The sequence below is a fragment of the Trachemys scripta genome, chromosome 9 (assembly GCF_013100865.1).
Source record: "Trachemys scripta elegans isolate TJP31775 chromosome 9, CAS_Tse_1.0, whole genome shotgun sequence".
Classification (NCBI taxonomy): Eukaryota; Metazoa; Chordata; order Testudines; family Emydidae; genus Trachemys; species Trachemys scripta.
Genome location: NC_048306.1, coordinates 72,317,849 through 72,606,206, shown reverse-complemented (window position 1 = coordinate 72,606,206; position 288,358 = coordinate 72,317,849). Strand labels below are relative to the sequence as shown.

General features: G+C 40.5%; 5 protein-coding genes and 1 long non-coding RNA gene across 11 annotated transcripts in view; 3 read left to right on the top strand and 3 right to left on the bottom strand.

Annotated features, from left to right (window-relative positions):
* The window catches only part of PCOLCE2 (procollagen C-endopeptidase enhancer 2), a 50,051-nt gene extending 21,425 nt beyond the window's left edge, over positions 1–28,626 (top strand). Inside the window, exons 1-8 of one of the 2 annotated variants that reach the window (XM_034782290.1) lie at positions 3,779–4,264; positions 4,391–4,646; positions 6,165–6,289; positions 8,663–8,799; positions 18,414–18,565; positions 22,420–22,503; positions 26,118–26,285; positions 28,059–28,626. In XM_034782290.1, the coding sequence (XP_034638181.1) occupies positions 4,262–4,264; positions 4,391–4,646; positions 6,165–6,289; positions 8,663–8,799; positions 18,414–18,565; positions 22,420–22,503; positions 26,118–26,285; positions 28,059–28,189 (1,056 nt within the window). In that variant the 5' untranslated portion in view covers positions 3,779–4,261 and the 3' untranslated portion in view covers positions 28,190–28,626. Of the gene's footprint in view, positions 1–3,778; positions 4,265–4,390; positions 4,647–6,164; positions 6,290–8,662; positions 8,800–18,413; positions 18,566–22,419; positions 22,504–26,117; positions 26,286–28,058 lie in introns of those variants that run through there. The other variant, XM_034782289.1, reaches the window with a different exon arrangement.
* Positions 28,627–32,599: 3,973 nt separating this feature from the next.
* On the bottom strand, positions 32,600–70,996 carry TRPC1 (transient receptor potential cation channel subfamily C member 1). Of its 3 annotated transcripts, none has more exons than XM_034781527.1 (13): positions 70,036–70,124; positions 69,284–69,438; positions 65,897–65,998; positions 63,729–63,931; positions 60,820–60,951; positions 57,101–57,296; positions 55,325–55,661; positions 50,465–50,604; positions 45,994–46,137; positions 40,777–40,952; positions 38,775–38,976; positions 37,984–38,178; positions 32,600–35,717 (listed from the first exon to the last, which is right to left on the bottom strand). In XM_034781527.1, the coding sequence occupies exons 2-13, from the start codon at positions 69,425–69,427 to the stop codon at positions 35,490–35,492; spliced, it is 2,199 nt and encodes a 732-aa protein (XP_034637418.1). In that variant the 5' UTR covers positions 69,428–69,438; positions 70,036–70,124; the 3' UTR covers positions 32,600–35,489. The 3 variants fall into 3 exon arrangements, with proteins under 3 accessions (XP_034637418.1, XP_034637416.1, XP_034637417.1); XM_034781525.1 differs by lacking the exon at positions 70,036–70,124 and adding an exon at positions 70,673–70,996 and having other exon boundaries at positions 32,604–35,717; XM_034781526.1 differs by lacking the exons at positions 69,284–69,438; positions 70,036–70,124 and adding an exon at positions 66,461–66,572 and having other exon boundaries at positions 32,605–35,717.
* Positions 70,997–74,279: 3,283 nt separating this feature from the next.
* Positions 74,280–88,348, bottom strand: PLS1 (plastin 1). Its single transcript, XM_034782504.1, has 6 exons — positions 88,219–88,348; positions 83,888–84,002; positions 82,364–82,497; positions 80,037–80,160; positions 75,740–75,864; positions 74,280–75,268 (listed from the first exon to the last, which is right to left on the bottom strand). Exons 1-6 carry the CDS (start codon positions 88,260–88,262, stop codon positions 75,133–75,135), a joined length of 678 nt encoding a protein of 225 aa, XP_034638395.1. The 5' UTR covers positions 88,263–88,348; the 3' UTR covers positions 74,280–75,132.
* Positions 88,349–114,229: 25,881 nt separating this feature from the next.
* Positions 114,230–193,491, top strand: ATR (ATR serine/threonine kinase). The gene is made up of 47 exons (XM_034781938.1): positions 114,230–114,352; positions 115,253–115,344; positions 117,889–118,032; positions 123,346–124,235; positions 125,439–125,629; positions 126,591–126,779; positions 128,106–128,335; positions 129,944–130,096; positions 132,487–132,685; positions 133,618–133,877; positions 134,939–135,129; positions 135,242–135,342; positions 136,128–136,299; positions 138,574–138,744; positions 139,828–140,022; positions 140,407–140,592; positions 141,183–141,275; positions 144,631–144,761; positions 144,951–145,094; positions 146,776–146,869; positions 148,135–148,260; positions 154,590–154,796; positions 156,208–156,321; positions 156,579–156,694; positions 157,206–157,326; positions 159,260–159,397; positions 162,223–162,430; positions 162,951–163,129; positions 164,151–164,315; positions 165,456–165,547; positions 166,168–166,259; positions 166,858–167,035; positions 168,611–168,787; positions 169,197–169,356; positions 169,893–170,072; positions 172,399–172,541; positions 173,122–173,219; positions 174,815–175,047; positions 175,534–175,668; positions 176,450–176,650; positions 177,019–177,162; positions 181,993–182,143; positions 186,022–186,178; positions 186,397–186,550; positions 187,673–187,824; positions 191,414–191,519; positions 193,296–193,491. The coding sequence occupies exons 1-47, from the start codon at positions 114,294–114,296 to the stop codon at positions 193,467–193,469; spliced, it is 7,986 nt and encodes a 2,661-aa protein (XP_034637829.1). The 5' UTR covers positions 114,230–114,293; the 3' UTR covers positions 193,470–193,491.
* A 2,394-nt stretch (positions 193,492–195,885) lies between these two features.
* On the bottom strand, positions 195,886–198,991 carry LOC117883021. Its single transcript, XR_004647157.1, has 3 exons — positions 198,521–198,991; positions 197,109–197,259; positions 195,886–196,733 (listed from the first exon to the last, which is right to left on the bottom strand). It is a non-coding gene; the product is annotated as an uncharacterized LOC117883021 (long non-coding RNA).
* On the top strand, positions 198,967–286,554 carry XRN1 (5'-3' exoribonuclease 1). 3 transcript variants are annotated; one of them, XM_034781940.1, is made up of 43 exons: positions 198,967–199,108; positions 208,929–209,161; positions 213,672–213,769; positions 214,077–214,186; positions 214,272–214,382; positions 214,618–214,700; positions 218,364–218,451; positions 219,379–219,547; positions 227,253–227,320; positions 231,064–231,198; positions 232,532–232,601; positions 233,254–233,359; positions 233,917–234,006; positions 234,485–234,641; positions 235,171–235,290; positions 236,610–236,779; positions 238,518–238,638; positions 238,739–238,837; positions 239,949–240,052; positions 241,756–241,887; positions 250,099–250,261; positions 251,138–251,251; positions 254,538–254,636; positions 255,729–255,844; positions 257,907–258,053; positions 259,508–259,597; positions 260,379–260,514; positions 261,813–261,869; positions 262,581–262,713; positions 267,937–268,006; positions 274,171–274,396; positions 275,093–275,194; positions 277,096–277,191; positions 277,490–277,604; positions 278,146–278,207; positions 278,742–278,852; positions 279,386–279,511; positions 279,794–279,950; positions 280,283–280,464; positions 280,746–280,859; positions 280,949–281,066; positions 281,965–282,125; positions 282,575–286,554. In XM_034781940.1, the coding sequence occupies exons 1-43, from the start codon at positions 199,034–199,036 to the stop codon at positions 282,869–282,871; spliced, it is 5,331 nt and encodes a 1,776-aa protein (XP_034637831.1). In that variant the 5' UTR covers positions 198,967–199,033; the 3' UTR covers positions 282,872–286,554. The 3 variants fall into 3 exon arrangements, with proteins under 3 accessions (XP_034637831.1, XP_034637830.1, XP_034637832.1); XM_034781939.1 differs by having other exon boundaries at positions 279,383–279,511; XM_034781941.1 differs by lacking the exon at positions 275,093–275,194 and having other exon boundaries at positions 279,383–279,511.
* Positions 286,555–288,358: the final 1,804 nt, after the last annotated feature.

Genomic DNA, 288,358 nt, shown 5'->3' with positions numbered 1-288,358 from the left:
GGAGCAAAGAAAAGACCCGACTCTGAGTAGGGCCTGGGAGCAGGCCACCGTCCCTGACCCCGGAAAGGACACACCTCTGAGACCTCTGCAGGGGCCCTGGTTTGAGATCTGGCGGGATCGCCTATCTCGGGTGGTGCAGGAACCAGAGACACCTGCGCCGCTCCATTAGCTGTTGGTTCCCCGGAAGTTGCGACTAGGTCTGCTACAGTTAGCGCATGCAAACCCCTGGGCAGGACATCTGGGGCGGGAAAAGACCCTTCAGAGGGTGGCCTGCCGATATTTTTTTTTTTTTTGGCCTGGCATTCACCAAGAGGTTGGGGATTATTGCACGACTTGCCCGGAATGCCAGCGGGCTGGACCGAAGGGTGTACCCCGAGCACCGTTAATACCCCTGCCCGTGGTCGGTGTACCCTTTGAACGCATCGGAATGGACTTGGTTGGACCCTTAGAAAGAAGTAAAATGGGGAATCGCTTTATTTTAGTGATCATGGACTACGCAACACTTTGCCCCGAGGCTGTTCCCCTCCGAGCTGCTACGGTGCCGGTGATTGCTGCCAAACTAGTGAAGGTCTTCGCTAGGGTCGGGATACCCGGGGAGATCCTGACTGACCAGGGTACTAACGTATCCTCTAAACTAATAGCAGAGCTGTGCTGAATATACGGACACTCCGAACATCGGTTTATCATCCACAAACAGACGGTCTAGTGGAGCGTTTTAATAGTACCCTGAAGTCCATGTTGCGGAAGTTCGTGGAGGAAGACCCCAGCCCTTGGGATACACTATTGCCAGCCCTGTTGTTCGCCATAAGGGAGGTACCCCAAGCATCGACCGGGTTCTCGCCTTTTGAACTCTTGTATGGCAGGCACCACCAATGGATCCTGGACCTCCTGAGAGAAGACTGGGATGCACAGGAGACGTGAGTACTCGGGACCACCCAGTATGTGCTACACTTCCGAGAACGGCTCCGAACCTCGGGGGCTTTCGCCCGGGAGAACCTGCTGTGAGCCCAAGAAACGCCGGAGCCCAAGAGATGCAGGAACGGATATATAACAGAGGGGCTAAGGTACGGAATTTCGCCCTGGGGACCCTCAGCCGAATCAAAGCTCCTGGCCAACTGGCAGGGGCCCGACAGGTCGGGCCAGTAGATTACGAGGTCCGGTTGCCTGGACGATGGAGGGACACCCGGACATACAACGTGAATCTATTGAAGGCCTGGAAGGCCAGGGAGGCCTTATTCATCACCCCATCGCCCCCGGACCCAGAACTTGGACCACTAGCCAGGGAACCCCTAGACCCAAGGCTGGCTATGCTCTGGACTGGCCTCACCACGGCTCAGCAGGAGCAAATATCGCAGCTCATAGAGGATTTCCCCAACGTTCTATCAACCCGTCCGGGACGAACCAACCTTATGAGCCATCATATTGCGATGACACCTGGTCAGAGAGTGAGGGACACACTGACCGCTGCCCCGGAAGATGTGGGCCATAGTACAACAGGAACTGGATATGATGCTTGAGATGGGGGGTAGTCGAGGAGTCGAAGAGTGAATAGCGCAGCCCAATCGTTCTGATTCCAAAACCCGACGGGACCACCCGATTCTGTATAGATTTCTGGAAGGTTAACGCTGTCTCTCGGTTCGACGCGTACCCAATGCCCCGGGTGGAAGAACTCCTAGAACAACTTGGGGGGGGCGAGGTATTTGTCAACCAAAGGGTACTGGCAAATCCCTCTTACACTAAACTCCCAGGAAAAGACCGCCTTCCCAACACTATTCAGCCTTTTCCACTTTGTAACCATGCCGTTCTGGCTACACGGAGCCGCAGTGACTTTTCAGCGGCTGATGAATAAGCTCTTACTGTCTCACAATCGATATGCAGCAGTGTATATAGACGACATTGTGGTCTATAGTAACAACTGGAAGGACCACCTCAGACACCTCACTGGGGTCCTCCAGTCCCTTAGAGCAGCCAACCTGGCGAAATGCCATCTTGGACAGGAAGAGATGACCTATCTCGGGTATGTAGTAGGGGGAGGGAAATTACGCCCACTAATCAATAAGGTATAAGCCCTTATGGATATACCCACGCTCAAGACGAAAAAACAGGTACGCCAGTTTTTGGGACTGGCCAGTTACTGTCGCCGCTTTGTACTGGAATTTTTGTCTATAGCTGCCCCCCTTTCAGACCTGACGAGGAATTCTTAGCCGTGACAGGTGCAGTGGTCTGACCCATGCGACAAGGCCTTCAGGACTCTGAAAGAACGTCTCACACAGGAACTGGTCCTGTGACACCCTGATTTTTCAAAGGAATTCATACTCCAAACGGATACTTCAGAGGTAGGCTTAGGGGCCATACTCTCCCAAGAACTGGAAGGGGAGGAACACCCAGTACTGTACCTGAATCTCAAATTATTTCCTCGAGAACAACACTACTCAACGATCGAGAAAGAGCCCTGTCCGTGAAATGGGCTATTGATGCCCTGCGCTATTATCTACTGGGGAACACCTTCAAACTGATCACTGACCATGCCCCCCTCAGGTGGATACACAGCATGAAGGACGTGAACCCCTGAATCATGCGCTGGTACCTGTCGCTACAACCATACGACTTCCGCGTGTTTCATCATCCGGGTAAGACTCATGCTAACATGGATTTCTTTTCTAGACAGGGAGGTGAGGAAGGGGAGATGGACCGCCTCCAGGGGTCCTTCTTACAGGGGTGTGTGTGTGACAGGGTCTGCTTACGTCGCACTAGCCCAGACAGGATTAAGCCCATGTTATTGACAGCAGAAGTCCCGCCCCCCTGGCAAGACTGGGCATGCTCCAAATGCCCTAGTAGTATAAAGGGAGAGAGCCCAGCTCATTCTGGGCTGGAGGCCGCAGGGGAAGGACTTGCCTGGGAAGCTCCTGTGGAGGGCCAGCCACAGCCCCTGACTGCACCGGGAATCAAAGCCATCCACGGCCTGCCTGCACCCTGGTGACTGGAGGAACCCTTGGAGACGACTGGCCCTGCCGAACACAGGGGACCCGACATCTCATGGGAAACCCCAAAACAGACTCTGGTAGGAAGTGACCAGGGAGGGTGACGGAGTGGTACCTCCCCCCTGGGGAAACTTGGCGTGTTTCGGTAGGACCCCCTGCTGAGTCAGTGGCAAGCTGCTACGCCACTGTTAGGGCTTTGGGTCAGGGCCCGGTGGAGTTGGGTGCGCCCGGGCCCCCCTACCAGGGATGCCCCACCCTATAAGGGGCGCCCCAATGCTATAGCCTCTGGCCGCTAGGCCACGCTGCCCTGCGCCAAAGGGCTGCTTTATAGACTCCAGCCGTTAGGCCCTGCTGCCCTGCATCAAAGGGCGGCTCTATAGATTCTGCCCTGCACTGAAGGGCTGCTTTATAGACTGTGATCGACGGGCCATGCTGCCCTGACCCTAGGGGCGTGGACCGTCACAGTCTGTTTTAAACATATAACTATTTCTATCCAAATATATTTTCCATTTAACCAAAGTTTTTTTTTTTTTTTAGATGCTTTTTGTTAAAGCAGCAAAACAGCATTAGGCCTTAGTGTTCCAGGAACCAGTGTTACCCTTAACCAAAAAGTAATTTAAAATGTAACTTGTGTCTAGACCCTTATTACCAAAGGCTCTCTTATCATCATTGCATACTAATGGCTTGCTTGAACTCTGTATCCAACTTGTAGTTTTACTTATTCTTTATTAAAACCAGTATTTCCACTACATCTATGGAACTAAATGGGTTCCATTTAGTTGTTAATTTTAGCTATGCAGTTTTAGACATAAAGTTTCCCTTTTTCTTTTCTAAATTGATATTGTGTTTATTAAATTACTACTAAAAGTGACCAGAAAATGTAAAATCCCCCAAATTGAACAGCTTTATTATAAACCCTTGAATGCCACAGATAATCAGGATGAGAGGGGCAAGTGAACTAAATTCAAAATTGATTGACTGGTTCATATTAAAAAAAAAATGGCCCTGACATTAACCAGTTGGTTAGCTCTCCACTGATGAGTGCAAAGGTGGATGTGACATCACTGGCAGAGGATGTGCTTGGGCCTTAGAGTTGCAGTTGAGTTGGAATGTGATATTGAATAGCAGTTATTAACATTTGTCAAAGCACCATTTTGAAGAGAGGATGCTATGCAATAGGAAGGGAATACTGCAACAGAAAAGGATGGAGCTGGGAACAGAGAGGGAGCATCCCATATTATTTGTTCAACATCTCATCTGTACTTGAATGAAGAATTTTGATGGTAAGTTGGGGAAAGGACCTTGAAAATATACACAGTTGAAAACGCAAACAACAGTTATGCAGAGCAGCTAGTCATGTAGTGATGATGACAATGATGTTAAGATACGTTACTCTCTCCCCTCTACAGGTGCCTGAAGGAAAGGTGGTAGTTCTGTCTTTTAGATATATAGACTTGGAAAGTGACAACTTGTGCAGATATGACTTTGTGGATGTTTACAATGGTCATGCCAATGGACAACGCCTGGGCAGGTTCTGTGGTACTTTCAAACCAGGTGCCCTTGTGGCCAATGGCAATAAGATGTTGGTACAAATGATTTCAGATGCCAATACAGCTGGAAATGGATTCATTGCTATGTTTTCTGCAGCAGAACCACATGAAAGAGGTATTTTACAACTATGCAAATATTAAAGGCAAACATTCAGAGGCTGTGCTAGCCCATCGGGGGCCTAAGCAGGAATATTTCTGGGGCCACACCTTACCCTTCACCCATCCCCTAAAAATACTAATTGCATTATTTCCGCAAACCAAAAAATATACCAACACATCATATGCTAATATACTTGTTAAAAAGTCCATGTTAAATAAGATGAATGGTATTTTGGAAATAATACTCAATGGGGGCCCTAAGCAACTGCTAAGGCTTGGTCTACACTAAACCCCCAAATCGAACTAAGGTACGCAACTTCAGCTACGTGCATAACGTAGCTGAAGTCGACGTACCTTAGTTCGAACTTACCGCGGTCCAGACCCGGCAGGCAGGCTCCCCCGTCGACTCCGCGTACTCCTCGCGGCGAGCAGGATTACCGGAGTTGACGGGGAGCACTTCTGAGTTCGATTTATCGCGTCCAGATTAGTCGCGATAAATCGAACCCAGAAGTTCGATTGCCTGCCGCCGAACCAGCACGTAAGTATAGACAAGCCCTAAGTCTACTTATGCCTGGCGCCACCACTGCAAACATTATCTTGTCTTTTATAGAATGTACTTAGACTTTGAGGCCAAAGGAACTTTTAAAGTTAAAGTAAGGTTTCCTACTTCTTTGAAAGTTATAACATCCAGAACCCTGCATCCTTGTTACTGAAAGGATACAAAAATGAAGAAGCTGCACACTTGTGTTATAGTCAAGGATAATGTATTCACCACAGTAATTGGGGCTGGGAGGAGGAGAAATGAAGCGCTAGACTGGCACTTTAAAAAAAGAAGTCTTCATTTTTGTTAAGTTAGAAAGTTGTGTTTTTTTTGTTTTTCTTTTTTTTGTTTTTTTTCCCATTTTCATTTTCAGTCATGGATATTGACTCCTGTTAGGCATAGATGCCAATTCCTAAGCTTTTCTCTCACCCTCAATTTTGCCATGGGGGAAAATAGTTTTAATTTTGTAGTCTGGGGACAAGGGAGAATCTTTTGATCAGCAAAGTTAATCTTAATACATTGCTATCATGGATCTTACAGAAAAAATATAGAATATGTTAAAGTCTCTACAAAGTAAAGAGACCAGCCACAAACAGTTTTTAGTTTCTTTACTATGGACAAAATCCTCCCCATGGGCACGGAGGGCCCTAAATGCAGTGGAACTAGCAGGGTTATGTTGCACAAAATGGTGTTGCTGCAGAGAGGCTATCCAGTGGTCTCTAAAACCCCTTACACCCTGTGAAGTATTGCTGTGCAGTGGCTCTAGAGAAAAGTGTCAAGTGAGCTGTATCTTCAGCTACATGTACCTACAGAGGAAGAACTTCAGGCTGAGAGCATTTTCTATGGGTCTCATCTGAGAACCCATACACAAAAGCTTATTTCCTTTGGCTACACACAGGAGTTGGGAATTTGGCTGTAGTGGAACAGCTGTATTAAATGCATTACACACATGCCCTGTGCTTTTGGTCAGTATGTTATGTTTTGTATTTCTAGGGGATCAGTACTGTGGTGGACGACTAGACAAGCCTTCTGGGTCCTTTAAAACTCCTAATTGGCCAGATCGCGATTACCCAGCAGGAGTCACTTGCTCATGGCATATTGTAGCCCCAAAGAATCAGGTGAGCTTTGGTATCTCTTTTAACAGTTACCCACAAAAGTTAACATGTAGGTTGGCAATTTATAATAGTTACTTTGATACTTCATTATGCTTCATTTTGTTGTTGTTGCCCAGGTTTCTGCTCAATAATCTGTATCATGGCAGGGAGTACACAATGATTGAGGCATGTTTGATAGGTTACTTTTCATAACTATGTTAGCTTCCCAACATTCTTTTATATGCCACCCAGACTTTCCTATTAATCTTCAGTGCATGACCATAATCTTCCAAATGAAAAAGCTGTCCCTGATAAATGTATTCTTCAGATCTTTAATTCTTTTCCATTTACCAAGGTTTTCCCCCCCTTGAACTAGAGGCTGTACGTCAGCTTAGTCTTTCCTGTATTCATCTTTAATCCACATTCCTTGCTCGCCATGTACAGGTCATTTAGCAATCTATAGCGAGGCAGTGATTTTAACAATATTGTCTGTAAATTGCAGATTACTTTGATGCTTCCCATTTATCTCCAGATGAGTTTGAAAACTTTCTACAAGCTTGTAGTGAAAACTTAGGATAGGATTTTCCTTTTGAATTCTTATTTTTGAGATCCTGTCCCCAGGAATGTTTTAAGCGTCCAAATAGACATATTTTCTATAGATTTCCATAGTGCTTCTCTCAGTGCTGTATAGTTTCCAATAAGTCAAGGGCTTTTTCTCACCCACAAAACCAAGTTTTGTATTATTCACCACTTTTCCTTTTGGCTAGCGAACGTGAAGGTGTTCTACACTTAAAACAAGCCATTCAAAGATTCACCAGTCCACTGGGCATATTTTCTATATAGATAGGGTTTCTACCTTTTTATTAGACAAGGACTCAATCAAGCCACACCCATTTCCCTTCCAAATCAGCATATTACCATTACGGCAAGCCATGCTCTAATTTAGACCAATAATTGTTTTGTTGAGCTCAGTAAATAGGTTCTCCTCTATGGTGGCCTCTCCTCTCCTTCCATTTTATCATTAGACTTTCTGACTGAACAGCAAGATGCCCATATACAACACGAGGAAGCAGACTAGACATTCTGTTGCTTTCCTGCATACATAAATTTTGTTTTTTATTTCTTCACTATTAGTTCTCTCTGTCTTCTGTTTTGTGTCCTTTTTTCTCCTCCATTTGCTCTACCCACTATTTGCTACCTTGTCTACTATCCCCCTTTCCTTCCCTAATTACTCTCTTCCCCTTATTCTTCTCATGTCTGTTTTGTTTCCTCTAGTACCTCCCTCTCTCCCCACCATCCAAGCCAGTGTCTTTGTTCTGTATGCTCCCCCATTTTCCTTTTAACTCCATTTGCCCCACTCCCAGCTGCAGCCAATTGAGATTCTGAACCAGAAGACCATGAAAAAGAAGCAGCCACTTGAGCAACACCAGTGAGGGTCCAGTGGAAAAAAACAAAGGAAAACCTTGAATAGTCAAGACAATCTTCATATCTTTTATCCCCTTGGTCAAAAAGAGCAGATTGTAGTAGTTATAGTAGTAGAGATCCCCCAGCAGATAAATAACAGCAAGTAATCCCCATATTTTAGATCTCTGCTTCACTGGTTTTTTGTTTGTTTGTTTTAAATAACACATGCATCATTAAAGGATGACTCGCTGGAATCAACTCTACAGTTACATAGTTTTATGTATTGCTGAAAGGTGCTTGATGGGTCCAATATAAGAATCTAAGTAGACAGCACAACTTGATAATGCATTCCACTCAGTTATTGACCAGCTAAATTGCTATCTAGTTGAATATGGATTCATTTTTTTGGTACATCTACATAACTAAATCTCTAAAATATACTATCAAAGTAATTCTTCAGCATAGTAAGATCCACATATGCTAAAATGGGTCTTCTGCCTACTTGCAGCTTTGGGGTTGAACTCACACCTGTCAGTCACTGGCTGAAGGCTATCTCTCTGCTGTTAATTACTGGGTTAGAACATAGTCTGAGACAAATATGGTATCAAGAGAACCAGCCAGAATGCAGAGGCACAGATCTGTCTTATCATTGGAATCAAAGTCTGTTCACAAACTCCCCTAAAAATAAAGTGTATTCCTTCTCTAACACATGGCCTTTTTTTTATAGCAGTCCTGTCAATTAAATCAGGATTTTGATGTGAACTCTATTCACAGAGCCCTCTACTGTTCCCCCTCTTCCATACAGATAGTGGTTCTTAGGACCAACCTTTGTATTCATATATTGAAGACCGCTAATTGCTTGAATAAGCAGACAGAGTAAACAATTTTCATCAATTAACAGCAAAGTGAATAAGGCATACTGATGTTAGTTTTATTAGTGCTCCTTGTTATCTTACTGTAAAAAGCGTTAATTAGGTATTTGTTTTTCCACAGGTCATAGAGTTAAAGTTTGAGAAGTTTGATGTGGAGAGAGATAACTACTGCAGATATGATTTTGTGGCAGTGTTTAATGGTGGGGAAATCAATGATGCTAAAAGAATTGGGAAATACTGTGGAGACAGTCCACCTGCGTGAGTAACTTATTTGGATTATTAACATAGTTATAACTGTCCTTTTTGTTATCCGTTCTTTACTATGGTTTTTCTTGAGATTATTTTGGCAAAATATGATCTTTTTCTACATCAAGTACATACTGTGGGCTTTTCCTATTATCTCAGATATATTGCAACTATTGTGCTAAATAAGGTTAGCCTTTTAAATGCCTATGTATATGGAGAGATAATCGCTTATAAAGGTGGTTTCTTTCTTTCACATGGGCTGTCCTGATGTGGAACATGCCCCAGAGCATTTAATTTGTTTGCTCATAACTCTGTGAAATATGGTTGTTCAATGACAATTTATTTTACTAATTACTGAGGATTATGCTTTTCACTAAATTGTTTTATCCAGTATTTATTTACTGTATGTTAAATCTTGTCTTACCTCATTTGAAATCTGGTCACACATATCTCAGTCTCCCCTTTCTGTTCAGTTAGTTGGTGATTTTAGTGCTCTGGGCCTCTGACCAAAGCAAATGTCCTCCCATTCTGGTTCAAAATACAATAGCAAAATATATCCTTGGCTGTCCCTGGGCTACAGCTTTCACCTGTATTGATGTAGGCAGGGCCGGCTTTAGGCCGATTCCCCGGAATCAGGCCCCACGCCTAAGGGGGGCCCACACCCATGGTCTGCTCCGGGTCTTCAGCAGCATTTTGGCGGCGGGGGTCCTTCAGTGCTGTGGAAGACCCAGAGCCGAGTGAAGGACCCCGTGCCACCGAAGACCCGGACTGCCGCCGGGTATTCGAATTGGGCTCTGCAGTTACTAAAGACGGTCCTGGATGTAGGGCGGTGCCAGTTGACCTTTGCCCTTCGGCATGTTACACAGTTTCTTGTTTGTTTTTTTCCCCTGGGTGCCAGGCTGACAGGTCCTTCACTCCTGGGTCAAAGACGTTTCCACACCACCTGTCAGTAGAGCTGTTGAGGAACCCTAAGCCACAAAGGGCTTGTATGCACTCCACCCAAAAACCACCCATTTCACGGTTTAAAAAAGTAATTTCCATTGACCTTTTAAAAAAAAAAAAAAAAAAAAAGGCCTTCCTCCTGGCACCTTTCCAGGCTACTTTAGCACAGCCTTCCTGGACTCCTTTCCAAAGTCTTATCAGTCTGGCCTCTTCCTTGAGCTTTTCCAGTTCCTCCCAGGCTCATGCTCATGCTCAGAGAAATACCAATTGAATGCTATCACAATGCCCCAGTCTTGCCTCATCCCTGCAGCTTCTCTTTATGTTCTCTGGAATGCCTTCCCAGTGTGCCTTGCAACAACCTACACAATTCCCAGGATCCCTCAGGGATCCTCCTTGAATTCTACTTGGAACAGAGATGTACAGGCTATACCCTGTAACAATATTCTATTGGAAAACATTATTTCCAAAGGTAGTTCTTAGTAATATTTAGTTTTTCTTTCACTCTGTGTACTGAAGCACAAGTCTAAGGTTTAAATATGGTATTTTTATGATCTCAATTCTCTGTTTTGGGTTCTGTAGCATTCTATATCAATGCTCTTTCCATGGTAATGCACAAAGCCCATTCCAAAAATTACATGAAGTGGGGCATTTGTGCCTCAGATGCCCCAAAATTTTCCCATTACAAACAAATGAAGTCTTTATTTTAGGATCCTATAAGTCTACTGTAGACCTCAGCTACCTGATTCCACCACCCCATTTTCAGCAGCTGCTACCTAATTCTGTATTCACTATTAACCACCTTTATTATGGTAACAGACAGTCCTGTGGCACCTTTAAGACTAAGATGTATTGGAGCATAAGCTTTCGTGGGTTAATACCCACTTCATCAGACACATGGGCTTTTTACAGATCCAGACTAACACGGCTACCCCCTGATACTTTATTATGGTAATTATTCTCTTCAGCCTTGTCCCATTCTCTGGGTTCTCTGCTGCCCCCTGGACCACTGCTCACCTTCCCTTCAATTAGTGTCTATGCTTGTACTCTTGCTGCATTAGGCCTTGTGTCCATGAAAGTGCTACATTATATAGCACTATCTGCAGTTGTGCTGGCATACTGCTAATGCAGCTGTGCATGTTAACATCAGAGGGCTCAGACATCAATGGCACAATCCCACGGCCTAGGATGAACCCGAAAAACATGAGGCAATGAAATAAAGACAGTATGTGCTTCTGCTCCAATTAATTTACGTATTGAATTCAAATACTTTTAGATGAACTCACAAATGAGTTGCCTGAGTTTATTGATCCTTAAACTACCAGAACTTTTCCACCTTGCTAGTCAAATGAATATGATAGAAGAATATTGTTTATAAGCATTTGGGACAACTTGAGGATTAGAGCATGGTCTATTTTGAAGTATGACAGTAATTATTTTTTTTTCCCCCCTCATGGCATTCATTAGTTGATATACATCAGCAAGGGGCTGATGTTTATGGATTCTTAGTTTTGCCATTTACATTTAATAATATCTTCTAACTCGACATTCATATGTTGTCAACGTGTGATGCATGCTTGAGTTTCTTCTGCTCTGTGATATTAACATGCATACATATCTCATACATACTATAAGTCTCATATGTAGTTATATTACTGCCAGAACTAAAACCCAGAAAGACTGTGAAATTCTTTACTGCATAACTATCACGGCTCCCTGAGAAAAGCCTCTAAAAATACAGCTCTAATGAGAAGCTGTCTGGAGTTAAGTGCACTCAGCCTGAAAAAAGCCAACCAATGGCACTGTAATTATATAATCAGGTCTGCAAAGCTGGCAGTAGTAAGTCTTAATTATTCTAGAAAATTTGTAAAGTTTCTAAGTGAGGTTAGTAATTTAAGTATCTCTCTTCAGCTATAGTATGGCTTCTTGATGCTGAACTATTTCAAGAGATGCCATGTTGCATTTTGTTTCAAGAAAGACAAGCTTTAAAAAAAATCACAAGTCTATATTATTTGAAGGGAGTCTTATGCCTGAGAATGGTCACTAGTTGAATTGTCAAGAGGAAATATTTCCTCACACAATGACTCTTTCAAATGACAAGTTTGATGGACTGCGACAAACTGTCCTTTGATTATTTACACTATACCTTCATGAGAATAGGTTTTCTCTGATTCCATACAAAAAGACAGTTTTGTTTGACTTGTCCTTCAATAAAGGACTCAGTTAGTAACTACTATTCATTAGACTTATTTTGAAAATGACCTTGCTAAATTAAAAATTTAATACTTTGTAATAATTCCAGAAAACAGAACAGTTGGATGTTCTTTCCCGCACATGTAATGTTTTGGAATTAGAATAATAAAAAAGACAAATTTAACAAAATCAAGTTTCCTTAGAAGTAAAGGTCTGTTAGTCCCAGAGATCAGTGAAAAGAAGTCTCTTCTAATCTTTTTTTCTCCATTTTTCACATCCCCAGCCACATACATGAGTGACCTGTGTGTCTAAAATTCTGGAGTTAAATGTGAAGAACTTTGTAGCAATTAGAGCAGGGGACTGAGGGTTAATAATCTTGCTTTTTATTTGTGCCTTGGTCATTGCTGTGTCCTTGACCTAGTTACTTGGGGCCTGATTCAACTCCTGTTCACCTTAGTGAAAATTAATATGGTCCTCCTCTTAACCCTTCATTTCTCTTTTTATCTATCTATAAAGTGACACAGTATCTACCTTACAGGGCAGTGTGAATCTCCATTAATATTTGTAAGTGCTTTGAGGGCCCTTAGTGACTAGTGCTATAAAAGTGCAAAATGCTTCAGGAAAAATATCTCCATATAAAGGTGAGTTTTCTAATAAATGGAATGTGTTGGTTTTCTGATGGTGAAGCATTTTCTTAAATAAGTGGACCTAATCCCAGACAAGAGGCAGTCTGGTCCATGATGTGTTCAACAAATGCTTGTGTAGACACGTTTTTATTAGGACTGTCAAGCAATTAAAAAAAAGAATCACGATTAATCGTGCGGTTAAACAATAGAATACCATTTATTTTAAATATTTTTGGATGTTTACTACATTTTCAAATATATTAATTTCAGTTACAACACAGAATACAAAGTGTACAGTGCTAACTTTATATTTATTTTTGATTATAAATAGTTGCACTGTAAAAAACCAAATACTGTATTTTTCAATTCACCTCATACACGAACTGTAGTGCAATCTCTTTATCATGAAAGTTGAACTTACAAATGTAGAATGATGTACAAAAAAAACTGCATTCAAAAACAAAACGATGTAAAACTTTAGAACCTACAAGTCCACTCAGTCCTACTTCTTGGTCAGCCAATCACTCAGACAAACAAGGTTGTTATAATTTGCAGGAGATAATGCTGCCTGCTTCTTGTTTACAATGTCACGTGAAAGTGAGAACAGGCGTTCACATGGCACTGTTGTAGCCGGTGTTACTAGATATTTACGTGCCAGATGCGCTAAAGATTCATATGTCCCTTCATGCTTCAACCACCATTACAGAGGACATGCTTCCATGCTCATGATGGGTTCTGATTGATAATGATCTAAAGCAGTGCGGACCGATGCATGTTCATTTTCATCATCTGAGTCAGATGCCGCCACCACCAGGTGGTTGATTTTCTTTTTTGGTGGTTTGGGTTCTGTAGTTTCCACATCAGAGTGTTGCTCTTTTAAGACTTCTAAAAGCATACTACATACCGCGTCCCTCTCAGATTTTGGACGGCACTTCAGATTCTTAAACCCTGGGTCGAGTGCTGTAGCTATTTTTAGTAATCTCACATCAGTACCTTCTTTGCATTTTGTCAAATCTGCTATGAAAATGTTCTTAAAACGAACATGTGCTGGGTCATCATCTGAGACTGCTATGAGATAAAATATATGCAGAATGTGGGTAAAACAGAGCAGGAGACATACAATCCCCCCCCCCAAGCAGTATAGTCACAAATTTAATTTACGCATTATTTTTTACCGAGCATCATCAGCATGGAAGCATGTCCTCTGGCATGGTGGCCAAAGCATGGAAGGGGCATATGAATGTTTAGCATATCTGGCATGTAAATACCTTGCAACGCCGGCTACAAAAGTGCTATGCGAACGCCTGTTCTCACTTTCAGGTGACAGTGTAAATAAGAAGCAGGCAACAGTATCTCCCGTCAATGTAAACAAACTTGTTTGTCTTAGCGATTGGGAGAATAAGAAGTAGGACTGAGTGGACTTGTAGGCGCTAAGGTTTTACAGTTTTGTTTTTGAGTGCAGCTATGTAACCAAATGCAGATTTCTTTTGTAAGTTACACTTTCACGATAAAGAGATTGCACTTCAGTACCTATATGAGGTGAATTGAAAAATACTATTTCTTTTGTTTCATTTTTACAGTGCATATATTTGTAATCAAAAATAAAAATATAAAGTGAGCACTGTGCACTTTGTCTTCTGTGTGGTAATTGAAATCAATATTAAAAATGTAGAAAAACATCCAAAAATATTTAATAAATTTCAATTGGTATTCTGTTATGTGTGATTGCAATAAATTTTTAAAATCGCGATTAACTTTTTTTTTAGTTAATCGTGTGAGTTAACTGCAATTAATTGACAGCCCTAGTTTTTATGTATACTGAGAACAGCTGCCATGGGATAAGAGAGAAGGTGCTCTCATGGATTGGTAACTAGTTAAAAGATAGGAAACAAAGGGTAGGTATAAATGGTCAGTTCTCAGAATGGAGAGAGGTAAATAGTGGTGTCCCCCAGGGGTCTGTTCTGGGACCAGCCCTATTCAACAGATTCATAAATGATCTGGAAAAAGGGGTGAACAGTGAAGTGGCAAAATTTGCAGATGATATAAAATTACTAAAGATTGTTAAGACCCAGGCAGATTGCAAAGAGCTACAAAAGGATCTCTCAAAACTGGGTGACTGGGCAACAAAATGGCAGATGAAATTTAAGGTTGATAAATTCAAAGTAATGCACATTGGAAAGCATAATCCCAACTATACATATAATATGATGGGGTCTAAATTAGCTGTTATTTATATTCAAGAAAGATCTTGGAATCATTGTGGATAGTTCACTGAAAATTTCCACTCAATGTGCAGTGGCAGTCAAAAAAGCAAAAAGAATGCTGGAAATAATTAAGAAAAGGATAGATAATAGGACAGAAAAGATCATGTTGCCTCTCTATAAATCCATGGTACGCCCACATCTTGAATACTGTGTGCAGATGTGATCACCCCATCTCAAAAAAGATGTATTGGAACTAGAAAAGATTCAGAAAAAGGACATCAAAAATGATTAGGGGTATTGAACGGCTTCCGTATGAGGAGAGATTAATAAGACTGGGACTTTTCAGCTTGGAAAAGAGACAGCTAAGGGGAGCTATGATTGGAGGCTAGGTCCATCAATGGCTATTAGCCAGGATGGGCAGGAATGGTGTCCCTAGCCTCTGTTTGCCAGCAGCTGGGAATGAACGACAGGGGCTGGCCCCTGTTGGAGGACAGGATGCTGGGCTAGATGGACCTTTGGTCTGACCCAGTAGGGCCATTCTTATGTTCTTATGCTTCTGATCAGTAGCATCTTGCATTTTGAATGCAGACTCCAGAGTTGCTGGTTGCCTTTGGGACAGCAGTCTGAGTCAGTGTTCAGATTTGCTGATATAGTCCAGTGCATGCTATATCTTCTGGGGTTTACCATAAGCAAGTTTATAGTACATTTTATGGTGCTTATCATAATATCATAAAGGCCAAAATTAGATGGTTCTTCATAACCATATATCTATTGTGTATTAAAACATAGTTCAAGGTAAGCTATTCCAGTATTCCATCTCTTCATTTTAAATGGCAAAATAACTGATAAGACACAAGCCTCGTGCTAGAGAGAATATATGCATTAAAAACCTAGGACAAGTCAAAAGATCAGATTAGAATGCATGCATAAATTACATCAGTGCTTCAGTAAAATGAAGAGCCTACGATGGGCTGATCCAGTACCTATTGAAGTCAAAGGCAGTTCACCCATTGACTTCAGGGATGCAGGATTGACTCTGCAGAACAGAATTACAGTAATTTATGCACGCCAGACAGTAGGAAAATAGAATTTTGTAAGGTTGCTCTATACTGGTGTTTCTGATGGACACATGTATAACAATGTCCCCTGCTCCTCTAATGAAAAGCCAGGTGCTGTGGAGCACTGAGGGTGCAGGAAGTGAATAGACTCAAAGGACAGCAATGAAAATATTAGCTTTTTGAAAGAGGGGTTAAATTTTGAGGCTGCTTTCAATAATTACACAAGACAGAGCTCATTAACCAATTGTTACAAATAACATAAAACCACTGTAACAGAACAGATGCACTTCAAGAGTACAGTTGTATTGGATCCATGCACTCCTCATGTGTTTGCAAGCATTTTACTTTCTACCTCATATTGCACTCTAGGTGAGCAATCCACTATAACCTTGCACCTGATTCTGTCTTACAAATCACTATACCATCTAGAAATCAAGATTATACTGAAAACCTGCAATTTAATAGATCTTTTTCAGTAATCATAATTTTTTTTTAAACAGTGTATTCCCAGTAAGTAGCAAAGTCTGGTACAAACAATAACAACAGTGTCCCTAGGCAGTTAAGCTAATACAGTTGAAAAGATTGTTCTCCAGCTAGCCAGCAGTATAATCTTGTTATAAGTAACTAGTATCACCTGTGCAGTATTAATGTAATTCAAATGAGAAGATGATGTGATGTGCATAGATAGGTAAAATATCCCTCCGATATTTATTTTTACTCCTAGTGTTTTGCAATCAGAGCATAGCTTTTACATAGCGAATACTCAGGGTTCTTGTAATTCCACTGCTCTGTGCCAACTTTGTGGCAAAAGAGCAAATTCTGTGCAACTCCAGAATCAGCTCTTAGATGCAGAATTCCAAATAACACGAGAGAGAGAGTGTTAAACCCACAATTAACTGAAGTCCTATTTCACTTGTGGAATATCAGCCAAAAATGGAAATATTCACAGGTTTTATTTTAAGGGCCTAATTAGGAATATTAAGAACGGCCACTTAAGGCTTATGAAAAAAACAAACATCTATCGGATTTGTTGAGTAGTAGGGAGGCAGGCATAATAATTTTATAAGATTTACTTTTTAAATCCATTTCTTATCATCTTCCTCCCATAAGAATATTTTTCATTTTGTTTCTATTGTCTTTCCCATTCCTACTCTTCCCTTGTGACCCTTCTTTTGTATGTAAAATGCATATTAACAATTCTTAATGAAAATCAAACGGATGTCTCCAAAAAGTGCAGAAGAAGTAGGAGAGGGGAAAGGAGAATGCACTGCTGCCACCCAGTACACGACAAGATGGGCTGTGGCAGCAAAAAACATAGTCACAGAAGCTCTTATTGAATTACAGTAGTACCCTGAGGTAATCCGCATTGGGGTCCTGCTATGGTAGGTGCTATACAAACACTAGTGATGAAATGGCAACTATTTAACAGAGGTGTCTGCAATCATATGTATTAAATTTATACATTACATTTAAACACCACAACAAAACTCAATTGGCTGTGTTGAGATTTGGGGGTATATACCCAATTATTGGAAAAAAAGCTAAACCCATAGAAGGCAATAATACCTGAACTTTTCCTTTACTTACTGTTCTACTTTTCCAGGAATTTCAGAATCCACTATTAAATTCAATTTCTCCATCCTTTCAAAAATGATTAGTAAATTTTTCATTTGAGTGTGGGAAAAAAAGACTTTCCCCCATATTAGCCAGTTACCAAGGACTTTTGAAATGTTTCCCTCCTTTTCATTAGTCATTATTGCTCTTTTTCCATGGTGCTGTTGTAAAGGCAAAGCTGAATTTAACAGCACTCATTTTGAGATTAGTCTTAGAAATATGGTATTTATGATTAATTGTATGATAAAACAGAAAGAGCTGGCTGATGAACTTATCTCTGATCCAAGTACGAGTATCTGAAATGTGAGCAAACACCACCAAAAAATGAGTTGCATTTAGCCTTGATTTATTCTTCTCCCCATCCTAAGCAGCCCCCTTGAAACCAAAGGTGCTGCATGGCTGTAAGGCCCCTAATTTGGTATCACTTATACACTTGCTTAACATTATGCTCAAGAATAGTCCCAGTGAAGCCATATCTTCAGAATATTTGTTAGCAGAGTGTCAGTTTGAAGGGAATGGCACTAGTCATGTACATAAAGTAACGTGCATAAATCTTTTCAGGATCAGGCCTAACTGATAGAATAATTTGCCTTTCGATCAGTGACTGGTATATTGAACTGCTTTTCTATTTTTGTTTCCAGTTAAAGTTTGCTTGAGTGAGTCTCCTGAAAACAGTTTCCCATAACAATGAAAATTACTGTCACCTACTGAAAATAATACTGTAGCTCTTCAGAGCTCTATGGCCTAGTGGATAGAGCGCAGGGCTGTGACTCAGACCTGGATTCTATTTCTGCCAGTGCCATTGGCCTGTTGGGTGACCTTGGGCAACTTTCATCACCTCTGTGCTTCAGTTTCCCTGTCTGTAAAATGGGGATAATGATGCTTGCCTGCTTTGAGATCCAGTGCTAAATATTTAATCATTTTGTGCTATGAATGTTATAAAAACTTCCTGGTTTAAAGGCATACAACCAAAGTATTTTCTTCTGTTTCAGGCCCATTATATCTGAACGAAATGAGTTGCTCATTCAGTTCTTGTCTGATTTAAGTTTAACTGCTGATGGCTTTATTGGTCACTATAAATTCAGAGCCAAAAAGTTACCCACAACCACAGTTCCAGCTACGACCACTCCCCCTGCAACAGCAAGTAAGTTGTACTGGTTTTATTTTATATTGAAGAAGAATTCACTCCAGGAGAAGGAAGGATGAAGGGAAACTGTAGTAAAAAACATGTGAAAAAGCAGAACTTGGTTTTGTGGTTTGTTTGTATTAAAAATGTTGAGGGAGTGGATGAAAATTAATGCACCCAGGGGAGTCACTAGAATCCATTTAACATCATTAAAGAAAACTCCTCCAGTCTAGAGTTTCCTGTGCCTGTAACTGTCACAGGTGAGAAAAATGTTAGCTCAGAAAGTCTGAAGTAGCATTTCCTACATTTGCTCATGTTTCTGGCAGATAGCTAGCAAGTAACTTTCACCATGGTACTCACATAGTGTAATGCAAGACTGATTTCTTGTTTATGCTAAATAAAATTCTGGTTACTCTTCTGAAAATTGTTCTGGTTTAGACTTCTGAGGAAACCATGAAATCGTTTCAGGATGAGTTTGTATGTAAAAATTGACCATACTTGTCTCTGTTTGTCCAGTTGGTGAGATCTAACAAATGATGCAGACGCCAGCTGAATTCTCATTAGACCCTACTGGCAACATCACAGCAATGTTTTATCTTTCGGATTAGGTTTGCGCAAAAGATTGTGGCGGTGTGTTGTAAAAGAAATATGCAATACTAAAAATGAGAGCGTTCCTTTTATATTTGCCTAAATATAGACAGTGTGTCTAAGATCAGAGGGAAGTTTCCCATATGCTTCGCCAAAATCACCTCATTGCTGGGATTCTGAAGGGCTTAATGCTTGCAATCTTCATATCCTGAATGTGAGAGATTAAATGTATAATAACATCAGCATACACACAAATTATTTATGATGTTTTTTACAGCATGTGGGTTGATTTGTATTTAAAACAGATCAAATTGTCATGATAACAAAGACTTCAGAAGGGTTGTCAGAGATGTGGTGCTGAAAATATATAATGAAAAGCTGTTAAAAATAGTCTTGGGGAGAAAACAAACATTTTAAAAATCAAAATAATGAACTATAAAAGATAACTCTGACGTGAGAGTGGAGGGAACCCTAGTAACAACTAATGGAGTTCTTCCTCAACATAAAGTTCTCTATTTTAAGTTGTTACTTCCCATATTTGCCAGTCCCTAAACTTGTCAGCTGTCTGATATTCAACCGTTTACATCAAGGGGCCCATTCATCTATTTTGGTAACTTTTTTTTTTGGTAAGCTTTATTAATTTGTTCTAAGCTTTTTAAACCAGTCCTTGTGGCACCATTGATGTTAAAAATAAAGCCAGTCCACTAGTGATCTCACAGAGTATGTAACAGACTCAGAGGTAACCACAAAGGAGAGCTTGTTGGGAAGAGACAAACAGGAAGAACACTCAATTTGTGATTTGCTCTCCATGGCTTAGACCTGTATGACCAATAACCTTCCACAGTTTAAACTTTTGGTGACTTACTGAATGGCATGTGGAGAAACATTGTGGATATTTTGTTGGTAACAGAAGCCTTAGTAATAACAGGCATTTATTATCTTGCAAATCAAAATAGTTCATCCCTTCATTAGACTTATTAAACAATTAGTGACTGTTTAACTTTTAGCATGCACTTCCATTAACCATCATGTTTAGTTATACACATTTACAGAACCATTATTATTAGGAAACATGGCAAAGTACTGAAAAACCATGAAGTTTTCAAAGGATTAAAAGTAGGTCTGTCATAGGCTTCACCCCCACTCTGAACTTTAGAGTACAGATATGGGGACCGGCATGTGAACCCCTAAGCTCAATTAACAGCTTAGATCTGGGCTGGCTGCCACCACCCAAATAGTTTGAGTCATTTGGGAAACTCTATCCCCCCCGAAAAAAAAAAAACCTTTCCCTCCCTGGGTAGCCTAGAGAGACTTCTTCACCAAATTTCCTGGTGAATACCAATCCAAACCCTTGGATCTTAACACAAGGAGAATTTAACCATCCACCCTCCTTTCTCCCACCAATTCCTGGTGAGTCCAGACCCAATCCCCTGGGATCTTAAAAACAGGGAAAAATCAATCAGGTTCTTAAAAAGAAGGCTTTTAATTAAAGAAAAGAAAGGTGAAAGACAAACCTCTGGGAGAGATTAGCATACCAGCTACTCTCACAGACAACAGATTCAAAACACAGAGGACGTTCCCCTGGGCAAAACTTAAAAGTTACACAAAAGAATACCCAATTTGATTATTCCCCTAATTGCAAGACAAGTTACAAAAAGAAAATAAACAAAACCTATTTATTCCTTTTCTAATAGTCACTACTCTGATAAGAACTGATTCCTTGATCTTTTCCACTCCGGCTGAAACTGACTCAGACAAAGGGAACTTCTCTCCTTCTTTTTGAACCATCTTGTCCTCCCATTGGTTCCTCTGGTCAGGTGTCAGCTAGGCTAGGTGAACTTCTTAACCCTTTACAGGTAAAAGAGGCATTAACCCTGAACTATCTGTTTATGACAAGGTCAGTGACTATCAATTAAATGTTTTCACATAATGCTGCATTATGAGAGTTTTTTTTTTTTAATTTCACTGTATAGGTCAAATCATGTTGCTTACAGTATAGCTACAGATAAAATTGATACCAATTAAAGGTTTAATTAACTACAGCCAGACCCTCTCCAGTTCATGCTTTGCTAAATTGCAACATTTCTCATCCACACAAGCATCTTCCCACTTCTCATATGCTGTAATGAGGTCTCGTACCAACCAGATTTTATTATTTTTACAAAATATACAGTACTACTACATATACTACACTTACTAGTATACCTTTAAGTATCATGAATGCACACTAAATCATAGTTGACAAAATATTTTGTGATGCATTCACCCAATCATTAATATGCATTTCACGCATACTCTCTAAATAGACAAAAGGAATAAAGAGGGAGAAAGGAAGTACTGTTTTACAGATGGGTAACTGAGGCACAGAAGGATTAAGTGACTTATCCAGGGTCGCACAGAATAGCAGCAGAGTTAGGAAATTGAACCCAGATCACCTGAGTCGCAGTGCAGTACTTTAATTGCAAGATTATCTTTTCTGTCTGAAGGAGGCTGTCTAGTTATAACTATAACATTGTGTCTCAATGATGGTATTTTAAGTATACTGTTAAGACAGCATGGCACTGGGTAAGAAGACAAGGAGATAATTTGAATGCATGTCTCAGATCACATTACATTGTCAAATATAAATGTTATTGCAAATTGTTACTATAAATAAAGAAAAACTGCATTAAAAGAACATGAACAGTGATAAGTTGTAAACCCACAAAATTTAAGACTATTCAGCAATAAAGTTGCCATCATTTTTAATGCCATCTTGGCATCCCTATTTACTCCAACACACACACATCACTTAACATTTATACTTGAATGCATAGACACAATAGGGATTAATTAAGGCTGCACTAGCCTATTTCATGACTTTGCCACCAAATATTTCCTAAAAAATTGATGCCTTATAGACAGGTTTTAGTTGTACCCCTGACTGTTTATTGTGTGCAGTTATGTAACCTCATAAACCAAGTGGGCAGCTGAAATCTCTATATTTATAGTATGCATTCTGGATTGTACAAGGTGTTTTCAGTTCTGTTCAGTTAATATGGCCATTAAAACAGATACGTGAAGACAACATGTATATAATAAAAAAGATCCAATAAAGATTGGGTGAGGAAGTTGGAAGAAGACGACTATTGAAATCATCTTCAGGCAATTCATCCCTTGGAATCCCAAATCTAGTTTTGCAGATTGAAAATACCAGGAAGAATCTTGAAAATATTATTTAGAATGTTTAAATACACTTAATATCAATTTTACTCATTTACTTTTTTTTGTCCTATGAAAAAAAGCTTTGAAACCTACAGTTGCCATTTGCCAGCAAAAATGTAGAAGGAATGGGACTCTTGAGAGCAATTACTGTTCAAGTAACTTTGGTAAGAATGACAAAGTTTATTTCTTTATAATTAGTGACTTGGGGCTATGTGTTTAGTCTCTGAGGAATTACAGAGAATGTAGTTGTAAATTGCCATTAGCATGCAAAGAAATGTTTTCATATCATACTCTCTCTCTCTTACGTATCTATGACTCAATACATTCCTGGAGATGTTTTGAAGTAAAGACAGTGACTGTGTATCAGAAACAAACATACTTTCTCAGTCTAAACACAAATGACTACATAGAAGGTGAACTGTTGCTATATGAAAGTGTCGACTCAGGTACTGCGCTTGCATACTGTCTTGCTGGAACAGCCTGTATATATTTTATTCACAACAATATGTTTGCTGTACGTACTTGCATTACTCACTATTCCATAATTCAGTTTGTAGACGTTCAAAATATTTTTTTAAATAACCTAAGGTGAAATATGGAGAAGCTGTGAAAGCCTATAAGCCATACTTTTCTTATTCAGATATAAATTACTGGTGATTACCATATATACTCATTCATAAGCCGAATTTTTTAGTAAAAAAGGGAAGCACCAGAGAAGGGGGTCGGCTTATGAACGGGTATAGAGAGGAAGAGGTGGGACACAGCCCCTCCCCCCAACAGAGGAAGCAAGGAGAGGCAGCACAGCCAGCAGAGACAGAAGGGAAGAGGCAGGGCCAGAATCTCTCTGCTTCTGGCCACGCTGCTCTGCCCCCAGCCTCCAAAGCAGCTGCAGCTACGGCGCTGGCAGGCTGCAGCCGTGCCACTTGGCCCCGCTCCCCAGAGCAGGCTGTGGCCGTGCCGCCCGGCCCGCCAGAGCACACTGCGGCCGTGCCGCCCGGCCCAGCCCACTGGAACATGCTGCAGCCGCGCCACCTGGTCTGGCCCGCCGGAGCAGGCTGTGGCTCTGCTGCCCAGCCTGCCGGAGCAGCTTGAGCCAGGTCAGAGACATCCTCCCCTGGCCTTCCCCAGATAAGTGGGAAGGGATGAGATGGGGAGAGTGTGGGAGTCCTAGGCTAGGGGTGGGGTCATGTGGGGGGTGGTCACAGGGTTACTCCCCTGACTCCCAGCTTCTCCCCCCCCCAAATTTCCCCACCAGTTGCTGTCCCGGTCTGTCAGGGTAAGCAGCTGGGGCACCGGGACACTTTGTTTACTTAGGTTTACCTCCGTGCCTGCGGATGCTAGAAGTAAACAAACCATCTCGGCCCAAGCAGCTTATCCTGATCGCCCGGGAGCCAAAGTTTGCTGACACCTGAATTACAGGGTCAGCTTATGAACAGGTTATACAAAAAATTTCCGTTTTTACTTATCCATCTGGGGGGGAGGGGTTCGGCTTATAAACGATCCGGCTTATGATTGAGTATATACGGTAAATGGTGTTTTACTGTATTTGTACAGTACTATCAGTCAGTGACTTTGTTTAGTTACCTCACGAGGTGATTCCCCCATATTACTGTTGGAACCCTCTTTTTAAATCTCACTCCCTTCTACGGTTATTGAAACCTCACGTTGTGGCCACCATCCTCTCGGCCAAAGAAAGTTGCTCACAGTAGCCTTTCAAGCTAATCCAGTGAGCATATTGCTAATTGTCTTTCCCACTGGGTGCAGTTTTGTGCATAGCTTTGCCATAGCAAAACAGCCCTAAAGACAGCAGATTTGAGGGCCCTGGAAAAATCCCCTCACAGGTGGATCCTTAGATAGCATAGGGCCATAACGTAATGTCTTATGCCACTTCCCTTCCTGTCTGCCGGCATAGAGAGGTGGCTGCTGGTGCAAATTAGAGAAGTCTTCAGGTTTCTCTAATTTGCCCCCAATGCAGATTGGCTCATGATCAGAGAGACCTGAAAATGGCCTTAAGCCATGGTGTTTGCTCCCCTTATTGAGCTGTGCAACAACTTGATCACAGCCCATGATCTGGGTCAAAGGTTTTTTTGGCCATTGAGTGACACAATGCAAGGCACTTTTCTTCTATCCCGTAGGGCAAGTGAACAGCTTTTAATACTTCACCCAGCTTCTGGTGCCTTGAAGTTTGTTCCTCTTTAAAATAAGAGTAAGATTACTAAAATGTTTGTGTATGTGATCTAGGTTTTGAATTAATGCAGAAGGTTTTAATTTTGCTGGCTTTGACCTGTTGGAAAATAAGAGCAATTTCTTTTTATATGTTTTGTATACCTGTAATATTTGGTAGCTGATCTTTAGAAGTGTGTTTTCTTAGTCTCCATTAATGTAATATCGATAGTGCTATTGTGATGAGACTTTCACCTCATATAACTGCAAGAAGTTCTAAATTAAAAGAATACATAATTTCACAAATGTTTGGTGTAACCAACAGTTCAGATCAATGTTTAAACTGTTCAGTCAGCATGTATTAGATAATTCAAGATCTATTTGATCTCATTCGAAGGTGAACTGCAAAGGAGAAAAATAGTTGTACCGTTTATTGTTCCTTTCATAATTATGGCCTAAAGTTTTCTTCTGCTTGTTTCTTTATATTATGAATATTAGGTCGTGTCTCTTTCTTGCTGAGGGCTCTTCAGAGGATTAGAAAACAAGAGTTAGGATAGTGACATTATATAGACTTAAATTTAAGTGGCAGTCTGTGAATTACTAAAGTCAGTGGAGTTCCATAAATATAAAACCAGTGTGAGATAGGAGTCAAGCCCTAAAATCCACCATTGCCTTTTGACACTGAAGAAAACTGCAGTTCTGCTTTCAGCCTATTGTCATGTCACTATCCCACTCCATTTCTCCAGTGCTCCAAAGAACTCTCGAGCAAAAACAGGGATGACAAGACCTGATATTTCTATTGGGAAGAAAGGAGAAAAATCATCCAAAAGAATGTACTAAAAACTTTAGAGGTTGTCTTTATGTATCTTAAATAGTAAATAAAAAGGGCACGTTTTTCTTGCTTTGCAGTTCACCTTCTAAAGAAAGGTGTAGGTGTTTTGTGCAGCCTAGTAGTCTCACAATTCAAACAGCAGGTAGGAGGTTCTTCTTACCATAAATATACTAAAATATGTCTGAAAACAAACAGGTTTGATTTTCTGTTTTTCAGAGATCCTACATACCCACAAGTTCCGTTGACATCAATGGGATCTGTGGGCGGTCAGCATCTCTGAAAAATCAGGTCAAATATTTTTTATTGGGCATGTGAGCTTAGTGGTGCCTCTTTCTTAAAAAAGAGATATGGATGATGCAGGAGCCCAGTGTCAGACAATTAAATGATGAGTGTAAGAATTTCCAACTATTTTAAAGATCAGAAAGAAAAAAATAAGGGTTCATGAAGTCTAACCTCCTGTGATACACAGGAAGTCAGACTAGATGATATGGTGGTGGGTCCCTTTTTCAACTCTATGATGTTAGTTACTTTTTTAAAGTATCAAAACTTAGAACTGGATTTCCAAGTTGTTGGTGTTTTCTGGAAACAGTTCAATTTTTGACAGACCTCAATATTTTGCAAATAGGTTGCAGCCCTCATTTTGGTGGCTGATAATGTATTTCTGTTACCTTCTTACCCTTTAGAAATAAGCAAGAGTTAAAGGGGCATTCATCAAGACTGACAATTTTTTTTAACCTATCAGAATAAACATGATACTGAAAACTAATATATTCTTTCTTCTAGTAATAACGGGAACTGTTATCACAGCAGTCACGCGGGGCGGCAGCTTACATGCAACAATATCAATCATAAATGTATATAAGGAAGGAAATTTAGCAATCCAGCAAGCAGGCAAGAATATGAGTGCCAAGATCATTGTTGTTTGTAAGCAGTGCCCTCTCATCAGGAGAGGTAAGTAAATGAGACAAATAACTGCTTTAGGTTTCTGTAAAACTTTGCTCACCATGGCTTCCATTTTCATAGCTTTAACAATTTTAGTCAGCTAATGTATTAGAATTACTAATTTCAAGAAAAAACTACCTAATGGTATAATGCATTTTCAGTTGTTTTCAGAATCACTTGATCCACATGACAGACTTCATAGATAAACATCTACTTGAGTGTAAAACCTAGGTATAGACTTTAAATCCAATAGATATTGTAGGTGAAACAATTCTTACAACTTCATTGATGCAGTGGTTCAGTATCATTATATGATTTTAATAAAATCAACAGGAACTTGTTTTGGTGTTCCTAAATAAAGCTTAACTGGATTTCAGTATTTGGGAGCCTGTTTTCACATGCAGTTATTTAGATAGGGAAAATGCAAACAGGTTAAACCTAAGAGTACTCAATACGACAACCAAGAGCACATTTGAAAGCACAATGACCTCTCCTCCTCCATAGCTGTTTTGTACTAATTTACCTAATACCTCCCTACCTCAACTACCTGACAGGCAGTCTAATAGTAATAAACCCACTCGATATCAAGTACATCACTACAGCCATACCAAACAAAATTCTGTATCAGGTATGTCAACCAAGGCAACAGCCAATAAAATGTAATCAAGTTGGCAAGTGTATTGTTATAAGAAATGCTTGGACAAAGTTTCATAGTAACAAGAAATTGAGAACAGACCTCAACCCTGCCTCCTGAGTAAGCTGTAGTAAAAAGCAACAAAGAAACCAACAATGGAACCAGAACAGGGAAAAATCAGAAAATTTAACCACAGTATAAAGCAAAACACTCAGTCTGCCACTGGTATTTCCAACACGTATCCAAAATGGCCAGCACCGAAGAAGGAATCCTAGTCAGAAATTAATTTTTGCTGCCTGGAATCTGGATATCTGGGAGATATAACAATGTCCTTGACTGAGCAAACAGACACAGTGGCAGATTAGCCACAGGGCCCATGCCCAGGGACCCCCACCAACTGGGGAGGCCACAGAAAAAATCTGGCACCAGAGGTGGAAGCCCAGAGCCCCGGCCGCCGGGCAGGCGGGGAAGGGAAGGCCGCCGGGCAGGCGGGGAAGGGAAAGCCCCCATGCCCCAACCCCACTCCGCGGCAGCAACACTGGATGGGCAGGGAAATCCATCCTCCCAGTGCCCTCCAATCCCATCCCTGGCAGAAGCTGCGGGAGAGGGGAAACCCCCCACAGCAGCCTCTGACCCCCTCAGAAGCCCCTGCAGGGGGAAACCCCAAGCACCCCACACCTGTCCCTGGTAGAAGCTGTGGGGCTGCAGGGGAAGCCTCCATGCCCAACCCCGTTCTCCGGCTAAAGCGCCGTGTGGGTGGGGAAGGGAGAAGCCCTAGTGCCCCAACCTTGGTCCCCCGCAGAAGCACAGGGGAAGCCCCAGCACCTGGACCTCCGCTGCGGCCCTGGGACTGGAGGATACTTGTGACAACTGGCTTTTAAAATCATATCTGTCAATGTATATGAGCTTATTAGACAAATTTAAACGGGATGAGACGCATTCTTCTCTAGGTAAGAATCGAACTAGCTGAGTTAGGACTTAAATTATATAAGGTGGCCAAAACTTACTTTTTAACAGAAGGTGGGGGATGCACCTTTTATGCAATGTATGCAGCACTACCTGTGTAAATAGAGCCCACAAGAGTAGAACTATTCTTTCCAAGTTATGTTTAGAAAGAGATTTGTCTTACGTCACCTTCCTTTCTGTAGGTCTAAACTACATCATCATGGGCCAGCTAGAAGAAGATGGCAGAGGTAAAGTCCTGCCCAGCAACTTTATCATGAGTTTCAAGACTAAGAACCAAAAGATCCTGAACACCTTGAAAAACAAACGATGTTAAAATGTGAATCCTGTACTTGCATTCTGTCATCGCTGTGTGAGGAACAATTTCCAAACAGTAAAAAATCAGGAAGATAAAATTGACCATAACCAAAAAGATCTTGTCAGTCTACTGTCCCTTACATATAACCATGTAACTGGCACTGTCAATTACATAAATATATAGAGGAGAATAGATCCCTAATTTTAAACTGCAAGATTTGCAGCATAGCCATCTGATCTGAAGCATACCAAATTCTGACTCCTTTGAAGCTGTTAATTTATACTTGTCTCAGAAGGATTTTTTTAGGAATGAGTTATGTGCAGATGTAAAATAAGAATAAGTGCAATATTTATAGTAATTCATTTTAACTTAGCTTTTTCTTCTAAAGTTGTTTTATTATATGGGTTCTTGCATTATTATCTATGCTTAATAAAATATTTTAAAACCTCACAATACACCAAGGAATTATCAAGTTCTCCATGTATTAAGTGGGGCATGCTAAAAATAGAAAATCTCTGATCATTTACATGCTTATGATGCTCTGGGACTGGCATAGCAAGAATGGTAGCATACTTTTTTTATAGCATTTACATTAAAGTCAATGGGAATTGGATTAGGGCTTTTAAAAATCTGAAACTACTACAATGCAATGCTTTTACCTAGTGATGTTTTATCTACATTGTTTATTTTATTTTTCAGTATTTCACAAATAAAAGCCAAATGATATCGTTAACCTTCACTACATAGGTAAGGGCTAGGAACCAGTCCAGGCCCACTGAACTATGCCTGCAAACAGTATGCTTTCATCTTTCATAGAATGGGAGACCAAGATTCAGAATGACACAGCTTAGTAGTGGGGATGCAAATGGTAGTATAGCTGTCCCCATAGGCTGATGTGGAAGAAAGAAATGCTACAAAGTAAGAGTGATTCATTTTCTGTTAGACAGTATTCCCACATCATCAGCCTTTATACATAAAGGAAAGGAGATGACTGGCAGGCAGATGCTTGTGATACAACGCCAGTTACTGCTATCAGTTCTGTCCATTGCATCCTGTCTGATCCTTATTCTGAAATAAAAACTCACATTAAAGTAGATGGAAGAATGTAGATTTCACTGAAACATAATGGAGAAACTGAACAACAGGTCTGTGGAAGGCAGACAAATTGTTTTTATTTCTGATTCTACAACTACACAAAGCCTGAACTTTGTCACTGACAAATTGTATGTGATAATAGACGCTCAGGCTTCCTTGGGCGCTTAAGAAATTATCATCCTTTTCAATAAATACTGTCCAGAGGTCAGTTTATCCCTTGGATTCCTCAGATTAAAGAGGTGACTTTAAACATAACCAAATAGAAAGAGAGAATTCTTAAAGGGACAACAATTTGAAAATCATGTCTCTAAAATGTTTCCCTCCCCACCACTGTTTGCATGATGGTAGTGCCTAAAGACACCAACAGAGACTGACATCCCATTATACTAGGGATTGTACAGAACAAACACACAATGAATGTGAGAAAGTTCCTGCTCTGAAGAGTTAACACAGAAAAAGGGGGGAGGACATAGAGATGAAATGATTTACCCAGCATCACCTAGCAGTTTAATGGTAGAGCCAGCAATAGAAGCCTGGTCTCCTGATTCCCCAGCCATTGCTCTACCCACTAAACCAAGCTGCCTCTGCCACTTTGGTGTTCTTAAAGTGACATTTGTCTTCAAACCACATTTGTCATGCTCCAGTTTTACACTTAGTTTTCAAATACTGGTTCATGTGTAGACTCTTTATGTATTCTGGTACTTGCACGCCTAGACAACAGCTTGGTGACACCTTTACACTCATGCAGTGCTCTGGAAGCCATGTGTACTCTCCCCTACTTACAGGATGGGGGGAGAAGAGAACACAACTGTTCTAATCTCTGTGTTAGAGACTATGCATCCGGCCCTCGTGCTCCCACCGGAGAGCCGGGTTCGGGGCTTGCCCCGTTGCATGTGGCTCCCAGAAGCAGTGGCATGTCCCCCCTCTGGCTCCTATGCCGAGGTTCCCTGCCAATAGGAGCTGTGGGAGTGGCACCTGTGGACAGGCAGCGCACAGAGCTGCCTGGCTGCGCCTCCGTGTAGGAGGCGGAGGGGGGACATGCCACTGCTTCTGGGAGCTGCTTGAGATAAGCACCCCTCATGGTCTGCACCCATGCCCAACCCCAGCCCTGATCCCCCTCCTGCCCTCTGAACACCTCGGTCCCAGCCCAGAGCACCCTCCTGCACCCCCAACCCCTCATCCCCAGCCCCACCCCAGAGCCCTTATGCCCCCTGCACCCCAACCCCCAATTTTGTGAGCATTCATGACTCGCCATACAATTTCCATACTCAGATGTGGCCCTCGGACCAAAACGTTTGCCCTCCCCGATGTAAATATTAGATATTACTTTGTTAATCACTGTTCAATGTATTCCCCAGCCTCACAACAGCCACTAACACTTGGGTGCCTGACTCACTTCCACAATAGTTGTTTTGGATGGCATCATCCCTGTACTGGTGGGTTGTTTTTTTTCCCCCATCACCAACATAGGCAGTTTTGTTGGTTTGTTTTGGGGTGGGGGGGGATGCTTTTCGATAGTAGCCGGGAGAGTCCAACAGCTTACTACAAATCTCTTCTCTCAACTCATGGCAGAGGGGGCTCCTGACCCAGCTACTATTGACATCCCCTCCTCATGAATTTCACAGCCTGAACATATCGCCTTATTTCCAGGGCTTTTCTAGAAACAGCTTCTCTTTTCTTGCTGAGGAAGCCCTATTCCACAGATATCCCTCATCCTGTTAAGGATTTTCTAAATACTAGCTTGAGATATTTACCTGTCTCTTCGCCCCCACCCCCCACCCCACTTGCATTGGAGCAAAGTACAAAATTTTAAAAAGTAACAGACTGCTTAGGGGACAGTGATTCCAAATATAAATTTAGAAATAGTAAATTTGGCATGCAGTCACTTACATCTAGTCTGTGACAGACCAAATACGACCAAAGGAAGATAACTAGCAGATACAAACTCTGGGAACCATTTTAGCTAGAAACAGAATGAAAGTCAAACATCTCTGTTCTTGACCCTTTGCTAGAAATTATATTGGCATGAAGAAAGTGCTTTTTAAAAAGGAGAAGGGGATTTTTATGTGACAGAATATAAAGGAGAAATTAGTTTTCAAGACAAAGAAATTTCCTATGAGACAAAATGACAACTCACTTGAAAGGAAAGAGATAAAAGAACCTGAAGAAGTCAGCATACCTCAACAGTCTCATTAGCAGAAACATTTGCTGCTGTCATGCCTTATATAGTATTGCAGTTTGTATGAAGAAATTCCTAAATCCTATAGCTAAATTAGCTCTAATCAAGCTTCTTGCTATATTCTTTTTGTGTCGGTTGAGAGCATTTGTGCTGCAGTTGAGCCATGGAGACAAGTAGATGGAATCATGTGACAAGAAAAAATACCCAAGATTCTAAGTCAAGAGGCTGAAATGGCCACTAAATTAATTTCGGTAGAGAAAATACTCCTAATGTTGGTAACAGAAACCAAATAATCCACAGTAAAAGGTAATGGCAGATCCTCTAGACTAAGAGTCCTGTTAATACACCAGCCCTTACTTTCCATGTGATCCCATCATTTGCATATTGAAGGTTTACATTCTAATTTCAGAAGCCATAGCACCATCTAGAAGAATGAATTACTAGACTTGCATAAGCTCTTGTCACTGAGCTGAAGAGAACTATTTTCTCCTCAGAGAGGCACATTTCAGTCAGGTGTTTCCAGGCTTTTTAAATACACATATTACCTAATGGTCCAATAAATGTTTCTTGGATGAAGCCCAGAAAATCTGAAAACCAAGTGTCACATCCATGCCAATACCTTAACTGAAGATCAACAAATCTGTTCAAGACTATGGCTTGAAAGGAGTCTGTAACATCAACTCCATTCTTGTGGCAGTATGAGAGAAACAGGTGTGATTTAACAGTAAGCTGTCAAGTAAGAAACAATCAATCAATCTCTTTCTTAAAAGCTTGAGAGACAGAAGTCTGAAGAATATGACCAGATTGAATATGCATTACCCAGAAAGGTCATTTACTTGTCTCTACTTTATTTGTGCCCAAGGAGAAAGACATGAGGACCACAGCCACCTCCAAGTCCCAAATACAATGAACACACTAAAATGTATGTTGTGACTAAAGTACCATAGAGAATAAAACTCTGCTTTACAGGAACCTGAACCACACTTCTAGGTATATTTTATCCCATCTCAAGGCAGAGGGATGGACTATGTGACATCTCTTTTTGCTAACATTTTTATGATTATAGACATGAAAATCTGAAGCAAAAGAAAACTAGATTTTTTTCCCCAACTCCAAAGAAATGCCTTTGCATAATATAGTTCTATAGTCTATTGGGCAGGTAAAAGGAGAAAAGGCTTACAGACAGACAAAGGGAATAATGTGGAAATATTAATAGATGGGTATCTATAGCTTCCAGCCAACTTCCTTAAATTCCTAGACTAACATATCTTGATGTGGTGTGTAATGCATTGGAAATGATAAGCTCGCTCCTAAATATTTGTTTCAAGTATATGTTTTTATTAATATCTAATACAACCATATTTTTCAAATTGTTTTTTCTTCCTTTCCTTTTTTGGAGTATATGACAAAACATATACAGTGCACAGCTTTTATGTTTGGATTATATACTAACACCACTCACCACCCAAGTTAAGAATTTGATCATCCTCTTGTCTTAGAACGTAGTCATTCAAATTAAAAAGCTGATGAACAATTCAGAATCTCTCTATAGAAGGAGATCAAAAGGCCTGATGTTTAAACCCCACTTGGGATATGCATAATTCCATAGTACAGAAAATATATTACTTTTACAAGAAATATTTTATAAGAACTTCCTCGGAAGGGGGAACACTGACAAAAGCCCCATCTCTCTATCAGCCCCAGGATCAGTTATGGTTATAGGCCACTGTGGCTACCTGCGCCTTTTGGCCTTAAAACTCACTAATTATCTGATATCCAACCCAGACTGTTAGGAGAACACTGCCTCCACAGTATTACTGCCAAACAATCCTCTAACTGTCATAAATATAATGTGTTTTTTTTTCATATAAAAAAATACAGGAGTCTCACATTTTCTCAATTATAGTTTGTCAACTTGAATTATACACAAGCATATGAAGATATACTGTACCTTCTATCACAGAAAACTCAAAGCCCTTACTTTCCATTGTAAGCAGAATAAAACTCACAAATAATTATGATGTTCAATAATAATTCTGATACAAACATCTTACAGTTGGCAGCATTCAGGAAGAACATAAAATATCAAGATAAATTTAAAATAGGATATGAAAAAAAATCTCTCACAGGGTACATCTAAACTGCAGCTGGGAGGGTGCTTCTCAACACAAGTAGCCAGACACATGCTAGCTCTGCTCAGGCTAGTGTGCTAGAAATAGCTGTGTAGCTGGGGTAGTGTGGGCAACAACTTGGGCTAGCTGCCTGAGTACAAACCTGCCTGGGCTCCCTAGATACATACTCGGATGGTTAGAAAAAGCCACACCCATGCTACCCGGAGCTACGCTGCTACTTTTAGCAAGTCTGTCTATTGTTACTCCTGGGGGACTTCTGCGCCACTGCGCAATACAGAATTTTGCAGAAATTCATGTTGTGCATGCAGAATTTCCTTCCCCCACCCAGAAATGGGCTGCAGTGCTGCTGGTTGCCACTAGGGGCCGCTGGACTCAGCAGAGCCCAGTTCTCACACATAGAAGACACTGCTGGGCGGAGGGGGAGGGAGCTAGAGAGTTCCCAGCAGCTTCCATTCCCTGAGAGAAGGAGATGGCCGTGAGCATCAGGCTGTTTCTCCCTGGGTTCTAAGGAGTAAGGGGGCAGGTGTCTGGGCTGGGGGGAGCATCTTTGGGCTAAGGAGGCCCTGCAGCTGGGCTCTGGGGGCAGAAGGGGGCAGAGAAACAGGAACTGGATTGTCATAGGGCTTTCTTTAAACTTTCTACTCTTGGGGGAAATTTTGTGTGTGTCTGTATTGTTACTGACATACTTGCTGATAGGTATTTAGAAATAAATTATCAAAATAATTAAACTGGCGTTATTATGTAGTGTTATTTTGACAAATAAAATTAGCAGAATTTTAAAATGTGCGCAACATTTTAAATTTTTTGTTGCAGAATTTTTAATACTTTTTTGGTGCAGAATTTGCCCAGGACTACTATTGTGCTGGAAAACATGTTCACAGCTGTGGTGTATACATACTCTAAAAGAGAGCCTTCTGAATGCACATCTTCCAATGTCCAGGCATAGTGTATGTTCTTACATAGAAATAATTGTACAGTATTTCCATTTGTTTTAATGGACAAGAAATATTTAGCCTGGCAAACAAGTAACATTCATGCTCTAGACCGATATCTAATTCTTGTTAAAAAATACGTTTTCCTATGCCAAAGAACAACTGTGTGTAATCCAGATACACAAGGTTTTCTGAACACTACTCAAAATTAAGAGACTAATTTTAAAAAAAATTCCCAAATCCCAAGAGTTGCATATTGCAAATGTACACACAGGGTGCTACCTGAAAAATCTTAATATGTTTTTGAGAGGACATAACTATTTTAAATGGATCCATGAAAGTTCTGGAGATGGGTAGCTTACTTTGGCTCTATGTCCAGAGCTCAGCATGCACAGCACCCTGCAATTTTCAGGGAACAAATCACAAATTTCATTTCTCAGTGTTTTACAGTTGTTAATATTCAGTCAACAGCATCATGTACAAAACCATTTTCAGAGTCATGGAGTCTTTTGCAACCTACTTTAAATCATATACTGGTTAAATTTCTATTACGAAAGTACCAGGTATATTTTTAAGTATTGTTAAGATTTCCATCTTTTCCCACAACTTGAAAAAACAGTAACCAAGAGGGACATAACAGCAAATATAGGGGAAATAAATGCAACATGCCAGCTATGAAGACATGAAGCCCGACAGCTAATGTGACCTGTCAAAATCCATATTTTGGGGAACATTTCTTGTAAAATGCTATATACATATTTTACATACTGTACATTACACACTTAAAGAGCTTAAAAGAATGACAGTTTTTGCATTCATTTCCACATCTTTTGAACTTAGCTGAAACTCATGCAAATACATTTTCAAATTTAAGGTTGTGCAAAAAATTTGCTTTTCTATTTGGTCTGGCAACAGACTTAGGCCAACACTTTCAACTGTGAGTACCTAAAGTTAGACATGTTCCTTTTAAAATCTGGACCTTAGTTTCTTGGATAAAACATAGCATATTTAGATGTCCGAAAGCCAAGCAGATCCCTCATTTCATTTCGGAATTTTGATAGATCTTGCCGCAGTTCATTGAGATTTTCCACAGTTGCTTGATCCATGCTTTGCATCTTTTGTCTCATGGAGGTTAAGTAACGATGGACTAAACAACACATCACCTTTTGGTAATTCTCATCCCTCTTTTGCTTCAGATTTCTCCATTCCTTTAAACAAATATACAGGTTTACTAAACAAAAGAGATTTATTTTAATGTATTTATTTAATTTTTGAGCCCTGAAGCCTGTGTACAATTGCACAGACAGCATTACATATGTGCACACAAATTGGAAATCCGTATGTACCAATTCTCAATTTGTGTACATGTATGTGACACTGTGTGCAGCCTTTTGAGATAAAAATGAGGCCTACAATGCCCAATTTGTGAAGCAGAAACAAAGGTCTTTTAATCTATCTGGCTTGGAAAAAGTTATACAGATGTACGAGATTTTCATCATCTAGTCATTAATAGTATTTCTGTACTTAAATGTATGTTCTGTACAGTCTTTCAATCTGGTTTGCTTGAAATATTTTTGGCTGCAAGAAGGAGCAGTAGCAATTAGTATACATAATTATAGGGTACATTAACTATGTTTATTTAAAGAAAATGTAAAACCAAAAAAAATTAAGAGACTCCAGTGTTCCTTTTTTGGTTATTTATTTTGACATGTCATGTGACATGTTTAAAATTAGTTGTCCCCCTCCCCCCACCTTCAGCATATTCTAACTGCACCATTTTCAAAATTATTACAAATTTCAGCACTGAAGAAAAAAGTGTTAATAGGTTTTACATCAAGCAGCAGGGCCATTAAATATTTGATGAGCAGGTTTTGTTTTGTTGAAACATGAAAATTATGCCAGCCTTAATTAAAAACCTCAATTAAAATCTGAAATAATTTGTTTTGTTCCTGTTCTGTGCTGAGTTATATTTTGGATTCATAGACTAACAGAGTTTAAGGCCAGAAGGAACCATTAGATCATCTGGTCTGATTTTCTCTATATCACAGGCCATTATATTTCACCCAGTTACCCCATCTTGAGTTTAATAACTTGTGTTTGGCTAAAGCATCTTATAGAAAGACATCCAATCTTTATTTGAAGACCTAATCCACCACTTCTCTTGGTAGTTCGTTCTGAAGGTTAAGCACTTTCAAATTAGAAATGAGGAACACATTTTAAACAATGAATTTTCTGGCTTCAGCTTCCAGCCTTCACTGGTTCTTGTCATGCCTTTTCCCGCTAGATTAAATAAGCCTTTAGTATCCCATATTTTCTCCCTGTGAAGATACTTATATGCTGTAATCAAGTCAATCTTCTTTCTGAGAAACTACACAGACTGAGATCTTTAAATCTCTCATTGTTGTAGGGCATTTTCTCCAGCCTTGTAATCATTTTTATGGTGCTTGTCTGCACCCTCTTCAATATTTCAACATCCTTTTTAAAATGCAGGCACCAGAACTGTTACATGGTATTCTATTATTGATCTCACCGATCCCGTATCCACAGATAAAAATCACCTCCCTATGTCTGCTGACTACTTCCCTATTTATACATCCAAAGTTCGCATTAGCTGTTTTTGTCACAGTATCACACTGGAGTTGCTTGTCCAACAGGACCCTTAAATCCTTTACATAATCATTGCATTCCAGAATTTACAGTCCCCTGTTCTACAGGTATGGCCTGCATTATTGGATGTATAACTTTGTATTGGCTGTATTTAAACACATTTTGTCTGAATGGGCCCAGGTTACCAAGCAATCCCAAATTGCTCTGTATGTCATCATTATTTACCACTCAACTAATCTTTGTGTCAGCCACCAATTTAATCAGCAGTGGATTATATTTACTTCCAGATCATTGACAAAAATGCTGAATAGCATCAGGCTTTTTACTGATCATTGTAGAACCCCACTAGATCCTCCTCCTCCCTCCCCGCATTTGATAAGGATTCCCCACTGACAATGTTTTTTGAGCTCCATCAGGTAGCCACTTCTTATTTCATTTAATGTGGGCTCTGCAGATATTGTATAGTGCTAATTTTTAATCAGTGTGTCATGTGGTACTACATCAAAGATCTTACCTAAGTATATTACATTTACTAAGTTACTTTCATCAACTAAACTTATAATCTCTTCAAAGAATTACATCAGGTTTGTTCGATAAGAACTATTTTCCATAAAAATCATGTTGATGGGCAATTATATTCTTACTCTTTAATTCTTCATCAACTGAATCCCCTATCAGCTTAACCATTATTTTGAATATAACTAAGACTATACTTAGAATATATTATTGTGATTTATTTATGATACTACCCACAGCATGATAGGAACTTCCAGAGTAGACAACAAGATAAATTCTCTTAGGTTCATTTTAGCACGGAATATTTGTATGATTGTTAACATACACTTAACTTTCCAGACAATTTCTTACCTTTAGGCTATTCTGACGTTTGACTTTGCCAGTTGAAGTATGAGAGCCGATCCATTTACTAAGGCTGTTGAAGAGATAGCAGATAGTCTTGGGAGAGGGAATGACATTGAAAGGTGGAGGTAGTGTGCACTTATCATCAAAGTAGCTAAGCCAAAGCTTGGCACGAGCAAACTTCCATTCTTTGTCTTCATGATTCTAAAATATCAGAAATATTAAGATAACAGTGGTAAAATGAACAAGAGAGTCTGTAAAAAAATATGTTATGAGAATTTATGTTAGTAACTTTATGTGGTTTACATTTTCCAGTACCTTAAACACAAACAATGAATAAATTCACCAATATATGCTATGGCATTAAAAAAGTCAACTACTCGTGTGTATAACTCACATGTTAAATGCATTTAAAAAAAATATCTAAAATAACCAAAAGGTTCAATGAACTGACAAAAACTGATTCTATACTCAGCTGCCATTAGACTTCATCTTTAATTCCCACGTGTCCGCACTTAAAAAAATTGTAACACTACAATACTTTGATACAATTAAAACAGAGAAAATAAACAAGCCAAACATTCTTGTCTGATCTCTGCCATTCAGTTCATGACCCTATAAATACTTATGCATGTGAACTCATAGAAACTATTTGCATGCATAAAGTTACTCATGTGTGTGTTTCCACAATCAGTCATTAGACTAGAATCCTCAGTGTAGAGACTAACTCTCTCTTGTACAGCACCAAGAACATTGCTGACACTTTGACTTAAAAAATAATACATAATTAATTTACTTACTGCTATCAGCTGAAAGCTTTTATGAAGCATTGCCACTAAGAGCTTGGTAAGGACAATCACAACCACTACGTTGTAGGTACCAACAATAACAGCGCCAACAAAAGACTGCAATTCTTCACCGTAGCTAAATCTAGTGACAAAGATTGCTACATGTGCTAGGGAGAATATGTACCAGAACAGAGCAAAGCAGGTGCCAATAAACCTACAAAAACAAAATAATCTATGGTTAGATCACATTAAAAAACCTTCACACAAATGTAAAAAATTAACATGTGAATTCAATTATTCAGCATGAACTGCCAGCCTCATTCAATTATTACTAATTAAGGGCCAGACGGATACTATTATTTATGTTGAATAGTTCTTTACATCATAAGCAGTCCCACAAATCAGCAGGGCTATTTATAGAGTAAAGTGCTACAGACTTGTCAGTAAGGGTATCACAATCTGGCCCTAAGTGATGAGCTTTTCTTTCCATTTCAAATCATTACATTTCAAATAGTAGTTTTCCCTAAAATACTTTTTCTCAACCCTTCCCCTCCAAAAAAAAAAAAAAAAATAGACAATATCTAGATGCAACATTGGCTTAATCCAATGCCCAACACAGTGACTATAAAGACTCTGATTGACTTTACTGAATTTTGGATCAGGTCCTATACAAGTGAGGTTCAGTATTTAATGGTAACTGATCAACATAATAATGAAACACTACCACTGAAGAAGTTCTAGTTCTCCCAGAGAGACAGTCACCAAGTAATTCAACTTTATAATCTCAGTGGAGGCATATGAAACATTTTTATTATCTGCAGATCACTGAGTTTATAAGCCATACTGTAGTATATATCTTCAAGGCACCTTGATTTCAACTTAATGCCCAGCTGCTGTGGAGACACTTCACAATATAAAAAATACAATGAACCTCAAATTTCTAATCACTACAGTTTAAAACAGGTATAGTTTAGAAAAAAAAAAACATTTTTGAGTCTTTATAGTTCATCTTGAAGTTGTTAATGTAGGAAGGAACATATGGATCAACCCACAGTGTGCAAATTTTCTGCTTATCAGAATTATGAAAAAATTGTCACTGTGCATACACAAATTTAATGTCTCTGTCATTCTACAATTTAAAAAATACCAAAGCAGTCCAATTTATATTATTATTTTAACAGCCTTCAAAAAAATTTTAAAGACATCTTTAGCTGACTGAAATGGAAGAAAGTATCTGTAAATTGAAACTTTTCTATGTTTCTTCTTTTACAATTTTGTACTTACAAGCATAAAAACCAATTGTAGTAGGCAGCAATGTAGGTTAGCTAGTAGCTTTTCATCACTTGATATCCAAATACTAATCCAATAAGTAGAGCAAAGCTTGTGTAATGCCAGTACTTGTTTGCTCAAGTTGGTGCTATTAACTCCTCACATCATATGCATTAAATTTGTCTACCTCACTAAATAAATAACTAAATAAAAGCTTACCAAGCTTGTAGGCAAATTTTTATCCCAGTACTAGTTTTAAATATCACAGAAAATGGAATTTCATAATGGATTGTTGGGAATCACAATACTCCACAGACCGCCTGCACTGTAACAACAGCGTGCTAGTACTGTTGTATACTATAAGTGGAAATGCCCACATTATACCTTTTTTTTAATTACAAGTGTGGACAGTAGGAAACAGTTTCTTAATTGTGTTAGGGAACGTCATTTTAACCTCAATAGGCTGAGTCTACACTGTTTTTTGTGAAATTCAAACCACTCACGTTGTACTGGTGAATAGACTTGATGCTTGTGTTTCTACCAGTGTGTTATCTATCCTTACTTAGAGACCTGCCAATACATTAATGTTCAGTTGATACCATTGGTGGAGCTGCAACTATGGTGAATCCAGGTCATAATTTTCCAGTATACATACACCACTCAGGTAAATATCCTGCAGAGTCAGTGTAAATGTCCTGCAGCAGATTTTTTAAATTAATATTTTATTTCACATTCTAAAACTCACGAATGGAATGTGTCATTGCTTTGCTGTTCACAGAAGATCCCTGCACAGTCCTTCTCTTCATTTACAGTAAATCCTTTGTCATACAGTTGGGTCAATCCAATTGTGAATGAGAACAAGACAAGAAGGAACATCCCTAGGAATTTTCCAAAGTCTTGCAACATCTGCCCCATTGAAATCTGTGGAACAGATTACCAATTTCCATTAACAATGAAATATTAATAACTTATCAATATTCCTTCACTCAATCCCTACCAGAAAAAATATTGTGAACCCGACATTTTTAAATTTAATGTCAATACCTTTGTATCAGAATTCAGGACTGTAGCCAAGAACAGACAATATCAGGTATATTTAGGAAATAGAGATGAAATGTAAGTATTTCTTAACATTGTAACACATAACCAACAGGCCTGTAAGATGTTAGGCTTAGACAAACAAGGCCTCAGGCCTAAAAACAGGTAGATTTGAGCAGCTGTCTGAGGAGTTACCCTGGATCACAAGATGAAACAGTCACAGGAATACATGTGTTAAACTGCTAATATTTAGAAAATATATATTGCAATGTACCAGATGAAGCTGCTTAGAGTTTTATGGGGATTTTTGCAGACATCGGGTGTCAGTCAGCAAGTTGTCCTGGTGACATACATGTTAACAACTATAAGGGGAACTAACAAGTTAACCTATGAAAAGTGGAGCATCCCAAAAGTAGTGGGGAGTGGAAGTTCAAATAAGGAAAAGGGATTGAAACCTCCAGAAATATGTATGAACCCCAGTGAGTGTCAGCACAGCATATTATAAAAGTTGTATCTTGGCCTGCGTGTCTTAGGAGACGCTAGGATGATATCTACTGGCGATGAGGGTGACGAAGATGTGGAGGAAGATAATGAGTGACACTTCAGGGTTCCCCAGCAAGAGGCAAAAATGAGTGATGCCAATCATAGAGCTAACACTTTGCACCCTTTCTTTTGTTGTATTTCAGTGTTTGTGGGACTGTAAACTTTATCTACTTCGTGGGTTTGTTAATAGAGGGACTTGTGATAAATTGCAGCTGTTTCTCATGTGCTTCCTCAATCTCTCATTCTAATGACATTGTTAATAATCTTTCTGATGCTGTAGCCACTTATTAGACTGAACCCTTATTGACTACGGTGGCCTAAGAAATTAACCAATAATCAATACACCAATCCATCAATTAGGCTACAGGATAATTAATGTGTTACAAAATACGTAAAACAAATGGTTTTCCTTAAACCAGTTAAACTGATTTCTGAAAAACAATTTAAGTTATTATAGGCAAAACAAAATGTTTAAGAAAAAATTTCAGGTACTAACAATGCAAATTACTGCCTTTCAATAAATGGTAAATCATTAATTTGCACACAATATCCTGCACTCATAATTTAATGCAGATGACAAAGTGCAAATGAGCAACAAACATCGGGGTGTGCTGCATCTGAACAATAATGCTAACACCAATTCATCAAGTTCCTTTTAAGAGCAGATGTAGCATTTAATACGGACATCGAAGTCACCAAAACTGTAGGTAGCATAATTCAGTGTAGACCACAAAATACCATACCTACACCCATTGGTGGGGTACATTACTACTCCACAAAAAATATACAGCTAATTTAGATGCATGTCCCTAAGTTACCAATGTAAGTGCACCTAAAATAAAAGTCTGCAGTAGTTTAACTAAATCATTTTTCAAAACAAATTAAATTGGTATATTTTTCCAGTATAGATAAGGCCTACGTGCATTATTAGGTCTATGTAAAATGTATGACAAACAAACAAAAATACAGTATGAGCTGTTTCCCACATTTAAGTACTACAAAGTTATTCCACAATCTAATATTTACAGCACATATGATGGCCCTTCCATCACGGGGTATGTGAGCTCTAAAACAGATTTAACCATGTAAAAATGTAACCCTAATCTCTGAGTCACTACGAATATACACGATAGATAGACACAACTGACTTCCTCCAGAAACTCCGCAACATTAACAACCTCCCTCAGAACACCATTCTTGCCTCCCTATACACCAATATACCTCACAACGACGGAATCATTGTCTGCCTCAAATATCTACAATACAATGGACAGCACTCAGATATCCACCCCAAACTCATTGCTAAACTCATCCATTTTATCCTAACTCATAACAATTTTACATAACACACACACACACACTTTGTTCAAACCATGGAAACAGCCCTGGATTCTAGGATGGCTCCCCAATATGCCAACCTCTTCACTGGCTACCTTAAGGAGAAATTTCTGGACAACTGTACTATGAAACCAAGGATGCCCCTGAGACACATCAATGATATTTTGATCCCCTAGACAGACGAACTAAACTCCTCATAGATTTCCACCATAACTTCAACAACCACCACACGTCCATTAAATTCTCTCTAGAACAGTCCTACACCAGCATCAACTTCCTGGAAACCACAATCAGGTGCAACAGTAGAACCCTACAGACAACTATATACAAGAAACCAACAGATCACAATACTTACCTTCACAGATCAAGTAACCACTCCAAACACACCAAGAAATTGGTTATCTACAGCCAGGCCTATTGATACCACAGAATATGCTCCAAGAAAAAAGTTAGAAACACACTTAAAACCGCCTTCACCAAACAAGGACACTCCACCAAAGAAGAATATCGCATCATGGAATGAACTACCCAAATATCCCAACAGAATCTGCTTCAATACAGAAATAAAACCCCTTCTGACCGCACATCCCCTAATTGTCACCTACCACCCCACTCTGGAACTTATATGGAACATCATTAACCAATTACAATCCACACAATGGAGACCACATCCTCAAAGAAATCTTTCCCAAGTCCCCCTCTTCTGGTCTTCAAACAACTCCCCAACCTCACCCTCAGAAGAAAGCTCCAGACCAGGACCCACCAACTCAAAGTGGCACCACGTCCTGCCATAACAACAGATTCAAAACATGCAGATACATCTCCACTGCTATGATGATCAATACCTTCCACACCACACCTTTCAAGATCCATGGGCTCTACACATGCCTATCACAACATGTGGTGTACCTCATCCACTGCACTAAATGCTCCAACAACAACTATATGGGTGAAAACAGACAATCCTTACGCTCACAAATGAACTCACACAGAAAAAACGATAAAAGACAAAAACACCATAATCACCCGGGAGTGAACATTTTTCACAAAATGATCAGTCCATATCTGATCTCTCAGTCTCCGCCCTCAAAAGAAACCTGCACAACACCTTCAAAAGACAAGCCTGCGAGCTTAAATTTATAACTTTGCTAGACAGTACAAATCATGGTCTTAATAAGCCATAATTCTAGTGTCTTTATTATGACAATCTATAGCCTACTAACCCCCGTTTTTGTCTTATGACTGCAGGGTGTTAACGGGCCACTTCACCTTGAATGATCCCTTAGAATATGTGTTAACTACTTATACTACATAATCTGTTCCAGTTTCTATTTAGCTGTGACACTCTGAGTACCTTTTCCAGACCTGATGAAGAGCTCTGTGTAGCATAAAAGCTTTTCTCTATCACCAACAGAAGTCGGTCCAATAAAAAATATTATCTCACCCACCTTCTCTCTAATATCTGGGGACCAAAACAGCTATAATACTACGGAAAGACAGACAGACGGGCCATCGTATGTGCTGCACTGTGGTCCACTGTGTTCTAAAGAAAGTGATTTTAGTTTTACTTCATGCAGCTTTCTTGTTTTGGGGGCATTATATATATTTTGGATCCAGAAATTAGTAGTACACTGCTATTTTATAGGATATATACATCTTTGGACTATATGAAAAGTAAGGGATCTCTGTACCAAGCTGTGACCTAGGACAGAGAGTAAGAGCTGTCAGATTTAGTATTTCCTTAATTTTATAATTTTCATCCTTTCAAAACAAGTTACAAAACCCAGCAAAACAAAATTATGCCGCCAAAACATGAAAGCTGCGTGAAAGTTAAAAAAAAAAAAAAAAAAAAAGGCACTTTCTTCAAAGTACAGTGGACCAGGCAACTAGTACACAGATCAGATACCTGTTATTCTAACTATAATCATATTATATCTTTCCAAGTGTTTATAATTTGTAGACAACTTGAAAGCTGAAAATGTTAGTATACAAAACCAAATTTTCTAAAAACCTCTTTTTAATATATCTAGTACTAATAAACTTATAACTGACTTTTTTCTTAAAATAGGTTTCATAGGCCAACACGTAAAATGATTCAGTACTTAAAAATATCTCTAACAGCCAACAGAACACAGTAGCTTCCCTTCACTTTTCTCTATCGGGGTGCCACACCATGTTTAATTACTACTATTTGAACTTGTGACCTACTTTTGGAAAATACTTTAAGAGTTGTTGCTCAAGTTGTACTGGTCAACAGTAATAACAAGATTCAGTGTGAAACTGAATAGGGTGACTGTTGACTATTTTTGTTTATTCAGAATTTTGACTTCACTACATAGCTGCCTAATAAAAATACATAAGAAAGATATAGTACATAAACAGGTACGTTAAACAGCAAACTTCTTTGAAATGTAGGAGATATGTTTATAGTACAAATACACTGAAATTAAAGTAATACTCTTACTTTAACATCAATATGTTAAGTAGCTGCCTGAAAGTATGCAAATGCTTTTTCATTGTGTGAGCACATGTGTGTGGGGAAGAAAAATGAGAAAAATAAAAAGAAAAGTGGCAAAATAACTGAGATACAGAACCATAGCTAGAGAGAGACACAAAGACAAGAGAAAAGAACAGTTTGAGAAGATTATAGAAAGAGGCAGTTAATCGGCTATAAAACACAAATATTCTTTCTAAAGTAACTTCTATCTTTAATTTTTTTAAAAATTCAACATGTGAAATTTCTATTACTTTTCCTTTTCAGAGCACAATTAAGGGGCTACATTTTATTAGAGCCAAAATAAATCTGTTAAAAGAATGTTAGGTTGCAATCAAGCACTCCATAAAGTTCGGAAATCCCAGATTTGAATGCTCAAAGCTTAATTTTGCCTCCCTCCCCCCCGCCCCCACTTGTGTCCATCCTGTACCCTGAATGAGGGAGGGGAATATGGAAAAAATAGTATATGATCATGCAATTAAAGACTATATCATAATACATATGTACAAGTTCAAGTCTAGCATTTTCTCTGTCAGCAATATTATTTACCTGAAGTGGTCCTAGGATAGAACTGGTTGTATACATGAAGAAGAGTCTAAGGTAACTAAGAACATTAGCAAAAGCAAAGAGACCTTCTGCCACCAGTGTAGGATGGAATGCGTCCCAGTCCTTTCTATCAGCAAAATCATGGAACTAGAGTTTCAAAACAAAAAGCTGAAGTTACTTACATTATTTAAAAAAAATAAAAAATAAAAAAAAAAACAAAAAAAAAACCTATCACAATTGTAATTCAAAGGTATTCTACAATAAATGATGAGTTTGCCTTCAGACAATGTATTCTATATAGCTAAAACAACACTTTATACAGATACAAGCCAGAGTGGTTAGTAGATAGAGCATTGAACTGGGAGTCAGGTGACTTAGGTTCAATTCAAGGCTCTGCCATTCACCTCTACTGTGGGCGCTTGGGAAAGTCACTTCTTCTCTGGGTGTTGTTTTCCTTCCTACTCTGTATTACCTATTTAGGTTGTAAACTCTTTGAAATAGGGACTCTCACTAAGTGCATGAACAGCACCTACCACACAGGGTCCTGATATAGGCACTAATGTAAAACAAATAACGATAACTAAAAAAATACTGTAAAACACAGAACAAACCAACTTATGTAATGATGATAGACTTGCAGGTCTTAACCAATTTTGGAAGGGGAGAGGACTTAGAGATAATGGTTCCTTTAGAATGATGGATGTCTTATGAGTATACACACACTTCTACCCTTCACACATCTGATATCTGCCACTCTCAATAGGTCACACTTGAGAAATCATAAGCAATAAGAAACAGATCAAAAGAGAGGGAGGGCAGGAGTGAGCATACATAATTTTGGCATTTATTATTTCGTGGCAGGCCATAAGACTATGGTATGGCAGAAAGCTGCATCTGCAGATAGGAGCATGTCTGGCCCAAATGATAGCAATCCAGCCCAGGATCACTTATACTGAAAGATGATGGAATGCACCAGTGATCAAACAGCTGCCCTACAGATTTCTTTATGCTCTGTTTCCTTCTGTCCATGATGTGGAGAATGCTCTGACTGAATGAGCTTTTGAGTCTTGAGGAGGAATTTTGCCAGAAGAAAAGTAAGTAGTCTAATGGCCAATTTGATCTATCAGGAAGGTTTCTTTTATGACAGCCAAGCAGAGATAACAGCACATAGGTTTATTTCCAACCCCAAGATCTTCCTAGATAATACTTAAAAAAAACTCAGCATAAGAACCTCAAAAGCAATGAAGAGTTTTGGGAGAGGTTCAGGTTTTGTTGAAAGGGATGATCACTCAGAATGGAGAGATCTGAATTCCACTTTTAATTACTGTCCATTGACCAAGGGTATAAATTTAGGATTAAATACTCCCCTCAATCCACAGTAAAACTCCCAATAGAACTTTCTGAAAATGTCCAAGGGTAAACTACGACTTTAATGTGTAACTGAATTGTTTTGTTATTATTTGTTCAATATCACATTCAGCACTCCATGGGACAATATATCAACTTTAAGATTATTACTATCTCTGACCTTTGTTTCCTACCCTTCGGCTTCATCCTTTTTTAGTTTCCTTTTTCTTCTGTCTTTGTCTCTCTCCAGTTTTCCCTTTGCATTTCTTTCCCTGTACCAATTCTCATTTCAGAGCCTCATGGGCTTCAAACTCCCCTTTCCCATTATATCTAAGATACTGTTTTCCCTCCTACTCTGTCTTGGCTATTTAGATTGTAAACTCTGAAATAGGGACACTCACTATGTGCATGAACAACATACCACACCGGGCCTTGGTATAGGCCCTGATATAGGGCTGTAATATCTGAGCACCTCACAAACTAATATTTTTATCCTCATAACACTTCAGTGAGGTACAGAAGTGCTATTATCCCATTTTAAAGTTGAGGAACCAAGACATGGAGAGACTAAGCGACTTGGCGAAGTCCACACAGGCAGTTTGTGGCAAAGTAAGAACTGAATCCAGATCTCCCAAGTCCCAGGCTAGCAACCTAAACACTGGACCACCCTTCTGCTCGCTAAAAGAATTCCATCTTCTAAAAAATGATCAGCAATAAAATAACACAATTAATGCTGACATTACAGTGTTGCCACTGGGAAGTAGACTAAACATCCATGTACAACAGAAGGGTTGAAAAGAATGGTGGAACTGTATGGACTAGAAGTTTGTAGAGGGGCATCCCTCTTGAAAAGCTTTCCATAATTATCAGACTGAAATATCAGAGGACAAGGTTACAGAAATATTTCTGTATTTAGCAAATAAGAAAATGATCCTCATATTTCTTGTCAGAGGACTCTCTCTGAATGACTGCGATTTTACTTCTTTTTCCAACTCCTCGGGAAGGGCCGAAGCTGTTTGTGATTATAGTCTCATGTACCAATAATGATTGTCTGTTTAATGTTTCATTATCAGAAAGCACCAAGTATAATCATATGAGGCGTTACAACCCTGTAAGCTTTTTCTTCCCCGAGTATGGAATGAGGAAGCTGTTCAATATTTTTTATTTTCATCATTCAATTAGTGGTCCCTGCCTTATTTACTGCACACCATCCATGCCTGCAATGAATATAGAATTCATTTTCTAATGGTCTTTCCTAGTGTGCTCATCACCAAGTGCTTCACAAATATTTTAAGGTGCGTGCACAACTGATTGGAAAACTGTACTCAGAGAGTAGTTATCAGTTGTTCACAGTCAAACTGGAAGGGCATAACGAGTGGGGACCAACAGACATCTGTCCTAGTCCCGGATCTATTCAATACCTTCATAAATGATTTGGAGAATGGCATACAGTACACTTATAAAGTCTGCAGATGATACCATGATGGGAGGGGTTGCAAGCACTATTGCCAGAGGTATTGAGCATTCACAGCTCTGATTGACTTCAGTTTCATTTATGAATGTTCAACACGTTTACAGGTCAGGCCCCAGCTATCTCAAGACGGCTACACAGAAAATGAGGAACACAGGATTAGAGGCCATCTGTCAGAAATTTGGTTTAAGTGACTTGTTGAGCAACACATAAGATTGTGGCAGGGGGAAGGACAGAATTCAGTTTTCTTAGGTGGCATTCACCTTAACACCAAGCCAAGCCTTTCTCTTCATGCAGTCTGTTACCTTATTCTCCGCACACCTTACAGAGCAAATGAGTTACGGATCCTTCAAACAGCCTCAATGATTATACAATCCTGATTCACTCCCTGAACACCATCTATCCTGTACACTAAATGAGGCTGCGATCCCATGGAAAAAAAATAGTACATGACCATGTAACAAAAGACTGTTTCATAATGTACACACCTGCCAGGTGGATTAAGGAATGAAGGCTGAAGTGGCAACCTGCATTCTGGCATTTCCTAACATCCGAATACTTGATTTTTCAATCTTAATGAGGTTTGTTAAACGTAGTTTTTTTGTATGTAATTTCCTAGACTTTTTTTTTTTTTTTTTTAAAGGAAAGGGTAAAAACAAATTCTGTCATGTGCCGCTGAAGAAACTTATAATGCCTCATCATCACTTAGGTTTGAACCTTGAATTTTCAACATTATTGCACACCTTGAAATACAAGATAACTAAATTAGCTGGCCGCAGGAGAAGGCCGTTTTCCCAGCAGGGGAATGACCACCAAACCTATTTGCTGGATCTGGGCAAGTAGTCAGGGACAGCCTGGCACGCTCTGCCTCCCCCGCCAGGAAACAGAAGTTTCCTTCCCATTTGATTTCCCCACCCACGGAGAGGGGAGATGAAACATGTGCTAGGTTCAGGGATGCCTGACCAGGTTCTCTTCCTTCTCATTTGCCAGAGCGGAGATCTGCTATAAAGTTCCCATTCCAGTGTCTGCTGCTGCTGCATTAGCCCAGACTTTGAGACTATTCATGTTCAGTTATTTCTGCAAGTTGACAAAACTTTGCTTATGATGTAACCAACAGAAAGGCAATGGCGATTTTCAAAGGTTATACACCTCAGTCAACAGATTTAATGGAGAAAAGAAAAGGCACTTTTCTGGCCTGAGGGCTTTCTCCCTGCTGAATTTAAAAGGCCTGCTGCATACAACTGAGGTGTTAGAGTTTAAAAAAAAAATGTTCTATAATAGAAAGTGTTCAGCAACCTTAATATAGGTCAATACTAGTTCTCTCTAAAAAGCTAAAGAATCAGGGTAGCTGACGTGCCAGTTTCAGACAGGGGTATGTGCATAAGTTCATACCCTATTTCTGGAGTTTAAGCAAATGCAACAAAACATCCTTACATCTAGCAAAACTACAATTTCAAAATAGAAACTGTTGCTAGCCCCTCATGTGCTTATGTTCTGCATCAGTGTTAAATATGTGCAGACCAAGATGAGACTATGGCCTTAAGTATTTAGGACTGCAGAATTATTTTTCCTAAGCCCTTGTCAAAATAAAAAAAATTCTGTATTTCCCCCCAATCAGCCCCAGTTGGGCTTGAGATCTGAGTTGTGGATATTCACCTTGTTATGAGCAACTACTTTGAGAGCAAAAGTTGCCAAATAGAGGGAATTCATGACAAAACTAAGCTGATTACGAGATTCTTCTAAAAAGTCTTCCAGGCCTTCATACCAAAGTCTTTTGACATCTGACCACACCATTCCTGGTGGAGAGAAAAAGAAAACAAAAAGATGTCATTGTATTATACTGTATAGGCTTTCTACTAGTTCTAGTGTGTTCCAGATGGGTGGTTTGTTTTGCTTTTAAACTAAACTAAGGGCACCTACTTCTTTTTGAAGTGTTTTAGTGAGGAGGAGGAAAGGGGACATTTTGTACATCTATCTGAATAGTATTGAGTTTTGTCCTCCCTTTGTCCAGACACAAAATCTTGTCAAATATGCGTCGCTCATAGAATTACTCATGGAGCATGGAACATATCTTTAGTGCACAGTCTCTACTGTTATACTGGAGGCTGGTTTAAGTATGCTAGGTCTATTATTTTTCCTTAAAGAGGCTTCTTTCCACCTGTGGATTAAATCATTATCACTCCTAATCTTACTAGAAATTTCTCTGGATTTTACAATTTATTAGGGCTGTCAAGCGATTAAAAAAATTAATCAGGATTAATCGCACTGTTAAACAATAACAGAATACCATTTATTTAAATATTTTTGGATGTTTTCTACATTTTCAAATATATTGATTTCAATTACAACACAGAATACAAAGTGTACAGTGCTCACTTTCTATTTATTTTTTATTACAAGTATTTGCACTGTAAAAAAAAAAGAAATAGTATTTTTCAATTCACCTAGTACAAGTACTATTTATTTACTATAGTGCAATCTCTTTATCATGAAAGTTGACTTTACAAATGTAGAATTATGTCCAAAAAACCTGCATTCAAAAATAAAACAAATGTAAAATTTTAGAGCCTGCAAGTCCACTCAGTCCTACTTCAGCCAATCGCTCAGACAAACAAATCTGGTTACAATTTGCAGAAGATAATGCTCCCCACTTCTTGTTTATGTCACCTGAAAGTGAGAACAGGTGTTCACATGGCACTGCTGTAGCCAACGCTGCAAGATATTTATGTGCCAGATGCGCAAAAGAATCCCTTCATACGTCAACCACCATTCCAGAGAACATTTTAATGACAGGTTCTGCTTGATAACGATCCAAAACAGAGCGGACCAACGCATGTCCATTTTCATTATCTGAGTCAGATGCCACCAGCAGAAGGTTGATTTTCTTTTTGGGGGGTTTGGGTTCCGTGGTTTCCGTATTGGAGTGTTGCTCTTTTAAAGTCTTCTGAAAGCATGCTCCACACCTCGTCCCTCTCAGATTCTGGATGGCACTTCAGATTCTTAAACTTTGGGTTGAGTGCTGTAGATTTTTTTTGTTACATAACTGCACTCAAAAACAAAACAATGCAAAACTTTAGAGCCTATAAATCCACTCAGTCCTACTTATTGTTCAGCCAATCACTAAGACAAATAAGTTTGTTTACATTTAAAGGAGATAATGCTGCCCACTTCTTATTTACAATGTCCCCAGAAAGTGAGAACAGGCATTCACATGGGACTTTTGTAGCCAGCATTGCAAGGTATTTACGTGCCAGATATGCTACACATTTGTATGCCCCTTCATGCTTCGGCCACCATTCCAAAGGACATGCTTCCATGCTGATGACGCTTGTTAAAAAAATAACACATTAATTAAATTTGTGACTGAACTCCTTAGGGGAGAATTGTATGTCTCCGGCTCTATTTTACTCACATTCTGCCATATATTTCATGTTATAGTAATCTTGGATAATGACTCAGCACATGTTCATTTTAAGAACACATTTGCGGCAGATTTGACAAAATACAAAGAAGGTACCAATGTGAGATTTCTAAAGATAGCTACAGCACTCGACCCAAAGTTTAAGAATCTGAAGTGGTTTCCAAAATCTGAGAGGGACGAGGTCTGGAGCATGCTTTCAAACGTCTTAAAAGAGCAACACTCCGATGAGGAAGATACAGAACCCGAACCACCAAAAAAAGAAAGTCAACCTTCTGCTCGTGGCATCTGACTCTGATGATGAAAATGAACATGCGTCGGACCACAGTGTTCTGGACTGTTATCGAGCAGAACCTGTCATCAGCATGGATGCATGTCCTCCGGAATGATGGTTTAAGCAAGAAGGAACGTATGAATCTTTAGCGCATCCGGTATGTAAATATCTTGCAACGCTGGCTACAACAGTACCATGAGAACACCTGTTCTCACTTTCAGGTGACATTGTGAACAAGAAGTAGGCAGCATTATCTCCTTCAAATGTAAACAAACTTATTTGTCTAAGCGATTGGCTGAACAAGAAATAGGACTGAGTGGACTAGTAGATTCTAAAGTTTTACATTGTTTTATTTTTGAATGCAGTTTTTTTTGTACATCACTCTACATTTGTAAGTTCAACTTTCATGATAAAGAGATTGCACTACAGTACTTGTATTAGGTGAATTGAAAAATACTATTTCTTTTGGTTTTTTACAGTTTAAATATATGTAATAAAAATAAATATAAAGTGAGCACTGTACACTTTGTATTCTGTGTTATAATTGAAATGAATATACACCTCTACCTCGATATAACACTGTCCCCAGGAACCAAAAAATCTTACCGTGTTATAGCTGGAACGGCGTTATATCGAACTTGCTTTGATCCACCGGAGTGCGCAGCCCTGCCCCCCCGGAGCACAGCTTTACCGCCTTATATCCAAATTTGTGTTATATTGGGTCGCGTTATATCGGGGTAGTGGTGTATTTGAAAATGTAGGAAACATTCAAAACTATTTAAATAAATGGTATTCCATTATTGTTTAACAGTGCAATTAATCGCGATTAATTTTTTAATTGCTTGACAGGCCTAATACATACCTATACTATCACCAATCCACAATGTGATATTACTTGCTGGTACTTTTGAGTAAATACGGTTTAAAAAATGCTTATGAATTATTGAACAGTTTTTAGATTTCTAGACATTCAACATAATCACCTCAGAAAGTATATCTTTTTAAAAGTAATAGAATCAATTTAGACACAAGCTGTAAACTTTGAAACACTAGTATTTTACAAACTTCCAATCAAACAAATGAGGATATAGATTACATGTCTGTCTATAGCGTTTTAAGTATTAACATATGTTAAGGCTGTTAGAATTTGGTTCTCAAAGTCCTAGCGATTTCAACTTTAAAAGAAAACCATTAAAAGGGCTGACAAATTCATAAAACAGAACAGTGCAAGTTTTGGGACCTACTCTACTCAAAAGCAGTATCTGTGCTCCCTCTACTGGTTCTGCACCAACCACAATTAACTTGCAAATATGCTTCTCTGGGATGTGTTGATATTATCAATGATATTGCTATATAAAAAGGAAGTACATATAATGGAGACAAATTTAAAATACCATTAGAAAACAAAAGGAGAAAGAGGAAAATCAATGATTTTCATATACCAAATAAGAGGATTTTACATAAAAGACTAAAATCAAATATCTTTCTTCTTAAGCCATTTTCCAGTTCTGCAGTGGCTCTACCTTTTATCTGAAATTGAACTAAAAATCAAACATAGCAGAACTGGAAATGCAAGGCCAAGTTACCAATCTTTTTCTATACTGTCACACAGGAAACTGGGTTCAATTGGTGGTCTCCTCCTCCCTGGATTGTAGGGGACTAGACTGCTGTGGAGGTTTCCTATTTAAAACTTAGAAGGAAGAGATTTTGCACTGCTCAGCAGCAAACACTTGGACCAAATTCCATCCTTTTTTTTTTTTTTTTAAAGCTGCATCAATAAAGGGCCTTGAGTAGGGAAACTATAGGTAAATCCTCAAGGCTCCAGAGATCCACAACTCATACAGTAACAAAATCAATTTGAAATAGAAGAAAACACAGTATAGGAGTTTTTTGAGCTGAAATAATTACATATTTACTCCAAGAATCTGTAAGTATTTCAACCCAGATAAATTTTATCAACTTGCATAAAGTGCATGAAAAGTTTTAACTGAATGTGTTTTTCCAAGAAGCTTAATATGATCTTTTAAATTACATTTTCTCTACCTTTTGAAACTTTTAACTACCAATACTGAAATTCTATCAAATATCAGCCTAATTTCAAACCTTGCCCCAAGTCACGAGAGAACCAAGATCACTTTAAAAATTCCAAACGAAAGCTACATTTTTGTAAAAAACGAGAAAAAGAAAAGCAGGACTTAGCAGAAATTAAACAGCTGCTTTGTAGGCGGCTGACCAAAAAAACCTATTGGCTCACAATGGCTGAACAGCTGACATAACAAACAAAACGACCCAGTCATGAAAAGGGTGTTGAAAATTAAGATGAACTCTGAACTCTTAATTTTCAATTTGGCATCAATGGAAAAAAATCACTAGCAATCTCTCACTATCTCTTATGGAGGGAGTAATTAATCATATCAGGAACACATGTGCTTACTTTTTTTGTCATTATTTAAAATAGTCCCACAACTTAGTTAAAATACATAGTTCTCACATTATCATCTTAATATCCCAAACCATATCCCACATGATCATTCTTGCCTGAGACAGCAGCACTCTACCAAACCTTCCAAAATAGCATTCCTGGTCACTCCCTCTGGCAGGGAGCTCTATGAAGTGTTACTTTCTTTGACTACTAAGAATTGCTACAACATTAGATCATAAGTATGTCACTTCCTTCACCCTTTATCCTCCAGCCAGCCAAGGGATGCCAAGCATTGATGGGAATTCTCATTTCCTACAGAGTAGCACACAACATTATTGCTGGATCAATGAAATGGCCAATGTCAGAACCTTTTGTCTAACTTTTTATCCATCTGATACTTACCAATAAGCCATATGATCAGAAGATAGTCTATTCTCTCAAGTGCTGGCCCCATTGTATTCTTCTTATCCTCATTGTAGACCAGTGAATACAAGTTAAGTAATAGCAGGAATGTGAAATATGAAGCTCCATGAATAATAAACTTCATAAAAGGAGTGTGAATTATTCGACCTACTCGAGATTTAGGGGCCAATAAGTAACAGAGAGACAGAACTGGCCAAAAGATGCCAACTGTCAAAACAGTCAAAATCTTCTTACACGTGTGCTTGCGTCGGTAGCCTGCCATTTGTCCAAACCACACAGTGTTGAGAAACTGCTGGCAGTTAGACTGGGCAACAAACTGGGGAAAAAAACAAGCCCTGATTAAGGTAACCATTATTAAAAATCTATATTCAAGCCATTATAAGTCAGTTATAGATCATACGGTATTACACATTTTCTGCTAAGCAAGTAGAAATCATTATCTTGAAAGAATAATTTTAAAATGTTACTTTTTAAAATGTTAATATGGAGACAAAAGGAAAATATTAGTAAGATAATCACAAATATGAATTATTTTCACCTCCTTTCCCACTCACAAGTTTAGAACATGGATTCCACAGCACTAGCTTTTTTTATGGATATCAAGAATAGATCTCTTGAGAGGCCAGGATAACAGTAAAATTAAGAATGATTTAAGTGTTCCTTTTTTTTTTATCATTTAGAAAACTGTTATACAGACCTAAAAGCCATGCCATTTTCCAAAACTTGCTGCTTCCTATGGGACTGATTCTGTGAGGTACTATGTGCCCCCAAAGTCCACTATCATCATTGTGTTGTGCATTGTGTTGTCTTTGCCATTAATAGGAATTAAGGACCCTCAATGCCTTACAGAATCAGGGCTAAAATGACCAAGTAATCCTATACCAGTCAGATCTACCTTTTAATTTTTATGGCTCTAATTCAGCAAAGAACTTAAGCTGTCACTTAAAGTTAACCTTGTTTTTAAGTGCTTTGCTAAATCAAGGCCCACACAAGCAGGAACTTTCAGTCTGAAATATTACGTAGATCAACGGATTTAAACAAAAATTCTGTTAGAAAAGTACATGTGTCAGAAACTGTTTGTATTTCAGTACAGTTTGAAGTTTAATTTCAAGATGAATAGATAAAATAATTCCTCCTTCACAACCATAATAGTTCAGAAAGCCTATCATGAAAAATTCTCACTATAACAAACCTGCCAGCAATAAAATATTTATTTATGAGGGAGGGAGAGAGGGATGGATGGATCTTTTCTCATACCACACAGGAAAAAAAGATGCTATATTTCATCTAATCACAGTGGTAAAAAAGGTATGATCAAAAACTGAAGTGCATCTGAAATACTTTTTGTGTGTTTGCTTAACAGTTATCTGTGACACATAATAGTCGTCCAGTCTCTTGTGGGTTGTAATACTTTGGTCTAATTGTTAGGTTTAGTGGGCAGTGCTGGGTGATGGTGGTGGCGACATCTGATATACAGGAGGTCAGATCAGATTATTTGGTGTCCCTTCTGGCCTTAAACTCAATGACACTGTGGCTGCAAGTTGGCAAATTCACTCACTGTAGCTAGTTTTGGGGTTGTTTTTTTTATACGACCTGTCAAATTTTTCTTATTTTGCCGATCTGTAAATTTTGATACCTTTGAAGGAAATATTGTTTAATCAGTTTGTGTGTGTACAGTGAAATCTATATTTACTGACAAAAAACTAATCCTTTCAAGCCTATCTATAATAAATTAATAGAGAAAGACCGAAATACCTCCTTTTGGTTATACTTGATAGCAAGTTTTAGGCGACTCAAATTCATCCTCTCTTCTAACAATCCTCGTTTGTCCACATGCTCATCACTAGCTGTATGGTTTAGGATAACTTCCAGCTCCCGTGAGTTCCGTGCCTGTGCAAGTAAATCTTTAGCAAAGGTTTTGCATTGCTGGGCTAGTTCCTCATAATCATTTCTAGAAAATACAAAAGTAGCAGATATTAATGTATCTCTGACTCAGACTTCAATATACACATTAATTATCTCTCTTAATTGGGGGGATGGAAAATTATGCTTAACAAAACTGGAGTTATATGAATCTGTTATATAAAATTAAGGCACAACAGCACTTTCTAGAGCCATTCACAGTGAAGTCAGGTCTATGCAAGTTTCCAGTGTGACAATGTACTTCAAGTCTGTGTGCACCATCCTTTGTATCCTAATCTTACGGATCTATGGAGGTGAAATTACTAAACAGAGCTGTAATCTAATAAATTACAAGTAAAAAGAAGGCAAATATTAAGAGTTTCAATCTCCACAGGTTAAAATGTACACTTCCCAGTCTCCCTCACAAAAATTTACTAACAGTCACAATCTTCTTACGATAGTTCACGGCATGGGAAAAGGTTGACCATTTCTTATGTACGGTAATTTCTTATCTTATGATAATTCACAGCATGGGAAAAAGTTGACCATTTCTTATGTAGGAATTTTTTTAAATCTCACCAGTTCACAGTTAAGTCTATTTGTTGGAACTGATTTATTAAATTCATAGAATTATAGATACAGAGAAAAAAAAATCACACTTTCTGCTGGTTTCACCAGGGAATGTGATATACTTCAATACAAGTTATCTTCACATAAGAGCAAGAGCTGAACCCTCACTGAGAGAGAATAATGCCCAAACAAAGAAACTAGATTTAGGAAATTGATATTTTGCCTTGGACAAGAAAAGTATATTTACATGAGATTAGGAAATGATGGCTAAGATAGATACATTTCTGCAACCCTTTTTAATTACAGGGAATATAAAGAAAGCAAGTTGTAGTTTAATGGATGTGAACATGCAGAGAGAAAGCTAACAGAACTATAAGTGGATCTTTCAAATTATCATCTGATCCTTTATGAATACAATATTGAAGTATTTGTGTCTGAGGGAGATGGGGAGACAGGACAGAGAGAAACCTTGAAACAAAATTTTTAAATTGGTTCCATTTGTATCCTTGTTCAAAGATTTCACTTTTTTCCTTCAACCATTTTTTAAAAACTGTGACTAAGATACAACCACTGCATTTTTGTTGCAATACGGATACAGAGACTCAAGACTGTGTGCTCAGATAAGCATTTCTGAAGAGAATTAGGAAGAGCCATGTGACTCACGCAACAATTCAAATGTAAAGCTTAACCTTTTTTTACTACAATATAACTTTTACAAAATTTCTGATGCGGTTATGACTAGCCATTCCAATGCATGAAAGATTTTTTTTTTTAATTAACCTAATAATGGTAAATAAGTAGCTTTTTTCAGAGCAGCTTTGTATTTTAAAAATACACTGATGTGTTTAAAATAGTGGTTTAATGTATTATCCTTATAAAAAGGAGTGTTTCTAAAGAGATCTCCATTTACAACAGAAAGCAAAAATTAGATACAAGTTAATCTATTATATGAGAAATATAGTCCTACTACTGGTCACAACATACACTGGAGGTTGTATTATTGAAGCAGATCTTATAGCAGAATAGAGTATTAAGATATTGGGGCTGTAACTTCAGTATGAAAAGCAATGTCAGGGCACAGTCTAAACTTGTTTAATCAGCTAAGACTACTACAATATTAAAAATAATATTGTGATTTTTTGGTATGTCTTGATTTTTTAACTTCCACCTCCTCCCACAGATAGGCAATTAGCATCGCCAACTCTCCCAAATGTATAGTAAGGTGATTTTGGCCGCTGCTGCAGGAGTTCTCAGTTCCACATTTTCCTGCCCCCTCCCAATGCCAAATTAATTCTGTTCCCACATCATATCAGTTCTCGGCCCCCCATCTCAGATCTGCTCCTCCTGCAGCTCCAGGGGGTCTTCAGGGTCTTTACAGTTTTTCCTTATTAGAATAAGCCTGTGCTTTAAGTCTTAATGGTCTTATAAACGAACATCTAACAGCAGTTCTTTAGCTTGCATCATTTTATTCCCTTCTCTTTACAAAAGGCTAAATCCAACCTCTATATGAATACTTTAAATAGAAGTGGTAATTAACAGTTGCCAAATATTTTGAAATTTTTAACGGGAAAAAAGCCTGCTTAGTTTAACACAAAATCATGTGGATTGTTAGTTTATAATATAGACATGGCGGTTTTGGTATCATAGATTTATTTATTTATTTTTACATTTTAGTGTTCATATAGAGTAAGCAAAGAGAAAAACAAACAAACCTGAGTCAGACTCCGTGTGAATAAGTGCTGTATAGTGTGTACATGAACCCCAATCCTGACTTGCAGAATTCCTTGTTATGTTAGTCCTGGCAAATTACACAATATGTTTGAGATATGAGTAAGCTAGAAATTGTGTGGGCTAGGAACTAAGAGTTGTGGTGTCCAACTAGTTTTTAATATCAATTCACTTCAAATTTCAACTCAGATCTGGGGAGGTGAAAAGCTGATGACACTAAACACACTCAAGTGTGGATCAAATGATTAAGGCTATGTGTACATTAGAGAGCTTACAGTGGCATCGATGTACCGATGAAGCTGCGCTACTGTAAAATCTCTCATGGAATATTTAAACCTCTGAGCGACATAAATTTTGCCGACATAAATGGTAGTTTAAACATTGCCAAAACTTTTTCATTTTGCCATACTGAAGCTGACACTGCTCAGCAATATGTTCGAAATGTGTTTGATTATTCATCAGCCTTAAGTATCAGAGGGGTAGCCGTGTTAGTCTGAATCTGTAAAAAGCAACAGAGGGTCCTGTGGCACCTTTGAGACTAACAGACTTCTGTTAAAAACAACAAGGAGTCTGGTGGCACCTTAAAGACTAACAGATTTATTTGGGCATAAGCTTTCGTGAGTTAAAACCTCACTTCTTCGGATGCATAGAGTGAAAGTTACAGACGCAGGCATTATATACTGACACATGGAGAGCAGGGAGTTACTTCACAAGTGGAGAACCAGTGTTGACAGGGCCAATTCAATCAGGGTGGATGTAGTCCACTCCCAATAATAGATGAGGAGGTGTCAATTCCAGGAGAGGAAAAGCTGCTTCTGTAGTGAGCCAGCCACTACATCCACCCTGATTGAATTAGCCCTGTCAACACTGGTTCTCCACTTGTGAAGTAACTCCCTGCTCTCCATGTGTCAGTATATAATGCCTGCATCTGTAACTTTCACTCTATGCATCCGAAGAAGTGAGGTTTTAACTCACGAAAGCTTATGCCCAAATAAATCTGTTAGTCTTTAAGGTGCCACCAGACTCCTTGTTGTTTTTGTAGATACAGACTAACACGGCTACCCCCTGATACTAGACTTCTGTTAGTCTCAAAGGTGCCACAGGACCCTCTGTTGCTTTCATCAGCCTTAATTCATTCCCCACCATTATTCTCAATCTGATTTTCTTAAATAGCTAACTACAGTGCTAAACAAACAAAAAAACCCACAAAAACATGAGCTATGTGGAAAACAAAACAGAGATAAAAGTAAGTTTGTATTTCTTTTCATTCATACCTGAATTCAACTTCGACAAGACTTAGCTCTTTTAAGTCTGCACTAAGTTCAAAAGCTCTCAGGATTGGATCCTCCTCTGTCAACATTATTAAGGCAGGACTGGCCAAACAACGATAGATGTCAAGACGAAATCTGAGACAAAAGGTTCAGAGTAAGGCAACTTCTTAAGTTGAAGCAGCTTCATTTGATTAGCATTTGAAAATCACAATAGGTCTTGAAATCTCAGAAAAGCTAAAACTAATTTAAAGAGAGATTACAGCCATAAAATTGGGGGGTAGAGGTTCATAAATCTCACTAGGTAGGGTGCTCGCATCTACTTTGAAGTCAATTGCAAAAGGACAAAAGGAAATTAAAGTTCCATTTATACTCTCCCAGAGCATTTATGCCTGCTGATTTTTATTTTTATTTTAGGCCTAAAGACAACAAACTGAGTAACTTAGAGATCTGAAGTGAGAAGCATTTAATGTGATGTGTCAAAGGAGGAAAAGATTTTGAGTCCAATTCTGTAGTCCTTTATATATGCAGAACTCCCACTATTTTAAATGGAGTTTATATCATTGAAGGGCTGCAACACTGACTTGCTCTCTTCGCCTTACTGCTACCCCAACCACAGTCAGTACAGCAGCAGAAGACATCAGTTAAAGTAATGCTTGTTCCAATCAGACAGCAGGACTGGTAAATGACATGAATTTCAAAGGTGCACGGTTACACAGCATTAATCATGACCCACAGAAAGAAAGTCAAAAGGAATGTATTAAATAGGGCAGAGGCCTCAACTTTATTAAATGAATCTCAAAGCAATGGAGAACAGGAAGCAAAATGCCTCTATTTGGGTCCAGTATGGTAAAACTGTTGATAGTAACCAAGAGGGAAGGAAGACAACATCCTTATACCCCACCCTTGTTCGTGAGATGAGAGTACTCACTAGTGTGACTTAGCTTGTATGAGATTTAAGACCACCCTCATTCCAAACCAACCCAGGTTGATGCCAGTAGCCTCCTGGGTTCCATGCTCAAATTTTTTACCCCAAGAGCAGGTTGCCCATTCAGTCTAAATGCACTGGACACCAGCTGCAAGTTGCAACAAAGTTTTGGGTTTGTTTTTCCCTCCCTTTTAACTACCTTACCTAACTAGCCAGAACTCTGGGTTGCTATGAGGAAGGTTAAAAAAAAAAAAAAAAAAAGACACGATCCTATCTTGTGTGGTGGGGGAATGATCAGGAAATACTCTTCATCTATGTAATGACTAGTAATTCTCATCCTGCTAATATCAGATTGTTGTAGTATGCAAAATAAGTATGAACTTTAAAGGAAAATTAATGGGCTGTAAGTACAATAAAAATAAACTTCATATCCGTTGCATAAACATAGCCCAAGGAAGTTTTTAGTTACCAAGATTTCCATCAAAGGTCTTTAAAAAGCAATGTAAAAATTATTTTGGAAACTAGAAGGATAAATTCCAATTTAAAAATATCTGTTGTTAATGGATCAAAAATCAATTTCTAACTATTTCCATTAGACAAGGAAATAAGTGTTTCACTTAAATGCAAAACAGATCAGCTAGAGAGGATGTAAACCTAGTTAAAAACTTTTTTTAAAGACTAGAATATAAAATTAGTAAGTCTTTCCAACTCATGCTCTGCAACTGAGAATTTTAGGTTCCATGAACACTACAACTTTTACTTATTATATTGAACTAAACAGCAACCAGCAAAATGTTTAAAAAATAAATCACACGCTAATTTGTCATAAGATTTCAAAAGGTCAGAGCTTTGAGGAAAATTTGCTCCACTGTGCTCTAGTCTTGAGTGTCACGAGAACAATAACGGAAAAAAAAAAAATCTGTAAATGCGGTAATTTATAGTTAATACAATAGCTCTCTTACATTATCATCACAATTAGAGTTTTACCTCATGTAATCCACATTGTATCTGGAAAGGAAGTGTCAGCAATTTCTATAACGTCAGAATACCGAAGTCCAGAGAAAGTAGCAAATGTAGGTGTGTTAATCTCATTTACTGCACTGCTTTTCCCTTTGCAAAATGTATATGTAATTTCACAGTTCCAAAACACATGCATCATACTTCCCACACCACCTTTACACTTCCACTCTGGAACAAAGTTGTCAAGTCAAATCTCAATAGTTCATTTCAGTTTCAGCTACATGTAACTATCTTAGGTATTTCTAAGGCTACGTCTACACTTTTGTCAGTCAGGGGTGTGAGGAAAAAAAAAAAAAAAAAAAACAACCACCCCTCCCCGACTGACAAAAGCAACAGTGTGGACACTGCCGACATAGCTACCGTCGCTCATTGGGGTGGTTTAATTATGCGGTCATGAGAGAGCTCTCCTGTTGTGGTTTGAGTCAGCAAACTGCTTTTCCATTTGCACTCTTACATCATAATTACATAAAATGTAAAATACAAAATTCCATTTAATTTTACAAATTTGGAATTTTCCAAAGTAAGTTCCGATAATCTGTTGTTTTCTTAGGCTTACAACCCTAAGAAATTACAATTATTGAAAGAAATTAGATAACTTACTATATATGAATTTTTCTCTTTTTTCTTCATGAAATTAGTTAATAAAAATACTTTATTTTTATTTGCAAATTTTATTTCTATGGCTCCCGCACCCAAATATCCCCAACACCTCACAAAAAGACATATTTAAAACAAATCTGAATAAACACCTTCAGATCATAGAGGGAAACTGAAGGAAATCCCACTGACCTCCACTAAGGCATACAAGCTTAATCTATCCCCTAGTAAACATATAAGATAAAATACACCTCTAAACCCAAACTTAAAGAGAGACATGTCAAACCTGACTCTGAATGATGCCATAGATATATGTAGTTTGGTATACCTTGAGGATTTTTTGTTATTACCAAGATCTGATATTTCTGACCTGGAGTGCCGTAGGCTATCTTTTTTGTTCTTTGCCGTGCACAAGGTGCATTCACAGCCAACAGCGTGAGGTTTGGGTAGAGATATATCCTGTTTTAACAGCATAGTAAGGATCTCATAGTTGTTACGATGAGCAGCTAGAATGACAGGTGCTACATCCATAGTCGTTGAGTACTCTGGGTTCTGAATACGCTCCATAAGTTTCTGAAATAACATTTAGACAAGTGTTTTAGATTATCACATGCAACTTTATTAAAATGTTTATCTATAAATTAGTGTACAACATGCTTGATCAACATAGGCCACAGTAAACTTCTGATTAAAATATTCCCCCCACCAATAATCTTGATTTCACAAATTTGTAAGCTATCTAAATACTGGAAATTGCCTGCCTTCTACAGATACAATTACACTATTGTCTCATTTCAGTTCTCAGAGGACATATTCACATTAATTATGGTCAGCAAAAAGGACAGGGATTAAAAAGCCATGAAGACTGAACCCTCACATTACCAGAAACTGTCCCTCAATTAGGATTAAAGAACATTAACAGAGCAGTGTGGAAAGACTACTCAGCTGCTCCTCACATTGCACCTGTTCTGAGGATAAAGAAAGAACTTTTAGTCTTTAGGGCAATAATTTTGGTGCCTTTCACCAATACAAAATTCATATGAGCAATGAAAAATAAACATTTAATTTTTGCAACCTGCATTACTTGGAGAGACCTAGATGGAAACAGCAGCATTTCCCCCCATGTACTGTAAAGGAGTTCTCTCTATATGTTCCATTACTTCTCTGATAAAATTCTGTATGTCCATACTCGAGTCTTTTTTTAAAAAAAAATTCATTTACTTTAAAATCGGAGCTCACCCCTTCTATAATGTAATGCCCACTTAAAGGAAAAAGTTTACTTTCTTGATTTCCTCAACATACTGTGAGAAAAATGAGACAATGACTTTAGCAAAATAAGAGTCCTTCAGAACTTTGGGGAATCCTGGCTGCTGAGGAAGAAATAATTTATAATTCATAACAAGAGCAGGTGGTCAGTATCACAAATTTTTTTTCTTCGTGAGTTGGAGAAGATAATGTTCACACTCCATTCACTCATGACTTTGCTTCATTCTGCAATTTGTGAGTCAGTCATCCCTAACACAAAATAAAACACGCAATTCATAACGCTCCCACAGGCACTCTCTCTTGAATTCTGCTTTGTACTGTACCAACATGGAATACTTGGAGCTATATATATTGTAAGGAATACTACATTGAAAGGAAACAGTGTTAAGGTTAAATGAAATCCACCTATATATTCATGAGCCATTTACACACAAAAATTCAACCATTTTGTAGCTCAGAGAGACAGCCTGGTACAATACGTAAGAACCCCAACTGTTTTCTTTTAAGAGCCCTATTTCATTGTCTCTTCCTTTTTTATTTCCTCTTGGAAGAAAACTTAAAAAATTAAAAACGTTTTCCACATGGAAATGTCAGAATGAGAATCTTGTTATGAGGAAAGAAAATTGTTAAAAGTTGCCCACAGAAAAATAGAATTCAGTATCTTTTTTTTTTTTTTAAATTTTCATTAATAAATTAGTGTTTTTTTCTTGGGTGAATTTTTTTTTTTTGCCAATTCCAGTATTCAGGTGCAGAGAAGCTATACACAACTGATTTGTAATGTGCACGTGTACAAATGCAAACTCACCTCACTCACTCCTGCAGCATTACAGACATGCTTACTCACTACAAGATTTTCCACTCAGTAAAACTTTTTAAAGCACCTTGATATTTAATGATCGTAAGGAAGGATCTCAAATTATTAGTTTTAAATGAAGGTAGAAATTTCAGATGAATCTTAAGTTCAGTGAAGTTTTACCCAAAATATATTGTTTTTTGTCAATTAGACCTGCCAATAATTTGTACTACAGAAAGGATTTACAAGCACTGATTTTTTTCTTTTCATGTATGTATTATGATAGTTATCACTAACTTTAAATTAAGAGTGTAAATATACTATTCAAATCAATATCCTTGTATGAAGATCTGCAGCTGTAACAGGACAGAATTTAGACCTTAGTCTTCAGTTAATTTTTTACAGTCTCTTAGCCTTAGAGGATTTTTTTTAAATTTCTGGTGAACCGACTAAAATTAACAAGAATTAAGAGTACTAACCACAATAGTTGGTCTTGAGGATCGTTTTGGTCGATGATTAAGTAATATATCAACAGCTCCCACCACTTCTGAGTCAATTGCCACCAAAAGTGCATCTGTTGACTGAAGAGAGAAAATAGGAGGTTAAATCTGAAGCAACAGTAAAATAGATAGTATGCAAAAAAAAAAAAAAAATAGAATTTTGAAATTAATGTAAACAGCAAACGATGTACTCAACTACATAAAGAACTACAGAGATTTTTTTTTTTTAAAAGACTGCCATAAAATGATGAAGATGCTAAAGAAAAATCACTACAATTATAGGCAGATATAAGAAATATGCAGGAGCAGATTAAATTCATTTTAGAATAAAAGTGATCTTAAAAACACCATAATGAAAGATAGATAGAAAACTAATACAAACAAGCTTCTCCCGCACTACTATTCTCCAGGGCCAAACCTGCAATCCTTGTTAATCTAAGCAAAGACACTGTAGCTCAAAGTCAGTACTAAATCCACAAGAGTATCCCCCACTAAAACAATGCATAATCTGCAGCATTAATCAACATTATCCATCCACACTACCATGTATAGGGTGAAGATTCAAATCTTTGGGTCATTCTGTGAGTTAACATGGCGCTGTGACAGTTTTGTTCCACTGCAAGAGTGACCAACAATGATCTGAAAAGGAAAGTGATCCTCCTCAACAAACTTCACTCCTAGGTCCTGGAAACAAGATATAAGCAGCTGTACAGGGTTGTACATTGATCCTTAACTACAATAACTCCCCACTTAAAGTCCTCTTGCTTAACGTTGTTTCGATCTTATGTCCCTGCTCAATTACAGAACATGTTCTATTTAAAGTTGTGCAATGCTTCGCTATAACGTTATTTGGCTGCCTGCTTTGTCCAGAGCTGGCAACCCCCCATCAGCTCCCCTACATCCCCCCCCCAGTGCCTCCCGCCCACTGGCAGACCCTGTGGATCAGCGCCCTTCCTCTTCTCCCCCCGCCTCCTGCCCGCGGCAATCAGCTGGCTTGCAGTGTTCAGGAGGGAGGGGAAAGGACTCGGTGCACAGGTTCCCCCTCCCTCCCCTGCCTCCCGAACGCCGCAAGCCAGCTGATTGCCACGGGCAGGACGCAGGGGAGGGAGGGGGAAGCTTGCATGCCCAGTCCTCGCTCCTCCCCCCTCCCTCCTTCCCCCTGAACCTTGCAAGCCAGCTGACTGCCACGAGCAGGAGGGAGGGGGGAGGAGCGAGAATGCGCGCACCTCCCCCCCTTGCCTCCTGCCCGCAGCAATCAGCTGGCTTGCGGTGTTCAGGAGGCAGGAGAGGGAGGGAGAACCTGTGCGCCGTGTCCTCACTCCTCCCCCCTCCCTCCTGAATGCTGCAAGCCAGCAGGAGGCAGTGGAGGGAGGGGGGAGGACACCAGTGGGAGAACACTTTAACCTCTCTGGCCATTCAATGACAGACCTGCGGGTGGCGATCTTACAACAGAAAAACTTTAAAAACAGACTCCAACGAGAGACTGCTGAGCTGGAATTGATATGCAAACTAGACACAATCAACTCAGGATTGAATAAGGACTGGGAATGGCTGAGCCATTGCAAACATTGAATCTATCTCCCCTTGTAAGTATTCTCACACTTCTTATCAAACTGTCTGTACTGGGCTAGCCTGATTATCACTTCAAAAGTTTTTCTCTCTTACTTAATTGGCCTCTCAGAGTTGGTAAGACAACTCCCACCTGTTCATGCTCTCTGTATGTGTGTATATATATCTCCTCAATATTTATTCCACTCTGTATGCATCCGAAGAAGTGGGCTGTAGTCCACGAAAGCTTATGCTCTAATAAATTTGTTAGTCTCTAAGGTGCCACAAGTACTCCTGTTCTTTTTTTGGAGAAAGCAGGCTTGGAGGGAGAGCTAGCCATCATAACAATCACATGAACAACCTGGGAGCAAAGAAGAATTGAGGGATGGCAAGAGATTCAGACAGAAAGCTTGTAAGTCAAAACTAAATATTCACAAGTAGATGCACTTTCATTATTCCACTGGATTAAAATCCCTGTCAGTCAGAGATCTACATTGAACCTTAGGGCTTGTCTTCACTACCCGCCCGGATCGGCGGGTAGAAATCCATCTCTCGGGGATCGATTTATCGCGTCTCGTCGGGACGCGATAATCGATCCCGAATCGACGCGCGTACTCCACTAGCCCAGGTAGGAGTAAGCGCCATCAATGGGGGAGCCGTGGCAGTCGATTTGCCGTCATCCTCACAGCGGGGTAAGTCGGATCAGATATATCGAATTCAGCTACACTATTCCAGTAGCTGAATTTGCGTATCTGAAATCGATCCCCCCTCCCCCCATAGTGTAGACGTAGCCTCATTCTAACCGCAGTGTGGAAAAGAAGCAACATTCTGCAATTCTGAAATGAAACAGGAAAAAAAAAAACTGTACTACTTCTTATATCATAATTAACTTTTAAGATCATGTAAAATGTAATTACACCTCTACCCCAATATAACGCGATCCGATATAACATGAATTTGGATATAAGGTGGTAAAGCAGTGCTCCGGGCGGGGGGGTTGGGGAGGGCATTCCGGCAGATCAAAGCAAGTTCCATAGAACGCGGTTTCACCTATAACGCGGTAAGATTTTTTGGCTCCTGAGGACAGCGTTATATCAGGGTAGAGGTGTATTTAAGAATACACTGTACCTGAACTCTGAACTACAGAAATGTATGCTTGCTTTAAACTAGAGCTAAGATACTTGAAAAGAATATTTAATGTTCTAACTTCAATCTTCATCCATCCTAAAAGTTGTTATAATCTAATGGCAAAGTGATATTTGCATTCTAAATATTTTAAGAATTTACAATTCCATTGCAGAATATTAAAAAGTAGTCAGTAATTTGTTTGGGGAACAACGTGTGTACTTGCTCTGCAGCGCAAATAACCAAATTATTTCCGGTATCAGAGGGGTAGCTGTGTTAGTCTGAATCTGTAAAAAGCAACAGAGGGTCCTGTGGCACCTTTGAGACTAACAGAAGTATTGGGAGCATAAGCTTTCCAGATGGCATCTGAAGAACTGAGGTTTTTACCCACGAAAGCTTATGCTCCCAATACTTCTGTTAGTCTCAAAGGTGCCACAGGACCCTCTGTTGCTTTTTACAAATTATTTCCAGAACTCTACTGACATCACTGAAGATGATGATGCATAACATGAAAATAAACAAATTTCCCAAGTTTATTTAAGCTTCACTAGAAACATGAGGTAGGCATGGAGGGGGGAAATATTCAGTGTTTACCAACTGAAAAAGGACAAAATTGATAACATTTTTCTTACAGGTTCTGAAAAGACAACAGAAAACAACAAGGACAATAATGAGTGTGTAGTGGTTCTGTACCTGACAGCCATAATCCAAAAGAAGCTGTAATATGTCCAAGTTTTCATTTTCAATGGTAATGGTTATAGCATTTCTCCCAAGCACATCCACACAATTTATGTTCATGTCACCTGAGCTGTTCTGCTCCAAGAGTTTCTTAACCATGTAATAGTCACCTAAAAAAGCAACGTATGAATAGGTCTTAGTATTTTGGATTCATTTTTACTGGTATATATTCTGAAATTTAAATAAAACATAATACTTTTATCAATTAGAATAAAATGCAAACCATATGCTCATTGTAAAATTTAAGATGTAATTAAATATGAAATACTCTACCAGTAATCCATGACATCTGACCAAAAATATTTAACATAAAAGGCTGCTAGGCAGCAGAACTAGAAACGGGTTATTCACATTAGATGTGAAATTAAACAACACAATTAAGTCACTCATCCCCACCCCTCATAAATCCCAACTCAGGAAAGCATTTAAGCACATGCTTAGATCTATCGTTATTCAGGAAAGTATTAAGTTTCTGCTTATGTCCCACCAGTACAAACTCATGTATAAGTGCTTTTCAATAATCAGGGCAATGATGCCTATGTACTGTATGAGACCAAAGAAGAGCCAAGTCGGAGTCTGTCTCTTTTTCAACGTTATTATTTAAATGGCTCTTTTCTAATTTGACTCTTATTTGTCAGTGTTACAAGTTTTTAATTATAAAAAGGGGGACACTCCGATTATGATGTAGCATTATTGAACCCACTCACCCCTGATTGCCACAGGAGGAAGAAACCAGAGAGAAGTAATACAGAATTTCCCTTGGGACTCAGAGATCCATGTTATGGGACAGGAAGCAAATTATTATGTGCAGGGGCCTCCACAAGGTGCAACACACTGGAAAGTATGGTCCCTGCCTGGAACAGATTACAAGCCATAAGAAGTCCCCCGCTTTCCCTCGTCTCTACTTTTATTGCCTTTTATGTCCTTTATATTTCCCTGTGTGTAAAAGTTCATATGATGGATAGTTGTCTCCTCTGCCTGCTAACTCCCGCTGTGGTGCCCGGGCTTCTTTCATTGTGTTCTAATGTAAACATCCAATAACAATTCAATGGGCAAAAAAGGTCTCCGGCTAAAGAGGCGCTTTGTGCAGCCTGCGCTGCGAGGAGACCTTTGACCACAGCCCTAACCTAATTATACCTCGGAGCTATCCCTCCCCTGAAATCCCACTGGGAGAAAAGGCATTGCGGGGCCTGAGTCCGGTTCCCCTCCGGGCCGGCTCCCTGCCCAGCGCAGCTCCCGGCGGGCAGAGACCCGGTGCAGGCCCTCGAAGAGGGGCGGCGTCCCGCCCCCGTGACACACGACCCCGACCCCGATAGCGGCCTGGGGGGCGGGCCGCGGCCGCACCTTTGTCGCAGGCCAGCAGGAAGAGCTTCTCGTCCAGGGTGGTCTCCTCCTTCACCTGCCTCACGTCCTTCAGCGCCAGCAGCTTGTTGGGGGAGGCCGAGGCGGACGGGTCCGCGCTCTGGTACAGGGCGGCCATGGCGCCGGCTCCGCCAGGCCCATCGGGGTGTGGGGGGCCCGGACCAGTCAGCCCCGGGGTTCCCCACGCAGTGGGCCGCCGGCAGCCGCCTCGCACCGGGACAACGGTGCCGTAAGCCCGTTACTGTCAACACTGAGCAGGGCGGGGAGCGACCTCTCGCCCCGCTGGCTGCGCAGGCGCGGATGGAGCCACGGGCCCCGGAGGGGCTGGGCCTGGCTGGAGGACGCGAGGCGGGACCCGGGACTCAGGGAGGCCAGACTCCGATGCCTCAGGCTGTGGCAACTGCTTCTCCCCCTCCCTCCGCTCAGCGGCGCTGGCCGCCCGGGGAGCCCGCCCCCGCCAGGTGCATTAACGGCCCCGCGCCATGGCCGTTCTCCTTCTTTTCCTAAGCTCCCCTTTCCTCCTCATCTCGCTGTTCCTCCTGAGCCCCCTTTCTCCCCCTTGTTCCCAGGGGTGTCCCTTGCTCTGGGGCAAGGGGGGCAGGTTTTATCCAGCCTGAGAGGCGGCCTCAGTGCTGGGGTAGCTCAGTACCTCCCACACTAAAAAGATGATGGTGTTAGTTATTGCTATCTCACAATTTTATCATGAGTCTTATGTGGTGATTTTCTTCACTCTGCCCCCCTCCCCAAGAAGTCATGTGATTTCATGAGAGACACAGCTTTCATTTTAAAAAACAGTATATTTTTAGCCCTCATGGTTGTGGAGAAAACATGAGACATGAGTCCTAAAAGCACTCCAAAAAAGAATTTTAAAATGTGGGGGGATTTTTTAATGCACACCCTGTCCATGTTGCAAGACTGACTTCCTCCCTTTGTATCAGAGGGGTAGCCTCTGCTATGTACATCCGCCAAACTGAACAGTTCCTACGTAAAAGGATAAATGGACACAAATCAGATATTAGGAATGGCAATATACAAAAACCTGTAGGACAACACTTCAGTCTCCCTGGACACACAATAGCAGATTTAAAGATAGCCATCCTGCAGCAAAAAAACTTCAGGACCAGACTTCAAAGAGAAACTGCTGAGCTTCATCTGCAAATTTGACACCATCAGCTCAGGATTAAACAAAGACTGTGAATGGCTAGCTAACTACAAAAGCAGTTTCTCCTCCCTTGGTGTTCACACTTCAACTGCTAGAAGAGGGCCTCATCCTCCCTGATTGAACTAACCCCGTTATCTCTAGCCTGACTCACACTCTTGCTTGCATATTTATACCTGCCTCTGAAAATTTCCACTACATGCATCTGACAAAGTGGGTATTCACCCACGAAAGCTCATGCTCCAATACGTCTGTAAGTCTATAAGGTGCCACAGGACTCTTTGCTGCTTTTCCTCCCTTTGATCACGCATCTGAGCAGAATTCCTCTTGGCTGCCTCCGCTGGCTCCTTAGATCCCTTTGAGGAGCAGTGGGTGCTGTCTGGGGTTCTCTGCTCAGCATAGGCGTTGACTCTGTGGGTGCTCCAGCCCTGGAGGCTCAGAGCACCCATGGAAAAAAATTAGTGGGTGCTTAGCACCCACTGGCAGCCAGCTCTCCGCTAGCGCCTCCTATCTGCCTTTGGCCCTACCAATCAACTCCTCCCCTGCTCCAGGATCAGCTGTTCCCAGGCATGCAGGAGACAAGGGGCGGGAAAGGGAGGAGCTGGGACTGGTTTGCCTGGGGGAGGGAGCGGAACTGGGTGGGAAGAAGCTGGGATGGTGTGGGGAGGGGGCTTGGGCGGAACAGGGATGGGAAGAAACAGGGTGGGGGTTTGGGGAAAGAGGCCTGGTGGGGCAGGGCCTGGGGTGGAGTGAGGCTCGAGCACCCCCAGGGCCAGGAGGAAACCAGTGCCTGTGCAGCACAGTGTCCCCCTCTGGTTCCCTACACTTTGGTTCCTATTTTCTTATTAATTGACCTCCGGAATCATTTGAACCCCAGGTTCAGTTGCTCCTCCCCTTAGGCTGGAGGATGGACCTTCAGGCGCTCCCAGATATCAATAGGTAGTTATCCCTAGAAACCATGTTCACAGCAATCAGAGTAACTCTGCACACCTGGGAGTGAGCCATGCAGGACTGTCATGTTTTTTCTAGTGTGACAGTTTAGCAATAGTTTATAACAGACAGTGGGGCATACAGAGCAACCCGTTGTCAGAGAAGCCTGGTCAAAAAAATACTTTTTTCACTTTTGAAGCTGTGTATCTCAGGAAGAAGGATAATGGTATTGGAGAGCATTAGTTCCTGTAGTATGGAGGCTGAGCAAAAAAGACTTAGATTCAATCTATCTTAAATAAAGACTTCCAGCCATGAACTAACTTGTCTCCAGAACCAAGCTAATTGCATCAAATCTTGTGTCAGAAGATTCAGTTCCCTGGCCATGGGTTGGATGTCTTCTAATGCAACTGAGGATAGAAATAATAATAGAATAATATTGGCAAATATTAACAGCTTTATTATGGACCAGGTGGGCATTGCCCCTATGAATCACCAAGCAAAGAAAGGCTCTGTACCCCATCACTAATCCTCTGACAGCCATTCAGTATCACCTTATATAATATCATCTAGTTTTAGGTGTCCTCTTTGTGTCAGTATGCTGTGTCAGATATTAGATTACTAATATTTAGTCTAATCCTGATATTTCATTGTTCTTGTATCTTGCTTTTAGTTGCTTTTATTGTTTTCATGTTTTGGGAGACAATGTGGCTGCTTTTACTTTTTTTTCACTCCACAATTACTAGGTATTTAGTTGAGTACTCTGCCTTATTTGGCTGCTTTTAAAATAATTTTATTAAATCATAGAATCATAGAATATCAGGGTTGGAAGGGACCACAGGAGGTCATCTAGTCCAACCCCCTGCTCAAAGCAGGACCAATTCCCAACTAAATCATCCCAGCCAGGGCTTTGTCAAGCCAGGCCTTAAAAACCTCCAAGGAAGGAGATTCCACCACCTCCCTAGGTAATGCATTCCAGTGCTTCATCACCCTCCTAGTGAAATAGTGTTTCCTAATATCCAACCTAGACCTCCCCCACTGCAACTTGAGACCATTGCGCCTTGTTCTGTCATCTGCCACCACTGAGAACAGCCAAGCTCCATCTTCTTTGGAACCCCCCTTCAGGTAGTTGAAAGCAGCTATCAAATCACCCCTCATTCTTCTCTTCTGGAGACTAAACAATCCCAGTTCCCTCAGCCTCTCCTCATAAGTCATGTGTTCCAGACCCCTAATCATTTTTGTTGCCCTCTGCTGGTATTGAAGTACCATAAGTGTTTGGCTAACATTTATAGGTACAGACAAAGGAATACAAATGCTCATTTCCAAAATCATAATCAAATAACTTTTAGTCTTTCTCCATGCAGAAGATACTGCAATGTGTTGGTTTTTGTATGTTTCCAGGAAGAATTTCTTGCAATCAAGGCACCCTTTCTATGACATTGATCTTCTCTGACAGAAAAATAGATATACACGTGTTCATTTAAAATAAAATTCCAAAAGAAAATGCAGTACATATAAGCTGAGTCCCCAAACTGGACTGGCCAGCTCTCTTTATTGCTTTCTGATACAACAATTTATGAAAGTTCAGATATTTACTCCAGCTGCAAGGGTTAATATAAACACAGATCTTCCAGTAATGTCCATGGTACACATTTGCCTTACTATTTAGTGTTATTCTTCACTTTGATGAAAGTTTGTTGTTTTGTAAAAAAACAATCTGATACATTTAGGTGTTTACTCCCATATGAAAGATTCAACAACATTATGAATAACATCACTAAATTCTAGACAATATGGTGATCACAGGTCCAAACTAGCTTCAATAAAGTCAGTGGCAAGACTCTCATTGACTTCAGCAGGAATTGGATCAGGCCTTCAGAGAATAAGGTAATGATGCTGATCCTTGTTCAGTATAGGGAAAATATAACAGTGTTCAAATGGACTTTCACACAGCTATGACTACATGTAAACAACACCCACAAAAATATATATTCACAGCAGATCCTGAAATAACATATTTTAAAAGCTGCTGATCCTTTTCACTCTATGAAAACAGTATGAACTAGGCTTGATTTACAAGATTTTTTAAAAAGCAATACAAGAATGTAACCTTAATTCGGTAATGAACATATTCTGATAGAACTATTAACACATAAATAATTCATATAATATGAAATTGTTTGAATGAAACCTTCACTAGTATAAACAAGTTATTAAAATGTAATTAATGAATATATATCCATACTTGCACATACAAATTTATCTCTGTTTTTATATCCACTAAACTTCAGAATCTTGTAAACTGTGAGGCATTTATTGTGTTTAACATGGCAGAAACTTTTATTAAATGTCTTAATTATTTTATTTTGTTCAGTCCTCTTCCCATCAAGCACGCAAACACTGTCATAACCATTTTTGGCTTCACTTCTACTAGATCATCTGGCAGTGCATAAATACGAGCACCAATCTTTCGAGCAACTGAAATGGCATATCTTGAAAAAACAAGAGAGAAAATAATATTATTTTACTAGTATCTATTCCCTATGTTTTGAGACATACCATAACTATTAACACATTTTGATAAAAAGGTAAAATATACACATCCAGTCAATATTTCAATGTTGGGGAAATGAATGTAATTGACTGAACGAAAATAAGTATTAACAGTTGCACTGAGACATTTATTTTGCTTGAATCTACTGGAGCATTTTTCTTAACTATTAGGGGCTATGTCAGACAATTAATATAAGAACTTCAGTGGAGTTGCCAGTTTACAGCAGCAGTGAATTTGGCTTGGTATTTTCAATATGCTAGAAAAAAGTCTAGAAATGTTACCATTTAAAATGTAATTTATCCATATTTAAAAAACAAATGTAGGTGAATATAATTCTCTTTTGATGTATCAGTAATTCAGAAGCTTGATTTCTGTGCAAGAAAATATAAAATATGATTTAAACACTTACTTAGCATTATTCAATTTGTCTTGTTCAGAAAGATCTTCTCTCTTGACCATTTCTTGACGAATTGCTTTTGGTGCAATGGCATCTATTAAATCTAGTACAGGTAAACTAGTGCTAATAGATTTGTCCTAAAAGAAAGAGTTAATGAATTAATTAATATTAATATTAATCAATAGGTTTCCTTTAATTCTCCTAGTAGTATTTTTATAATGTAAACTAAAAATTTATGGCAACCTATTTTTTTTTAAAGATAGCATCATACTTTATTCTTCTACTTTATTTTCTCTTTTTACTACTTAAAGGTCCAATCCTGCTTTCCTTGTTTGTGGAAAACTTACGGTAAAGTCAGCAGGAGTTTTCAAAGATCAGGTTAATAATCCATATAGTTTTTCTCTTTCAGAACTGGTACTGCTAAACAAATATGAACAGTTTGCTTCATTTAGTGAAACCAGTATTGTTATTAACAGCAGTGACTGATCTTTTAGATTGTAAGATCTTCAAGACAGCCATGGTTTTAATTTTTATGTATTGGGCACATTGTTGATGCTAAAAAAACTAAATTTCTTTTTTCTAGTTAATAATCCTTAGTTAGTTCATTACAGAATTGGCCACAAGCGATGTCTTTGGTGTGAGCTTTGAGGTACAAATTGACCTGGGGTAAGTGGCTGGTCTCTTGGGACTTAAAGCAAACTGAATCTTTTGTGATCTTTGCTGTATAGCAACCAACTAAGTTCAGCTTGCCTGGGTGGCAAGATAGACTGGAATATCCAAGAGGACTGTCTGTGACTCCATGGTTAGACTGTTACAGTGCTTCAGGAGTTCACATTTGTTACTGGGTTGGTGAAATCTAATTACAAAACATATAACCCATTTGGGGTCTCTGCACAGCTTTCTTGACAGTCTGTCCGGAGGCAGGCACTCATGAACGTGACCCACTCCAGACAGCATGACAAAGGCAAAGGTGTCCTCAGGGCTGCTCTAATTTGTGCCTGGCTGCCAGCATCTCCAAAGACAGTTCTGGCAGCTAGGGGTTGATAGAGTTTAATGGCACTCAAGCCATGCCCTCAAGTTTATGTCATCTGGTCATTCCTTACATAGGGAACAGCCACAGTTGACCAGGTGAGCTAGCTTTATGGCCCTGTGATGGGATCTTGACCCCACACCATCTCATGAAGGGATCAAAATTGGCTCAGAAGGGGCTATTTGACAGGGTGGGCTACACCTGGGTGAGCTGGGTGGGGGAAGAGAGATATACAATCCTAACCGAACCTGAAGCCCAGCAGGGCAGGATAAGGCTGGGCTTGTATAAAACCAGTGAGAGAAGAGCAGAAGGGGGTGGGAAGAGTATCAGCAGTCACTCTCAGGGTTGAGAGAAAGGAGTAGGAGGAAGCCTAGAGAAAACAGCAGCAAAGGTGAGACCACATGGATATTAGCTGCTGATTGGGTCCTGAGACTGGAACCCAGAGTAGAGGGTGGGCCTGGGTTCCCCTACCAGCCACTGGGGGAGTGGTATGGACTTGGCAGTGGACTGTGAAGATCTGCCAGAGGCAGTTTGTTTAGAGAGAGATTGATATCCCACGAGGCGGGGACTATAATGACCTGGCCAGAGGGCCAAGCCATGAAGAGGAAGTGCTGCAGCTCATGAGGCATAAAAGAGGCTGCAGAGTGAGAAATTGGAACAAAGGGCTGAGAAATCTCAAGTGGCGAGTTAATCCCCAGATACACCACAAGGAGGTGCCACTACAGTGAGTGGAGCAGACACTGTGACAGGCCCCTGCTGCTGCCACTGAGATGGAAGAGCTGGTCCCTAATCTTTTCTTCAAAGGTGCAACTTTCAACTTCATGTTATATTTTTCTATGACATGTCATGCAATTATATAATGGAAAAGTCAGGGTCAACCCTCACTGACCTCTACACACTTGCCAAGTTCAACCTTTCCTGTGCAGTTATCAAATCTTCTGTTTCACTCTGGAAACAATCATCTTATGCTGTGATCTGACTTCCCACCTACAACCATGCGTTGTCCATTCATTAAATATTAATGCCATGTAGAGGAGTTAACGCTTGTCAAACCAACAGTAACATCTGCACCAATTTGCTATGGACTTTAGTCCCCCATCCCCAGGGGATCATGCCACATCAAGGCATTGTTCCTCACCAGCTAGCAGTGCCCCATTACAATGTTGCTGTGGAGATGCAGAAAGCAGCATAGCTGATGTCTCTGTCTGTCTAGCCCTCCCTGCCCAAACATACACTTCACATGTGCAGTTGTTTTCTTCCCTCCACTTGTATAAGAAGAGAGAACATCATTCCCCATATTGCTGTTTTACTTCTTGCCCTACTTTTCAGAGTTCTCTCCTATTTCCAAGGTAATAAGCTATTTTTCCCTATGTATAAATAAATGACCAAGCTTTGAAAGGAGTCCTAAGCAGTCCAAATACTGTTAAAGCTTCTTTAAAAAAATCAGAAAGTTATTGCCTGAATAACATTTCAGTGAACATGAGTATTTTCATCTTTTCCCCTTTCCCCTAATGGAACTATTTCCTGCTGCCAGTTTATGGCCTACTCTGTCTGTTTCTAGAATTCAGACGGTACTTTGAAAATTCTGTTTCTAAGATGTGCTTCCTCTTAACCTTAAAATAGCAGGTGCCTCTGCTGCATTTGCTTCTGTCCAACTGTTACAGCAGATGAGCAGCCTAGTGCAAGATGAGTCACGAGATCAATCAGCAGGAGGTGCGAAAGCCGGGAAGCAGTTGGCTCCATTCCCTAAGAGCTCATCATATAATCCAAGTGATGTGCCTGCCCTCACCAACCAGATTAAACCTAAGGTTTCCAGTTCACTCCAATTCTCATAGTGCCACCAGAATCTGAGCATTTAATCATAGCACTTCATTAGTTTATTTGAGAAGATTAAGCTGATGTATGTCTCCCCAAATTCAGAGGTCAAAAAATCTCTGTAATTCTAATTACTTGGGCTGTTGCCAATCCAGCATGGTTCTATTTTAATGGTCTATAATGAATTTCAGTGACCTATGACCCTCTGTAGTCTATACATGCATGCTATTTGGTTTTGTTGGAAACCGAAGACTGAAGAAAAATTCAAATAATAAATGTCTAATTATTCTTACTGATGCATATGTATATAGAACAGTCAGTATTTTTTTTAAGTGGAGGGGGGGAATATATCAAGTAATATTTCCTTAGATCTAAAATGAGACACTGAAAAAATACTTTTCAGTAATTTTTATGACTTACCATTGTCAGACCAATCAATTTTTAACAAGAGTTTATTAATTAATATAATGGGCCAGATTCTCTTCTCATTTACACCTGATTTATACCAGTGTTATTACTGATTTACACAGGTTTAAATGAAAATTGGACATTTTGTTGAGGGAAATCCTTGAATAACTGTATGGAACAACATTTAAATATCTCAAATATTTAAATAGCTTGGCTCTTCATCTCCTCCCGTGGCCAGCATAGATGCCTAACTCTTTGAAAGTGTGCACTGAAGTTGCATGCTTATAGTGGGGTTATACTGATGTGCAAGTGTGGTTATCAATCTATCATTTCAAAGAGAGAGATAAAGACACTCTTGAGTGATTGGGCAGATGTGTATTAAATGCAGAAGGATAAACTTTTTCTATCAATTTTTCCTTTTCCATTTGGCAAATATATTTCCCCTGTGTTTCTACAAAGTACAAGCTGACATTGATCTGTTTTGTTAGGTCTGCTGTGCATTCGTAGAGGTGTCAGCACAAATCGGTGACTACAGTTTGTGGTTAACTTGTGCTCCCTCTGCTGTTCTGCTACAGCACAGGAGAAGATAGTTTCAAAGGGCTGAAATATTTCAAAAGTGCTGAGAAATTATTTCAAAACAAGATACATTTTCAGAATTGTACTCTATATTTGTATTAATAAATCTCAGAGTGCCCAAACCTCCATATTTGCACAGGAATATCAGGGAAGTATCTAGTTAGCCACACTGGCACATGGAAAATTATAGACAAATTAAAAATAAAATAAAAATTGACAAAATAAAAATAAAAATTTGAAAATAATTTGGCTTTATAATCTTACATAAGCAGTAACTATCATTTGCTTTTGCTTTTAATTTCTTATCACAAGAGTTGTGGAACATTTTTGAAGATAGAATCCCAAAGACATTCTTTTATCAGATTATGCCCATTGAAGGTAGAGCCAATGTTGAACCTAACCTATATAGCACTGTCCCTTTAAAAAGCCCATATCTGATTGATTTACTTGTCTTCTGTGCTGATATAGACTCTTGATTACCTTGAAGCTGGTAATTGAGGTTTTCTTGTTTGCATTTGCAAGAGTTTGATTTACCCATTTAATAATAATTTCATCGTTTACTTTTTCCCCCTCTCCAAGGTCTGATAGTACATTAAGAGTATACCTGTAACCAAAAGAAAACAGTGTTTGACTCTAAAAATGAAATACAGAACTATTCTGTGTTCCTAATATTATGCAGTAAAAGATAGTAAAATATTTCTTCAGGACAAGAGGAGTATGTACAAACCATTCACCTTTACATCTTATTTTACACTGTAAGCTGTTTTTGTCACCTATTTTTCTACTTCAAAAATATTTTGTTAGATGTCACAAGAATATAACTATATTCCAGATATCATACTATCCACCATCAGATTTTCTACATATATTTTATTTACCATATCATAACTAACTTCATTTGGTGAAATTAAAATGGTATATCAACTTGACCTCTAATCACTTTAAAAAGTTAAATAAAAGTCGTGTAAATACACTGCCCTGAATCTCTCTGCCAGTTTTTGTGGCTTAGAATCACATTTTTCTTTTATAAAAAAAAAAAGTTGAAATTATTATCCAAGATATTGTAGAATTTCCTGCTAGATCTACTAGGAGGACTTTGATTTCACAAACATAGATCTCAATCTTGCTTTGGGATCCACCAGAGTGAATTGCTGTTCCATACAATAAGGAAAATTGGGAGTAAAATGAAATAAATAATCTACTTTATAGCATTAATGCTGTCCAAGGATGGTGTTTGCACACAAGCACAAGGATTACCCCAGATCTGTGTAGAAACCTCTCAGAGATAACACTACACAATGGGAACTGTTTGACCCAGGTCACAGCAAAAGAGCTTTCCAGCAAGTGGGAAGAAGATATAAATGGGGGAAATGACATAATGATGGTACCTCACTCTCCCTACAACAACACACCTGGAAACACCTGAAGAACAAAGACTGAACTGGGGGAAGTGATGGTCCCAAGCTAGAGGGATTTATAGACTGTGTATGAAAACCTGAGAAACCCAAGCTGCAAAGCAAAGGCAGCTTGTACATTAAGAATCTGCCAGCCCGTTTATCAGTCAGGGTGAAAATTTATTAATTCATATCCTACCTATCTAGTATGTTAAGATCAGTTTGCATTTTTGTTTATTTACTAGGTAATCTGCTTTGATGTGTTTGCTATCACTTATAATCACTTAAAATCTATCTTTTTGTAGTTAATAAATTTTATGTTTTAATCCAAACCAGTGTGCATTTGACTAAGGTGTCTGGGGAAAATCTCAGCTTGGTTACAAATGTGCATGGTCCTCTTCACATTGAGGGAGAGGCGGACTGGATATTAAACCCAGCCAGATTTGACCAGGGCAGGACAGCACTGCTCTGGGGTCGTAGGCTGGGAGGCTGGTGGTTAGAAAGCCTGCATGTAACTGCAGTTGGGTGTATCCCTACCTGTGTGAATGCTGGTGAAAGTGCAAGCTTGGAGGGCCTTGCAGCTTGTCACAGCAGCACAGTGTGAGAGCGCGCCCAGGCTGGTGGGTCAGAGGGCTCAGTGGTACCCCAGTTCCAGGTGGCACCCCTGGGGGAACCCATCACAGTTGGTTCACTATTTGTTGCACACTCAGTATTTTTTCAGTTTTACACAGTTACATAATATGGGACATATCTTTGGGTGGTATAAACTGCCATAGCTCCAACAAGGACTGTTGGCAGTGTTGCTGCCTTATTTCTAGGTGTTGATGATATTTTCAGAAAGCCAATACATAAGTACTTTATGGGATAGGGGAAATTTTGGACCTGTCATCATTGATGGTGGTTCTTAATTTACAAAAAGCCAAGATTTTTCTGTTGAATTGAAATAATTAAAAATGTTAAGAATATAAACAAGCTCTATTACTACTTTTGATTTCAAAATCAAGATAATTACTTCAACAAGAATTTGAACTGAAATTATTTAGATTCTGCTTTAATCCACAAAATTATTATTTTAATTTGGTGTTAATGAAATATGTCTTGATTTAATTTAATACAGTACAAAAGGCTAGGTTTCAGTCTTAAACAGGGGAAGGACTACTGTCCCTCTTTAATACTTCCTGTAGCATTAATTCATACAGAGGACAGCAACAATGAGTATTTCACTGCAGCACACTGTATATTTCTATAATTTCTAGGCCCAAATATTTCAGTCTTCACTGTAGACAGGGAAATTTAGCCCTTAGATTATGAACAAATTTGCAGTCTGGGTACAAAAAACTGACTAACTTTTCATGGTTTTGTGTGGATACCATTATGCTCTTCATGCATATAAGAATTTTAAAAACTCCTCACCTTCTCATCAGCTGCCACACCAATGCCAAGGTCAGAGTTGCATTGCCATCATTTAGGTCCTGTCCAGCAATACCAACCAGGGAGAATTTGGCCTTTGTCTTCCCAATTTCCACTGCATAATTACAATTCTCAATCTAAAAATGAAATGTTTAAACTTTATCGGTATAAAATATATTAATATCACATATAGGCTTAATAATATTTTGAGTGATCTTGTCCCAGTGTTACCCATGCTGAGACTGGGGACCATGTAAGGTCTATTAACTCTTTCAGAACTACTTTTCAGTCATTATACTGCTGCACCATTTTTGAAGATCAAAATACAAATTTTTAAGATTCCTGTGACAATCTTATTCCCAGTTGAATGAATGAAAATGATAGGTGCTGGAACTAGGGGTGAGGGGGGTGCTGCAGCACCCCCTGGCTTGAAGGGGTTTCCATTATATACAGGGTTTACACTTTGGTTCAATGACTCTCAGCACCCATACTATAAAAATTGTTCCAGCGCCCCTGATGAAAACATTACATTTGCATTCTCTGTCTGACAGAGCTGAGCACATGGAGTCAAAGTGACACCTGGTGTAAGCTGCTGCATCTCCACTGAAGTCAATGAAGTTGCACTTGTGTACGTCAAGGCTGAGTCTGGATCATAGAGAAAATAAGGAAAAGACAGACCCAGCTGCAGGAACTTGGAGAAGGGTTATGGGATTCACTGTAAAATGTAAGATCCTAATTATAGATGCTGAGATTCTAAAATATAAAAGAAATGTGTCTGTTATAAATGAATCTAAGTGAATGCATCCTGTGTTGTAATCTAAAACTGCCAATGTATGTGGAAAAAAGGAGTTCTCACTTGACCATACTCCAATCATAATGGTCCTTTCTGCCTTAAAAATCTATGAATATGAATCCTAAACAATCAGAGTGAGTCTTTTTTATATTTAGGATACAAAATCTTTACAGACTTGTTTAAATAACAGCTAATCAATACACTTGGTCTCCATTTTTGGTGTTTCCATAATCATATAACTGACCAGAACCCCTAGATTTTGAAAGGCCTGTACAAACTCATACAGCCTGATGTAAAATTGCACTGTGAGGGAATATCCCCCACATTAACCCACTCATCCAATATCTAGGTCATGATCTTTTACTTTTCACAAGGATTCTAATGTGAACAAATGTTAGTTTCTGAAGTAACTCAAGTGTACTACACTGAGCAGAATTCATACAGCATAGACTAGCATTCATACATTAAATGAATTTTCCCAGCTTCTCATACTACCAAAAAGTGATGTGTGTAAAAACCAAGAAGATACATATAGCAAAAATACTCCTTCTTCCTTGGGAAAATACCCCGGGGTACTTTTAAGCAAGATTGTCTCAGTAAAACTGAAATATATGGCCAACTTAACTAAGAGCTAACAGTCTAGGGACACAAGATCACACAATTCAAGATGATACAATACAGTGCAGTAGTAGGTGTCCCTTATAACTGGAATGCACCACAGAATATTTACTGACTTTTTTCATATTACCACCAAGTGCAGGATACGGAGGTTTGTTAACATGGTTCCATTCGACTGGCACACGAATCATTTCATACAGCTGGAAGATCACTAAAGCATCAGCAAGGTCACTAGATCAAAGCAGCAGAAAAACAATTGAGAGTGCTTTTTAAGTATATTAACAAGACTATGAGACCCCTGAAAATGAACAGATGAGAGAGTTCAAAAAAGAAATTCCACTCACATAAATAAAAAAACAAAACAAAACCCTGCACCAGTCTTGGAACAGGTTTCTCCACATTTATACCTTCCATTGGTTGATCCCTCCCATAAGTTAAATTAATTTCACAATTTTGTTATTCTCACAACTCTCACTGAATAGGCAGGACCACTGACAGTCCCTAGATATTGAATTTATAGCTGGTGTAGGGAAGCAACCATTAATAGTTAAGGTTGCCAAACAGCTGCCATTAAAATCCTCCATTTTGAGTTGTTCAGATCTTTCTGAAACATTCAAGGCTGAAATTCTCCATGCTTGGTTTCTGTCCATAGGTGAACATAGTTAGAAAGATTAAGCAAAAATAGTCTGAGTAAGAAGAGAGTTAAGAAAACTATTATTTTCCCCATTATAAGTAGCATTCCTATTTTTTTAAACAGACCTACATTTGGAAATTAGTCATTAGTTGTTATTGTCCATCTTAAAACTATCTATACTATAGACAACCTCACTTTATATGAGTTATAAAACAAAATGGCCCAATGAATCCTAGTAGCATGAACACATGGAATCTGGTTTTACCAACAACATTTAAACATATACACATCATTGTTGCTCGCTGTATTACATTTTCAATTTGCTTGGATATGAACTAACTCCCTGCGCAGCACAATTTCAAAAATGATGGGAAATGTCAGAAAAGTAAGTGGATTTAATTTTTTTAACCCCCTATATATTTGAAGATTCCCTGAGTACAAAAGTTCCTATTTAAACTAATTTAAACTAGTAATAGAATAAATATAAAAATGTTTGCTATAGTTAGTCTCTGTGAGACATAGCAGAGGGAGGAAATCCTTGTCAGTGTTAAGTGTACCTTCCAAGATTTGGTTTTTTTTAGGTGAATGTGAAGGTTTAGCAAATCAGCTTGGATGCAACAGAGTATGAAAAAGTACAAGCAGATCTTAACTATTTGAAGGAAGCCAGCAAAACCTTTCTAGTTAGCTTGCAGATATTACTGTGAAATGAGTGGAGGTTAGCCCTGTGAGCCTACCATGATCACACCACCTGCAACTCCTCCCAGTCTACTATATCAGTATCTATATTTTCCCTGTTAGTTCAGAAATGATCTTAATTGCCTACATCACTTACTGAAACAATGACACAAGGAAGAAAGGAGAGCAGCAGAATATGGACCCTGGACTTCAGAAAAGCAGACTTTGACTCCCTCAGGGAACAGATGGGCAGGATCCCCTGGGAGAATAACATGAAGGGCAAAGGGGTCCAGGAGAGCTGGCTGTATTTTAAAGAATCCTTATTGAGGTTGCAGGAACAAACCATCCCGATGTGTAGAAAGAATAGTAAATATGGCAGGCGACCAGCTTGGCTAAACAGTGAAATCCTTGCTGATCTTAAATGCAAAAAAGAGGCTTATAAGAAGTGGAAGATTGGACAAATGACCAGGGAGGAGTATAAAAATATTGCTCAGGCGTGCAGGAGTGAAATCAGGAAGGCCAAATCACACTTGGAGTTGCAGTTAGCAAGAGATGTTAAGAGTAACAAGAAAGGTTTCTTCAGGTATGTTAGCAACAAGAAGAAAATCAAGGAAAGTGTGGGCCCCTTACTGAATGAGGGAGGCAACCTAGTGACCGACGATGTGGAAAAAGCTAATGTACTCAATGATTTTTTTTTTGCCTCTGTCTTCACGCACAAGGTCAGCTCCCAGATTGCTGCACTGGGCAGTACAGCATGGGGAGAAGGTGACCAGCCCTCTGTGGAGAAAGAAGTGGTTCGGGACTATTTAGAAAAACTGGACGTGCACAAGTCCATGGGGCCGGATGCGCTGCATCCGAGGGTGCTAAAGGAGTTGGCGGGTGAGATTGCAGAGCCATTAGCCATTATTTTTGAAAACTCATGGCGATCGGGGGAGGTCCCAGATGACTGGAAAAAGGCTAATGTAGTGCCCATCTTTAAAAAAGGGAAGAAGGAGGATCCGGGGAACTACAGGCCAGTCAGCCTCACCTCAGTCCCTGGAAAAATTATGGAGCAGGTCCTCAAGGAATCAATTATGAAACATTTAGAGGAGAGGAAAGTGATCAGGAACAGTCAGCATGGATTCACGAAGGGGAAGTCGTGCCTGACTAACCTAATTGCCTTCTATGATGAGATAACTGGCTCTGTGGATGAGGGGAAAGCAGTGGATGTGTTATTTCTTGACTTTAGCAAAGCTTTTGATACGGTCTCCCACAGTATTCTTGCCACCAAGTTAAAGAAGTATGGGCTGGATGAATGGACTGTAAGGTGGATAGAAAGCTGGCTAGATCGTCGGGCTCAACGGGTAGTGATCAATGGCTCCATGTCTAGTTGGCAGCCGGTTTCAAGTGGAGTGCCCCAAGGGTCGGTCCTGGGGCCGGTTTTGTTTAATATCTTTATTAATGATCTGGAGGATGGTGTGGACTGCACTCTCAGCAAGTTTGCAGATGACACTAAACTAGGAGGCGTGGTAGATACACTAGAGGGTAGGGATCGGATACAGAGGGACCTAGACAAATTAGAGGATTGGGCAGAAAAAAACCTGATGAGGTTCAACAAGGACAAGTGCAGAGTCCTGCACTTAGGACGGAAGAATCCCATGCACTGCTACAGACTAGGGACCGAATGGCTAGGTAGCAGTTCTGCTGAAAAGGACCTAGGGGTCACAGTGGACGAGAAGCTGGATATGAGTCAACAGTGTGCTCTTGTTGCCAAGAAGGCTAACGGCATTTTGGGCTGTATAAGTAGGGGCATTGCCAGCAGATCGAGGAACGTGATCGTTCCCCTTTATTCGACATTGGTGAGGCCTCATCTGGAATACTGTGTCCAGTTTTGGGCCCCACACTACAAGAAGGATGTGGAAAAATTGGAAAGAGTCCAGCGGAGGGCAACAAAAATGATTAGGGGTCTGGAGCACATGACTTATGAGGAGAGGCTGAGAGAACTGGGATTGTTTAGTCTCCAGAAGAGAAGAATGAGGGGGGATTTGATAGCAGCCTTCAACTACCTGAAGGGGGGTTCCAAAGAGGATGGAGCTCGGCTGTTCTCAGTGGTGGCAGATGACAGAACAAGGAGCAATGGTCTCAAGTTGCAGTGGGGGAGGTCCAGGTTGGATATCAGGAAAAACTATTTCACTAGGAGGGTGGTGAAACACTGGAATGCGTTACCTAGGGAGGTGGTGGAGTCTCCTTCCTTGGAGGTTTTTAAGGCCCGGCTTGACAAAGCCCTGGCTGGGATGATTTAGCTGGGAATTGGTCCTGCTTTGAGCAGGGGGTTGGACTAGATGACCTCTTGAGGTCCCTTCCAACTCTGATATTCTATGATTCTATGATTCTATGAATAATATTTTGTACTTTATAGTTTCTTTCATCCAAGGAGCTCAAAAGTCTTTTATAAACCTTAAGTCTCACCAAAATCCTTTTGAGATAGTTCAAATATTATTATATCCTTTTTACAGATGAATAAATGGAGGCACACAAAGGGTTTGTATAGGGTAGACTTTTTGCCCAAGACTTCCTCCTGGAGCTACTACCAATACAGATCCACTGGTGGTAACAGTAATGGAAGATCTGAGGTGCTGGAAACAACAACTCTTTTAATCATCATGTCATAGTGTAGTCATGCACCCCACAACTGCTTATGCTATGGGACCAGAGAAAAGTGTCAGAGTTGGATGTAAATTTCCTGACATATCTGACATTTACTCTTATCATTTAATAGTTAACACTAATTCTCATAACATGTTTTACTTGATGTATATTATGAAATCCTTTTCTCTTGAACAATTAACACTTATCTTATCTTAATTCCTGACATTCCGTATCAGGTTCTAGGTAACACCCAAACCAAATGTTTTAGACTAGCCAGTGCTCTACTTGCAAACTCACTGCAATGGGCTCACTACTTGATTTTTGCTTTTTTAAAAAATATTAAGTAATGCTGTTTTCTATTATTTATAGTTCTGTTGGAAATGCAGCTTCACTTTCTGGATATTGTTTTTGTGGGGTTTTCCAGTGAGACATAAATGTCTATTTAATTGCATCTAAAAGAGCTAATGACTAAATAAATAACTAAATAAAAATCAGAATTCAAAGTTTTACCTGTACAAGTGGTTAATATATGGGCTTACACCCAGAGAATTCATCCAGTTCCGGAATGTCCTCTCTTCCTTACTTTCTCCTATAGCAATAGATGTAATCCATATTAATGACTTGGAGAAGATGTTTTAAAAGGCCAGGTTTAAATCATTTATACGCATACACCACCAAAAGTTATTCTGAATAGTTCCTGTGCTAGTTTTTTTCTTGAAAATGTGTGTACCTTTTCTATAGGAGTAATCTCTATTGGCCAAGGGATGGAGAAAGTCCTGACACACTCAAGATCTCCGGATTCTGGGCACAAGGCCAGACACATCACAGGGAAGACTTGGGGAATATATTTTCTATAAGAATGTTTTTCCATACAATACAATATCGGACATATTATTGGTTTGTATTTTAGACATTTAAGATTTGTATTGTGGAGCAAGTGCTGTGGAGTAATAGCAATGTTAATGATCAAGTGAAATCCACTAGAAGCTAGTTTGATTGATACTGTGATAAACAGCATGTTTAAATCTGTTTTATGTGACATCTGTCTGTCAAAGGTATTTCTAGAGCACCTATTGTCATGGTATCTTAATCTCTTAAAGACAGTACAACTTCTGCCCTCTCTCCAGAGAACCCCAGTATTTTCTGCTTCTACATACAGTACTTCCCCAGCAGGAGCTCAAAGCACTGGGGACATGATCTTTTCCCTTGAGAGACTTTTCCAGTGCAATAGACCTCAGTTTTTCAGTTTGCATGGCTGCAGACTCAATATGACAGCATTGCATTGGTTAAGGTGTCTTCCCAACCAAGAGGGCTAGATGCTTCTTGAAGTTTTAAATGGCAACTTTGCTTCTGGGGAATCCAGAAAACTCTGTGGAAAAACAAATCTGCGCTTTCCACAGATTTGAATTGTCCTTATTTACCTTGATGACTAGTACCTAGTCATCAATAAGGCTGCTTTCACACTCTGACAGAATGATTTACCAGGCTATTGGTTTTTCCCTACTACTTGTGGAGCTATGCTTCCCATGTGCACTCTTATTTCCTAACTTCCTCTCTCACTCATCCTTGTTTATTGACCAGGAAGTACCTGGTATTACAATACTTTTCCTTGTGTACCTTTTCATTAAACCTCTGTGTTACACTATTTATGATATAACACAGCACATGCCATTTGCTTTTCAATAAATAGCACATTTAAGAAATAACAATAAGAAACACTTAAGATGAAAATGTGTGCCTGGAAAATACTTATTATTCTATTAGGATGATGATCCACAGTACACAAGTTACAACTTTTTCTCCCCGCTCAGGGATGTTTTTATTTAAGAGAGATGAACTATCCTGAAACAGTGGAAGAGTGATAGTCACAGAACTTGAATGCAGCAGCATCTAAACGAAGCTTTGATTTACATTTTGTTTGTTTCTTAATAGTTAATGTTACTGAGTTTGTTCAAACTAGGTTAAACAACAACAGAAGAATCTCATTTGGTCTTGTAATTAGAGCTGGACGGAGGACAATTCCATTTTGCAACAACTTTTGAGGTTTTGAAAATTGTTTTCATTCTCCATTGAAACAAAATCAACACCTTTCAAATGTTTTTGCAAAATGGAATTGTGTCAAAATGACCATCATCAGATTAAAAAGGTCAGTTTTTTTATTCAGGTGTCTCTCCAGTCAGCAGTGACAAGAGAGCCCCAGATCTCAGAAACCTGTCAATTAAAATGTTGTCAGAAATGATATATCTCTGTAAAATGTATCAGCTTCAATGATTCAATGTATTCCGACAAACTACCTTTAGTCAAAAATGTTCCAACCCACTCTAATTGTAATTAGTATTGGGATTAATTTTAGGCACATTGGAAACTTACAAGACTTTCATTCTACAGCAGATTTTTTAAGTTTGGGGGTCTTTCAGTCATGTGTAATTCAGTATTCCTGGTTTCACTTTCAAACTGATGTTTACTAATAAAAACCTACCCCAAAAAAGAAGCAGCATTTATTGATAAATGTGTGTTAAAACAAAACAAAATGGAAACTATTTTAACACTAAACCCACTCCCTGCATTTCTGTCATCATTTCTTGTCAATTTCATACTAGGTGGGAGGCTAAAGGATGCCAAAAAGTTGCCAGATTAGGCCTAAACAATTTGATTGTACAACAGGATATTTATTTAAAACCTTCCAATACTTTTCTGTTAAAAATACTCAAAACTAGAAAGACTATATATTAAGAACATAAGAACGGCCATACTGAGTCAGACCAATGGTCCATTTAGCCCAGTATCCTGTCTTCCGATCTATGAACAAAACAGGCAATCATCAAGTAGTCCACCAACTGTCATCCTCTCCCAGCTTCTGGCAAGCTGACAAGTACTAATTTAAGGAGAACAGAAATGATATATTCTGGACCTAAATCCCTTTTTGGATTAGTGGAGATTTTAAGACCTATCAATCTCTTGGTTAGTTTGGGGTAACTAAAAATCAATCCCTGACTGAAATGTAGGACATTGGTCCATTCCCAAGACAAAAGCCAAATGCTTCCAAGAAAACATACTAAGGAAACATAGATACTAAAGAAAATATTNCAGTCTTCCTCATTATAGCTTTGCATCCTCCCTATTCCAAATCGGAAGCAGGCTAACATAATTCTCCAGATGAACGTTGTTCAGAAAAATTACAGCTTCTAAATTAAGTATTGAACATTTTATGTTATTGGTATTTACAAAAGGCACAAAGGGGCTTCTGTCTGTGTATTTTGAGGCTTTGAGACAGAGACTGTTGTATGGTTTAGTACAATATTATTGTACTTTAACCTTTGGCATTCGTATTTCAGTTTACTTAGGATTCTTTAAACAAATGTGCTGAGCACAGATCAATCTTTCTGAAATCACTTCTCTTGAGTCAAAAGAAACAGGAATCTCTATTAATTAAGCTCAGGTCTGATTCAACGAGAGTTTTTATGCTTTCCTAAAAAAGGTAGTTTCTCCTAGCCAGCAGTGAGATCATTACAAAACCAGTTTTCAGAGGGATTTTACATTAATCTTGAGTACAATGTGTGCTGTGTACAAAACTAAATTTTAGTATTGAATATGTGTATTAAAGCTCTAGGGTGAAATTCTGGCCCAATTTAAGTCAGAGGGTTTTGCCATTATCTTCAGTGGAGCCAGGGTTTCACCTCGATGAGAATCAGCACTAGGCACTGTCCTACAAGAAGACAAGGTCTATGCAATAAAACCTTACAATCTAATTGAAAAGGGAAGACTTTATGGGTACATTTACACTGCAAAAAAACACCTGTGGCAGCAAGTCTCAGAGTCCAGTTAACTGACGCAGGCTCATGCTACGGAGCTAAAAGTAGCAGTGTAAATGTTCGCGCTTGGTCTGGAGCCCAGCCTTTGAGACCCTCCCCACTCAATGCGTTTCAGAGCCTGGGCCCGAATATCTGCACTGGTATTTTTAGCCCCGCAGCATGAGCCCAAGTCAGTTGACCCAGGCTCTGAGACTTGCTGTGGTGGATCTTTTTTTGCAGCGTAGACAACCTTTGATAACCAGCAAGCTAGTGAAACGGTGACACAAGTGCCAAGAAAGTAAAAGTTGAGCAATCAAGAGAAGAAAAGATTTTGTTTAATGTTTAAAACTCTGTTTTGGTTTTGTTAAGGTCTACTTAACTTCAATTAAGTCTTTGTGAAAGATTCAGCACCCCTGTCCCTTAATGTAAGGGCTACTAGTACAGGAGTAGTGGAACCGGGGGAGCAGTGGGGGTTAGTGCTCTCATAGTGGAAATATTGTGGGAGCCAATCTCTGTTTCCACCCTTGTGTCACTCTTCAGTGAGCTGTTTCATGCTCTCAGACCCAGTGGGACTCCGGATCTGCTGGGGAGAGAGGCAAGAGCAGGACTCTGAGAGGCTGGTGTGACTGATGCAGTGCCAGGGAGCAGGTAGGAACTAGGGTGACTGGGCTGAATCTCAGTAGCTCGACGTGCTCTCCACACAGAGCACCCATCCTTCTTCCCCTTCTATCCTTTACATCCTGATCGTCCCATGCTCCCCATACAGAACTATGCTCCCCAACTCCCTGCTCGCCAGTATTAGCATGGTGCTTCGGATGTTCAGGTTTCTCTATGCATCTCTGTTCCCCCATTCAAAGCAAACTTCTGCTGCCACTGTAACAGTACACATCCCGGAGATCTTATAGGAGGCCCTACAGCACAACCAGAGAAGCCTGGACTTATTCCTGTTCTTTCCATAATAAAAAATAATCAGAAAAAACTCGGCTAGAAAGAAAAACAAACAAAAATCTTTCAGGCCATCTGTGTATATCATAAAGAAGCAAAAGTCCCCAAACCTCCAGCCACTTTGCAGATGAATCCTGAGGTTACATTTGAAGGAGAAGAGGGCAAGGCTTTACCCATTAATTTGGGGAGGGCTTCCACCATAATACATGACATGAGAGTAAACATAACACTACTAAACAGCCAAAAGGAAGTTTGCAAAGAGAACAGACACCAGTTATTCTCTTTAGACAATGAGAATAGAACAGGAAATAATACTACATTGCAGCAGCACCTGGAGAAATGCTAATTAAACATAGTAAAAATGCATGGGAACGATGAGAAGAGTTAGGCAGTGGAACAAGTTACCCAGGAACTTACAGAATTCTCGCTATTTTATTACTCAAATAGAGACAATAGTGTGCTACCAGCAGCTGCATCATAGAAAGATAAGACGACAAGGCTCCTGCTCCAAAGAGATTACAGACAAAGGTAGCTTGACTGGAACTATTCAAGACTTGATATGATACTCAACGGGAAAGGATGTTTTAGGTCAGCTAAGTCAATCCTTTCACAATGCAGAAGGATGAATTACTGCAAAAGAGTCACTGGAGATCCATACCAATCAATAGGATTCTATAAATGGCAACATTCAGTTTTTAGCGCTTAAATTTTTGGCTTCTTTGACACAAATGGAGGACAAAAATAGCCTGCGAGTTTATGAACATTGCTGATAATACTTAATAGTCTCAATTAGTATAAATTGTTGAAGATTGGAGAAATTTCAAATGGATTTAAACACACTGGGGGAATGTGGCATCGTAGTCGCAGATGTCATTTACATTGGAAATAATACACATAATAAAGGATTCTTTGAGCTCTCATAACCCGTAGACTAATGGGATCTTAACACTGAGTGCTATGAAGAAAAATCATAGGTGTCCTTGGAGAATAAGTCTGCCCAGAATGCAATTGCACTTAAAAGAACAAGTAGGATGCTTGAGTACATTTAAAAAGAGAGAAAACCACACACAAAATAAATATATAACAATATATTATTCAATGGCATCCCTACCCTTGAAGGAGTGCATCAAAATTTGATCAATTTATTTTAAGACAGCTGAAAAAGTCAGTGAAGGCTATTAGATATATGTTGAGATTTATATATGAAAAACTACTTTTCTATTAGCATTCCTGATGATTGTAGATGCAGAGGCACAATTTAGGTACATTATCCTCAATTATGTAACATACGAGTACAAACTGACAAACTCCTTTTTTTTACTCTGTCTCATAGTACAAGAACAAGAAGATATTCAATGCAATTGAAAAACAGTGCAATAATGGTTGATCAAATGTGATCCTTCAAGATATAAATTCATCAAACATGGAATTTTCCCATCCATTGCATGTACAGCATTATGAAAGTAGACAGATACATTATTGGGGGTGGGGGAGTTGGTGTGTTTCTCCTTCTTCCAAAGCATTATGTATTGGTTTCTCCTGGAGGCAGATTAGCCAGATTAATTAAAATGATTCATGACAAATGTATTTTCTGTAAATAAAACTTATTTCTTGTGCTGTATGATATTAACTATAGAATTCACACACAAGAGTTATTCATTCTCCATTCAGCACAGCGATTCTGAGATGTATAATATGATCAACATTTTCCATTGTACTGTATGTGACCTTTAAAAGTAAATATGGGTGGGTCAAGAATTGGTATAGTCAAACAATGACCTTTCTAAATTAGAGATCACAGTTTATGGACCTGATTCTGATCTCACTTACATTGGTATAAACTGGAAGCAACTCCACTTTAGTTACTGGAATCACTCCAAGGAAAAATTAATGATTGTTAGATCAGAATCAAGCCAATTTGTACAAAAGGGCAAACAATCATTTTTAAAAGCTAGCTTTTCACTTAAACAAAACGCCTCAAGTCTCCTTTGCCTGCTGAGTACATAGAACAACTATGCAAATTCATCAGTAGTATCAGCTTCACACAGTTACCTTAGCGTACATCGTTCAAGAGGATCTCAGCATACACATGCTTTGTACTGTTGTATTCAGCATCAGTAAGAAAACACTGAAATAGAAAGGTTGGGTACTGCAGCAAGGCCAACATTAAGATAACATTCTTTCAGAATTATTATTACAGGCAGAGCTGGTATCGATGACTACAGTTAAGATTGTCTAAACACTCTGCATTATAAGATCCTGTTTTCAACTGCTTAATACTTTGTCAAATTTTAACCATTTGAGCTGAAATTTTTCATGCTGGGTTTCTGCCTTAGGCTGAATTTTTTAAAGGTTTCAGCAAAAGTGGTTTAGCTGTCCCTGCGAATGGGGTTAGGGAAAAAGACATTCTGTTTCCAAAGGAAGAAAATTCCTACAACTATTTCACTGAGAAGCTCTATCGCCTCTATGCTTTGGAGCGTGGCTGGAAAGTCACTCTGGAATCAGATGTACCTATTGCTATCCCCAGGAAAGTCCATCCAAATTTAACTGAGTTATAATAAGCCTCTGAAAATTACTGTTTGCACATACTCAGCAGATGTTGCTAGAAGGTGGCAGCAAAATTCTCCAAAGATTCTATCTGCACTGAGCATTTTCTATGCCAGGACAGCAGGTGGTTGGGAAGTCTCTCCAGGAAATTGCTCCTCCTGGCTGCCAGGAGTCACTGGAGCAGAACTTTAGAATTGAGAGCAGAGAGTCTGTGGCAGAGGAGGAAAGTAAACTAGAGCCCTAACCACTGGACCATTCTTCCTTCCTCCCACAACAATCCCTGATATGCTACTATGCACATTGTCCATAGATCTGCAGCATTCTGAAATGAGGGCACTGTATGTGAAAATGTGGGTAGAGTAGTCGGAAATAATGATAGGTAGTCCACGTGGGTCTCAAAAAAGATATCTACAAAAACACTATGCACCTTACTCTTATGAAAGGAAGTAGTAACTTCTGCAGTTTACACACCTAGTTGGGGCATAATTCAGACATTTTAGCTGCCTTAAGATCACACAGGTAATATGAATAATGTATATTGCCTCCAGGACAGCAAGGGAATCTTCTCACAAGCTAAAACTATTATTTCTCCAAACAATGTGTCACATCCTGCCATTGTTCTATAGGAATTTGGTGTGAATCAACGGCAATATAAAGCTCCTGGATTTATACAGATTTTTAAAAACAGTTTCAAAATATCAAAATCAGGAACCATTTACAGGCCTCTTTAAAACTTTGAAGTTGTGACATGAGGATACTGGTACTGTAAATAATGTGAAAGTATCTGATAGAATGATAGTAAAATAGAGGGACTGAAGCTGGTGAGGTCTCTTCTGCGGAGGGTTAGTTCCTGTCCAGAAGTGCCACAGCAAATCACCACTATGGTAATTAACCAGTTCCCTGGCTGCACCCCTTCCTGGCTGGTGCTGACCACTTTTTGAGCTACAATTGCTCTTTGCAGCACCTTCAACTCCCAGATCAAGCCAGGTTCTAACAAATTTGTGCCCCTGCAATCTCCTTCCCTGCTGAACAAACGCCAGTGTAGATAATAGAGCGATTATGGCCCAAACCATTATCTCACCAGTTTGTGCTATAAAAAGATAAATTAATTAGCATACCTGTATTAGTTGACAACTAAACACCACCAGGAAATTACTGTCCAGATATATGTTAAATCAATCAAATCAACTGTGAATCTTGTACTGGAGGATTCCAATTAATTCTTCCCCAAAGTGAATGTTTGGGAAAAAAAGGAGTCTGCTAAAGGTGCTGCCAACTCTCGATTTTATCATAGAAGACCTTTGCCTTGGTAAAAGTCCAACCTACTCTGTGGGTGTGATATTTAACCTATGTCAGTATGTCAGTAAAAATGCCGAGAAGGAAAATGGAAGTGCAGATGTAGTAAGAATCTGAACTTCTTTGGCTTTTGAAATACAATAAATTACCTTATTTTGCCATCTAAAAAATTTTACAATCAATTTTTTAAACTCTCTTTATATATTTGTTTCTTTTTCTTACAACATAAATAGTTACTGTCATTTTATCAGGTGAGGAGTTACAGAAGGTGCAAAGGGTAAAATGGCAAAATGAAACACCTATTCCTCTTCTGGCTTTGTATATATGGAGCTTTTTCTTAAAGTTTTCTGCATTTGCATTACCACTGATGCAGTCCCATTGGTGGTATTAATGTGGCAGCTCTAGTATAGACACAGCACCAGTGCTTGTTACCCCCATGTTCTTTAACCCAGCTCAACTGCAAGTTTAGGAAACAGGATGGCAAAAACGGCTGTGGCTGCCAGCACCTCATCAACATTACAGCTCCCCCTTCTTGCTACCACAATTAGAGCTACCTGAGGGAAATTTTAAGAAAAAGCTCAAAATCACTAGCTGCAAATCCATATTGATTAACTTTCTGGGTTTCTTTAAAGTAAGACTATCAGTAGCTGGTGATCCATACATGGAATCTCAGTTATTTTCAGTTGGTGTTTATCAGGACAGGTGTGGCACATAATAGGTAATAAGTCTCCTTTATAGACCAAATGTCTGTTCTTTTAAAAATGTCATTATATTTTATTGACTATAAATCAAACACGCATTATAATTTACCAATAAAATCTAAATTTGACGGCTTACATAAATGAACAATTATAGCACAATTTGACTTAACCTACAAATAGGAAGATTATTATTTATCATTAATAATTATTGTAACTGATTATTACTACTATTTCTATTGTGATAGAATGTAGGCGTCCCAGTCATGGACCAGGAATCTAGCTTACTAAATGCTGTACAAACACAGAACAAGACAATGATCCCTAATTCAAAGATTTTACAACACACGTACTAAAATAAAAATGAACACTTCTTCATAATCATCAGCATCAACCAGTGTACACCTTATTTCAGCCTGAATTTCTTCAGTTTCAACTTCTAGCCATTGGATATTGTTATAACTTCGTCTGATAGATTGAAGATCACATTATCAATTTTTTGTTCCCCACGTAGGCACTTATAGACTGTAATCAAGTTACTTCTTAACCTTCTCTTTGTTAAACTTAATAGATATAGCTGCTTGAATGTATGGTATGTTTTCCAACCCTTTAAACATTTTTGTGGCTCTCCTCTGAACCCTCTCCAATTTATCAATATCCTTCTTGAACTCACGTAACCAGAACTGGACACAGTATTTCAAAAGCAGTTGCACCAGTGCCAAAAACAGAGGTAATATAACCTCTCTACCCCTACTTGATGTTCCCCTGTTTATACATCCAAGGATCACATTAGCCCTTTTGGGGCACAGCATCACACTGGGAGCTCATGTCCAGTGGATTATCTACCATGACCACCAAGTCTTTTTCAGAGTCACTGTTTCCCAAGGATAGAGTCTTCCATACTGTAAGTATGGTTACTCAGGTGCTTCCTTGTCTCTTCAAACAAGCAGGACTCTCCTGCACCTACCCACTAAGAAATCCTCCAGCCCCACTGACCGTCAGCTCACAGTATTGGTCTTTGCCCTTGTGAATGGCTGTGCTAGTATCAGAGGGGTAGCCGTGTTAGTCTGAATCTGTAAAAAGCAACAGAGGGTCCTGTGGCACCTTTAAGACTAACAGAAGTTTTGGGAGCATAAGCTTTCGTGGGTAAGAACCTCACTTCTTCAGATGCAAGTCTTACCCACGAAAGCTTATGCTCCCAATACTTCTGTTAGTCTTAAAGGTGCCACAGGACCCTCTGTGCTAGTATAACACCCCCCAATATACACAACATTCATCCATTTACAGAGGGTGTGGAAGGTAGGGCTGCCAAACATCATGCATCTTGCCTGACACTCACACATTTGGCAGCATGGTCACAGTCACCCTTATCCCAGTTTCTATGTCACACATGTATGTAGCTAAAGTTCCTTCTCCTGGCTGATGGGGAGCAACTGTGATGCCAGGTTTTAGGCAATCTCCTTGCCTCCCCTCACTCGTCCCCTGGTGAGTGTCTGGTCAATGTGGAGCCCAAGTTATGAGGGAATTAAGAGGTGACAGGTGCTGTGTGTTGCTGGCAGGGAGGTAAAGGGACTGGGAAGAAATGGGGCTGAAAGGGGACATAATGGGGGAAAGGGACTGACAGAACATAGGGACAGAATGGGGGAAGCTAATGGGGAGAGAGCAGAAGAGAGGAAGCTGCCCAACATTCCTCCACAGCCACACCCCTACCCTCCCGTACATCGAGGCCTTCATTTCTTCCCCCAACAACCCACATAGGCTATGCCGATCTCTCTTGCCCTTCCACCTAGCCCTCTTCCAGAATCTTTCCCCTTCCACAGTCTACACCTGCAGTAACCCCTTTCCCACTGTGTCTTCAAGTCACCCTTTTATGCCTACGGTGATCTTACATATCAAGTTTACTGCAATACCAGGAATGAGTAAAAGATGGAATGGCAGCCTCAACCCTAAATGTCCTTGCTTTTCTCAGTTTAAATTAGATTTATGCAGATACATTCTCTCATCATGAAGGTAGAATTATGCACTAACTCCCACTACTGTTAATAGGAATTTACAGTATACATATCATAGAGATATATATTGGGTAATGAGACAAATCCTAAATTCTGTACTTAGGCATTAACTTCATTGAGAGTTTTGCCTAAGGACTCAGTAAAACTTGAATCAGAAACTCAAGATTTGACCCAATAATATCACTCTGCTTTCATATAATACCTTTTAAGGATCTTCCAGCATTTTACAAATATTAAGATTTAAAAAACTTTGTGAGATAGGTTTAAAATATTATACCCATTTACAGATGGGCATAGTAAACTATACAATGCAGCCCAGCACTACAGAGTTAGTGCCAGAACAGAAAATAGACCCAGAAGCAGTAATGGCAGCCCCAAGTGTTCAAAAATCATGATTCAGTCTCTATGTCCCCCTGCAAATCATAAGATTTGCTTAAAGAATCATGAGATTTTTAAAAATAATAAATGCTGGGTTCTACTTGCCTTCTGTTTTCTGAGACTTCACATTACACTTAGATCACATTATCAATCTTTTATCCACTACCACACAAGCTGGAAACTTAGTTTGAGTTTTTTTTTTTTTACAACAAACTGAGATTCTTACATAACACCACAACTCTTGGAGCTGAGGCTTTTAGAGAAACACCAAATATTGTGAGACTCTTGATAAAATCATGAAAGTGGGCAACACTGCAAAAACCTTGACTTACCATCTGCTGTCCTACCCAGTAGACCATACTTCATCTTTAAATATCCCATGACTAAAAGTGATGATAGACCCCTTCATCTTATTCAATTCAAATATTAGCCTACCTCAGTCAAATATCATCTTCACCCCAACACATATATATAATAAGAGGAAGTAATCAGAAAGGGAATAAAAGAAATTAAAACTAAACACTAACACCTTCCCAAGGGTATCTAATAGTTGCTTGCCCAGTAAGTGCTTATCATAATACATTTCACACTCAATGTTTGTTGCTGCTACCAGTAAATTACAATTACACACCTTTAGTGCTGTATAGATCACCTTTCCAGAGCTTCTTACTGGAATGTGAAATCCAGCAAACTACTGCAATTTACTTAATGGTACCTGTCTACAAAAGTTTTTCTGTAATTAAAAATCACATATTTCTTTAATGCCTTTTGCCAGCCAACAATCCCTTTCCCCCACATTCCCATACCTCTATTTGCTCTAGATTCAGTGCTGTTTAAGAGGTAGAACAGATTGTACCAAGTCAATGTTTTTCACTGAAGAATCTTGCCTTCCATATCAGTCATACCTTCAGAAATTATTTGTCCTTTAAGACAAGATCATTATGACCCATTTTCCCTCTCTTTGGGGTATAACAATATTAATGTGGTTAGCACTAGACATCTTAAAATCCTATGAACAAAACTATCAGTGAACAAGTAGCATGATAGGCAGTGGGTGGTCTAAGCTTGGTGTAGCTGTCATCAATCTCCAGGAAACCATATGTCTCTCTCTCAACATGCCTGATCTCTGCTAGTCTCTGAAGTAAGAGTCCTTAGGTCGCTACAATCACTAGAAATCCTGCCAACAGCCATGGGGCTAGCCAATACTAAGGAGCTTGTTTTAAGGTCACCCCAGAAGTTAATTATGTAATGATCATTAAGTATAGTAGTACAAAATGTACAAAAGTCTCCACCCAGCAGTACATCTAACATATACATGTATGGAAATTTAATTCATTGCAATTATTGTTAACACACAGTTCCAAGTGAATTCACATTCTTATTAATTATCAGATGGAAAATGGCCTTCTGTTATCCTGCTAATTCCTGTCCAGCTCTACATGGTTCAAAAGATTATTAGCAGATTAGACTGAACAGATACTACACTATCAGCAAGCCAGGATTTTTCGTCATGGAAAATTCATCAGGATGTTTTTCATTTTGGAAGTCTCTCCTTCCGCCTCATGTGACCAATCTGCAAGTGAAAGTTAGTGGAAATGGCAGTACTTTAAATCCATATGTCCTCTGCAGATTTGACAGATTGAGAAACGTTATCTATTATTCAGTTTATGGCCTTCAGAAGATACATATTTGTTAAATTTGGGTTGATAAATAGTGTTTTATAATGAAGAAGAAGAGAAGTTTTATTGCTCAAAGCCCCAGAAGCCAGTTTGTTTGGAACACAAATTAAGTTCACTTATTGGTACTGTACCACATAATCAAATAAATTTAGTCCTGGTAAAAGTTTACAAACTTAGTGTTACCAAATCTGATGATTTTATTGTGAGTCTCATCTTATTTAATGTTTTTCCTCAAAGCCCCAACTCCACATGTTTAGGTGAGAATCTCAGCTTTAATTTTTTTAAACAGTAAGTTTCTAGCTGCCATGGATGTGGAGAAAAACTTGAAAATGTGGCCCAAGTTAACTATAAAGCTCAGAAAACAGAAGACAAATACAGTGATTCCCAAATTGTTCATTTTTAAAAACTCCCCAAATCTCATAATTTTAAGCAAAACATATGTTTTTATGTGGCCTGATTTGTGTTTTTTTAATAGATAGGATTTGGAAATACTGCAGATTGGCATTCCTCAATATTTATCAACGGAGCAAGTATAACAAAGGCAGCAGTAAGGGAAACATCCTCCCCATGAGGCCAGAAGCTCCTGGCCGCTGCAGGGAGGAAGTCTATATTACTCAAACAGTACCAGGAGGAATGGGTGGCATTGCAGATGTCTTTTGCTTCTGGTAGATCCCTAGGTCTACTGGATACTGAACTCTTTGCCACTTCTGCAGTGAGGCGAACAGTAAATATTAAGAGGAAACTCCTTGAGCGTAAGCTTGGTGAATATCCTGTTCTTTATGTGTGTGGAGCATAAGGGGTTACCCGTGAGGAGGCAACATATGGTTAATAAGCTAATGTGGGGGAAAGAGCTCAGTTGGTGGCAGACCAACAAGAAGAGCAGATCTCCAGTCCTTAGCTCCTGAAGCAAGGCCTGGGTAAAGGCAAAGACTCCTCAGCCGACCACTGCCAGGTGACCTCTCCCGAAGGAAGGAAGGACGGAAAGAAGGGAGGGAGATAAATTAAAAAAAAAAAAAGAGTTCCTATTTAAGTGCCAGTATAAGTGAATCTTTGAAAATCCAGCCATATGTGCCACAATGGAAGCTACTAGGCACTGAGCAGTTTGAAAATCTGGTCCCAGTTATGGATGGTGACAATCTGAAAACCTGGCCCTGTGTCCTTTTGAAAACCTGGTTCCATTGGTTTGCTATTTATAGGGGTGCCTATGTGCGCTGAGTTGGGGGGGGGGGGGGTTTGCATTGAAGCATTCTAGAGAGGGTGAACACAGGTAAAGAATTTCATAATTTTACAAACAGAACAAAGTAACATTTTGGCCCACCCAATCTTGACAGTGCCCTATTATTTCTCCTTAGGGTTTCCAACTTTGGTTGGATGAATTACTGGAGGTTTCATCACATGACATTATCTTTAATTAAAGATTAATCTTTAATTCCTGGAGACTCCAGGACAATCCTGGAGCCGGGTTGGCAACCCTATTTCTCCTTGATATATGAGTGTGTATATATGTATATTATTCCTGTGCTAACTTGATATGGGAAGTATAGGCTCTTTTATCAATGGCTGAAAGGTTGACTGGTTTCACTGAAAAGTCTGTATATTTTCCTGAAATCTTATTTTCATCTTCCTCATTGGATCACAGCAAAAAACACTCAGCTCAAGGATACATTATAATAGCTGTGCAAAACCAGGATGAAAATTAACCAGCCTCAGACTCGCAAAATCATCCATCCTTACTGTCACAATGAAAACATCGAATATTTTATACACCTGTGGGAAATCAATGAGTAGAATATTGCATGGCTGCATTAGAGAGATTATTTTCTGTTTTCCGGCAGTGGAAGAACACTAACCTCACAGAACTGTGTTGGTCAGGGCATACAAACTTAAAATGCAGTCTGAAAATTTTTAAAGACATTATTTGATATTTAAAGGTTTCATCATCAATCTTCCTGCATAAGGTCTACTAAAAGTTTACTCTAAATTAATGACTTAGAATTCCACAATGTGAAGAAAGATGTGCCTTTAACTTCACCTTGCCATAGAACACTGTACTTATTATAACTCAAATCCTGTAAGCCTGTAACTCAGATCACCTTTACTTTACATTTTGACTTTTTACTCAGCTAAACTTGGATTCTGAGTATTCTGGATATCAACATAAATTTACAATATTCTTGTTTAAAAATAGGCTTTTAAAATGCTTAACAATGAAATACCCTGTATGTGACAGTTTGTGTAGATTCATACTCTGAATATAATGCTACAATATTCCCCAAGTTTGCAAGACATAATAGTAATAATTGTAGCCTTTCCAACTTGCTGTGATGCCTTTTTGCTTTTTAGTTAATTGTATTAGCATTTCTAACATTGCAATATAAATCAATCAATCAAGAGTGTCCCAAATTAAAGTGGAATGTTTCAACCAAGCACAACAAATTTTCTATGACAGCTCTTACACATTTTGTAGCACTTGAGGAAGCAAAATTCCATACATGCAGTAAAGCTAAATTGTATACAAAGGGTTCCTCTTGCTGATAAAGTAATAAAGTATGCTCCTCATTATCATCCTATTGACAACTCAACTCCCCTACAAGGGCAAGACATAGTTCTCAGAGAGAGGACTTCGAGATAAGAAATTTATTCCACTTTCAGTTTCAGGGAGGGTTGGGAGTGAGAGTCCCCAGGGGACTGTTGGGGAGCCTGTGAAGTGGATAGGGGTCGGGAGGGCAGTTAGGGGACAGGGAGCAGGGGGGGTTGAATAAGGGGGGGGGATCCCGGGAGGCAGTTAGGGGCGGGAGGTCCCGGGAGGGCATGTTCAATGGATGAGGAGCAGAGGGTGGTTGGATAAGGGGTGGGAGTCCCGGGGGGGCTGTCAGGGGGCGGGGGTATGGATAGGGGTTGGGGCAGTCAGGGGACAGGGAGCAGGGAGGTTGGATAGGGGGTGGGGGTCCTGGGAGGGGGCGGTCAGGGGACAAGGAGCAGGGGGGGTTGGATGGGTTGGGAGTTCTGAGGGGGAGAGTCAGGGGGCGGGAAGTGGGAGAGGGCGGATAGGGGGTGGGGGCCAAGCTGTTTAGGGAGGCACAGCCTTCCCTACCTGGCCCTCCATATAGTTGCACAACCCCGATGTGGCCCTCGGGCCAAAAGGTTTGCCCACCCTGGCATAGCAGGATCTACATAGCAATTTAGGTTAACATCAGTCAAGTTGTATTTGGTTTTATCCAAGGTATTTATAGAGCCATAGTATCTGGGTGGTAGGTACTCTCTCAAACTGTTCAGTAGTTTTTACCCGCATCCAAGTGGCACTAAGAAAGATATGAAATTATTTTGAAAATTCTGAGAAAAAGAAATCTCTTCTGGTCTGATCTTTACAACTGAACCCACATGGAACCTGTGGACGTTACAGGTAAACAAACCATCCCAGCCCACCAGTGGATTTCCCTGACGGGCTACATGCCGAAGGTTGCCAATCCCTGAGATAACTGAAAGCATAGGAAAAGATAAAGGGTTAGTAAGTTAGCAACTAACTAACTAGTAAACAAGGAGGAGAAAGCAAGACATCAACAGCAGTGCTGATTACATTTAATGGAGGGATTCCACCTGAGCATGTAATACTTAGGCCATGTCTACACTACAGAGTTTTGTCTACAGAACTCAGCTTTCATCAACAAAACAGTGGAGGTGTAGACTCTGCAATGCTCCTCCCACCAATTTAACTCTCCTACTATGCCAACATAATTAAAACATCTGGATGGGAGGCACAGAGCTTTTTGTGACAAAGCCAGAGCAACGCAGTGTGAGTGTAGACATTGCCTTGCTTATGTCACCCTAAGTGGCCTCCAGGAGGTGTCCCACAATGCCCATCGAAAAAGCAGAAAAAGTATAGCATATAGCATAATTTTGACTTAGTACATCTAAAAGAATATCCAATTTTGTAGCTGTCATGACAGCCAAACTAGCAGCAATTATGCTAGCACTAAACTGGATCTTGGAGGTGTATGCCCAGCAGTGGCAGTTATTTTTTTTTTAATTCAATTTCAGGCCTTACAGTGATTAAAAGGGTGTCTCAGTATGGAATAGTGATTTAATCAATGAAATTATATTTCTAATAACAGAGTTAGTGCAGCTGGGGATATGTGTAGTATTAGCTGGGATCTCAGTGAAATAGCAGACAAAGCAAGTAAAAATACTGTAAGAAATTGAAAGATTGACACAGATATGTCCTTGAGTAAATAGAAATTCAGAAGCCTAATACAGAAAAATTTAAAAGAGGAACACAAAAAATTTGGATTAACAAAAAAAGTTCATTTTTTAAAAATTGTACCCTAGAGTTGAAGATAACATCATTCAGGGCCTGGGTAGGAAAAATGAAAATGAAAAGGAAAAATGAAAAATGTTTTTGTTTAGAGTACTAATTGGCCATTATGGCATAAACAAAAATCTCTTTTAAATAAATAGACACAAAGATGGACTATGTACCAGGGGAAAGCTCAGGATTCAAAGAGGAGCTAGAAGGGCTCAGAAAGATAGCAAGTCTAAAAATGTGAACCTGTTAAGAAAATTAAAACATGCAGGATAACATCTGTAAACCATCTCAGTGGGAGCGGGGGATGGGATATTTCACAGTGTAATGAGGCTTTCACCAGCTGTACACTGGGGGGGGGGGAAGAGAGGGAGCAAAATCAGTCACTCAAATGATAATTATGGGGAAGGAATCTGCCAAGAAAATCCAGAAATCATTTTTCTTCACAAAGAAAAATCATACATTTTAAGTACAATTTAGAGTAGTAGTTTAATTGCACTGGGCCAGATTTGGATTGCAAAGAAGAAACTAAGGCAGAATTTGGCTAGCAATGTGTACCATTGTACTGAATAAGCATGGTTTTATTTAGAGCATTTATTAACCTTGAATGTACTGAGGATTTTTTCTGTTCAATCTGTTTAGAAAAGGAAGACTTGTGCTTTTGGCTAACATTGGAGCAATCCACAATTACCTTTACTGCTACAAACAGTTACACATAGGGTGTGATTCTTATGAAAATAATTTAATACTATGCAGCTGCCTGGTGACACATAATACAGATCAAAGTCCCTACTAACTCTTTGAAATCTACTTATCAAAAACAACTCAATCCTACAGCTCATACTGTGACAAATCCTTTAAATTAGCATTCAAGTAAATAAAATCTTCCTGATCATATAAGGCCTGGTAAATCAGCTTTTATCTCATTGAAGAGGTGTTACCAGAGGGTGGCTCATAAATGCAGACTGAAATCTACCAATGACTATAATAGGAGAAAAAAGTTAGCTAATTTTAAATGAATTAATACTCTAACTTTGATACCTGAGCAGATTGCTTTGGCTAATACCTGTCACTGATAAGGGAACATGCACAAGAGAACACCAGAAGAAAGATGATAATCACCTCCCCACCAACACATACACATTTCTTTTCCTTTATAAATAATTTATCCCTGAGGCTTAGTGATGCTGTAAATGAATCTACTGTAATCTCACTGATGAGCTGTTACAATGCATCATCTCCATTCCTTTTAGAAACACCTAACTAGAATAATTTAGAGTCTAAAAAAAACCAGGAACTCATCCATTATTTTATATTTAGTAATATGAAAAACAAACATAGTATAAGGCGATTGCTGGTACATGGGTGTCTACGCCCATTCTGATTAATCGGAAAACAATGAAAAGGTCTGTATAATCTCATGAGTCAATGAACCAAAGCTTAAATCATGTAACTAGTAATTATATCACACACATATGGGAGAGCAGAAGAGGAGTCCCCTTTACTAAATGTTTGATTCTGCTGCCCTTCCTCCCCCCCTTTTTTAAAACATAAATAGCTCCAATAAAGTCAAAATGGTCTCCCAATAAAATTTGACATGAAAGACTACGAAGACTTGTAGTCATCATATAGACTTCAAAGGTGTTGTTGTCTTTTACATTAATAACCAGAACTCCTTATTTATATAATTCCATCTGACTAACATTAGTTTTTTTAAATGTCCTTTTCCATACCATAATAAGTGATGAGCATTAGTCAAGTGCTTGAACTTCGAGGCTGAAATGGATTGGTGTTTTGTTATGACATTCTGTAGGACATAGTTTACAAACCTCCCCAAATCCTCTATACCCAAAAGTCATGGTGTTGACTTGACCAGATTTCTTTTTTTAGTATTGCATGTAGAATGCATTGCTTCCTAATAGTTAGTCAGGATATGGGCTCCTTAGCTACTTTGATTATCGGGGCAGCGAGTTATATGGGGCCATGGTGCCCGAGCTCCAGCAATAATCAGGGCCTGGGGGCCCAGCTCCACCAATGTTTGGGGCCGGGTCTCTCCTCTGGCTCCACCTGCTACCCCCCCCACACCTCCCCCGAGTGTCCCCCAGCCCCCACTTGATGCCCCCATGCACCTCCCCAGGCCCCAGAGCATCCCTGCCTCTCCCCTGGAGCTCCACCCTGACTCCACTCTTCTGGCTCCTGGCATCAACTGCTGCTGCAGGGTCTTAGTGCCCCCCATCTACTAATGCCAGGGCAGACTGTCCTGCCCCGGCCCTTCCGCTTCGGAGTCCCTTCCTTTTTCCAGTGGGATCCTCCACCAGCACAGGGGGCCCCGCAGCCCACAGTCACCGCTCCTGCCCAACACTGGGCAAGGAGCAGCCCCATCCCTCATCCCCAGTGAGGCTTCCTGGACCTGAGAGGGGCCCTAGGAGCACGTGCAGTGACAGTGGGGTGGGGTGAGTGTGCTGCCAGGAGGGAGAGGGGGGCCTCTACCCCAGAGCTTACTGCTGCCAGCAGGGAGAGGGATGAGGGGAGATCTCCTTTCTGGCCCCAGCTCCGGGGCAACCTGCCTGCATCCCAAACTCATCCCATGCCCTTCCCCACCCAGAAGCCCGCATCCCCAGCCAGAGCCCTCACCCCCTGCACCTCAACCCTCTGCCCTAGCACTGAGCCAACACCCCAAACCCCTCATCCCCAGCCACATCCCACCGCCCCCACCCCTGCCCCCTCTCCCTCCGCACCCCTCCTACCCCCAACCTCCCTCCCAGAGCCTGCACCCCCTCCCTCCGCACCCCCTCCCATCCCCAAACTCCATCCAAGAGCCTGCACCCTTCACCCCCTCCTGCACACACCGCCCCCGCCCCAGCCCGGAGCCCACACCCAAACTCCGTCCCAGAGCCTGCAACCCTATCCCCTTCTCACATACCCTCTCCTGCCCCCAAACTCCCTCCCAGAGCCTGCACCCCTCACCCCCTCCTGCACTCCCTCCCAGAGCCTGCACCGCTCACCTCCTCCTGCACTCCCACCCCTGGCATCCACACAAAGCCCATGTATTTTTGACTTTATGCTGGTGGAATGCCGAAGTTATGGAAACATAAAGTCCACCCTTTTAATTAGATTAATTGTAAAAACAGGTATGATTTGTTGATTTAAGGACATTTACTTTGCATATTTTGACATCCAATTTTGACAGTTTATGAAGCTCTAACTTTTAAAATCTTAATATCTACTATTATTTAATAATTTTCCAGACCTACCTCCATAATCTCTAGCAACTGTGAAGCACAGATATTGTCCATCAAAATTATATATATGAAAAATAAAAATATAAATAGGCTTGGCAGATTTTTTTAGCACCCAAAAAGGTAACAAATATGCAAAACCAATCCCAACCCCAAATAACTTACTAATTATGCAGACAGTTACACATATGCTTAAATTTACACCATGAGTAAACCCATTTAAATCAGCGGGACTTCTCATGTAAGTTAAATTAAGCTTAAGCATAATGTTTTCAAGATCAGGGCTTATATAGATAACATATAGATCTAAAACAAAAGAGACACAAGAAACATTTGTATTTGTTTGTGATGTGTTATATTTTCTTTACTTGCTCTATCTATTGTAACAGCTTTTGTCATATAGTTGAATTTCTACCCATTTGCTTTTTAGTGGCCAGTTAGTTTTCAGTCATTATCTAATGTTTTATTTTTAAATCTTTTCTTCTAATCAATTTTTATTTATCTCTTATTCTATTTTCAGTAATCAAACTAATATTACAATTATCGGATTCATTTTAAGGACTGGATTTTACTTTCATTTTCACTTGTGCCATTCCATTCTAGTTTTATGATGTACGGGAAACAGTCCAATCTACAAGGCAATCATCCATTCTGTCAGATAGGTTAGTGCAACCTTCATGACCATATATGGAAATAAACCTTCAGGTAAACACATAGGCTATCAGGTGTACTTGTAGCCCTATACAACTGATAAATTATAATCAGAACCTTGCTCTCACATAAAATTGGTATCTATAAGGCCCAGGTATTCATTCCACCAACGTGACTGCCCTTCTCTGAGCAGGTCTGATCATCATGCCATCCTCCACTGGGTCAACATTTCCTAGTGCAGCAAATGCTAGCACAGCAGCTGCACTGTGCGTTGCTTTATGATGGAGTGTACCAGGCATTCTGTGCCTCTTGCCAAAGACCTGACTGCCTTAGTGTACCCTGCCCTCTGAAGTGGCTCTTTAAGAAGAGATGGGCAGTGAATCTGGCCCTTCAGGGTTTGCCTTGAGTCAGCTGCTGGAGGAACAAGAACTACTCAGTCCTCCTGCATCTAGAAGGACTAAGAGCAGGCAGAGGCCAACAAGGGCCTATCAGGCCAGATAAAAAAGGCTGGTTGCTTCTATTAAAGGTGAATTCTGTGTGAAGTCAGGCCTGGTCAGAGACTAATTCTGACTGTACTTTTTGTTTAGGTCAATGAGAGACTTATGATTTATTTTGTGGACAGTAAAGCTTAGGTGGCTCATCCTGAGTTAGACATTAACTGGCCTCCTGAAAACTAGGCAAACTTATTTCTCAAGATGCCCCCTGGCTCAGGTGAGTCGGTGACATGGTTGTGACCCAGGGACCTCTTTGTACCAACTGGGAGAGGGCTCAGAGGTACATAAGTGTTACACGGATGCCCTCTGCCTGGTGTCTACATACTAGTCTGCCAAGGAATGTCATGTAAGGCCTCTAATGAAAGTCTGTGTCACACTGGTCATGATAATTGTGAGATGTATGAGCAGATAGTGTGTAAGAAGATATGTATATACACATTGTAAATTATGTTCTTAAGGCCATGTAGTTAAAGGGAAATCAGTCATGTCTTGAGACAAATTTCTCCAGACAGTAGGTGGGAGACACATATTTCCTTATCTAATGATTATGTTTCTTATAGTAGAAGTCTATTAACATACTAAATCAAATGCTAATTAGGAGCTTGCAGGGACTTCAAAAGAAAATGAGAAAGTCAGCAAAGGGAGATAGAAGAAGTGATCCTCGTCAAAAAAAAAAAAAGTTACTGAGCAACTTATTGTCTGTCTGGTCTTTGCTAATGGATACTGAAACAGGGATGGTTCTGGGTTTTGTGGGGCTCTGTAAAATATAAGACATATGGAGCCTCTAGAAGATTTCAATAGCCCACATAGCACATTGGGATTTGAGTATGGGGCAGGTCACGGTTTCTTGCCATTAGGGGAATATTAGAGAGTTTTAGCAATAGGGCAGGGCAGATACAGGGACATTTGGCAATAAGATTACATCATTTGGAAGGAAATAGCAGGGGGACTTTGACAAATGGGAGAAACTTAGGCTCCCACAATTAATTGTTCATATTTTGTCAGGGGACTTGGTTGTGGTGGACTGTTGGGTAAGGCCATTTCATAGAAGAGGCACTCACAGAAAAAGCAGGAGTATCACATACTGGCATAATTGGCATATGCTAGTAACTGGCCCTGTCTTAAAATGAAATTATATATAATCCTGAATTTATAACACAGTGAAATGTTATAGAAATATATGTCATAAATGCATTATTGTGATTTCACTGCTGGCTAGGAGGCTTGTACGGAAAAATACTTATTTAAGCACTTCTGTGTTGTAGTGGGGCTCTTATGTACCCTATGGCCTAATAAAATTGTGTTATATTCCCTCTCTGTGCTTGCGATTGGAATTAAAAAAATGCTAATACTCTACCCACATTGGTCCTACAGTCCCAAAATAGCTAGATTTTTTCCTAAAATTACCAGCAATTAAACAGTTAATAATGTTGACATTTGAATTGCCACTGTATACAAAGTTAACACAAATAGTGCAGTTCATGTTTTTTCTATTATTTCTGCTTAGCTGCAGACTCAGGAAAACAGTGCTGCATCAGTTCATATTTGGAAGGTTATCTTCACAACCATAAGGGCTGGACAATTGTTTTTTAAATTAAAGCTTAAATTCTGCAGAAATTTATATGCCTACCAGAAAATTGCAAATTGGATCTCTGGTTTAATCTGATCTCTGGTCTTTTCATTCCATAATTCGATGCCACATGGCAGGCACCAGGCAAAGCTTAGGGCTGCTGACTGCACACTGGGAATGACACTCAAAGGGGTTGGTATGTATGTTAAACTAGCAGCAAATACTGCAATAAATAATTTAAAAAATAAAGATTAAACACAATTGTGTGTTTGAAAGTCTTCTGAAATATCCCAGTTCCTTCCTATCATATCAAATAGGGCTTTGATTTTGAAAGGATAGATCAAGCAGACAGATATTTAAATTTAGCTGTATATATTACATATCATGGGGGGGAAAGTGAGACCAGTTATGAATGAAAAGTGAACTCCCAACAACTTCCTGAAGAGCATTTATTTACAGAAATTGGGACACAGGCACATCCATTTCATTTCCTTGTCTGTTTTACATGCAACATTCAAGCTTCAGAGCTGGGAAACTGGCACCAGAAACAGAAACCACAAAAGAGGATTTTATTTCAGCGTGTGCTTACATGCATCACCATAAACAATGCAAGCAAGAGGTTCATATGATAGAAAACAAATACAATAAAGACACCACGTCCCAATTAGGAAAGCAAAATCAAAACTACAATTCCCCCTTGCCTAGTCTCCTGGCTATTAATATCTACATATAGACTCACACACTGAGAAAACTCCTTCTTTGTCTCCATATCCTGCAGATTGATATGCAATATATAATTCAAAAGAGCTCCGTATTCTCCATCATATCCTATTCACTCTATTAAAATATACCTTTAATTTGGTGTCTGGTGTGAGGAAGCATCTTGTCAAGGTGAGATCTGATAGGTCTAGTTCCTCATGATCAACTTGCTGCAAGCGCCTTTTGGGGGATTTTATTCTGTTTTTCATACTTTATGTGTTAAAGTCTGTTTGTTTAAAATTATTAAAATGTAAAAATAACCTGAATGTTTTAAAATATATTGAATATAACCCTCCCAATGAGAGCAGCAGCTGGCTGGCTAGAATGCATTGTAAAAAGCGTAAAGTTGTGCCGGAGATATTCCGGGAACCACATTAAATGCATCTTGTCAGCAAAGCCAAGGAACCTCCTCCCCCCTCCAAAAGGTGAACGCAGGGCATATTTAACACAAGGGTTTCCCCAGACCCCTTTACCTGCTGCTGGTCTTGTATCAGTTCCTCCTCCTGCTCCGGCTCCGGCGTCTGTGCCAGCCGCGGCTACAATACTTGCTGCGAACTAGAAGACACCAGCTAGTAGCTACCGGGAGCCACCGAACATCCGCTGGACAGGCAGCTGCCGAGGCCAATCCTACTGCGTCCCTGGAGTGGGGCTCGGCTCCGAGTGGCGAGCTCCCTCCAGAGGGCTGGGCAGGACTGAGTGGCACTACCAAGGTGTCCGTGTCCAGTGTCTTCATTAGATAGTCTGTGGCTGAAGGAATTAAAATGATGGGGGTACCAAGAATCCCTGCCCTCGAGGAGAAAGATGGAGGGGGAAACCAGGGGCCCTGCCCTGGCTGGGAAATTGTGAGGTAACCAGGAGGGTGGCATGTTTCTTAGCGCAGGGGCATCATAGAGCAACAGAATTCACTGCTTTAAAACCCTCTTGAAAAAGAAGTATTAACATGGGATGATGCAGGGCAGAGTCCACGCCCCCCTTCTGGGCAGGGAGGAGGAGCGGGCTGGCTGCCTCCCCAATAAGAGCCCCGGTTTTGCGTATCCTTGCTCCGGTATAGTGAAGAATAGCGAGATGATCCAACAAAAATAATCGTGGGCCAGGGCGTCCCATACTGGTCAGCTCGCACTGAGGAACCCATGGTTCAGCGACCCCTTCAATCTGGTATCTAGGCTAGTACCCTGTTGCCCGCACGCCTAAAGCCAGCCTTGAGTCTGAGTGAGAACTTTTCCTCCCCTTTATCTCCCGGGAGAGCTCCTCAGACTTGCGCTGTGCTGTGAGTCTGCTGGTGACTTGAAGGAACTTTCTCTGCATAATTATCCACGAGACCTAATTTTAGAGCCAAATTTACCTCAGACCTCTTTCATTACTAAACACCAATGGGGAAAAATAGCTCACGAAGCAGAAAAATGTTATTGATGATTACAAAATATGACTTCCATCTCACGAGGAACTTCCTGCATTCCTATTTTCCTTGTGACCGGTTTCCCTCCCTCCTTTTGTTTTACACACGTGATCCCTGAAAAGTTGATAGGTTGTTGTTGGCAGTGACAAATCTCTCGAGGGTAATTAAAACCTGGGATTGAAAAAACGGCTTGAGTTTTAAATCAGGTGAATAAATACATAGTACTTGTAAATCTATTATCTGGATCGAATGGCTTCAAATGTTGTCTGTACAATATTGGAGTGAATGAAAAAGATTGCCATTGCATTCAGTGTATTTGAGACAGAGAAACTGGGGCGCTGGCATCCCCGTAGCAATAAAAGACATTAAGGTCCCTGCATACTTGCCAGTATGCGCATTTGCGCAATTGGGGTGAACAAACTGCCTAGAGAATGTGTTATTTCTGCATTTTCACTTTTAAAACCCGAATGTACAACTCCTGCAGTCATCGCATTGCTGATCTGCAGTGAATTATCAGCGGTAGATTAATTATATATTTGTTAAAAAGTGTTTCCTCTCCAGCCCTCAAAGTCTGTGCTGTAATATACATATTCATCACTGATCTCTCATGTATTGCTCTTAGCTGAGGCAAAGCTGCGCGCGCGCGGGGCGCGTCAGAGCAATAGACCAGCCTCTACCAGGAAGCAAGGAGAACGCGTTTACTCTACAGCCTGCGAGGAACTGACTGAGGCGTTTTGAGCCCAGCCGGGCACCGTCGAGAGCTCTCTCTTTCCCGCTTCAGATTGCAGCGCGAGTGGCGGCGTTTCCCAGCCAATGAGGCTGCTGCCGCAATGGCCGAGCAGGGGCTGGAGCTGGCCTCTATGATCCCAGCCCTCAGGGAGCTGGGCAGGTAGGTCTGCAGCGACCCCGCACAGACACCGCCTTTCCTCGCTCCCTTCAGGAGCCAGGAGTCTCCGGTCCGGCTGCGCCTGCTGGAGCTCCGACATGTCCCGTGGAAACCCACTCAGCAAACGCTGGGTTGCCAGTGCTGGTCCCCAGACGAGCATTATAGCAGAGCCGTAACATGACTTCCTTATGTGCAGTGGCAGCTGGGTCCCCAAGCTGTGATGATAATTTACACGCAGCGCTATTAAAAACAACTAGAAATAACACTTTAAATATTATTTGAAAAAAAATATTACAAAAAATCCCTCATCATGATGGTTGAACTCCTGGCACAGTCCTCTCTGACCTCATCTACTCTCCATCTATTCTAAAATCTATGAAGCCCTTTTCAGTGTCTGAATCTCTGACTATCTCTCTGCTGCTGTTTTATTATTAACTTTGTCTTTGTGCTATTTAACTCTGCAAAGCTTTATGGATCACTTGTTTGTTTATAGTTTATCTACGATGCTCACTCACTGCAATATCTTAGCACCTCGGACATGCTAATGATTTATCTTCACAACAGTGCTATGATGTAGGAAAGTATTATTAGTACCATTATACAGAGAGGAAAATTAAGATGCAGTGAGGTTAAGTTGTTCTAAGACACATGACAAGACTATGGAAAAGCCAGGAATAGAAACCAGATTTGCTGCATCTCAGTGCAGTACCTGCTTCTCTCATACACAGTACAACCTTTTCTGATTTTAAAGACTTTTAGAAGGAACCAATGCTAAATCTGAAATTCAGTGTATAATATTGAATTGCTCAGACATTTTAAATAACTGGTATTTTTTTACTTTAAGATGAAAAAGTATTCAGGTGGAAATACACATTTTATAACTAGCTTTATTTTTAATTTCAGTGCCAGTCCAGAGGAATATAATACTGTTGTGCAGAAGCCAAGACAAATTCTCTGCCAGTTCATTGACAGAATACTTACAGATGTAGACGTTGGTAAGTAAAGCAGGTTTTTAGTGGCATATCCCTTTCTTTCAGTGGAACCCTGCTAATCTGCATTTTGTACATTCTCATCAAAAACTTGGTACTTTCTTCCTCTCACTTCAACACACATTTAGTAACAAAACTAGGTCTCATGTTGTCTTGATTTAATTATTTTTATAAAATATATAACAAAGTACTTACTAGTATAATATAAATTAGTATATTTAAACCTAAACTATAATTGTCAGAATAAACAAACAGCTATTATGATGCATTAAATATGAAGGCTTCTGCATTGTAAAATGTATCCTTACTTGCAGATAAGTAGGGCCCTACCAAATTCATGGTCCATTCTGGTCAATTTCATGGCCAGAGGGTTTTAAAATTGGTCAGTTTAAAAATTTCAGATGTTTACATCTGAAATTTCATGTTGTTGTGACTGTGGGGGTTCTGACCCAAAATGAGATCGTGGGGAGGGAGGGTTTGCAAAGTTGTTGTGAGTGGGGGGTTCCTAAGATTGCCACCCTCACTTCTGTGCTGCCTAGGCAGCAATCTCTGAGCTTCCTGCAGTTACAGGAGGTTTCCGGAAGTGGAAGTGGGTAGGATATCCCCCATGCTGCTAGGAGTACCCCTGCTGGGGGCTCCTAGCTGCAAGTCCAAGCCAGTGACAGATTAAGGTAGGGGCCCCTGACCAATTTGGGAGCCCCCCCTAGAAAAATGGGTGCCCCCAAAGAAGCCCTAGGGTGGAAGCCCCAAATGGGTCACCCTGAGCCCCAGCAGGAGCCCGGAGGGAAGGAGCCCCGAGCCCCAGCTGCAGAGCTGAAGCCTCGAGCCTGGACTGCTCTGAGCTGTGGCTAGGGGGCAGAAGCCCCAAACCCAAGCTGCCCCGAGTTCTGGCTGGAGTGTCGGGGCAGAAGACCAGAGCCTGGCAGCCTTGGCTGGGGGGAGGTGGAAGCCCCGAGCCCCGGCTGGCGCAGTGGAGAGGGGCGGAAGCCCAGAGTCCGAGCTGCCGGGGGAAGTAGCTCGGTGCCCAGAGCTGTGGCAGGAGTTGCGAGGTGGGGGTGCAGAACCCCAGAGCCCGGGCTGCCCCGGCTGCAGCCACCAGGTGCAGAAGCCCCCAGCCCAGCAGGAGCCACTGGGGGAGGAATCTCTGAGCTTGGTGCTCAGAGCTGCAGCAGGAGCCATGCAGGGGTGGGGGGCACAGAAGCCTGGAGACCAGCTCTTGGGCTCCTGCAATGCAGGAGTGAGGGTGTACCACCCTCATTTCTGCATTGCCTTTGGAGGTGGGTGTGATCTCCCCACCAAGAACAGCCATGCAGGGGAAGGGCAACTCCTGTCCCTCCTCAGCGTGTCTGGACTATCAGCTAGGAGTCCTGGGCTTCCATCAGCAAGGAGAGCAGATTTCATGGGGGAAGGGATGATTTCACGGTCCATGACATGTCTTTCACGGTCGGGAAATTGGTAGGACCCTATTCACATAAAAAGGATTTGCAGGATTAGTTCTTATGTCAATATTTGTAGTTAATTTTTTAATTTTAGAATGCTGTTATAATAAATATTAATACTTGATATTTCATAGTGGAGCTCCTAGTTGTCAGTGGGAATTAACAAAGCTCTGCTGTTTCTGGAACACATGCATCCCCTTTGTCTTGTATTTATATAACAACTTTGCTGCAGATATACAAATAGATATTTCAGGGACATGTTCTCATCCAATAGATTAGATATGGCTCTTTGCTTAATGAAGTAACTCGCACATATGTGACATACACTATGATGTGTTTGTTATTTCTTGAGACACATGAGGTGATTGAGATCTTCTATTCTATCTCACTGTTTTTCTACTAATAAAAAAAATCTGCTTTGAATGTTGCTTCTGAATACGTGGACATTATCACATAAATCCTCTGGTAATTTAATTGCTATCTGATCCTGAGAATTTTGTATAAATAACTTCTCCCCGGTCTTTTTCTATAAACCATGAGGATTTAGAAAAGTCTGAGATGGTGTAGTGACGAGTTAGAGGTTTTTGGTTGGTTGTGCAAGCTAACTATGGGATAATCCAGGATTTCTTAATTGTTTCATTGAATGTATTGGATTCAACAGGCTGTGGTGGTGGTGAGAGGGGTCTTACATTTCTTCCAGCCTTAGAATAATTTTTACTGTGTTTTCTGCTTGGGTTTTTCTAACTTTCATCAAGTTTGGGTTGGGAAAAACAGCAAGTCTTACTGTTTGCCATTTTCTACTGGTTGTGTATATATAAGTGGTATTAAAAGAATTGCATTTTAATACACGTTGATAGTACCCATATGAGTAATTAAGACAAATATCTTTTGTACAATTGAATTCTTCATATATATTGATGTGACATACAGTATCTACAGTTGAGAATATGTATATTGTGAGCACGTAATAATGAAATATTCTCCTGATTTGTAGCCATACAAAATCCATATTGTGTTGCGCTACAGTAGTTCCCATATGGAAATGTTTCTTTCCTTGAAGTTTGAAGTTACTAAGGTGCAGTAGCAATGGGACTATTTATTTTCTTTTCAGTTGCTTTGGAACTTGTCAAGAAAACTGATTCTCAGCCAAGTTCTGTGATGCTCCTTGATTTTATTCAACACATCATGAAATCTTCACCTCTTATGTTTGTAAATGTGAGTGAAAATCACCAGGAAACTGAGTGCAGTTGCATAGGTGAGTTTTCTTAAACATTTTTGCTTAATTTAAGCACTGAAAATAACCTATTACATTTCAATATTTTACCCAGCAGATTAAACAAATATCCGCGTCCCCATTTTTGCTCTCTTTCACGTGCTTGTTTTGCATGTTGTGAATTAAATGAATATTTGATAGCCTGTTTTAAATGTATGATGCATTAGATTTCTGTACATGTGGATTGCATAATACATATCCAAGGACAGAGTCTGACCCTCTTGTTCATCACTGTTGCTTGTCCATAAAGACACTGGCCAGCTCCCATCTGGGAGGTATTCTGAAGATGTAGTAATTTTTTGGGTTTTGGAAAGCATGCTAAGAGGTGGCGTGCCAAAGAGACAGAAGAAGGATCTGCAGCGGTTGGGAGCGTATATTGAGACAGGCGTCCTGACCCAAAATCAGTTCCTCCAGTTGGGATTCACTTCCTCTTCCTGAATCCTTTTCAGCGAACGCCCCATTCCTGGAAGAAGCAATATGGAGGCAGGGTGCGGTTGCAACAGAGGCTAAGAGATGGAAATTTTCTTACATGAAATCAAGAACAGCTCTGTGCTGAAGAGTGGGCTAGTTGCTGAAAACTGGCGGGCAGTGAGGGTGATGAGGTTAGCTACTTGCCTAAGAGGGTATGTTTACACTACGAAATTAGGTCAAATTTATAGAAGTTGATTTTTTTAGAAATTGATTTTATACAGTCGATTGTGTGTGTACCCACTCAAGACCATTAAGACCATTAACTCGTCGGAGTGCATCCACAGCTCACCATCACCGTATGTCTCCTGGGTGCTGGCAGACATGGCACTGCATTGCTACACAGCAGCAGCTCATTGCCTTTTGGCAGCAGACGGTGCATTACGACTGGTAGCCATCATCGTCGTCTTCTGGGTGCTCTTTTAGCCGACCTCGGTGAGGGGCACCTGGGCAGACATGGGTGCTCCTGGCAGACCTCGGTGAGGTCTGTCAGGGGCACCTGGACATAAATGGGAGTGACTCCAAGTCATTCTCTTTTTAAGTTTCGTCTCATGGAGATTCAGTCCTGCCTGCAGTCATACTGCACCGTCTTCTGGCGAGCACCCAGGAGATGACGACGACTAGCAGTTGTACTGCACAGTCTGCTGCCAGCCTAAGATGTATAAGAGAGATGGAATGGATCAAAACAAGAAAGAGACCAGATTTGTTTTGTATTCATTTGCTCCTCCCTCCCTCCCCTGAATAGTGGTGGGAGGGATAGCTCAGTGGTTTGACCATTGGCATGCTAAACCCAGGGTTTTGAGTTCAGTCCCTGAGGGGACAGTTGTGTGTGTTTCTCCTTGATGCAAACCCACCCCCTTTGTTGATTTTAATTCCCTGTAAGCCAAGTTGCCCCTCCCTCCGTCAGAGCAGCGGCAGACAATCGTTTAGTGCCTTTTTTCAGTGCAGACGCCATAGCACGGCAAGCATGGAGCCCGCTCAGATCACTGCCGTAATTATGAGCACTGTAAACACTACGCGCATTATCCTGCAGTATATGCAGAATCTGCAAAAGCAAAACCAGGCGAGGAGGCGACGGTAGCGTGGTGACAAGAGTGATGAGGACATGGCCACAGACTTCTCTCAAAGTATGGGCCCCAGCAATGCGGACATCATGGTGCTAATGGGGCAGGTTCATGCCATGGAACGCCGATTCTGGACCTGGGAAACAAGCATAGACTGGTGGGACCGCATAGTGTTGCATGTCTGGGATGATTCCCAGTGGCTGCGAAACTTTCGCATGTGTAAGGGCACTTTCATGGAACTTTGTGATTTGCTATCCCCTGCCCTGAAGCGCAAGAATACCAAGATCAGAGCAGCCCTCACAGTTCACAAGTGAGTGGCGATAGCCCTGTGGAAGCTTGCAACGCCAGACAGCTACTGGTCAGTCGGGAATCAATTTGGAGTGGGCAAATCTACTGTGGGGGCTGCTGTGATCCAAGTAGCCAATGCAATCAAAGAGCTGCTGATATCAAGGGTAGTGACTCTGGGAAATGTGCAGGTCATAGTGGATGGCTTTGCTGAAATGGGATTCCCTAACTGTGGTGGGGCCATAGATGGAACCCATATCCCTATCTTGGCACCGGAGCACCAAGGCAGCGAGTACGTAAACTGAAAGGGGTACTTTTCAATAGTGCTGCAAGCACTGGTGGATCACAAGGGACGTTTCACCAACATCAACGTGGGATGGCCGGGAAAGGTACATGATGCTTGCATCTTCAGGAACTCTGGTCTGTTTCAAAAGCTGCAGCAAGGGACTTTCTTCCCAGACCAGAAAATAACTGTTGGGGATGTTGAAATGCCTGTAGTTATCTTTGGGGACCCAGCCTACCCCTTAATACCATGGCTCATGAAGCCATACACAGGCAGCCTGGACAGTAGTCAGGAGTTGTTCAACTATAGGCTGAGCAAGTGCAGAATGGTGGTAGAATGTGCATTTGGACATTTAAAAGCACTCTGGCGCAGTTTACTGACTCGGATAGACCTCAGTGAAACCAATATACCCATTGTGGATTACTGCTTGCTGTGCGCTCCACAATATCTGTGAGAGTAAAGGGGAGACATTTATGGCGGGGTGGGAGGTTGAGGCAAATTGCCTGGCCGCTGATTACGTGCAGCCAGACACCAGAGTGGTTAGCAGAGTGCAGGAGTGCGCGGTGCACATCAGAGAAGCTTTGAAAACCAGTTTCATGACTGGCCAGGCTACAGTGTGAAAGTTCTGTTTGTTTCTCCTTGATGAGCTACCCCCCCCCCCTTGGTTCACTCTACTTCCCTGTAAGCTAACCACCCTCCCCTCACCCCTTTAATCACCGCTTGCAGAGGCAATAAAGTCATTGTTGCTTCACATTCATGCATTCTTTATGAATTCATCACACAAATAGGGGGATAACTGCCAAGGTAGCCCGGGAGGGGTGGGGGAGGAGGGAAGGACAAGCCCACACTGCACTTTAAAACTTATTGAATGCCAGCTTTCTGTTGCTTGGGCAGACCTCTGGGGTGGAGTGGTTGGGTGCCTGGAGGCTCCCGCACCACATTCTTGGGCATCTGGGTGAGGAGGCTATGGAACTTGGGGAGGAGGGTGGTTGGTTACACAGGGGCTGTAGCGGTGGTCTGTGCTCATGTTGCCTTTCCTGAACCTCAACCATATGCTGGAGCATATCCCTTTGTTCCTCCAGTAGCCTCAGCATTGCCTCTTGCCTTCTGTCACCAAGCTGATGCCATCTATCATCTTCAGCCCGCCACTTGTCCTCGCGTTCATATTGTGCTTTCCTGGACTCTGACATTGTCTGCTTCCACGCATTCTGCTGGGCTCTTGCAGTGTGGGAGGACTGCATGAGCTCAGAGAACATTTCATCGCGAGTGTGTTTTTTTCGCCTTCTAATCTTCGCTAGCCTCTGGGAAGGAGAAGATAGTGTGAGCGTTGAAACATTTGCAGCTGGTGGAGGGAAAAAAAGGAAGAGTGGTAGTTAAAAAGACACATTTTAGAGAACAATGGGTAGACTCTTTATTTAAAATGGGTTGGCAATTTAAAAGGAGGGGCTGCGGTTTTCGGGTTAACGTGCAGCACAAACCCAACTAACCCCCCCCACACACCCAATTCTCTGGGATGATCGCTTCACCCCTCCCACCACTAACAGTGTGGGAACATTTCTGTTCAGCCACAGGCAAACAGCCCAGCAGGAACGGGCACCTCTGAATGTCCCCTTAATAAAATCACCCTATTTCAACCAGGTGACATGAATTATATCACTCTCTTGAGGATAACACAGAGAGATAAAGAACAGATGTTGTTTGAATGCCAGCAAATACCGGGACCATACGCTGTGTTATGCAATGATTCCAGACTATGTGCCACTGGCCTGGCGTGGTAAAGTGTCCTACCATGGAGTACGGAATATGGCTTCCCTCTCCAGAAACCTTTTGCAAAGGCTTTAGGAGTACATTTAGGAGAGCTTTATGGAGATGTCCCTGGAGGATTTCCGCTCCATCCCCAGACATGTTAACAGACTTTTCCAGTAGCTGACCTGGCCGCGAATGCCAGGGCAAATTAATCATTAAACACGCTTGTTTTTAAACCAGGTATAATATTTACAAAGGTATGCTCACCAGAGGTCCCTTCTCCGCCTGGCGGGTCCGGGAGGCAGCCTTAGGTGGGTTCAGGGGGTACTGACTCCAGGTCCAGGGTGAGAAACAGTTCCTGGCTGTCGGGGAAAACGATTTCTCCGCTTGCTTGCTGTGAGCTATCTTCAACCTCCTCATCATCTTCCTCGTCCCCAAAACCCACATCCCTGTTGCGTGCTACTCCATTGACGGAGTCAAAGCACAGGGGTGGGGTAGTTTTAGGGGCACCTCCTAGAATGGCATGCAGCTCATCATAGAAGTGACATGTCTGGGGCTCTGACTTGGAGCGGCCGTTTGTCTCTCTGGTTTTTTGGTACGCTTGCCTCAGCTCCTTAAGTTTCACGCGGCACTGCTGCAGGTCCCTGTTACAGCCTCTGTCCTTCATGCCCTTGGAGATTTTTTCTAATGTTTGGGCATTTCGTCTTTTGGAACGGAGTTCTGATAGCATGGATTTGTCTCCCCAAACAGCGATCAGATCCCGTACCTCCTGTTCGGTCCATGCTGGGGTTCTTTTGCGATTCTGGGACTCCATCATGGTCACCTTTGCTGATGAGATCTGCACTCACCTGCAGATTGCCACACTGCCCAAACAGGAAATGAGATTCAAAAGTTCGCGGGCCTTTTCCTGTCTACCTGGCCAGTGCATCTGAGTTGAGAGCGCTGTCCAGAGCGGTCACAATAGAGCAGTCTGGGATAGCTCCCGGAGGCCAATACCGTCGAATTGCGACCACACTACCCCAATTTGACCCGGCAAAGTCGATTTCAGTGCTAATCCCCTCGTCGGGGGAGGAGTACAGAAATCGATTTTAAGAGCCCTTTAAGTCGAAAAAACTTCATCATGTGGACGGGTGCAGGGTTAAATCAATGTAACGCTGCTAAATTCGACCTAAACTCATAGTGTAGACCAGGTCTTAGAGTAGCCATAGTGAAGGAAGGAAACTGTGCTGGAATAGGCTGTCAGCCGTGGGCTGTGGCATGAGATGGATATTTTGGACACCCTAGTACAATTAATTGTGGCTAGTTATACTCATCTCATCTTTGGTGGGGTGTGAGTGTTAAGTATAGTTGTTAGTGAAACATTATTTATATAGTTTTCTCTAAAGAGTAAATCCTGTAGCATATGAATCACAATATTTCTTTTGTGTGTGTTTTTCTTTTTCTATTTAGAATTTAGTAATTGGATTATAACAAGGCTTCTGCGAATTGCTGCAGCTCCAAACTGCCATGTGTTACACAAGAATATCTGTGACGTCATCTGCTCTCTCCTGTTGCTTTTTAAAGCGAAAAGCTGCACTGTTTTTGAGGTGCTGACAAAGGATTTACTGCAACTTTTCCAAGATCTAATTTTCTTGCATGAAAGAAATATACAGAGGCAGCTTCAGAGGAACTTGTTAGCCTGGCCAGTGGTGGTAAACAGATTTTTAAGCAACACAAATGAAAATCTAGGTTATTTAACCTCAGCCACGTTACAATTGATGGGCATGCATGATGTGGAAGGTTTGGAAATTACATTAATGACCATTCTGATTGACATTGTTTCTGATGTATTTTTTGCAAGAGAGGACCTTATTCTGTGGGGGATAGGTTGCTCGCTGCTGGAGTATGGTAGACCAAAAATTAAAGCTTTAGCCTTGAACCTTTTAATAAAATTGATCCAATTAGGAGGGCCACCAGAACAGCCTGCTGGCATTTTCTTCACAGTCTTTTTTGGAATCTTACAGTCAGTACTTGAAATGGATGTTGGAAAATTAGAACTCTTTGGAGAACCACTGTTATGCTTGGTGAGGACATTATTTCCTTTTGAAACAGATTCTTATGTAAATATTGAACCTGTCTACCTAAATATGCTGTTAGAGAAGCTTCGAGCACTGTTTGAAGCTGATGTGCTTAGACAGCTTAAGTCTGAAAAGTTGAAAGCTGCTTTGTGTCACATACTTCAGTATTTTCTGAAGTTTGTTCCAGCTGGATATGAATCTGCTTTAGAAGTAAGAAAGGCCCATATCTGTACCATCTGTGGAATTTTTGTTGATGTAGTTGGAAGTCAAGAACAACAAGAGGTAGGTTAATCTGAAAAAATATTTGTTATTTTTGTAATCCATCTATGTAAGGAAGAATACCTAGTAACTAAGTGTTTCAGAAATGCCTTAAGATAGATTATTGGGTTATGGGTAAATCATGTCCTTCTTTCTGTTTCTGTAATTATATAATATCTAAATTCAGGCCCTGATTCTGCTATGTGATGTGTGTGTGGACCTTTATGCCTGCATGGAGCCACATGAAGCCAGTGGAGCTCCAGGCAGATACAGGGTCTTGCCCACACACATCATAATGTAGAATTGAGGCTCAAGATTATCCCTGTCCTGAAGAATGTACAGTGTATCTCTATTTATACTTTAAAGTGTCTAGCACATTTTTTGAGTTCTATTAATAAATAGGTTGTTTTTAATGAATGCAGTCATCTTTAGTTGGTCATCTTTAGTTATATGTAAAAGATTGAGAAATTAGATAATGTTTCTTCCAGCCAAGATGCTACTGATGTGTTTGTATGGTGGTTGGGGGAATCTTATTGAACTTATTAAAAAATTCTCTGAAATTTAGGAGAGGCTACAGATATCTATGTAGTTTATGACAGTACAGGGTAACAGTATACAGGAGCAGATAACAATTTCATACAACCCTGGTAAAATTACCTGACTAGATAAAGACTACCTCCAGCACTGTAGTCTAGCAAGCAGGAAACCCATGCTGGATTTTCAAGGTCTCTGTGCAAAGTTGGTTTCTAAACCTAAGTAGAGTACAAAAATAAATGGCATAGAAGTAACATGTTTCCCTGATATTTATTGTATAGATAAAATAAGGGAATAAAACAGACTGAATGGATAATCCTGACTAATGGTTATATAATGTGAATGAAAGAGAACTAGCAATAGCAGTCCACTCTCAGAAAAGAGCACAGAAAGCTGCATTGGTATATGAAAGCTTTTGACACACAACTGAGAGGCATGAAAACACTTATTAACATAAGTACTTCTATGTAGTTTTATAGAGTTCAGTGGGATTACTCTTGTAAGTTAATTTTCCATGTGTATAAGTGTTTGTGGAATCAGATTCTTGTACAGGAGTTTTTTCCGCTTTCTGGAGCTGACATAAACTTGTGAAACGTTTGTACAAAATATTGCCACCTCCCCATCTCTCTTGACAAAACAAGAAACAGCATACTTAATACTACTTTTGTGTGTGTGCACATTTGTCTGTTGTAGTATCTGGTGAGTCCACTTTATGCAGCATTAAAAACAGAAGGGCTGGAAATCATTCAGGAGCTTCAGTGTCAGAACCAGCTGGATACCTCTGATACAGATGGATGGAGCAGCAGTAGTGATGAAATTCCAGAAAAAAAGCAACGACTAAGTCTATCAATAAAGCATCCAAAGAAATCACCGGTTCCAGCAGCGTATGATATTTATTCAATAACTATCTTCTATAGCAGTTTGGTTAGATCTTGCCAGTTAACTGGATGGTGAAATAGTTGCATTTAATGTAATTCTTCTTGGCATCTTACAATGCAACACCTGCATTGGATCTACTTTTTTCAATTTTATTTTTCAAAGTATAAATATCCAGAGATCATTTTATGGATTAAATCATTATTTGCCAAATTTAATTTAAAATAAAAAAGGATACCATTTGTTGCTTAATACATCAACATCAAACAACCTTTGATTTTTTGTATAGCTATACATTAAAATAGCAAAATAGGGAGTATGTAATATTTTAAAATTGTCTGTTTCATAGTTTTTATGTGAGTTTGTGTAAGCCACACAAAACACAACATATAACCCAGTCAAATTTGTTCCAGAATCCGAAATACTCCATCATAATATATAATCCACATGTATTTCATTTTCACTTTAAAAATATTTGTGTAGATATTCGTAATTTTAAAAACGAATACAGTTTTATTCCTATTTAAACTTACTCGTTATTTGTAGAATTGAATGACCGCGTTTTAGATCCTGATGTTGCAATTAATGGACAAAAGAGACCATCAAAAGCCTATCTCACCCAAGGGGCAACATTAAAGCACTCCATTGTTCCATTTTCTCAGTTAGTTACATCTTTGACCCATGATAACACTTTTAGAAAAGATGATTGTCTTCTACAGCTCTTCATGTGTGGCTGACTTTTTCAAGAATAATTGACCAAAGCTTTATTCCTCATGAATTAATATTAATTTATGCTTCTGAAGTTGTTTGTTGTTTTTTTTGGTTCACTCAAAATATAAGAATTAAGTAGTCATTTTTCTACAGCTACATTCCTACCTCCAAAACTGGTTAGTTCTAGCATCATTTATAAAGAATTGTATGTTGCTGAATGAATACTTTTAAAAACTAAAATAATGTGGTTAATTACAGGCTTAGTCCCGTGAACATGAAAATGAAGAGCATGCTGTGGAATGCAATAAACAAGAAAGCTGCCTCCTTAGTATTTCTCCTGGAGCAAGATGCTCTGACATCAGACATTCTTCACATTGTAGAAGGGATTGCAGTAGTACTACGACTAGCTGCCCTGTGTACTGTTCATTGCTCTCAAAATTCTAACAGGTAAAAGTACCAAGTTGACCATTTATCTACTGGTGTCTTGTAAATGTGTAACTACACCTTTGTAAACTTGTGTAACATCTATAAGATTACCTGTATACATACAGTAACTCCTCACTTAACGTTGTAGTTATGTTCCTGAAAAATGCAACTTCAAGTGAAACGATGTTAAGTGAATCCAATTTCCCCATAAGAATGAATGTAAATGGGGGGGGGGGGTTAGGTTCCAGGGAAATTATTTTGCCATACAGTACAGTACAATAGTTGGGAGGTGCCCCCGCCTTATCCCACACAGGCACAGCCCACTGGCACTGGAGACAGTGAGGCAGGCAAGGAGGCTGAAGGTGCTGTAGGCTAGGAGATGCATGTTGCTCAGCAGCAGCGTCAGCTTCCCCTACTCTGCAAGCATCAGGGGCGGGGGGCTCAACCCTCGGCCCACCCATGTCACCCCTTCTCCCAAGCCCCCACCATTAACCTGCCTATTTTTCCCTCCCTCCCCCTTTACTCCGCACGCCACATCCTCGCTTCTCCCTCTCCTGCCTCCTGCCCGCGGCAGTCAGCTGGCTTGCAGAATTCAGGGGGGTGGAAGGAGGAGCGAGGACTCGGCGCACAGACTCTCCCTCCCTCCCCTGCCTCCTGAATACCGCAAGCCAGCTGATTGCTGCGGGCAGGAGGCAGGGGAGGGAGGGGGGAGATGTGCCGCGTCCTCGCTCCTCCCTCCTGCCCGCGGAAATCAGCTGGCTTGCGACATTCCGGGGGCAGGAGGGAGGCGGGAGGAGCGAGAACTTGGCGCGTAGGTTGCCCCCTCCCTCCCCTGCCTCCTGCCGTGGCAGTCAGCTGGCTTGCAGCCTTCAGGAGGCAAGGGAGGAAGGGGGAGCTGCCGCGCTGAATCCTCACTCCTCCCCCCGCCCTCTGGAGCACCACAAGCCAGTTGATTGCCGCGGGTAGGAGGCGGGGGGAGGAGGCGGAAGGCGCTGATCCATGGGGTCTGCTGGCCGGTGGGAGGCGCTGTGGGGGCAGGGGGGAGCATAGGGCAGCTGATGGGGGGGCTGCCAGCTGTGAACAAAGCAGGCAGCCAAATGGCGTTCTAGCGAAGCATTGCACAACTTTAAATGGAGCATGTTCTGTAATTGAGCAGGGATGTAAAATCAAAACAACGTTAAGCGAGAGGACGTTAAGTGGGGAATTACTGTATCTGCATGCAACTGCAGGAAAGCTGCTTGCATTTTGAAATAGGAACGTTTTCATAGATAGACTTTTGGTTATAATTTAGAAAAAACTCACAACATTACAATGTTCACATGATTTCTAAATGTTTTTCTTTAATAGCATGGATCATAAAGTTGCTCATATGTGTAGCTTAAGCAGTCATAAACGTAATGCTGCTTGGTCTTCAGATTCTGAGGTGAATTTACAACTGATCTGGATTTCTTCTGACTTCATTGTGAAAGTAGTGACAGTCTGCAGGAACCTTTTAGCGTCTACTGCTCAGATTGCTAACCTGGAGCCAGTGATTGACAGAATAGTGAAAATCTTTGATGCTTTATTTTATATGCAAGGTGAGAAGCTGTTGAAATTAAAAGCTCTTTGCTGAATTCTGATACTTGGTAAACTTAAAAATGCAGATAGAAGTTGGCTGGTTTGTTGTGATGGATGAATTTATTAAAGTTTAGACTTTGTGCCTGAGCTTAATGCTCCACTTTTCAATGTACAGTAAGTCCTCGCTTAACGTTGTAGTTATGTTCCTGAAGAATGCGACTTTAAGCGAAATGATGTTAAGCGAATCCAATTTCCCCATAAGAAGTAATGTAAATGGGGAGGTTAGGTTCCAGGGAAATTTTAAAACCACACACACACACACACACACACACACACACACACACACACACACACACACACACACACNCACACACACACACACACACACACACACACACACACACACACACACACACGTTTTAAACAAACAATTTAATACCCTTCACAGCTATGATGATTGTGAAGCTTGGTTGAGGTGGTGTAGTAAGAGGGTGGGGTATTTCTCAGGGAATGCCTTGATGAACTAGCACTTGGCTGAGCCCTCAAGGGTTAACACGTTGTTAAAGGCAGCAGGAGGGGAGGGGAGACAGCATAGCAGACAGAGACAGACATGCACCTTGTGTGTGGGAGAGAGAAATGCACACTGCCCCTTTAAGTAAGCTGACCCACTCTTAAGTGCATTGTCTTTTTAAGTGGATCAGGAAGTTGAGACAGCAGCTGCTGCCCCTAGCTCTCTCTGTCTCTCTCCGTCCGTGTCTCCACCCTGCTCTATATGGAGAAGGGGTAAGCAGGGTGTAGGAGCAGGGGGACACCCTGACATTAGCCCTCTTCCTTCTCCCCCCCCCCCCCCACGCACAGTAAGCAGGAGGCTCAGGGAGCAGCTCCAAGGCAGAGGGCAGGAGCAGCACATGGCAGTGGGGGGAGGGACAGCTGAACTGCCAATTGCTAGCCTGCTGGGCGACTGCTGCACAGGGAACTTACAGGAGTGGGGAGCTGATAGGGGGGCTGCTGGTCCACACTGGTTACATGTCCCCACCAGCTAGCTCCAACGGGCTGCTCTTCCTGCAAGCAGTGGACAAAGCAGGAGGCTGCCAAATGACATTAGAAGGGAGCATTGCACAACTTTAAATGAGCATGTTTCCTAATTGATCAGCAACGAAATAACGTTAACCGGGACGACTTTAAGTGAGGAGTTACTGTACACATAGGAATCCTAGTTGCATTAAAGGCAGTTTCATCAACTGGGAGGTTGTGGGAAGACTTTTCTTTGTGGAATGCATCTGTCTTGAAAACTAACAAACTGTTTCCTTTTTCATTTGTGTGTGCTTCTGTTATCTCTCTTCTTCTTTGGCCAAAACCGATTTGTGGACAGTGACTGTGCCTAAGAAATGAACTTTGTAGTTGGTACTTTTTTCACATAACTTCAGAATGTTTTGCTCTAATACATAATTGCTTTACTGTTTCACTTCTAAAATGCAGAATTCTGATAACATGGGTGGATTGGTACTGTACTTCTCTTTAGGAAAATATAATGTATTCTACTCTGTAACTAAATAAAGTATAATATACACATCCATTTTGTAAGCCATGTAGACTAACAAATATGGTTTTATGTGGGTTTTCCCTAGGGAAGAGCCATCTTAATGATCAGATTCTTGAAAATTTATGTGGAATGTTATCTCTGCCATGGATATATGGCCATTCTGATGACTCTTCTTTCAAGCTGTCTCCTTTCAGCTCAGATCTTCTAGATCTGAGCCAACAGATTGCAAATAGTTTCTGTAAGTATGGATACCATATTAGAGCTCTTCTATGATTGCACATTTGTGTATTTAATATGCTGCATATACATTGCTGTTCCTTTCATATGTGCTTCATAAATCCATTTGCTAGTGACAAACAGGAAGCATAATTTGGTATGTACCAGGCCTTACCTATCAACTTATGTTCAACATAAAATTTCACTGAAGATTCTAGCCCATATGATTGTATGGGTAATCTTCTGAATGTGAACTGATGCAATGTTGTATCCATGAATATCCAGTCAGTCTGACACAATAGAGAACAGTGAACTGCCCAACCAAATCGTCAAATCTGTATCTCTTTCCAGCCATATGTTGCATTTGAGAGGAGGTGTTTAAAGTGCCAGAAAGCTATCATAGAAGATTAGGGTTGGAAGAGACCTCAGGAGGTCATCTAGTCCAACCCCCTGCTCAAAGCAGGACCCAACCCCAACTAAATCATCCCAGTCAGGGCTTTGTCAAGCCGGGCCTTAAAAACCTCTAAGGATGGAGATTCCACCACCTCGCTAGGTAACCCGTTCCAGTGCTTCACCAACCCTCTTAGTGAAATAGTTTTTCCTAATATCCAACCTAGACCTCCGCCATTGCAATTTGAGACTATTGCTTCTTGCTCTGTCATCTGCCACCACTGGGAACAGCCTAGCTCCATCCTCTTTCGAACCCTCCTTCAAGTAGTTGGAGGCTGCTATCAAATCCCCCCTCACTCTTCTGCAGTCTAAATGAGCCCAGTTTCCTCAGCCTCTTCTCCTAAGTCATGTGCCCCAGCCCCCTAATCGTTTTCGTTGCCCTCCTCTGGCCTGTCTCCAATTTCTCCACATCCTTTCTGTAGTGGAGGGCCCAAAACTGGATGTAGTACTCCAAATGTGGCCTCACCAGTGCTGAATAGAGGGGAATAATCACTTCCCTCGATCTTCTGGCAGTTCTCCTACTAATGCAGCCCAATAGGCCATTAGCCTTGGCAACAAGGGCACACTGTTGACTCATATCCAGCTTCTCATCCACTGTAATCCCCAGGTCCCTTTCTGCAGAACTGCTGCTTAGCCAGTCGGTTCCCAGCCTGTAGCAATGCATGGGATTCTTCCATCCTAAGTGCAGGACTCTGCACTTGTCCTTGTTGAACCTCATCAGATTTCTTTTGGCCCAGTCTTCCAAGCTAGCTGGTTTCTTTATGATTTATAAGGACTCCCAAGTCTATCTCTCTTTTTAGTAGTAAATGCGTTAGTTGTCTCTTTAGATACCAATACATCACCAAACAGCTTCTGCAAGGACTGTGTCACCTACAAATATGGAATTATTAGAGGAACACCTCTGAACATGTGTGAGCATGTTAAATGGTAAAAATAGAGTTGATGCAGTAGAAAGGTTTGGGGAAGAAGTTTCTTACAATGTTAACTTGGCCACACCGTATACCTTTGTTTTATGGCCTGTGTTAATTGTTAAGGCTGCAAGTTTGTTAAGGAGGTCATGGAAGTCACGGATTCCGTGACTTTCTGTGACTTCTGCAGCAGCTGGTGTTGACCCAGGGGCTGCCTGAGCGGCCAGCAGCAGCAGTTTGGGTGTGTGGGAGGGGGCTCAGGGCTAGGGGCAGGGGTGTGTGTGGCGTGCTTACCTAGGGTGGGGGGCCCCCTGAAGCTCCTAGGTGGCGGAGGGGCGTCTTTGTGCCGCGCGCTGCCTGCCCCTGCAGCTCCCATTGGCTATGCTTGTGGTGGGATCAGTGGAGGAGCCTCTGCCACCTAGGAGCTGCAGGAACAGAGCCGGTAGGAAACCCCGCCAATACCCCCAGCACCAGTGCGGGTCGCGGGTCACCTCCCGCAGCGCCCCCAGATCACCTCCCCCCCTCCCTCCAGCGCGGGTCCCGGGTCACCTCCCCCAGCACCCGCAGCGCCCCTGGACCGCCTCCTCCCCCCCAAGCACCGCCACCCAAGTTTTATTCATAGTGGGTATTTTTAGTAAAAGTCATGGACAGGTCACCGAGCCCATGAATTTTTGTTTACGGCCAGTGACCTGTCCATGACTTTTACTAAAAATACCCATGACTAAAACATAGCCTTATATGAGAACAATATGGCTAGGTTAACACTGCATGAGGAAAAAAATAGCTTATTTAAATGAGAGAGCAAAGATTAAAACAGAAGAAATGGTGTATATAAACCTTAGCATATTAAGTCTGTTTGCAAAACCTGAGACATAGGTGTGCCTTGTATTAATTGCCTTAAAGAAATTGTCTCATATTTCTACAGTATATTTTCTTTCCACCAGTTTGTCTTGTTCTTTCTTTCCTATTGGCAACAACAAAGAACTAACAGTATTCAAAGCCTTATGTAATGTTTGATTTTTGTTTTGTTTTTTCTCCCTCTTCTCCTCCATAGCACCTCAAACTCAGTCGCACTGTGTATTCCTTCTGTCTCTGTTCCCAAAAAACATATGTTTGGATTGGAGAAAATGTGTTTACCATTGGGCACTACAGAGTCCCCATGAAGTCATCCGAGCTAGTTGTGTTAAAGGATTCCCTGTCCTCCTGCACCAATTAAGTGTGAAATCCTACAGCATAATTCCCAAATCTCTCTTGTATGTATTAGTGCTGCTTTCACTTTTCCGATTACATGCTTGAAAAAGAAAACTAGTACAGGAATGTTAGTGTTGGTGGATTGTTATTTTATTATTTATTTATATAGCATCCAAAATGTACTAGGGATCTCTCAGAACATATAAAAAACACATTCTCTGCCCATCAATCTTTGTCTAGATCAGGAGTAGGCAACCTTTCAGAAGTGGTGTGCCAACTCTTCATTTATTCACTCTAATTAAAGGTTTCACGTGCCAGTAATACATGTTAATGTTTTTAAAAGGTCTCTTTCTATAAATCTATAATATATAACTAAACTATTGTTGTATATAAAGTAAATAAGGTTTTTTAAATATTTAAGAAGATTAATTTAAAATTAAATTAAAATGCAGAGCCCCCCAGACTGGTGGCCAGGACCCGGGCAGTGTGAGTGCCACTGAAAATCAGCTTGTGTGCCACCTTCGGCACACGTGCCATAGATTGCCTACCCCTGGTCTAGATAAACAAAAACAAACATGGGGAAGGGGGTTCATTGTGCAACAAACTGTGAAAGAAGTTATGCTTGTGCCTCATAGCTTTTTATACAGTCCCATTCTGTTTTCTTTCACCCGTCCCCCTCCTATGTACCTACCTTACCCTCTGCCCAATTTTGCACATGCAGCCTGCCTATTCCAGTGTTAGTATACCAGATTAAAGATATCTTCTTTCTCCATCTACATTCTACCCTGTCCACCTCCCTTGTAGATTTATCACAGAGTTTGAGACAGTGATAAAAAAAGAAAAACAAATAGCCATTATAGACTGTAACTATTTATGTAAACACTTTTTAAATTTAACTTGTTAAATATATGGAAATTATTGAATGTATTGCATATAAAATGCAAATGACTCATTAAGTGATATACTGAAGATTTTTTTTCTTCTTTCATTACAGAGACCAAATCAATGATGTATCTGAGTTAGTCAAGAAGGCTTGTGCCAGTATTGTTGGGAAATTAGCTTGCTGTCTTGCTGGGACATTTAATTTAAGTCCTCAATTAACAGAACCTGATATTGAGCATGTAACTTATGATATTTTATGTAGCAGCCTCACGGTGATCTCTGCTCATGAAAATACATGTTCAGTGAAAGCCTCCATTTTCAAGCCATTTTTTAATCTTCTTGAAAGCGAAGTACCTAGTTCAGTAAAGCTAGGTAAAGTGATTTTATTTTTTTCTTAGCCTTCACGCTCTTATGTAGTATACTAAAATTACTTGCACTGTCCTTTTTCGCCACCCGACTTCTGTGTTGTATTCCTTCTATCAACCTGCAACTTGTACAGTAGGTGAGAAGAAGAGTGTTTGCGTATGGTCTGACAACACAACTTATGTGTTGGTAAGTCTGACCTGTGATACCTCACCGCTGAGTGCCCTCAACTCGTGTTGAAGTCAATGAGGATTGTGGTTGCTTAGCATTTAGCACTAAAGGGCCTCTCTTTAATTGTTAACGTTATCTTCTATTTAATACCTTTCACTAATTCCATTCTTTTTTGTCTTTTTTGTCTCCCATCCCATTTTCTCAATCTTTATTTGCTTTCTTTTAAGTATGTTATAAATTAATAGTAGACCTCCTTCCCAAATAGGTCAAGCACTTGACTTTTGAAATGGTTGATGAATATGCAAGCTTTCTGGAAGCAAGAATATGCAAGCTTTCTGGAAGCAAAGAGAAATTGTGCTCATGATATTTTCGATTGGCTCTAGCTGGCAGAAGCAAAAAAAATGAATGCTTGACATATCCTATCAGCTTCTGTTCCTCAACCCACACAACTGACATCTTAATATTTTTATTGGCTAACGTACAGTCAGCATTCACAAAATAGTTACGATGATGCACAGTGTAAACAAACTACAGTAGCCACTTGTGTATTTCTGTACACCATATTGCTCAACAAATGTCACTATAGATATATAAACATGAACTTTCAAGCATGGTTAACTTAACATCTACAACTAACATCTGATACTAAGTCCAATTAAATCTAATATCTACTGTAGTTACTCATTCTGTACCTTTCAGTAGAAGTCTAACATTTGATATAAATCTGAATTATAAATAGCCATTTTGTTTGACACATTTTTTAATAGCTTTATGAAATATAAAACAGGCTGTTTGATGTTTTTGTATGTTATTTTATCATTAATTATTCTGGTACGTTTTTAAAAGAATTAAACACTTATCTTCCTTTTCCTTCTTCAACCCATTTCTCTCTCCCTTAGCATTTATGGAGAATATACCTCATCTTTGCAAACATCTGGACTTTAGAGATGATGAATTGGATGTAAAGATTCTTGTTGGAGCTTTACTAAATCTAATGGAAGATCCTGATAAAGATGTAAGAGTGGCATTCAGTGACAATATCAGGAACATATTGACATCCTTGGACTCTGAGGAAGGATTCATAAAAGAGGTGAACCCAAGATTTCTTTTCTAATGCCAAAAATGCAAAACTGTTACAACAAAACCAATCTTGTTTAACTAATGTGTTGAATACTTTGTCCATTTCAAATTTGTTTTTTCAGCTTTTTGTTTCAAGAATGAAAGAGGCCTATACAAATGCTAAAATTTCAAGAAATAATGAGTTGAAGGATACATTAATTTTAACAACAGGGGATATTGGAAGGTACCTTTTGGTTGTATGTTTTATTTTGAACATTCGTAAGTATTTTCGGTTTATAGTTCCGAGAAACTTGTTGCACAGGTGTGAATACAAGAATAATACTCTTCAGAGCCCCATCTTTACAGATACATCCACACAGGCAGACCCTTGCATCTGTACTGAGCCTTGGTGTATTCACTAGGGTTCCACGTGGAAGGGTCTTCTGTCATAGGTCCAATTGTGTAGGGTCAGAGCCCAAGTGACAGTATTTTTTTTCTTTAGGAAAAGATAGCATTATAATTGGTTTTGGAAGGATTCGATTTTTATTGAGAAACGTTGATTTCACTGTACACACACAAACTGACAAATATTTCCACATATGATTATGGTTATGGTTCAGTATTTAACTTTTTGAATCTCATTGTCTACGATCACTAAATAATTCTTGTCTGACATCCCATAATTTCCTAAAAGTGTGAAAATTTAAATTGCTAAAATAAAGATATTATCCTTCAAAATTAATTTTAAAAGTTCAATTCTGCCAAGCCTAATTATAATTAATAAAGATAAGTCCATTCAAAGAGTAAGTCTTTATACTAAATGATGATTAAATACTATATATTCATATTTGTTGAAATTATCTGTTCTTTACCATGGCATCCATTTTGTGTACAATAGGAGATTATATAAAAATACAGTGACAAATTGTATTTATCATGGTAACCTGCATATGTTAGAGGTAGTCTCACTACTGTTGTAACTAGCATTTCATGCTAACAGTGTAATTTTTTTCTGCTCACTTTTGAAAGGGCAGCGAAAGGGGATTTGGTACCATTTGCGCTCTTGCATTTGTTGCACTGTTTGTTGTCAAAGTCAGCATCTGTGGCTGGAGCAGCATATACGGAAATTAGAGCACTGGCTACCGCCAAGTCTATAAAACTGCAAGCCCTTTTCAGTCAGTACAAGAAACCTATCTGTCAGGTGAGGAAAAAGAGTATTACTTTCGGAAGCACACATTATATTGCTAGGTTGCAAAGGAAAACAGATGTGAATTTGTGTGGCAAGTCATAGATTCTAGGACTGGAAGGGACCTCGAGAGGTCATCGAGTCCAGTCCCCTGCCCGCATGGCAGGACCAAATACTGTCTAGACCATCCCTGATAGACATTTATCTAACCTACTCTTAAATATCTCCAGAGATGGAGATTCCACAACCTCCCTAGGCAATTTATTCCAGTGTTTAACCACCCTGACAGTTAGGAACTTTTTCCTAATGTCCAACCTAGACCTCCCTTGCTGCAGTTTAAACCCATTGCTTCTGGTTCTATCCTTAGAGGCTAAGGTGAACAAGTTTTCTCCCTCCTCCTTATGACACCCTTTTAGATACCTGAAAACTGCTATCATGTCCCCTCTGTCTTCTCTTTTCCAAACTAAACAAACCCAATTATTTCAGCCTTCCTTCATAGGTCATGTTCTCAAGACCTTTAATCATTCTTGTTGCTCTTCTCTGGACCCGCTCCAATTTCTCCACATCTTTTTTAAAATGCGGTGCCCAGAACTGGACACAATACTCCAGCTGAGGCCTAACCAGAGCAGAGTAGAGCAGAAGAATGACTTCTCGTGTCTTGCTCACAACACACCTGTTAATACATCCCAGAATCATGTTTGCTTTTTTTGCAACAGCATCACACTGTTGACTCATATTTAGCTTGTGGTCCACTATAACCCCTAGATCCCTTTCTGCCGTACTCCTTCCTAGACAGTCTCTTCCCATTCTGTATGTGTGAAACTGATTTTTCCTTCCTAGGTGGAGCACTTTGCATTTGTCTTTGTTAAACTTCATCCTGTTTACCTCAGCCCATTTCTCCAATTTGTCCAGATCATTTTGAATTATGACCCTGTCCTCCAAAGCAGTTGCAATCCCTCCCAGTTTGGTATCATCCGCAAACTTAATAAGCGTACTTTCTATGCCAATATCTAAGTCGTTGATGAAGATATTGAACAGCGCCGGTCCCAAAACAGACCCCTGCGGAACCCCACTCGTTATGCCTTTCCAGCAGGATTGGGAACCATTAATAACAACTCTCTGAGTACGGTTATCCAGCCAGTTATGCACCCACCTTATAGTAGCCCCATCTAAATTGTATTTGCCTAGTTTATCGATAAGAATATCATGCAAGACTGTATCAAATGCCTTACTAAAGTCTAGGTATACCACATCCACAGCTTCACCCTTATCCACAAGGCTCGTTATCCTATCAAAGAAAGCTATCAGATTGGTTTGACATGATTTGTTCTTCACAAATCCATGCTGGCTGTTCCCTATCACCTTACCACCTTCCAAGTGTTTGCAGATGATTTCCTTAATTACTTGCTCCATTATCTTCCCTGGCACAGAAGTTAAACTAACTGGTCTGTAGTTTCCTGGGTTGTTTTTATTTCCCTTTTTATAGATGGGCATTATATTTGCCCTTTTCCAGTCTTCTGGAATCTCTCACGTCTCCCATGATTTTCCAAAGATAATAGCTAGAGGCTCAGATACCTCCTCTATTAGCTCCTTGAGTATTCTAGGATGCATTTCATCAGGCCCTGTTTTCCCCATTCACTTTTAAAAGTGGTGCTGAAAGTAAAATTTAAAAAAAGCTTTTGTTTTATGTAGAGTACAAATAGGAGGAGTTCTATTTGACATAATTTTCTAAAAGAAATTAACCTTTTCAAGGAAGACTGGGACTCTTACTTTTGATTGGGTTTGTGACATCAGCAGTGTCATTCTGTTTCCCTCTCATGTCCCAGCTCCCTAAGTATTGAAATAATAGAACCACATAATCTTTTGCATTATATGGCACACTTCCTCTACTTTTAAAATTGATATTACATTTGATCTTATGTTACAGTCATAATGCAACAGTGATTTTTCCCACAGGTTATTTAAAAGGTTAAGTCCTTTTCCGTTTTTAAATATTCCCAGAAGGCAGTAATGTAACATCAGTTTCTAGCTGGATGACATGCCACCATTAAGGTTTCCAAAGTAAATTTTTTAAACTACAACTTGAGTATCGTCAAATGTAATGATCCATGGTTTTCAGTTTTGGTCATCCTCAATTTAGTGTAAGTAGAAGAAAAATGTAGACAGGAAGAAAGAGAAGCTAAAATTTTTATCCTTCGATTAAGTGCTTGGCTGTATATCTTTGTTCAGTGGGGATTTTATGTTCTGGAGGTGGAAAACTAATATTGAAAGTTACCTTTTAATGTTTAGTTTCTAGTGGAATCCCTGCACTCCAGCCAGATGGCAGTACTTTCTAACACTCCATGCCAGAGTAATGAGTTACAAAAACAAGAGGCTGCTCATCAGAGAAGGATGGCCCTGGACACGTTATCTGAAATTGCCAATGTATTTGATTTCCCAGACCTCAACCGCTTTCTGTCTGTGAGTTGATAGGTTTTTTACTTCTGAATTTTCTGAGCTTGGATTTTTTTTTAAATTTTAGTCCACTATCTTCCTGTAAATCTTGTAACTCTGGATTTGTTTCTTAACCCCCTCCTCCTCTAATTGTTGGTAGCTATAAATTGGGATAATTTAGAATTGCTGCTGGTAATTTAAGCAGGGAGGGAGATGTTCAATCCAGAAACTGTGGCATATTGAGTGGTTCAGAGTCTGAGGGGAGGCAAACTACCCAAGTATTAAACAAAAGTACTCATTTACTCAAAGTATTTATTGGCTTCTGCAGCTTCTGAGTGGATAAGATGTTCAATCAAAAGTCTCTATTTTGAGCCCATTTTTTGAGCCCTCATTCAGGATATTTTTTTCCCTCCTCTCTAGGTAACCTTCTGTTCTTTGTTTCAAGCAGAAAATACCAAGATGCTTTGGTTAAATAACATCTTCATTTGTTGCTCTCCTTAATATAAACACTGCTTATTTTCTTTAAGGTCAAAGGGCTTGTCTATACTGCCCTGCAGATCGGACTACAAGAGTATGAATAGCAGTGCACACCAAACTTCTGCGCTGTAACTTCCCGTGTGGCTGCTGCAGATGTGAACTATAAATTCCTAGTTTGCATTAATGTTGTCCTGTTTGAAGAGGCCTACTTTAATATGAACTAGGAACATAGCCAAAGTTTTCACACAAGCTCAAACTTTTTTGATCAGCATCTGGTTTGTTGGTAGTGGGGAAATGTGCAACAGTTGGACAGGACAAAGTGTTCTGGTTGTGGTTTGTTTGTTTTTGTTTTCCTCTAGATTTCCTTTTGTTGAGAGGTTAACTAGACTAAACTATACTTTCACTTGCCATTTGTATGGATTCATATCTCCTATTATTGCAGCCCTATGAAATTATTCTTTTTCCATTAGTCTTTCCATGACTAAGATATTTTCTTCTCTAGTATCCCTGTTGATTCGCTCTCACTAAGTCAATCTTAAATCAAGATAATAGGTGTACAGGTATAATTTCATATTGGCATACCAAGATTAAATACAGATTTTTTTCTGTAAGTGTTGTGCTTTAATTTGTCAGCGAACCCTGCAAGTTCTACTGCCTGACCTTGCTGCCAAGGCCAGTCCTGCAGCGTCAGCACTTATTCGAACCATAGCAAAACAGCTGAATGTAAACCGAAGAGAAATCCTAATCAACAACTTCAAATACATCTTTTCCCACTTGGTCTGTTCCTGTTCTAAGGATGAGCTGGAGCGAGCACTTCACTACCTCAAGGTAACTTGAGCATTTGCCAGCTGTACATGTGCAGATTAGGAGCAATAATAGATGACAAGCTGGGGATATTTTTTCCTCTTTAAACACAATATATTAAGTGTTGAGAAGTTATTACACCAATTTTGTTTCCTAAATGTATTTTTTGTATATGGAGAATAGTTTTGTCAGCTTATAGTCAGTCCCTTTTGGTTGTGAACAAATGTCTTCTGAGCTGGCAGCTAAATTTAGAGCTCTGCCTTGGAAGGTTTGAATTGTCTGTTATATGAATGTAAGTTTTTTCTTAGAGCTATTGGACTCAAAGGTTCTTTCCATAAGACAATCTACCTTGTATATTTTGAGTATAACAACATTTGTTTTTTCTCTGCTGTTGGTATTGATTTATAGAATGAAACAGAAATAGAACTGGGCAGCTTGTTGAGACAAGACTACCAGGGATTGCATAATGAATTATTGCTACGTATAGGAGAGCACTATCAGCAGGTCTTCAATGGTTTGTCAATATTGGCTTCATTTGCATCGAATGATGATCTATATCAGGGACCCAGAGACATAACATCACCTGAGCTAATGGTAAGGAGAAATAAGTTACATGTGTTTTTAATTCAACAATCTCACTCTCCACTGTGAGGAAGGGGAAAGGAAGTACAGTAAATTTTGAGGACCTCTTAAAAATTAATATATAAAAACCTGAAGAAATTTTAATATTTCAGTACCCTACATTAAATAGAACTTCTGTAATGTGGAGACAAAACACACAAATAAGTATAAAAACGCACAACCTGTTGAAGAAACTTCCATATAATTGAAGTAATAGAATGGTGTCTGTGCAGCCAGTGATATTTCTGTAAATGCCTTTCTCAAAGTAAATTATATATATATTGGAGGATCTTTGTTTGCCCTTTGGGATGTGTGTTAGGTTATCTCAATAGATTCCCTTTTTATTTTACCATAAAGATGTGCTTACAGTGAAATGTCTTTCCATTCACTTTATGCAGTCAGGCAAAATGTGAAACCTGACATGCTGTTCAAAAATTATTAATATGCTGTGAAACTTACTTAAACAAGGAACTATAATGGATAAATTGTCTCAATTTAATATTTAATCTCTAAATATTTCAGAATGTCTTACTGGTAAAAGTTTATTTTTTTTATTTTTTTAGGCTGATTATCTACAACCTAAATTGCTGGGTATCTTGGCCTTTTTTAACATGCAGTTATTGAGCTCCAGTGTTGGCATTGAAGATAAGAAAATGGTGAGTGAACATCAGTTTGAACTGTAAAACAAGGACAAGTATGCAGTGTTTTCAGGCAACATGATGGCCAACACAGTAAGCTGCCTTGCAAGGATTAAGTTGTTGCTTTGAAATTGGTATTAAACTCATGGCAAAATTTGAAAATTCTGCAATTCTGAGGCAATACCTTTTAGCCATGAGAAATGTGCCAGTTTCTCTTTTAAGCAGCCCTTTCTGGCAGATGAGTGGTGCTGACCATTTCTGTGGAGCTGATTCCAGTTGAAATGAAATAACCTCTGCCTTGCCAAATCTAAAGGTCACCTTTGGATCTCTTTCCCGCTTTTGATATTGTAGAGTTCTTTTTGAGATACTCTCATCTTTACATTATATGGCTCTGTCCTTGCTTGATTTGCCTCTTAACTTAGGTGAACACTCCTTCCACCTTATCTATATTGACTCCTCTTCTTCCCCCTCTCTGTTGTTCCTAGAAGTCTCCTCCCATGATCTCTTGTCTTGCTTCCAGCCTGATGATTCTCAAATCTTCCTCTGGACCCAGATGTTTCCTCCATAGTCCGGGCTCACATTTCTTCCTGTCTTTCTGATATCTCCTGGATATTCTGCCACTCTCTCAAATGTAACAAGGCTAAAACATCTGCTGAGATTTCGCAGCTATATACTCTTTCTCTGCCTCCTTCACCATAACCATTGACAGCTCCACTATTTTCCTAGTTATTCAAGCTCACTAATTCAGTTCCACTCTGTTGTTTTTTCCCCAACTAGTCTCTTGTCAAATCTTATTACTCTTCCGCTATAACATTTCTAAAATCTGTCTCCTCTTCTATCCCACTGTTGATTCATGACAGGGTTCTCTGTCTCTTTTGCCTGGACTACTGTAGCCACCACTTCCTCTGACCTTATTGACTCTTCCTTCAGTCTATCAAACATGTTGCCGCTAGAGTAACCTTGTTTTTGTTGTCACCCCTTGAATCCCTTTGTTGGCTTCCTGTCTATTTGAACATCAAGTTTAAACTTCTTCTCACTTTCTAGGAGCTGCATAAATCTACCCCTGCTTACATCTCAGCCTTTGCTTCACCTGCCCTATGTTCTGCCTCCGCTCCACTGAATCTTTCCACTCATGTCTTTTATGGCCCTTTTCGTCTGGAATGACCTCTTTGTGGCAAGCATCTTCACTCTCTGCCTTTTAAAATCCATATTTAAAAATCTCCTTTAATCTAATTTTCATGATTTACCTCTGAAGTTATTTGCATATCGTTCCTTGCCCTAACTTATTCCTGAATTTCTTCTTTCATGCTTCATACACGTTTAATATTCTTTATCTATTGTAATCCTCATCCATCTCTTCTCTTTCTTTGTCATTTCTTATCTCTCTCTCTCCTGCCTTGAAGAGCTTACATTCTAAAGTAATCATATTTTTTTATTTGTTTAAAGTGCCATGCATACTAAGGGCACTGTATAAGTATTAAACAATTCTCCAGCATGAGGACCTCTAGAAAGGGGGGGAGTGAAATTTGGGGAGCCTGGAAGATTCTTTCCCTGCTTCTTAAAATGTGAAGGGAAAATTAATTATTTTCTGAATAGAACATTTTTATACAAAGGGAATTTATTACACATGCTTACAGAAGGTAATGTTTAATGGAAAGATTATGTGGATCTTGTAAAAAGAAAAATGTTGTATTCTGTTTATACCATTTAGGAGAATGACCATGTCCAAAGTTTGAAGTTTTAAAGGGAAAAAGTAAAATGATTATTTACTTAAGGATTTATATTTCCATTCTTTTATAATAGAAATTTGCTAGTCGTCTGGTTAGTGTTCCCCAGAGACTACATAAAGAAAGACTGTAAATTCTGTAATGGTGGAGGCTTATGGCTCATATTCTTATTGTTGCAAACGATTTTCTTCTTTGAGAGAAGAATTCATTGTGATGCTTATATAATGGCATGATTACAGAATTATTGTGGACTTCCAGAAAACTTTATATGTCAGTATTTCCCTTTATTAAATTGCTGAGAATTCTACAAAGTACTAAACTGGAGGATGGGAGGTTTAGAAACCTTAGCTGCAGTTCTTTTTTGGTGTCCAGTGGTGGGGAGTCTCCCGTTCCCCTCCCTCTCCCCCCCCCCCCCCCCCCCCCGCGCGACCATGATTTGGTTTGCTTTGCTTATAGACTCATTCCTTGCTTGTGGCACACAGGGAATTCTCCAAAGAAAACAAAACAAACAAAAAGGTTCTTTTCTCTCTCCCTCCCCTGAGACAGGGATAATCAGAATAAAAAAGAGACAAAGGTGGTGCAGTCTTTTTTGTCACCCCTTTGGGGTTTGGCTTATCTGCAGGTATAGCGTCTTTAATGAGGGTTAGGATCTGTCTTCAGCCCTTTCTTTTGGGTCACTCCCACTTTAAACCTGGTCCATGCAGTCTCAGGAGTCGCAAGTCTGTGACTGTCTTCTTCTATATTGATCTGTCCCTATAGCTTGCAGTCTCTGAGATACAGCAGTCTTCTCCCTAGTCATCATCCCTTCCTCTGTCAGGCTTTGCCTTTTTAAGCTTTCTCTCTCCAGGCAGAGCAAACCTTTCTAGGTGTGCCTGGTTAGTGCTGGCTGAGCCCAGAAGAACTTGTTAGCCTTCTCTTATTAGAGGGAGGGTGTGCCCCCTCACAAATCCTAGAAAACTATTGGGCAGAGTAACCTCCATATGTGCTATGTAGTCATTATAACCATAAGCTGCAAGGAGGGATGACAGCAGTAAAGCTTCTCTTCAACAGTTAGTGTTCAGCACTGAGAAGACCATGATCAAGGTGGTGACAACCACTATATAACTTTGAGCAGCAAAAAGATCTTGAAGAAAGTTCTGAAGTCTTGAAGAGAAAACTGTTATAGAAGTATGAGACAAGCAGTATAGTGATGAATGAAAGTCCTTAATTATTAGCTGAGTAACTAAAATGAGACTGGATTTCAAATTCCAATACAAATTCTCTGCATGATGGCTGCCCTTCCTTTACAATCAGCTCACTGAAATACTATAATAGTTGTATGTGATTGAAATCTCTTCAGGTCAAAGAGCCCTTTACTCAATAGCCTTGCTATTGCAGCTAATCAAGACACTGTTGTGTACAAATACAATAGGAATTTGGAAGTTGCTTTAATGGTTTCAAAGAAAATGGTGTGTGGTTTTAATTTTGACCATAAAGTTTTAAATTAGTGTTAATTAAATTAATGATTTAACAACTAAACTCTTGTATAAAACTTTCAGCTGCAAATTATGGACAAAAGTTAACATCTAACAGTTAATTTCTTATTTCACTGTACAATTAATTTATCAAATATCTATTTTGTTCAAGAGAGCTTTCCTTATTTTCAGGCCTTAAACAGTTTGATGTCTTTAATGAAGCTTATGGGTTCCAAACATATCAGTTCAGTGAGAGTGAAGATGATGACTACACTGAGAACAGGCTTAAGATACAAGGATGACTTTCCAGAGTTATGCTGCAGGTGAATTGACAATGTACTCAGAGAGCAACTTATTTCAAATTCTGTGTATGGATGTTCTGGTGTATACCTATAGCTCATGAAACTAAAATTATTTTAAATACTTAGTGTTTGCATCTCATGATTCACTTAAAATGCCCATATGCAGAAAAAAATATTTATTTTTTGTTGTTGTTTTTCCTTTTCATTTAGATCATGGGACTGTTTTGTTCGATGCCTGGATCACGCGTACCTTGGCTCCCTACTCAGTCATGTGATAGTAGCTTTGTTGCCCCTGATACATGTCCAGCCAAAAGAAACTGCAGCAATATTTTATTTTCTCATAGTTGAGAACAGGTATTGTCACTGGAAATATTTTGCATATGCATTAGTGGCTCAAGTATGATAGTGGGAGTGGTAGCAACCCTTATATTAAAACTGTCTAATAATGGTAAGGTTTTTTGTAGTGTAAAGGTGTTTTTCAAGAGTTCCAACACCTCCATAACTTGCAGCAGACTTTGAAATTTGGGAGCGGATGCTCCTGTGAGGTGTCTTTATGTTGGCCAAGCCCTAACAAATGTTCATGAAGTCACGTTCCAATCTGTTGAAAGATTGCCATTTTCCTTCCTGTGTATTTCTTAATACAGCTTGTTCCTGGCTTGCTGCCAAAATCCATTGATAATTCCATTAGCATTGCACATACATTGTCCCATTGTCTTGCCTCTGTCATTTTGTCTATGGCATGCTATGACAATGGTAGTCACCCCTGTTAGTGCTGGTTTCCCCCATCAAACTGTCCTTGGACTAAGGGGAAGATGTACTAGGCTGGAAACCAAAGGACCATGGGTTCTAGACTTGTTTGTTCCAGTGACAGGTGTTAATAATTCTGTGCCCTTCACAACCATGTTATTGAGTATGGCCTCCTTTCTCACTGAGAGGTCATACAAACTGGGAATAGAATCCAGGTCTCTAATATGATAGACCCAAGTCTTAGTAATTAGCCATACTATATTTCAGAAAAAATCTTCCAAATCTTAGTCAAGAACTATGTTGCCTATAAAAAAGTGGTGGGCAACCTCCAGCCCACGGGCCGCACACAGCCCATCAGGGTAATCTGCTGGCAGGCCACCAGATCGTTTGTTTACATTTGCACGGCCACCCGCAGCTCCCAGTGGTCGCGGTTCGCTGTTCCTGGCCAATAGGAAGCACTATAGGTTAAGCAATCGTTGGAGCACATTGGTTTGCTATATTGGTTCACATTGGGTAGATATGTTTTATGTGTGTTTTCCCAGAATGGGAAGCAAAACAAAACTAGATTATTCTCATCCTTCTCCCAGTTCCCAGGAGGAGGAGAGTTTCACCTCTTTGAGGGAATATCTACACTGCAGCAGGGAATGTTGTTCTCCGCTTGAGTGGACAGGCGAGCGTTAGCTCTGCTTGAGCTATTTTTCTAAATGTAGCAGCGTGGTCACGGGTAGCACAGATGGCACCTCAGGCTAGCTGCCTGAATACACACCTGCCTAGTTGTTTTGGGTACATACTGAAGTAGCTAGCCTGAGCCACTGCCTAGGCTACCGCTGGCTACACCGCTATATTCAGCACACTAGTTTAAGCAGAGCTAGCGTGTCTGTCTACCCGAGCTGAGAAGCATGGTCCCAGCTGTAGTGTAGACGTACCTCGAGAGGGATTGAGTGATGGATGGAGAAGCTAAAATGCTCCCACGGTTGGAAAGAATTGTCTTTTAAGAGACCAAGTTGATTATGGGAGGGGGAAAGAACACTTATTTCAGATAAAGTCCAGTAGCCAGAGAAGTAATTTTTTTTTTTTAAATTAGGTTAACTAATTAAATGAAATCTTATTTCTAACATATTGAATGCATTTTATCCTATTTTTCACCAAAGCTCTGTTCTTCTATTGTTACTACATTTTATTACTTTATTTTGATAGCCTTGTAAGATTTTCTGACCCAAATTTAATTTGTACTAATTTCTTTATCTTTGTAATATTTATTTTAAAAACAACAACAACACATTATTAGAGATGCAGTACAAGACTTTCTTCATGAAATATATTTTCTTCCTGACCATCCTGAACTGAAAGAAATTCAAATAGTCCTTCAGGAATATAGAAAGGTACAGCTTTAATATTTTTATGTACCAAAAGAATTAATGATGTAAACCCAGATGTGGCACTATAGTATTGTATGTTATACTGATAATATATTATGGGTGAGATTTTTAAAGCAATCTAGGGGATTTAGCCAACACATTTTCACTTAATTTTAATGTAATGGAAGATGTGTCTCTAAATCCCTTACTGTTTTGAAAATCTCAACCATTGTGCTTCTCTTTGAAGAGAATGTGTGTTCACAAAATGGCAGGCTAATAGGGTAAAAATCTAGATATATGCATGTGTACATTTCCTAATTGAAATGAAGTATTATCCTTTGGTCAGTGAAGGAGACTGGAAACAGAGATAGACTATTGGATTCAGTTCCTAGCTCTGCCACGATTCTCTATATGATGTTGTGGAAACTGAAGTTAAGTTACTTGCCCAGCTATACAATGGAGATAATACTTACACATTACCAAGTTTTCCTTTATCTGTATATCACACAATAGAGCCAGATTCTCATTGACACATTACACTCCCAGAGTAGTGTAAGAGTTAACATTTCTATAATTTTTGACTTCCCTGTATCTTATGTGCTTTATTTAATATTCTTCATAATCTTAAAAACACTTCACTCCTTACCAGCTTAGAATATCCCGTTAGAAAAACTACCAAATACTATCATATTTCAGAATATGAAATCCTAAACTGGTCCCTATAATATATCATCTTATAATGCTGAATACTGTGAAGAAAACCATTGCTTTTTGGAATGCCCTTTTGCCCTTGATCCAAAATAGCCCAAATTTGTTATTTGCAGGGCACAGTGCAGGGCCTATTTCTTTTGCCTCGCCTTGGAAAGGTGTTACAAGGTGTGTGTGTCTGTCTGTCTGTCTCGGGAAGAAATACCTGTATGAAGAGTTACTGTTTGGTAGGAGTAGTGAACTGATTAAAATAAATAGCATTTAATTTGGTAATGTTAAATTCTTGGCAGGGTGCTCAGGGCCTGTGTATGGGAACTCTTTAGTGTTCTAAATTGAAAGAAAATAAAACTAAAAACCTTCTGTCAATATGAAACCTTCTATGAGAACAAAATTAATTTAAATATGTTTTCCTCCCACTGTGAGCAAACAAAAAATTATGGGGTATGGATATGGGTTCAGGAGACTTCTACTTTAAAAGGTGGCTGATGTGTATTTTCTCATGTTTTTGAGGTGTTTGAAGATTTTAACCATGTTCCTGATGTGGTTAATCATTGTGCTATACGCTGTGTATTTTTGTTCAGGAGTCCTCCAAAAGCACTGACCTGCAGCCAACACTTCAGCTATCCATGAAAGCTATTCAGCATGAGAATGTAGATGTTCGAATCCACGCACTGACCAGTCTGAAGGAAACCTTGTATAGAAATCAGGTATAAAAAGCTGTTATGATGAATGCAGTTAAAGATGAACTATGATACTGTCTGGACCAACACTATCATTTTCCTTTATCTTGGGATGCTGTTTTCTCTTACAATAAGCAGCAAGGTAGATGAGGTGTCTTTGTGTTCTCAGTTTACCCGTATGGATGTCCTTTTACTTCAGAATGGGTGAGGTGGTAGGTTCCCATCTAACCTTCTCTTTTAACAGGGTTTTCAAACCCCACTTTTTATGTGGGATCCTTGCTGAATCAGAACTGAATGAGCAGTTCAGAAGTAAACACGTTCTCTTCCTCTAGTGCTAGCCCAGCATTGCAAGAAATAAGTCAATCCAGAACTGAAGAGGGATTTTGTAATGGGACTGTTACTGAGAAAAGTGATCTGCTATTTTTTGTTCTCTGTTAAAGCATTTTCTGTTTTAGCAGGCTGCATTAACAAATCCATCATCAACCAGCATCAATTGCAGACTCTCAAATGTAGATTTTCTTTTTTCTGTAAGAAAAAGTTTTCTTAAAACCTAATATGAAGGTATCTGCTCCTGGGTTTATCGTAGAACCATAGAAATGTAGGGCTGAATGGGGCCTTGATAGGTCATCAAGTCCATCCCCTGCACTAAGGCAGGATTAAGCATTATCTAGTCCATCCCTGACAGGTGTGTGTCTAACCTTGTTTTAAAAGCCTCCAATGACAGAGAATCCACAACCTCCCTAGGTAATTTGTTCTAGTGCTTAACTACCCTTACAGCTGGGAAATTTTTCCTAATGTGTAACCTAAATCTCCCTTGCTGCAATTTAAGCACATTACTTCTTGTCATCTTCTCAGTGGTTAAGGACAACAATTTTATCCTCCTGCTCTTTATAACAACCTTTTATATATTTGAAGACTGTTATCATGTCTCCCCACCCCTCAGTCTTCTCCTTCGACTAAACAAACCCAATTTTCTTCTTCAAGTGATTGCACATGTGCATCCCCATTCTAGGTGTGTGCATGTCCCAAGCACAGATGCCAGAAATTCTTCCTTCAGTGGTACCCATAGGGGCAGTTTGACCATCCTTTGCTGCCGTGTGTTGGTATAAAGCACCTACGCCCTTTCAGTTCCTTTTTACTGCCTGTTACAGTTGCTGGAACTGCTAGCTTGCAAAAGCAAGGATCTCTCAGTGGTAGTAGTTATCTTCTTTCTAAAACAAGTTGTAGTTAGTTTTAGCTCGTTTTAGTGAAGTACTGTAACTTCAGGTTTTTGCGGAATTCTTGTCCATTCCCTGGTGCGAAGGCGTGCCTTGGTCACCAGGCCTTACGCCTTCTTCCACAAGGCTATGCCCCTGAGCGATCTGCACTCAAGCTGCTTAAAGTGCCTGGGAGAAGCTCATATTGAGGACTGTTGCCAAATCTACAAGGACTTTAAGCCTTGCAGAAAGAAGGCTGCTCATGGCAGTGGCACTGAGACCTTTATCGGAGCCAGGCCAGTCAGACTCGGCACCGAGTGCCTCGGTAAGAAGTGCTCCTCTTACTGTACCAGAGTCTCAGCACCGATCGCTATCACCAGTGCATAGAAAAAGGCATAAGAAACAGCCGGCCGAAAGGAGTGATCCCTGGCACTGAAGACTGCCAGGCATGGGGATCAGAATAGAGCTTGATCTCAGTCAAAACACTTCTCTACTTCAGCACCACAGAAGTTGTCACCATTGATGCCAGCACCTATGCAGACACTCTCAAATCCAGTACAGGAAGAGCTGTCTACATCTGTGGCACAGCGAGGTACTAATACTGTCTCGATACCGACCACACTGGAGGCGTTTGCTGCTGCCAGAGACCTTCACTAGCTGTCAGTATCGGTATTGCCGGCAGTACAGAAGTCGATGTTATTGGTGGACAGGAGGGAACCCGCTGGGATTCTTCCATAGTTCGGTACTGTGCCCTTCTGAACCATCAAAAAGGAAACCAGCTATGCTTGCCACAGTGTGGACATCTCTACCATGGCACTGGTCTCTAGCACCAGGGGGAGTAGCACCACAGTGGTCACCAGACAGAGACTCATCATCTTCTGAGTTGGAGATTGGGTCTTACTCCTTCCATCCAAAGAACTGCTCTTCTCCACTCTTCCAGGCATTTCCACCTATTTATGGTCCCGGGCACAGGAGTACCATCAAGTGGTTGGCCAGGAGCTCACTGGGGACCTACACCAGTCCATTGGCCCTTTTGGAACCTGTGGGGTTTTCCTCAGGTTTCCAAGGCTTATTCCAGACGCTCCTGTTTGGTGGCCTCGGAAAGAAGGACAGCATTGTCCCATTGGGTACCATGTGATCTGGATTCTGGTACTGAGTCCAGTACTGAACAGCAAGAGCCTGCTCAACAGGATCTAGCTGATGCAGAAAGAGAGGAAGAGCTTCCACGGCCAGTGCTGGCCGCCTCCTCTTCTCTAGACGAGGTGGTCTCAGGAGGGGGTATGTTGCCTCTCTCAGGTGACTATAAAGCTCCCCAAGAGTTGTTGAAGAGGGTAGCCTTAAATCTGGGCATACAGGTGGAGATAGTGAAAGAATCCTACCATAGCTTAGTTGACATTTTAGCTGCAGCAGGCTCTTCAAAAGTAGCCCTGCCTCTCAGTGAAGACATTATGGACCCTGTTAAGACCTTTCAGCAGACCCCTCAATCCCTCCCCCTCACTTCAAAAAGGACTGAACGAAAATACTTCATTCCCACCCAGGGTTATGAGTTTCTTTATACCTATATCTTCCCCTCCTTCCCTTAATCCCTGGTGGTATCTGCTGCCAATGAGAGAGAGAGAGACACAAGGTCATCAGGATGCAATCCCAAAATCAAAAGACTCATAGAAATTATACTTGTTTGGTAGGAAAGTTTATTTTACCGGTGGGAGTTACAACTCTGAATTGCAAACTAGCAGATGCTGCTGGGCAGGTATGATTTTGACATGTGGGACTCTATGCAGAAATTCAAGGACTTACTCCCACAAGAGACCAGGCAAGAGTTCTCCTTGCTAATGGATTATGAAAAAAAATCGGTGGTGAGGGCTTCTTTACAAGCTGCTTTGGATGCGACTGACTCAGCAGCCAGGTTCATGGTTTAAACAGTTGCCATGCGCAGGAGTTCATGGGTACAGTCTTCGGGACTCCTGCAGGAGGTCCAACAGACACTTCAAGACCTGCCTTTCGAAGGAGCTTCACTTTTTTCAGAACAGACTGATGCGAAACTTCATGGTCTAAAAGACTTAAAAACGACTCTTAAGTCCCTTGGATTGTACACCCTAGCTCCTTCAGCACTACAGGCCTCAACAGCCCCTCCATTACTCTGTCCCAGCTGCCCATCAGGAGAAGCAGGGGTTTAAGGCGTAGGCCACCACCCCCTTCTACTTCGACATCAATGCCTGGGGTTCTAAGCAGGTGTTTTAATGGGACACTCGAGGACGCCATACCAGTTTCTGTGAGTCCAGACCCTGTTTCTCCTTTATTTGCAAACCGCCTTTTCCTTTTCCTCAGTTCATGGTCATATCACCACGGACTGTTGGGTGTTGAACACGATGGAAGTGGATACACCCTCCATTTTATTTCTACCCCTCCTTCTCAGCCTTCCTCCACATGCCTCCTCAGGGACCCCTTTCACAAAGGGCTTCTGGTCCAGGAGGTTTAGTTTCTCCTTCATATGAGAGCAGTGGAAGAGGTTCTGCAGAATGTTAAGAGGGAAGGGGATCTCCTCCCATTATTTCCTAATCCCAAAAGCCCAGGGAGGTCTCAAACTAATTTTAGATCTGCATCAGCTAAACAACTATCTTTATTTTCTTAAGTTCCTCATAGTCACACTGGCATCCATTATCCCCTTACTGGATCCCAGAGACTGGTATGCCGCCCTCAATTTAAGAGTGCCTGTTTTCATGTATCGATATATCAAGGACACAGAAGGTTCTTCGGATTCGTAGTGAACCACTCACACTACCAATTCACGGTCCTCCCATTTGGCCTGTCTGCAGCTCTGCGGGTGTTCACAAAATGTATGGTGGAAGTGGCGGCTTTTCTGTGGAGGTTAGGGGCATAGGTCTACCCTTATCTAGACGACTGGCTAGTCAGTCAGTCAGTCAAAGGCTCAAGTAGTGTCCAACGTTCGACTTATCAGATCATTTTGAATTCTAATCATGACCTCCAAAGCACTTGTGTATTCTAACAGCTTGGCGTTGTCCACAAACTAAATGTACTCTCTCAGCCATTATCCAAATCATTTATGAAGATATTGAATAGAACTTGACCCAGGACGGATCCCTGCGGGACCCCATTTTATATGCCCTTCCAGCTTGACTGTAAACCATTGGTAACTACTCAGAGTATGTTTTCCAACCAGTTGTGCACCCACCTTATAGTAGGTTTGTCTAGGCTATATTTCCCTAGTTTGCTTGTGAAAAGGTCATGTGAGACAGTGTCAAAAACCTTACTAATGTAAGATATACCACATCTGCTGCTTTCCCCCATCCACAAGGCTTGTTACCCTGTCAAAAAACGATACTAGCTTGGTTTTGCATTATTTGTTCTTAGCAAATTCATGTTAACTGTTACTTATCACCTTATCTTCTAGGTGCTTACAAATTGATTGTTTGATTATTCTTTCCATTTTTGGGTATAAAAGTTAAGCTGACTGGTCTAATTCCCTGGGTTGTCCTTTCCTCCCTTTTTATAGATATTTGCCCTTTTCCAGTCTTCTGGGATCTCTTCGGTCCTTCATGAATTTTCAAAGATACTCACTAATGGCTCAGCAATCTCTTCAGCTTGTTCCTTGAGTATTCCTTGATGTATTCATCAGCCCCTGCCAACTTAAAGACAGCTAACTTGACTAAATTGCTGGTCTACATTAGAATCTTTGATGGATTCAGCTATGTCCTCTGAGCAATGTAGTTAAGCCAACATACGTCCTAATGTAGGCAGCGCTAGGCTGATGGAAGAATTCTTTACTACAGTGATAGGAGAATCCCTCCCATCAGCATAAGGTATGTCTATTCTTCAACGCTACAACAGTGCCGCTGTAGCTGTGCCACAGTAGTGCTTCAGAATAGATACTTCCAAGGCTGAAAGGAGAGGTTCTCCTGTCAGTGTAGGTAATCAACCTCCCTGAGAGGTGGTAGCTAATTTGACGAAAGAATTCTTCCATCAACCTAGCACTGTCTACACAGAGACTTAAACCAGCTTAGCTATGCTGCTCCAGGATGTGGATTTTCAAGCCCCAAGTGCTGTAGTTAAAACAATGTAATTTTCTAGTGCAGACCACCACCATAGCTTAAGTCAGCACTTGCCCAGCTTGCTACCCCTTAACACCGGCCCTGGTTTTATATGCAGAAAGACCGTTGATGTGGCACAGTTGGGCTGTGGAGTTCTTATAGCATGTTAGGGGGCCTCAGAAAGAAAAAGGTTGAGAACCCCTGCTTTAAGTAATTCTTAACTTGTTCTTTCCCTATTTTAGCCTCAGAGCCTACCTGTTTTATGTTTGTCATTCGTTTACTACAAACCTTTTTGGTGAAAACTGAAACAAAGGCGGCATTTAACACTTCAGCCTTTTGCTGCATTTTCTAACTCAACCATATTGTGCACAAGTATAGTTACAAAGTGGTTGATGGGAATACATTCTCTCATCCATATGAACTCACTAATGCCAGAACTATTTACAGATGGGCATGGGTAATATCAAGGCATTTCCTCTAATTTAAGAAGCCAGATAAGAGATTGTAAGTTGTCCTTGTGTGTTATGACTTTTGTTGTGTTGATGCATTAATAAAATGGCTGTCAGATTAGCTCTCTTTTGTGGTGGAATATTGTGCTGTGTTATTTCTCATTAGGACAAATCCTTCCTGTAATTATGTGCAGTTGTGTGATTAACAAGTTATTTAACAAAATTAAATAGATAAGAATAAGGTTTAAAGTAATGTGTGGGACAATATCGGTTTTGTTTAATGTATTGGAACCAGGCTCCATGTCCTAGTCCCCACAAATCAAATTTTTGTTTCTACAGTACCATAGAAGTGTGCGATTCTTTATAGATAATGAAAGACTTCTCGAGTAGGAGACAAACTGAGGGCCAGATCCTGTGTCCCTTATTCTCATGAGTATCACCATTTACTTCTGGTGTGAGTAAGCAGTGCAGGTAGACGATGCAAGAATTGAGCCGTAAATTAAACAGGACAGGCGGGAGATGACAAACATAAGGGTTATGGGATGGTGAAATATGGAGGAAAGATGATCTTTTACTGTTGTTTCTCCATAAGATAAACTTTGCTATATCCACACTTATAATTGATTATTTGTTTTCTTTCTGTTCCTCTTTCAATTTCTTAGGAAAAATTGATAAAATATGCAACAGACAGTGAAACTGTGGAGCCAGTCATCTCCCAGTTAGTAACTGTGCTTTTAATTGGCTGTCAGGATGCAAACTCTCAAGCCCGACTGCTTTGTGGAGAATGTTTAGGTGAACTGGGAGCCATAGATCCAGGTAGACTGGACTTTTCAACAAGTGAAACCCAAGGAAATAATTTTACATTTGTGGTAAGGAGTATTACATTGGAGTTTCTATCATATGATACTGTGAACTTTTGAAACTGCAGTCAGAAGAGAAATGTTGTATTGAATTAAATAGTTGGTTGGGTAGTAAAATATTGCAGAAGGGCACAAATTGAAAGCATCAAGTTTTATTAAAAGCTGTTAATTGACTTAGGGTAAGCGAATCTCAATACTCATCCCTGGTGGTTCTACAAAATGTCCTGTTTAAGACATTTAAAAAAGAGTTCTTGAGAGACTAAATCAGTTTATAATTCAATTAAAAACAAAACTTGGATACTTTTTCAAATCAGTGACACTGACATGTAAACATTTCTGAGTGTGATAAAACTGTTATGCTTCAACTTCGAAGGATGCATTTATAAAGTATTACGCAGGGACATAGCTGTGCAGCTCTGGGTAACCTTAATTGGAGTCATGAGGCTCAGTCCCTAGGCACCATTTTGTAAAATTTATGTCTAAATATGAGACCAGTGGAGAATGTGGATGAACATTTGAAATAAATAATGTGGTTTAATGGAAGTAGAATGACATGGAGTGTATGGGTTTGTTTAACTATGAATGTCTTCATTATAAAATACATAATTTGTGGGTGGAGAAATTTCCTGAAAATTAAGCTCCTAGCACTGTCTAGAGCTAAACAGTGCAGACAGCAATTGTGAAAGTTACTTGTACAGAAATATTATCTCAAATATGGATAGCCGTAGCCTTCTTTCTTTGTCAGTAACTCACTTCCATTAATAAAGATTTTGATTTGTGCTATATTTTGTAATGACTAATGCCATTTGTTAGGAATTGTTCAAGCATTTCAGTTAGGGCTAAACCCTAAGAATTGCTGAAATCATTGGGTGTGGCAAAAGCTCAGTAGATGTTCTGCATCTTTCAGGATTTGACCATGAATTGAAAGTGAATTTACTGCTCATGGAAGTGAAGGACTAATAGTACTGGCTTGAGTTAGTCATGGTGTGGGCAACAGTCACCAAAACTTTCTCAAAATACCTCAGTTCTGAACATGCCTGCTATTCCAAACTTGGGGCTGTTTCATAGAGACTCGCAAGTCTGTCAGTATTGTGGTAGTCTTGTGACGTGTAGAGTTTGGGATTAAAACCATGCACCAATTCATTTTCAATCCATTTCCACAGAAACTGAAAATTTACTCTCACTGTATATTGCATAGAGCTTTTTTCCTTCAGATTGGGATTTTCTAAAGGGTCTAAGTGAGTTAGGCCCCCAGGTCCCTTTGAAAGTGAATGTGAATTGTGGGCCAGATATCAAACATCAGCCTCCTTTCTCATCTAACCCCAATTTGAAACCGGGCTCCAAAGGTGATAGACTAAAGTTCTTTCTTGAGCCAGTAGCCAGCCTCTTAAGTAAATTTGATTTTTTATTTGTTACTGAGGCTGGAGTGGAGGATCCAAATTTTGGCCATGGATTATTAATGGAACTAACCAGAGCATTCATGGCTTATGCGGATAATGTTCGTGCTCAAGATTCTGCAGCGTATGCCATTCAGGTAAGGCAGCATGTTTGTTAGATCATTTGTTTTTATTATTGAATTTTTTCTTTGTTGCACTGAAATGCAGAATCTGTACAACAAATATTTTTAAGGAACATATTTAACCTTTCTAATATTTCACTTAAAATATTGGTGGGCTTAGTATGTGATTCAGGATACTGTAAGAGTTTTTAACTCCTCAAATCCCATATGGCTACTAGAATTTTGAGTAATTTGCAGTTTTAAAGATGGTATTTCTGTTAATACATTTTTAGGAATTACTATCCATCTATGACTGTAGAGAGACAAACACTGACTGTCCAGGCTCCAGGCTTTGGAGGAGGTTTCCTGAGCATGTTCAAGAAATACTGGAACCTCACTTAAATACACGGTATGTGTCATTGAAATAAATCTTTGGAGTAAAGCTTTTAAAATAAATCTTTCTCCAAGTTAGCAATAATTTGGTTTTGTTTATGTGCATGCCACTCTTGCCAACTTCCCTGGAAGAGTGTGCATAGGTATAAAACTCAAATATAGCCCTATTCTTTCTGCATAATGCTGACTTGTCTCTCACTTGACTATTTAAATCCTCCAGTGACTTGCAAATCACAAAGAAAAATATTCTGTGCACAGATAACACATTCAGGCCTGGCAGTTTGTCCTCAGAGTGAGATTTTAAAAACTGCCATGAAATCATCCCTATCTCTGTTTTTCATTAAAGTACAGGTATGACCTCCAATAGGAGTCAAGCCTTTTTACATACTGTATGCTTGAGATTTTTTGATCCTTACAAAAAACATAGAAGCTAACTTCAACTCTTTCCTGGTTACTTGTGGACTGTGTCCTTTCTTCCACATAGGAAAACAGTACCTGTTTACTAAACTTGGATTTTAAAATTACAGATACAAGAGTTACCAGAAGGCTGTAAACTGGTCTAAGATGAAGAAGCCAATTTACTTAAGCAAATTAGGCAACAATTTTGCAGAGTGGTCAGCAACCTGGGCAGGTTATCTTATAACAAAGGTAATTGCAATGTGTGCTATATGCATTTGAATGAAAAGATAACTGGTGAGCTAGTATACGAATGGGTGTGGAGTATATTTAGTCTTCATCAAATCCTGTCTGTTAAAGAAATGAGGAAAAAACTATGGGCAAAAATCTCACTTAGGCCCAATTCGATGAGATACTTGGTACGCTTAACATCCATTGCAATCAGTAGAGGCTAAGGATACTTGGCCCTTTGAGGGACTGGCCTTTTTGATTACAGGCATGGTTTTAGCACAAATTACAGCACTTTTTGTATCACCAAGGCATACCCATATAACCATCCACAGTCCTTATGTATAATATGAACTTTTTGTTTCTAGATCTGTCACTTGTTGTGGAGGCATATTGGCAGCACCATAGTTAAGATTCTTTTAAGCTTTTGGCTTTAACAAGATCTTAACACCTCTCTGTAGATTTTAGAAAACTAAAAATGTAAAATATGTTATTAGTTGCCGGGAGCACTAATATCTCAGGTGTTTCCGAGATAAGATATAAACCTCAAATCTCCTTCTCAGAAATGTAGGGAAGGAAGCCTGTCACATTTTTCATATCCCTGTAGTTATGAAATCCCAGCGCATAGAAACCATCTACGTTGTCCTCCTTTTCCCACCCACCCCCATGCCATCATATGTAGGTGATACATTCAAAACTTTGTTTTTAAATGAACCACACTAAAAGGGAGCCACCCTAACTCACCAGTTACAGTGGCTTTTTCTGCTGACAAAAGTATGAATAGATTTTGTGGCAGAGCTCCGACCTTATCCCCGTGGGTCCTGCACTTCCAGGCGGTTTATGCTAGCATCAGAGGCTCACTGCAACCCTCCACATAGCCCGTCTCTCTCTTTAGGGCCAGGGTACAGTCTACTGAGCCCTAAAGAGAGAGGGCTCAGTAAGCCAGCAAGGCGGTTGGTGAGAGAACTCCCACAATCGCTGTTGTCCCTATAGGCTTATTCAAGAACAGTTGAGTCTCCTGTCCTGACAGGGGCCTGTCTTCCCTTTCCGGGACCCTAATGGCAGCAGCTGTTGGCAACTGACCTTTTACTGCCAGAGTTGCTACATTTCCCTGGGCCACTTCCCTATAGCTCCCCCGCTTCTCTCTCTCAACATCTTCTTCACCCTTACCTTAGGGCTCCCTTTCCAGTGGTTTCAGGGTGTCTGCATTACCCAGCCCTTCAGCCATACTTCCTCTCTCCTGACTCTCTTTGACCTGACTGGAGTGAGCTGTTTTGTAGTATCAGAGGGGCCTTAATTAGAGTCAGGTGCTTAACAGCCTCAACTGACTCTTTGCAGGTTAATTGGAGTCAAGTGTTCTCATTAGCCTAATGGCTTCAACTGACTCTTTGCAGGTTAATTGGGGTCATGTGTCCACCCTAGCCTGGAGCAGCCCCTGCTTTGGTCAGTCAGGGAACTGAAAACTGCTTATCCAGTGGCCAGTATATCTGCCTTCTACTACTCTGCTGTTCTCAACTGGCCTGGGTCTATCACAATTTATATCCCCATTCCCTTGGCATCTTTGTAGGACAGAGGAAGAGGTTGTACTTATGGCTGTGTGAAGAGCCCCGCTCTCCAGAAATTCTTTGTAGACGCAACTCCACAATGGCATGCTAATACTAGTGTGCCAATCCTGAAAACGTTCAGACAGTAGCAATGCTGATGTATTTCCCTCCCTATATCCATAGCTCCCACATACGATAGTCCCTCACTTTGTAAGTATAAGTCTGATGATCTGTTTATGGTTCGTTGGACTGAGAGTATCAGGTACCAATAAATTGGATGGGATAATTTATCTTCAGCAGTAACAAGAACTATATTTTTTATATGTTGTCTAAAACTTTCAACAATTCTGCTAGCCACATACGTTTTACCTACAAAAAAACACTCTTCCTGAAAAATACAATTTTTGTTACAGGTGCGACATGATCTTGCCAGCAAAGTCTTCAGCTGCTGCAGTATTATGATGAAAAATGACTTCAAAGTGACGATCTACCTTCTTCCACACATTCTTGTCTATGTTTTATTGGGATGCAATCAGGAGGACCAACAGGAGGTGAGATGATGTTTTCCTGTACATTCTTCATAAGAATTAAAATTGAAGCAGCATAGCAGTATATTTGAAGGGCTCAATATAAGGAAACAATATATAGGTATTTAACACTCTTCTGTATTAATAATATAAATGTTCAGCCAGGCTTTGAGTAAGTCTTAAAAGTTACTGCTGATAGGTGGTGCATCAGTTCTACAGAGAAACTATTTCCTCTGAGTAGTCTACTGTGCTTTGACCTCAGAAGCGGGGAGGCTATGTATCCAAATAGAGCTGCAGCCACATCAGGAGCTAGAGTTGTAGAAGGAGGAAATAGGCATTCCACACCCTGCCCAGGCAGTACATTGGATTGGTGCATCTTCAGGGTGCTCTGTCCTCTAATTTCCCCTGACCTGGCCATGACTTCCATTTTAGGGGAAAAGCTGGTTGAGCACAAGTCCCCCTGTAGAGCAGAGTTCATGCATGTTTTGTGCCACAACCTTTCTGTGTGGATTTCTTGTTATTAGGAGCCCGCAGGCTGGGTTCCATTTCTGTGCGTGCGGTTTTGGGGGTTTTGTTTTGGTTTTTCCTGAGAGAAACTGGAGAATGAATCTGGCCTTTAATATTGCTGTAGAATATGTTGAAGAGGGAAGGCATGCAAGCCAAAATAGGGGAAGAACAGGTTAAAGAATATTTAGAAAAGTTAGTTGCATTTAAGTTAGCAGGGCTTGATGAAATTCATGTCAGGGTACTTAAGGAACTAGCTGAAGCAATCTTGGAACCATTAGCATTTATGTTTGAGAACTGGAGGACAGGTGAGGTCCTAGAGGCCTGGAGAACAGCAAACATAGTATCGATCTTTAAAAAGAGAAACAGAGAGGACCCGGGGAATTGTAGACCAGTCAGCCTAACTTTGATACCTGGAAAGATATTGGAACAAATTTTTAAACAATCTGTTTGTAAGTGTGTGTGGAGGATAGTGGGGTTATAAGGAGTGGCCAGCATTTCTCAAAAACAAATCATGCCAACCCAAACTAATTTTCTTCTTTGACAGGGTACTGGCCTAATGGATTGGAGGAAGCAGTAGACATGATGTATCTTGATTTTAGTGAGGCTTTTGACACTGTCCCACATAACATTCTCATAAGCAAGCTAGGGAAATGTGGGCTAGATTAAATTATTATTAGGTGGGTGCACAACTGGTTGAGAGGCCATACTCAAAGAATCGTTATCAATGGTTTGTTGTCAAACTGGGAGGACATATATAGTGGTGTCCCACCGGGATCAGTCCTGGGTCTGGTACTATTCAGTATTTTCATTAATGACTTGGATAACAGAGGAAAGTATGCTTCTAAAGTTTGCAGATGACACCAAGCAGGAAGGGATTGCAAGCACAGAGGACAGGATTAGTATTCAAAATGACCTTGACAAATTGGTCTGAATTCAACAAGATGAAATTCAGTAAAGACAAATACATAGTACTAAGCTTAGGAAGGAAAAATCAAATGCACAACTAGAAAATGGCAAATAAATCGCTAAGTAGTAGTAGTGCTAAAAAAGTTCTAGGTGTTAGAGTGGATCACAAATTGAATATGAGTCAACAATATGATGTAGTTGTGAAAAAGGCTAATATTCTGGGGTGTAGTAATAAGATTGTTGTATGTCAGACACGGGAGATAATTATCCCAGTCTACTCTGCAGTGGTGAGAGCACTGTGTCCACTTTATGAAAGATGTGGACAAGTTGGAGAGAGTCCAGAGGAGAGCACCAAAAATTATAAATGATTTACAAAACCTGTCTTATGAGGAAAGGTTAAGAAAACTAGGCATGTTTAGTCTTGAGTAAAGAAAACTGATAAGTCTTCAAATATGTTAAAGGGTATTATAAAGTGCTGTGATCAGTTGTCCTCCATGTCCACTGAAGGCAGGGCAAGAAGTAATCGGCTTAATCTGCAGCAAGGGAGACTTAGGTTAGATATTAGGAAAAGCTTTCTAACTATAACAGTAGTAAAGCTGTTGAATAGGCTTCCAAGGGAAGTTGTGTAATCCCCATCATTCAAGGTTTTTCAGGATAGGCTGGACAAACACCTGTCAGGCCTGGTCTAGTTTACTTGGTCCTGCCTCAATATAGGGGCTGGACTTGATGACTTCTTTAGGTCCCTTCCAGCCCTACAAAACTCTGAGAAGTTAATTGCAAATTAATCAGACTTAACTAAGTTTTATAATCTTATAGTTAGTTAAGATGTCCCTACTTGCATGTTCCATTTCTGGGGAAACTTCCATTGTTTTCTCTGTTATAAACTGCCAAATTCCTCATGTGTATGTGTGTGTATTTGGGGCGTTGGGAAGGGAATATTTTCTCACACTCCCATACTTACATCTTGGTCAACAGATCTAGCAACATTTCATTAACCCCAATAAAAGCAAAAATAAAATTAAAACTAGCCATCCCATGATCCAGTAACCAATAGTCATCTTGTTAGTCATTTTACTTAAGTTAGAGTGTGTCTAACTTGCATGGAAGCACCATTTATTTACCTATATTCTGAAGACACTTAGCTGAACAGTAATCTGTTCTTCATAAAGCTGTTCAAAATGCTTCACCATGCTTTCCTGTGTCTTTTTCCATGTATAGTACTTATTGGTACACTCCTTTTTCTTTTTCTTTTCTTTAGGCCCTTGGGGCAAGAACTCTATACTGCCCCAAAAACACTGCCAACACTTAACAAATGCTGTTACAATGTTGAATATTTCTAGGTTGACCTCGGTTTCATCTGTTGTCTCTTAATATTTTGCAGACTTTATGATGAAACTAAAAATGTTTTGATTTTTTTCATATTAACCTCTGTGTAGGTGTATGCAGAAATCATGGCTGTTCTTAAACACGATGACCTGTCCACTAGAAGACTCCAGGATAGTGCATCAGATCTGAGTCAACTAAGTACACAGACAGTGTTTTCCATGCTTGATCATCTAACCCAATGGGCTAGACATAAATTCCAGATGCTTATTGCTGAGAAAACTGTTAGTAAGTCAAGCAAAGACAGAGGGGATCTGAAAGGTTAGTGATGTTCTTTGTATTGTATATAAAAGGAATTTTGTATTCTTAAAATAAACATTTAGACATGTCCCTTCAAATTAGGACCACATAAGAATGGAACTTCGCTGCCAAGATAGTGTTAGACTATTGCTATGATTTCTTAAGTCCATACTACTGGCAATCTAACACTGTATCCCCTTGCCATCCTCATAGTGTTTACTAGCTGCTATTTTGAGAAACCTATGGATTCATAAATTAAGAAACAGATGTTCTAAGACTTCTTCTTTTATCTTGAATTTATTTTTAGAAATTTTCTATGACACTTAAGTTTATATATGTATATATCTATATATGATGCCTTGAAAATCTTAAGAACATGCAGCTACACTGCTTTTAAGAAATTATATTTATAGAAGAGAGAATCTTTATTCTTAATTAAATGATTAATTTGGGGTAATGGATGAACTGAACTTTAATCTTTAATGATAACTTTATAAATGAAACTTGGATGATAAACTTCTTAAACTGTTTTATTCCATAGCATCAAGTGAGGATTATGCAGAATATGAAAGTGTGACACGTTTTCTAGACCTCATACCTCAGGATACATTGGCTGCTGCTTCCTTTCGCTCTAAAGCATACACAAGGGCTGTAATGCACTTTGAATCATTCATCACAGAAAAGAAACAAAATATTCAGGAGCATCTTGGATTTTTGCAGGTTTTAATTAATTTTTTATTTAATTTAAAATGAATATGAAAACAGACGTGGGCCATGTTTAGAGTTGTCAGCACTTATGGTTACCCCTCCCTTTGTCTTTTCTCAAAGATTGCAGATGTGGTTATGCTGTTGCTGTCTGAAGCATCAATAGACAGTTACCTATCTTCAAGTAGCAAGGGTTGTTTCCCCCTGCTCATCATGTCTGTTTATGTGATAAGCTGGAGGAGGTTTCTCTTTATTAGAAGAAAACAAGAAAATTAAATAAAAATCTACAATTATCACTAAAATGGCTCCTTTTTTCAAAAAAGAGCAATTTTGTCTTTCAATGAACGTGACCCTCTTTTTAAAATAAATAAAAGCTAATCATGATTTACATAAATAAAATATTACAATTATGAAATCTTTTTGTAAAGTGAAGTAATTTATGCTAAAATAGAGGAAGAGTGCACACCGTGGGTATTACAAAGATGAAGAATTATTTTCAAGCGGCATAGTTAACTTATATGTTAGCTGAGTTCCTATTAGAGTTCATTTCTTCTCATGGTTGAAGTTGCCCAATGAGTTCCTAATTTGAAAAATAATCTAGAACACTCATTCTGTGATGTGTAAGAGTCGTATGCATTTGCAACTCTGTATTATACAACTTACTGCATAATACAGTACTTTATTTTATCCTTTGTGTAAGTTGCTTCAAATAAATTTGATATGGTACCCATTCAGTAACATGAGATTATTGTTACTGAGACATATGAAAATTAATGACTGAATGACTGAAGTTCATGTGGAAGTTTGGCCAGCAAAATCTCCTAAGATGTCTAAAGATTTTATTGTTCAGTTATGTGATGTCTTAGAGTCATAACTTGTAACTAAGAACTCTGCTTTGGAGCAGTTTTACATGACAGTTAAGTAACATGCTTGATTCTTAACACATTATACAAATGTCTTGTTGTTGGCCTTTATAGCTGAACCACTGTGTTTGATTTATGTTTTCAATTGTAATATTTTCCATGTTCAAAAAAAGAAATTATATGCTGCTATGCATGAACCAGATGGAGTAGCTGGGGTAAGCGCAATTCGGAAAGCAGAGCCATCTCTCAAAGAACAAATCCTTGAACATGAAAGCATTGGTTTGCTGAGAGATGCCACAGCTTGTTATGACAGGGCTATTCAGCTGGAATCTGACCAGGTAAAATGAAAGTCACACTCATCATCCAACAAAAAGGTGAAAAAATATAATGATAGAGGCTTAGAATATATATGTAAAATATGAACATTTATAATGCTGCAATGACTGTATATGAGTTATTATATACAATACTTGGTTAAACTGGAGCAAGTCATTCTCTAGGTTCCAAACACCTTTAATTTAAAAGTGAAATTGAGATGTGTATGGGGACGAGTGTGTTGATGCAACAGTGGCCCCTTTGGCCAAATGCAGGATTGCACCATAGTTTGCTTGATATGGCAGGGGAGTCAGTCGGTTCCCCTTGCCTGAGTCCCAGTGAGGTGCAGGAATTTTTCCTTTATTCTTGGTGGGGTCATGTGGTCCTGGTCCCCACGGAGTCTGGAAACCTCAGTTCTCAAGTCTCTGAGAAATAAGTTGCGGAACCCAGGCCCGCCCACTCCATTGGGTTCCAATTGAGGGCTCTTAAGCCAGACAGGCAGAATCAGGACTCCATAACTCCTGCTGTGCCGTGAGCTCCTTCCTACCTTTCTTGGTCTCTATCTCTGTAGGCTTTTCAGCCTGTTGATCCAATCGGCCCTTCTCAGGGTTCTGTCTCTGCACAGCTTCTCAGCAGTTTGCTGTCAGAGTTTTCCTCTTCCACCTGCTTGCTCCGCTGGCAGCTGCCCTGCCTCTCTGCTTCCTAGCTCTTTTATTCTCCTAGCTGCCTTGAGGCTGCCAGTCAGCTTTGGCTGGCAGTACCCGCATTAGCCTCTGGGTTGCTGGGCCACAGGAGTATATTACTCCGTGACAGTGAGTTTGTTACATTATTGTTCACAACTTTCCCTAGCAGTTCTCAAACATATGTACTAAAAAACGAGTTTTACTTTGTTCTGAAACACACCTTAGAAATTACTTATATCAGCTGAGATTCTTTTCCAGGGAGTTCTGTCCAAATTTGATTTTTTTTGGTGTGAATTTGGTTATTCTTTTTAGCTGTGATAATTTAATTATTTAAACTTTTTTCTTTCCATTCATAACAAGAAAAATGTAAAAGAATAATAAAAAAAACAAAATTGATGTACATGCACCCAGAAGCAACCAATATGATATATCTTGATTATACGCAATGTGTATTTTGATCTATTCTATCTGCATTTCTAGATCATTCATTATCATGGTGTAGTGAAGTCCATGTTAGGTCTTGGTCAGTTATCTACTGTAATCACTCAGGTGAATGGAGTGCTTGCCAACAGGTAATAATTTAATACAACTCTTGTTTGAATAATAAAAAGTTTTAATACTGCAGGTGTATCTAGAAGTATGGAAATAGGATTTTATGGACAAAATGAAAACATCTAAAATTTCTCTAACTTCAGGATTTCAACACTGTCTGAAATACTGCTACTTCCTTTGTGTATAATACTCAGTGAAGATAGATATATGCTTTAATTTATTCAAGGAAAAAAGAATCCTTCATTGTTAGCGTATTGTTGATTGTCACATACTTGTTCTTTCTTTTAGTTTTTTTTTTCCAATATACAGTTTTCCTTGCACAGTAGTGAATTTTGACCAGAAAGTTCATCCTTTTTTTTATCATAAAATATGTTCCTAGTAAAGTATATATACTATTTGAAGACTCAGTTTATGGGATGTCAATTTCAAATTACTATAAATTGATCACTTTTTTTTTTTTACTTAATGTTATTCATAGCAAGTTAACATACCTTTGATTTTCAAGTAATATAGGGGTTTTGCTGTTTAAGAGTTAATTAGTTTATATAATGTAGAACTAATGCATTTTGTGCCAAGAAAATATAATGGCTATAGCACTGGCTGGTTTTGTACTGTGTTCTGATTGTGTGTACTTTTATAGGCCGGAGTGGACATCTGAATTGAACACATATAGAGTGGAGGCAGCCTGGAAACTAACACACTGGGATTTATTGGAAAATTATTTGGCTGCAGGTAGTAAACTAGATGTCAAAATGAGAACATTTTTGTGCAATTTTATATGTTCAAATTTGGCCAGCTTCAACCAGAAGGCATTTGTTGCAAATTTCTTGATCTGTGAAATATCAGCTGGTGTTAACTTTACAGTTTTTGTAAATTTATCTGATCCTTTATGACTGGAATTTTCAAGGGATCTTCAGGCCAAACACCCTTTAGGCTCCTCAGAAAATTCCACCTATAGGATTTCTAAAAGCACATATTGGCACAAATTGCTTGAAATCTCTTGGGAATAATAAAATATTAAAGTTGTACTCCTTTTTATGTTGTCATAAATTTTTTGAAATCTATTGGACCAATTCTGATGAAAGTTTGTTTGATCGAGAATTTCAACTAAACATTTCTCAAATGTTACATTATTGACAGGCTATGACAGGGATGCTGTAACAATTTTTGTAGTTGGGGGTGCTGAGAGCCATTGAACCAAACTGTAAGCCCTGTATATAATGGAAACCACTTCAAGCCAGAGGGTGCACCCCTAGTTTCAGCACCTATGGGCTATGCTGTATTGCCTGAGCAGCTAATGAAATGCAATTTCTGATTCTTTGTTCCCTAGATGTGAAGTCCAGTACTTGGAGTGTCAGACTGGGACAATTGTTGTTATCAGCCAAAAAGAAAAACACGGCAGCTTTTTATGAGACACTGAAAGTTGTTCGAGCAGAGCAGATTGTACCCCTCTCAGCAGCAAGCTTTGAAAGAGGGTCCTATCAGCGAGGATATGAACACATTATCAGGTATTTTGTGGCTTCTGTATACCACTTCATTGTGTTCAAGGACTAAAGAACTCACTTTAAAATGCATGTATCTCATTCATGTAATCAACAGTAAGAACTCTTCATTTTCAATGATAAATGGTGCTGACCTACTGGTGTCTTGTGTTTTCTGACAACAGACACATATATAATACCAAATGCAAACCTTTCCTGATTGACTGAGATTTTGTGTTATATCTCCCTTGGAAATATTCATAATTTTTCTTTGTTGCACTCTCATCAAAAAATCAGCAAGCGAATTCATATATGCATGTCAGAAAATGAACACCTCAGACCAATTCCTGCCCTAAAAACACTACAGCTAAAACCTGAAATTTAGTCCAGTGTATTAACTCCACTAATTTCAGTGAGATTTTATATTCACACATCTGTAACTGAGAGCAGAATTTGGTCCTTCATTTCTAGACTCAACACAAGTAGAGATTTATTTTCCTTTAAAGGCAGTTTAGTGTAGTTGAACTGAAGTTTAACTTAAAGTGCTGTAGAAGTTGCATAAGAAAAAGGTTCAGTATTATCTTTTTATATCCTATACCTCCACATGGCAATGAAGACATGTGGCTTCATGCAAAATATACATTTTAACTTGCTTGCCAACTCAATTTAAAAAAAAATTCTGTTTTATGTACCAGATAGGTTTTATGCTTATATTGGAAGATGCCATTCAAAAGAATTCTACATTTCCACATGCTCTTGACCAGTCGTCCCCAACCTTTTTTGTCTGGCATCCGCCGAAATGCTGCTGACAAGCGACAGTGTCAGTAGGCGTCCCTGCCGAAATGCCGCCAACAAGCAGCGTCATCCAGAGGCGTCGTCGCTGAAATGCTGCCGAAAATCGGCAGCATTTCGGTGGCAACGCCTCTGGATGACGCTGCTTCTCGGCGGCATTTCAGCGGATGCTCATCTGCCGGCCAGTACGTGGGCGCACTTAGATGCCCCGGCGGGCGCCATGGCACCTGCGGGCACCGCGTTGGGGACCCCTGCTCTTGACTATTCACAAGCCTTCATCTTGTCACTATTCTCACGTCAGCTATACACTCTCCAAACTTAGTCTACTAGTTAATGAGGAATAAGAACTATTTAAGTTCTTAACTTTGGAATTTCAACAGTGACAAGGATCTTTTACCATTTCTATAAAAAATATTCTAATGGTGGTGCTATATTTTCATAAGAATTATTGCTAAAAGAAAATGGTTATAATTGTTTTAAAAATATTGCACTCATTACCCAGGTGAATTTGCCATTGAAGTCAGTGAGAATTTTGTTTGAAGAAGGAATGCGGGATTGAGCCCATACTTAGCAAACTGCATTGCTTCTGAGCTCAGTTTATCTATTGTTCAGAGAGGAGGTGGTGAGCAAACAATGACCAGTTCACTAACTTAGATGTTCTTGATGTATTTTCTTTTAAGGAAGCATGGTATTTTGGATTATTCACGTGGTCAGCTTTGGGAATGAAATGACAAATGCTAAACATACGATGCATGTAACTGAAAATGGCAAACAATTTCTAAAATACATTTCCGTATCCTTTCACCATAGGTTACATATGCTGTGTGAACTGGAACACAGTATTATACCATTGTTTCAGCAAATGGATGGTGACCATGGTAAAGAGTCTCTGAACTGGATTGCTCGTATAGAAATGACACAGAACTCCTATAGAGCAAAAGAACCCATCTTAGCACTCAGAAGGGCTTTGCTTAGCCTCAATAAAAGGTGAAGCTGTGATTATTTCTTATCCTTCCATGTTGCATATCAATCGAATACTAGCTTTTCTCTTATTCAGTAGTAGTATTTTTGCACATATTAGTGAGTTATAGTAAGAATCTACTGAAATTTACATTATAAACAAAAACAGCCCTGTTAAATTTAAAATACAAGACAAAAGCGGTGTTTTCCATGTGAGAAAGGATGAGATCAGCAGGGAAAAAGAATTATTTCCAGACTTAGGGGGGATAAACAACAGAGAATAAAAGTATTCTGAATGTTTATTTAAAGTGACTTTCTTTGTAATAAACAGTTTGTTAAGCTATTTGTGTTTTATTTCAATACATTATTGTATGTATTTGAGATTGTAATGGGAGCACTTATAAATGGAACTTTGTTTTGGAAAAAATCACCACAGACAGGATTACAGTGAACTAGTTGGAGAATGTTGGCTCCAGAGTGCCAGAGTTGCAAGAAAAGCTGGTCATCACCAAACTGCATACAATGCTCTTCTGAATGCTGGGGAATCCACACTATCTGAACTGTATATAGAAAGAGCAAAGTGGCTGTGGTCCAAGGTAAGCAAAAAAGAAATGAAATGATTCAAATTAAGATGCATAAAAGAGTAAAAGTAAGTATCTAATTTAAACAAAAGTACAATAAATGTGTAATGTTAATGCATTTGTATGAGTTATGAATTGACTCTTGAGTGCTAGTGGTTTTGAGAAATGCAATTAAAATAAATGTAGTAAATTGAACTGCAGGTACAACTGAGAAGGAGGTCAAACATGCAGTAAATGGAAGTTTCTAAACTTAGTTCCTGGACAAAATGAAGAAAATTGGTAGATGCTCTAACTTTTATTATTGAAACTAGTATTTATCAGTGACTTAATGGATGACAGTAGGTGGATGTTTCAGTAGAGAAAGCTAAAGGGATTGTTGGAGCCTCGTTTGTGCAATCATAAACCAAGACTTTTACTTACCTGTCCTCAAGGTGTTACAGCTGTGAACATAACATTGCTTTTTCTTGTTTAGTAAAAGTAAGCTGTTCTGTTTCTTTAAAATAAACAAATAAAAGGCATATGTTGAAGAATGTTTTCCCTCTTTCTCTAAGGGTGAAGTGCATCAGGCTCTCATTGTTCTTCAGAAGGGAGTTGAATTATGTTTTCCCGAGAATAAAGCCGCATCTGACACCAAAAGTCAGCTAATCCATGGTCGGGCTATGTTGCTGGTTGGCAGATTTATGGAAGAAACTGCCAACTTTGAAAGCAATGCAGTTATGAAAAAATACAAGGTGAATACAACACAGTTTTTAGTAATCATATATTCATACATAATTTTATTATGTACATTAAAGTAGAGCCTAGAGACCTCAAACAGAGATATAGTCCTCACTATGTTAGGAGCTGTATGAACATGTAGTAAAAAAAGACAGTCCTTGTCCTATAGAGCTTACAGTCTAGGATAATTTAGTTAAACCTCTTGATACATAAGTTTGTAACTCACAACAAGAGCTAAACCTATCTTTGGTGTCATTGAAGTCAATGGAGTAATATGAGGAATAATTTTGTGGTTTTTCGCTAACGGATTTAGGGGTTGGATTTTTTCACCGGTATGTCGTTGGGTTACTTTGAAGGGACAGCTTGGCAGATAGTGCTCTCTCGCTGTCCAATGTAGAGAATAATGTCTATTGATCCTCCTTAATCTTACTGTGGGAGTGTCATGGAGGTGATGCTACCATCCTCTGGAGAGCTAGAAAAGAGCACAGGATCCAATAACATCATATTGACTTGGAAAGAAGAGTGTCACCTACTGAATCACCAGTTTATCAAACATTTTTTCTAATGCTTGTCTAAATACAAGCCTGCTTAAGGTTTTACACTTGATATTTTCCACATTCATATTTCTGTCTTACTACAGAACTAATAATAATCCCGTAGCTAAGTCATTTAGAAAAGTAAGCATAGAGAGAGTCTCAAAATCAAATTCACACTGCTCTCGACATGGAAAGCAGTGGAATCCCAGCATTGGGCTATGTTTTTGGAGTTGCTGAGCTATTTGGTACACCTCACCTTTGTTCTACTCCAAGTGGCAGGACGAGCACAGCTGAATCTTACCTTTAGTGCCACCCTATTCCTGCAATATTGCTTTAAAAAAAAATTAAAAAGTGTATCACAAACTTCACTGTCAATAGCTTTGTCATTCAGATCACAAGTTGTTTATGGTACTAAATAGACTATGAAGTTAGTGGACTGGAGAATCCAACCCTATAGGCTAAATGTATGGAATTAAGAAAGGAAATTGTAGGCTGACTCTCAAAGTCTTTGACTGAAATCTTTTACCCAGCATGTCCCAAATTGTCATGAGACACAGAAAAAAGAGGGGGGAAAAGAAAATTCAAGAAAGCCAGAATATGTCCCAGTTGAAGTGGCTCCTGTCCTGCAAGACTGGCTGGGTTTGGCTCCCCATTTCAGGCATTGCAGCCTGGAGCATGGGGTCACAATGCCGCTCACTCAAATTTAGCCTGGCTGCCCCCCATCGGGGGCTGGGCCAAAACTGAGCAATGCTGACACGAACCTGTGCGCCAGAGGCAAGGTCACAATGCCCAGAGCAGGGAGCTGAGTCACCGCTCACGGGTGAGTGGGGGTGGGTTCATTCTGTAACCCGCCAACCTCTGGTGGCAAGACGCATTTTTTGTTGTTTTAATTTTCTGACCCCTCCCCTTTCAAAACTTTGGGGTGGTCACATTAATGGAGGTGAGCCCAAAGGAGGTCACGCCATGAAAAATTTGGGAACCATTGTCTTAGGCTATGTGGTAGTCTCCACTGAGAAGTGAGAGAAGCTCTTTTGCCAATAATATATAGAATGCTAGAAAAGGTACTGTTGGGAACAATTCAGCATTGTCAGACAGAAACTGGATGACTTAATATACTCTTTCCCCTCTAACTTCTGTGACACAATTCCCTGCATTTATTTGAAGGTCTTACTTTTAGAAAAGAAATAGAGAAGCAATGAACGATTCTGGTGTTTCACTAGTCAAAAATGGGGAAAAAAAGCAGTCATGTCTGGTTTGTAGTGAAACACTTGGTTATGTTAGTTTTAAATAAACTATAATTTCCCCTATTGGGAATATCCTCAAAGATCTTTTAGACAGACAAGGTGTGTGAGGTAATATATTTTATTGGAACAATTTCTGTGGTGAGAGAGACAAACTTTCGAGTTCCACTGAGATTTCTGAAGAAGCAGCTTGTCCCTTTTACCAACAGGTGTTGTCCAATAAAAGATATTACTTAACCCACCTTGTCTCTCTAATATCCTGGGACCAATACAGGTACAACAACACTGCATATAAGGATCCTTTTGTGCTGTCTTATCACCGAATCAGGGAGGTGGACCAAAACCAGACACACATGATCTGATACCTCTCTCCCTTGTACCTTGTATAGTCACTTACACCTGTGCAGAGTGGATATAAAGCACTGCTGATTGGCTGTGATACTCTTTTATACCCACTTGGCACAGAGGTAAATAATAAAAGTTTTCTGTCATAAAAACAAAACCTGTCTTATTTTAAATCCTCTTCCAAGAAAGGTAACTTTTTTTTTTCATTTTTGTTGCAGGATGTTACTTTTTTCTTGCCAGAATGGGAGGATGGACACTTTTATCTTGCTAAATACTACGATAAACTGATGCCTATGGTAACTGACAACAAGATGGAGAAGCAGGGAGATCTGATTAGATATATAGTTCATCATTTTGGAAGGTTAGATGATATAGTGTCTTTGCTTTGGTCTCTTAGAAAGATAATTATATTGATAACATAATCAAACCAATTCATTTTCCAAAAATTGTTTTGTTTTTGAATGCTAAAAATTATGTATTTCTGTCTGACTTCAAATTTTTCTGCAATAATTCTTAAGAAGAAGCATGGAATTGTAGAAAAATTATTTTATTCCAGCTCCGTATTAATTATATATTGTATTAATTTTGTTAGTTATAGAGAAATGTATTGTTAGATTCTTATGTTTTCATCTATTTAAAATGAGCTGGTGTTTGCTGTCTCAAAATGAAATGAGACAAGGCTAGCCGTTACTAAGTTGATGATTATCTTTGTGCTTTTGATTGGAGCAAGTTTCTAAGTGATAGATGCAGATAATTCCTGTGGATGTCAGTTAGTGAGCATTATATATTACAGTAACAGACATTACAAAAGCCTAAAATAGACATATAAACATCAGAATAGATATGTACATCACTTTAAAGCTCTACGTTTGTTTGCACATTCTTAAATATATGGTATAAAAGGCTGAATCTTAATTATAGGTGTGGATATGTAATTGCAGGTCTTTACAGTATGGAAACCAATTCATCTATCAGTCAATGCCAAGAATGTTATCTCTGTGGCTTGACTTTGGAGCAAAAGCATATGAATATGAAAAAGGTAGAACTTTTTAGTACTGTTTTTCTGCTATGTTACATTTTCATAAAAGGGTGTAGAAAGAGCTGTGAAACCTGTATAAAATTCTGTTGTTTTGCCTTGTATGCCATGTATTTTGAAATGCAGCCAACATGACCCAATCCATTATATGGACTAAAACAAGAAAGTGCCTGAGGTTATATGCACAAAGTATATAACTGGTGAACTTTAAACTCTTTCCCAAAAATTTGCATAATTTAAAGCAAAAAAAGTTATACATTACCAGATGTCACCTAAAAGCATTTTATATGTGATTATAACCCCCCTCAGAATTGAATTAATAATTGCAAACTTTTGTTAAGCATGCAACATTAATTTCAAATTAAAGTTGCCAAAAGTAAGGAGACAGAGAAAAATAAATATGTTGCATGTACCCTTTCACCAACATCAAGCCAGTTCACTGTGAAAACATTTGCAGTAAAGTGTTCAATTTTTTTACCTTTGCAGGACTCAGTAGCTGAAGGAGTTTTGTTCAAACTTAAAACCAAACCAAAGCAAAATCTTTTCCTTTGGGCAGTGTCCAAGCATGCAGTATTTCTGTCCAAAAGTCTTTCTTTGGAAATTTCACAGCAGGCATGGGGTGAGACACAAAAGGGGCTGTTCTGGCATATGCCAGCTGATATATCAGTGGCTGAATGTCAGCATGAGATTTTTCAGAGTGCAGTAGCATTGCAACCATAGCTCCTCCTATTCCTGATATCTGCTGGGTGCTGTAGTGGGTAGGTGATATAGGAACTGGTATGCCTGCTCCACACTTTCCAAGGACTCTTTTCTCCTCCTCCTCTCTTCATCTTGCCCCAGATACACACACCAGAATCTCTATCTGGAAAGATCTGATGGCTTTCAGCCCCCTGTGCACTATTCTGGGGAAGTAATCTGGCTTTGTGCGTTAGCATTAATAGTGGTTTTATGGCCTTACCTGTAGCATTTTTTACTACCAAGTACACCTCTACCTCGCTATAACGCTGTCCTCAGGAGCCAAAAAATCTTACCACGTTATAGGTGAAACCGCGTTATATTGAACTTGCTTTGATCCACTGGAGTGTGCAGCCCCGCCACCCCGGAGCACTGCTTTACTGCGTTGTATCTGAATTTGTGTTATATCGGGCCGCGTTATATCGAGTTAGCGGTGTATTGAAACACTATAATAAAATCCATGTTGGCAATCCAAGCTATGTAGCAAATATGCTATAAATCACTTATTCTTGCACATACCCCAGTAATGTATGCCATATAGAAAATATAGTTGCACACAAGCCAGTTAATTTAGTTTGTTTTCAGGGACAAGAAATGGGGCTGAGAGAAGCAAATAATTTTTCAATTTAAAGGCTTGCTTATCCATGACAGTGGGAGTTCCCCAAGCAAAGCAAATGTAGAATTGTGCACTGAATTTGTGTATAATACTCAGAGAAACTTTAGGGTGAAGGATTTTTGTTTAAAAAAACAAAACAAAAAATCATTAACAAATGAGCATAGTTCTTTAGGTTTGTAGCTTGTTTTTTATAAACTTGCAGTTCAGAGAAATATGACTCTAAACTTACTGTATTGTGTTTTTCCAGTTGGTCGTCCTGATCGTGTACAGATGAGAAATGATTTAGCTAAAATAAATAAGGTGATTACAGATCACACAAATCAGTTGGCTCCTTATCAGTTTTTGACAGCATTCTCTCAATTAATCTCCCGAATCTGCCACTCTCATGAGGAAGTCTTTGTTGTTCTGATGGAGATTGTTGCCAAAGTGTTTCTAACCTACCCTCAACAAGCAATGTGGATGGTGACAGCTGTATCCAAGGTAATTTGATAAGGATAGCTGTATTTTTATAAAAGTTGATACAAAATCTATCTACAAGAGAGAAATTTGAATAACCTGTTTACTGTATGTTTAAACAAGGTATTTAAATGGGCAGCTACTGAGATATACGAGTGTGATATTCTGCCCCATTTTGCATGCAAGAAAGATTATAATTTCATTGTGTTATAAATTCAGGGACTATAGCTTGAAAAATGTAGAGTTCAAGAATCTCAAGGCTTTTTTCTGTCACTTTAAGTTTTGTTTTTTTGATACTTTTACTACCTGGTGTGAAAATATGAAGTCTTGAAAAGCTGTGGAATTTTTAATGAAACTTAATACTGATTATCTTTGATTTGTACTCCAATTTGTTAAACTATCTGACTTCAAATATCCTGCAAAAAATACAATTTGTTAATCACTTCAGGATTGTGTAATGGAGATTAGGTATATGGGTTTAGTAAATTTTAACTTTATCTTCTTTTGCAGTCCTCTTACCCAATGCGTGTGAACAGATGCAAGGAAATCCTAAACAAAGCTATTCATATGAAGGCATCTTTAGGAAAATTTATTGGAGATGCAACACGCCTGACAGATAAACTACTAGAGCTATGCAACAAACCGGTACTTGTCCAAAAAACAAAAGAAACTACAAAACCAACCAAACATATAAAAACAAGACTTGCAGATCAGACATAGCAATTAATGTTACATAAAATGTTTTTAAATGTGCTATGCAAAATATTTTTCTGTAGCTTGCATCAACTAATTAAATTAAATAGTCTCTGAGCAATTCTGTTCAATTGGGGAATCTTGTAAAATGTTCTGTTGACATCTGAAATCTATTAGACAGGAGGAAATAAACATTTTGGAGCTAAAACTTAAATAGCAAACTAACATGATTGTTTTAAATATTTAAGTTGTCTAGGAAGATTGCCTGTCAATTTTGTATAGAGAATTATTTTCTAAATAAGTATCTTATTTATATTAACAATATTTTTGAATTATGAGCCATTTTTATGTTGCTTGTATGTTCCATTACTTATGGTCAGTGATTTTTTCCCCTCCAATAACTTTTAAAAGATTTTAGCTCAAAAGAGTAGGCTATCTCTACTGTTAGTGGTGAACCCCTGAACTTATTAACTGGGATAAAATTCAGCAACTGCATTTAATGAAACTAAGTGGGAGAAGAACTAAAATATAGAGACATCATAAAAGTTAAGTTACTTTATTCTAATGGACCACATTTTAGCACAAATAGAAATCTTGAAACAAGATATATTTTTTCACTGTTTGGTGAAAACTATTCCATAATTTAAGGAGAAAGATAGTGATATTATTATGAGGACTTATTCAGTATTTTAAGCAAAATATTTCTTGATTGATTGATTTTTATTTATTTTAGGTTGATGGGAACAACTCAACATTAAGCATGAGTGTTCATTTCAAAACACTTAAAAAGCTAGTAGAAGAGCAGACATTTAGTGAGATCCTCATTCCTTTACAGTCTGTAATGATACCAACTCTTCCATCGATTCCTGGCACACATTCTAACCATGACCCTTTTCCTGGACGCTGGGCCTACATTGCGGGCTTTGATGATACGGTAAACCTCTTCTCTGCTCATAGTTTAGATGTCATTTTAATAAATTGCAGCTAAGTTGACTTGTCTACATAATTAGCTAGAAGTGAGGTGGGGAGAATGATGAGAGGTTTCTTAATAATTATATTTACTGCTCAAATAAGAGTGCATACTAATTAAAAGGAGCACTGAGGAAAAGATTGATGGCTAGCTTTTTGGTACTACAACCTGAAAGAAGGGCACTGGTACTAAGATCAAGTTTTGGCTAGGGTCAAATGAGTTGTAAACTAACTAAAATAGGAAGTGCTAGCACAAATGTGGCTGTTAAGATTCCCAAGACTTTGTTGAAGAATACCCACAAGATTTAATGACTACTTCCATTTTTCCTTTAGGTGGAAATCCTTGCATCTCTTCAAAAACCAAAAAAGATTACTTTAAAAGGTTCAGATGGAAAAACCTATATTATGATGTGTAAGCCAAAAGATGACCTAAGAAAAGATTGCCGACTCATGGAGTTTAATTCCTTGATTAATAAGGTTTGAAGATGATTTTGCAAATCTTCTCTATGCTTGTTGACTAGAAAAATGATGAAGTAATCAACTAATAAAAGTATTTGACTCCCTACATCCTTGAAAAAGAAATCTTTATGGGAAAAAATATTACTTCAATTAGTGCCCAATCCTACAAAGTCTTGAGTGCATTCAACTCCCACTGCTTTCTGTGGGAGTTGAGGATGCTCACAGAATTGGGACTTTATTCAAGAAAACAATAGTCTATGTAAAATTTGGAGGAGTTACTTGTTATCTTTCTGCCCCTACCCTACCCTAACCCTGTCTACTGATAATTGTTTCCCCTTTACACTTCCCTCTTACTGAGGATTTCTTCATTGCTAGGCAATGATGGGTAGATAAACAGTGATTATGGCAAAACATTAACAACTATGGAAAGAGAATATTTTTATCCTAGTCAGATTGTCTTTTTCACTAGTTCACCTAATGTTAATATACTGTATTTTCAGTGAGGTCAAGGAAAATGGTAGTGGCTCTGGAATACTAACCTACTAACTAACCCAGACATTCTATTTAAAGGGTTTATTCAGCCAGTGATCTTTATTGTAAAATCATTATTTATTTTTTTGAGGGCAAGTAGGGAGGAGATGTAAGAATTCTATTTACTTTTGATTTCCTGCAAATGTGGAATTTCAGAATTTAAAACCCTAGTTTATGGTGGGGGAAATTTAGATGTAGACATAAGAGTGGCCATATTGGGTTGGACCAGTGGTCCATTTAACCTAGTGCCCTGTCTATTGATTGTGCCAGATACTTCAGAGGGAATGAACAGAAAAGAGCAATTTTGAGTGATCCACCCCCTGTTGTCTAGGCCCAGATTCTGGTAGTCAGAGGATTAGGGACATCCAGAGCATGGGGTTGCATCCTTGACCATCTTGGCTAGTAGCCATTGATGGACCTATCCTCCATTCACTTATCTAATTCTCTTTTGAATCCAATTATACTTTGGCCTTCACAACATCCCCTGACAATGAGTTCCACATGTTGACCATATGTTCTGTGAAAAAGTACTACCTTTTTTTGTTTTAATTTTAATTTTTGTTTGCCTATTAATTTAATCAAGTGGCCCTAATTCTTGTGTTATGTGAAAGGATAAATTTCCTATTTGCTTTCTCTAGACCATTCACAATTTTATAGACCTCTTATCAAATCACCCCTTAGTCGTCTAAGCTGAACAGTGCCAGGCTTTTTAGGTTTCAGAGTGGTAGCCGTGTCAGTCTGTATCAGCAAAAAGAACGAGGAGTACTTGTGGCACCTTAGAGACTAACACATTTATTTAAGCATAAGCTTTCTGTTCTATATGCCTAATCATTTTTGTTGCCTTTCTCTGGACTTTTTCCAATTTTAATGTATCTTTTTTTTTAAATGGAGTGACCATGCATACCAGCATGCAGTATTCAAGGTGTGGACATACCATGGATCTATATAGTAATGCTATGATACTGTCTCTTTTATTATCTATCCCTTTCCTAATAGTTCCTAATATTTTGTTAGCTTTTTGACTACTGCTGCACATTGAACAGATATTTTCAAAGATCTATCCACAATGACTCCAAGATATCTTCCGTGAGTGGTAACAGCTAATGTAGACCCCATCATTTTGTATGTATAGTTAGGATTATGTTTACTGTTAATTTTCACTAAATTTTCACTTATCAGCATTGAATTTCATCTGCCATTTTGTTGATCCCTTTGAAATATTTTGCGTTCTGTTTTGGATTTAACTATCTTGAGTAATTTTATTGTATAGTCTGCATATTTTGCCATTTCAGTGTTCACCCTGTTTTCCAGATCGTTTCGAATATGTTGAACAGCAATCGTCCTAGTACAGATTGCTGAGAGACCCCACTATTTACCACTCTCCATTCTGAAAACTATTTATTCCTACCCTTTGTTTCCTATCTTTTAACCAGTTGCTGATCCATGAGAGGACTTTCCCTCTTCTCCTATGACTGCTTAGGGTTAGTCTACACTGGCAATGTTAAAGCGCTGCCGGAGCAGCGCTTTAACGTGTCTTGTGTAGTCGCAGCAGAGCGCTGGGAGAGAGGTCTCCCAGCGCTCTTAAAAAAACCCACCTCCACGAGGGGCGTAGCTACCAGCGCTGGTGCACTGACTACACTGGTGCTTTACAGGGCTGAAACTTGCTGCACTCAGAGGGGTGTTTTTTCACACCCCTGAGCGAGAAAGTTGCAGCACTGTAAAGTGCTAATGTAGACAAGCCGAGATTTGCTTAAGAGCCATTGGTGAGGGATATTGTCAAAGGTTTTCTTAAAATCCATGTACACTACATCAGCTGGATCACCCTGTTTCACGTGTTTGTTGACACCCTTAAAGAATTCTAATAAATTGGTGAAGCATGATTTTCCTTTACAAAGGGAGTGTCTTCCCCAACAGATTGTGTTTGTTTCTGATAAGTCTGTTTTTTACTATAGTTCCAACCAGTTTGCTTGGTACTGAAGTTAGGCTTTATTGACCTGTAATTGCCAGTTTTGCCTCTGGAGCCTTTTAAAAAAAATCATATTACCTTAGCTATCCTCCAGTCATCTGGTACAGAGGCTGATTTTAAGGGATAGGTTACATACCATAGTTACTAGTTCTGCGATAGTTTCTTCTGACCTCTTAGGTGAATGTGGTCCTGGTAACTTATTACTGTTTAGTTTATCAGTTTGTTCTAAAACCTCCTCTATTGACACCTCAGTCTGTGACAGTTCCTCAGATTTGTCACCTGTAAAGAATGGCTTAGGTGTGGGAATCTTCCCCACATCTTCTGCAATGAAGACCGATGCAAAGAATTCATTTAGCTTCACTTCAATGGCCTTGTCATCCTTCAGTGCTCCTTTAGCACCTCAACTGCCCAATAGCCCCAATGACTGATTGGCCAGCTTCCTGCTTCTGATGTACTTAAAATTTTTCTCTTCAAATTCTTTCTTGGCCTGCCTCATAAGACTTTTACACTTGACTTTCCAGGATTATGTTCCTTTCTATTTTCCTCAGTAGGATTTAATTCTCAATTTTTAAAGAATACTTTTTCGCCTCTAACCACCTTTTTTACTCTGCTGATTAGCCATGGTGGCATTTTTTGTCGTCTTACTGTTTTTGGGGGTTTTTATTTATTTGGGGTATGCATTTAGTTTGAGCCTCTGTGGTGGTGGTTTTTAAATAGTCTACATGCCGTTTGCAGGTATTTCACCCTTGTTACTATTCCTTTTTATTCCCATTTAATTAGCTTGCTCATTTTTGTATAGTTCCCCTTTTTGAAGCTAAATGTTCCTGTGGTAGTTTCTTTGGCACCCTTCTGTCCCCCTCCTCCCGGATGTTTAAATTTAATTACATTATGGACACTATCACTGATCAGTTCAACTGTCACCTCCTGGACCCGATCCTGTGCTCCACCTAGGACTAAATCAAGACTTGCCTTTCCTCTTGTGAGTTCCAGGACAAGCTGCTCCAAGAACCAGGCATTTATATTGTCTAGAAATTTTATCTCTGTATCCCTGAGGTGACAGTCAATATGAGGATAATTGAAATCATCCATTATTATTGCGTTTTCTGTTTTTGTAGCCTCTCTACTCTTCCAGAGCATTTCACAGACTCTGTCACCATCTCGGTCAAGTGTTTGGTAGTATATTCCTATTGCTATACTCTTATTGTTCAAGCATGGAATTTCTTTCCTTTGAGAGTCTGTGGTACAGTTTGATTCATTTAAGATTTTTACTTTATTTGACTCTACGCTTTCTTTCCCATATAGTGCCACTCCCCGACCAGCACAGCCTACTCTGACATTCCTATATATTTTGTATCCTGGTATTACCATGTCCCATTGATGATAATCCTCATTGCACCAGGTTTCTGTGATGCCTACTATATCAATATCCTCATTTAATTCTAGGCACCCTAGTTCACCATCTTAGTATTTAGACTTCTAGCATTTGTATATAGGCACTTGTACATTTTGTCAATATTCAGTTGCTTGCCTTCATGTGTTGTATTTAAATGGGACTCTTTTTTATGTTTGCTTATTCCTCACTAGCTCCTACGTGTACTTTACCAACTTCTTTCCTATCCTTTTTACTAGGATATAGAGTTCCTCTTTTAATAAATTCATCCCTAAGGGATGTCTCCTCCCAAACCATATGCTTCTCCACACCTGTCAGCTTTCCCCCAGCTCTTGATTTAAAAAAATCATCTACAACCTTTTTAATTTTACATGCCAACAGCCTGGTTCCATTTTGATTGAGATGGAGCCCATCCTTCCGGTATAGGCTGCTCCTTTTCCAAAAGGTTCCCCAGCTCCTAGTAAATCTAAAACCCTCCTCCCTACCCCATCATCTCATCCACACATTGAGTCCCTGCAGTTCTGCTTGTCTTTCTGGCCTTGTGCATGGAACTGGAAGCATTGCAGAGAATGCTACCTTGGAGGTCTTGCGCTTTAATCTCTTACTAGCAGCCTAAATTTGGCCTCTGGGACCTCTCTCCTACCTTTTCCTATGTCATTCGTAACTAAATGTACCAGGACTATTGGCTCCTCCCTAGCATTGCACATAAGTCTATCTAGTTGTCTCATGAGATCTACAACCTTAGTATGCCGCATGCCATTTACCATGTGGTTCTTCTGGTCATCAGAAACACAACTATTTATATTTCTAATAATCAAATTCCCCCATTATTATTACCTTGCTCTTTCTAATAACTGGGGTTCCCACCCCAGCGGGACAAATTGGTTAAAGTTATCAGTTTATTTTGATCTTGTGTTTGTGATGATATTTGGTAATGTTATTTATTTTGTTTTATAAATAGTGCTTAAGAAAGGATGCCGAGTCACGTAGGCGAGAACTGCATATTCGAACCTATGCAGTTATTCCACTAAATGATGAATGTGGGATAATTGAATGGGTGAACAACACGGCTGGCTTAAGAAATATCCTGATCAAACTGTACAAGGAGAAGGGTAAAAAAACTTGTATATAAAAATTCATGTGAGGGGGACAGACAAAGAGCAATGAGATGAGATAAAGTAGAGATACATATGTTGTTGTCGCGGGGCTGATACACCTCATCACCCCGGGGGGGGGGGGGGGGGGGGGGCACCCCCCCCCCCCCCGGGGGGGGGGGGGGGGTTGGGGTGCATCACAGCCCCCTGTTGAGTTGGAAGGGCTGTCCCATGTCTCAGGGCAGCGCGGCTTTGTGGCCTTAGTCCTTAATACAACCCTTACTCTCAGGGCAGTGCGGCCTAGTGGACAGAGTCTGTAATACAGCCTTAATCACAGGGCAACGGGGCCCAATGGCCAGAGTTAATACTTCAGCCCCTTGCTGTCAGGGCAGTGCAGCCTAATGGTTAGAGTCCGTACTATCGCCCTTACTATTGGGGCAGTGCAGCCCAATGGCCAGAGTCGGTGATACGGCCCTCTCTCAAGGCAGTGCGGCTTAGGGCCAGAGTCCGTAATACTGGTGAGCGGGATCAGCACTCTGGGGTGGGTGGTGGCCAGGATAGGGGGACCTGGGCCCGCCCTCTTCACTGGGTCCCAACCCAGGGCCCTATAGATGGCGGGGTTGCCCGCCACCAGCTCGGCAGAACTCCAAACAAAGCACACCGAGCCTTGGTCCAGTTCTGTAACTGTTTCCCTGCCAAACTTCCCTGGGTTACTTCCTACCCAAGTGTCTGGGGTTCTCTATCTCAGGAATTCTCCGGTCTCTCCCCTCTCTGCAATGTCCCATGCCAGTGTGTCAGGGTCCGTCTCTGACTGGTTGGCCTCCATGTCTTGGAGTGCAGGCGGTCCTCCCTCAGGAGCTAGCAATACACCTCCTTCCCCACGGAGGTCAGCCCAGACTGAGCTGCTCTGCTGGGTTTTATATCCTGCTTCCATCTGGAGCATCCCCAGCAGAGCTGGGGGAGTGTGGCCTCCTCAGCTAAAAGAGAAGGGTTAACCCCTGCTGTACCAGTGCAGGGTTGATACGCCCCATTACACGCTTATAGAAAATCTTTTTAGATTTATACATTTTAGGCAAAAATGAGCTCTGTGATGCATTATCTTACTTGGCTATACAGTACCTCTCAAACCTGGAGTTATATGTGGCTGATTTATGCTGCCTTTGTTTGGATGGGATTGTAGCTCTCAGTAAATGAGACAGAAAGCAAGTGATCAGACCCCAAACTTCTAGACAAAACTGAGCTGTAGAAGGTGTGATAATTTCATTCTGCTGCCGAGCTTCTCTTCTAATTCATAACAAATGGGTAATGGCTCTCATCTGTGGACTTTGGAGATGTTCCAGTGTTGTTGCGAGAGGCTCCAGGACTAAGCCCTGACCTTCAACTGAAGCCTCCAGAAGGAATTTCCCATTTGTTATGAATGAGGAGAGAAGCTTCTAGCAGAAAGAAAATTATCTTGTAAGAAATTTCTTTATCCTGTCCTGAATGCTGGGAAGATGCAGCAGATTGTATTTTGCCATTACCAGCACACCATTGGCAGATTTTTTGTTGTACTCATAAATGCAAGAATATCTAAACTTGCTATTAATGTTTTTCAGGGCATCACAAAGATAAACCTAATGTGGCTTTCTTTTAGTGCTGAGAATTAAATATTCTTAATCCATTCTTATGGCACTAGTACTGCTGCTGAAGCTCATTGTCATTAAAAGGAATATGTGTACAGTACTAAGCAATAAAATAATGCTTGGCTTTTCTTTTGTCTTAGGTTTTATGTCCATTCTTAATTTTTGCTTGTCATTTTTATTATACTTGTTTTTAATCTTTATCATTTATCAAATTAACTGCCACAATGACTTTCCAGTGAAAAATCAGAACCCTTTGCTTTTCAACAAACTTAACTTTACATTGAGCAGCCTCATAAAATCATAGTTGGCCATTGGAAAAACTTTTTTTTAGGGCTGTCAATTAATTGCAGTTAACTCACATCATTAACTAAAAAAAATTAGTCACAATTAAAAAAATTAATCACAATTAATTGCACTTATAACAATAGAATACCAATTGAAATTTATTAAATATTTTTGGATGTTTTCTACATTTTCAATATTGATTTTAGTTACAACACAGAATACAAAGTGCTCAGTTTATATTATTTTTATTACAAATATTTGCACTGTAAAAATAATAAACAAAAGAAATAGTATTTTTCAATTCACCTCATACAAGTACTGAAGTGCACTCTTTATTGTGAAAGTGTAACTTATAAATGCAGATTTTTGTTGTTGTTACATAACTGCACTCAAAAACCAAAACAGTGTAAAACTTTAGTGCCTACAGGTCCACTCAGTCCTACTTCTTATTCTGCCAATCGCTCAGACAAACAAGTTTGTTTACTTTGACGGGAGATACTGCTGCCTGCTTCTTATTTACAATGTTCAGAGTAGCAGCCGTGTTAGTCTGTATCCGCAAAAAGAACAGGAGTACTTTTGGCACCTTAGAGACTAACAGATTTATTAGAGCATAAGCTTTCGTGGACTACAGCCCACTTCTTCGGATGCCTGAAAGTGAGAACAGGGGTTGGCATGGCACTTTTGTGGCTGGCGTTGCAAGGTATTTACATGCCAGATATGCTAAACATTCGTATGCCCCTTCATGCTTTGGCAACCATTCCAGAGGACATGCTTCCATGCTGATGATGCTCATTAAAAAAAATAGCTACAGCACTCGACCCAAGGTTTAAGAATCTGAAGTGCCGTCCAAAATCTGAGAGGGTCAAGGTGTGGAGCATGCTTTTAGAAGTCTTAAAAGAGCAGCACTCTGATGCTACAGAACTCAGAAGCTACAGAACCCAAACCACCAAAAAAGAAAATCAGCCTTCTGGTGGTGGCATCTGACTCAGATGATGAAAATGAACATGCGTCAGTCCGCACTGCTTTGGATCGTTATAGAGCAGAACCCATCATCAACATGGAAAGCATGTCCTCTGGAATGGTGGTTGAAGCATGAAGGGAGATATGAATCTTTAGTGCATCTGGCACGTAAATATCTTGCAGCGCCAGCTACAACTGTGCCATGTGAATGCCTGTTCTCACTTTCAGATGACGTAAAGAAGAAGCAGGCAGCATTACTTCCTGCAAATTGTAACCAACCTTGTTTGTCTGAGTATTGGCTGACCAAGAAGCAGGACTGAGTGGACTTGTAAGCTCTAAAGTTTTACATTGTTTTATTTTTGAATGCAGTTTTTTTTGTACATAATTTTACATTTGTAAATTCAACTTTCATGATAAAGAGATTGCATTACAGTACTTGTATGAGGTGAACTGAAAAATACATTTTTTTGTTTTTTACAGTGCAAATATTTGTAATCAAAAATATAGTGAGCACTGTTCACTTTGTATTCTGTGTTGTAATTGAAATTAATATATTTGAAAATGTAGTAAACATCCAAAAATATTTAAAAAAAAATGGTATTCTATTGTTGTTTAAAAGCGCGATTAATCACGATTATTTTTTTTAATCGCTTGACAGCCCTACTTTTTTTGTACTTCATCTGGGTCAACCACACAGCACTCAAAATTTTCTGAGCTGCAGATGACAATAGAGGCTTTGTCTTTCACATGTGTCAGCTGGCATGATTGATGGATCATAGGGATTTTATTGTGGAAGGGAATTTGTTTACTTCATGTAACCTGGCTCAGCCAAGATCTGAATTTGTAATGTGCTTGCACAGCTGCCTTTTTTCCTGAGTTTCCAATACTTTTTAAATATTAATTTAATTAAAACAGTAAAACCTCTTCTAATTTTGGTATTTTAAGCTACACTTGATGAACTCTAAATAGTAGTTGGGGAGACTATATAATAAGACTTGGTTTGTTACATCTGATTGAAATCTTTTACAGGAGTCTATATGACTGGAAAGGAGCTACGGCAACACATGCTTCCGAAGTCAGCACCTTTATCTGAAAAGCTGAAAATGTTCAAAGAAACTCTTCTGCCCCGACATCCTCCTATTTTTCATGAATGGTTTCTGAGAACATTCCCTGATCCTACTTTATGGTCAGTTGCTGTGATCACGTTAGCTTAATGACACTAGTTTATTTTCACAAAATGTAAATGAAGATAAAGCAGATAGAAAATGAAATATGTACTAAGCAAAATAAGACTGGAGCTTTTCACATAGAACACAAAAGCTATTTAAAAGCTCTAAATTGTCTAAAAGGTTGTGCAAGGGCAAGTGATCCTAGGTTTTTACATTGGATCCTTATTTTCTGTAGGTACAGTAGCAGATCAGCCTATTGTCGTTCCACTGCAGTGATGTCAATGGTTGGTTACATACTGGGCTTGGGAGACCGCCATGGTGAAAATATTCTTTTTGATTCTTTGACTGGTGAATGTGTGCATGTGGACTTCAACTGTTTGTTCAATAAGGTAGGAAAAGTCTTGCTGATTTTGTTTATTTTTTAAATACTTGTAAGTTCAAAATCCACAAATCTCTCCTGCTTTTTCAGTATTTCTTTTATTTTGAGACTCAGAATATTTATCATGATAATCATATATCATTGTGTTTCCTATTCAGATGCTTTAGAGTATATAAACCTATATAGCCAATGGAAAAAAAATCTTACCCAAAGGCATTATTGTCCTATATGCCGTGATAATTAAAGCAGTCTTTTGTTCAGGCAGCATCACATGAGCGTTCTTTGGATGCACTAAAATCTCAGCACACGTCAGAGTACTTGCTCGATGTTTACAAAACATTCCAATTAGTCTTTCTTTCTTTCTGTCTGTCACTGCTGTTGTGAATAATGTAGTTTTGTACATCAGTCACTCAAAAGAGAATTTGCCGAGGAAGAAAGTGGCGTTTTCTTTTTAACTGTGGCCAGAATGGGTTTTGGTATTTCTATTGGACAATCTAGTTGGTGTTTGGCTTAATTCAGAAATATGTAATATGGGTCCTGTTCAGCTAGTTGCCCTGTTAAATCTTCAGTGCCAACCATTTGGCCTTGTTGGTTCTATTCAACCTTGTTTTTAAAACAAAATGTGTTGACTATGTATCTATAAATTATGAGAATAGTGAGGATTTTAAAACTATCATCAGAACTTGCCTGAGGTGGTGGAACAAAGATAAAATTTAAATCTTGAAAGCTGGTGTATGATTTAAAACAGAAAACATTAAAGAATTTTTGGTAGTTCTCATCAATCTTTCACCAAACTCCTAGTCTTTGTCACCTTTATTATTCTATATCCCATATCAATCCTTTGCTCATGCCAAATTTTCCTAAATGGTGAGATGGACTTGTGATATGGCCAAATGTCTGCTAGCTAGGATGAGACCTCCAGAAGCAATGCTGACATAACCCAATTCAATTCTATGCCAGAATCACCTGAATTTGGTTTACTCTAATGGCAATAGTTAGGCAAGATAAGTTAGTTGTTTGGCCTGCAGTGGTCTGACATACAATTTGGAAAAGAAATTTGATAGAAATAATAAATCAGAAAAACTGTTCTGAAGTTAATTTCAGATTTAATTAACTTTTTATTAATTTGCAGGGGGAAACTTTTGACGTTCCAGAAATTGTACCTTTTCGCCTCACTCATAATATGGTCAATGGAATGGGTCCAATGGGAACAGAAGGTCTCTTCCGAAGAGCTTGTGAAGTCACAATGAGGCTAATGCGTGATCAGAGAGAACCTCTAATGAGGTACATAGCAATCCATCTTTAAGAGGTTTTTATTATAAAATTATCTAGTTTATGATATAAACTTGAAATGTTAACTGCTGGTCCCTGAGCCAGTTATTTTGGAGAGAGAAAAAACTTCTTTTCCAGTAGCACAGATTGAGTCTGACATGCACTTTATGTATAAAACTGTATAGCTAGTCAACACATTTTGTTAACTGTAGAGTTACTTTCTAACTAGTAATAAGAAAAAGTACCAAGGTTTACTGTGGATAGAAGTTTTACTGTCTTAAACTAAACTTCTGGTTGTTCTCAAAATATAACTTTTAGTTTTTATTTACCTCAAATTGTCTCTGCTTTAACCCTCTTCTGCTTAGTTCTTTTGAGCTAGATCCTCAGCTGCATTGCTCTTCTCAGGTACTGGGGGAATCCTTGGCTGCCTGTTTGAGAAAGCTGTAAGTCACGGTGACCGAGGTCCCAATGGGAGCCAGCTATGATCACTCAATTAGGGTGAACTGCAAAGAGTGGGGCAGACAATCCCCATAAAGCTGGTGGATATTCCACTACTTAGATTTACCAAGCCAGCATAAAACAGCTTCTTTATTACCTTACTCATTACTCAGAAGTCCAAACAACACAGTTCCCTTAAAGTGATCCAGCCTCAGGCCTCCATCCAGATATCCATGTCAGATACGATGAAAATTTCTGTAAATCTTATTTCATCATATAAAAGAAAAGGTTCTGCCAAAGGATTGGACACATTATCTCTCAGGTTAATGAATGTTTCACCTCTTACCCAAATACACAGCCAATTCTTATTAACTAAACTAAAATTTATTTAAAAACAGAAAAAGAGTATGTTTAGAAGATCAATATATACATCTAGACATGAGTTCAATTCACTGAGGCTCAGATTCATAGGATAGATGGTGAGCTTTGTAGTTGCAAAGAGTTCTTTCAGAAATAGTTCATAGGTTATAGTCCAATGTCCAAATCTCATATTCAGGGCGAACCAGCATAATGGGGACCTCAGTCTTGTGACTCAAACTTCCCCTGATGAAGCCTAAGCAGATCTGAGATGACAGAATCAGGACCCAAGGATCTTTTATACAATTTCATGTCTTTTGAGGAGTTGGGAGTTCAAAAGGTAATTAGCATGACTTTGAAGGAGGTCCATCACCGGTACTTAAGTATAGAATTAACATAAGGAAGTTTGCTTGTTCCTCCACCATTCACAGATTATTTGTTATACATTTCAAAGAGAGATGAATACAGAGATATCCCAGGTTTACAATTCATTTAAATGATAGGATGTTCTTTTGACCTCTGAATTATCAGAATACAGCATAGACAGGGACTGTTGATTACATTGTTGACCCTACTCATACATATGTAAATACACAAAAACACACACATTATCTCCCCACATGTCTTTTGAGGGTTATTTATTTTGCAGGATGTTTAACCCTTTCTAGCTATGCGTCACAGTCACCTAGTTCAGGGCAAAGAGGCTTGCAAAAGATCTGACCCATTATCTGCTGCTACTCTGGAGTGTAAAACTGAAACTTTCTTAGTAGCCTTCTCACCCTGAGAGTGGGTCCAACATTTTAAAATTTCTAAACTTTTGGCTTGAGTGTATGGTCTTGCTCTAGTAACACACATCCTGAAGTTGCTTCAACCCATATTTCAGTGTTGTCTGTGCAGGATTAGTTATACATTCCAAGTCCAAAATAAGGATAAAATACCTTCAAAACAGATACCATGAAGTCCATCTTGCACCATTACCCAATGGAACAGCAAAAACAAAGTTACCTCGTACCAGGTGACTTTCTAAGGCACAAACGAACTGTACTGAAAACCTTGGATAATTTTCAATGGTTGCATAAGTCAGCGTGGAGATGATTCTTAGTGTAGGTTTCACTGTATTGTTTTAGACATTAAACAGTATGCACCTCTATCACAAGTGGCATAAAAATTTGGCTGAATGCTGACTCCCACATTTTTTCAAACTGAAGTCCAGGCATAGGGGAAAAATGGAGACCATTGATTTGACGACAGGTTTTCTTCAGTTCTCTTTAACAATTGTTAATTTTGTTTGTGGTGGTATTGTTGCATGTTAAAAGAATCATTTAATTTTTCTCTAGAAAACATTATGTAAAAGAGTTTCATGTGTTTTTTAAAGCTAGCAACAGATAGTAGTAATCTTATTGAAAGAATTTTTGGGGAGCTATGAAGGGTAGCAGTTCTCATTAAAATAGGGTTACCATACGTCCGGATTTTCCCGGACATGTCCAGCTTTTTGGGCTTCTAATCCCCGTCCGGGGGGAAATCCCAAAAAGCCGGACATGTCCGGGAAAATCGGGACATGCGGGGCCGGCGGTGCTGAGCCAGGGGGCGGGGCCGGCGGTGCTGAGCCGGGGGGCGGGGCCAGGCAGGCGGTGCTGAGCCGGGGGGCGGGGCCGGGCCCGGGGCCGGCACCCAAGGGCCTGAGCCGACCCAGGCTGGAGAGGCCGGGGGGGCCAGACTGGTCCGCGCCTCCTCCCCCGCCCCCTTACCTGCTTCAGGCTTCCCGCGAATCAAATGTTCGCAGGAAGCAGGGGAGGGGGCGGAGTTGGGGCGGGGACTTTGGGGAAGGGGTGGAGTTGGGGCGGGGCCGGGGCCCCGTGGAGTGTCCTCTTTTTGGACACTCAAAATATGGTAACCCTACATTAAAATGGCAATTTTTATATTTAATATTCACTTGGAGCCAAACGGTGGAGTCCTTCGTTATACAAAATAGCCATTAAATAAATGTTAGTTTTGTTTGGTTAAGGGCACCAAAATTTGATCCATTGTGAGTTGAATCCGTGATGCGCAGTAGTGATGACAGGCATAGAGTGTCTTTATTCCTTTGTGCTTGTATCCCATTTCTGAGCATTTGGCCTGCCAATATTTAAATCATGATGGATTAATTGTAATACAGACTGAGTCTGTAGAGGATTCATGCTTAAATTGGATGTTCTATAATCTGCTTTTACTTCCTGGAGTTGCCACACACTTGCTACATATTTCACTAGACTGTTCATTAACTTGAGAACACATTTAAGATCTTTACTCAGAGAAACATGGAAGATAGCTCATGTTCTGAGGGCTGTCAGTTACATTACTGTTCCACTAACCTATCCAGACGAGTAATAAAGCCATTATTTTTACTGCCTTCTGAAAGGTATGCTGCTCTGTTATTTTAATTGCAAAAGCTGCTGTTAGAGGATACAAGATCAGATTCAAAAGAATAATTGTGTTGTTTATGACTGCAGTCATGGACAAAGCTAACCTTTATGAAATTACCAGTAGTGATACTGTGGAGAGAACTGTAAAGGAAATAGACTCTTTAAAATAAAAGGAGGGGCTTCATTAATGTTTTTCCTTCCTTTAGGAAATAAAGAATTATAGATGATTAATTATGAATATTAAGCAGTAATGTTTTATTTTAGCAAACAGGAAAAGTGTCTTGCATTTTAAAAATTAAAGTTAATAGTCAAAAGATTCTATTTAATTTTTCATGGTCAAAAGAAGTTTATAAGTAATCCTTTTTCCCACATAATGAACACTTATTTTGTTTGTATGTTTTTAGTGTCTTGAAGACTTTTATCCACGATCCCCTTGTAGAGTGGAGTAAACCAGTGAAGGGTAATACAAAAGCACAGGTGAATGAAACTGGGGAAGTTGTCAATGAAAAGGTCAGTTGCAAGAAGTTTGATCTACTCTAGAACTAACATTTCATTATTTTATATTTCACTGTATCATCAATTGTTTTGTTCTAATTTATGCAGAGCTTTACTTTCCTGGGTTTTTTTCTTCTAAATCTATTCCAGCTGTTTTTTATTAAATATCTCTTTGCTGTTGTTTAATCCTTAAAATATGAGACTGATATTTCAATAAAAACCTTCATGAGACCTACTGTACCTTTTTAGCATCATTCTCTAAGGCTGTGTCTATACTGGTAAAATTAGGACCCGTATGTGCAGCTCCATCTGTCATGGAAGCTTAGTGTAGAGAGGGCTCATGCATTTTTACCAACACGTTATCCAAAGCTACTAGATGACATGGTGATGATGCCATTTGAGCCCTGTCTGTGCTATAGATTCCGCTGTTTCTGCCATCAGTGTATCTTAACCCAGTAGAGCACAGTCCCCTCCAGAGTCTGGAATGGAACCCAGTCTCTGGCTCAGAGTCTGGAATGGAGTCTCTTGCTCTTTTAACAACCTAGCAAGTTATACACATAAAACTACATTTAAAGAACATTATTCGGGAGTGCCAGCTCTGCAGTAACAACAAGGAGTCTGGTGGCACCTTAAAGACTAACAGATTTATTTGGGCATAAGCTTTCGTGAGTAAAAACCTCACTTCTTCGGATGCAACAGTTCTGCAGTAGTTATGGTTGAGCAGCATTGTCTGTTCAAAGGTCCACTCTTCTAAGTACTGTAAAATTCACATGCTTACATGGATTGTCTTAAAAATTTCTGTGCCTTATGGGGACGCTGGCTAGAGTTCATGATCTAAATTTGGATAATGTAAGCAAGAGATTCCAAGATATGAGATCCTGTGGGGGGGAAAGGGTATGTGAGCAGCATCAAGCATGTAATTAAAGTCTGTATCATAATGGGGCTGAGTTAGTATAAGGGGACTGAAGTAAGTTTGTACAGCCAACTTTAATTCTGGCATTTCCTAACTCTTAAGAGCTTGACCTTACAGTCTTATTGTTCTTTTAATGTAGTTTTTTGTGTGTTGTACAATATACAAGATAAATGAATGAGTGATCTTTTAAGGAATATATAGCTTCTTTCAGTGTAAGTGTATGTGTATGGCATAATAGTTGTGTGTTTTGCCTGTTTTCATTGTTGAGAATTAGTCAAAATACTTTATTTGGCTCAAGTCTGGTTCATACTTGCAGACTCATTTTTTGACATCAGAGGAAAACTCTTCCAATCTGGCCCACATTAGATCAGTCAAAAAACAAACAAACAAACAAAAAAAACACCCCACCATTTTCAGGTAAAAAATTGCTTTTCTGAACATAATATGTTTGAACGTTTTCTGGAACATACTTTTTTGACTACAGTTGACTCTTGGCCTCTGTGTTACTGAGCCATATGCATATTGTGATAATGAAAGGATTTATATAGAATAAACCACATTTCATTGCTACCTGTTTCAAGAGGTGGTGCAATAGCTTATTCAATCTTTGATAAGGTCTTGTTGTAAAAGTAATGCTAAGGCTATAGCTTGCCCAACAAGCAGTCAGTCCTTGAGAATGATTTACTTTGTTCATTTTCTTCAAACTATTTTCAGAAAAAGTTCATAGATATTTGTATATTAAATCTGTTTATGTGGGATCTGGAATACATGCTGTAATTGTCCAAAATTTTATTTGGAAGAACAGGAACGGTTTCTGTTACAGATGTGACAAATGTATGGACATATGAATTTTAAGTTTTCTTTTTCCTTGTTCGTAGGCCAAGACTCATGTTCTTGACATAGAACAGCGGCTGCAGGGTGTGATTAAGACTAGGAACCGGGTAAAAGGATTGCCCTTGTCTATTGAAGGGCATGTTCATTACCTTATTCAAGAAGCAAACAATGAGAACCTGCTCTGCCAGATGTACATGGGCTGGGCTCCATATATGTGAAATACTGCCTTCACAACTTATGCTGCTATAATTTTTTTTTTTTTTTAAACAAAACGTTGTTGAATTCTTTTAGTCACTGTAATATTTTCTACAATTACTACTTTTGTTGATTTCTGATTTTGGGCATATCTATATTGCAACTGAATATGCAGTCTATGTAATATATACTATATAGTTGTAGTACATATGCTGTGTATGTTGTATACATATATAAATGCACTCATTGCATTGTATGAGTTTGAAGATACATACATTTATACATAGATATTTGTATTTATGGAGACTGTTTTATGTATACAGAATACAATAAATGAACTACTAAACAGAATATACAGTCATCTCAATGATGCAGGTGTGTGGTTTCCTATATACTTGCATTCATCTACAATATTTATGAATGTGTATGTATACTCCCACATCTAAGCAGGGTCAAATTAGCTTTATAAAATGTTTTTTATATATATATATTTTTAAGGGAGGGAGATAAACTTATTCTGTTTCTAATTAATTTCTTTTGTAGGAGACAAGAGTTGATATTAAAAAAGAGAATGTATATAAAATGGAATTTTATATCAACATGGTTGAAATGGGATTTTTAGCTGTAACTGTATTCATGTACCTATTTCAGAGGGTTTTTCCAAAATTAGAAACTTTTTTGCAAGATATTCATTCTCACCTAGATTTCTGTGAAGTTTTGCTATTGCTCATGGGAAGCCCTCAGGCATTTCAAACTATTGTATCAACTAGTAGCACCTGTTTGACCTATTTTCTTTCCTCTAAACCACCCGGTAGAGCATAATATGGTGTGTGTCACCAAGAGGCAGGTTTATAACACACAAACTCCTCCAATTGAAGACAACAGCATTTCCTGATTTAGCCTTCTGAAGTGACTGAGATCATTCATGCCCTTAATTTCCTTCTTTTACTTGTACTTTCTTGTTTTTACACCCCTCCCCTATGCTAGAAAACATCATTTTGTGCACTCAACCCCCCCTTACTTTGAGAAAGTCCTCAGCCCACACAGAAACACTTTTTATAGCCTTCCACTAAGAACCCAAATAGAATGAAATGTGTTATACTATGACCATTATTGCCCCTGAGCACCATTTGAAAATAACACTCCATCTCTACTGTTCCCATTTCCCACCCCCACCAAAAAAACCCCACCTAGAATTACAAGGTGCATACATAATCTGAATTAAAGTAATCAGATGGCCTGTATTCTAATTCCCTGCTCTTTGCATATGTATTATCTAACTTAAATTAAGATCTTTGGGGCAGAGATCTAGAATTTGTCTGTGAAGTGTCATGAACATATATGGTGCAGTAGGAATAATATATTATAATGGAGAGAATCATTCCTTGGGATCTGTGCACATAATAGCCCCTCCACACATGCTGGATCTCCATCCTTCTGAAAGTAAAGGGATTGAGGGGCCTTTGTGTTACTGTCCCTTCACACCATAGAAATCTTTTTGTTGGTGGGGAGGGGCAAACTCATGACCAAACCATAATGTGGGAAATCTGCCAAAATGTTAATGTATCCTGAAGCTGCACCAACGTCCTTGCCCCAGCCTGCCATACTGTGAATCCCTATTAAGGGAAAACGTAGAGAAGTGGTTAGAGGAATCTTTAGCACAGTGAGTCCATTGCTGCAGAAAGAGCAGCCCCTCAGAGACATTGCTCAGGCACAGGACCCCCTGCTTTTAGCATCTGGACAGAACCCCTTGTTTCCTCCACTGTTGGCAAATCTATTTCGCATTGCTTTCTTGTAGGTTTTCCCATGTGAAGCAATTTTCCAGCCCCTGTTATTTCCCACTCAAGTCAGAGACAGTTTTTCTAGAAACAAAAGTAAGTAATGTGTCTTTGAATATATTCAGTTTTCACTGATGGGAGAAACAAATGTCCAGAGTGCTTCCTAAATCCATAAAAAAAGGAAGTATTAACTGTGCGACACTGGGCTAGAAAATATTGTGGCAAATCTAGTATATAATTTTTGAAAGTTTCTTCTGTTAAAGAGGCAGGTATACATGTGTAATAGTCCTTAATGTAGCAGCTATTGTTCTGCAGCCAGATGCAAATAGTCATTCCTAGTTAATCTGAATTTCAAATAGGTTGCAATGCCCCTCTGAATTTAAATACTATGCAGAACTCTAAATATCTTTTTGCCATTGTTCTCCTGGGAACCTGGATGGTCATCTAAAATAAGAGAACATTAAAGATGATGCTGAAATGGATTAATGCCGTCCTGTGAATACATTAGCTTGCCCAAACCTGCTTCCAGGTATATTTGTTTTTAAAATGCCATCACTTGGATCCTATGCTGGGTAATTTTTGTACTACAATAAGTGTATGATACATCAAATTGAATGCATCAAATTGATGATGTATGATACATCAAATTGAAATGTAAATAACACTGTCGAGCTAAAGCTAACTTGGAGGTTCTTATACTGTTTTACATATTCTGATTAAGATCTATACGTTTGAACTATAACTATAGTTAACTATGCAGTTTCTACCCAGTCCCTTATGAGCCCTGTTTTTTCTAAATACCTGTATCCTCTTCAGTATTGCCTTATTTATTTGTTCCTTCTGTTTCTCTACTTTCTCTTTTTTAATTTTTAAAGGAATTTGTGTGTTTTTCAGATGTTTCCTTCTCCATTCTCTGCTTCTTATGCAGTCATCCCCAAAACCTTGTGTACAGATGCTAGTTTCTTCTCTCAATTCAATATCTCATCTCTCCCTGGTACCCTTCATCCTTGGTATTTTCTCCTTTCCCTTCTAATTCCTCTTCAGTCTTCCTTAAGGTGGCCAATGGAGAACCCTTCTGGGTAGGTTGGTGAAAGGGTAGCCTCTTCCTGGGAACGGAAACCATAAGGCCAAGTAACCAAAAGCTACAGGGGAACCCACTGTGCTGTAGTCCCAGCACAGAGTGATGCTGCAAAGCTGTATTTTCTGCTGGGTGTGAGCCTAGCTGATGCCTCCATGATATCTATGTAAAAGATGCTGTGCAGCACTCTGCACAACTGTGCAGGAGGGAAAAGGAACTTCTGCCCACAACTGATGACCAGTGCCTATGATAGGAAGAAGCTGGAAACAATCCCACTGTGACAGGTTGGACCTCCCATCTGGGATGCCACCTGATGTGCTAGGGTCCCATTCGTTCAGCCAGTTCCACCAACCTGGGTTTCTTCACCCTGTATTAGCTGTGCCAGGCCCTCAAGCTTTCTCTGGCATACACACAGGTAGGGACACACCCAGCTGCAAGTGGACACAGAGACACTGAGATTAGCTCTGTGTGGGAGGAATCAGCTTGGACATTCACATGCACACCTCCTTTGGGGTATAAACCCAAAATAATAATGTCTTGCACTGTAGAGAACTCTATACAATGTAAGCTCATAAATTCACCCCCTCCCTCAATGGGGAGGAAGATATGTACAACTTCTTGCCCCAGTTTTAAATTATAAATTGCACAAACTGGCTTTTATAATAAAAACAAGTTTATTAACTACAAAGACAGATTTTAAGTGATTATAAGGGATAGCAAACAGAACAAAGCAGATTACTAAGCAAATAAAACACAAATATGAAACTTAAAATCTTAGAGACTGGTTTCAAGAAGTAATTTCTCACCCTAAATGTTGCTTTTGGGCAGAATGCAGGTTAGCTACCCTGCTTGCAGCTTAAATCTTCAGACACCATATTCAGAGACCAGATCCCTTTTCCAGACAGGGTTCATCTTCCCCCCGCTGTCTTTCTTTCGTAGATCTTTCCAGCTGTCATCCTGGGTGGGGATTCAGTGAAGAGTGAACCAAGATCAATTTACTTCCCAGCCTTACATAGAATTTTGTTTCCCAGTCTTGACCTGCCCCTCCTTTTAGTGGAAAATCATTATAAGTCCAAGATGGTGTTTAGTACCAGGTGACATGACAACATGACCAAAGCAAGGTCCCAGGACACTTCTCAGGGCCAGCACATCCCTTGGCCTGCACCGCTTCCCGCAGCCCCCATTGGCCTGGAGCGGCAAACAGCAGCCAGTGGGAGCCGCGATCAGCCGAACCTGCGGGCACGGCAGGTAAACAAACCGGCTCGGCCCACCAGAGGGTTGACCCTGGTGAGCCGTGTGCCAAAGATTGCCGATCCCTGGTGTAAGTAACTCAGTGATCCAGGAAACCTAATGGGAGCCTTCCAGTCCTTGGTTCATATCTAGCTCAGCTCCTTATTTAGATCTGCCTTGCAACATTCTGCTCCCCAGGCCTGATCTACACCTGGAAAAATTTTGAAAAGCTTCTTGATTGCTAATGCTGTTTTCAGCATCCTGTTTATTAGCTCTTTTCCCAGCAGGGTTAGATAGCATGGTGCTGAACCAAGCAGTTGTAGCCATTGAGTTACCTGCAGCTGAGCTCTTAGCATTGCTTAGGCCTTTGTTAAGCAGGGGAACAGTTTCAGGTGTTTCCCTAGCATAGGCAAGCTCCACTCAACCAGGGTGAGTGGGGTTTGGTTTTGTACAAGCATTATAGGGGAAGGTGGATGAATGGCACGTGGGTTTGTACATTTTCATACCAGTTTTGCGAGGCTCATATAGATCATTGTACCTTTGGCAGCGCTAGGCTGATGTCTTGCTATGGGCCGCTAAAGAGCCTTGCCCGCTTATGGACCCAAACTTGTCAGGGCCGCCCAGAGGATTTAGGGGCCTGGGGCAAAGCAAGGGAGCTGTGGCACTTGTACTCACCCGGTGGCAGTCTGGGTCTTTGGCAGCATTTTGGCGGCGGGGGGGCCTTCAGTCACTCCATGTCTTTGGCAGCACTGAAGGACCCGCCGCCGAAGACCCGGAGCGACTGAAGGGCCTCCCCTGCCGCCGAAATAATGCCGAAGACCCGGATGGCTGATGGGCCAGGGCTCGCTTGAGCCCCTAGGGGGCCTGGGGCAAATTGCTCCACTTGCCCCCACCTCTGGGCGGCCCTGAAACTTGTGCCTGCTGGTGGATATGCTTGTGCCCAGCTGCTGGTGGACAGATGTCCATACCTCACATGTCCATACCTCACCTTTGCGACTCACTAACCGCAGCGCCGGTGTAGTGGCACAGGAAATTCTGCCAGGGAGCAGTCTGAGTTTGGGCTACTACACGGGCGGTCGAGGCAGAGAGGACAGGGTCTCTCACTGACGAGGTGGCCCCTTGCCGCCCCGAACGGGCTAACCCGGCAGGTCTGCGCTATCCCAGCGCGGAGGACGCCCCGGCACATTCAGAGTGGGGTCACTCACGAGAGTCGGGGGCGCCCGGCCGGCAGGCTGCGCTGGCTCGTCTCCCTGCGGGTGGGGGAGGGAGCGAGCACCTGCACCTGCCCGCAGCGCTGCCCCAGCGTCGGCGGGGGAGAGAAGGTTATGAGGAAAGACGCTCTGTCTCTGCTCTGCCTCAGTCTCTATGGGTGGGGTAGAGCCGCTCTGCGCCGCTCTCTGTGGTGGCTGGGCGGCCTGGCTGTCAGTAGGACGCGCCGGAAGGAAGCCAGTTGTGGGGGAAGGGCTGTTTGGGTCCGGTCGGGCTGGGGTAGGCGGCGGCCATGGGGGTCCCCAAGTTCTACCGGTGGGTCTCGGAGCGGTATCCCTGCCTCAGCCAGGTGCTGAAGGAGCATCAGGTGAGCGCGCTGGGCCGGGGGTAGCGGGCTGGGGGGTGCGCACCCGCCTTGTCCCCGCCGCTCTCCGGGTACGGGAGGGTGTCCCAGTGCTTCGCCGCAGCCAGCTCACAGCGGAGGGCGGCCGGGAGCCAGCGCGGGCCCGGCACCGCTAACGGCTCCGGGCCCGTGCCCGGCTCTCTGGCGCTGCGCTGACCTGCCTCGTCCCTGTGAGGAGCCAGGCCGCTCCCGAGGGTTCCCCGCAGGCCACGGTGCCAGGGAGCGAGCTCTGAGGCGGGCCCCGCTGACACGCCTCCGCAAACACAGCTGCTGGGAGGCTGGGGCTGGTGCCAGCCCTGCCGTTATGGGGAGAGCAGTGCCTCCTAGTCGCCTTCCCGCTTACGTTCGTTGATTTATTTTTCTTTCCCGGAACACGTCTAGGTCTAGCTCAGCAGCTTCTTAGTTTGGCCTTTTATAACACGGCATAATAAACTTGCTAGCAACCCCCACTAGCTTCACCAGCAACCCCTCTAGGTACGTTTGGAAGGCGCCTTTCAAAAGATAGAATGTAGCTGTTTTGCTTGACAGCATTGCTTGGATGTAGAAGATAACATCATGGTGGGGTTTTTTAAAGTGCTTAGCCTTGGTCCAACTCTGCTTCTATGTAAGTAATTGAGGGTGGTCTAAAAGTAAATAAAGTAGACATCTAAATATTATATGATTAGGAAACGTGGACATATATTGCTGTAGTCAGCATGTTGATGTTTATTAGAATAGCTACATATTATTTTAAAGTAATTTAAAGAGAGGTTGAAAATCATATAGTTAGTGGGTGGAGGGCTTGTCTATGCATTTAAATTAGTTCAGAATAAGGTAGGAATTTAAAGCAGAGTAACTATTCCTGATTAGCTCTATGTCTGGATGCATTTATTCCAGAATAAGAGTGCTTTATTCCAAATCATGTTAAACTAATTCAGAATAAGGCATTCTTATTCTGGAAAAGGAGTATCCACACATGGAGCTAATCAGGAATAGCTATTCTGGAATAATTCCCCAAGTAGACAAACCCTAAGTAGTTAGGAAGAGGAAAGAATGGAAAACAGAAAAGAAGACTTTCAAAGATGAAAGGACAATTAAACTACTAATCTCTTGTCCTAGATCAGTGGTTCTCAACATTTTTATCATTTAGGGCTGCATATGCAGCTCTCTGTGTTATATGGGCCACATCCACACAATATATATACTACCTGTATGGCCCTGAGAATGTCACATGGGCTGAAGTTGTGTGCTGGTTGGGCCACAGGTTGAGATTCACTGCCCTAGATAAAGGGGCAGTAATATCCTAGTCTTCGAAATTACCAGAGTCTATGCTGGATGCTCAGAGAGGGTTGAAAGCATAAAACAGTGTTTGTTAACGATGGTTTATCATACTCCCAGTCAACTGTTTGTTCATTTTGACTTTATCTGCCCAGAGTTGCACCAACTTAACATAAGGTGTGATTTTAAACTGTTTAGTTAAACCAGTTCGGAAGGCTTTATAGACACTCTTATTTTGGTTTTTATGAGGCTGTCTACAATTAAAAAAACTTTTCTCGTTTAGCTATACTGGCAAAACCCTTCTAGTGAAGATACAACTATACCACCAAAGAGTACTTCTGCTGGTATAGTTTATTCCAGTTCAATGAGCAAAATAGGCTATATTGGCTAAAGCACCCTATTTTTATCAGTATAACTGTCTATGCTAGGCCTTTTGATAGCATGCCCACAAAACTTTTAGGTGTAGACCTGGCTTTATTTTAGTTTCGCTTAAGTCATCGATTAATAACAGGTTTCAATTAAACTGAACCTGGCTTCCACATGGAGCAAATGTATGTACACTCAAGGCCCTTGATTTCTATTGCATCATAATTGTTTAACACGTAAGACTCTCCTCATTTAAATGTGGTTCTGAATATACCAATTTCTAACATAGTTTAGCCAGAAAGTGTAGACAGAACCAAACAAAGTTTAAAATTCAACATGGTTCTTAAAGTAGTTCCTTAACATAGCCTAGTGTAAGTGAATCTTTTACTTAAAAATGGTTTAAAATGCCTTTTAAAATAAAGTTGCATTCCCAATGTGGGACAAGCCTCTTAGAAAACTGCTTTTTAAAACTACATGAACATTAGAGCACACTAAAATATTGCACTTAAACAAGAAATTTTGGTCTCAGGACAAAAATTCCAAAATAAGCTCCCTGCTGAATGCAGGCAAAGAGCAAGGAACATGTACAACACACATTCTCAGAAAGCTGCCATGGATAGGGCTCACATTCAGCTGTGCATGGGTTTAATGGTCACAGCATGTCCACTTGAGTCATCCAGTTACTGTGACAACAGATTGCCAAAAAATTCTCTGGCTGTTGACAGAGTCTTGCTACATATGCGCATTTCAGTCTCTTTGGTTCAGCAATTGAGCACAAGCCGACCTGTAGATACAGACTGTAACATTAATAACTTTTTCAGTATTGCTTCCCCAAAGGAACATTGAATGCTATGAATTAGCTAAGAAGTACGCCAAGTAACTGAGATCAGTTGAGTGATTAGTAGAGACTTCAGCTATGTCTACACAGCTATGCAGTTTAGACTATGGAGGTCTGAATAGGAATGTGCACCAAAGTACTGCGCTGTAACTCCTCTGTTTAGGTGTTGCGGGCACGAACTAAGAGGTTCCTGGTTCACATTAATGTAGTCCTGTTTGAAGAGGACTACATTAACGTGAACTAGGAAACTTTTAGGAACCACGAGGTATAGCAAATTTCAAGACAATCCAAGTAAGCATGTGGTGGATTTTAGAGCACTTAGAGTAGTCTGCTTTTAAGCAGAAAACCATGTAGTTATGCCTTCTTTGGGGCTGTACTGTTAAGTTGTTTCTTTGAAACAGTAGGATAAAAAGTGTATCGTTAGAATGGGCTTTTAATATAACCAGCGAGCAGCCTTTGAAAATATACAGTGCCTTGTCTGTACTAGACTTAAAGAACTTGTTACTGTGTTAGCTAACATGTGCTAACCTCATACCTTCAAATCCTGGTCGAGACAACACCTAAAAAGTACTGTTAAAATGTATTAGTTGACATGTTCTGTGTGAAAGAGAGGCTCTGTCTGAGGTAGATAAAAAAATGTTTTTATAAGCCAATGCTTGAACTCTGAAATGTTAGCACAGTGCCCCGTGTATCTACACAGTCATTCTGGTTATTTATAACTAATTTTTGTACCACTTTTTTTTCCAGGGTCAGGGATGTTGCTTTTAACTATAGTCTCGCTGAACAAAAAGAAGCGCGCTCTTCTTCACTCAGTGCTCTTAATTACTACGTTTATTCATATTCATATCAGTGTGTAGAATTTATCATCTGATATCCTTTATGAAGTCCCTAGTGTCCTCCTAGAATAGAAACTCAGCAGCAGCCACTGCTAGCAGAACCAGATGGAATAGGGAAAGGGACTAGTATTAACCTACTTGCTCACCCACCCCTTCCTTTGTGGAGCCAGCCTGCAAAGCACCATACAGTCCTTTACAGCCTGGGGAGCCTTGTTGATGTCAACAATTCGAGAGTCCGTGGGCTTTTTTGTAGGGTTAGGAGATTGATTCTTTGTGGGGGTCAACTTTCATAGGCTGATTGACTCTATATTTGATACGGTCTCGCATGATATTCTTATCGATAAACTAGGCAAATACAAATTAGATGGGGCTACTATAAGGTGGGTGCATAACTGGCTGGATAACCGTACTCAGAGAGTTGTTATTAATGGTTCCCAATCCTGCTGGAAAGGCGTAACGAGTGGGGTACCGCAGGGGTCTGTTTTGGGACCGGCTCTGTTCAATATCTTCATCAACGACTTAGATATTGGCATAGAAAGTACGCTTATTAACTTTGCGGATGATACCAAACTGGGAGGGATTGCAACTACTTTGGAGGATAGGGTCATAATTCAAAATGATCTGGACAAATTGGAGAAATGGTCTGAGTTAAACAGGATGAAGTTTAACAAAGACAAATGCAAAGTGTTCCACCTAGGAAGGAAAAATCAGTTTCACACATACAGAATGGGAAAAGACTGTCTAGGAAGGAGTACGGCAGAAAGGGATCTAGGGGTTATAGTGGACCACAAGCTAAATATGAGTCAACAGTGTGATGCTGTTGCAAAAAAAGCAAACATGATTCTGGGATGTATTAACAGGTGTGTTGTGAGCAAGACACGAGAAGTCATTCTTCCGCTCTACTCTGCTCTGGTTAGGCCTCAGCTGGAGTATTGTGTCCAGTTCTGGGCGCCGCATTTTAAAAAAGATGTGGAGAAATTGGAAAGGGTCCAAAGAAGAGCAACAAGAATGATTAAAGGTCTTGAGAACATGACCTATGAAGGAAGGCTGAAAGAACTGGGTTTGTTTAGTTTGGAAAAGAGAAGACTGAGAGGGGACATGATAGCAATTTTCAGGTATCTAAAAGGGTGTCATAAGGAGGAGGGAGAGAACTTGTTCACCTTAGCCTCTAAGGATAGAACCAGAAACAATGGGTTTAAACTGCAGCAAGGGAGGTCTAGGTTGGACATTAGGAAAAAGTTCCTAACTGTCAGGGTGGTTAAATACTGGAACAAATTGCCTAGGGAGGTTGTGGAATCTCCATCTCTGGAGATATTTAAGAGTAGGTTAGATAAATATCTATCAGGGATGGTCTAGACAGTATTTGGTCCTGCCATGCGGGCAGGGGACTGGACTCGATGACCTCTCGAGGTCCCTTCCAGTCCTATAATCTATGAATCTATATAACTTTACCACCAATCTTAAGGCTCTTTACATGGAAAAAAGTAGGAATAAAGGAAAACTCTGAGTATTTTATCCATCATTCAACCAAGAGATAATTCCATGCGTTCAAGGAAAGAAAATTAACTTTTAGTACCCCCAGAATTCCTTATATATCCAGAGAGACTATGTTTTGATCTTTTTGAATCTGGCAGAAAGACTGATTTATGAAATGTTCACCCTTGGTCTATTTTGTGGAACCGGAAGGGGAGGTGCCTTCTACAGATTGACAGTTTCTGGTGATCAGTTGGCTGAGTGCAAAGTCAAGAACTGGAGCAAGATGGAGCATTAATTTTTGATGACCAGAACATTTAGGGCTTTAGTAATCAATAATTTGATGCTCTCTGTATTGAATTTGCTGAGGCATTATGCATTACCAAGTGTGGACAGGTTGACTTAGTAATACCTCCGAAATCTAATTGACTCATAAAATTTATTTTATCCTCTTTTACCATCAGAGCAATAAAATTTTTAGTGTTAGTTATTTGATTTTGGTTTTATTACTGCTACTTCCTTTTGAACTCTCAAACTAAAAACATTCTGTAGGAGGCAGAATGATGTCATGTTAACTATATCATTGTTTTCCATAGTTGTTGGAAGAAGGACATATTCTGCATATCTTTTAAATAATTGGCAAGTACGGTGTGATTTTTTTTTTTTCCCATTCAGTTAATCACTACAAGGAGAAACTGTTCTGTTTATTTCTTGGAACTATTCACATTTTTGTCTTTACACATTGTACAAATACATGTTTGCCTAAATTAATATTATAAAGTGTTCTTCCCACTATTTATCTTCATTGCATAAAGGTGCAGGATAATTTGTATACTAACATTTAATTACAAAGACTATTATGAAACTGAATTCAGACTGGACATGTTTCACTATTTTATATTTGCTACAGTCCAGCAACATGCTAGTCTACTTGCTATCCAGTGTGTACAGTATTTTAATAGAGAATGAGCAGGTATTGCATGCAGATAGAAACCATTAAACATGAAGGCCTGATTCTCTTCTCTTTCTGGTGTCAGTCGGGAGCAATTCTGTTGAAGTTGAAGGAGTAATATTAATGTAAAATGTGGGTAAGAGAGGAGAGAATCGGGCCAGAACAGTGGTAGTATGGAAGGAATTACTATGGGAAACTAAAGCAGGTTTGGTGATGTTTATCAGAGATTAATGTTCAATTTTAGATCTGAAAGCAAAGAAATTTAACAAATTCAGGTTTCAGAGTAGCAGCTGTGTTAGTCTGTATCCGCAAAAAGAACAGGATTACTTGTGGCACCTTAGAGACTAACAAATTTATTAGCGCATAAGCTTTTGTGGACTACAGCCCACTTCTTCGGATGCATATAGAGTGCAATAAATATTGAGGAGATATATATACACACATACAGAGAGCATAAACAGGTGGGAGTTGTCTTACCAACTCTGAGAGGCCAATTAAGTAATAGAAAAAAAACTTTTGAAGTGATAATCAAGATAGCCCAGTACAGACAGTTTGATAAGAAGTGTGAGAATACTTACAAGGGGAGATAGATTCAATGTTTGTAATGGCTCAGCCATTCCCAATCCTTATTCAATCCTAAATTGATTGTATCTAGTTTGCATATCAATTCCAGCTCAGCAGTCTCTCTTTGGAGTCTGTTTTTGAAGTTTTTCTGTTGTAAAATAGCCACCCGCAGGTCTGTCATTGAATGGCCAGACAGGTTAAAGTGTTCTCCCGCTGGTTTTTGAGTATTATGATTCCTGATGTCAGATTTGTGTCCATTAATTCTTTTGCGTAGAGAATGTCCGGTTTGGCCAATGTACATGGCAGAGAGGCATTGCTGGCACATGATGACATATATCACATTGGTAGATGTGCAGGTGAACGAGCCCCTGATGGTATGGCTGATGTGATTAGGTCCTATGATGATGTCACTTGAATAGATATATGGACAGAGTTGGCATCAGGCTTTGTTACAAGGATAGGTTCCTGGGTCAGTGTTCTTGTTCAGTGATGTGTGGTTGCTGGTGAGTATTTGCTTCAGGTTGGGGGGTTGTCTGTAAGCGAGGACAGGTCTGTCTGCCAAGATCTGTGAGAGTGAGGGATCATCTTTCAGGATAGGTTGTAGATATCTTATGATGCGCTGGAGAGGTTTTAGTTGGGGGCTGAAGGTGACAGCTAGTGGCATTCTGTTATTTTCTTTGTTGGGCCTGTCTTGTAGGAGGTGACTTCTGGGTACTCGTCTGGCTCTGTCAATCTGTTTTTTCACTTCATCAGGTGGGTATTGTAGTTTTAAGCACCTACAAGATCTCTATCAAGCATTCTTAAAACTACAATACCCACCTGCTGAAGTGAAAAAACAGATTGACTGCTATATGCATTCTATATGTATCCAAAGAAGTGGGCTGTAGCCCACGAAAGCTTATGCTCTAATAAATTTGTTAGTCTCTAAGGTGCCACAAGTATTCCTGTTCTTTTAACAATTTCAAAATACTAGGATTTATACGCAAACAGTTTAAATACATGTGAAGGTGAGACATACTTTTTCTCTGTGGTTCTCTTATATTCAGAAGAGTTCATAAGTGAGAATACTAGAATGATGTAAAATATTGGGCCAGCTACTCAAATACTGAAGAAACAAGCAAGGGTTTGTTTTGTTTGAAGGAGAGGAAGGGGGAGGGGGCACTACTGGACAGGGCTACGTTGTTTCTTCTTCTGTTTGCTCTTGCAGAAAACGTGATAGAAGAGAGAGGGCATAAAGGGCATTTTCTATGTAAAACATAGATGATTATTTATAAATTTCATCACAGCATGCATCTTCATATGTAGAAAATGTCATCTGCTACCCTTCCATATGTTCTGCTTCATGTGAAAAGGGCATGTGGATCACCAAGGTTTTGCAGCTTTTTAGAATGCACCATCCCTTGGGACTAGAGAGCTGGTGTCTGTGTGGATGTGATGGACTTTGGGCGTGCAGTTTTATTCAGACCACAAAATTAGTTCCTTTATTAGAGAAACTAAATGCCATTCCAGGAAGTGCAGAAAAATAATTAATGAGCACCATACATCAGCTGCATTCTTATACATTGCAGATTGAGCTCCATATCCAACAAGACACTAGATATTGCTAGAGATTAGAGATGTATTACCTCTGTCTTAAACCTGCCTCTACCTCTTCCTTTCCTCCATGCTCCCTAGTACTCTGCTTCCCCTAAATCTAGAATTCTGGATTATAAACGCAAACCCAGAAACTTTCCCTTAGAACAGGGGTAGGCAACCTTTCAGAAGTGGTGTGCCGAGTCTTCATTTATTCACTTTAATTTAAGGTTTTGCGTGCCGGTAATACATTTTAACGTTTTTTAGAAGGTCTCTCTCTATAAGTCTATATTATATAACTAAACTATTGTATGTAAAGTAAACAAGGTTTTCAAAATGTTTAAGAAGCTTCATTTAAAATTAAATTAAAATGCTGATCTTAGGCTGCCCGCCTGGGGTTCTGTTCACCTAGGACGGCAGCGGGCTGAGTGGGGCCTGCAGCCGGGACGCCGGCTGGCAAGGGGCTGGCAGCCGGGACCCCAGACCTAGGGGGGTTCAGAGGTCAGGGCAGAGGGCTGGGTGTGTGTGGGGGGGTTCAGAGGTCAGGACAGAGGGGTGAGGGTGTGGGGGGGTGCAGGGCAGAAGTCTGGAGGTGTGGGGGGGGTTCGGGGTGAGGGCAGGGATGGGGGCTGTGGGGGTGAGGGCAGTGGGGGTGTGGAGGGGTTCAGGGATCAGGGCAGAGAGCTGGGTGTGTGTAGGGGGTTCAAGGGTCAGGGCAGAGGGCAGTGCGGGTGTGGGGGGGGTCAGGGCAGAGGGCTGGGTGTGTGTGTTGGGGGGTGTAGGGCAGAAGGCTGAGCGGCTCATGGCAGGGTGCTGGAAGGGATATGCCCTGTTCCACTCCCTTCCCCAGGGTCCCCTCCCTACCGCTTCTCTGCCTCCTCTACGGAGAAGCGAGCACGCTGCCACTCATCCCCCTCTCCCTCGCAAGGGCCATCAGCTGATCGGCGCAGGGAAGGAGAGGAGGAGGGGCAGGAAAGCACTAAGCTGGGGGAAGAAGCGGGGGAAGGGGGAAGCTTGGCTGCGGCAGGACCAAGCTTCTGCCTCCTGGAGGGGAGAGCGGTGGGTGTGGGGGGCTGAGTGGGGCTGGGGGCCGGGATGGCGGCAGGCAGCAGTGTGCTACTCAAAATTGGCTTACGTGCTATGTTTGGCACGTGTGCCGTAGGTTGCCGACCCCTGCCCCACAAGTTATTTGGCCCAGGTGAGAGGATGGTTCAGCAACAACACAACAGGTCATCACAGGAAGTGAGGAAACTGTCCTACTGAAACTGCCAGGAGTACTTATGATTAGGAGTACTTACAAATCAAGCAGTAGATATGTGTACAGAATGGGTATATGTTTTCTAACAAACTGGCCTTGTCTGTATTATGTTTTTTGGACAAAAATATGATGGTACTGTTGCCCTTTGGTCCAAACAGTTATCCATATTTGGAGCCGTGCTGCATTATTTATACGAGCAAGATATTTCTCTGGTGCAATTCTGTTTATTTACAAAGAATGTACACAAAGTGCCATTTTCCTGGAAATAGTAGGAACAAATGGCAGACGGCTTCTTTGCTCACATTTTGAAAGCCTGCCTTTTCCAGAGAGTCCTGAACCCCAAGGAATTCTGTCTCTGCTCCCTACTCAAGGCCATGGTCTCTACATATCTTTCATTGTCTGCTGGTTTTCTGGCAGCTTTTTCCTTCTGATACAGTCCGCTGGACCCAATCAATGCCCTAGCCCCTATTTTTACAATCAGTCCCCAGGAAAATGCCTTGGCTCACACAGCTCAGGTCCTGCTGTGCTTTTCCTGCCTTGGAGGGCAGCTTCTATTGTTTCAGCTATCACTGAAGAAAGGGAACCTTTTCTAGGTCTGTGATTGATAGGTGCTGTTAACAGTACTAACATAACTTGATATCCTAATATTATATGTGACTTTTTTCTAGATTCCAGAATTTGACAACTTGTATCTGGATATGAATGGTATCATCCATCAGTGTTCACACCCTAATGATGACGATGTTCACTTCAGAATCTCAGATGATAAGATCTTTGCTGATATTTTTCACTACTTGGAAGTATTATTTCGCATTATTAAACCAAGAAAGGTTTTCTTCATGGCAGTTGATGGAGTGGCTCCAAGAGCAAAAATGAACCAGCAGCGTGGGAGACGTTTTAGGTGAAAACATTTTAATGTTGCCTTGTTTATAAATCCACAGGACAGCACATTTTTATGAGATTTTTTTTAAATTTACAAATTGAAATAAGTATTAAATACATAGTTTTAAATGATGATGCTTTTGACTATAGCATTGTTTGGGTTTTGTTAAATAATAACTGGGCAGTCATAAATCAGAACTGAGGATTTTTTGCCAGTGCATTTGAAAAAAACCTGTATACCAGGGAGTACTTTTCATCTTTTGCTTTTGAAGCGAACTTGCAGTTTGCACAGCACTGCAGAGGCTAGTATAAATCATCTCCTATTGGAACCAATGGCTTAGAACAGGGGTTCTCCAACTTCATTGCACTGCGACCCCCTTCTGACAACAAAAATTACTGCACGACCCCAGGAGGGGGAGCAAAGCCCGAACCCCACTGCCTTGGGTGGGGGCCTGTAACCTGATCTCCGTTGCCCAGGGCTGAAGCCAAAGCCTGAGCCCCACCACCCAGGGCTAAACCTCTCAAACTTCAGCTTTGGCCCCAGGCGGTGGGGCTCGGGCTTTTGCTTCAGCCCCAAGCCCCAGCAAATCTAACACCAGTCCTGGTGACCCCATTAAAATGGGATTGTGACCCACTTTGGGGTCCCGACCCCCAGTTTGAGAACCCCTGGCTTAGAACTTCGAGTTTGTAAAATTTGTGCCTTGGTCATTCAAAGGAGCATGGACCCAAGAATGGTGATCTAGCACAGCATGTATCTTTTGGGAACAGAAGTTATAGGTGCTGCTTCTTTTTCCATCTTTAAGACTGTTTTTCTATAAATCTACATATTCCAGTTTATCACTGTACAAAGAAGCAGTAATTGGGCTGCTTTTGGAATCTGTGAATTCCATCTTAAAGAAGCCTTTGTGGTCACTGTATATAGTGAAGTTTTCCTTGACAGCCAGTGTGGAGGAGGGAAAGAGACTGAGGTTTGAGAACTAATAAAATTCTATAAAAAGCAACAGAGGGTCCTGTGGCACCTTTGAGACTAACAGAAGTATTGGGAGCATAAGCTTTCGTGGGTAAGAACCTCACTTCTTCAGATGCAAGTAATGGAAATCTCTAGAGGCAGGTATATATCAGTGTGGAGATAACGAGGTTAGTTCAATCAGGGAGGGTGAGGTGCTCTGCTAGCAGTTGAGGTGTGAACACCAAGGGAGGAGAAACTGTTTCTGTAGTTGGATAGCCATTCACAGTCTTTGTTTAATCCTGATCTGATGGTGTCAAATTTGCAAATGAACTGGAGCTCAGCAGTTTCTCTTTGGAGTCTGGTCCTGAAGTTTTTTTGCTGTAAGATGGCTACCTTTACATCTGCTATTGTGTGGCCAGGGAGGTTGAAGTGTTCTCCTACAGGTTTTTGTATATTGCCATTCCTGATATCTGACTTGTGTCCATTTATCCTCTTGCGTAGTGACTGTCCAGTTTGGCCAATGTACATAGCAGAGGGGCATTGCTGGCATATGATGGCATATATAACATTAGTGGACGTGCAGGTGAATGAGCCGGTGATGTTGTAGCTGATCTGGTTAGGTCCAGTGATGGTGTTGCTGGTGTAGATATGTGGGCAGAGTTGGCATCGAGGTTTGTTGCATGGGTTGGTTCCTGAGTTAGAGTTGTTATGGTGCGGTGCGTGGTTGCTGGTGAGAATATGCTTAAGGTTGGCAGGTTGTCTGTGGGCGAGGACTGGCCTGCCTCCCAAGGTCTGTGAAAGTGAGGGATCATTGTCCAGGATGGGTTGTAGATCACTGATGATGCGTTGGAGAGGTTTAAGCTGAGGACTGTAGGTGATGGCCAGTGGAGTTCTGTTGGTTTCTCTTCTGGGCCTGTCTTGTAGCAGGAGGCTTCTGGGTACACGTCTGGCTCTGTTGATTTGTTTCTTTATTTCCTTGTGTGGGTATCGTAGTTTTGAGAATGCTTTGTGAAGATCTTGTAGGTGTTGGTCTCTGTCTGAGGGGTTGGAGCAGATGCGATTGTACCTCAGTGCTTGGCTGTAGACGATGGATCGTGTGGTGTGACCGGGGTGGAAGCTGGAGGCATGAAGGTAGGCGTAGCGGTCGGTGGGTTTTCGGTATAGGGTGGTGTTAATGTGGCCATCGCTTATTTGTACGGTGGTGTCCAGGAAGTGGACCTCCCGTGTAGATTGGTACAGGCTGAGGTTGATGGTGGGGTGGAAGCTGTTGAAAGCATGGTGGAATTCTTCCAGGGCCTCCTTCCCATGGGTCCAGATGATGAAGATGTCATCAATATAGCGTAGGTAGAGAAGGGGCATGAGTGGACGGGAGCTGAGGAAGCGTTGTTCCAGGTCAGCCATAAAAATGTTGGCATATTGTGGGGCCATGCGGGTGCCCATAGCGGTGCCACTGGTCTGGAGGTATATATTGTCACCAAATTTGAAATAATTGTGCGTGAGGATAAAGTCACAGAGCTCAGCAATAAGTTGTGCTGTGTCATCATCAGGGATACTGTTCCTGACAGCTTGTATTCCATCTGTATGTGGGATGTTAGTGTAGAGAGCTTCTACATCCATGGTGGCTAGGATGGTGTTTTCTGGGAGGTCACCAATGCATTGTAGTTTCCTCAGGAAATCTGTGGTGTCACGGAGATAGCTGGGAGTGCTGGTGGCGTAGGGTCTGAGTAGGGAGTCCACATATCCAGACAGTCCTTCAGTGAGAGTGCCAATGCCCGAGATGATGGGGCGTCCAGGATTTCCAGGTTTGTGGATCTTAGGTAGTAGATAGAATAACCCCGGTCGGGGCTCTAAGGGTATGTTGATTTGTTCCTGTGTTAGTGTAGGGAGTGTCCTGAGTAGATGGTGTAGTTTCTTAGTGTATTCCTCAGTGGGATCTGAGGAAAGCGGCCTGTAGAATTGGGTATTGGAGAGTTGTCTGGCAGCCTCCTTCTGGTAGTCAGACCTGTTCATGATGACAACAGCACCTCCTTTATCAGCCTCTTTGTTATATATGTTATATATGCCATCATATGCCAGCAATGCCCCTCTGCTATGTACATTGGCCAAACTGGACAGTCACTACGCAAGAGGATAAATGGACACAAGTCAGATATCAGGAATGGCAATATACAAAAACCTGTAGGAGAACACTTCAACCTCCCTGGCCACACAATAGCAGATGTAAAGGTTGCCATCTTACAGCAAAAAAACTTCAGGACCAGACTCCAAAGAGAAACTGCTGAGCTCCAGTTCATTTGCAAATTTGACACCATCAGATCAGGATTAAACAAAGACTGTGAATGGCTATCCAACTACAGAAACAGTTTCTCCTCCCTTGGTGTTCACACCTCAACTGCTAGCAGAGCACCTCACCCTCCCTGATTGAACTAACCTCGTTATCTCCACACTGATATATACCTGCCTCTAGAGATTTCCATTACTTGCATCTGAAGAAGTGAGGTTCTTACCCACGAAAGCTTATGCTCCCAATACTTCTGTTAGTCTCAAAGGTGCCACAGGACCCTCTGTTGCTTTTTACAGATTCAGACTAACACGGCTACCCCTCTAATAAAATTCTAGACTCTAGTAACATTGGCCATCAGACTAGCTAAATAATGTAGTTTACATCTAGATCATATACAGTAAAGATCATTAAAATCTTGATGTTTACTGCTTGCCGTAGCAGCTTTTGTGAACTTTGGGGACAGCAGCCACATTGACAGGGCATATTGGAAGTTGGAGATAGGGCTGGCCATTTCCTCTTTTTGTTCTGAACAACTGATGCTACAGTACTTCCTTTTCTTCACCAGTGGGTGCTATGGGGAGTTCCATTCACTATAGACTGTTTCTCTTCAGGTTTCACTTGCCTCTTACTGTTGTCACTAGCAGGGTAAGGAAGGAAGCCAGAGGTTTGGAGATGTGAGGAGACCATTTGGGGACCATCGGGAGGACAAGAAAAACAACTGGTGGGGCAATAGGCAAGATTGGCATGGGGTTGAGGAGGAGATGAGAGAGAATAATTGTGGATAAAAAATAAATGTGAAAAGAACAAATAAGAAAGCCAGAGGGTTTTAAAGAAAAATTAAAACATTAAAAAAGGATAGAACAATATCAGGAAAAATGTGAAGGAAAACAGGTGGGAGTGGGGAGGAAAGCATCAAGATAAAAATGAAGAGATTGTCCACAAATTATTTTCTCTTCTATGTCCTTTAATTCTGAGGGGGGAAAGATTAGCTTAATCAGTATTTTGACACTTGCCATTTATCTGCTGCCAGCTGGTTCTCTTTTCCTCCCATTGGCCCCCAAATGGTCTTCTGAGCCCTGTATATATTACTAGTATATGTGCAGCATACATTTTATCCTTGCTGTAGAAAATTCAAAACAGCTTCTTTATTTTCTATGTGCACTAAAAACAAAATTAAAAGACTGATTAAGAATTACATTTCCCTTTTAATTTATTTTAAGAAGGAACTCTATATTTAATTTTTTGAGGAAAAAAATAGTATACATACAATGCTGTAAAATTCAATGTTTTTTTTAGGTCAGCAAAAGAAGCAGAGGACAAAATAAAGAAGGCTTTAGAAAAAGGAGACGTTCTCCCTACAGAAGCCAGGTTTGACTCCAATTGTATTACACCAGGTAGGAAAATGTGCTGGTTATTTACAGGAGAATTGCTGTGTTTAATCATTTTGCCTTTCTGTTATCTGATTTTTCAATAGGATTTGTTCTGCTAAATCACTTGGGCACTTTTGAAAATCCCAGCCAAATTTAATATTTAAAACCCGAAAACTCTTCAAAAGTACTCCACCTTCCACACTTTGCAAAAATGAATTGTTTTTTCTATCACTAATCGCTAATATCCCTCATAAATGTATAAATGTCATTTTAAGAATTATTCAAAATTCCAATGTATCAGAAGATGTAACTTGTAGATTTCTGTTACTAGGGACTGATTTCATGGCCAGGTTGCACGAACATCTGAAGTATTTTGTAAATATGAAGATTTCCACAGACAAATCCTGGCATGGCGTAACTGTCTACTTATCAGGCCACGAGGTTATTGTGTTTATATTACTGATTTTTTTTTTTAAATAGTATTTTCAGAATAGTGTTTACTGAATTGTTTTTTCTTTGCATTTAGACACCAGGTGAAGGAGAGCATAAAATTATGGAATTTATCCGATCAGAGAAAACAAAGCCTGATTACGATCCAAACACAAGACATTGTCTATATGGTTTAGATGCTGACTTGGTATGTGCAAATATATTTTATACTCATAATGACAAAAGGCTATTATGTGTGTGACTTGGGCATCTATTCAATATTTTGTTGGAATATATGACTATAATACATTATTAAACAAAAAACTTGACATTTATGGCAAACCAAAAATTTACAATGAGGATCCACGGAACATGGAAATATTCTGACACTGGTCACTTCTTGAATAATAATAAAACCCCTTCTTAATCTCTTATTTCCACAGATTATGCTTGGATTAACAAGTCATGAGTCACATTTCTCACTTTTAAGAGAAGAAGTCAGGTTTGGCGGCAAAAAATCCCAGAGGTAAACTGCTTCTAAAAATCTTATTTATAGGAAGAAAGGAGATCCAAAAGATGAAGGGTTGCTTAGAATATTTTCTTTAAATGACTGCATATTTAATCAGTCAGGTAATTGTTGTATTTTAATTTGACTATGGATGAATATTGTAAATTCTTATAAATTTATTTTATAAATATTAATATTTATGTTAATATACATATTTTCTATTTGCCTGAATGAGCAAATAGAAGAAAAGTCTGCAATTTGGTGCTTGTGGAACCTAATATCAACTGAACTGCTAGAAAATCCTGAGAGCTATAGCGCATCACATTGTGCCTCTGGCTTCGTGCCCTAGGGCAGGCAGCTCATACTATACTGATACTATTTCCCACAATAGATTGTTCTTGTTCTTATAGATTCATTCATTTAAAAAAACAAAACAAAACACTAAGGACTTGTCTACATGGGGAAATTGACCAGAATGGCAATTGAGGAGTAAACTATTCCAGAATAGCTCCCCTCTGGACATTCTTATTCCAGCGTATAGGAATACCTTTTCCCAATTTCCTTTAATCTACAGGTAAAGGTAAATCAGAAGGCGGCCCCTTCTTCTGGTATTAAAGTATCCACACGGGAAGCTATTCTGATCACTATCCCCATGTAAACAGATCCTAAACTTCTTGATGGTGGGGTGGGCTGGAGAGAGAGAGAGAACATGCTAACTTGTATGTACAGGAAAGCTCTCAGATACTATGGTAATGAGAGCCATGTAAGTACCTAAAGAGATACATAGCTCTTGTTGATGTGCTCTAGCCAAGAACCCAAAATAAATTCCAGTGCAAAAGGACTGGACCATGCTTTATAAAGTTTAAGGCCAGAAGGGACCCCAGATCATCTAGTCTGACCTCCTGTATATCACAGGCTCCAGCACTCACACACTAAACCCAGCAACCAAAATGAAACCAAGGTATTACAGCCCACAGGAGTCTAAACAGTTGTGTATCACAAGCAGAGAATAGGAGGGACTGAGGTGCACCAAGGTCCCCACAAAGACACAGAATTGATTAAGTGGGCTATATCCATATGATCCCAGCAAGTGACCTGCACCCATGCTGCAGAGGAAGGAGAAAAACCCCAGAGATCACTGCCAAACTGGTCTGGGGGAAAATTCCTTCTTGACCCTACATATGATGATCAGTTAGACCCTGAGCATGCGAGCAAGAATCACCCAGATTAGCACCCGAGAGAGAATGCTTGGTGCAATCTTAGAGTACCAGCCCACCCTGTCCAGCATCCCATTTCCTTCTGTAGTCATTTCTGATATGACAGAGGAAGGAGACCAAACAAGCCCAAAGCCCAACCAAAATAGAATCATAGAATATCAGGGTTGGAAGGGACCTCAGGAGGTCATCTAGTCCAACCCCCTGCTCAAAGCAGGACCAATTGCCAGCCAGGGCTTTGTCAAGCCTGACCTTAAAAACCTCTAAGGAAGGAGATTCCACCACCTCCCTAGGTAACCCATTCACCACCCTCCTAGTGAAAAAGTTTTTCCTAATATCCAACTTAAACCTCCCCAGCTTCAACTTGAGACCATTACTCCTTGTTCTGTCATCAGGTACCACTGAGAACAGTCTAGATCCATCCTCTTTGGAACCCCCTTTCAGGTAGTTGAAAGCAGCTATCAAATCCCCCCTCATTCTTCTCTTCTGCAGACTAAACAATCCCAGTTCCGTCAGCCTCTCCTCATAAGTCATGTGTTCCAGCCCCCAATCATTTTTGTTGCCCTCCGTTGGACTCTTTTTCCAATTTTTCCACATCCTTCTTGTAGTGTGGGGCCCAAAACTGGACACAGTACTCCAGATGAGGCCTCACCAATGACGAATAGAGGGGAATGATCACGTCCCTTGATCTGCTGGCAATGCCCCTACTTATACAGCCCAAAATGCTGTTAGCCTTCTTGGCAACAATGGCACACTGTCAACTCATATCCAGCTTCTCGTCCACTGTAACCCCTAGGTCCTTTTCTGCAGAACTGCTTCCTAGCCATTCGATCCCTAGTCTGTAACAGTGCGTGGGATTCTTCCGTCCTAACCTCATCAGGTTTCTTTGGTCCAATCCTCTAATTTGTCTAGGTCCCTCTGTATCCTATCCCTACCCTCCAGCGTATCTACCACTCCTCCCAGTTTAGTGTCATCTGCAAACTTGCTGAGAGTGCAGTCCACGCCATCCTCCAGATCATTAATGAAGATATTGAACAAAACCGGCCCCAGGACCGACCCCTGAGGCACTCCACTTGAAACCGGCTGCCAACTAGACATGGAGCCGTTGATCGCTACCCGTTGAGCCCGACAATCTAGCCAGCTTTCTATCCATCTTATAGTCCATTCATCCAGCCCATACTTCTTTAACTTGCTGGCAAGAATACTGTGGGAGACTGTATCATAAGCTTTGCTAAAGTCAAGGAATAACACATCCACTGCTTTCCCCACATCCACAGAGTCCGTTATCTCCTCATAGAAGGCAATTAGGTTAGTCAGGCATGACTTGCCCTTGGTGAATCCATGCTGACTGTTCCTGATCACTTTCCTCTCCTCTTAAGTGCTTCAGGATTGATTCCTTGAGGACCTGCTCCATGATTTTTCCAGGGACTGAGATGAGGCTGCCTGGCCTGAAGTTCCCCGGATCCTCCTTCCCTTTTTTAAAGATGGGCACTACATTAGCCTTTTTCCAGTCATCCAGGACCTCCCTCAGTCGCCATGAGTTTTCAAAGATAATGGCCAATGGCTCTGCAATCACATCCACCAACTCCTTTAGCACCCTCGGATGCAGCGCATCCGGCCCCATGGACTTGTGCTCATCCAGTTTTTCTAAATAGTCCCGAACCACTTCTTTCTCCACAGAGGGCTGGTCACCTTCTCCCCAAACTGTGCTGCCCAGTGCAGCAGTCTGGGAGCTGACCTTGTTCATGAAGACAGAGGCAAAAAAATCATTGAGTACATTAGCTTTTTCCACATCCTCTGTTACTATGTTGCCTCCCTCCTTCAGTAAGGGGCCCACACTTTCCTTGACTATCTTCTTGTTGCTAACATACCTGAAGAAACCCTTCTTGTTACTCTTAACATTTCTTGCTAGCTGCAACTCCAAGTGTGATTTGGCCTTCCTGATTTCATTCCTGCATGCCTGAGCAATATTTTTATACTCCTCCCTGGTCATTTGTCCAGTCTTCCACTTCTTGTCAGCTTCTTTTTTGCGTTTAAGGTCAGCAAGGATTTCACTGTTAAGCCAAGCTGGTTGCCTGCCATATTTACTGTTCTTTCTACACATTGGGATGTTTTTTTCCTGCAACCTCAATAAGGACTCTTTAAAATACAGCCAGCTCTCCTGGACTCCTTTCCCCTCATGTTATTCTCCCAGGAGATCCTGCCCATCAGTTCCCTGATGAAGTCAAAGTCTGCTTTTCTAAAGTCCAGGGTCCGTATCTTGCTGCTCTCCTTTCTTCCTTGTGTCTTTGTAAAATGCAATTAGTATTTATTTGCTCCTGACAACAAGTACTCAGACATCATAATCTTTAGCAATGCAGCCAAATACATAATAGCTGAGTACTTATTTTTGGTTAACTATAGTGGACTATTATATACATCAGAAATATTTATAAATAGTTGATTTCATGTTTTGAATAATTTACAGAGCATGTGCCCCAGAAGAAACCACATTTCACTTACTGCACTTGTCATTAATGAGAGAATATATTGACTATGAATTTTCACCAGTAAAAGTAAGTATTGAAGGACATAAATCCACACCGTGTAGAGGTCAAAGCATAGGGGTTTATTACACACAGCGCTGGCGGAGTGTCACCTGGCTTATTAGGCTCAGAGACACTGTCAATCAATTGATTACAATGAAATATATAGATTTTCCATGGGCGGAGGAAGGTGACAGGGTAGGCAGTTCCACACCCTGGGATAGGTTTTGCAGCAAGACAAGATAGCACAATAGCCAATGGTTAAAAGGTTAAACAATGTCTCCGTCCATGGTCTCAAGTTAGCAAGTTAACATTTGATTAATACTTTGATAAAATGTTATTAGTATAAAATATATGTGTTGAATTCTGATTTGGGGTCCATAGGAACGAAGTAACTCCTTTGATTGTCCGACAGGTACATGTCTAGGGGTAAAGCAAAGAAACAGTGAAAGCATATGAAAATAGAGATTGTCTCCTTTATGTCTTAAGGCAGGGCATTGGTCCCTTGGAAGGGAGGTGGAAGGATGCCATATCATTATAGTGACATGTGCCAATATTTCATAAACTCAAGGTTGGATCTGTGGGAAGACTGTTTTCCCTTCAGGAGAAACACAATAGGAACAGGGATTCTTTGTTCAATTTGAAACATTGGATGAAACATAATTATTCAGTTATTGCTTCAACATCTAGCATTTCTACTGACCAAGCAGATCTTAGCAAAGGCAATGTTATTTTGTTTACCCCAGCTTTCTCATAGCTGATCACTATTAGCTAGGCCTCTGGTCTCCAGACCAAACTCTGGACTTTGGGTCCGGAAAAGAGCTGGCATAATTCATATACCAGGTTGTTATATAACATGCACATGGATTTTAACCCTTCAGTATTAATGGAACCATGGGCAAAAGACGTTAAAACTTTGTATACAAACTTGATCATAAAGCTTTTCTTATTTTTTAGGACAAGATTTCCTTTCAATATGACATTGAAAGGATAATAGATGATTGGATCTTAATGGGGTTTCTTGTAGGCAATGACTTTATTCCTCATCTACCTCATTTACATATTAATCATGATGCGCTGCCACTACTTTATAAAACATATATGGCTATCCTGCCAGAACTTGGAGGTAAGTAATTTTAAAAATATATTTAAACAGAAACATACTTATAGTTCTGGAACAGAAATCAAAGAAAAGGTTAAACTGAAGTGTTGACTATATAGACCTTACTAGTATAACAATATTGTTTGATAGTACTTGCTGAAGTGTGAGCTAGTCAATTCTTCTTCGAGTGCTTGCTCATGTGTTTTCCACAGTACGTGTGCATGTGCGCCATGTGCACCGGTGCCGAAAGTTTTTCCCTTAGCAGTACTCGTAAGGGGGGAGCACCGCTGTGACCCCCAGAGTGGCGCCTCTATATCGCGCTATAAGGGGAGCCGCGTGCTCCCCCCACCCTCAGTTCCTTCTTGCCGCCAGTGAAGGTGCGTTGGAACTTCTTGCTCCAGCTCTGCTGCAGCCTTTCCAGTTGGTCTTAGGGTACCTTTAGCTAGTTATTAGTAGCTCGTAGAAAGTAGTTTTTCAGTTGTTATTGTGGGCCCGGGGCATGTCCTGTGCCCCAGGCTTCAAGTCGTGTGACTCCTGTCGCCATTCCATGCCAAGGAGTGATCCGAATGCTGAGTGTCTCCGCTGCTTGGGCGAAACTCACGTGAGTGAACATTGCAAGATCTGCAGGTCTTTTAAGCCACGAACTAAGAAGGAGAGGGACATCAGGCTTCGCACTCTCTTCATGGAATCAGCGCTGGCTCCAACTTCGGTACGCCTAGCGGACTCGGCGCCGGGCACCGCATTGTCGGTGCGCAGCAAAGCCCCCTTCCCCAGTCGGCACCGCTCCCCTTCCAAGAAGCAAAGGAAGAGCTCGACTTTGCAGCGGCGCCATGAGAAGAAAGGGGGAGAGGCTGGTCCCGCGTTGGGCAGCCCTTGGTTCCCCCCGGGCTCGAAACCTCCGACTTGTGCTGAGCGGAGTAGCCCGGCAGCGTCAACACGCACCTCTCTTGCAGTCCTGATCCCATCGACGCCGGAGGCTCTACAGGCAGCTCGAGACATTTTGAGCTTGCCGGTGCCTGGGGTGCCACCGGTGGCGGGCCCCTGGTCTTAAGGCAAAATGCCGCTGGGTGCGCGACAGGCCTCCCCGGTACGGTGCAGCTCTCACTCTGAAGACCGCTCTCTACCCCGTTCTGCATGCAGCGACAGGTCCACTCGCAGCTCGTGTCCACCACCCTTGATGCCAGCCAGGTTACCCAGTTTGGTGCCGTCCGGGCAGGAGTCTCAGGGTCCCTCCACGCCATGCAGCAGCCGGCGCAGGCACCGAGATAGGCGTCAAAGGCGCTCCTCTTCATGACTCAGCTATCGCAGCCAGTCTCATTACGACCGTCATCGACGCTCCTGCTCTATCAGACGTCACACACGGGGCTCCCGCCGCGTGTCACCGCAGCTCCAGCGCCAAAGCAAATCTTGGAGCAGTACTTCCGGGGGGTACCGGTCCTCGACGTCGAGGCACCGGGGGGTACCAGTCCCGGCGTCGTAGGCACTGTCGCTCCCACCGCTCCTATGGTACCATTCGGTTGGTGGTGACCTCGGCACCCAGCCACCCTCGCTGGGCCGTACTGATCAGCCAGACCAGATAGTGCCACCTGGCCCGCAGCATGGATAGTGGCAAGGAGCCCCATGGCAGGGACAATGGTGTCAATGGGCACCGTAGTTGCTGATGCCCACCCAGGTGGTAACCCGCTCGGTGGCCGGGGCATCCGAGGCCCCGTCGGCCTCGCTATCTAGGCCAAGGCACAGATCGACAGATCATGAGTCGTCAGCTCCGTGCTTGGACTCCGACCTGGGGGTTGATCCCCCGGCACCGGCTGCGGCCCACAGCCCCGTGCCAGCCTCCTCTCCTGCACCGGATGATACCATCACGGCACCGCCCTCTGCTCCACAGGAAGACTTCAGGGCGCATCAAGACCTGATAAAGCGGGTGGCGTCAAGCCTCCAGCTGCTGGCTGAGGAGATGGAGGGCCCATCCGATTCCCTCTTTAATGTACTGTCCCCCTCAGTGCTGGGCCGTGTGGCTTTACCCCTTCACCAAGGAGTAGCCAACATCTCCAATGCCCTGTGGTTAACTCCTGCCTCTCTGGCCCCGATTTCCAAGAAGGCTGAGAGGAAGTATTTCATGCCGGTCAAGAACCACGAATGCCTCTATTCTCACCCGGCACCTAACTGCCTGGTGGTGGAATCGGTGAACCACCGGGAGCAGTAGGGCCAGCCCACCCCCACGAATAAAGATGCCAGGAGACGAGACTCTTTTGGTAGAAAACTTTACTCCTCTTCCAGTTTCCAGCTCAGGGTGGCCAACCATCAGGCCTTACTGAGCCGATAAGATTTTAATTGATGGGAGACCCTGCCAAAGTTCGAGCCACTCCTCCCAGAGCAGGATAGGAAGGACTTTAAGCCATTGATGGACAAGGGGGCAACGGCAGCCAAAGCAGCCCTGCAGGCAGCATCGGACGCGGCGGATACGGCGGCTCACTCGATGGCCTCCGCGATCTCCATGTGCAGGGCGTCGTGGCTCCTCCTGTCTAGGCTTTCGGCGGAGGCCCAGTCCCTCATGCAGGACCTGCCGTTCGATGGGAAGGCCCTGTTTGCCGAACAAACAGACGTCAGGCTGCATGAGATGAAAGACTGTTGTACCAACCTGCAGACCTTAGGCCTCTACGTCCCTCCGGCTAAGGACAAAGCCAAACTGCAGACGTCAACTCACCCTACGCAGAGCAGATCTGAGTCCCCCTTACAAGAGGCCGAGAGACCAAAAGCGCCAGCCTCAATGACAGTCCCGCTGTGCCCCACAGCCTGGGCCCTCTAAGGGCAAGAGGCAGGGAAAGAGGTGGTTTTGACTATTTGCAGGGGGGCACCAAGGCAGTTGCCATGGAAACTCCCCCACTAATAAAGTTTGTGTTCGGCAACCATTTGTCTGCCTTCCATGGGGAATGGGCACGAATAACCTCGGACGACTGGGCCCTCAACACCATTTCCGAGGGCTACACGTTGCAGTTCAGTTCACCCCTGCCCAACCACCCCCCATCGCTGGTGGGCTCGGGGGACCTGGAGCACATTCACCTCCTAGGTCAGGAGGTGGAACAACTACTACATCTGGGGGCAGTTGAGAGAGTGCCAGTAGAATTCCAGGGCAGGGGCTTCTACTCCCGATATTTCCTGATCCCAAAAGCAAAAGAGGGTCTCAGGCCCATCCTAGATCTGCGGAATCTCAATCATTTTATGGTCCCCTCCAAGTTCCGCATGGTGTCCCTGGCTTCTATTATCCCCTCCCTGGACCCGGGGGGCTGGTACATGGCCCTGGACCTTCAGGACGCGTATTTCCACATACATATTTTCAAAGGGCACAGGCACTTCCTCCGTTTCCTGGTGGGGCCTGACCACTACCAGTTCACGGTTCTCCCGTTTGGCCTATCCACAGCGCCCAGGGTATTCACAAAGTGTATGGCGGTGGTAGCGGCCTGCCTCAGACGAGAAGGGGTCCAGATGTTCCCATATGTGGACAATTGGCTTCTCAAGGGCAACTCACTGTCTCAGGTGAGGGCCCATGTGGACCTGCTCCTGTCCACATGCGCCAGTCTCGACCTGTTGGTAAACGAGACCAAATCAACGCTAGTCCCCATGCAGTGCATAGAATTCATAGGGGCACTACTGGACTCCTTAAGGGCCATAGCCTCTCTCCCAGTGGGCAAGTTTGAAACCCTCAAAGGTCTCATCGCCTTGGTCACGACTTTTCCGATGACAACCAAGGGCGTGCCTTCAGATCCTAGGGCACATGGCGGCGTGCACGTATGTGGTCTGCCACGCCAGGCTCCAAATGAGGCCCCTCCAGCTATGGCTAGCCTCCCAGTTCTCCCAGGCCCGGGACGGTCTGGACAAGGTCCTCACGGTACCGACCCGGGTAAACGCCTTCCTACAATGGTGGTCCTCCCCGGACAACATGCTCCAAGGGGTTCCTTTCCGGGAGACAGCCCCGTCAATAGACCTGGTGTCCGATGCGTCGGACTTGGGCTGGGGAGCCCACATAGGGAACATGTAAACCCAAGGGATGTGGTCAACCTCAGACCTGTCCCTCCATATAAATGTCAGGAAGCTCAGGGCGATACGGTTGGCGTGTGTAGCTTTTGTCACGCAGCTTCGCGGCAAGGCCAGAGTCCTTACAGACAACACTGCCGTGATGTTCTACATCAACAGGCAAGGCGGGTCACGGTCCTCGGCCCTCTGCCGGGAAGCTCTGAGCCTGTGGGAATTCTGTATAGCCCACGACATCTCCCTGAGGGCTTTCCACCTACCAGGCGCCCGCAATACACAGGCCGATCGCCTTAGCAGGGTTTTCTCCCCCCATTACGAGTGGTTTCTCCACTCGGAGGTCACTCACCGGCTCTTCCGAGAGTGGGGAATTCCCTACATGGACCTGTTCGCGACCCGCCAGAACCAGCGTTGCCCCCCGGTTTTGTTCCGGGAGGCGGGTGGTGGTTGGGAAGGGACGCGATCTCAGATGCCTTCCTCCTGCAGTGGTTGGACCAGCTTTTCTATGCTTTTCCACCATTTCCCCTTATAGGCAAAGTCCTAGAAAAAATGAAAACAGACAAAGCGTATCATCCTTATGGCCCCAGCCTGGCCCCATCCACACTGGTACGGGACCCTACTGGACCTACTGGCAGCCCTTCTGAGGAGGTTGCTGCTACGCCCGGACCTCCTCTCCCAGGATGGGGGCCGCCTTCTTCATCCCAATCTGGCCGTTCTCCACCTGACAGCATGGCTGCTCAGTGGCTAGACGAGGAGAGGAGGTATTCCGAGGAAGTCAGGCAGGTCCTCCTGGAAAGTAGGAAGCCGTCCACACGCTGGACGTACCTGGCGAAGTGGTCCCGATTTTCCAGGTGGGTGGGGGAGCGGGGAGTCTCCCCATCGTCTGCACCGCTCCAGCTTATCCTTAGGACCCAAGGGCTGGCACCCGCCTCTGTCAGGGTACACTTGGGGCCATATCGGCCTTCCACCTGCGGGTGCAAGGGCACTCGGTCTTCTCCCATACTATGACCTACCGCTTCCTGAGAGGCCTTGACTGTTCATTCCCGTATGCTAGATCCCCTGTACTGCAATGGGACCTAAACCTGGTCTTGTCCCACCTCACGGGGCCTCCCTTTGAAACCTTGGCCACATGTTCCTTGTCTCACCTCTCATGGAAGGTAGCCTTCCTTGTAACAATGAAATCGGCCCGACGTGTCTCAGAGCTCAGGGCCTTGACCTCGGAACCTCCATATATGGTCTTCCACAAGGATAAGGTCCAGCATCGCCCACACCCTGCATTCCTCCCGAACGTGGTCTCTGCCTTCCATATGGAACAGGACATCTTTCTCCCAGTGCTCTGTCCCAAGCCCCATTCCTCCAATGAAGAACACTGCCTTCACACGCTTGATGTGCGTAGGGCACTGGCCTTCTACCTGGATCGGACTAAACCGTTCCAAAAATCCTCGCAACTCTTCGTTGCCTTGGCCGAGCGTATGAAGGGGCAGCCCATTTCCGTCCAGCGCCTTGCTCGCTGGATCACCTCGTGCATACACACGTGCTATGATCTGGCAGGGGTTCCCCCGCCACCGATCATCAGGGCACACTCAACGAGAGCTCTGGCCTCGTCAGCTGCCTATGTAGTCCATGTCCCTATCCAGGACATCTGTAGGGCTGCCACCTGGTCTTCAGTTCACACATTCACTGCGCATTATGCAATCGTCTCCCAAACTAGGGATGACACCGGGTTCGGCAGAGCGGTACTGCGTCCCGGGAACTCGTGAACTCCTGGCCACCTCCAACAGATAAGGCTTGGAATCACCTATTGTGGAATACACATGGGCAATCACTCAAAGAAGAAAAGACAGTTACCCGTTCCGTAACTGGTGTTCTTCGAGATGTGTTGCTCATGTCTATTCCACATCCTGCCCTCCTTCCCCTCTGTCGGAGTTGTCCGGCAAGAAGGAACCGAGCGGTGGGGGGAGCACATGGCTCCCCTTATAGCACGATATAGAGGCACCACTCCAGGGGTCGCAGCGGTGCTCCCCCCTATGGGTACTGCGAAGGGAAAAACTTCCAGCACCGGTGCACGTGGCACGCACACACACCTACTGTGGAATAGACATGAGCAACACATCTCAAAGAACACCAGTTATGGAACGGGTAACAGCCTTTTCTTTTTTTTGTATCTGATTCCATGGTTATTAACACTTTTTCACAGCATTACTGTTTGTTGCTATTGGCCTGGCAAGAATAAAAAAAAAGATCTGACAAAGCGAAGGCTGAGGGGGGATATGATTGCTATCTTTAAATATATCAGAGGGGTTAATACAAGGGAGGGAGAGGAATTATTCCAGTTTAGTACTAATGTGGACACGAGAACGAATGGATACAAACTGGCCGGGGGGAAGTTTAGGCTAGAAATTAGACGAAGGTTTCTGACCATCAGAGGGGTGAAATATTGGAACGGCCTTCCGAGGGAAACGGTGGGGGCGACGGACCTGTCTGGTTTTAAGATTAAGTTGGATAAGTTTATGGAGGGAATGGTTTAATGATAAAACATAGTAGTCAAGGAAAACCAAGCAATGGTACATGAACAACATAATGGCCAACAAGGGTCAGGCTAGAGACTCTTGCCTATATGCTCGGGGTATTACTGATCGCCATATTTGGGGTCGGGAAGGAATTTTCCTCCAGGGTAGATTGGCCGAGCCTCTGGAGGTTTTTCGCCTTCCTCCGCAGCATGGGACAGGGATCACTAGCAGGAGGGTCTCAGCCGATTGAAGTCACTAAAACACAGGACTGGGGACTTCAACGGTAGAGTACAGGGAAGGGTCTTGCGGCCTGCAGCATGCAGGGGGTCAGACCAGATGATCATAATGGTCCCTTCTGACCTTAATGTCTATGAGTCTATGAGTCTATGATCCAGAAAAAGTATGGGAAGGGGCAAAGACCGCAATGATATGAGTGATGTCTCGTATTGCTTTCTCACCGATAAATCTGTGAGCTACCAAAACTTTTTGTCACTTGCCCCAGAATGCTTACATGATACATCAGTTTTATTACTGATATCTTATTATTTTCAAGATTCCTTTTTATGGGAGAGCTATATTTACTTTTTCCAATGTGGCTGTCACAAGTTATGAAGTCTATCCATAAACTGTAGTTTTTGAGATTATTTGTTTAGTGGGTAGCATGGAGAAATCACAGGTAAATATGTAGACTTTAGATGAGAGTATTGTATCCAATCTGTATTGGGAGAACAAAGAAAGTATTGTATAGCATCTTTAAAATATTAAGAAATTGCAGAGGGTTAATGGAGTTTCAGGCCTGTAGTGGAACAGTGGGTGGAGAAAACTGGATGGGGTATTGGGTGAAGAGAAGGAGTTTTCTATGGAAACTAAAATATGAAAAATTGTAGTGTCTAGGCTTCAGTGGGAGAATATTCAGGTGGGAATGTTCAGTTTCAATCCTATATGCACTAATTGGTCATCAGTGAACAAATTATTATGAAGAGTTTTAGAATGTACATTAACTTCAGTTGTTTGAAAGTAAGGACAGTTAATTTTTGTTGCTGTTAGATTTGATTGACATCCTCAGCAGATGTGTTAGAAAGATTTGCAATTTTACTGGAGAAGATTTTATTGGGTATCTAAAAGGGGGGTATTATTGCACATAGAACTTTAATGTAAGTCTTTAAATACATACATGATTTTTTCCCCAATAGGCTACATTAATGAAAGTGGGCATCTGAACTTACAACGCTTTGAGAAATATCTTACAAAACTGTCAGATGTAAGTAACCTTTATTTGTACTGTGTATATATTATAGGGGTGCCCATCACTATAGTGTCTGAGTGCCTCATACTTTTAAAAATACGCAATCAAAATACAGTCTTCATAGCGAGTTCAAGCCTCCTATTTTGGACAAAAGCTGAAGTGCATTCACCCAAGGAGCTATCTCACTGCTGCATAGAAGATTTAATCTATAGAACTCTTGACAATTGGCATCAGCTAAGAGTCTGCCCCTGAATCTTTTACAGAATGACTCTCTAGAAACTTATATTAGTTGAGGATATGTCCCTCAGTTTTACATAAAAGCCTTATTTAAATATGCCTTGAACTTTAGCCAGGAAAGCACTATACTCTAGCTCTGATAAACCACTAGATGGAGCAAATTCTGTAGATGATGACCCTGCTGCCAGTTGCACTTTTGTCACACAATCCAACCAATTGCCATCTGATCTGATTGTCATAATAGATTTTGGGAAGAGAGGCAGAAAATTAAGTAATTGGCTTTAGATTATAACCATTATCTTATATTGCACCTGAAATCAAATGGGGAATCAGTTTAGAGTATGGAAGTGTTAGAAGCACACAAAGATGGGCAGCAGCAGTCTGCACTAGCTGAAGCAATCCAGGTGGCTTTCAAGAGCCAGCCCCATTATGGTACATTGCAGTAATCTGTCCTAGAAGTGACAAAAGGCATGAACCATATCAATGTGGATAAGGGGTTATCTGCACATGAACATTTGACCCAAAAACTATTGACCTTCTATAATGTACCTAGACATAAGATGGTACATTATCTCACATGGGTGAGATTCCAGAGGACTGGAAAAGGGAAAATATAGTGCCAATCTATAAAAAGGGGAATAAGGACATCCTGGGGAATTACAGACCAATCATCTTAACTTCAGTACTCGGAAAGATTATGGAGCAAATAATTAAGCAATCAGTTAGCAGACACCTTGAAGATAATAAGGTGATAAATAATAGCATGGATTTGTCAAAAACAAATTGTGTCAAACCAACCTAATAGCTTTCTTTGACAGGGTAACAAGCCTTGTGGATAGGAGGGAAGTGGTACATGTAGTATATCTTGACTTTAGTAAGGCTTTTGATACTGTCTTGCATGACCTTCTCATAAACAAACTAGGGAAATACAACCCAGATGGAGCTACAATAAGGTAGGTGCATAACTGGTTGAAAAAACATTCCCAGAGCTATCATTGGTTCATACCGATAGGGAATAAGGGCATATCGAGTGGGGTCCTGCACGGATTGGTCCTGTGTCTGGTTCCATTCAATATCCTCATCAGTGATTTAGATAATGGCATAGAGAGTATACTTATAAAGTTTGTGGACGATACCAAGCTGGGAGGGGTTGCAAGTGCTTTGGAGGTTAGGATTAAAATTCAAAATGATCTGGACAAACTGAAGAAATGATCTGAAATAAATAGGATGAAATTCAATAAGGACAAATACAAAGTACTCCACTTCGCTATAGTGAAGGAGCAATCAGTTACAAAATGGGAAATGACTGCCTAGGAAGGAATACTGCAGCAAGGGATCTGGGGGTCACAGTGGATCACAAGCTAAATATGAGTCAACAGTGGAAAACTGTTGTTAAAAAAAGCAAACATAATTCTGGGATGTCGTCGCAGGAGTGTTGTAAGCAGGACACAAGAAGTAATTCTCCTCTGCTAGAAATGTAAATATTCGTTTAAAAAGTTAACCATTTAAACTATTAAAATTATGTCATTTAAATGGTTAACTGATTAAAGGGAGAGGGTCTGAGGGCTCTGCAGGTGGGGCTGCTCCGCCTGGCCCTGCATGGCTGGGGCTGGCGGGCCCACGCCACTGGCCTGGGGCTGAGGGCTAATGGTTATGGTCAGTTAACCAGTAAGACTAATGTTTAACTGTTTAACTATTTAGTATTTTACATCCTTATGCTCTACTCCACACTTTGTTGCTTTCCACACTAATTAGGCCTCAACTGGAGTGTAGTGTGTCCAGTTTTAGGCTCCACATTTCAGGAAAGATGTGGACAAATTAAAGAAAATCCAGAGAAGAGAAAAAAAAATTAAAGGTCTAGAAAACATGATCTATGAGTTGAGATTGAAATAATAGGGTTGTTTAGTCAGGAGAAGAGAAGACTGAGGGAGAACATAAGTTTTCAAGTACATAAAAGGTTGTTACAAGGAGGAGGGAGAAAAAATGTTCTCTCTAACTCCTGAGGATAGTACAAGAAGCAACGGGGTTAAATTTCAGCAAAGTCAGTTTAGGTTAGAAATTAGGAAAAATTTCCTGTCAGGGTGGTTAAGCACTGGAATAAATTGCCTAGGGAGGTTGTGGAATCTACGTCATTGCAGATTTTTAAAAGCAGATTAGAGAGGGATGGTCTAGATCAGTGGTCACCAGCCAGTCAATAGCGATTGACTGGTCGATTCTAGAGTATCTCCCAGTCGATTGAGATCTCCGGCGGCACAGCGGAGCTGCCGCTAAGACAGGTACCCTGCTTGCTCCACGCCACACCCGGAAGCAGCCAGCCCAGCCCCGGGGGTTGGGGGGTGTCTCCCTCCGCGCGCTGCTCCTGCATGCAAGCACCGCCCCTGCAGTTCCCATTGGCCGGGAATGGAGAACTGTGGCCAATGGGAGGTGCAGGGATGGTGCTTGCAGGGAGGGGCAGTGAGCGGAGCCACGTGCCATCCTGTCCCCCGACCCCCAAGGGCTGCAGGGGCGTGTTGGCCCCTTCCGGGAGTGGTGTGGGGCTGGGGTAGGCAGGGAGCCTGCCTTAGCGGCAGCCACGCTGCACCACCAACCGGGAGCTGCCAGAGGTAAGTGCTGCCTGGCAGGAGGCCGCACTCGAGCCCTGAGCCCCCTCCTGGAGCCAGCACCCCATACACCCTCCTGCACCCTGAGCCCCCTCCTGCATCCCAAGCCCCAGCCCTGATCCCCTCCTAGAGCCAGCACTCCGTACCCTCTGCCCCAGCCCTGACCCCCCTCCTAGAGCCAGCACCCCATACCTCCTTCTGCACCCCAACACTCTGCCCCAGTTCGGAGCCCCCTCCTGCACCCAAACTCCCAGAGCTTGCACCCTTCATCCCCTCCTGCACCCCAACGCCCTGCCCCTGACTCAGCCCAGAGCTCCCTTGGCTCCAGTCCAAAGCCCGCACCCCCTCCCGAACCCCAACCCCCTACCCCAGCCCAGTGAATGAGGGTGGGGGAGAGTGAGTGATGGAGGGGGGCGTGCAGTGAGTGAGGCAGGGCTTTGGAGAAGGGGCGGGGTAGATCCTGGGTTGCCCCTTAAATTCAAAAAGTGATCTTGGGCGTAAAAAGATTGGAGACCACTGGTCTAGGTAATACTTAGTGCTGCCTTGAGTGCAGGGGACTGGACTAGAAGACCTCTTGAGGTCCCTTCCAGTTCTGTGATTCTATGATATTGTAGGATGGATAATATAATTCAAAAATCGTCTAATTTCTTTAAACTGTTTCAGGTTACAAGAAAAAGAAAAAGTAGATTTTCAATATACATTTTCTGCCTCTATAATAAGAGGTGGTTCATGTTAGATTGCCTCCGCTCATGGGTTAAACATTCATGTGCAGATAACATTTTATGTAATCTAATGCAGCTCTTACAGATGACAAAAATGGCTTGCATTTTCTGTTTCATATGCTACAGTGTTCATTCAGCAATAGTGTACATCGCCTTTTTAAAATAATTTTTCTAAATTTACTTTAATCTCTGTACACAGTTTGATCGTGAACATTTCAGCGAAGTCTTTGTAGACCTAAAATGGTTTGAAAGCAAAGTAGGCAATAAATACCTCAATGAGGCAGCTGGTATCGCAGCAGAAGAAGCAAGAAGCCATAAGCAAAAGAAACAGAAGGTTGGTATTTTAAATGTACAGCTCTGAAAATGTAGAAATATTCAGCTATTTGTCAAAACATATGAGTAAAGATCTGTTAAATTATTTTTAAAATCTCAAACTGTTAAATGTTGTGGTATTTTATATTTTTTACTTCTGGTTTTTTAGAAATCAGAAATGATGGAAAAATTTAATATTTGTTGAGCGATATATCTGTCTTATACATACTTATACATTCATACACACTTTCCAGTGCCATTTTTCTCAAATTAAGCACATACTTTTTAAAAAAAATAAAAGATAGAAATCAGTGTGTCTTTCCATCAGCTGCTATTGAACATCATTCAGAGGGAGAAGTCATACTGTGAAAGTTAGTCTTGGCAGCTCAGAAGATGGGTGTGTCAGTCAGATGTTTGATGCTGATTAAGTAAACAGCTTGCTCCATCAGAGCTGATATCTTAGATTTTACATCAAAATGGCAATGCTGTTTTAAAGTCACTTAAAAGGTATTACCTTCTTTCTCTTGCACTAACTCTTTCCTCTATTTTTGTCTATGTCCCCAACCTCACAACTCCTATTTTCCATTCTGTCTGCTCCTCCTATATGCCTTCAGCAACAAAAGTGGACCACTCTTATTTCTGCACAGTGGCATTTTTCCAGTGGTACTGACAGTAGTAGCAGCAGCATGAAACTCAGCTGTGATCAACTCCATCAGTGTACTTAACTCTGCCACTCACTAGTACTGTTTCAGTTTTGTAAGAGTAAGCCATATGCTTTAAAATGCATATGTTTTAATATGATTAGCTGTACTCATCAGATACTTTCTCATCTGTCATAGATGTGGAGGGTAGCTGTACAGTAGTAGATAACCTTTTTGATTGATCCATAAAATGTCAGTGACAGCTGCTCAGAAGGCTAATTTCACGGCTACTGTGGAAAAGTGGCTAGATTAGGGGCTGATGATGTCACGGGCACCTACTATAAGTGAAGAAAAATGTAGCACCCAAATGAAGACAATAATTGGCCAGTGTGATAAATTCCATCTGCCCCCCTTTTTTAGAGGCTTTTTAATCTGACATAGACATTAAACAATATTTAAAAGGTTTTTTTCCTCATAGTTCCTTTAAAAAGAAACTCTGTGTGTGTGTATGTATGTATATATAAAGCATTTTTGAAAAACAGTTATAGGGCAAAACAAGTGCAACTCTTTTGGTGTTTGTTTTAAAAAGTAAAAAATTACTTCAGCATCTTAGTTTTTAAGTTGCACATTAAATGGTAATGTGTTATGTTACCTACATATTGCCATGTATTTCTTGTTTTGTTTATCTCAACTGTGAATTCATAATTTTAATAGGTTCAGGAAAACTCCATGTGTTTGGCTGCTCTAGAGAAAACTGAGGATGGAATTATGACTTCTTCTAAAAGTAAGTGCAAAGTATTATGCAGAATACATACAGTAGAACCCTGATGATCTGTACAAATATTTGGGAAACCAATTGTGAATTGGTAAGGAAGTGCAAACAAATACAACTTAAAAAAAACCAGCAATATATTTTTTCCTAGTAACCTATGTGGGTGAGGACAAAAATAATGGATTTACTTTTTTGCTTGTGCGTTTGAGTTTTAAAACTACTTCAAAGCACCAAAGCATAGGATATGTAATTTTTTTTCATTTATAAATTGAAATATATTGGTCAGTTTATAAAAACAATGAATTTTTAGTGATATTAGAAGTCACTTTTAAATCTTTGCCGTATTTTGGTTCAAATGATAAGTGTGCAGATTATTATTTTCTGACAGCATTTAGCCTGCTCCCATAAGGTTTTTTTTTTGGTCACAGAGCACATAGTGGCAAATTGTATAACTTTGACCATTTGCAGACTCTTAATCCAGTAAGGTTTTGGACTGAATGATACATGTTTTATTGTTCATTCTCTTCCTGTACAGAAAGGAATATTTCTCTTCAACTGTGAATTCAGGAATAAAACTACAGTAACCATGTCAACACTGAACAGTCTAAAATCTTTTGGCTAAGAAATGAATGTTAATCCAGTCTCTTTATTGGCTTCATTTCAGATGCATTGGAAGATGAACAAGAAGATGAAGACCTGTTTGAGACTGAGTTCAGGCAATACAAGAGAACGTATTATATGACTAAGATGGGTGTGGAAGTAGTTTCAGAGTAAGTCTATACTGAGCTTGCTTTCACTTTTTAAAATACAGAAGACAAGTCTCTTAAGATATGTCTACACTGCAGTTAAAGATCTGTGACTGGCTGGACCAGCTCTGGGACCCCCCCCCCCACCTGCAGAGTCCTAGAGTCCGGGTTCCAGCCCAAGCCCGGACTTCAACACCTCAGTTAAACAGCCCCTTCGCCCAAGCCCTGCGAGCCCAAGTCAGCTTGCATGGGTCAGCTGCAGGTGTCTAATTATATGTTGACATACCCTCAGTATCTGGAATCTAAGGCAGCATATCCAGTCCTCAGGAAAGGAGTTCTTGGTGTTAAGCTATAGCCATGACACTTCTTTTTGTATCAGCCAGAGGTATTAGTCAATTGAGAAGTTTGCCATGATAAGCCCTCCTGTGCCAGAAGGAAGATCCATTGATATGACTCCAAAAGGGGCCCAGAAGACCGTGTAGTTGCTAATTGTTCAAGAAGCTTTCCCTTGAATCATATATTAGTAAAAAGTAAATAAACAAGGAAAAAAATCAATATGTAACATTTCTTTCTCTTTTAAGTGACTTCCTGGCTGATCAGGCTGAATGTTATGTCCAGGCAATACAGTGGATTTTGCACTATTACTACCATGGGGTTCAGTCATGGAGCTGGTAAGAGAATGAATGTCAGATGAGAGATCCTGAGTTGTGTTGGGATCAAGTGAACTTTGAGTAATATATTGACACCATTTAATGCAGGGGTAGGCAACCTATGGCACGTGCGTCGAAGGCAGCACGCGAGCTGATTTTCAATGGCACTCACACTGCCCAGGTCCTGGTCACTGGTCCGGGGGGCTCTGCATTTTAATTTAATTTTAAATGAAGCTTCTTAAACATTTTAAAAACCTTATTTACTTTACATACAACAATAGTTTGGCTATATATTACAGACTTATAGAAAGAGACCTTCTAAAAACGTTAAAATGTATTACTGGCACCCGAAACCTTAAATTAGAGTGAATAAATGAAGACTCGGCACACCATTTCTGAAAGGTTGCCAATCCCTGATTTAATGTATGTTTGTTTGCCTCTGTACTGTATATGTTGCAGTACTGAAATTAACTCAAATTACTTTTTTTTTCTTCTGTAGGTATTATCCTTATCATTATGCACCTTACCTATCAGACATTCGCAATATCAGTAAACTCAAAATCCAGTTTGAGTTAGGAAAACCTTTCATGCCATTTGAACAGCTTCTAGCAGTACTTCCAGCAGCTAGCAAAGATCTGCTACCTAAATGCTACGAGGTAGGCTTTATAATTTGATTTTTACCAGTTTTATCATATACTGCGGACCCTCGCTAGAATGCGCGTCCATATAGTGCAAATTCGGTTATAGCGCAGAACTGCGCATGGATCCCAAATTTACTTACCATCATTGGAATCCACGGTAATGTGGTCCCCGCGTTAACGCAGGACCACGCATGGATCCAAAACCCCACGTTAATGCGGGGGTCTGGTATACCTATTATTTTTTTAAATAAGAAACTTTCTTCTGCTATCTTTTCTGTTCGTGTTGTCAAACTGAGCTTGACATTTAGATTGTAATTATATGATTTTAAATTATAACATTTACTAAATTATTCTAATACAATCTTTGGATGCACTATGTAATTTCTGAATGAGGCAGTTAAACTATCAGTTTATTCCAGTTTAGCCTTTACTTTGATTTAACATCATGCCTCACCTGTTTTGTCATCCTAGACTGAATCTTAAATTATCTATGAAAATATAGACAGACTGAATTCCCCTGTTGTATTGCTTTCTGATTTTCTAGCATTTGATGACTAGTGAAGATTCTCCAATCATAGAATACTATCCTCCAGACTTTAAAACAGACTTAAATGGAAAACAGCAAGAATGGGAAGCAGTAGTATTAATCCCATTTATTGATGAGGTGAGTGCTTTCAACTCATGGAAAAAAAATGTGGAACCAAACCCAGACAAACTCTTGCATAAGTTACAGTTAAGATTGTAAATAAATAAGTTTAAATTGGCATATGATTATTAGGACATTGAAAAATGTAAACGTGTTGCCTGGAAATTCACAGTTAACCTTAAAGTTTAAAATATAATGTTTTTAATTCAGAATACTGGTAGTTACATTTCTACAAGCAACCTTCGCTTTGGAAGGAGTAGTAATTTAAACTTGAAAAATTGGCTTTCTCTGATTGTTGGCATTGTAAGTAGGTGGCTTGTTTTAGTTGGAAATATTTTTTTCCATAAAGACTCCTTATTTTTTCATAACTACACCAATGTACAAAAAAAGCCGCTTGGACAAAATCTACATAGAAGAAGAATCACTTGATATGAACAAACAGTAATAAGCAGAAGACTTTAAAGGGAAACATTTAAAATTTCAATTTGGTTCAAAGTATTTGTCATTATTATTAAAGCAAAGGTAAAAGTAGTAAAATGATCTTTTTTTTTTTTGCATACAAGGTAACAATTGACAGTATAGCAGTTTGTATGAAATTAAGATTGAGCCGGTCAAAGAATGAAAGAAATTATCATCATAATAACAGGATACCCAGAAAGGAAAATAATAAGTAGAGAAAAGCCGAGTAGAGTCATGAAGGCTCAGGTCCTGCACTGAGAACTGGAGGGCTTTGCTTGGTTCTCAGAGCACGATTAGGGGCCTTGATGAGTTTCTGAGATATGGGGAGCAAATGACTGTTCACATGGGGACTATTATATGGAAGACCTAGGGGAATGTAATGATTATACATATGAGTATCTGCATCTACAGTAGTCATTACACAATTTCTGTGAGGTTCACAGCCTGTTACCTGGCATTGTCCAGCAGAATCTGTTCGGATTTTGTTGTGTATGTTAAATTTAAACTGGAAGAGGATGAAGTGAATTTTACATTATGGCAAATTTGTGTCCAGTTTTCATGCCCCAGACAGATTCCAAGTTAATCATTTTATTTTGTTCTAGATGGGAGCAGGATAAAAAGCAGGAAGCACTTATCTGCTAGTTATGTTGGCCAGCAAAGTGCAGATATCCACCTGCCTTGGAGATAAATTCTTGAAGTGAGAAAGCTGGGATGATTGACTTGAATAGCAGATGCGGTTTTTAAGTAGAGTTGGAATCTTGAGTCAGGAAGATTATACTTCTTTCCTTTGAAATATTTTTGATTGCTCACTTTGACCACGAGTTTTAAAATATTTAATTTAATAAAAAAATTAACTACCAGTTTAATTTTTAATTTAGAAACGATTGCTGCAAGCCATGGAATCTTGCAACAAGTGCCTATTGGAAGATGAGAAGCGAAGGAATACTCACAGTGAGTGCCTAATGTACTGGTATGACAAAGACACAGAGTTCAAATACCTGTCACCCTGGCCAGAGAAGTTCCCTGCTATACAAAGATGCCACACCAGGTAATTCGGTAGTAATTATTCTATAGTGGATCAACTAAAAAATATTTGGATAACCTGTTTTTAGAATTTTTATATTTTTTCCTAGCATTTTAGTCACAGCGTCTAACAATTGGTACAGAAACAGTAAAAACAGACACTTAATTGTGCTGCCCACAGTGAATGATAATAGTCATAGTTGCTAAAAGCCAGAGCAGCCACATTTTGCAAAACAAATTAACCAGACACTAAACCACATGCCTTATGCAATGGTCTGCAGGTTTGGTGACTCTCAAGGCACTAAGGGAAGCAGATTCCCAAGGTGGGATGCTCTGAGAGCCTTGCTACCAGTCTTATGAAGGTAAGACCCAGGATATGACCTCAAGAGCGTCCCAGAGAATCTCAACTGTGACAGTGAGGTATAGGGTGAGGACTGTGAAGAGAATGATGTAAATACCTGGGTAGAGGCGGTTCCTCAGCACACCAGTTCTAAAGCACTAGAGTGCTAAAGATTATCACTAGCATTTTGAATTGTGCTCAAACAGTGCAGAGGGTTAAGCTCAGGTGTTAAGTGATTTATTTGTCTCACTCAGGAAGCAGACAGCTGTACTTATGAACAGGAGCTTCTAGGTGATCTTCAAGGATAGCCCTAAGAAAAATATTTTCAATAGTCTAGCTTGGAAGTAGTGAAGGCAAGGGAGTATTATTGTAAGGTTCCAATTAGAGAGGAATGAAGATCCTTAGATGATGAAAGGTACTGTGTGCCACCTTTACTATCTTAGAATTTTGCAATAATGATGACTTTAATAAGACTGAGTCTGTAAAATATTTGGTTAAAAGGCAAGTATTACACTCTCTGTATAGTATGTATATACTGTTTACACCTATTGCTCCTATTTCTTCCTCTGGCCAGCAGACACTACTTCAGTTTTATCTGAACTGAGTCATGGCAAGCTGCCTTTCATCCATATCCCTATTTTTGTCGTGCTCAGAGAAAGAAATGAGCCAGTAATCTCTCTGGTTGATGAGCAGTCAACACAGTTGAGTATATCAATGACACAGAACTGAGTCTCACTCTCCTAGCACCTTTACATACTCATTGAAACGTGGGATAACAAGATTGGACTCCACAAGTGAGGGAGGCTTTTAGTTGCCCAACAATACTTTATGGGACCTCAGTGTGTGCGCACACCCATTGAAGGACTAGTACAAGATCCTGCAGGCTTGTTGTCCATGCATCACGGTTAATTAAATTAAAAGCTATTAATAGATCTAATAAAATCAGCATGAATTCCATATCCTTGTCTGTTGTTAGAAGTAGATAATCCATGGATAACCGTCTTTGTTCCAGTCATAGTCAAATACAATCCCAATTTGATAAGATTGAAAGAAATTGCTCGAATTAACTCATCATCACTTCTTGATAACCTTTTAGAAAAGTCAGAGATGATGGCAATTACTAAGGTTGTTAATGTCCAAAAATGGTTTCTTGAGCATGTGCCTAACCACTGCTTGCATGACTGACAGATGGCTCAACAAAGAAGCCCATTTTTTATTATGATTATTAACATCTCTTTACTGGCTTTAATTATCCATGAAGGACATGAGATCATGTTTAAAGAGAGATTTTTTTTAGGAAGAGTTTGAAAGTAGTTTTCTCCAGTACACATGTTGAGAACTAACTTTTCCTTGATATCATGATATTCTTTGTTGAAGTTGTTTTAGTAAATACATTGTTTTTATTAATATTTTTATTTTCTAGGTATAAAACAATATCTTTGGATGCCTGGCATGTAGAAATAATCCACAATAAGATAACTAAAGTTAACACGAGCGCATTGTATTTTTGTGGGTTTCCTACTCTAAAACATATTGCACATAAGGTAAATGATTACTATACTTTGGCATTTCACCCCAACTATTTCACAAATTATTAGGGAAAGATTTGACATAGGTTTTGTGTGCTGTCTTTCTCTCACCTAGTTCTATCTTAAAAAAAGTGGGGTACAAGTATTCCAGCAGAGCAGCCATGGTGAGAATATGCTGTTAGAAATCATATGTGACAAGGATTCAAAAGAGCCGGTAAGTATCTCTCTTTCTAATGATAGTCTTAATTATGCACTATATTAGTTAAATATGCCCAATGAGAAGTTAAGGTTAGGTTATTTATATCACCTTCTGTGTTGTGTTATCATAGGAGAAAATCAAAGGAGAAAAATACGTACAGTGAAACCTGCCCTAGGGACCACCTCTCATAGGCAACCCCATGTGTTAAGTAACCAATTTAAATTGTTACCAAGATATTTGGTATAATTTTATTCAGTCCCTGTTAGGCAAGCAGTAATGCTTGGCGTACGCATGGAGCTTTGCATAAATGTGTTACACTCTAATTTTTGCAAAACAACGTATGAGGTAAATAAGTTTCCCTTGCATTTGTACAGAGGGAGAAACTGTGAGGCAGACAGAGGCTGTTACATGCCCAAGGCCAGAGAACAAATCACTAGAGAAGCTGGAATAGAACTCCTGGAGTTCTTGTGTTTCAGGCTCAGACTTTTAGGTCATATTGCCTTCTCATTTCTACTAGTTCTTCAAGTAGTCTCATGACAGGTTTCACTGTACATTTGGAGATGGTTACCTATATAAACTCACAGAAAAAAAACTTTAATAAAAGGCACTGTAGTCAATAGTAAAAGAGATTAAATGATAAAGGGTAGGGTGGGGGAGGAGAAATTAGGGTGATTAAATGTCCTTGGTTAGTGGGAATTTGTTGGAGGATTTGGATTTTGTCCCCATTTTAAAATATTGGAAGTTACCCTTCCAGTTAGCATTAGAGAGAGTATCTACACAGCTCATGAAAGTGAACCTCCTAGCCTGGGACACAGACTTGGGCTCGTGGGGCTTGCACTACTGCACTAAAAATAGCTGTGTAGATGTAGCGGCTCAGGCTTTGAAACTTGGGGAGGATGGTGGCTTCCATAAGTATACAATAAGTATCACAATCCAAAGTGAATGTGTTAAAAGCTCTTAAAGCTTTTCATTGTGTATGACTGATAAACTGATACCACTTTCAAATTAGAATTTTTTATTATAGTCAATAATGCTTTCATGTTAATTTTGTGTTTTATAGACAAATATTGCAGTAATTTTATTTGTTTGGTAGAATAACTGAAGTAGAGTAACTTTTGTTTTTCAGTCTGTAGAAAATGTAGCCAGTTTGGTGCTTGGGAAGTCTGTTTTTGTTAACTGGCCACACCTTGAAGAAGCCAGAGTTATTTCTGTGTCAGATGGAGAAACTAAGTAAGAACAATTGCATGGAAAGTTGTCTGCCTATGTTACTCATTTACTTTCCCAAATGTTCCAAAGGCTACATGTGACATGTTGGATCACAGAAACCCCCTTGGGAGCTGCCACCCAATGTGCAAAGACTACCCCTGCTCCTGTTTTCCTTCCAGCTCAGACTCCAGTACCCTGTCTTGCTGAGCCAGACACTCCTGTCTGGCTCCAACACAGACCCAGGGTCTGAATCACTTGTCCCAAAGCTGCAAGTTTACCTGAAAACAGCTCACAGTAGTGTGCTTGTCTTTAGCACTCAGATGCCCAACTCCCAATGGGGTCTAAACCCAGATAAATCCGTTTTACCCTGCATAAAGCTTATGCAGGGCAAACTCATAAATTGTTCGCCCTCTATAACACTGATAGAGAGATATGCATAGTTGTTTGCTCCCTCAGGTATTAATACATACTCTGAGTAAATTACTAAATAAAAAGTGATTTTATTAAATACAGACAGTAGGATCTAAGTGGTTCAAAGTAGTAACAGACAGAACAAAGTAAGTCACTAAGCAAATAAAACAAAATGCGCAAATCTATGTCTAATCAAACTAAATACAGATAATCTCACCCTCAGAGATGCTTCAGTAAGATTTTTCTCAGACTGGACACCTTCCAGGCCTGGGCACAATTCTTTCCCCTGGTACAGCTCTTGTTGCAGCTCAGGTGATAGCTAGGGGATTCTTCATGATGGCTCCTCCCTCCCTTGTTCTCTTCCACCCCTTTATATATCTTTTGCATAAGGCAGGAACCCTTTGTCCCTTTGGGTTTCCACCCCCCCTCACTGGAAAAGCACCAGGTTAAAGATGGATTCCAGTTCAGGTGACATGATCACATGTCACTGCAAGACTTCATTACTCACTTGCCAGCGCGCACATATACAGGAAGACTCACAGGTAAATACAGCCATCTGCAGACAATGGGAGTCATCAAGATTCCAAACCATCCTTAATGGCCCACACTTGACATAATTACAATAGGCCCTCAGAGTTATGTTTTATATTTCTAGTTTTAGATACAAGAGTGGTACATTTCTACAAATAGGATGATCACACTCAGTAGATTACGAGCTTTGTAATGATACCTTACAAGAGACCTTTTGCATGAAGCATATCCCAGTTACATTATATTCACTTATATTTTTATAAAACCATATAAACTGCACAATGTCACACTACACAATAGTCAAACTATTTTTTAAAAGCAGTGATTCAGAGTGCACTTAGATTAAATTACTTATTTAAAAGGGGACAGCATCTCAGGGCAGCAGCTAGAAGAGGAAGCTCTGTTTAACATGGTTCTTGGGGCTTGGATAGTTCTATGGAGGCACAGATCTCCATTGTTTCCCTCAAGATCTGTGGGACAAACTCCATGCTTATTCTAATGGGAGAGGCTCTCTCACACAGAAACCTGGACAGAATAATTTGAGGGAAACTGCCAGGGGAATCTCTTTGCAGAGTTTTCCTCTCTGCACACCCCATGCAGGTTTTTCACAAGTGTGGGGGAATCTGGCCTGTAAAGTGTGTTGATGTGGAATGGAAACCATCCTATAAGTCTTCCAATACTTGAAAAAGAGCAAATGTATTTTCTAACTAAAATAAGTGCATTAATAATTAGTAAACTGCATATCTATCTGTTGAAGTTAATTATACACTTATAATATCTTCAAGGTTTTACTTGGAAGAGCCACATGGAACACAGAAGCTTTACCTGGGAAACACTGTGCCACCAACTAAAGTGGCATATGTTGGAGAGAAAGAACAGAACATCTGGTTGAAAGAAGTTCAGGGGATTTCAGAACAGTAAGTAGTTAGAAAATTAAATTTTGTAATTTTACTGTTTAAAACTCAGCTACTTTTTGTTGCTTCATTATGGATTTAGTTAGAAGACTAGGGCTGTTGCATACATGATAATAAAAGATAGCAAGCTAGTGAATGAGGGTGTTGAAAGATAAGAATTTGGGGTGAAACATTAAACACAGTCACTTAATAATTGCTTCTCCCATAATGGCATCTAACTTTGTAAACTGAACTGTTTTTTATTAGCAGTGTTGACTAATAATTCTCATGACCGATCCTTTCCATTATTTGTTTGAAGGAAAAGTTGAAACACCCACTTCTCTTCCTGTAGTTGCAGCAACATTCAGTGATCTTTCCAGAGGTTCCACCACTCTGGCTTCATTCCATCTTCATTGCACTGTGGGGCTTCCCAAAGCTTTCAGAAATGCATGCATTCTCTGCATATGAGGGAATCCAGCATGCAGTGCAATTTGAATGAATCCACAGCAGCAGAACCCCCTGTAGAAGTTACTGAATCCTACTGCATATTTGCTGTAAACATTGGAAAGGGAAGTGGGTTTGTGATCCCCATCCCACTCTGAAGATCTTTGGAGCACAGTTGGTGTCCCTAGGAGGACTGTTGGACAGGTCTTTCAACTGTATGGGGTTCAGGTGCCCATGCAGCAGCAAGATGATTAATTGTATACTGACATGCAGGGTGGATCAATAACATTGACATCTTGGGTATCGTAACTTAAATTTACGATTTCTTGATGTCTGTACTGCTCTACTCTCTTTGAAGTTCATGGAGATGGAGCAGAATTTTGGAACCGCATGATCTGGCCACACCCCCTCAATTCCTGCTTGCTTCCAGTTTCTTTGCCTCTGTGTGGATGACAGTTTTTTCAACCTTTACATCTGCCCCAGGGGTTTCTGGTCAAAATTTGGTATATTGGTGAGCAGCCCTTCCACCTCCTCTGCCCGGGGCCAGTTTTTTAGCTGGATGTTGGAATCCCCCCGAGCCTCAGCTGCAGTGCCTCCCTGCTGGCTCATGTGCACATGCAGGTATGGAAGAGCAGCCTAAAAAGCACTGAATGAAATCCAAACAGTGCTCCATCTGTGAGACTGCCCTCCCAGGCTTGGCAGATACTGTTTTGTGCCCAGTCTGCACCCAGCCTTCCGTTACTAACTCTGTTAGGTTCCAGAGCTATGAGTGGGACAGTCATGTAGGATCCCCTGCCCACCAGAGCAAATGAGACTCTAATATGGTGTGATGGACTCAGACCAGAAGGATATAGGCGAGTAGGGGAAGGCAGGTGTATCAGCCTCAGAATGAGCAGGTCTTTGTTCCCTGGCCAGGCCAATCAAGATACCTGATCCCAATTAACCCATTAAGGCCATTAGGCTAATGGAGATAGCTGGAACCAATTAAGGTCCCACTCATACTGCTTAAAAGTTCTCCTTTCCAGTTCTCTCAAGCGGGGCCAGGTGAAAGGAGCTGGAGGAGAATCCTGAGGTAAGGGTGAAGCTGGGGAAAAGGGGATCATGGGGAAGTGGCCCAGGGAATCAAAGAGGTGTCAGTGGTGACTGGAAAGCCGCCAATAGCTGCTACCATTAGGGTTCCTGGGCTGGAACCCGGAGTAGAGGGTGGGCCCGGGTTCCCAACCCTCCCCCCCCCACCCCGCTCTACAGAGATCCCCTTGAGAGGGGATGCAGACTTTGGTCCAGGCAGGAGGCTGAACTGCACCTACTGAGCTCTAAGGAGCAACAGAGACTGTGTGTATTCCACCTTCCCACCGCCCATACTGGCCTGTGATGAAAGTAGCTCAATAAGCTGTGACCTTTGCCGCTATACTGAGAAAGGGAGGTCACATTGAGGGCCTTAGCGAGCTTCTGAGGCCACTGAATCCGCCTGGAAGCACGGGACCCACCAATACAGGCTCGGAGCTTTGTCACAGTGGGAAAAATGGATCGGGAGTCTATGGGAAGAGTTGGGAGAGTGTTCAAGGATGAGGAGGATCCAAGAGTTACTCAAGAATTAAGTTCCAAGGAGCCCTTGAAGACCAGAGGAGGCAGACTTCCCTTCCCAGTTTTCCCACAAGGAGGGCCCTGGAAGCATTTCCCCTCTCCCTTCTGGGAGGGGATGGGATGGGATCCAGGAGGACTCAAAAAGAAATATCACAAGGGGACTTTAGGCCCTCAGCGATCTAGCTGCAAAAGGCCTTATCAAACCTGCAGTGGAGTTCGTATGCTCTCTAAGTGAGCTAAAAACACTTTAAAAAAGGGGGGGGAAAGAAAGTGAAAAGGATGAAGAAAAAACTTAAAGGATCTCGGAATTATGATTCCTCTGATTACTCTTCCTCCTTCCCCTCCTCCACAGAGGATGGTAAATTGTCAGGCTTTGATTCCAGTCAGGACCAGGGAAAGACTCAGCAAAGGATTTTTCCCCTCTGAGAAATTTGAGACCCTGTGCAACATGGTTGTTGTATCCACTATTCAGATTCAACCTGAACAAAATACCAAAAGTAAGCCTCTAAGGAAATTTTTCCCCTTGAAATCGTCCCCTGATGCCGTGATTCCCCTACACTCCTCCTCCAAGGAAGTAATCAGGGATGAATGGGGTAAGCCAGACACAGGCAAGCACATTAACAGAAATGATCTTTGGTTCTTTGGATCCAGGAATCAGAAGTCTCAATTACTGAGATACCAAAGGTTAACAGTGCTGTAGCATCCCTGGCTAACAATATGGTTATCCTTTCAGAAGAGGAGTTCTATCCTAAGGACCCCACAGATAAAAAAATGGAGGCCCCTCTCAAAAATAGACTGAGGCCTCCTCAGCCTCTCTCACAGTGTCCCTAGCAGCTACTTATGTTGCAAATCATCTCCCTCCTGGCTAGAAGATCTCAGAGCCCTCAAGAATAGATGACCTTGACTTCAGCTCTATTTTAAAGAAAGTTTCCCTGGCAACAGCCTTCATTGCTGATGCCTCAAAGGACATGATGGGATTATCAGCCAAACCCATGGCCTCCAGCCCCGTGCCCAAGCACCGTCTATGGCTTTGTCCCTGGAAGGTGGATAGCTAGTTGAAGCAGGTGCTGTACTCTGCTGAATTCATGGGCGGCCTGCTTTTTGGAGAGAAGCTAGTTAAGGTGGTGGTGAACAGTGCCGCAAAATCTAAACAGTCTCTTCTGAGGCCACACGATGCCTTTGAATGACTATAGACTGGCCTTCTGACAAAAGCATTTGTTTCAGCCTTCATCCTGGCAGAAGTATCAGTGACGAGAGAGCAGGTTCTCCAGAGGAACTATGGCTTGGGAGAAAAGCCCTGAGCCCTGCCACTCCCAAAGCCTCTTTATGACAAAGACTGCATAGGTCTCTGCCCAGAGTTGAAACTAGGGGACAGGATTTCCCATTTCCTTCAACCATGGAACCAGTGGGTCAGGAAGACTGAGACTCAGGGATACTTCCTCGAATTATGGGGTTTACCCCATCTGTTTTTCATCCAGTCTGCCATCTCGAAAAGCATGGTCTAATCCAGAATGAGATATTTCACCTCCCGGATGTGGGAGTAATAGAGAGTGTTCCCTCAGAAGAAAGATTCTCAATGTTCTACTCCAACTTCTTTATTGTTCAGAAGCATACAAGGGGAATCTGAGCCATTCTACATCTCAAAAGACTCCACAAGTGGATGAAGAGAATGAAGTTCTGGATGGAAATCCTAATCTCTATGGTGTTATCCCTGTCCCAGGGGGATTTTCTGACTTCAGTGAATCTGGTGGATGCATACCTCCAAATCCTAGTCAGACTGTGCCATCGCAGGTTCCTAAGGTTTCCCTATAGCAGGAAGCAGCATCAATATTGAATGCTGCCATTTGGCTTGTCTTCAGGCCCCCTCTCTCCTTCCCAGTCTTCACAAAGAAGTTGGTGGTAATCATACCCAGACACAGGTCACGGGATCCTTCTTGCATGACATATTCATCAGAGCTCCACCTTAAGCAACAGCATACAGAGCTATGTCTCTGACCTTGAATCTCTTGCAAGCACATGGCTTTATTATCAGCATTGAGAAAAGCTCCTTGATTCCATCCACCCAAATAACTCACTTGGGAGTGGACATAGACAACTCGTTAGCAAGAATATGTCTATCTCTAGAGGTTCCAGAAGATTCAAGATCTCCTCTCATTGTTTTGGAACTGCACTTGAGCCTTCAACGGTAGGCCTCCTAGTATTGTGCATAGGGATCATTCCATGGGCATAGTCACACATCAGGCATCTTTAAGGCTGCATCTTAAAAGTATGGGACTACTTCCCAGAATGCATGCAAGAATAAGTGATATTTCAGTGCTGGTAATCAACTCTTTAAAATAGTGGTCTGCCCAGGGCAATGTCTGCAAGGACATGCCCATATGCCTTCCTGATCCCCGATCCTCACAACCAATGTCAGCCTGGTGGAGGACTGGCTGGGGGGGGCATGCCTGAGATCCCAAATAACTGAAGGTGTCTGGAACCTGGAGAAAGAACCCACATCATAAACTTCCTAACTAAGAGCAGTCAAGCTGGTGGTATGAAGCTTCCAGTCTGGCCTAAAGGGGAACCACATTCTGATTCAGTCAGATAACACAGCCATGGTTGCGTATGTGAACAACCAAGGGAGAATAAGAAGCCCAGCGCTACATGCTGAAGCAATGCAAATCATGCAGTGGGCAGAGCAGTCTCTCCTCTCCCTCGGGGAAGTTCACATAAAGGGAGACCTGAACCAGATGATGTACTTGCTTAGCAGGCACAAAGTGAACCACTCAGAGTGGTGCCTGAATCCAACATGGCCAGAATTCCTGCATTTCTTGGATTTGATTTGTGTTTCTGGCACCAGCTGCAAAATTTGGTCCAGATAGAGGCATTTATTTTCAATACTCTTCTAGAAGTAAAAAGCGTTCTGATAACTTTGGAGAACAGACCCAGTGATACCAGTGCTTCCCTCTCAATAGCCAGGCTGTTAGATGAAACCAGTTCAGGTCTGGATGAAGCACAGGACCTTGTGAGGAGAGGTCCTGTCTCTTCGGAACCTGTAATGATAAGCCCAATTTCAGCTTTATCAGGTCAAAAAACTGGGTCTCCTCGCCAATGTGGGGTCTTAGTTAATCATCAAATAATTTGGCCTGTCCTCAACTGACATATTTGCAAATCAAATACCCACGAAGAGATCAAAGTACTTCACCAGGAAAGTGGACATTAGATCCATGGGGACAGATGCCTTATCATGTAGACGGTCACAAGGCCTCCTTTATGCATTTCCACCCTTCCCGTTACTAGGGAAGGCAGTCCAGAAAATAAATCAGGAATAGGCAACAGTAATATTTGTAATACCACATTGGCCGAGGAGACTTAGTTTTTGGACCTGATAAAGCTGAAATTGGGCTCACCAATACAGGTTATGAAGAGATGGGGCACTTCCTCACAAGGTCCTGTATTTTATCTCGACCTGAACTGGCTGCATCTAACAGTCTGGCTATTGAAAGGGAAGCGCAGGTCTCACTGGGCTGTTCTCCAAAGTTATCAGAACGCTTCTTACTTCTAGAAGAGTATTGAAAGTATACGCCTTTATCTGGACCAAGTTTTGCAGCTGGTGCCAGGAACACGAAGAAAATCTAAGAAATCCACGAATTCTGGCTATTTTGGATTTTCTCTAAGAAGGCTTTGACAAAGGTCTTCAATCCAGCACCATTGTGCATCAGGTGTCTGCCCTTAGTAGCATGATATTTGCAGAATCTGTAGGTTCTCTGGCAGAGAACCTCTAGGTAGCCAGATTCCTTAGGGCAGTCCAGTTAGCCAAGCTGGCTATTAGACCTCATTTTCCCAAGTGGGCCACTTATGTTGAGAGCCCTGACAAACCATCCCTTTGAACCACTGACGACAGTGTCAGCATTTTCTTTATCCATTAGAACTTGCTTTCTGTTACCATCGTGTCCACCGAACAAATGTTGGAGCTGTTGGCGCTCTCTATGCAGGAACTTTACTCCATGTTTCTTGAGTACAAGATGGTGCTTAGAACTCTGGAATCATTTATCCCAAAAGTGAACTCTTCTTTCCATGCTTCTCAAGAGTGGTTCTCCCTTCATTCTTTCCAAGGCCACAACATCCCACTGAGGAGAGGATGGCACACCTTAGATGTCAGAAGGGCTCTGAAAATTTACCTCAAACGTTCAAAGTCCACAAGGAGATCAGGGGCCCTGTTTGTATCCTTCTATCCGAAACACCAAGGTCTCAGAGATGCCATGTATTCTGTTGCTAGGTGGATTAGATTATGCATTGTGGAAGCATACTAGGCATCAGGGATTCTAGTTCCAGAAGGGGTCAGGGCAGGCTCTATGCAATCCCTGGCAAACTTGTGGACAGAAAGCTAATGCAACCACAGCAGAAATTTGTAAGGCAGCCACCTGGTCAAATGCTGCCTCCTTTATCAAGCACTAGAAGGGGGACTTCCTGTCTTCTGCAGCGGCGTCCTTTGGCAGGAAGGTGCTGTAGGCAGTGGCCTGGAAATGATTTTGCCCTTTGAGTAAATATTATAGATGGGAAGAGATATGGTTTTTCTTTTTTCTGACCTTTTCTGTTGCCTCCATACATCTGCTCGCTGCTTCTCAGACGTCAAGAATTGTGGGAGATGCTGGGCTGCAAAACAGAAAATTTCTTACCAACAATTTCCTTTCCACTAGCAGAATCTCCCACAATTCTACCCATCCTGGATGGCTCACCAGTCAAGGGTCAGTTATTAACTGGAATCATTACCATATGATAGTCTTCCTTGGCCTAATGCAGCGATTCTCAAATTGTGGGTCGGGACCCCAAAGTGGGTCGCAACCCCATTTTAATGGGGTCACCAGGGCTGGCTTAGACTTGCTGGGGCTTGGAGCCAGAGCTGAAGCCCGAGCCCCACTGCCGGGGGCCGAAGCCTGAGGGGTTGAAGCCCTTGGGCTTTGGCCTCGTCGCCTGGGGCGGTGGGGCTCGGGCTTTGGCTTTCGCCTCCCACCAGGCTTTGGCAGTGGTGCAAGTAAAATCCATGTCTTACCGGTACGGGGGGGCACCAGCTAAGGGGGTACGTGACCATCCATGTGACTCCCAAGCCCCAGAGCCCCCACGCTCTCTCCGTCCCCTCCTCAGATCCAACCCATGTTACCTGGGCCGTGGCGGGGGTTGGGCTCTGTCCTCCTCTGGCTGCACGCGGGGCAGAGTTTGGGTGGGGGGGGCAGTACAGCCGCCGGAGGAGCTGCCAGCTTCTGCTCCTTTCCGTGCTGCTGCCCCTCCCAGCGGGGAAAGGAGCAGAACTCCCAGCCCCGCCCCCTGCCCTTCCAGGCACGGAGCTGCATCTCCATCCTTCCTCGTACTGCAGCAGTAGCCCTGCCGGAGGACAGGGCTGAGGGGGGCAGGGCTGGGAGTGGTACAGCCGCCGGAGGAGCTGCCGGGCATTCTGCTCCTTTTCCCGCTTCCCCTCCCAGCGGGGAAAGGAGCAGAACCCCCAGCCCTCTCCTCCAGCAGGGCTGCTTCTGTGTCTTTCCGATATGCCGTACCAGCTATAAATAGCTTGCTGGTACGGCGTACTGGAGTGTACTGGCCTACTTGCACTGCTGGGCTTCGGTCTCCTCTCCTGGGGTCGTGTAGTAATTTTTGTTGTGAGAAGGGGGTCACAGTGCAATGAAGTTTTTGAGAACCCCTGGCCTAATGTATGTAGTTATTTTTGTCATCTTTGGAATATTTGTTAATGATGGTAGCACGTTTTGCAATTTGTGAATAACTCATCTGGAAGCAAGCAGGAGATGAGGGGGTGTGGCAAGACCATGTGGCTCCAAAACTCTGATTCACCTCCCTGAGCTGCAAAGAGAGGAGAGTAGCCCAAATTTCAAGAATTGTGGGAGGACGCTGCTAGCAGCAAGGAAATTATTGGTAAGAAATTTTCTGATTTTATCCCCATATCTTGGGGCTAATAATTCTAGGTGTTCAGGTAGTACAGTGAATGACTCACATAGGATCTAGAATAACACTTTAGCCTCAGAGTTGTTAAACCTGTATATAGTTCTTACTTAATAAACAGGAAACAATTATTTAAATATTCATAATTTTAAGAATAATTTCTGTTTGGATTTAAATACATTGGTTAAGGCCACTATAAAAGTAACATCCTTTTTGTGTTAGGAAGTTCCATGTATTTAAATCAAAATAAATGTTTTCCTTTTTTTTCTTCAGCTACCAGAGGAGAAAAGGAATAATTATAAATGAAACCTCAGTAGTTGTATATGCCCAGTTACTCACTGGTCGTAGATATCAGCTAAATCCAAATGGTGAAGTTTATTTGGAGAAGCAGTGGTCAAAACAAGTTCTTCCTTTTGTTTACCAAACTATTGTCAAGGTAAATATTCCAAATACTCCTAATCTCTTCTTCTATAAAATTTTCCTTTCCATTAGGAAAGGATTAGAACTGTGGGTCGGGACCCCAAAGTGGTCAAGGGCTGGCATTCCTCTTGCTGGGGCCCAGGACTGAAGCCTGAGCCCCAATGCCTGGGGCCGAAGACCAAGGGCTTGAGCCTTGAGTGTATGTGTAGGGGGCCCCTCAGGTAACATGCCCCTCGCCTGGGGCTGAAGCTCTTGGGATTCGACTTTGCCCCCTCCCACCAAGAGCGGTGGAGCTCAGGCTTCGGTCCCCCCTCCTGGAGTCGTCTAGCAATTTTTGTTGTCAGAAGGGGGTTGAGGTGCAATGAAGTTTGAGAACCCCTGGATTAGAATGCATACTTTAAAACAGACAAATAACAAGAGTTAATCAGCATCTTAATTTTATGGTAATAGTGCAGCCTTTCTAGTCCAAAAAGTATATACTTTGTCAAAAGCAACATTAAATGGTATATATTTTTTCATTTAAACTCCCATTTCAAAAGTGTTTGGAGCTAGACTGAAGGCTCTTGTCACAAAAATTGTGACCCTACTGCATATTTTAGTTTGATTTCCACAAACTTTTGTGAGGACATTTTGAATAAAATACAGTAGTCATCTTGGACCATATGTAGCCCAATAGCTTTATGTAATTTCACTGACAGTATTACTTTCAAAAACTGAGTTGATGTATATTTTAGGTAGTGAGGTTAGCATGAAGGAAATAGTTTGTAGTTTACTTTATAGTGATTGTTCAATATTTGGTAATAAATATCTATTTAGCAGACCTGTTTAAAGAACATACTGGGATTGATAGATATTTTAACACCATAGATTTTTATCTTCTTATTTCATGTAGGATATCAGTGCTTTTGACTCTCGTTTCTCCAACATCAAAACCTTGGATGATCTGTTTCCTCCTGGAAGCACAGTCTTTATGCTGGGGACTCCTTACTATGGCTGCACAGGAGAAGTTAGTTCAAACATTTATTCTTACAAGATTTCTTTTCTTACAAGCCTATAAATATCAAGGGCCAGATTCTCTGGTGCTGTGTGGCAGAATCTAGCTCTGGAGTCAGTCTAGCCAACCCAGGTTACTTTACTTTGGTGGCTTAGTTGACATGGGTGAGCTCCTGCCTCTCCCCTACCATGTTGCTAACGTAACAGGGAAAAAGGAGCATAACCAGAATGTCCCATCAACATCATGATCATCAGCTATGGTTTTGTTCCTTTGGGGCTCTTTGCAGTCAGTCTGATAGTGTCCTAACTAAGTGCAATAGGACTGGCCCTGTAAAGAAGCTGCACCAAGATCTGAGGAGGGCAAAGTTGAGCTTTAAGGTGTTTTTGCCCATCCCCACACTTGATCTATGTTCTATACAGATAAACTGCTCAGTTTATCTATACAGAGTATAGACCCCAAAGTCTGGTGCCAAGTCTGTTTTTAAATGACCTCTTTTTCTAAATGAGAGAGGTAGTATTTGTCTACCATCTCTCTCACATATGGCAGACAAACACACACACACACACACATATACATACATATATATACTGTATTTTCTGGCGTATAAGACTACTTTTTAACCCAGGAAAATCTTCTCAAAATTCGGGGGTCGTCTTATACGCCGGGTGTCGTCTTATAGGGCGGGTGCTGAAACTTCCGAGCTGGACTGGAGAATCTGCGGTTGCCGCATATGGTGGGGGGAGCTCAAAAACGGCCGCGGCCGCATCCCCGCCCGATGACGAGGTGAGGGGGCGCCTCACCAGGAAGGTGTAAGTGAAGGGCGGAGCAAGCTGCAGGCGTCCGGGACGCCCGGGGTATGGAAAAAAGATAGAGCGGCGCTGTGCCCAGAAAAACACGCCTCTTTCACCCGTCTGGCCCGCCCTTGTATCCTATTACCGTACCTCCTTCTCTGCCTCTCAGATCTCGCTCCTGAGGACTGCAGTGAAGCGGCGCAGGCGCGCATGTGCGAGATCTGAGAGGCAGAGAAGGAGGTAATAGGATACAAGAGCGGGCCAGACGGGTGAAAGAGGCGTGTTTGCGCTACCGCTCTGATAGTCTTGGAGACAGGGAGGGCTGGGCAGGCAGGGAGAGCTGACCAATCCAAGCAGGCTTTGTATACAACAACCAGCCAATCGCCGGTAAGGTACATCGCTTGCCGTGATTGGCTGGTTGTTGTATACTGGGTACCACATACAGTACAGCACCAGTATCTGTACCTGTTCATACAGTATAGCACCAGTACATACAGTACAGTATACCAATGTCCAACAGTCAAAACCCCATCATGGCTCCACCAGCAAGAAGAAAGAAATATGAAGCCAGTTTCAAACTTAAAGTTGTAAACTTTGCCATGGAACATAATAACTGCGCTGCTGCAAGACAATATGGAGTAACAGAAAAGATGGTTCGGGACTGGAAAGCAAATGAAAAAGCATTAAAGAGTATGCCAAGGGGTAAGTGTGCATTAAGAAGAGGCACTCCACATTGGCCAGAACTCGAAAAACATGTAGCAGACATGGTGAATGAGCATCGCCAAAACGGTTATGTAGTGACACGAAATAAAATACATTTGTTTGCACTTCAGTGGGCAAAATCTAACCCAGATCACAGCAACAGATTTAAGGCCACTGTATCCTGGTGTACTAGATTCATGGGAAGGCATAATATGGTACTGAGGCAAAAGATGAAAATTGCCCCAAAATTACCTGCAGATCTTGAGAGCAAAGTAAATAGTTTCCATCAATACGTAATACAACAGCGCACTAAACATGGCTATGCGTTAAGTAGTATTGGAAATATGGATGAAACTCCAATGAATTTTGATATGGTTGGAAATAAAACTGTCCATCAAAAAGGTGAAAAAACAATTTTAATTAAAACAGGACATGAGAAGTCCAGTTTTACAGTGGTACTAGGATGCACAGCTGATGGCGCCAAACTGAGACCAATGATTATTTTTAAAAGAAAAACAATGCCGAAATTCAAGTTCCCTGTTGGTTGTTTTGTACATGTGAATGAAAAAGGCTGGATGGATGAAGAAGGGGTAAAGCTATGGCTTGATAATGTATGGAGCAGGCGACCAGGTGGACTTATTCAAAAATGTAGTCTACTGGTGTGGGATATGTTCAGGGCTCATTTAACTCCCAGCACCAAGCAAATGCTTGCAAGACTAAACACAGATGCGGCAGTTATTCCTGCAGGATTGACATCGTTGGTACAGCCACTGGATGTGTGCCTAAACAAGCCATTTAAAGATCGCATTCAAGAACAGTGGAATGAATGGATGGTTAGCGGCGAAAAGTCATTCACAAAAGGAGGAAACATGCGTGCTCCACAGTTGGATGTTTTGTGCAAGTTTGTCATAAAAGCCTGGAATGATATTGATGCAGAAACAGTAATCAAGTCTTTCAAGAAGTGTGGCATATCAAATTCATTAGATGGTATGGAGGACGACTACTTGTGGCAAGATGAAGAGGAAGCCGAAGCTGAGACCACACCATCTGATACGGAATTCGATCCATACGATGACTGCCTTACAAATGTATCACAAGATGTCATTGATGTACTTATGATATCAGATGACGAACAGGAGGATTTTGAAGGCTTTTAAAGGGAAACTGTCACGCCAGCAAAACCTGTAAAAATACCGTAGCTTGCAGTTATGATGGGCGTTGCTAACTCGCCAGGGACTTGCCCGGCACTTGCTCTCTCTCTCTTGTTTGTTATCTTCCTCCTATCATCATCACTTCCAGTTTGGTTGACAGCTTAGAAAACAAACAGCATGGCAGCTCCCATGGGTTTATTGTCTTATCCTTCCTTTCAGCTTTAGAGTGAATTAGGAAAAGTTTAATCCACTTGCACTGTTTTATGTTTACATGTTTGATGACAAACAGCCTTATGTTTATAAGTGACAGTTTTCCTGCTAAGTACCTGCATGTCATAAGCATTTGAATTAAAATTACCATATTGAAATCAAATCTGATGTTTTTTAAATTTTTTTTTGGTGTGCGTTGGAAGAGGGGTAGTCTTATACGGCGAGTATATCCCAAACTCTATATTTTAACTGGAAAAGTTGGGGGTCGTCTTGTACGCCCAGTCGTCTTATACGCCGGAAAATACGGTATATATAATAAAAATCTGTGCAGTGAATTTACACATGTAGCTTAGGCTTCCCACAGAAAATATAAGTCTAGAGTTTTTACCTCAATTATTCCAGCAGAGAAGTGAATTAAGTTTATTAACTTACTTTTTCTACCAGGTGCAGGATTCATGTGATGTTATCACAGAAGGTAGAATTCGTGTAGTTTTCAATATCCCGTGTGAACCCCAGCTTGATTCCTTAATACAGAACCAGCATGTAAGTATTTTTGTAAATCCAGTAAATACTTAAATATTGTGTCAGATATTTTTGTCAGTGACAAATTTCCTTCACAGATCCCAATTGTCTTTTGTGCCGCAATCCATATCCTTCTGTAAAAGACTGAAATACTAAAACATTCTCATTCAGGGAGACTATCTTAACACTAATATATTGTAATATATTGTAATGTAAGGCTGAATACAAGGTCTGTTCAGATCATTGAACTGCACTCTTACCGTGCAGTTCCATACCCATGTCCCATGGTTTGCATCCTCTGTGGGATGGTCTAGTTCTACTAGAATCTGGCTGCCAGTAGTGCTGCTCCTTTATGCGTACCAGCATCTGGTGACCAGAAACAATATTTCCGGGCAGTGAGAAACGGGGATCACCATGTGCTTATAACTTTTTTGCTCAAATGATTGCATTGGCTTCACTTCCATTTCTGGTTGCCATTAACACCTTAAACTGCAATATTTAAAACATTGGTCTGTTCAGGAGATCTAGTCATCATGACAGTTAAGGTCAGCTGGGTGACTCTGGCAGTTAGTCCCTGAATTTAGGCAGTTCATGACAAGACAGCAGGGTTTTTTTCAGTTGATGATCCTTTCCTTGGGAACTAGTTCCCATTAGTGATTGTAAGAGCCTGAGCTGACAAGTTTCAGAGCAAGATGCGAGATGTTCTCGCTTGGTTTAGCTCAGTGTTTTTCAAACACATTGAGCTCAGGGACTATATTGTATTTTATTACTCAATATTTATAATAGCTCCCCAAGGTCCCAATCTAGGTCACTGCCTCATTCTGCAGCTAGACACTCTAGCAACACAGTCCCTGCCCCAAATAAATTGGTAAATTCCTCTGGGCCTGCCCTTCTCCTCTCTGGATCCTCAGACCAATGGAAGGGTCTCCTGCAGAGTTCTGGGAGCTGATTTCCTTTCCTCTCCTCCCAACCCTTAGTGCAGGAATAGCAGAGAAATATATAGGGTTGGAAGGTAATTTTTAAAAGGAAATGAATGGGCTTTTAAAAATAATTATAGTACTTTATTGCCTCTATCCTGTCCTAGTATATAGTAATGTATTTTTATTTTTAAAGAAATATTCTGTGAAGTACAATCCTGGATATGTTTTAGCCAGTCGTCTTGGAGTGAGTGGATATCTTGTCTCCAGGTTTACAGGAAGCATATTTATTGGAAGAGGATCCAGGAGAAAGTATGTTTGACTGTAATAAATTTCTTTGTAATCAAAACTCTCAATTATGCATGTAAAATTGTAGATTATATGCCATGGTAGATTCCGCCTAATAGCAATCCTGATATTAGCAACTTCCAGTTAATGGGAACATTTTGCCAGGAACCAATCCCATCCCATTAACATCAGTGTTGATAGGATTAGGATATTGGCACCGGCATGCTTCTTATTAGCAACTTTTTTTAAAGAAAGGCCCCACCTGCAGGCAGGCTTGCCAGTCTATAGGCAGGGAAGTATGTATTGAGATGTGCAGAGCACTCCCTGCAGATAGGTTTATGAGGCTGCATCCAGGAATGGAAGGGCTGGGGCATGCCTTCCCTCGCTGCAGCACCGCAAACCTACCTGTGGCCGGTGCTCATCGTGTCCCAGCGCTTCCTTCTGGGGCTGCAGCCCAGCAAACCTGTCTGCACATGGGACTGTATAGGAGGTAAGAGGCTGTGGCCTGGGAGGTTGTGGGCTGGGCAGTAGTGGGGAGAGGAGTTGCAGCCTAGCAAACCTAACTGCACATGGGATCATACAAGAGATAAGGGGCTGCAGGCTGGGAGGGGAGGCCATAGGCAATAGCGGGGAGGAGGGCTGCATCCTGGGTGTTGGAACTGCATGATATCTCTCCTTGCACTCTCCAGGCTATGCCCTGCCAAGAGACTGCACACAGGGAAGGGAGCGCTGGAGCATGCTAAGCCTTCCACTTATTAGCAACTGCTGGATAATAGCAACTTTTGGCTAGCAGCCAAAGGGTTGCTAATAAGTGGAAGCTACTGTAAACAGAATTTACTATATTGATTTTTCTTATGTTTTCATCCTATTTGACATCTCAGTATTCATAAATTCTAATGGGATCTGTGATATAAAATTGTATTGATAGCGTATTTGATATAAGCAATGTTTTCAGAAAGATGCACTCTTCAGTTAATGGAAGCTTAGTTTGTTAATTTTCTGAATCAGAGCTTTGTTCTGGTTGTTTGTTTTTTTAAAAACTAAGAATCGCTTAGATTTACTAAGTACCAAAAAAATTGTTTAGTTGCAGTGATATTCTAATTGACCATTAGTAGAATATTGCATCAGATTAAAATTTGAAAAATTAAATTAAAAATCCCAGTTGAATCATACGTACTCCTATACTTCATATATTTTTTTTTTATTCTTCTCTTGGAGACACCTTCAGTATGTTAAATCTGCAGCAACACCTAGGAGGCTAGTAGGTTGAGACCATAATTCTAGAGGATGTTGTTCTGAGTTTATGCCGCCCAATGCTGTCATGATGCCCTTCCTGCCTCAATCAGAAAATGAGGCCCAGGCTGGGAACTGGTACATTTGAAATTGCTTTATTAAAATTAAGAAAAATCAATTAAAAAATAACCCTTAACTGGGACATTAGTATAAAAGACTTTTCTGTCAAGTGAGTTTTGGGTGAGAATTTTTCTTTAAATCCCTCATCTGTAAATATATTTCACCCTTACAACCAACCTTCCAAAGCAAGGAGACCCCAAGAAGACTATATTCAAAGCCCGTTAACAGTTCTTTATTGGCTAGAAAGATTACTGTTGACCAACCCAAGATACCTGAGCTACTTCAGGCCAGGCAAAATGCCTCTAAAGTGTGTCCAGCCCTTGGTAGTGCTGAGGGGGACACCAGGGTGGAACTAGGACTCTATTGGCGTTCCCTCTTGTAGTACATACTAACTCTATGCCACAAAGTTGACAATCTTTGTTTGTTTGTAATTTGTGTATTTATTGAATAACAGTTAAAAATATACAATTGTATACAACTTGTGAAAAAGATAGTAATCCAAAAGTCACATGATATGCTTTCCTAAAACTGAAAACACCTGTTTCCTGTTACATCCCACAGAGTGATTATAGCCAACTCTTATACAGCACTTTTCATCAGTAATTCTCAACGTGCTTTACAAAGTAGGTCAGTTTCATTAGCAGATAAAGATGTTATCAGAAACAACTTTTCTGAGGCTCAAGTCAGATGTCAGTAGTTTTTCCTTTACAAAACGTAATTTTTTGTTTTGCAGTCCACATGGAGACCACAAGGCAAATGTGGGCTTGAATCTGAAGTTTAATAAGAAGAATGAAGAGGTCCCTGGCTATACTAAGAAGGTTAGAAATGAATGGATGTATTCTTCTGCAGTGGAGCAACTTCTTGCTGAGTATTTAGAAAGGTAAGAGTTGAATAATAACGTCATATTTCTGAAATTATTGTACTGAAATTGTAAATGGGTTTTATTCACTGTGCAAAAGTTTATTATTGATGACTCTGGGACTGGAGGTAGGGTAATCCAAATCCTGGTTTAATGAGAAATAAGTGCATCAAATGAAGTATTTTGAGGTGTTTCTGACTTCAGACTTAAAACGGACTATAATCTAACATGAAATAGCAAAGGAACAAACTCAGCAACATTATTAAGAATGTCATGGAAGATTCTTAAAGCTAAGATTAAAGAAATTGAAAGAAATGATATTTTCTTCATATCTTCAATGTACAATCTGTACCTAGTCATGGCTTTTTCTTTGCTGTGTAGACACACACTAGTTTTCTTACATTTAGAAGTTACTTTGGAACACTTTCTATTTGAAGAGAAGCGATGGCTGTAATTCAGCATCTGTGTTTCAAAATCAGATGGTGACAACTGTAATAAGACATTCTGCATGTGGGAGGTGTCTAAATTATTTCATTTTGTTGCATAGAGTATTGAAATAAACACATACTGCTCCAGTGTGCTGGAATTTGAAAACACCTCATGTTATAATAGTTACACTGCATAGGAAATCCAGTTTTATTGTACTATCTATATTACCTTCTGGAACCACTTTGAAATCAGTTTATATCCCATTGTAGTCTCTCCTGATTGATGAGGAATTAAAAACTAAAATGAAGGAGGCTAGTGTGTGGAAGAGATCTTGTGGAGGAGACTAATTAAATTTTCGTTTCTAGACCAGTGCTGTTGTCATTCAGCATGTAGTACACATGATATCTCACAGATTTATATTCACAGTGAAAGATCACTTAGTCATTGTCTATCCCCTTAGTAACGGCTAGAGGCTGACTACAATTATGTAAAAATGACTGTATGAATGGAAAAAAATAAACAGCCTAAAAAGCAAAATGTTAAGCTAACATGTGGGGCTTTGGTGACATCCCAATCCATCCAAGTTCCTCTCCAGTAACTTGTCATCATTAGAATCCCTCAGCAACAGTCTGTCTCTATAACTTAAGTTTATTTTATGGAGAGAGGGATGGAGCATGTGGGATCTTGCAATTTCTTCTTTATTCCCATGTCATAGAGATCCAGTCTTTTAACCAAAGAGGACAGGACACAGGCCTTTATGGAACCCATCAGTACTGCTTCTGAGGTTGCATGATGGAGTTGGGTGGACTTAGAGAAAGGGAATGGCTCATTTTACTTCTAGTGTGTTCTGAGTCCTAGCAAGAGATGATCTTGGACAGAAATCTGATTTTGGATCTTTAGTCAGCATATTGCACTGCCTATTTGGCCAATAAAACTCTGTACATTTATGAAAAGCTACTGCACCCTGGATTCCAGATTATTTTGTGTCTATTAAGCACTTGTTTTTGACTGTGCTGTATGTGAAACTATATCCCTTTTATTATTAGGGTCCCTGAACTGTTTAGTTATATTGCCAAAAATAGTCAAGAAGATATATTCTATGAAGATGATATATGGCCTGGGGAGGACGAGAATGGGTGAGCAATGTTTTTTCATTTTGATTAAATAGTATTCTATATGACAAGTTCCAGATATTGACCTCTGTACATTCAAAAACTGCTGAAGTGGCAAAGCAAAGAAGGGTACAATTATTTCAGTATTTTTGGAATCATCCAGTCCAAATACTAGACTAGAAATTTTGCGGTAATAAAAATTCTTCAAGTACTGAAATATCTGCAGGCAGGAAAACTGCCCAACCTGAAGATTGGTAGACAGGAAACTGGTGGCAAGAGGGATTTGACAATACTGAAAATGGCTGCCACCACATAATGGTGGCCTTTTTAAATAACTGAAACCTGTCTTTTTCTTCAGGACCAGACTCATTAAAGGATGATTTTGACCATTATCAGGATATTACATATGTCATTTCTAGAGCCAGCTATTTATCATACCTATACCTCATATTTGTACAGTTTAGTTCTCCATGGTTTTTAATTTTTGCTTTTAAAATAATCTTCATGGGGTGTTTTTAATGATTTTTATTTGAAAATCCAGATTTTTAGTCTGGAAGGTAGAATTTCAAGAGTCTGCATTTTAGTTTATACTTTTGAAGCTTCATTCTATCATGGTTAATTTTTTTGTCCCTATACTAAACTCTTGGAGCACCACATAGCAGTGTTTGTTATGACTATATCCAGTTATAAGATGTGCCTACTACTGTAGTATCTGGTGACATTATAAATCCAGAAACTGCGTATAGTCCACAATAATATAAAAGCCCTCAACAATTATGATCAATATGGAATTTTTTTTATATAGTGCTGAGAGAGTTCAAGAAATTGTTGCCTGGCTAAAGGCGCATCCTGTCAGCGCTTTATCTCGTTCATCTTGTGACTTACAAATTCTGGATGCAGCTATTGTAGAGAAAATTGAAGAAGAATTAGAGAAGTGCAAGGTACTGAATTTTTATAGATTTGACTAGTGATGGACCAAAAAGCAGTTATTTTTATTGTCCAAGTACTTTATTCAGATTACAGAAAATGGTTTTTCTGTGGCATGGCAAATATTACAGAGACTATTGGAAGAACTGTAATCTACTAAATTGCATCATAAATTGTCATAGCAACTCAGAAAAGGGCCTCAGCAGTCTGTCTACTCTTTGGTTCTTTTCTCTCTAGTTAGTTAAGTCAGATTTACTCTGAGCTGCCCTGACTGTGAATGATTTTGGGAAAAGAATCTGTGTCCAAAGAGGTCCTGGACTCCTCACAATGTCTTCCAAACACAAACCCAATCTTCCATTCTGTTTCCCAAATAGTTTTCCTTTGATCCGCAGATAACTAGGAGGCAGTCTCCTCCAGCCTCACAGGTCTTTCTCATCAGATCTATTCAAGTAAAAGAGAAAATTAAAACAAAAATAGGCAAGGAAGTATTAAGTGTTAAATGGGTTATTAAGTCCCATGATGTGTAGCAAATCCCCATGAGACAAGTGGTTGATATTCTTCCAGATTGTGTAGAAGGATCCAGAAGCAAAAGTGATATTAACTTTGGGTTTGTTTTGGGATTGGTTAAATAATTTAAGCCATGGTTTAGAAAGACTAACCTGACTTCTTAGATCAGGGGTCGGCAACCTTTCAGAAGTGGTGTGCCGAGTCTTCATTTATTCACTCTAATTTAAGGTTTCGCATGCCAGTAATACATTTTAACATTTTTAGATGGTCTCTTTCTATAAGTCTATAATATATAACAAAACTATTGTTGTATGTAAAGTAAATAAGGTTTTTAAAATGTTTAAGAAGATTCATTTAAAATTAAATTAAAATGCAGAGCCCCCTGGACCGGTGGCCAGGTCCCGGGCAGTGTGAGTGCCACTGAAAATCAGCTCGTGTGCCGCCTTCGGCACCCGTGCCATAGGTTGCCTACCCCTGTCATAGATCCAGTTACTTGAAAGTATTTTTTAACTACAGTGTTTTGGCATGATTCAAAGTCTTGAGAACTGTGTCTCCTCCTTTAATACCGGAAGAATGCCTGCAGTACATTTTCATGGAGCACATGTACGTATATTTTCTTCTGAAGTCCTACTGTATTCTGATCCCTGTTCTGCTTGCTTGCTCAACACATCCAAAAAAAAAAAAAAATCCTGTATGTTTTCAATTCAGAGTGATAGTGGGCATCTTTTATCTAAGACATTGCAAAACAATGGCATAATTTTTCTGACTTAATTGTTTTTAAAATTATTTTGTCCCTTTCCTTTAGCAAAGAAAGAGTAACAAGAAGGTGCGAGTGACGGTGAAACCCCATTTGCTGTATAGAGTAAGTCATTTGAGGGCTGTTAATTTTTATAATAAAATTAAACATATGTAAAATAAATATAACCTGGACAAACTTCATGAACTTTCAGAAATTATTATAGGGCACTTCACTTAGTTGGGACAGGATTAATTAAGGTGTCTCCTAGAAAATCAGTTTCAGTGTGGAGTTACTTAATAACAATGACTGCTGCATAAATGGGACAGAAATTCAATTATTGACTCTTATGTGGTTTGGGTAGCATATGTCTTTTTTCTTCTTCTGTTTGCTGATTCTACAACTTTCATTCCCTCCATAATTGTAATAGATGTAAAAAGAATATTAAATGCTTCAGAAATGCTGCCCTTTGCCTGTTTTGCTCTTTTCATGGCACCTGTATGCTCTAGGCTGCTTTGCTAGGTATCTCACAGCTGGTGGCACAAGAGAAGCTGAACATTATTTCTGATTGTGCCTTCCCTCAACTCCATGGGCTCATTCAGTAGCACTGCAGCTTCCTAGTTAGCAATATTATTAATAAAAGGATGTTTTCTGAGAATTGTAACTCTCTACTTGGTTGTTGAGAGAACAGTTCAAATTGTTTTCTGTGTCCTGAAAACAATGTAATCATTTCAACTTCTTTAAGTTTTAAATCCATGATTCATTTGTTATTAAAATCAGAATAACTTATATCTTTATATTTTACTAGAATTAATATAGTCTTTTGGTTAATGTCAGCCTTTAGAACAACAGAATGGGGTTGTTCCAGACAGAGATGCAGAGTATCGACTGTTTGACCGTGTTGTCAATGTGAGGGAGAACTTTTCTGTTCCAGTTGGTCTTCGGGGTACCATTATAGGACTTAAAGGAGGTAATATTTTCCTCATAATAATGATCATATTTTAGCTATAGTTGTCATGAAAACAAACTGCTGTAAGCTTTTATTCTTTTTCATTTAATTGTGAGCAGTATTAATAAAGAGTCAGATTGGAGATAAGGCACAATTAAAAAATAGAAATTTGGTTTGTAATGTACCATGCGGTCGTTCCACTTACTGAGCCATCTGTGGGTTCTCAGGCTCAGTGTAACAGCAAGTGCAGAAGTCTTTTCTGCACTGTTGCTGCAAAATGTGGAGAGATGAGGGGGAGGATTGGAAGGTGGCCATTGGATCCAGGGTTGAAAGTCTCTGTCCCCACTCCCAAGTAGAGAGTTCATGGTTGTGGGGACCCTAAAGCTTGTTGCAGTGGAAGGTAAGGAAGAAGCTACTCTAGGATTATATTCAGGTATTTGGATTCAGGATCTGAATATTGTGGTCTTCTCCCATTAGAGCAGGATCAGTTGTTTGGTAACTTTCATGTGACCAAAGGGTCAGTAATAGGGGCTGACAAGCGATTAAAAAAATAGTCGCAATTAATCGCACTGTATCATAGAATACCATTTATTTAAATATTTTTGGGTGTTTTCTACATTTTCAAATATATTTATTTCAATTACAAAACAGAATACAAAGTATACAGTGCTCACTTTATATTTATTTTTTATTACAAGTATTTGCACTGTATAAAAACAAAAGAAATAGTATTTTTCAATTAACTTAACACAAGTACTGTAGTGCAATTGCTTTATCATGAGAGTTGAACTTAAAAATGTAGATTTGTTAAAAAAAAAACAACCTTCATTCAAAAATAAAACAATGTAAAATTTTAGAGCCTAGAAGTCCACTCAGTCCTACTTATTGTTCAGCCAATCACTCAGACAAACAAGTTTGTTTACATTTGCAGAAGATAATGCTACCCGCTTCTTGTTTACAATGTCACCTGAAAGTGAGAACAGGCGTTCTCATTGGACAGTTGTAGCCAGCATTGCAAGATATTGATGTGCCAGATGCGCTAAAGATTCATATGTCTCTTCATGTTTCAACCACCATTCCAGGGGACATGCGTCCATGCTGATGACGGGTTCTGCTCAATAACTGTCTGAAGCAGTGCGGATCGACGCATGTTAATTTTCGTTATCTGAGTCAGATGCCAACAGCAGAAGGTTGATTTTCTTTTTCATTGGTTTGAGTTCTGTAGTTTCCTCATCAGAGTGTTTCTCTTTTAAGACTTCTGAACGCATGCTCCACACCTCGTCCCTCTCACATTTTGGAAGGCACTTCAGGTGCTTAAACCCTGGGTCGAGTGCTGTAACTATCTTTAGAAATCTCACATTGGTACCTTCTTTGCGTTTTGTGCAATCTGCAGTGAAAGTGTTCTTAAAATGAACAACATGTGCTGGGTCATCATCCAAGACTGCTATAACATGAAATATATGGCAGAATGCGGGTAAAACAGAGCAGGGGACATACAATTCTCCTCCAAGGAGTTCAGTCAGAGATGTAATTAAAGCATTATTTTTTTAACAAGCGGCATCAGCATGGAAACGTCCTCTGGAATGGTGGCCGAAGCATGAATGGGCCTATGAATGTTTAGCATATCTGGCACGTAAATATCTTGCAATGCTGGCTACAAAAGTGCAATGCAAATGACTCTCTTCACTTTTTGGTGACATTGTAAATAAGAAGTGGGCAGCATTATCTCCCGTAAATGTAAACAAACTTGTTTGTCTTAGTGACTGGCTGAACAAGAAGTAGGACTGAGTGGACTTGTAGGTTCTGAAGTTTTACATTGTTCTGTTTTTGTATGAAGTGAATTGAAAAATACAATTTTTTAAATAATTTTTACAGTGTAAATATTTGTAATAAAAAATAATATACACTTTGATTTCAATTACAACACTATATGAATACTATATGAAAATGTAGAAAAACATCCAAAATATTTAATAAATTTCAATTGGTATTCTATTGTTTAACAGCGTGTTTAAAACTGCAGTTAATCACAATTAATGTTTTAAATCACAATTAATTTTTTTGAATTGTGTGAGTTAACTGCAGTTAATAGATAGCCCTAGTCAATAACATTGTTTGGTTTAGATGTCATATGCTGTCATTTGAGCATGATGTTGGAATGCTCTCAAGAAAATGAGAGAGATATGCATTTGGGTTTTGGTTTTTCTTGGGGTGGGGGGAACAGGCAGCGGCTTAGGAGGATGGTTTCTTGAATTTTCAAGAGCATGAGAAAGTTGTCTCCAGTTACATTTGGTCCTCTACCCAGTGAAGCTGAAGGGATTATGTAGGAACTGAGATTAATATTTTGTTGACTCTTCTCACATCTATTAAAGTCTTGTGGAGGAATAAAGATAAAATGATGGAACAGATAAAATCCATTTGGAACAAAAAAATTTGCGTCAGATAGAGTGGAGAATTTAGAGAGTGCTATTTGTGAATAATATAGCTCCATTAGAGTGCATAGTGCTTTATAAGCTCCTAATGGCATGTACTGTTCTTCATGTGTGTTTTGTAATCTAAAAGAAGTACACAACTCTTCTGGTTTCTCAAGAATCCAGTCTAACTGGCTGAATGGGAGGGAGGGATTAGAGAAAGTGTAACAAGTTTGTCCAGCCTTTCCCACGTGTATTTTGGCCCTGGTTGTAACAAGTGAGGAAGAAAACTGACAGAATTTGCTTATACTCCAAAGTTTCTGACAAAAGTGATAGAAAACTTCAATTAAAAAAAGAATTTGAATTTCTAGAGAGGAGACTTTCTAGCAGTGTGAGAGAGTTCAGTTAAAATTCTCCAGTTAAGCAGCACATCCAACTTAAAGCTCCTAGTAACATATCTAGGAACTTGTCTACACAAGTTATTCCAGAATAAGGTAAAATGTGAATTTGAAGCAGAATAGTTATTTCGAAATAGCTCCGTATCTGGACACTCTTAATTCTGGAATAAGCATGTTCGCACAGAGTTAATTCTGGCCTAACTCCATGTGTAGACAAGCCCTACAGTGAATGCTTAAAATGTAGTTTCATCTATCAGTCACTTCATGTAAAATAAATATGGAAGCTCCAGCCTGGCATTGGGGAACACAGGCCACTGGCTGCACAGAGGTGGGAGATCACTATGCAGCTCCTCCACCGGGACATGAATTCGACGGTGAGGCTGCACCCAACCCTGACACAGCACAAGGACTGGGCCTTCACCAGAAACACCCCAGGGCCCTGCCCCTCTGTGCCAGGTGCACCAGGTGTGGGCAGGCAGGCTCAGCAAGGCAGGATCCAAGGGTGGAGGGGCTTAGTGTGGGGGGTCCAGCTGTGGGTTGAGAGGATTCTGTGTGGGGCAATCTGGGTATGGGCAGCTCAGTTGGAGATCTGGGTGTGGGAGGGATCTGGATGCACAAGGGCTTGTTGGGGAGGTTCTGAGTGCAACAATAATGGGACTCTGCCGGGGGGTCCAGGTGAAGGTGGTTGGGGCTTGGGGGTGGGGGGGGAGAGAGTCTGGGTGTGGAGAGGATAGGGCTCGGCAGGGGAGCTCAGTGCGGGGGTCCAGATGCTGGGGGAGTTGGGCTCAGTGGGGTGGGGATCCAGGTGCAGCTGGGTGGGGCTCAGTATGGTGGGGATCCGGGTGCAGGTGGCTTGTTGGGGTGGTCCAGGGGCAGGGGACGTGGGGCTCATTAGGTGGGTGGAGGGGAAGTTCTGGGTGGGAGGGGGTGAGGCTTGGCTGGAAGGTCTGAGTATAAGGGGGTCTGGATGCACGGGTTGGGTGGATGGGGGAGCAGCTCCCTGTACAGTGATCCCTCCCCGTGCAGCTAAGGAGAGATGGGTGCAGGAAGCGATGGATGGAGTTTGCAGAGCTTCGTACAGCTGGAGGATAAATCTGGGGGTGGGTCTGACACGTCCCCGGGTGCCATGCAGGGGAAGAGGAAGTCCCGTCCTCCCCAGCCCAGCTGGGACTAGCAGCTGAGCCTGGTGCAGGGGAGGAGCCACCTGCCAGGTCTTCCCCAGTTCCACCCCCTGCTCCACAGTGATTTACCTCTCTGCCAGCTGCCCTGGGCACCTAAAACATACTGCTGGGGAGGGTCACAAGACTGTTCTTGTGGCTTCCCTTTGCTTCTCCATCAGAAAGTCATATTTCTGCAGGGAAGCAAAGAATTCTGCAGGGGACATAAATTTTACGCATGTGCGGTGGTGCAGAATTCCCCCAGGAGTAAATATTATTCACTTTAAAGTAGAACATACGTTCTTAACCTGTGGTTTCGATCTAGGCTTCTCTTCAGTGACCTACTGTATTACTTGCAACCATTCTTCCTCAGATACCAGAATCCCTATAAACCAGTGGTTTTCAACCTTTTTTCATTTGCAGGTCCTTAAAAAATTTTGCTTGGAGATGTGGACCCCTTAGGAAATATAAGACAGTCTGTGGACCACCAGGTTGAAAACCACTGCTATATATCTTTGGCACCTCTTTTGAGGGATCTGGATGAAAGGACTCACCTACGCAGGCAGTCACTACATGAAAAAGTTTGAGAAACAGTGGGGTAGATATTTCTCTAGTCTGGCACTTTAATAGTCACTATAATGAAATTATAATTAAATTATAAAACAGTATATCCTCTGTTTAGTGAGTATATACAAGTGATATCCTCTGCGGAGAGCCAGTTTCAAAACTGTTGGTCTCTGGTTGCCTGGATGTATGGATTCACCCACTGTGTCTCTTTCCAGATAGTTTTATATCCATAAAGCTTCTGTGCCATTGCCCATACCATCATTGTACAGAGAACAAACTACATATTCTGTATTTAAAAAAATGTGCAACAAAAATAAAATCAGGTAGGCCCGATATAAAGGGTTAACTATTTAGAGGAAAGAATGCTTCCTCTTTTGATCATTAAATACCCAAAGGAAAGTACAGTTGTGTATTGGGAAAATAACAGACTATTAGGGACTGCTATCAAAATTATAACTATAGATCACTGCTACTTATAGTTACTTATAGTAGATTTACAGTTTATGCATATCCTAGAGGACAATCACACATGACCTTTTTTGAGGAGTTTCCAAATAACTGAATGAAGTTTTATATATGGAGCATAGGAATATTTAAGATGTCACTCTAATAATAATTTCGTTTTATGTCATCTTCATTACCACTATGTGCAATTAATGGTAGACAGGCAAGTAGGCTACTTTCTGACGGTGCATGTCATTATTTTTACAGCAAGCAGAGAAATGGATGTACTCTTTGAAGTGTTGTTCGATGAAGAATTCTCTGGAGGCCTAACAATAAGGTCTGTGTTTGCTCATACCGATTTTGTACCCTTGTGAGACTGAATTGAATTTAAATTATTGGCTTTTTGTTGATGCGTGTGATTGTTTTTAAATACCTCATGAGAACTTTGACCAACTCCATTTAGAGGCAGTTTTGCTTCTGTAATGTATGTTTTCAGTATTTTTGTCCCTCATTTTTTGACTAGAGACAATTGCATGAAAACAGAATCTGTCTCTCTGAAGAAGTGCTTATTACTCCTGATACTGACATCCCCAAGTGAAGTTCTTAAATTTTCCAAAGCAACCACCCTGATGCCACACACAAAGGACTAGAGAACTAGACTATGCAGATGTGCTTGCAAATAGAATGTTTTATAAAATATACTATTTATTATCTGCATGTGTCTAATCACACTGGAAATAGATTTTGGTTTTATAATACTGCCTTTCATGCTCAGGTTATAGTATCTGAAAAGTACATTACAAAACAGGAAGTGACTTTGATGCTAGTAATGGGGCAAGTGTAGGTGAAAACAGCAGTCATTATAAGCAGTACCCTATATATTCTGCAGCAACAGAATTCACCTATTTTACCCTGCCACAAAATTTTGCTCTAATCAAAGCTTTCAGGTTTAAACAGAATGGGCCAAGACAGAGGCTCCCCTTCACATGTTCAGGCAAAAGAGCGCTCTGTCAAGAAGGTGACTAAAAAGCAGGCTTCAGCTTCCCCTCCTCAGAAATCCACCAAGAAACTGCATTCTCCAACTCTGCAGACCCCATCGGTACCCAACTATACTGGGCCTTCCACCTCCGAGGTAGTGGGACCATGCGATACTGTGGGTACCGCACCAGCAAAAGACCCTAAGTGGGCTAATTCGGACAAGGGCAGCAAAGGGAAAGCAAAACTCTCTGCCTCAGTACCATCAGAGCTGATGAGGCACTTGGCGCTGAGCAGTTTGAGAGCACTAGAAGCTATGGTGCCACCTTCTGCCTCCACGGCGCACAGATCGTGATCCTCAGCACTGCACCACAACTGCACCCCAGATATCAGTACCACCACTAAAGCCTTCATAGGTACTGCTCTTGGTACCTCAGCAATTCCTTTGACACAAGGATCTCCTGGTCTCTACACCAGAATGTCCTCTTCCCAGTACCGACATCACTCCAGCATGCTTGGTACCGAGCCATCTTACTGCACTGCCCAGATCTGCTCCTCTCTTTTCAAGTGATGAGGATGATTAGGATGAAGGGGAAATCTAAGCCGCCCATCACTCCTCGCCTCCTCATACATCTGCCAGACCATGTCCATCATAACAAAGAGATTATCATCCGGGATCTCAAACTCAGAGCTAGTACAGACACCCATGGATGCCACAATCTATGACTTTCCCACCACAAGTGGCCTTACTGGGAACCATGGGCAGCATACCGAACAAAATACCACAAGGCTTCCAGTCCATCCAGAGTGAGGTCAAGACATTCCCCTTCACCCTCTGTACCAGGACCCTCGAACCTCCAGGAAAGGTGGCTGAGGTACTGGAGGAGGCTTCAGACCAAGAAGCTGCACAGCAGCCAACTTTCTCATTCTCTTCCCCCGATGAAACCATCATGCTCCCACCATATGAGATGATTTTAAACAATTTCAGGAGCTCTTTAAGAGAGTGCCAGATTCCTTGGACATTCCACGAGAGGAGGTGCCTGACTCCTAGCATAAGCTGCTGGGCATACTACACACACCAACTTCCTCCAGAATCGCCATACCAATCAATGACTCCTTCATGGACCCAGCCAAAACCATCTGGCAGACCCCACCAACAGTCCCATCCACCTGCAAAAGGGCAGATAAAAAATATTAGGTCCTGTCTAAGAGAGTGGAATTCCTTTTTTCACACCACACACCAAACTCCCTGATGGTGGAAGCAGTGAATGAATGGGGCAGAAAACACCACTCCAGAACCACCTCGTACTACAGGGACTGGAAGAGACTAGACCTTTTTGGTTGTAAGGCCTTTTGATCGGCAACTCTACAATTTAGGATCACCAACTATGAGGCGTTAATGGCCAAGTACAATTATACAAACTACTCAAAACTATTGGATTTTATTGAGTTTCTGCCTGAAGAAAAGAAGGAACAATTCAGGGCGACCATCTCGGAGGACCATCTTCTCATTCAAACAGCCTTTCAGTCTCACTGGACTCGGCAGACACAGCGGCATGTTCCATCGCCCCAGCCGTAGTCATGGGATAGCTCAGTGAGGGGGAGGGATAGCTCAGTGGTTTGAGCATTGGCCTGCTAAACCCAGGGTTGTGAGTTCAATCCTTGAGGGGGCCATTTAGAGATCTGGGGCAAAAATCTGTCTCGGGATTTGTCCTGCTTTGAGCAGGGGGTTGAACTAGATGACCTCCTAAGGTCCCTTCCAACTCTGATATTCTATGGTTCTATGCAATGCGCATCCTGGCTCCACCTTTCTGGGTTTCCCAAAGAGGTACAATCAACGGTCAAGGATCTCCCATTTGAAGGCCCCAAGTTATTTGCATCCAAAACCAATGAATCCCTTCACACGTTGAAGGACTCCAGAGCAACGCTGAAATCCTTGGGCATGTACATGCCTAAGAATAAGAAAAAACAGGACAAGTATGGTCAGCACAAAGATTCCGGTCTGTGCCTTATGCACAACCTCTAAGACTGAAGCAGAGACCTAAAAGATGATGACAGTCCCTGTCCCAGTCTTTGACAGCCCAGCAAATACTTTAAGACAACAATTTTGGTTGAGGGCCCGAGATACCCACAATTTCAAGTGCTGGAAACACCCACCACCTCCCATCCATTCATTCAGAGACTGTCTGACCCCATTCCATCCAGTTTGACAGACCGTCATGTCAGACAGATGGGTATTAGAGATCATCGAGACTGGCTATTCCATCCCATTTACCTCGGTTCCCCCCCCACACACACACCCTCAATCCCTGTTCATCTTCAGGTACCCCTCTAATGAACATCTACTGTGACAGGACATAAACCATCTCATACACTTAGGTGCAGTAGAATTAGTACCAACACAACATAGAGGGAGGGAATCTTACTCTCATGACTTTTTAACCTAGAAAAAAAATAGAATGATGGAGGCCCATTCTTGTCTTAAGGAAACTCAACAAATTCATGAAGACCCAACACTTTAGGATGGTCACATTAGCAAGCATAATTCCCGCACTGGAAAGAGGAGACTGGTTCTCTGTCCTTGACCTCCAGGATGCATATTTTCATATACCAATACATTTCTCACACAGAAGGTTCCTCAGGTTTGTTCTAGGAGCCAGCCACTTTTAGTACAAAGTTCTGTCCTTCAGACTGTCCATGGCCACATGGGTATTTTTGAAAGTTCTCATGGTGGTGGTGGCTCACCTATGCAGACAAGGGGTCATAATATTCCCCTATTTGGATGATTGTTTACTCAAAGCATTGATTCAACAAGGGGCACTAGAAGCTACTTAAAATACAATAGTTCTTTTCACATGTCTAGGCCTACAAGTAAATGCACAGAAATCAGCATTCGCACCAGTGCAGAAACTGGAGTTCATCTGGGCCTACCTCAGTTCATCGGAGGCTACAGCCTCACTGCCCCAACAACGATTCACGGGGGGGGAACGGGGAGCCCTTATGGCACACTGACCCATGAATAACAGTCTTCAAAAATAAAGTTACCTAAAGACCGCATCCCAAGTTCTTACCTAAGGTTTCCTCTTCATTCTATCTAATCAACCCATTCACCTCCCATCATTCTTCCCAAAACCCGATGGGAATAAAAGAGAAGCAGCACTTCACACCCTGAATGTCGGAAGGGTGCTAGCCGTTTACATCGAGAGAACAAAGACTTTCACAAAGTCACCAAAATTGTCCTTTCCATCGCAGAACGATCGAAAGGAAATGCCATATCTAAACTGGGGCTGTCTAAATGGATCTCCAGATGCATTGACTTTTGTTATCAGCAACAACAGCTACAACCCCCTCCAGGGACTCTCATACACTGCATCAGAGCTCTCTCTGCTTTGATAGCCTTCCTTAACAATGTCCCCATTATGAACATCTGCAAAACAGCAACCTGGGCATCCTCCCATACATTCACACAACTTTATGCCATAGAGCAGAATTCATCCTCGGATGCTTTATGTGGATTATGATTTTGTCATCTATCATGACTTCAACTCTGAAGCCCCTTCCTTCCACCAAGGGGCACTCTACAGTCTCCTAAAGTGGAGCATGCACAGGGATACTGCTAGAAAAAGAAGAGAAGGTTACTTAGCCTGTGCAGTAATTGAGGTTTTTTGAGATGGTTGTCCCTGTGGGTGCTCCACTACCCTTCCTTCTGCCTCCTCTTCAGAGTTTTCACGCTGGATACTCTGAGATAGAGAAGAAACTGAGGGGGGGTTGGTCGCATGGCGCTGTGTAACCAATTGAGGCGGTGCAAGACGGGGACAGCGCATGTGCAACTCAACCAGGCACTGGTACTATAAATCTGCGATTATAAGCATAGGGGTGCGGAATCACCTAAAATAGAGCACCCACAGGGACAACCATCTTGAAGAGCCTCAGTTACGGCACAGGGTGAATAACCTCCTACAGTTATGCTCCTGTAACAGGCTCTTGCCTCATCCATTTTCAGATCCTGCTGCTGCCTCAATGTCCCCTTTTCTGCAGCTAAACCAACCAATGCTTTTTGTTTATTCTCCCCTGCTGTAGCCTGGTTTATTAATATAAAATAAATGTGCAGTGGGGCACACTCCCAGTTTGGAGCACCCTCTTGCATCCATGCTTAATGTCACTAGTATCCTGAGCTGAAGCACCTCTTGTAAGCTGACTGTCTCTCACATGGTCTTCTGTGGCTCAGCCTTTCTGCCAAGTGACATAAAGTTCAACCCCCTCTTGGGGTAACTGAAAGATCCAAATGAAAATCCAAATAATTTTTCTGCTCCCTTAGGCTACTGAAGTTTTCTGCTTCCACTTACGAAGCCTAATCTCAGGGCTTCCTCCCACAGGAGACTACTGTGCTCCCTGTGGATCTCTTCCAGTTGTTGTAGGCCCTCACCACCAGAAGCGTACTCTACCCCCTGTGGGTTTCTCTCCACAGAAGAGTCCTAGCTCCTCTGCAATGTCTCCTTAGATCTTGTCCCCTTTCCATGCCCTTCCTGAGCTCCTAATTCCCTCTAAAATATTTTGCTCCTTCTGCAAGTAGCTCCAGACACGCCTTTCCTTATGGCTGGTAGGGACAGTTTCTTCCCCAGTCCTTCCTGACCCCAGATCCCCTCTGGGTTCCCTGCAGCTCTCTTCCCTTCACCCTTGTATCAAGCATTAGGTCCCAGCTCTGCCAGCCCACTCCAGATTCTGACCCTCTATGGAGAGATCTCTTCTAGGTTTTTCTTACCCTCTGGTGGTTTCCTACTTTGAGGGAGCAGGCAACCTCGTACAGAAGTCCTTGCTCTTGGGCTACCCTGTGATCTAGGTCACCTAACCCAACCACCATCCCAAACCATCCCCTGAGAGGCAAAGTAGGGACAGGTGGGGCTGATCCCAATTTCCCTTTAAGGGCCAGTTCATTCTATTATGGATCCCAAATTCATATTTAGGTACTTAAATCAGTAGTCATATTTTCAAAAGCACTGAGTACCCTACAATTTCCATTTTAGGACACTTTTTTTAGGAAATTGTGTGATATAGAAGTTACTAGAAACCAGGACACTAATGTTTTGTTTTTTGATTCTTGTGCTGGCTTGAAGTGTGACCTTAGGCAAATCACTTAATATCTTTGTGTGTCAATTTATCGTCCTGTAAAATGGTTATAACAATAGTGACCTCAAAAGCATGCTGTGATGATTAACTAATATTTATAAAGTGCTTTGAACTCCTTGCTTGAAAGGGGCTATGTAAGCTCAAAGAGTAGTATTATGTATTATATTTAACTTGGCTAGTCACCAAAGGCAGGCAGGAGGGAACATCATATGGTTAACATCATAGCCAAAGGACATTACTGCAATTTTAATACTAGGTATGGTCCCAGGTCTTGCTATCAGTCTTGAATCCGTGGCCTTTTAGCCCAGAGGCAAAAGTACTATTAACCGAGACATACAGGCAGTAGACAATCAACAACTTAAAACAATTATGTAACTTGTTTTTCTCTTTTTTGTTTAGGTGCTCACCTGCTAGAGGTTATCGTCTGCCAACAAGTGCCTTAATTAACCTATCTCATGGTAGTCGATCCGAAACAGGAAATCAGAAACTGACAGCCATAGTGAAACCACAACCAGCTGTGAATCATTACAACTCATGCTCATCTGATTCATCATCTGTATGCTCACAAAAAGTGCATCTAGGAGGTCTCAACCATTCTCCTCGTTCCCTTTTTGTTCCTACTCGAGTAAGATCTTTCTCTTTAGTTTATATACAATCCTTTTCCCATAGAAATGGAGTTAGTACTGTGGTTGGATCTTCATTGATACTGACAGAATTTTGTATTTTTCATGGTTATGTTTAGACAGAGTTTAGTGACTCAGTAATATATGGAGCCTTTTACACTAATTCACTAACACACTAATTCAGATCCATCCAAAGTTCAAATTGCCCAAAACCTTGGTCCCTCTAACAGCAGTTTGATGGCCTTTGTGAAAGAAGTTGGTAGCTTCACTACAGTTACTAGTGGGCAAGTGTCTAAAGTAGCCTTTCTATTAGCAACCTTGGCAGAAAGACAACTATCTTCTTTGTTCCCACCCCCATCAATAGTGATTGTTCCTCTGGATCAGAATTGTATCCCTGCTGAGAATAAATTGAAGACTTAATTTTCCTGTGCTATCTATTTTGTAACTTGGTGAAAATTCAGTTCATTTTGGAAATATAATACACAAGAAAAATGGCATGAATAAGACTGAGTTGTCATAGGCCTAATTTAACCATTTTATCTTAATGAGCAGTTTCTTTAAAGAACAATGAGAGTTTGAGGGATGATTTCTTGTTTAAGAATTTTCTCATAATGTAAATCTGTGGAAGAAAAATCATTCTACAAAATAACTTAAACAATGAAACACCTCTTACCTACTTTTTTAAATCGATGATTTAGCAACTGAATGGAAGACAGCATTACAATCTCAGGGCTGAAAATCAGGGCAATTCCATTTCACTACAGAAAGGATCATTTTTGGGCAGCAATCAGAAACAAAAAGTAAGTGTTATGATTTGTTATTGGGTATTAAAAAATCCATATTCATTTTATGAGCAGATGGATTTAAACCTTTTGAAAACATTGGTGCAATATCACTCACAATCAAACAGAAAATTAAACTGGTTGTTGTTTAGCAAAGTATACTTGCCAAAAGGAAGTTATACACTATCCTGATCATCACAGTATAAAAAGATAATGGATTCAAATGAATACACAGTAAGAGTTAAGCTGTTGCTGTGAGTATGGCTGGATTTCCAGCTTGCTTGCTAGTATTTGTAATGGCTCACTATTTACAGTTGTGTCCTTTTGCCATGGCTTTACAGATTTTTAGCACTGCCAGACTACACATGTCAAACACAGGTGTTTTGTAATCCAGATTCAGACTGAGGCAGCCTGTAATGAGTCTATAAGGAAGTGAGTGTATTAACCCATTTCAGTATGGATTGATTTAAATCAAGGCAATTTAAATCATTATTTAAATCACCAAGTGGAAAGCCTTGAATTAAATCCAGTTTAATTAACTTTTCGATTTGTACTCGTTATTTTCTAAAGAATGGTGCATTGTCATTGATATATCCATTAAAACGTGTTGATTTACAACTAAATAGAGCATTTTCGCTAGATTTGGTCATCTTTGTGCTACACTATCTGCATTTATTTAAGCAATTATATAGCTGCTTATTTTCAGATTCTTATTGTACATTTTATGTAAGAAAATGGTGAAAGATATTTTGCTTATTTACTAGATAATTAACTTTTTGCTAATGATTTGTGTCAAGCTGGATTAGAATGGTAACTGGAATTTAATTAAACATGCAAAACAGCATATAAAATTTATTTTTATTAAACAAAACCTTAACTTTTTTGGATCCATAAACTTCTCTTTTTGAAACATGTTTCACTTTTCCAACTAAATTATTTATTAAACAGAGGGAGTAACTGTAGTCAGTGAATTAAACTGACCGTTTCAAGTCAGCCTGGGAAAATTTTCAAATAAGTCTAAGTGAAAGTGGCTGGAGTTTAAGTTCCTACTTACCTAAGTCTCTTGAAAATGAGACAGTCTCCTAAGTAACTTAAGCTGATCTATTGTGCCATATGTATAAAGCTTGACCTCAAGAGTTAGAATTTTTCCCCTGATTCTTTCTTTATATAGAAAAGGAGCATTTAACTCAAAGTTTTTGATAGAGGCCCATTGATTCAGAATATTTATTTTTATTTAAATGATTTAAGAGATTATAGTAAGGTTAAGCCTTAACATATTTTATATTTAAATCAGATTTCATTTAAACAGGTTTATTTTTAAAAAGAAAAATGTAGTATAATTTAAATGACAAAATTTAAAAAAAAAACTGATTTAAATTAAAAAAAAATCCAAAAAAATCTTTGTTTTTTTTTACGCATCTTCCCATTTAAGCCATAAAATCCTCTTAATAATTGTTGTTTACATATTTGAGCCCCATTCCTACACAAATGCATGTATAACTTTACTCAAGTGAGTAGATCTGTTGGATGAGGGTTTGCAAGATCAATGCCTTAACAATGAAACAGATAATGGCCTGGGAACACGCATGCCTTTGGAAGAAAATTTGAAATGCATTTTGTTATACTCTTTCGTTTTAGTAATATTTAGAGGTTACTGGTGAAGGGAAAACATCAAAACAAACTAATCCCATTTTAACATTTTAGGGAAACACTTAGGGAAAGTCATAGTATAAATATTTGTGGCCTAGTTTTCAGAAGTTACAAACACCTTAAAATTCTTTTTGAAGTCATTGGGAAGGGCAGTTGCTCAGTACCTTTGAAAATCAAGCCTTAAGAAATTATTTGTATCTCTATTGATGCAAAAGTTGTATTTATAGTTTTTTTTTATATATATATATATATTTTTAATATTTTGCCAGGCTCAGAGTAAACAGGATGATGAATTTTGCAGCATTTGGCAATCACTGCAAGGGTCTGGAAAATCTCAACACGTTCAACAAAATATGAATGAAAAGGTTAGTGTATAACTGACATTGTGAGTAACATTTTCACTGAAGTTCCTTCTGTTTAGAGAGAAAATATGTTATGTATGGACAACGTAAAATATAGAGTTATCTCTTCATTTTCACTGAATTCATCACAAAGTTAAACATTTTTAGGCTAATATCAAAGTTCAGACTAGCTAGTTTTGTGTAATATGATAAAACTTTATTAAAAATTGTAGAAAGAGGTGATGACCTCTTGTAAAGATTGTAAATGATTGTGTGTCTGTCTTCTGGTTAATATGAAATGTGTGAATATTTCAATTCCTAGGGTGCAATCCTACCTCAAGAAACAAAGCCAGGAACTGACAACCAGTTGTACAAACCAGGCTTCAATGAGAGTATCCTTAAAGGCCAGCAAAGAAAACAGGAGCCATTTAAAAAGTGTAAGTACTATAATTAGAAATCTAGTTTTGAAAAACCTGGCTTGTGTTTCTGATTGTTTATAGAAATATCTGCAGAGTTTCTTTGCCATCAACATTTTATAAACAAATGGTTTTACTGTATATATTTTGGTCAAATCCTGGTCCCACTGAGCCCAAAAGGACCAGGATTGGCTGTTTTTAAGCATATCTGACCTCTCTACAAATTGACCCACATTATCAAACTTATAGAGGATGTTTTTGCATGTACAACCTTTGAAAGCAAAAGTAAACATGTTTACTAGACACGAGTAAAGCTACATAAGCATTATCACATAAATTTAATGTTTGCTTCTTTTATCCTGTCAAGAAAATTGCATAAGAATAGTAAAGTTGGAGTTAACAAATTTTGATACATAAACTCAAATATAATTCTGATTTAATCTAACTGGGGACATATAATGGTTTCTAGAGTCAATTTGATTATTTTCATATCTTTTAAAAGCAGTTAAAAAGAATAAATGGTCCTTTGCGCAGCTGATACTGTAAACTAATTTATTTGTAGTTAAAGAAGATTCTAAAGTTCCAAGAAATGAAGGTCAAACACACAAAATATCAAATAAACAGGTATATTTCCTCTTATATTGAGAACATGTATTCCAATAATTATTTAATTGTTTTTATTACTATTTTCTAGTTCATCATTTTACAAATTTTCTCCACTGAGCAGCTCAGTGAATTCTGCTGCCAGCTATCAGAAGGTTCTTGTATTTGTGGCAGTTTTTATCCTTTAGAAATTTTATATAACATTGTACCATTGCTCTTGGAGCCTTTACAGGCAGAAAATGAGAGGTGATGCTTTTGTCAGACATGATACATATTATGACATGTCATTCCAAGACTGATGCTGGAAGCATGTCAGAAGTTTTTTTAATCTCTTCCATTGTTTTCATTATTCTGCAGTTTTTCTGGCTTCAGATGTTTAAAGCTGATGCTATAATTGCAAAACGTAGATGTTATCATGGATTTTCCATTAGGGTGTAGTCCATTCAGATACAAGAATGATAGCTTGTGAAATACAATTTGCAGATTATTTTCAGCTGATCTACATTTTAACTGTGAGGTGTTAGTGTTTTGCAATTGTATTGCAATTTCTTTCAGAATTTTGCAGGAGCAAATAAATATAATGTTAAGCTTTTGAAGAGGAATGAAAGTCCAAGTGTGCCTGTAATTCAGAAGGCTTCAGTTGATGAGTCCTGTATAGCTGGGAAGGTAAAAGTTGGCTTGTTAAATGTGAGCATGCTTCTGACTAGTTTGGCCCTTTAATGCTTAGAGGGATTGGCAACCTTTCAGAAGCAGGGTGCCAAGTCTTCATTTATTCACTCTAATTTAAGGTTTCGTGTGTTTTATAACTAAACTATTGTTGTATGTAAAGTAAATAAGGTTTTTAAAATGTTTAAGAAGCTTCATTCAAAATTAAAGTAAAATGCAAAGCCCCCCGGACCGGTGGCCAGGACCTGGGTAGTGTGAGTGCCACTGAAAATCAGCTCGCGTGCCGCAGGTTGCCTACCCCTAGCTTAGATACTTTCAACCTGGAAGTCACTCTATGCCCACAATCCCCATTGACTTGAATAGAGTTCCACATATAGAGAGCCACATTAGGATCAGACACTGACAAAACTAAATAGCCCGAAGTAGACTTAATCTTTCTTTAAACCAGTTATTTCTGGTCATGGCATTTATTATTTTAAGTACAAAGTTTTACATTAATTTTTTAGTATCTTCTTACCTCTATTCCTTAGAAGGACTCTGAACTTGAAAACCTTCTAGCATCTTTGAAAATTTCCAAAGAAAATGAAGTGCAATCATCTTATCCAAAGGAAGAAAGAATCACCAATGAAGAACATCTGTCTCCACAGTCTTTTGCTATGGTTTGTATATTGTGGGAGCCATTGGGTGACAATTTAGCATTTGCTTTCTTAGCTTCTTATACTTCTGTTTACAAACAAAACTACATATTACTTTATTAAACATAATGATATTTAATTAACTTTTATTAAAGCAAATAACATATATAGATAATAGTAAAATATTACTTTTCAGGGAAATCAAAAGTTGCAATTTTGATTATCATTATGCAGTATTTTTTATTCACTTTGAATAGTGCTATCTAAACTTCATTGGATTACTGAATATTTTCTTCTTTTCTAAAGAAAGGAACACAGATGCTCAAAGAAATTTTGAAGATTGATGGCTCTGACATAGAAACCAAGAATGAAACGAAGCCACTGATTAATGAAGTTCCTGCTTCCTCTGCTAGGCAGGATTCCCATGGGGCTGCCATGCAGCATAGACAAACAAAAAAAATGGGTATGTACATATACCAGCTAATCCTCGACAAAATAGGCAAAAGAGCCTTATGTTAACTTATCTCTACAATTAGTAAAAAGATTGCTATTGATACTGGTTTTCAGGATCAAACAGTAGAATTTTCCGTATTTTCTATCCCCTTTTTACTATTCAGCACTGGAAATCCCTACACTACCCAAGTAATTTCTTGAATGCGTAGCATTAAAGTCAGACATTCTGAAAATACCAGGAATGTATTCAAATATACTTGCTTCTGTGTTGGTGTTTTAGAATTGTCATTTTATATTTTTGCCTGATACTATTTTTTTTCTTACTTTCTTTCTTTTTTATAGCTGCTTACATGAACAAGCCTCATAGTGTAGGAGGCCCTCATAATGCTCAGGTTTTGGAAACTGGAGGTCACCCTCTCCTTGGCCCACAGTCTGCGTTGTCTACCCCAGTATCTGAACTCTCTCGTATTTGTTCCCTGGTTGGAATGCCACAACCAGATTTCTCCTTCCTCAGAACACCACAGGTAAGGCTTGTTTTATAGGTAGAACTACAGGCCGGTGGAGTAAGCTGCACACATGTAAATCATGCCCTTTGCTATGAATTTGCACTAATAACTAAAATCCCACTATAGATGAGACCTTACTGCCTCTTGTTTGGTTTGATTCATTTCCAAAAATAAAATACTAAAAACTATTGTATTAATTTATGTTAATCTGTCTTAATTTTTAGCTCTTCTGTTTGCTTGCATATAGTGATGACGACAAAACTTTCATTAAAAAAATCTATTTTATGTTATTTTCTTAGACCATGACAGTTTGTCAAGTAAAATTATCCAATGGCTTATTAGTACATGGACCTCAGTGTCACTCTGAAAATGAAGCCAAGGAGAGAGCTGCATTTTTTGCATTACAACGATTGGTGAGAACAGTGGACTGTATAACACCTCGTATCTTTGTCTTGTTTTATTGCATTGAGCCTGTTATAATAAATTATTCTCTCTTAACTAGAGCTCTTTAGGAGTGAACTTTTCTTTGCCGCCACCTCCACCGGTGTTTCCAAATTATCAGTCCATGGGACCTCCTGTACCACCTGGATCCATTCCTCCAGTCTTCACCCAACCCACTGGTAGGTATTTGACTAATACACTTTTTTCAAATAATTGAAAACTTGACTGTAATTCTAATAGGATTTTGTGAAGATGGGTGACTTCTAGAGAACACCATTTTAGGTCCTGCTGTATGTAGATGTACCTCTGAACCTCCTTGAAAATGGAAATTCATGAACCCCCTCTCCTGGACACACAAAATAAAAACAAAGAATTCCACACCTTAACATTTGTTCGGTTGTTCTTCTCAGGACATATGTCAATGTGCTATCTATTTGTTTTTCTCCTGAATACAATGATAAGCAGTCTAGAACTGTTGGTCCTGGTCAGCAGGAGTAAGGACGCATCTACTTCTAGGACCTGCCAGAAAGCTCTGCTTTTGTGATTTCCCCTCCATATCATCTCAACAGTTCTCTAGTATTTTCTCCTATAGCTAACAATCATCTGTGAATTGGCAAATCAAGGCACTCTTTCATATTTTTTGGAACCAGCTCTCCTGAGTCTTTTCAGTACTTCCCTGAGATACTATGTAGGAAGCCTGCCACCCTCTGCCAAGCAATGTCGTGATGTAACAACCCAAGAAAGCCTGCTGAAAATTCCCATGGTACCATTAATGCTCTGCTGTTTTTGTAGAGTACAAGAAAGGTTGTGACAGTAGTGACTAGCAATTAGGTAGTTAGCAATAGTGTAGGATTCAAGGTCCCCAAGCAGGCATTGCTCTCCCACTTCTCCTCAGTCTTTGCATTGTTGACTGGATCCAGAGAGAGTGCATTCTGCCCTCCTCAGTTGTAAAACAGGGCCTTTGTGGTGAAAGAAGCAAAGTGAAAAAATATCCTGGAGATACTCTGGGTTTGGAGAACTCCCCACCCTCCTAAAAGGAAATAATAGAAACTAAAAGTAGTTTGTTGTTTTTTACAGCTAATATGATGCCTCCATCATCTCACATGTTTGGTCCAATGCCATGGAGAGCTCCAGTGCCTATTCATGGCAAATCTTATTATCCCGGTTCATATCCTGGGAATATGCCACTTGCAGGAACTGTACCAGTTGGTACTCACAACCAGTTTATTCCTCTACAGGTAAGCATGACAGGAATTGTCTCGAGATCATATTTTTATAAAAGATGTTAAAAGTATTTATATACAAGCTGAAAGCCCATGATATCACATGGATGTAACTTGTAAAGTCAAGTGTATACATAAGTTGAAAATGGTGAGAACTTAAAAACTGGTCCGTATCTGACCCTGAATGCCAGTGACGTTTCAACATGGTGATATTCTGAACAAAGAGAGCTCTCAACCATGCTTGTAGCTGTTTCCATCTCTTTACACTGACTCCACAATATTCTGGGCTTCAGGGTGACAATCGTGTAATCTTATAATAGAGATATGATAGCTGCAAAGACTCTCCTATGATACATTGTTTAGTTTTAGAAAATTATTAAACTGCTCTATATGCATTTTTATAGTGGTATATTTGCAGTTTTGTGAGACTACATTCTTTTAAATAATATTTATTTGATTTAAAGGTAACTAAAAAAAGGGCTGCTAGCAAGAAAAATTTCGAGTTCAAAGAATTCCAGAGCTCCCTTCAAGCTGTACCACTAAAGAATGAACAGCTAATGTATTCTGACACCGACAAGCTCATTCAACAAGATACTTCAACTCCTTTAAAATCTCCTCAAGCTGTTCAGTCTGCTGTTTCTTTTCAAGACAACGTAGCTACTCCAGGCGTTCCTCATAACAAATCAACACCAAACATTTCTAGCAAACGAAAGCCAAGAAAACTGGCTGTCAACTTTGGTGCACCAAAATCTTCAGAATAAATACTGTAGCTAGATTGATTTTATCTTTCCTCTTCCCCCAGTGTTTTTTGTATATATATAAAATTTCATACATATAAAATTTATGATTTTTAAGGATATATATATATATATATCCTTAAAAAATCATAGTGCTATTTAGAAAAATCAACCATTTTAAGTATGATTTTATTTTTCCTCTTAGTCCAGTGTTTATATCTCCTTTAAAAAATCATAAAGCATTATTTTAAAAAAATAAGTATAATAAAGAGTGAGACATTTCAGTTGCTAGGCTTTTCCAGGCTGTTGATAAATACATATAACAATTATGTTAAATTGATTAAAGATCTTGACTTAAACTGATAAAAGCCAGACAATCCTGAATTAAGGTCACCACACGATCCATTGGTGCCTAGGTCTCTGAACACTGGCTTACATTCTATAGCGGGTGAGCAGCAATAATATTAGAGTGGGAATCCTAATTCAGAATTGCCTTGCTTTTGTGGTGGGGTATGGGGCATTGCCTAACATGAGCTTTTGTATTTTAACTCCTTTTCTATAAAATAGAGAGAGAAGGCTTTTATTTACTTGTAAATTTCGTATTTATTGGGTCTCTAGGTCCTTCTGATCTGAAGGAGTGGAATAGAACTTAAGTGTGGTGGCACTGCCAGATTTGCTGTCACTACATTCATTTCTAGGTTTCATACCAAATGGTAGCAGTTCTAAAACTCTCAGAAGTTAGAAATCATTACATATCTAGAATTATTGTTACAGGATGAATTTTACAAAATGGCAAAGTAGATGGGTTGCTAACAGAGAAGGGGAATAAATTAATGGGAGACAACTGGCTTATAGAATACAGGAAATGCAAATTGACTTGCAAACAGAAGTTCTCACTTCAAATTATATTAATAAAGTTGCTAGTTATGATTCATTTTAATATCTGACTCCACTTTACTAGTTAACCAACATACATCTCCACTACACATCCACATGCACTTCTTCATGGACTCCAAAAGCCACAAAAATCCTGAATTTTTCTAAATTATAAAAGGAGTAGAGTGCAAAGGTATTTGTATATAGCACGTTAATTAAACTCATGTCATCCTTTGAGCCAATTTCTCCCATCTACAATTTTCACCATAGAGTGAACTTTGTAATCTGGCAGTTTCTCTTTTCTAAATTACTATTTTTTTGTTTGTTAGCTGACTTTTAATAGATATTTTAATTTCATGATAATATATGGTGGCAGAGGACACACTAAATTGTCATCCCTGAGTTAGAGTTCTAAGCTTTTTCTCTAATAACATCCAGACAAAAAAATTTTGATTTACCTTTTTGGAGGGAATTATCACTCTAACTAGTAATATCTTCATTCTTTATGTATCTACTCTATCTAAAAGAAAGAAAAAACTGAAAGGGCCCTGTACTACCTTATGATCCACGCATCCATATCTGAAAATTGTATGGATCCAAAGCAAAACTTGGTCTGATGTCTCTTCTCATTTGGCGCACTCTGCAGATGTTGGCTGGGTCTACACCACCATTTTTACCTTATTCTTGTCTGTCCTGGTGAAAATACTTTTCCTCCAAACCCTAAAAGCATTAGTGATGTGTCAGACTTTAATCAGTGATTCAATACATTGTCTCTAAGCAGACTTCATGCAGCGCATGCAAGTTTGCAGAATTTTCCTCCATTTGTCTTGCTATTTTGCCAAGGTAACATAGCTTCACTTTCCTATAGTAGTGTCCAATTTCATCTCACAGATGTTTCTCTTGCTAAGGTTTTTGATTCATTTGCCCAAAACTGTTTGTCTCTTCTCTGCTGTCCTTCCTTTCAGGGGACTTTGATAGCTATTGCTATTTCTATCCTTCCCGTAGACAGTGTGTTCTCTCAGAAATTTTATTCTGTCTTTTTTGGCCAGATACTTGTCTTCTGGGCCTCTGATACTCCAATCCTTTTATAGTAGTCTGTACATAATCATAAAACTCTTCTGGTTAATCTGGATTGACTGTAGAGATGACAGATTCTGTATGTGGATCCAGTATATTTAAACCCTGATTCCAGAAATCATGTCGTTTCAGGATTATTTTTATGTCGTGCCTTGTTAGTCATTCAAAATCCCTGCACATCTCCAGGCTAGAAAAGCAAACTGCAGGTCTTTACACTGATTAACTTTTGTACAACTTTTTTTAAGGAGATAGTGAGTCTCTCAATAGCAGCTAGCTCCTATTTTGTCTCAAAGGTTCATCTGTATTCTGCTGTGTTGTGTGCTTTTCCTTAAATCTAATGCTTTCCAATGTGAGTTCATTCTTCACAATGTGAATTTTAAGATCTTTAATTATTAAATTGATTGAAACAATTTCTTGTTTAAATTAACTTAGATTTATAGGGTTCAAAATCCTGTTTCTCAGCGGCAACATCTATCAAAATATATTAACTCTGTCGTATTTTTTGAGATTTGCCTTTTAGAGGATCTTAAGGTACATTCCACTAAGTTGACCTTCACAATGTATCGCATCAACAACATTAGGGATGATGTTGGCATGATACTGATGCTGGCATAAATATTTTTAAAATGTTGCTTCTCCTAACTAGATTTCCAGACCCTGAGTTCCCAGTCTCTTGTACTATTATTTGATCTCCAAGGCGCGATCTTTTGAAAAGCTCCCATTATGGAGAAAACTGCATTATGTTCTGCTAGCACACCTACAAACCTTCCTAAGAGATTCTAATCTCCATAAAACCTTGTTTTTCAGTGTTATCCCCAAGATTACGTGGCTAGTAGATGCTGAGTGTGGATACTAGAGTCTCTGCTGAAATACTGAATTACATAGTTTATAATGTCCTCTTGTATCTAGATAGCCAGATATGCAGATATGTAAAGAATGATTTGTGAAGGAGACTATGTCAATGCCAGTATAAATAAACCATTTTTTTAATGAAATGGTTACTTCTTTCAAACCAGGAGCTGAATTTTTTTCCCAGTGCCACTGAAACTGCCATATTAAATTTCTATACATAAGTTAAATATTTGATTCTGTATCTGCTGTGTATTGTATTAGTTCCTAGTTACCCTTACTGACCATTTTATCTGTATTTATGGGTTCTGTAATGTCCACTACCTGGTGCCCAATCAACTTACTTTAGCTTTCACATGTTCTGTTACATGTGATACGTACATTGACCTATGCCATATCATCTATTATTTCAGCTCTTTTGTTTTATATTCTATGTCAACTCTGTAATTATGTTTAATTCATACAGGTATAACTTTAAACATTCATTTTTCTCATAGATATAAAGTATTTTGTAAGTACTGGAATTTTTCATTAGATCTTATACAGAGCAGTATTTTATTAAAAATCCAGAAGGGAAGACTTTTATGTGTGCATTTTTGTAGTTTGATTTTTTTAAAATAACTTTTCATTGTTTATCTGCCAAGTGAAATGTTTTCAATTTGCATATGAATGGATATGGAATGTATTTTTTTGTCCTGTTTAGTGTTAAGTTGTGCATCTGCAGATTTCTAGCATGTAGTTGCATAAAGGACTGTGCAAACATATTTTAAAATATGAACTTAAGATACACTGAAGGATAAAAATTATTCGTAAGAGTTAAATGCTATACAGAATTTTAATTCAACAGAATAATTTTATAAACCTGTTCGTTGTCTGCTTGGATTAAATATTGAAACTAGAAACATTATTTATCTTAAGTGTTTTATATTCAAGTGCCTATTATTTGGGAACAACCCTGCCCTTAATCCAAAGTTCCAGAGTTGGGTTAAACTTGTTAAAAACCCAATTGCTCTGATTCCAAAAAGCAGCAAGCTTCCATTCTTCTTCGAGTGATTGTTCCTGTGTATTCCACAGTAGGTTTTTTTCATAGATTCTAGGACTGGAAGGGACCTCGAGAGGTCATCGAGTCCAGTCCCCTGCCCGCATGGCAGGACCAAATACTGTCTAGACCATCCCTGATAGACATTTATCTAACCTACTCTTAAATATCTCCAGAGATGGAGATTCCACAACCTCCCTAGGCAATTTATTCCAGTGTTTAACCACCCTGACAGTTAGGAACTTTTTCCTAATGTCCAACCTAGACCTCCCTTGCTGCAGTTTAAACCCATTGCTTCTGGTTCTATCCTTAGAGGCTAAGGTGAACAAGTTTTCTCCCCCCTCCTTATGACACCCTTTTAAATACCTGAAAACTGCTTTCATGTCCCCTCTCAGTCTTCTCTTTTCCAAACTAAACAAACCCAATTCTTTCAGCCTTCCTTCATAGATAATGTTCTCAAGACCTTTAATCATTCTTGTTGCTCTTCTCTGGACCCGCTCCAATTTCTCCACATCTTTTTTAAAATGCGGTGCCCAGAACTGGACACAATACTCCAGCTAAGGCCTAACCAGAGCAGAGTAGAGCGGAAGAATGACTTCTCGTGTCTTGCTCACAACACACCTGTTAATACATTCCAGAATCATGTTTGCTTTTTTTGCAACAGCATCACACTGTTGACTCATATTTAGCTTGTGGTCCACTATAACCCCTAGATCCCTTTCTGCCGTACTCCTTCCTAGACAGTCTCTTCCCATTCTGTATGTGTGAAACTGATTTTTCCTTCCTAGGTGGAGCACTTTGCATTTGTCTTTGTTAAACTTCATCCTGTTTACCTCAGCCCATTTCTCCAATTTGTCCAGATCATTTTGAATTATGACCCTGTCCTCCAAAGCAGTTGCAATCCCTCCCAGTTTGGTATCATCCGCAAACTTAATAAGCGTACTTTCTATGCCAATATCTAAGTCGTTGATGAAGATATTGAACAGCGCCGGTCCCAAAACAGACCCCTGCGGTACCCCACTCGTTATGCCTTTCCAGCAGGATTGGGAACCATTATTAACAACTCTCAGAGTACGGTTATCCAGCCAGTTATGCACCCACCTTATAGTAGCCCCATCTAAATTGTATTTGCGTAGTTTATCGATAAGAATATCATGCAAGACTGTATCAAATGCCTTACTAAAGTCTAGGTATACCACATCCACAGCTTCACCCTTATCCACAAGGTTCGTTATCCTATCAAAGAAAGCTATCAGATTGGTTTGACATGATTTGTTCTTCACAAATCCATGCTGGCTGTTCCCTATCACCTTACCACCTTCCAAGTGTTTGCAGATGATTTCCTTAATTACTTGCTCCATTATCTTCCCTGGCACAGAAGTTAAACTAACTGGTCTGTAGTTTCCTGGGTTGTTTTTATTTCCCTTTTTACAGATGGGCATTATATTTGCCCTTTTCCAGTCTTCTGGAATCTCTCACGTCTCCCATGATTTTCCAAAGATAATAGCTAGAGGCTCAGATACCTCCTCTATTAGCTCCTTGAGTATTCTCAGATGCATTTCATCAGGCCCTGGTGACTTGCAGGCATCTAACTTTTCTAAGTGATTTTTAACTTGTTCTTTTTTTATTTTATCTGCTAAACCTACCCCCTTCCCATTAGCATTCACTAT

Bases quoted from the DNA above. Each gene is read 5' to 3' on its own strand.
- TRPC1 (XM_034781525.1), bottom strand. From the start codon at position 70,808: ATGGCCGCCCTGTACCAGAGCGCGGACCCGTCCGCCTCGGCCTCCCCC. The intron at 40,953-45,993 runs GTAAATAATATT...TCTGTTCCACAG, and splicing joins CTATCCTAGGACCACTTCAG to ATTTCAATGGGGCAGATGTT. The intron at 35,718-37,983 runs GTAAGAAATTGT...ATTTGTTTAAAG, and splicing joins AACGTCAGAATAGCCTAAAG to GAATGGAGAAATCTGAAGCA.
- XRN1 (XM_034781939.1), top strand. From the start codon at position 199,034: ATGGGGGTCCCCAAGTTCTACCGGTGGGTCTCGGAGCGGTATCCCTGC. The intron at 235,291-236,609 runs GTGAGTGCTTTC...TTTTTAATTTAG, and splicing joins TAATCCCATTTATTGATGAG to AAACGATTGCTGCAAGCCAT. The intron at 255,845-257,906 runs GTATGTTTGACT...TTTGTTTTGCAG, and splicing joins GGAAGAGGATCCAGGAGAAA to TCCACATGGAGACCACAAGG.
- ATR (XM_034781938.1), top strand. From the start codon at position 114,294: ATGGCCGAGCAGGGGCTGGAGCTGGCCTCTATGATCCCAGCCCTCAGG. The intron at 135,343-136,127 runs GTACCTTTTGGT...CACTTTTGAAAG, and splicing joins ACAACAGGGGATATTGGAAG to GGCAGCGAAAGGGGATTTGG. The intron at 177,163-181,992 runs GTTTGAAGATGA...TTTTATAAATAG, and splicing joins TTAATTCCTTGATTAATAAG to TGCTTAAGAAAGGATGCCGA.
- PLS1 (XM_034782504.1), bottom strand. From the start codon at position 88,262: ATGAATTCTCTGGGTGTAAGCCCATATATTAACCACTTGTACAG. The intron at 82,498-83,887 runs GTCAGTAAATAT...TTTCATTTTTAG, and splicing joins TTGGTGGTAATATGAAAAAA to ATTGAGAATTGTAATTATGC. The intron at 75,269-75,739 runs GTAAGTGTTTAA...TGTTTTTTCAAG, and splicing joins GACAAATTGAATAATGCTAA to ATATGCCATTTCAGTTGCTC.